Source organism: Rhinoraja longicauda, chromosome 20 (assembly GCF_053455715.1).
Source record: "Rhinoraja longicauda isolate Sanriku21f chromosome 20, sRhiLon1.1, whole genome shotgun sequence".
Lineage (NCBI taxonomy): Eukaryota > Metazoa > Chordata > Chondrichthyes > Rajiformes > Arhynchobatidae > Rhinoraja > Rhinoraja longicauda.
In genome coordinates, this window is record NC_135972.1 from 20,237,793 (window position 1) to 20,526,150 (window position 288,358).

At 45.6% G+C, this 288,358-nt stretch overlaps 10 protein-coding genes and 1 pseudogene across 13 annotated transcripts; 4 read left to right on the forward strand and 7 right to left on the reverse strand.

The window, feature by feature from the left end:
- Positions 1 to 407: 407 nt before the first annotated feature.
- On the forward strand, positions 408 to 30,628 carry chpt1 (choline phosphotransferase 1). The gene is made up of 8 exons (XM_078417117.1): positions 408 to 706; positions 15,665 to 15,812; positions 17,954 to 18,095; positions 20,146 to 20,230; positions 21,904 to 22,035; positions 22,130 to 22,288; positions 25,339 to 25,464; positions 26,572 to 30,628. The coding sequence occupies exons 1-8, from the start codon at positions 470 to 472 to the stop codon at positions 26,698 to 26,700; spliced, it is 1,158 nt and encodes a 385-aa protein (XP_078273243.1). The 5' UTR covers positions 408 to 469; the 3' UTR covers positions 26,701 to 30,628.
- Positions 30,629 to 35,540: 4,912 nt separating this feature from the next.
- Positions 35,541 to 81,130, reverse strand: gnptab (N-acetylglucosamine-1-phosphate transferase subunits alpha and beta). The gene is made up of 22 exons (XM_078417118.1): positions 81,063 to 81,130; positions 79,321 to 79,527; positions 78,220 to 78,305; positions 68,326 to 68,445; positions 68,102 to 68,140; positions 66,054 to 66,259; positions 64,643 to 64,707; positions 62,618 to 62,752; positions 57,463 to 57,624; positions 56,308 to 56,487; positions 54,798 to 54,968; positions 54,409 to 54,532; positions 53,399 to 53,590; positions 51,679 to 52,817; positions 48,750 to 48,949; positions 47,730 to 47,949; positions 45,332 to 45,445; positions 44,566 to 44,651; positions 43,305 to 43,403; positions 41,240 to 41,407; positions 38,702 to 38,792; positions 35,541 to 37,112 (listed from the first exon to the last, which is right to left on the reverse strand). The coding sequence occupies exons 2-22, from the start codon at positions 79,447 to 79,449 to the stop codon at positions 37,035 to 37,037; spliced, it is 3,804 nt and encodes a 1,267-aa protein (XP_078273244.1). The 5' UTR covers positions 79,450 to 79,527; positions 81,063 to 81,130; the 3' UTR covers positions 35,541 to 37,034.
- Positions 81,131 to 93,582: 12,452 nt separating this feature from the next.
- On the forward strand, positions 93,583 to 109,327 carry dram1 (DNA-damage regulated autophagy modulator 1). Its single transcript, XM_078416574.1, has 7 exons — positions 93,583 to 93,927; positions 98,281 to 98,348; positions 100,223 to 100,365; positions 104,027 to 104,204; positions 105,405 to 105,463; positions 105,892 to 105,984; positions 108,255 to 109,327. The coding sequence occupies exons 1-7, from the start codon at positions 93,755 to 93,757 to the stop codon at positions 108,327 to 108,329; spliced, it is 789 nt and encodes a 262-aa protein (XP_078272700.1). The 5' UTR covers positions 93,583 to 93,754; the 3' UTR covers positions 108,330 to 109,327.
- A 5,259-nt stretch (positions 109,328 to 114,586) lies between these two features.
- On the reverse strand, positions 114,587 to 128,613 carry washc3 (WASH complex subunit 3). Its single transcript, XM_078417120.1, has 7 exons — positions 128,546 to 128,613; positions 127,618 to 127,716; positions 125,831 to 125,896; positions 123,531 to 123,638; positions 121,761 to 121,874; positions 121,385 to 121,449; positions 114,587 to 117,920 (listed from the first exon to the last, which is right to left on the reverse strand). Exons 1-7 carry the CDS (start codon positions 128,594 to 128,596, stop codon positions 117,839 to 117,841), a joined length of 585 nt encoding a protein of 194 aa, XP_078273246.1. The 5' UTR covers positions 128,597 to 128,613; the 3' UTR covers positions 114,587 to 117,838.
- A 57-nt stretch (positions 128,614 to 128,670) lies between these two features.
- On the forward strand, positions 128,671 to 178,618 carry parpbp (PARP1 binding protein). 4 transcript variants are annotated; one of them, XM_078417121.1, is made up of 11 exons: positions 128,671 to 128,789; positions 162,459 to 162,612; positions 165,289 to 165,522; positions 166,266 to 166,364; positions 167,166 to 167,336; positions 168,953 to 169,107; positions 172,273 to 172,456; positions 174,827 to 175,008; positions 175,145 to 175,229; positions 176,822 to 176,978; positions 177,879 to 178,618. In XM_078417121.1, the coding sequence occupies exons 2-11, from the start codon at positions 162,463 to 162,465 to the stop codon at positions 178,139 to 178,141; spliced, it is 1,680 nt and encodes a 559-aa protein (XP_078273247.1). In that variant the 5' UTR covers positions 128,671 to 128,789; positions 162,459 to 162,462; the 3' UTR covers positions 178,142 to 178,618. The 4 variants fall into 4 exon arrangements, with proteins under 4 accessions (XP_078273247.1, XP_078273249.1, XP_078273248.1 ...); XM_078417123.1 differs by lacking the exon at positions 128,671 to 128,789 and adding an exon at positions 159,541 to 159,686; XM_078417122.1 differs by lacking the exon at positions 128,671 to 128,789 and adding an exon at positions 160,020 to 160,449.
- Positions 137,619 to 160,297, reverse strand: nup37 (nucleoporin 37). The gene is made up of 9 exons (XM_078417126.1): positions 159,496 to 160,297; positions 158,598 to 158,722; positions 151,863 to 151,935; positions 151,220 to 151,314; positions 143,742 to 143,832; positions 143,008 to 143,189; positions 141,540 to 141,590; positions 138,886 to 138,979; positions 137,619 to 138,235 (listed from the first exon to the last, which is right to left on the reverse strand). The coding sequence occupies exons 1-9, from the start codon at positions 159,661 to 159,663 to the stop codon at positions 138,122 to 138,124; spliced, it is 993 nt and encodes a 330-aa protein (XP_078273252.1). The 5' UTR covers positions 159,664 to 160,297; the 3' UTR covers positions 137,619 to 138,121.
- A 10,118-nt stretch (positions 178,619 to 188,736) lies between the features above and the next one.
- igf1 (insulin-like growth factor 1) lies at positions 188,737 to 201,117 on the reverse strand. The gene is made up of 4 exons (XM_078416575.1): positions 200,881 to 201,117; positions 197,734 to 197,890; positions 190,440 to 190,606; positions 188,737 to 189,956 (listed from the first exon to the last, which is right to left on the reverse strand). Exons 1-4 carry the CDS (start codon positions 200,917 to 200,919, stop codon positions 189,891 to 189,893), a joined length of 429 nt encoding a protein of 142 aa, XP_078272701.1. The 5' UTR covers positions 200,920 to 201,117; the 3' UTR covers positions 188,737 to 189,890.
- A 3,588-nt stretch (positions 201,118 to 204,705) lies between these two features.
- th2 (tyrosine hydroxylase 2) lies at positions 204,706 to 214,594 on the reverse strand. The gene is made up of 13 exons (XM_078417470.1): positions 214,385 to 214,594; positions 213,183 to 213,302; positions 212,885 to 213,059; positions 212,190 to 212,278; positions 212,015 to 212,082; positions 211,204 to 211,254; positions 209,636 to 209,785; positions 209,392 to 209,523; positions 208,731 to 208,800; positions 207,659 to 207,715; positions 206,878 to 206,973; positions 206,186 to 206,319; positions 204,706 to 204,865 (listed from the first exon to the last, which is right to left on the reverse strand). Exons 1-13 carry the CDS (start codon positions 214,592 to 214,594, stop codon positions 204,706 to 204,708), a joined length of 1,512 nt encoding a protein of 503 aa, XP_078273596.1.
- Positions 214,595 to 221,261: 6,667 nt separating this feature from the next.
- Positions 221,262 to 265,232, reverse strand: pah (phenylalanine hydroxylase). The gene is made up of 13 exons (XM_078417127.1): positions 265,098 to 265,232; positions 263,011 to 263,118; positions 247,969 to 248,152; positions 244,834 to 244,922; positions 243,286 to 243,353; positions 240,850 to 241,046; positions 240,077 to 240,212; positions 237,178 to 237,247; positions 236,241 to 236,297; positions 227,562 to 227,657; positions 227,342 to 227,475; positions 225,551 to 225,666; positions 221,262 to 223,717 (listed from the first exon to the last, which is right to left on the reverse strand). The coding sequence occupies exons 1-13, from the start codon at positions 265,137 to 265,139 to the stop codon at positions 223,674 to 223,676; spliced, it is 1,341 nt and encodes a 446-aa protein (XP_078273253.1). The 5' UTR covers positions 265,140 to 265,232; the 3' UTR covers positions 221,262 to 223,673.
- Positions 262,825 to 262,962, reverse strand: LOC144603770 (U6atac minor spliceosomal RNA; annotated as a pseudogene).
- Positions 265,233 to 276,117: 10,885 nt separating the features above from the next.
- On the forward strand, positions 276,118 to 279,272 carry ascl1a (achaete-scute family bHLH transcription factor 1a). Its single transcript, XM_078416576.1, has 2 exons — positions 276,118 to 276,865; positions 278,398 to 279,272. The coding sequence occupies exon 1, from the start codon at positions 276,224 to 276,226 to the stop codon at positions 276,827 to 276,829; it is 606 nt and encodes a 201-aa protein (XP_078272702.1). The 5' UTR covers positions 276,118 to 276,223; the 3' UTR covers positions 276,830 to 276,865; positions 278,398 to 279,272.
- Positions 279,273 to 288,358: the final 9,086 nt, after the last annotated feature.

The following is a 288,358-nucleotide window of genomic DNA, read 5'->3' on the forward strand; positions in this document are numbered from 1 at the left end:
CTCCCTCCCCCACCCCTTTCTCCCCCTCCCACCCCTTGCCTCCCCATCCCTCCTCCCTTCCTCCTCCCCTCCTCCTCCTCCTCCTCCTCTCCTCCTCCTCTCCCGGAATCAGATCCCGCCCGCCCCCACGAAAAGGCCCCGCCCCCGCCAATGGCCCCGCCCCTCCACAGACCACGCCCAGGTGGTCCCGCCCCGGCCAATGGCCCCGCCCCGCCCCCATTAATGGCCCCGCCCGCCACGAATGGCCCGCCCCGCCCCCGCTAATGGCCCCGCCCCCGCTGATAGCCCCGCCCCCGCTGATGGCCCCGCCCCCGCTAATGCCCCCGCCCCCGCTAATGCCCCCGCCCCCGCTAATGGCCCCGCCCCTCCTCAGACCACGCCCCCATTGCTCCGCTCCGTGGCCCCGCCCCCCGTGGGCCTGCCGGTGGGCCGGGCCTTCGCTGGCTGTGAGACGAGACGAGGCGCGGCGATGGGAGCGCGTTTGCTGCGGCCGCTGAGCGAGGCGCAGCTGAAGCGGCTGGAGGAGCACCGGTACAGCGCGGCCGGCTGCTCGCTGCTCGAGCAGCCGCTGCAACTCTACTGGTGCTGGCTGCTGGGCCTGGTGCCCGCCTGGCTGGCGCCCAACGCCATCACCCTGCTCGGCCTCGCCACCAACCTGCTTAGCACCCTGCTGCTCGTCTACCACTGCCCTGGCGGCACCGAGCAGGTAGGCCCGGCCCGTGGGGCTATGATGAGGATGCTCGGGTGATAGGGCCCTGGGCGAGGTGACTGGACCGGGGGGTACTGGGGAGGAGGTGAGTGGGTCCCTGGATTTTAGAGGGGGTTGACTAGGTCCCAGGGGTGTTGGCTGGAAGCAGGAGTGCTGGGGGGTGGAGTGAATGGGTCATAGGGGTGTTGGGGTGACAGGAAAATTGGGGTGCTGGGGGATGGGTTACAGTGATCCAAGGGTGTTGGGTGGGGTAGCTGGGTTGCAGGGGTTCTGAGGACAGGGTGACTGGGCCCCCTGGGTGCTGGGTGGGATGGGAGCTGAATGGATCCCAGGGGTGATGGGGTGTTCGGATCCCAGAAGAGCATGTGTGACAGTATGTTTGGGTTGTCCAGGGTTCCCCCTGGGGTGGGAGGATGGGTGTGACTGGGTTGAGGGAGCAGTCAGGTCCTGGGGATGTGTGGGATTATAGGGCTGGTGGGTCAGTTTAGGGTTTTGATGTGGAGGGTGGATGTGTATGTAAATGTGGAACCAAGCCTGTGACGGAGGGGTATGGGGGGGGTGTGTTTATGTATGGGAAACCAAGTGGAATAAGGTCATGGGGTGAAAGGAGTTGATGGTGGATGTTGGGTGCTGGGATGAGATGGAGGGAACTGCAGGCAGTGAGGTGTTTAGAGTCCTACACCTGCGACTACCTTCTGAACTCCCCCAGCCCAGCAGGACTTGCCGTATTGTAGTAGGTCTATGCTAGGCTGCAGGCTGGCAGATGCCTAACCTGAACCCCTCTATCAGTCAATAGTGATTTAGTTCAGTAGTACTTACACAGAAACATAGAAAATAGGTGCAGGAGTGGGCCATTTGGCCTTTTGAGCCAGCACTGCCATTCAATATGATCATGGCTGATCATCTGAAATCAGTTCTGGCTTTTTCCCCATTTCCTTTAGCCTAAGAGCTAAATCTAACTCCCTCTTAAACACCCAGTGAATTGGCCTCCACTGCCTTCTGTGGCAGAAAATCCCACAGATTCACAACTCTCTGGGTGAAAAGGTTTTTCCTCATCTCAGTCCTAAATGGCTTACCCCATATTTTTAAACTGTGACCCCTGTTTTTTGTCTTCCCCCAACATTGGAAACATTTTTCCTGCATCTACCCTGTCCAATACTAAGAATGTTATATGTTTTTGTAAGATCCCCTCTCATCCTTCTAAATTCCAGCGATCACAAGCCCAGTCGACTCATTCTTTCATCATATGTCAGTCCCGCCATCCCAGGAATTAACCTGATGAACCTACGCTGCACTCCCTCAATAGCAATAATGTCCTTCCTCAAATTAGGAGACCGAAATTGCACACAATACTCCAGGTGTGGTCTCACCAGGGCCCTGCACAACTGCAGTAGGACCTCCTTGCTCCTAAACTCAAATCTTCTCACAATGAAGGCCAACATGCCATTAGCTTTCTTCACTACCTGCTATACCTGCATGCTTACTCTCAGTGACTGATGTACAAGCATACCCAGGTCTTGTTGCACCTCCTCTTCTCCTAAACTCACCATTCAGATAATAATCTGCCTTCTTGTTCTTGCCATTTTAGTGGATAATCTCACATTTATCACATTATACTGCATCTGCTATGCTTCTGCTCACTCACCCAAACTATCCAAGTCACCCTGCAGCCTCATAGCATCCTCCTCGCAGCTCACACTGCCACCCAGCTTTGTGTCATCTGCAAACGTAGAGATGTTACATTTAATTCCCTCGTCTAAATCGTTAATATATATTGTAAACAACTGGGGGCCCAGCACCGAGCCTTGCGGCACCCCACTAGTCATTGCCTGCCATTCTGAAAAGGTCTTGTTACACCGCATCCACTGGCTCTCCCTTATCCATTCTACTGGTTGCATCCTCAAAAAATTCCAAAAGATTAGTCAGGCATGATTTCCCCTTCATAAACCCATGCTGACTTTGACCGATCCCGTCACTGCTTTATTTGTCACATGGCCAACCGCATGGTGATATACTTTTTGCATATATTACACATGCAGGCACTGCCATGTTAGGCGCCATAATTTAAAGTCCAAAGTCCTGTCGGCTTGTCTGGCCACCTTTGTGTTCCAGGCCGCCTCCTGCAGCCGACCTTGAACACGCTGGAGGAATTACCCCTGTTCACCCTCCTACAGGCCCACGCTCCTCACATCCAACGTCTCCAGCTCCCTCCCGAGTCAGCTCTCAACTCACTTTGTTGCCTCCTACCTGGAGACTGACACAGCCAGGTCCATCACGGGTACTGACCTTCCCACCACCGAAGGGATGTATAGGATGTGCTGCCCCAAAAAGGCAGCCTGTATCATCACCCACACTACCCTGGCTACGTTCTCATCTCGATGCTACCACATGGAAGAAGGTACAGGAGCCTGAGAACCATGACCTCCGGATTCAGGAACAGCTTCTTCCCATCGACCATCAGGCTCTTGCAACACACTACACACAACACACTTCATAACACTGACCACAATCCAACCTCAGCAGTGAACTCAGCAGTAGACTTTGTATAGGTTGCATTACATACTTTGGTTAGCATTATTATGTTCCTAGTATTGCTAATAAGTTATTATATTAATTATTGTGTCTATATATATAATATATGTAATATATATATATAATGCATGTTTGTATGTATGTGTGTACGTATGTATATATGAATGTCATTGTTCTGTTCCTGGTCCATATAACAATTAAACACTCCTGGCTCTCCCCAACACCACTCCGCCCGAGGCTGCAGCTTTTGCCTGACATCTAATCCTAGATGAGCAATTGTTTCTTCCAAGCAAATGCTGAGCAGACTAAAACTATTGTTTTTGCTCCCTGTCATTATCTGAAGTCTCCCTAATCATTAACCTTATCCCTCTCCGTGGCAATTAGACTATTCATAATCTCAGTATCACGAGATGAGTTTCAGTCTTCATGTCCACATCTATATACTAAAACTCTCGTTTTGTTATCTTGTTTGTGACTGAACTTCAGCCAAAACGGTACACGATAGCGTGACAATTTTAGGCCCACCTTACTCACCATTGTCACTTTAGTGATAATGCAAGTAGTTTTATTGAAATCGGCGTTATATTTTTAAAGTTATTCACGTTTTTAAGTTTAAAAGGAGGGGGGTTGAGGGGATGGGGGAGGATGCTAATGGAAGAAGTTTCATTGAAATTGGTATTATATTTTTAGTTATTCACATTTTAAATCTATCTCCTAGGGAGGGAGGGGATGGAGGGAGGGGGGAGGGAGGAGGTGGTGGAGGGAGGGAAGGAGGGGTTGCAGGGAGGGAAGGAGGGGTTGCAGGGGTGGAGGGAGGGAGGGGGACGAGGGAGGATAAGGGGGGTGGAGGGGGATGGAGTGGGGGGAGGGTGGAGGGGGAGGAGGGGACAAGAGGACGAAGAATGAGGGGGAATGGGGGGAAGGAGAAGGTGCTGCACCAATGCAGGAGAGGTTTGGGCCCAACGGGTCCACTTGCTCTAGTACTCAATAAATCTGCCTTTTTCCAACCCTGTCACATCACCTGCCTCTGACTCTGCCTCTTTACTGAGACCTTTGTGCCTTTCCTGCGCCTAGACCCAGTTGTTCTGCTGATCTACACTCCTTATCTGGTCATCTGCATTGTCTATGTTCTAATTGACTCCAAATTCCTTTCATCCATTTCTCTAGCTAACCCGGGTTATGGTTAAATGTTGTACAGGGCTGGAGAAGATGGTTGATGGAAGGCAGCTATTTGTTACCTCCAGATTCTCGGGCTCCTGCACCTTCCCTATGGTAGCAGTGAGTGAAAGTGTGGTCAGGTTGGTGTGGGTTTTTGATGATATTGGCTGCCTTCTTGAGGCAGCGCCTCCTATAAATCCCTTCGATCTTGTAGTACCTCTGGACTGGGCAGTGTTCACCACTTTCTGCAGCCTCCTCCTTTCCTTGATATTTGAGTTACCGAACCAGACCGCGATGTAACCAGTCAGTACACTCTTTACCATGCACCTGTAGAAGTTTGATAGAGAATTTGGAATAACTGCACTTCTCTTCCAGATAATGCTTCACTATTTTTTGCATCCACCAGCAAGACTTTATTCTGTTCCGATGGTGCTGTGTGTGTGTAGTTCTGTGCTGGAGAGCAAGTGTGGATTGTGTCGCCAAGGGTGAATGGTGGGAGCTGGACCCTGATTTAGAAACGAGAGTACCACCAACGATCAGACCTAACCTTAGATAATTACTTGTTTTAGGGTGCAACTTAATTTCAAGTTGTTAGCCTTCATTATGATTAGTTCAGTAATAGTTAGCCTAGTTACACTAAAATAGTCTTTCGGTGTCATAACTAGGGTAATAGCTAGGAGCAATGGTATCCCTTTTTCAGAAATTCAACAACCTCACTCACTGATAGGAAGTTTCACCTGAAGCTCAATACACACAAAAGCCAAGTCAGAAGCCAGGCAGATTTAAGTAGTATGCACTAATGAAGCCAGTTAAGACTGACTTTCTTGTCTATAGCATGCCAGCTAGCCATCATAATCTGGTTCACCTAATCGTGTTCTCCAGAGATGCTATGTGACTCGCTAAGTTACTTTGGGAATTTGTGTCTTTGCTTGTAAACCTGCATCTGCAGTTCCTTGCGCAGGAAAGAACTGCAAATGCTGGTTTAAACCAAAGATACACACAAAAGGCTGGAGTAACTCAGCGGGACAGGCAGCATCTCTGGAGAGAAGGAATGGGTGACGTTTTGGTCTGAAGAAGGGTCTCGACCTGAAATGTCACCCATTCCTTCCCTCCAGAGATGCTGCCTGACCCCCCTGAGTTACTCCAGCTTTTTGGGTCTATCTGCAGGTCCTTGCTTTTACAGTCTGGTTTCATCACAGTCTGGTTTCAAACACATTCAAAGGGTGACTGATAAGACAGGTTATCTCCTGCCAGAAACAAACTCAAAGGTGCTCTTTCAGCTTTAGTCTGTTTCAGGTCAATGATTACCACAGAGCACACAAAGGTGGCTGACTGATTTGTGAAAGACAATTCCTGCCTGGGACTTAAGTGGTTGCAGGATACAGAGAGAGAGAGAGAGAGAGAGAGAGAGAGAACAATTCCTGCAACTGTTGTGTACACTAGTGGAAAAAAGCTTAAACCTGCCATTAATATGCACTGTCCAGATACACGTACATGGGTTTGTATGCAAAGCCCAGTGCTGGAGGAACTCAGTAGGTCAGGCAGCATCTGTGGAGGGAATGGACACATGACGTTTCGGGATATGGACGTCGTCTATCCATTCCTGCCACAGATGTTGTCTGATCTGCTGAGTTCCTCCAGCACTTTGTGTTTTACTCACAATTCCATCATCTGCAGTTTCTTGTGTCTCCGCTTTGCATTCAAAACCTGCTTGGACACAAAAGGAGACGCAAAGTGCTGAGTAGGCGTCCCAACCCGAAATGTCACCCATCCACGTTCTCCAGAGATGCTGCCTGACCCGCTGAGTTACTCCAGCATTTTGTGCCTTGTCTTCTCTGCTGCCTGACCCGCTGAGTTACTCCAGCACCCTGTGAAACATCACCCATCCATGTTCATCAGAGACGTTATCTGACCCACTCCAGCACTTTGTCTCTTTTTGTAAACTAGCATATGCAGTTCCTTGTGTCTACATAAGAACAAAAAGAGTTTTTTTTAAAAATCAATTAACTTCTCAGCTGGCCCATTCATTTCTGGGGCAAATTGCTGTCTTCCTCCTCTAACCAGTACTCTCGTCCTGTTTTCACCCACAGGATCAACCCCTCCCCATGGCTCTCTGAGAGCTTCCCCTTCGATGCTTGATTTTGCCATCCAAGTTCCCTGAGTCAGCATTCCTCACAAAGTGGTTCACACTGTAATCGCCACATCTCTTCAATGATTGTGAGCAGAACTTTGGGGAATTTTTGCTCACTTCTTGTTTCTGGTAGTCTGGGAGAATTTTCAGTACACTCCATACTTCAATGCAGCAAATTCTCCAAGGGACCAACTGGTGCTGCTTTTAGATTTTTGTCAACTATCAGTAGAATTTGACAAATAGGTACTGTTCATCCCAAATGTAAAAGCACCATCAATCATGTATTAGGGATAAGGTGTGTGTTAAGTTCACAGTTCAGCCATGATACAGAGAGCAGAACAGGTTTAATGGGCCGAATAATATCATCCAGTTCCCCCAAAGAACATAAGCTGGGGGTCGGCACATAAGCTGGGGTACTGTAATTCACCTCTACCTCATTGAGGACATTGGACTTTATCTCTGAAACCGTTGCGCTACAATGCTGAGAACTATATACTGCACTCTGTATCTGTTCTATTTGTTGTAGTTAAGTCTGGCATGATTGTATTTATGTACAATATATCTGATCTGATTGGATAGCATGCGAAACAAGCTTTTCACAGTACCATGATACACGTGGCAGTAGGAGCTTCAATAACCTTTGAATAATAAACCTGAACCTATATTTTATCCCCATGGTCACTCTAGTTTTACACTATCAGGGACATGTCCCTCCCTGCAGCTTAATGGGCTGCTTGTGTCATCTTCCCGCTTCTGACAGAAGGCTTCAAACTGAAACATTACCTCTGTTTGTCTTTCCACTGATGCTGCCAGACCTGCTGAGTATTTCCAGCATTTTCTGATCTTTATTTTAGATTTCCAGCATCCACATTTTTTATTTTTCATTCTCACTGTTTATCCTGGAACTAACTTCTCAAAAATACTATTTCGTCGTTAGCTCTTTGCTGTTTCAGGAACTTATTGTGTAAGAATAAGTTGTCACAGTTCCTGTGTTATAGTGCAGATTATACTTAAGTATTTCCTGTTACTATTGAGCTTTATAAATCGGTCATTTATGATTTATTACTATTGTCTCATGTACCTAGATACAGTGGAAACACTTGGTTTTGTGTGCCATCCATTCATATACTGTACATGAATACATCAGGAAGTGCAAAAGAGAGGAAACAAAGTGCAGAATACCGTGTTACAGCTACAGAGAAAGTGCAGATTAAAAAATAGTGCACGGACTACAACAAGGTAGATTGATGGATCGGGAGTACATCATTAGTTTATTAGTCTGATAACAGCGGGGAAGAATCATTCTTGAATTGGTTGTAGCGTGCTTTCAAGCTCTTGTATCTTCTTCCTGATGGAAGAGGAAAGAAGGGGGGATGGCTGAGGTGTGAGTGGTCCTTGATTATGTTGGCTGCTTCCCAAGACAGCATGAAGTGAAGATGGAGTCAGTGGTGAGGAGGCTGGTCTGTGTTACATCCACAACTCTGCAATTTGTTGCAGTCTTGGGCAGAGCTATTGCCACACCAAGCTATGATGCATCTCAATAGGATGCTTACACAATGTCCTGTCATGCATTTATTGTGAATTGGTGAAGGTTTAATTGTCATGTTGAAACCTAGGTAAAAGCAAAGTTTTTAAAAATACGACAATGAACCAAGAACCAGATCTTCAGCTAAGGTGCGCAGATGTTTAATATCTGAAAAATACAGAAAATGCTGTAGCAACTCATTGGGTCAAGCAGCATCTCTAGAGACAATGGATAGGTCACATTTTACGTTGGGGCCCTTCCTCAGTCTCAATAATTACTTGATAATTTTTAGTTTAGTTTATTATTGTCACATGTACCAATTGTTGCATGTTATCCAGTCAGCAAAATGACTTGCATGATTACAGTCAAGCTGTCCACAGTGTACTGATACAGGATAAAGGATATAATATGTAGTGCAAGATACAGTCCAGTAAAGTCCAATTAAAGATAGTCCGTGGGTCTCCAATGAGGAAGATGGAAGATCAGGACCGTTGTCTAGCCGGTGAGAAGATGGTTCAGTTGCCTGTTAACAGCTGGGAAGATACTGGCTCTGAATCTGGAGGTGTGCGTTTTCACACCTCTGCACCTCTTGCCTGATGGGAGAGGGGAGAAGAGGGAGTGTCCAGGGTGAGACTGGCCTGATTATGCTGGTGGCCTTATTCCAGAACATAATTTGCTGCTTGAGAAAATGTTTCCTTGTGAACCTTGTTCATTGGGTTCTGCCTGTTTGTTGCTGTAAAAACAGTGAGTCATTCAGCTCCGTATACAAGTCCTTTATTAGCAGAACACGTCGAGTAAAAGCACTTAGCTGCTATAAGTGCAAGCTCCCATTCGAATCTCAAGAATAGCTTGAACCGCCCACTAGATACGGACGGGTGAACAACAGTAAAACCAGACATGGATCTACATCCTCCTTCTTAAAGCATAAACCCACAAACTAGATTAAAAAATATATATATAGCTAAAACTACCGGCATCACAATATAAGGATGTAAACCTCAACTAAAACAAGTGCTAAGCAATGGAGGATACAAAATAGGTAAGATGAATAGAAGGAAACGAAGAGGACCTTAATCAATCAGAGTCTGTGATAAATGTCTAACCACAGACTTTGTACTTGGGATTGGGCTTACAAACCAGTCCTGCACTTGTACGGTACGGGCCCTCTACTGTGCTCGTTGCCGGTGACAGCACCGCAGGTCGTGGTTCGATCAGCACTGGCCTCACAAAAGTCTATCGCACCGGGGACTAAAAAGGTGACGTCACGGGTGACTTTTTAGGTGACTTCTCCACCAGTCCATAACATGCCACCTGGGGCCTCCGTGTAGCCATACGAGCACTGCTGAGATGGCACCGGCTCGTTCACTGGTAGAATGTTTTTTTCTGTTCTGCCTATAGATTCCTCTTTCCGATTGGACTAAGTAGGACTGTGGCTCCTGGCAGGTTCCTCTTACTAAGCCCAAACGATCATATCCCTTTTGGGTCTGCAGGTCCTAAGGAGGTCCAGAAATACATCAGTCCCAGCTCTTTTGGACCTCTCCATGGCCTGCTTGGCACTATGAACAGCCGTCTCGGCCAACCCGTTCGACTGCGGATACTCCGGGCTGCTGGTTATGTGTTTAAAATCCCAGCGCTTAGCAAAGTCTTTAAAACATTGACTGGCAAATTGTCCAGCATTATCCGACATGAGGATGAGAGGAGCCCCATGGACCGAGAAATGTCTCGCAAGCTTTTGAATGATTGCCACCGACAAAGTTGTGCGGAGCAAATTGATTTTGAACCATCCAGAATAGGAATCTACCAGGACTAGATATTGATTACCGTGCCAATTGAAAATGTCAGTAGCCACAGTGGACCACGGTAAATCAGGAACCGGGTGTAGCAAAAGCAGTTCCTTTAGCTGATGCGGCCTTAAGCTGTTGCGTACTGCGCACGTTTGCGTCCTCTGGCGTACGTAGTCTGACATAGCAGGCCAGAGAAACATACCTTTCGCTCGCTGAACGGTTGCCTCCGCGCCGGGGTGTCCTCTGTGTACAGCGTCGACGTACTCCTGCTGCAGCGAAGCCGGGATCACCACTTTGTGGCCTTTCATAATGGCCTCGTTGTCGATTACCAGTTCATCTCTGACGGGAAAATATGGCTGCACAGACAGCGGTAGCATATGCTGCTTGTCCGGCCACCCGTGTTGAATGTTGTAGGCAAGTGTCTGTAAGGGGTCGTCCTCAGCCGTGCGTGACACTAACATGTCCAAACAAGATGAATGTAGATGGTCGACCATCATCACATCAAAAGTATCCTTCTCGGCTGTATGCCCGTCATAGGTATTCCTGGGCACACGGGACAGGGTGTCAGCCAGGTTGCCATGTTTATAAATCAGTGTAATGTCGTATCTTTGGAGCCGCAGCATCATTCTTTACAGCCTCGCAGGGGCGGCATGTATCGGCTTGTTCAAAATAGTAATCAGTGGCTGGTGATCGGTCTCAACGGTGACAGCCTTGTCCAAAATATAGTCATTGAATTTTTCGCCTGTGAAGACTACTGCTAACAACTCCTTCTCGGTTTGTGCGTACAACTACCAACAATTGTGGCATTGGAAGGCCATCAAGACCCTTCAAAGGTTTTGAACAGTTCCATTAAGCCTCTTCAGTCTGCTCAAAGCAAACAATGTCAGGTTCCCCCTCCCCCGTCAACCTACCTAAAATAACACCTGCAGATCTGACCTATAAATGTCAACTTATCGTCTGTGCATGTGCTGACAAGAATAAACTAAACTAAAAATGATGAAGTCATTATTGAGACTGAGGAAGGGCCCTGACGTAAAACATGACCTATCCATTGTCTCTAGAGATGCTGCTTCACCCAATTTATTAGGTTCTAGAGCTGTAAACTCAGAAAAGTGAAAACCATCGAAGGATCTACAATGCCCTCCACAATGTTTGGGACAAAGACCCATCATTTATTTACTTGCCTCTGTAGTCCACAATTTGAGATTTGTAATAGAAAAAATCACGTGTGGTTAAAGTGCCCATTGTCAGATTTTAATAAAGGCCATTTTTATACATTTTTGTGTCACCGTAGAATTATGTTTATACCATTTAGCAGTGTTTATACATGTCCCCCCATTTCAGGGCACCATAATGTTTGGGACACAGCAATGTCATGGAAATGAAAGTAGTCATGTTTGGAGGAAGACGAGGTGCTGAGAGCTCTCTTCTACCTGCATTGAGGAGGCAATTAAACACACCTGAGCAATTACATCCGCTGTGAAGCCATGTGTCCCAAACATTATGGTGCCCTGAAATGAGGGGACTATGTCATTTCTACATGGTGAAACCAAAATGTATAAAAATGACCTTTAAACAAAATCAGACAATGTGCACTTTAGCTACGTGTAATTTTTTCTATTACAAATCTCAAATTGTGGAGTACAGAGGCAAATAAATAAACGATGGGTCTTTGTCCCAAACATTATGGAAGGCACTGTATTACCCCCAGCAGTTACTCTCTGCACATTAATCATTCCTTCCCCATGGTTACTAGAATCTTATTTTCATATTATGAGTGTATAGGATAAAGTATCTATCTTGAATTACTTGGAGGTGCCTGCCACAGCAGCAATGGAAATAGCAAATGGTTGTACTCAGATTATAATCAGGTTAGGAATGCACAGTGTTACTGAAATACGATGCAACAAATAAAATGTGAGAAGGCTGATGCGTATGGCAATCGATGTTTATCATGTAAAGATGTATTAGAACAGGAGTAGATCAACTGGCCCTATGGGCTTGCTCTTGCATTTCTATCTGATTGGCAACCTTGATGCCATTTGCAGCTCTATCACCAAATTCCTTTAATGTCCAGGAACCGATTGGGTGAATGCACAGAGTCTTTTTCCCAGCTTAGCAGAATCAAGAACCAGAGGACATGGGTTTAAGGTGAAAGAGTTAATAGGAACCTGAGGGACAACCTTTTCACCCAGTGGATGGTGCGTATATGGATAATCTGCCAGAGAAAGTATTTGAGGCAGGTATTGGACACCCGGACAGGTATATGGATAGGAAAGGTTTAGAGGGATATGAGCCAAACGTGGACAGGTGAGACAAACTTAGATGGGGCATCGTGGTCGGCATTAACAAGTTGGGCCGAATGGCCGGTATCTATGAAAAGAGACAAAATGCTGGAGTAACTCAGTGGATCAGACAGCATCCCTGGAGAACATGAATAGGGGTCAGAACCCTTCTTCAAACTGGGACTGTTTTCATGCTGTTTGACTTGATAACTGATTGACTCTAATTCTGTCAATCTGCCTTTGGAATGACTGAACCTCCATAACCATAAGCGGGGAAGTCGTCAGTGGACATACCAGCCGTCTCACTTTTTATTTGGTTTGCATCAAATTTCAGTAACCACTGTGCATTCCTACTGGATAATAATCTGAATGCAGCCGTTTGCTATTTACAGTGCTTTGCAAGTAATTCCAAATGGATTATCTTATCTTCATACGCAATATGAAGATAGGATTCCAGTGAAGATGGAAAGGGAATGATAGACGTGCAAAGAGGAATGTCAATGGTCAGTATTCCTTACGTACAGTGCACAGAACAGAATACAGTTCTTCCAAACATTACACCAACTTGCAAAACTTTTAGGTGTAGAAACAAGGAACTGCAGATGCAGGTAGAAACAGGGAACTGCAGATGCAGGCTTACCAAGGAAAGACAAAGTGCTGGAGTAACAGTGGATCAGGCAGCATCTCTGGGGGACGTGGATAGGTGATGATTCGACTCGGAACCCATCTTCAGACTGATTGCAGTGCGAGAGAAAGCTGGAAAAGAGGTGGGGCAGGACAAAGTCTGGCAAGTGGTAGTTGCATGCAGGTGAGGCGATGGAATCAATTATTCTACCAACCTGTACATCTTTGGAATCTGTGGATCATCGGAAATATCTGTGACAGGGTGAGTTTAGATGACCTGAGGTGGCACTAAAATCAGTTTATGCTTTTTTGCCAAACTGTATAACAAAAGATCTAAAATGTTTATCAGCAGAAATGCCCTATCTAATACATAAAGAGATAATTATCTGAAATTGGGGGGTTCAATATGGAGTCCTAGAGGCTGAAAGATGCTCAGACAGAAGGTAAGATGTTGTTTCCCAAGCTGGATGGCGCAGTGGGTAGCGTCGCTGTCTCACATCACCAGAGACCCAGGTTCAATCCTGACCTCGGACGCTGTCTATGTGGTTTGCCTGTTCTCCCTGTGGCCGCATGGGTTTCCGTGCTCCACGGGTTTGCTCCGGTTTTCTCCCACATCCCAAATACGTGCTGGTTTGTAGGTTAATTGTCCTCTGTAAATTGCCCCTAGTGTGTAGGGAGTGGATGAGAAAGTAGGATAACATAGAACTAGTGTGAACGGGTGATGGATGGTTGGTGTGGATTCGAAGGGCCTGTTTCCATGCTGCATCACTACATTAACATTTTTCCAGACCGAGTTTCTATGATAGAAGATTCCAAGTTCTGTCCAAAAGTTGTATCTGCACTGGAAAGATAGGAGCCATAAATATCACCAGTGACCCTTCCAAAGAGAGCATTGGTTCTTATCTAAGTCGGTTTAACTTGTTTCTGCAGCCATCCACCTCCCAAAAGATGACGTGTTATTCCTCAAACTTTCACTGAATTTAAAGGACGATGGCTTCTGAGAAATACAAATCAATTTGGGCATGGATATAAGCCAGTTTGTGTTGTATATAAACAGCAGAATGCTGATTATCTCAATCGGGAACCACAACCGAGATAGGGCAGTGCAGGGTGATTAAACATTGGTTTAGGCTGTGGTGTCGAGATTAGGGAATTTAAATGAATTGTTTCCTTTTACATTGGAAGTATGTCACGTATGATGATTTAGCAAACTGTGTAAGTCTGTCCCTGTGCAGATTTTTTTTAGCTGTAGTTTATAGGTTAATTTATCAGGTTTTTCAGATTTTGTGCCTTTTTTATACCCTGGGCCTTAATGAGTCCAGTGCTCTGCTCATTGGCTTCCATCCTCTTTGTGAGCCAGAACTCATCCATAAATGCTGCTTTGTAACTGAGCTTGCACCAAAATCTGTTCACCGGCCTTCACCAGCTTCTAATCTGCCTCAAAAAACAAAGTACTGTAGGAACTCAGCGGGTTTGAAGTGTCCCAACCTGAAACGTCGCCTATCCATTTCCCTCCACAGATGATGTCTGACCCATTGAGTTACTCCAGCGCTTTGATTATTTCTCAAGAATCCAGCATCTACAGTCTCTCGTGTCTCGCTTCTTTAGACTTTGGAGAAATAAGCGGGAACAGGCCCTTCGGCCCACCGAGTCCGCGCCGACAAGCGATCAACCCGTACCCTGGCATTATCCTACACACTAGGGACAATTTTTACAACTTACCGAAGTCAATTAAGTTGCAAACCTGTACGTCTTTGGAGTGATGGAGGAAACCGGAGCTCCTGGAGAATCCCCACATGGTCACAAGGAGAACGTACAAACTCCGTACAGACAGCACCAATAGTCAGGGTCGAACCTGGGTGCCTGGTGCTGTAAAGCTACAACTCTACCGTTGTGCCACTTCTATTCTCCCTCTTCTCATATCCCTCTGTCACCTTGTCCCTCTCCTGGTGTTACAATCTCCTCCAACCCTTCAGCGGTTCCAGATCTGTTTTCTTACAATTTCTGCACTTTGCGTAAACCGATGGGATTTCTGTCTATTCCTCATCTCTGGAATTTACTCCCTGAATCTCCTGGTCTTCCTGCAAGTGATGCTGTATGGTAGCTAATGAGTTCTCATGGAAAAGATGGTGAAAAACAGCTTGTACAATCTTGCCTATTTTCCTTTACAGGGACTGTGTGACAGGAGTTCTCTGCATTTGCAAACTGATATCTGGTTTTTAGAGCTCCTTTTTTAGGATAAGGGGAACAAAGTTCATATTCCAAGCTCTTCAGAGTCTTATCAAAGAGGACACGGATGTTGAATAAATATATTACACATGTAAGAATATTAATTGAAGATGGAGTTGGCTGTACTGGGCTGGAATCTGTTAGAACCACTGACCCATGGTCAACTGATTACTTGGCACCCTTCTCCACTTTTCCCTCAGTTCTCGTTCGAACTGGGAAGGTTCTGACAAGGCATCTTTGAGCTGAAACATTATTTGTTTCCCTCACCACAGATGCTATCTGACCTGTGGAGAGGATGTTTCCACTTATGGGAGAGTCCAGGACCTGAGGGCACAGCCTCAGAATAAAAGGACGTACCATTAGAAAGGAGACGAGGAAGAATTTCTTTAGTCAGAGGGTGGTGAATCGGGAATTCCAAGTTATATCAGATCCATCTTCAGCCCTGTTTAGCAGGTCATGGCTCAGACTAAACATAGTACTAAGTAGTCTCTTGCATTAATAGCTTCATAAATCACAGGAGCAGAATTGGGCCATTCGTCTCATTAAGTTTGCTCTTCCACTCAATCATGGCTGATCTATCATTCTGTCACAACCCCATTCTCCTGCCTTCTCCCCAGTTAGATTTATGGGAATTTAAGTTAATGCTGACCACTCAGTCTATGATCTGTTATTTTCCCTCCTCTGCAGGCACCGGCGTATGTGTATGTGCTGTGCGGTCTGGGATTATTTATTTACCAGTCGTTGGATGCCATTGATGGGAAGCAGGCTCGAAGGACCAACACTAGCTCTCCACTTGGGGAACTGTTTGACCATGGTTGTGATTCCTTTTCGACAGGTATGTGGACTGAAGGAACATGTTCTGTTTGGTGGACAATGACTACCAGCAATATTGGTATTTGTTTATTATTGTCTCGTGTACTGAGATTAAATGAAAAATATTGCCTGCTATACAGTCAAATCATACTGTACATGAGCACCATCAAGCCATACACCAGTGCAGCGTGTAGAATATACTGACACAAGTTACAAAGAATGCAAACGATGAACTGAATTGTTTCTAAATCGATCCAATTAAAAGGCAGAGTAGTTTATGGTAAACATATTTGAACACCTCATTATAAGATGAATGCACAGTCTTTTACCCAGGATAGGGGAATCAAGAACTAGACGATATAGGTTTAATGGTGAGAGGGGAAAGATTTAATAGCATGAGGGGGCAACATTTTCACACAGAGGGTGGTGGGTGTATGGAATGAGCTGCTAGAGGAAGTTTGAGGCAGCTACTATATCAGAGGACATGGATAGGAAAGTGTTAGATTTATATGGTCCAAAAGCACATAAATGGGACTAGCTTAGTTGGGCCTCTTGGTGGACATGGAGAGCCAGTTTCCGTGCTGTATGTCTCTGTATTATCTTCAACTCAAGCAAGTCCTCGGATTGGAGGTGACTTGAGTGCCCCTCTGGTTCAGGTTCGGAGCTAGGTGATGGGACCACTGTGTGATCTGCAACTTCTGCCACAGGTGGGATGATGGGATGGGCTATGGGTCGATGGGGAGGTGGTGCATTCCTCCTGTTATATACACCAGGCTACCAGCGAATCTATTTGAGATTCCAACTGCTCCACGGAGGGAAAGTGCTGGAGACCTTCAAACACATTGAGGTAGATAACTCCCTGGGACCCAATCACGGTAGCGCAGCGGTAGAGTTGCTGCTTTACAGCGAATGCAGCGCCGGAGACTCAGGTTCAATCCTGACTACGGGTGCTGCACTGTAAGGAGTTTGTACGTTCTCCCCGTGACCTGCGTGGGTTTTCTCCGAGATCTTCGGTTTCCTCCCACACTCCAAAAACGTACAGGTATGTAGGTTAATTGGCTGGGTAAAAATGTAAAAATTGTCCCTAGTGGGTGTAGGATAGTGTTAATGTACGGGGATCGCTGGGCGGCACGGACAGATGGGTTGAAAAGCCAAGCACAGATTAGGATAGTCAACATGGTTTTGAGCATGGGAAATAGTGTCTCATAAATTTGATTACATCTTTTTAAAGAGGTGATCAAGAAGATTGATGATGGTCGTGCAGTAGACATTGTCTAGATTGACTTGAGCAAGACCTTTCACAAGCTTGGGCTGCACAGCGGTGCAGTGATCGAATTGCTGCCTTATTGCGCCAAAGACTAGGGTTTGATCCTGACTGCAGGTGCTGTCTGTATGGAGTTTGTACATTCTCCCTGTGACTGTGTGGGTTTTCTCCGATGCCCCGGTTTACTCCCACACACCAAGACCTACATGGTCTTGCTGGAGTAACTCAGCAGGTCAGGCAGCATCTCTGGAGAGAAGAAAAGGACCTACAGGTTGGTAGGTTAATTGGCTTTGGTAATTTGGTAATCATAAAATTATCCCTAGTGTGTAGGATAGTGCTGGTGTACGGGGTGGTCGCTGGTCGGCGCAGACTCGATGGGCCAAAAGGCCTAATTCCATGCTGTATCTCTAAAGTTCTGCGTGGTACGCTAGTCTAAAAGGATAGATTACATGGGATCCAGATCAGTGGCCCGTTGGATACAGAATTGTAGGAGACAGAGTTGTGGTGTTAGAGGGTTGTTGTATTCAGACTGAAGGGCTGCAACAAGTGGTGTCTCACAGGGATCAGTACTGGGTTCACCTTTGTACATTACTTATATTAATGGTTTGATGTGAATGTAGTTAATAGGTTCGTTGATGACACTAAAATTGGTGGTATATCTACAATTACAGCGTGATCTAGATGCACTGGCCCAATGGGGCAGATGGGGTGTAATTCAGATCTATGCGAGGCTGAAGTGTTGACAAGTGTGTCCTAGTGCTGACTGTTGGATCAGAACTGGGGCAGCGTTTGTTTCTGATCACCCTAAAGATGGCGTTCCCTGCAAACGTTAACCTTTCCGAATGCTGCCGCTTCACGTGCTTTATAACTCTCCTCCCGCCCTTGTTTTTCCTCCCTAGTTGTGGTCGGTTTGGGCGCTTGCCTGGCCACTCGCTTGGGAACCGATTGTGACCTGATGTTCTTCTCCTGCTTTATCGGGCTGTTCCTCTTCTACTGCGCCCACTGGCAAACATACGTCTCGGGCTCCCTGCGGTTTGGAAAGTAAGTTTGCTTGTTTCATTCAACCCAAATCTCAAAATAGAACCTACCTAGGAAAATTCTTCTCTCGTGTGGGAGATGAATGGAGGGTGGTGTGGAGACCAAGAATGTAAACCACTAACATACTAATATCTGATCCAAGTTCAGAGCTTGGCTTTGAATTGATCTTGAGCGTAGTGGTGCCGTGTGGGAGATTTGAACTTATACCTCTCATCAGTTGCCCAGCGGTTGGCATATGATCAGTAGGCTCCTTAGATAGGAGTAGAATTAGGCCCATGGAGTCTGCTCTGCCATTTGATAACGGTTGATTTATTTTCTCCTCCCAGCCCCATTCTCCTGCTTCTCCCTGTAACCTTTGACACCCTTTCTAATCAAGAATGTCAATCTCTGCTCTAAAAATACCCAATGACTTCGCCTCCACAGCCGTGTATGGCAATGAATTCCAAAGATTCACCATCCTCTGTCTAAATAAATTCCCCCTCATCTCCATTCTAAGGGTATGCTCTTTTATTCTGAGGCTGTGTCCTCTGGTCCTAGACTCTCCCACTACAGGTGGTAGAATAATGATGTGTTAGGTTGCCACCATAAAACCCGAGCAGTAATAATGCAGGGAAGGGCAAGAGTCAAGAGTGTTTAATTGTCAGATGCACCAGAACAATGAAATAAATACGCAATAAGCAATAAGACAAGAAATTATAAGTTATAACAGGTGACTATTTCTTCATAGTGCAACTTAGTACAGCCTGTTTCAGTTCCGAGATAAGGTTGAGGTTTGTGTTATACAGGGTGGTTCAAGAACCTAATGGTTATTGGGGAAGAAGCTACTGTTGAACCTGGTGGTCAGGGTTTTCAGGCTCCTGTACCACCTTCGAGATGGTAGCAGCAAGATGAGAGTGTGGCCAGGGTGGTGTGGGTCTTTGATATTAGCTGCCTTTCTGTGTCTGAGCGACCATAACTGAGCACAGTACTCCATGTGTGGTCTCACCAACAACTTGTGCAATTGCATCACGACTCTTACACTGCCCTGACCGATGAAGGCAAGCATGCCAAACACAGTCCTTATTGCCCTTTCTACCTGTGTGGACACTTTCAGAGAATCATGTACCTGCACACCCAGGTCTCGTGGGATGATACAGAGGTGCAGCAGTAGAGTTGCTGCTTTACAGCGCCAGAGACCCGGGTTCAAACCTGATCTCGGGTGCTGTCTGTGCGGAGTTTGTACGTTCTCCCTGTGTCCACGTGGGTTTTCTCCGCATGCTCCAGTTTCCTCCCAAACTCCAAAAGACTTGCGGGTTTGTAGGTTAATTGGCTTATGTAAATGATCCCATGGATGTCGGATAGAACAAGTGTATATGCGATTGTTGGTCAGCGTGGACACGGTGGGCTCAAGGGCCTGTTTCCATGCTGCATCTCTCTAAACTAAACTGAGCCCAGTACCCTCCAAGTATGGTCTCATCAATGACTTGTACAATTGCATCATGGCTCTTATACTCACTCCGCTGACTGATAAAGGCAAACAGGCCAAACAGTATAATAGAGTGATACAGTGTGGAAACAGGCCTTTCGCCCAACTTGCCCACACCAGCCAACGTGTCCCAGCTACACTAGTCCCACCTGCCCGACTTTGGTCCATTTCCATCAAAACCTGTCCTATCCATGTACCTGTTTAACTCTTTCTTAAATGTTGGAATAGTCCCTTCTTCAACTACCTCCTCTGGCAGTTTGTTCCATACACCCACCACCCTTTGTGTGAAAACCTTACCCCTCAGATTCCTATTAAGTATTTTCCCCTTCACCTTAAACCTATCTCGTCTGTCCTTGATTCATTCACTCTGGGCAAGAGACTGTGTATCTACCCGATCTATTCCTCTCATGATTGTATACACATGTTCTGTCTGCCTACGTTGCTACTTTTAGGGAACCATGTACCTGCAGCCCCGGTCTCTCTGTTCTACAGCACTCCCCAGGGCCCCGCCATTTACCGTGTAAGTCTCGTACTGCGCTTTATTCGAGTTAATTCTTGATTAACCAACTGGTCTCTCTGTCCGATTAGAGTTGATGTAACTGAAGTTCAAATCTGCATAATGCTCATCTTTTTCTTGTCTGCCATTGGAGGAGCAACACTGTGGGACAATGTGGTGAGTTATTCGATAAAGTAACGCTGACAGTCTGATTTAATGACGCGGGTACAGTGTGAAACAAAAGTGGAGAGAAAAGCACTTGTATTTTCTCTCAGGCCTGGGCCAAATCAGTTATGTAGAGGTGTAGCACACCAGTTCCAGAGACAAAGTCCATTGTCCACAATGGGGTAGAGGTGAATCGGAAAGTACCCTAGCTTATGGAAGGACCATTCAGTAGTTCAATGGTACTATATTTTCACATGCACCTAGGCAAGTGAAATTCCTTTTTTGCATGCAGTTCAGTAAAAATCTTACTTTACATAGGCACAATCATGCTAAAGCACAAGAGTATAGGTATAGTAGATTACACTGGGGCAATACACAAACGTTTCAGTAACCTGATAATGCAGGACTACAATGCTGAGAACTATATTCTCTACTCTGTATCTACCTCTTTGTTCTATTACTTGAGTTTGACTTGATTGTATGTATATATAGTATTATTTGATTGGACAGCATGCAAAGTTTTTCACTGTACCTCGGTACACTTGATAATAATAAACCTAAACATTCCTTTATAAAACTTAACAGCTTTGAGCTTTGCCATTCCACCCAAAAGACCTCCACTTGATGCATATGAACCTTCTCCTTATCATCCAACCTCATCGTACAACCATTCCAGAGACTCAGTAAACTCACTCTTCCTGGGTAGTTATTCCAGTCTTGAGTGTAATTTACTTTACCTCTGTCTTCGCTCCACCACAGTTTGGGTGTTACTTTTATTTGTGAAGTTCTTTACCAAGGCAGGTCCTTAACTGAAGGAGTTTTCCCAGTGTTGGGGAATTGAGAACGAGAGGACATAGGTTTATGGTGAGAGGAGAAAGATTTAATAGGAACCCGAGCGGCAACGTTTTCACACAAAAGGTGGTGGGTCTCTGGAAGAAGCTGCCAAAGGAAGTTTGAGGCAGGTACAATAATGAGGTATATGGATGGGGAAGGTATATGAATAGGAAAGGTTTAGAGGGATATGAGCACATGCAGACAAATGGGACTAGCATAGATGGGGTATCTGGGTTGGCATGGATGAGTTGTGCCGAAGAGCCCATTTCCCTGCTGAATCTCTCTGTCTGTGATTATTGTGTTTAGGAACACAAATGAGTTTTGTTACAATTCTTCAGCCTAGGGCAGAGATTTCTCAGTGCTATTTTACAAGTACTGGGTTGCGCGCTTTGAGATAGTGCCCTTGCTTAGAAAGTGCTCCATTTCCATGTACATTCCAATGTGGTGTTGACACAAAGTTTGTGTTGCTTTTTGTTATGTTACATTCTGCTGCATGTGGACATCCCCCATAAAACGTTACGCGGGATGGCTAGAGAAAGGTAATACACACTTTCTGAATGTGTTCTGATCATACCGAGTGAGTACTGTTCAGAGTGAAAAGTGAGATGGTAGAGACTGACATTCACAGATTCTTTTTGCTGAAAAGAAGTGCTGATGTTTTATAATAAAAATAAACTGCTGGTGTATACCAAAGATACATACAAAGTTGCTGGAGTAACTCAGCGGAGTAGGCAACATCTCTGGAGAACATGATTAGGTGGCGTTTTGGATCGGGAGCCTTCTTCAAACTGATGTTTTGATGTTCATGCTGCTGTTACGCATGGTTACAGCTCTTATTTCTTCCCACAAAGATTCCAGTATTAGGAATACGGATGAAAATACTTCCAGTGTTTGGGATAATCAGTGGAGCGATCTATTCCTGTACCAATTACTTCCAAGTCATCTTTACTGGAGGCATGGGCAAAAATGGCTCCACAATAGCGGTAGGCAAATAGCAGATTATGGCAGATCTTCATGTTGGTGCCAGTCTCCGGCTCCTGATGTTTATTGTCACGTTTCCTTCTTTCCTTTTCCCAGGGAACCAGCGTTCTCTCGCCAGCCTTGCACATCGGGCTTGTTTTAGCAATGGCCACAATGATCTACAAGAAATCCACTACACATTTGTTTGAGGAACACCCTTGTCTCTATGTCCTGGCATTCGGATGCGTGGCTTCAAAAGTCACCAACAAATTGGTGGTACGTTCATCTTAAACCCATCTCAATGACAGCAGTTCACCTGTTACTTTAATCAAGTCTCATCATTTGGCATTGTCGCAGAGTCATACCGCACTCCACTTAACTCAACCATGCCGGCCAACAGATCCCAGTTTCCTACATTTGGCCCATACCACTCTGAACCTATCCTGTCCATGTACCCATCCAAATGGTTTTACAATACCTTCCTCTACCTCTTCTTCTGGCAGCTTGTTCCATATACTCACCACCCTCTGTGTGGAAAACGTTGCCACTCAGGTCCCTAGTAAATCTTTGCCCCCTCACCTTAAATCTATGTTTTCTGGCACCTGATTCCCCTACCCTAGAAAAAAAACTCCGTGTATTCAACCTATTTCTCTCATGATTGTATGAGAGAAATGAGATTGTATCCCTCATCCTCCTGCGCTCCAAGGAATAGTGTCCTAGCCTGCCCAACCTCTCCCTATAGCTCAGGCACTCGAGCCCTGGCAACGTTCTCGTAAATCTTCTCTTCAGCCTTTCCAATAACAAGGTGACCAAAACTGAAAACAATACTACAAGTGTGACCTCTCCAGCATCTTGTACAACAGTAAGGTAACAGATGTCATCTATTGCATCTGCTCCTCCAGATGTCATCTATTGCATCCGCTGCTCCAGATGTCAACTTATTTACATCGGCGAAACCAAACGCAGGCTCGGCAATCGCTTCGCTCAACACCTGCGCTCGGTCCGCGTTAACCAATCTGATATCCCGGTGGCCGAGCACTTTAACTCTCCCTCCCATTCCCAGTCTGACCTTTCTGCCATGGGCCTCCTCCAGTGCCATAGTGAGGCCCACCGGAAATTGGAGGAACAGCACCTCATATTTCACCTGGGCAGCTTGCAGCCCAGTGGTATGAACATCGACTTTACCAACTTTAGATAGTTCCTCTGTCCCTCTCTTCCCTTCCCAGATCTCCCTCTATCTTCCTGTCTCTACCTATATCCTTCCTTTGTCCCGCCCCCCCTGACATCCATCTGAAGAAGGGTCTCGACCGAAACGTCGCCCATTCCTTCTCTCCCGAGATGCTGCCTGACCTGCTGAGTTACTCCAGCATTTTGTGAATAAATCCCAACTTCTATACTCAACTCCTTGTCTGATGAAGGCCAGTGTGCTAAAGACCTCCTTCACCACCCTGTCTAACTGCGACGCCAATCTCTGAGTACAATGTACTTGAGGGTTTATCGAAGATTCACTCCTTTGTAGAAGATCATGGTGTCCTAACCTTCAATCCCAGGCACTGGCATGGCCAGCTCTGCATACCTGAACCAGCTCCATTTGATGGTGCTTTCCACATAACTGTGGGATGTTTGGTCTGGTTTAATACTGTTATATAAACTGAGATACAGTTAAGAAAAATGTGTTTTGTGTTCTATAAATGCAAATCTAGCATACATGTGTACAACAGGTTGTGCAAAACAGAAAATAAGCTGTATGCATAATAGAGAGAAACAGCTACAGAGGAAGTGCAGATTAAAATAAAAAGTACAAGGTGTAGGTTGGAAGATATGGAAATTCATTCTTGGCTTATGAGAGATCCGTTCAATAGTCTGAATACAGCAGGGAAGAAGCTATACATGCATTCAGGCTTTTGTATCTTCTACCTGCCGGGAGTGGGAAGACGAGGGAGTGACCTGGGTGTGAGTGGCCCTTGGTTATATTGGCTGCCTTTCAAAGGCAGCGTGAAGTGTACAGGGGGTCGATGGTGGAGAATCTGCTCTGTGTGATGGACTGGCTACAACTGCAATTGCTTGTGGTTGTGGGCAGGGCATTTGTCATACAAAATAGCAATGTGTTCACTGACAATTTTGTTTTAACAATAGTCAATAGTCGTTTATTTGTCACATACACATAAATGTGTAGTGAAATGAAACATTACCCGCAGTTCAACAATAAGACCAATAAGAATAATCAATAAAAATGCAATAACACATACAATCATAAACTAACACCAAACAAAAGAAACATCCATCACAGTGAGTCTCCTCCAGTCCCTCCTCACTGTGATGGAAGGCCACAATGTATTTTCTCTTCCCCTGCCGTCTTCTCCCGCGGTCAGGCTGTTGGAGTTGCCACGTCGGGGCGGTCGTCCGCAGTAATAATCTGAAATGCATCTGAAAGTTGCACCTCAGGCTCCTATTAAATATTTTCCCCTCTGGCTCATGGCCTGGGGAAAAGGCTCTGTGCATTCATGCTATCTGTTCCCCTCCTCATGTTATAAACCTCTATAAGATCACCCCTCAGCCTCCTGTGCTGTAGAGCCGTGGGTAAAGGGGAGATGGGGCAGTGCTATGTGGCTAGGAATGCGTCTTTCAGTTTACTTGTATGGACCCTGATTAGGGCTGGTGCTCCCTCTGAAGACCTTGGACCAGACACCAATCAATGTTTAGCTCCATGTGTGAGTCTACGGAAGAGCATCAGGTTTGTTTTGTGTGTGTGGCTTGTTTGTGTTCATTCACACCTGTCGCATTCAGAGGTTGGTGACATCTGTCACTTTCTGTTTAGTTAACAAATAATTAAAAATATCATGGTGCAGGCTCCCATCAGAGAAAAAAACGCAAAGTGCGAGTCAGGCAGCATCTGTAGAGGGAATGGACAGGCAGCGTTTCATGTCAGGAACCTTCACTTCAGACTTAAAATGTCGCCTGTCCATTCCCTCCACAAGTGCTGCATGACCCGCTGAGTTCCTCCAGTATTTTATTTTACTGAAGACTCTTAACATTTAGTTTGGTCCATTGTTGTGACGTGTACCAAGGTACAGTGACAAGCTTTTATGTTGCCTGCTATCCAGTCAGCAAAGAAAAACTATACATGACCCGAAACGTCACCCATTCCTTCTCTCCTGAGATGCTGCCTAACCTGCTGGGTTACTCCAGCATTTTGTGAAATAAATACCGTCGATTTGTACCAGCATCTGCAGTTATTTTCTTACTTCACTGTCTGAGGTGGGTGTAAACTGTGCACTAGCATTTCAGATTACTTTATAACGACACACTTCCCTGTAATTTTGTAGGTGGCACACATAACAAGAAGCAAGATGAAGCTACAAGACACAGCATTCATCGGACCCGCACTGCTCTTCTTCAATCAGTACTTCAATAGCTTTGTTAATGAGTATTATGTACTGTGGGCAGCTATGGTGAGTACCTCACCTTCACCTAGCTTGGCTAGCATTTCAGCAGAGATTACACAGGGGCATGGATAAAGCGAACGCTCAGTCTTTTTCCTTGGGTAGAGGATTCTAAAACTAGAGGGCAGTCAAGCCATACACAGGTAGTGCCGAATGAAAAAAAAACAGAGTGTAGAATATAGCGTCACAGTTACAGAGAAAGTGCAGATAGAAAAAAGCGCAAGGGCTGCACTGAGGTGGGTTGCACAATCTGGACTACACCCTACCTAATGGGAGGACTGTTAAGTAGTATGATAGCAGCACGGTGGCACAGCACTGGAGTTGCTGCCTTACAACACCAGAGACCCAGGTTCGATCCTAACTACGGGCGCTGTCTGCACGGAGATTGTGCGTTCTCCCTGCGAAAAACGTGGGTTTTTTTCAGTTGCTCCGGTTTCCTCCCACACTCCAAAGACATACAGGTTTGTAGGTTAATTTACTGTTGTAAATTGCAAACTGTCCCTAGTGTGTAGGATCGTGCTAGTGTATGGGGTGATCACTGGTTGGCACGGACTCAGTGGACCAAAGGGCTTGTTTCCAAGCTGTATCTCTGAACTAAAACTAAACAGAGGAGAAGAAGCTATTCCTGAATCTTTAGACTTTAGAGATACAGTGAGGAAACAGGCCCTTCAGCCCACCGAGTCCGCGCCTATCAGTGATCGCCCCTATCAGTGATCGCCCCTTACACTAGCACTATCCTATGCACTAGGGAGAATTTACAGAAACCAATTATCTTACAAAACTGTGCATCTTTGGAGTGTGGATGGGCGGAGCATCTGTAGAAAACCCACGTGGTCACAGGGAGAACTTTCAAACTCCGTACAAGCAGCACCCGTCGACAGGAGCAAACCTGGGTCTGTGGCGCTGTGAGGCAGCAGCTCTACCGTTGCCCCTCCCTGCCGCCCGTGGTGTTACATGCTTTCAAGCTTTCGTATCTTTCGCCTGACGGGAGAGAGGGAAAAGAGGGGATGACCGGGGTGTGAATGGTCCTTGATAATGTTGGTTACTCTGCTGAGGTGGTGGGGGGAGGCTGGATTGTGTGATGAACCTTGTGAGCCCTGTTCCGGTACCTTTCAGATCCTGTCCCTGTGCGACCTGCTGCTTTACTGCACGACTGTCTGCATTCAGATTGCGTCACACCTACACATCGAGGTCTTCCGCATCCCGCTACGAGCAGCAGAGCAGAACCAGAGCCACCTCGAGTGACAACTTGCCCAGCAGGAGGTGGGAGGAGCGGCACGGGACCAGCAGAACATTGCCACCATGATCAACCACGAACCCCACCCCTCCACGTTACTCATGTGTAATTACAATTTAAATGATCTCAATGTTTTGATAATGAATGGGAAGGAACCACCTCATCTCCTTGCCCATACCTCGGTGCCAAAAGAGTGTGTAAATACATTTGCCCCTGTAACAGCAACTCCACCATGAATGCACTCTAACCACTCGTGTTGGTACTCCTGCTTGCCACCCCGGTAACCTCAGCACAACATAGAACAGGCCGTCTGAAGAAGGGTTCCGACCTAAAAACACGAGTCTGAAGAAGGGTCCTGACCCAAACGTCACCCATACTTTTTCTCTCTCTCTCCAGAGATGCTGCCTACCTGAGTTACTCCAGCACCGTGTTTATCCTTGGTGTAAACCTGCAGTTCCTTCCTACACATAGAGCAGGCCCTTCGGCCCGCAGTGTCCGCACCGTACATGGTGCTTTATTGACCATGGGAAGAAATTAGCAATTGCATTTCCTAAAATCTGAAGGCAAATTGAATCTAATGAAAGCTAACTGGAGGGCACATTCCATCCCCTGCAAATGCCGTACATCCTCAGTGTTTGGAGTTGCATGATGCAGAGGCACAGGATATTTGGAGGGAGAAGCTCGGTGTTAGCGGTGAGCTGGGCTGAGGTATAACTCGAGGTCGAGTGAACCTCTCGTGGGGAGGAGAGGGGATTAATCGAATCTGACTTTCGCCCAGGCAGTTCTCTGGCTATTCCCCGTAGAGGGCAAGTAACCAGTTGATCCACCAATAACGTGCAGTCAAACAGGTCTGCTGCCTTGTGCAGGACGGCAGAAACCCAGTGATCAGAGCCGCCCTGTGACTCACAGAAACGATTGTGTTTGCACACACAACCAACCGAAGTCTAACATTGCATTGAGAACGGGAAATCTCCTCCTCCTGTTGGGCGAATGTCTTTGTCTGAAACACTAGAACACTACTGGGTGCCCTCGCTCCCCATTTTATTTTTGTTCTGCAAAACCGCTTAAAAAAATCTGTCTCAAGGGGGGTAGACCCACTGCGGGTTGGTTCTGACTATACCAATGGTTTACGAGTTCTTTAGTTCTGAGATGCAGCACGGAATCAGGCCCTTCAGCCCACTGTTTCATGAATTAAGAAATTCACTTTCATAAATTAGGAAATTAACGCATGTTGAAAATTAAGCATTATTAAAATAATCTACACTAAAATAATGGTGGCACAGTAGTGCACTGGTAGAACTGCTGCCTCACAGCACCAGACTCCTGGTTCAGTCCTGACCTTGGGTGCTCTCTGAGTGGAGTTTGCATGTTCTCCGTGCGATTGTTGGGGGTTTCCTCCGGGTGCTCAGATTTCCCCCCCACATCCCAAAGACGTACGGGTTTGTAGGTTAATTAGCTATCTGTAAATTGCACCCAGTGTGTAGAACTAGTGAAATGGTCAGTGTGGATTCAAGGGCCCTGTTACCATGTTACATCACTAAACTAAAACTTTTTCATACTGAGTTTCTATGACAGAAGATTCCAAAGTTTATCGAAGTTATTGTCGAAAGTAATTTTCTGACTTTGATCTTTGCTGTTGGTGTCTGAGGGGAAATAATGATGTTGATACTCATAGCCTTCGATACCACAGTCCACGGGATTGTCGGTTTCTGTACATCCAGTAACTAAGTCTCTGCTGCTGTTGTGTCTGTCTCCATGCTGCTTCTGTTCTCTAAGGGCCTGGTTGCCTAACTTAATTAATAACAATTTTTTTTTAACTTACATTTTTTTGGTAATCAATGATTGAATTACAAATTAATTGAAGAGCATAAAATTCAATATTCCAAAAATTTGGAAATGTGTTTTTAACTTTTGAAAGTCATACCGTCACATGCAAAACTCTGCCGTTAAATATGGGAGCGTGCGGGAACCGGGGAGCTGCCAGTTGTATTCTGATCCATGGGGACAGCTGGAGTTGGGCAGATGCAGGCTTCAGAGTCTGAGGCGTGCATGGTGGATCCATGTGTGGGCCGGTGGTGTAAACAAACCATTCATCATGATGAATTTCCAAAGTTTGACCGTTCTGTAATCACCGCCACCGCCCAGACCACAGTCATCACCAGCACCTTGTCAAGGGACGGGCAGCATCAGTGGAGGGAGTGGATGGACCTGATCTGGCACTCTTTTTTCCTCCTTTTCACCTCCAACCTTTCTCACTTACTGCCAATCCCCCCTCACCTGTATCCACCTGTTACTTGCCAGTCTTTGTCCACCTCCACCTCATTGGGTTGACTGTAATCATGTATAGTCTTTCCGCTGACTGATTAGCATGCAACAAAAGCTTTTCACTGTACCTCGGTGCACGTGACAAACTAAACACAAACTTTTTCAGTCCCATCCCTCCACAGATACTGATTAACCTGCAGAGTTCCTCCAGCACTTTGTGTTTTGCTCAAGGCTCCAGCATCTGCAGTTCCTTGTGTCTCAACCTCTTGTCAAGGGAATTAGGGATTAAATAATGACAAGTGTGAATTTTACTCTAAACTACCGAAAACAACCAAGTGAATTATGTGTTATCTGGGATGAAGATGCAGTTTCTAAAGATTAGCTAAGATAGCTTTGGTTCATGGTGTATACTGTTGTTTAGTGTAGGTTACATAGAGGAATTATGGGTTTGCAGTCCAGTAAATGTTGCTCTTCATGTATAACTGAATTATAAACTGAATTATAAAACGTGCAGTTTCTCAGGTTGTGATATTTATAAAGTGGCTGAGAGAAATGATTTAGTTCAACAGTCACCAAATCTTGCATTTTCTTTGTACCTTTCCAATTAAACTAAAAATCAAACTTGCCTAAGTATCATTAACTTTCTTGTGCTGAGCAGAATGACAATGTGACATCTTCTCAATCGGTATTTTGGAGCATGGAGAATGTCTCAATTAATCAAAAGCAAAAGAGGCTATTCGGTCCTTTGGGTATGTTCTGCCTTATTCCATTCATCTGACCCATCGTAATAATCCTTACTCCACAAACATTGAAGAATGAGGGAGGCCCAGTGGCACAGAGGATAGAGCTGCTGTCTCACGGTGCCACAGACCTGGGTTTGATCCTGTGCTGTCTGAGTGGAGTCTGCACATTCTTCCTATGACCACGTGGGGTTTCTCCAGGAGCTCCGGTTTCCTCCCACATCCCAAAGATGTGTGGGTTTGTGCCACTGAGTGCACTGCCATCCTTGAAAGCTGATTAATTATTTCTTCAGGTTACCTGTAGAATACACCACTGATCCTTGCATTTGGCTCTTGGCCCAAACCACCAAGAGCCCGACCCATAGGTCATTCAGCCCATTGAGTCTGCTCTGCCATTCAATCATGGCTGATCTATCTATCCCTCTTCTCCCTGTAACCCTTGATGTCCTTACTATTCAAGAATCATGGAAAGTTTTCAAAGGATGGTAGAAAGTTAACGAAGTAGAATAATTTTCTTGCTCTTGTCGCTGTGCTGTACCTGGATAGTACAATAATCAGCAGGCACAATCAGATGGTACAATAACTGTATGTAACGAATGGTTCCTCTTTCACAAACATCCTTTAAGTTAATTTTGTTGAAAAATAGATACATTACAGGATTATGCAACTGTACCTTCACAGTATTGCAATGGTGGCATCAAAACCATGGAAAACAAAAAAAGAAAAACAATGAATTGAAACAGGGAGAGAGGAAACTAGTTCTTAGTTTCTCAGAAGGAACTCACATCAAACTTTTGAAGTTAATGATATTGTAGGAGCTCTATTGTATGAAACCGTGTCCGTAAGTCAGGTTGAAATGTTCTTCAGTCTGAAGAAGGGTCTCGACCCGAAACGTCACCCATTCCTTCTCTCCCGAGATGCTGCCTGACCTGCTGATTTACTCCAGCATTTTGTGAATAAATCGATTTGTACCAGCATCTGCAGTTATTTTCTTATATGAAATGTTCTGAAGATGTGTACAGACCTGAAACGTCACCTATCCATGTTCTCCGGAGATGATGCCTGGCCCACTGAGTTTACTCTAACATTATTTGTCTATCTTTGGTATAAACCAATATCTGCAGTTTCTCTAAACTAAACTAAACTGCTCCGCCAATGCTGAGCTGGATGTGAATCCCATGTCAAGGTTTGCTGCCACAAACGTACCCGACACACCCAGCTGTGCATTGTCCCAGCTCCACACTCATCCCCTCTCACTGCACCTCACCACTCGTCATCCAACCATCTCCTCTGCTCGGCCCTCGGGCCACATTGGGTGTGTGGGTGGCTCCGTGATGTGCAAGTTGCTGCTAGAAACCTCTGGCGAAAGTGAATGCTGAGAGCTTGCAGTGTGCACAGGAGCTGTTTTATTACATCGATCCTGACCTTTGATTTTCATGAAAAATCACTCGCTGAATCCCTTCAGCAGGCAGAGGAAATAGTTCATTTAGTTTTAGATTTTTAGTTTATTTAGATCTAGTTTTTTTGTTTAGTTTAGTAACTTTTTCACACAAAGGGTGGTGGGTGTATGGAATGAGCTGCCAGAGCCAGGTACATGGATAGGATAGGTCTAAAGGGATATGGGCCAAACGCATGCAGGTGGGACTAATGTAGATGAGACAGGTTCTGGGCGTGGGCAAGTTGGGCCGATGGGGATGATTCCACGCTGTATGACTGATTCTAGCTTGAGTTTAAGTATTAATTCAGTTACGTCACGTGTACCAAGGTAAAATGAAAAACTTTATTGTTGCGTGCTATCCAGTCAGTGAAAAGACTACACATGATTACAATCAAGCCATCCACAGTGTACAGATACAGGATTAAGGGAACAACATTTATTGCAAGATAAAGTAAATAAAGATTTATAAGAGTGGGGCAATTGTAATGAATGAGAGCAGATCCACTTCTGGGACCGGCACACAGTGTCGCCTGGCTTGGGTTCCATCTTGGCATGCTGATCGCTGCACTTCTATATTCCTCTCTCTGAATTACTACTTTCATTCATCTCACTTTACCTACAATAGGCTCTCTGTGTGAGTCTGAATGCAGCCAGTCAGAACAACTAGCGTTTATTGTTTTGCAATTTCAACCTTCCCTCCCATACTTTTATTCCCCTGCCTCTTCCCTCCACCCCATATGTACACACATTTCTCCCACTATCTCCCATCTCCCAAGTCACCTCTACCCCATTGCGAACATTGGACTTTGGCTCGTGAACTGATGAACGACAATGCTGAGAATTATATTCTGCACTCTGTATCTTCCCCTTTGCTCCTGATATGAACTGATTGTAAATATTTATGGTATATCTGATCTTTTTGGTTAAGCTTTAACGAAGCTTTTCACTGTACCTCGTACGTGACAATAATAAACCTAAACCCTGCTCCTTCTCCATACTCTCATCTCCCATCCCCGAGTTGTACACTGTTGAGCGCAGAGTGACGTCTGTCAACACTTCAAACATGAAGTGCAGTCAGTTAATCCCATCACGGTATCTCTGATCTTTATAATCTTTACCAAGTACCCTGTTGAAGGCACCACTTGAATCTTGCTTTTCCCTGTCGTTCTCATTAGCTTTTATTCCATCAGAAGTAAAATAAATTTAAACATGGGTTCATTAAATAGTTTGTTGCTCTAAAACCTTCGTTTTTCCAGTCATTAGAAAATGCTAATTATATCTTTTCCTTCGGCAGGATTCCCTATTTAGCTAAAATATAGATATTAGTATTGTACAGCTCTAATTATGAACTCTGCTACCACTGCTAATCTTACATCTGATCCCTTTCAATTATTGACTCTCCAGATTAGCCCCCTCAACGTGTCCATGAATCTCTTCAATGAAGGACCCCTCTGAAGCTCTGCACCATAACTCCTTTGGTTCTGCAGGCTTCCAAAAACTATGCAAATACTATCAATAGGAAAGTTTGTTTCTCTCCAAGTTTACTGTGGCAGGAAGTACAGAAGCCAGAAATCACATTAATTGTCCTCTGGGGACAATCCTGATTTCAGCACGTCGACATCCTAACTGTAACCATATGCTTTCTCCCTGGCTGCTCTGGTCTTCTCACATTATCCCAGAAACTGACATTGATTGGTATGGGTTCATTATTGTTCATTATTGTCACGTGTCACAGTGAAAACCTTTGTGCTATTCATGTAAATCATAACACATTAATCATTTAATTGGCCACTGTAAATTACCATTAATGCATGGATAAGTGGCCAAAAAAAGGAATCAATTAACATGAGATTAGGAGAATGAGGGGGCGACCTTATTGAGGTGTACAAGATCATGAGGGGCATGGATAAAGTGAACAACGCTCACAGCCTTTTCCCAGGGTACAGGATTCTAAAATTAGAGGGCACAGACTTAAAAGTGAGAGGAGATAGATCTCAGGGGAAACTTTTTCACTCAAAGGATAGTCTGTACCTGGAACGAGCTTCCAGAGGAAGCTGTAGATGCAGATACAATTATGATTTCTAAAGGACATTTGGACAGAAATATGGATAGGAAGGGTTTAGGAGGAATTTGGGCCAATTGAAGGCAAATGGGACAAGTCCAGACTGCCAACTTGGTCAGCATGGGCAAGGTGGGCCGAAGGGCCAGTTTCCATTCTGTATGGTTCTCTGACTGTGAAAGCGGGCAAGTTACAGGACTGGAGGAATCAGGCATCGAGGTTGGCCACACGCTCAAACAGCCCAGCAACAAGCCTCGTCCCAATAGGTTTGCTAGGATGTTTTGAAAACATGTCATATAGAGCAGTACAGCACAGGAATAGGCCTTTCAGCTGGCAATGTTTGTGCCAAACATGATGCCAAGACCAACCCTGCACATCAGGTCAAGTCAAGTTTATTTGTCACATACACATACAAGATGTGCAGTGAAATGAAAGGTCACCCACAGTCCAGCAATAGAGCAATAAAAATAAACAATTTCACACACAATCACAACCAACACAAAACACACAAAAAAAGAAACATCCATCACAGTGAGTCTCCTCCAGTCACCTCCTCACTGTGATGGAAGGCCAGAATGTCTTTTCTCTTCCTCTGCCGTCTTCTCCCGCGGTCAGGCTGTTGAAGTTGCCACGTTCCAGGCTGCGCCGGACGGTGAAAGGTCCGCAGCAGGCCGACCCAAGCCCCGCGATCCGGGGCGGGCGAAGATGCTGCCGCTGCACGTCGGGGCTCCCGACATTGAAGCCCCCGCCGGGCGGAGAAAAAAACCCGCGGCCTATTTCAGGCTGCGCCGGACGGTGAAAGGTCCGCGGCAGGCCGACCCAAGCCCCGCGATTTGGGGTGGGCGAACACGCTGCCGCTGCCGGAGCTCCCGATGTTGGCCCCCACCCAGGGGCCTGCGAGCTTCCGACATCCATATCCCTCCGTATTCATTGATAGTTGTTCATTGTCATGTGTACCAAGGTACAATGAAAACTAGTGAAAAACGTTTTTGTTGCATGCTATCCATGTGCCTATCTAGAAGTCTTTTAAATACCACTATCGTATTAGTCTCCACCACCACCCCTGGCAGGGCATGTTATATGAATCTGTCTTCATGAAGTGAAAAAAAATCATTGGATTCATGACAATGATTCAATGGTGCTTTATTTGTCACATGTGCAACTGCAGTGAAATTATTTTTGCACATTCACACATGCATGCGTCGCCATGTCTTGGCACTATTTCCAAAGTCCAGTCCGCCCACACGGATAATATAGAACATCGAACAGTACAGCGCAGGAACAGGCCCTTAGGCCCACAATGCCCGTGCCGAACATGCCAAGTTAAACTAATTTTCGCTGCCTACACGTGATCCATATCCATCATGAACTTCATCGTGCACTGAACGGTATTACGTTCCCACACGGTGGATGGCTCGATTGTAATCATGTAGTCTTTCCGCTGACTGGTTAGCACGCAACAAAACCTTTTCACTGTACCTCAGTACACGTGATAATAAACTCAACTCCACTCCCTGCATATTCATGTGCAGATCTAAATGTCTCTTACATGTCATGTCACTGACTTGTGGGATTACAGCTCAGGACCTATGAGAATGGAGCAGTGGCTGGGAAAGCATCAAGAAGCTCAGGTCTTCAGAGCAGGAGCAGAAACAGGGGAGGTACACAACCCCCAACTTGCAAACACCAGCTGCCCCTCATCCCCAGAGGCTGCTTATGACAACACAATTGGTGTTGTCATAAGTGGTGGGTGTATGGAACAAGCTGCCAGAGGATGTAGTTGAGGCAGGTACTATAACAACATTTAAAAGACATTTGGACAGGTACATGGATTGGAAAGGTTTAGAGGGATATGCGCCAAACGCTATCAGATGGGACTAGTGTAGATGGGGCATCTTGGTCAGCATGGGGCAGGTTGGGCTGAAGGGCCTGTTTCTGTGTCGTATGATTCTATAATGTGAAGGGCAACTGTTTCCCTCAGAGGGTGGTGCTAAATAATAAACTAAATAATAAACTAATAAACATTTGGACAGGTACATGGATAGGATGCGTTTAGAGTGTTATGGGCCAAACGTGGGCAAATGGGATGTGACAATGAAGTGTAGATGGGGCATCTTAGTGATCATGGTCAAGTTGGGCTGAAGAGCCTGCTTCCATGCTGTATCACTGTGACTGACTGCCACGCTGGCCTGTGTGATTACAGACAGAATTAATTTGATCAGGTAATCACGGCTCAATGTGATGGAACTGATTCAAAGGATATCAGATGAAAGAATCAAAGTGAAGAACACCAACAACTGTCAAATGTTTCCACAATTTCATTACGAGTCCATGAAAATACATCATTGCTAAAAATAAACCCATGACTGCTGTATGACAGCATGCAGAGCTGCCTTGGGATCTTTTACTGCTATTAAATGGCTACATGTTTGATGTGAGCCTGCTTCAAGTACTCACTAAAATGAACAATGGCAATATTCCAAGATTTAATTCAAGACAAGGGAAGCAGTTTCTGATAGATGAGTGCGCTGACACAGTGGTGAAAGAAGGGTATTTGTATTTGAAATCTGAACATTAGTCACCATCTTGCTGCCAACATTTTATTTTGAATTCAATGACCAGAAAAAGTGAACAATCGTACATGTATTCACACTGCACAGAGATATAACACCAATTGCTGTGAAAAGTATAAAAATGGCTCTCCAGTAAAAACAGATCACCTCAAACATCCAAGAAACACAATAAAATTTGGCTTTAACCTACTCAAACTACAAAATAAATAAAGATCTAACGCTGGCCACTGTAACCTGCACCAACCACAACAGGTACTTGGGTACAGAGCCGTGTGGAAGGCTAGTGACTGGAGTGAAAGATGAGGTTAGATTTAAACATTCAAACTTTTTATAGGACGTTAAAATAAATCATCTAATGTATTTCACATTAAAATAGAAGTACAGGCACCTCGAGTTTTAGGTCTGTTTGATTTATGTGTTTTTGAAGTAACGCACTTGTTCATTTATTACCAAAGCCTGATTTACGCGCTCATAATTATGGAGTAACACACTCAAATGTACAGCCTGGCAGTGTAGTCATGTATCTGTTTAACTTGAATTATGCGCTGCTTTTCAATAACAAAACCCCGGCGTAATACGCAAGATGCCTGCACCACCATGTAGCCACTTTGTAGATCAACTGCAATGTACCCATAGTTACAGCATTACATTAGATGTACTGTAACCAAGTCTGATGCACAGATCCACACCCCGTACGGGACCTGGCACTAGAATCAACAATGCAGGTTCTTTGCAGACCTCAAAGCAACACTACAACCACCTTATTTTACAATATATTGCAGGGAGAAAAGAGATCCATTTAAAAAATATATATAGTGCAGTCATTTAACGTTTCAGTCTGAAACAGTTCAACACCTTTTCTGCAGAGTAGGATGGTGCATCTTACACGGAGTGGTACATCAATGAGTCGTGTGGAGATGGCTCCAACAATTTCCTTTGTGATATCGATTTGTCATCCTTGTTCTGGGATTCTTGCGATTTATTTTCATGCTTTCAATAACTTTTGAGAGAATCCCCAAGGGGCAACAACCAAACACGATCCCATCTCTGGCATTCAGCGAGAATGCTCACGTTCTGGAGTCAAGCGTTCCAGACCCCTGGTCTGCTAGTTTCCTGGGTAATTAATTACCCACGTCCGTCCCTTTGAGTCAGTCAGAGACTTGTTTGCTTCCGTCAGTTATTTAACTCATCCTGCCAAATATTTTCTTGTTCTTGCAGGACAAATGTCTGAATAGTGCATTAACAATGTCGAAGCATCGTTCTGTCCCTACACGCTGCTTCGGTCAAGAGCGACATTCATGTGTACTCGCCTTCTTGGGAAAACTTTGCGTTTTAGTGCAATTAACTGAAATAAAAACAGTAAGCAATCTTAGTTTAGTTTAGAGCTACAGCGTAGAAACAGGCCCTTTGGCCCACCGAGTCTGCGCAGACCAATGATTGCCCATGCACTAGTTCTATCCTACACACGGGACAATTTACAGAAGCCAATTAACCTACAAACATGCTCCTCTGAGGTGTGGGAGGAATAGATAGCACCTGTAGTCAGGATCGATCCCGGGTCTCTGACGCTATGAGGCAGCAACTCTACCGCTGCACCACTGTGCCGCTCCAAATCTTACAAAATCTTTTTTAGAGCTAAACCACAATATAATTGCCTGCACTTAGATAACTGCAGGGAGCAATAGATCACGCAAAACTACATTAAGGCAGGCACTGAGTTTATCCACAATATGGTAGGTCATTATTAATTTTGTGTGAAATGTTTAATTGTGCAGCTTTTTATTTCTGCACTGAACAAAATGATGTATTAGTCAGTGACTAATCAGAGGGAGATTAAGAACTGCAGGTACTATTGAAATGTTTAAGAAACATTTAGACGAATACATACTTAGGAAAGGCTTGGAGGGATATGGGCCAAACACAGGCAGGTGGATATAGTGTAGATGGGGGATGTTGGTCAGCATGGGCAGGTTGGGCTGAAGGGCCTGTTTACATGAAGGCATGACACTAACTACATAGTTTCTTACAATTTGCCAACCACAGCACCATAGATACATAAAAAATAGGTGCAGGAGTAGGCCATTTGGCCCTTCGAGCCAGCACTGCCATTCAATGTGATCAAGGCTGATCTTCCACAATCAGTACCCCATTCCTCCTGCCTTCTTCCCATATCCCTTGATTCCACTTGCCCCAAGAGCTCCATCTAACTCTCTTTTGAATGCATCTAGTGAGTCGGCCTCCACTGCCTTCTGAGGCAGAGAATTCCACAAATTCACAAGTCTCTGGGTGAAAACGTTTTTCCTCATCTCAGTTCTCAATGGCCTACCCCTTAATTCTTAAACTGCGGCCCCTGGTTCTGGACTCCAACATCGGGAACATGTTTCCTGCATCTAGCGTGTCGAATCCCTTAATAATTTTACGTGTCTCTATAAGATCCTCTCTCATCCTTCTAAATTCCAGCCCATACAAGCCGAGTCGTTCCATTCTTTCATCATATGACAGTCCCGCCATCCCGGGAATTAACCTCGTGAACCTACGCTGTAGTCCCTCAATAGCAGCTGTAGAACACAAAGTGCTACAGTAATTCAGCGGGTCAGGCAGCATCTGTGAAGAACATGGATATGGGACATTTCGGGTCAGGACCCTTCCTGGTGTAATGGGAATTACAGACATCATTATGTTGGGTTGGATTTCAGCAGCTCCTGCACGGATTGACAGACTCTGAGCGCAGTGCTGAGGCCCAGCCTTGCTCAGATTCCCCTCAGATCTGACACCAGATGTGAGTTGCATCATATCAACGGGGAGGCAAAGGTGGCATTCTTTGGTCTCATTTAATGTGGTTCAGTTTAATGTCGCTAATTTTAAGGCAACTATCACATTAGAGCAGATCTACCTGTACTTGAGCGTATCTATGAACATTTAAGGTTTACCCACCTGTTCAGCAAAGAAGGAAGAAATTGTGAAAACAATTAGAGTCACGAGCACACAATGTGTCCAGAACTTCAACTTGTCTCTGTATGCTCTCCTGCAGGGAAACATTCAGAATCATTATAGTTAATTACTTTAACTACAAACAGTAGGCCTTACAACTAATTGACTCTTGAAACTTTGCATCACTGCAGCCGCGAAACATCAGCTTTTAACTTTGTGTCTACTTCAAGCCAAATCCAGGTCTGTTCACATGGGCTATTTGGCCCAGCATCTACATTTTTAATGCTCTTTTATTTTTGTTCATTCTTTCATTCATCACAATGTTTTTTGTTTAATTTAGTTTGGAGATACAGCATGGAAACAAGCCCTTCGGCCCACCGTGTCCAGGCTGACCAGTGAACATTAAGTGTCACTAACACTATCCTAGGGACACTTTACAATTTTACCAAGCCAGTTAACCTTACAAACCTGTACGTCTTTGGGATGTGGGAAGAAACTGGAAAAAAAACCCATGCAGCTCATAGGGAGAACGTACAAACTCCATATAAACACCCGTAGTCAGGATCGAACCCCGGGTCTCTGGCCCTGTAAGGGAGCAACTCTATCGCTGCACCACCGTGCCACCCCGACTAAGACTGAAAAGAACTCTAATGATCAAAATTACTACACTGATTTTTTAGGAAAAGACAACATCTTTAATATTTTAACTGTCATATTGTCCAATTCACCTCTACCCCATTACGGACATCGGACTTTGTCAATGGAACTGATGCAGTACCGTGCCGACAACTATATTCTGCACTCTGTATCTTCCCCGTTACTTTTTGCAGATGTTTGGTGTGTATGTGGTTGTGTGTGGTGGTGTGCGTGTGTGCATATCAGCATGTAAAACAGAAAAAGACAACATGTCTTAAAACATGTAAAACAAAACCTTCCACTGTGAATTCAGGCTTTTACCCAGAGGAGGGGAATCCAGAATCTGAGGACATAGGCTCAAGGTCAGGGGAGAAAGATCTAATAGGAACCTGAAGAGTATTTTTTTTCCTGAATAGGAAAGGTTTAGAGGGATATGGGCCAAACACAGGCAAGTGGGACTATCGTAGATGGAACACTTTGAACAGCATGGGCAAGTTGGGCTGAAGGGCCTGTTTCCATCTTTTATGAATCTATGACTAATCATAGAGACCTAACAAACTTCCATCTATTTTGTAGTGTTGACAATTGGAATTATAAACTTCCTAGCAAATTAAACGGTTGGAATGGTTTGGCTCCGATAAATCACTGCCCTTTGTATATTAATAAAACACAATGTATTTTAGAATCAAAATTACCATAACATTACCCTGGTGTTTATAAATAGTTGTGTAATAGTCTGTAATCAAACTTATTAACAGTGAGTGTAAATAGGCCAAAGATGGCTCATTCCCCTCCGAGATAAACTGATTACCACTGGTCAAGTGAGCTTTGACATGGTTTTATTTTGTATAAGCGGAAATAAAGGGAAAAGTTGAAACGCTGCCTAACCCGCTGAGTTACTCCAGCATTTTGCCTCTTTTTTTGTAAACCAGCATCTGCAGTTCCTTGTGTCCACATATTAGACTCTTGCCTGCAATTACCAGGCATTTCCCTGCCCTTCTTAAAGTGAGGAATGACATTTGCCATCCTCCAATCATATGCTACATAATGTCTGACCAGTGAGGGTCTAAAAATCTCACCCAGACCCCCAGCAAGACCGCACTCCAAGTCTCCGGGGGACTTGCTGGTGAGGTGTAGTCTACTGCCATATTTTAGTTTTAGTTTTAGAGATGCAGCATGGACCATCATGCACATGCAAGGGAGCCACTCTGCCGCTGCACCACCGTGCCGTCCTGCCCTGTGATTGAAACCAAATTATAATGTTTTTTAAAAGCCCATCAAGGCATGGTTCCCTGGGATTACAAAACCCAGGCAAGTTCTTAGGCTGGCGTAAAGTTGCAGTCTACATATCTTCCTACGAAGCTGCTCCCCGATGATGTCAGGATTAGCGAGTTGAGAGATACACCCAAACCAGCAGGTTCAATGAGAGAAATAAAATTGAAGTACGAAGCATGAAATGAGAATTCTGAACAATAAACATTTGTCATAGGCCCTTCGGTCCAACTTGCCCAAGCCGACCAACATACCCCATTTACACTAGTCCCATCTGCGTGAGTTTGGCCCATATCCCTCTAAACCTTTCTTATCCATGTACCTGTCCAGAATATCTCTTAAACATTATGATAGTACCTGCCTTAACTATCTCCTCCGGCAGCTAGTCCATACATCTACCACCCTTGGTGTTTCCAATTAAAATGGGTAGGTACCCCAAACAAAAAGAAAACACTTTATAAACCTATTATGTAGGAAGGAACTACAGATGTGTAGGAAAGAACTGCAGATGCTGGTTTAAATCAACGATAGACACAAAATGCTGGAGCAACTCAATGGGACAGGCAACATCTCAGGAGAAAAGGAATAGACACTACGTTCTTGTAAACATATTACTCTCTTTGCTTCACTCACCATTCCCGAAGCTCATGCATATGGAGAAACCGGTTGCGGTACTCCCTTGACAGCTCAAACTGGGATGCCACGGGGAACAGTGACTCGTAGAAATCTCGAAGCACTGCCTTCACTGTGGCTCCATCCTTTTGATTGTGATCAATGTTGTCATTTAAACAAATAAATTTCCTGTTGGAACACAAAGAAGCACAATTAAAACGAGGGCTAAATGATCGTTCATTATATATTTGAACAGCACATTGAATATTCTTCAAGGGTCATTATTTGCAGCATATTTAAGAGAGAGATTCAATATATTTTAAGGTATGCCACTGCCACAAACCAATCATCGACTCGAATGCACATTCTTGATATGGATCTCATTTAGTCTAGATGCTTCCTCTGTGAGATTTCCCCCACGCCCTCACACACCTAGATCATTTATGCTGCATAACAATTTTCTACACTATGTTTAAGGTTATTAAGTTCCCAATATAGGTCTTGCTGAATGTTGGATGTGCATGTTAAGGTAAAAATCACACGCAATATGCTTGGTTTTCATTATCTCTGTAGAAAAGTCTATCATTGCAAGTCCTTACTCCACAACCGTTACACATTTTTATGCATTTATCTGTTTTAAAGATTATTATGGATTCTGTTTTTTCATCTGTTTCTGGTGCAAACAAGTTATTTATATGTTTCCTCCCACACTCCAAAGACGTACAGGTATGTAGGTTAATTGGCTGGGTAAATGTAAAAATTGTCCCTAGTGGGTGTAGGATAGTGTTAATGTACGGGGATCGCTGGGCGGCACGGACTTGGTGGGCCGAAAAGGCCTGTTTCCGGCTGTATATATATGATATGATATGATATGAGCAATCAATTTTTGTCATCAATTTCTTACCTTTTGGTCCTTGCTACTCACTAATCTTTTGACAATTTTCCCCAGATGATATTATGTTTACACACTTTTTAACACCAATCTCAGCTTTATCAAGCATCTTCCTTTTAAGCGGCTTACCAAATATCCTTTGAATATCCATAAAATTTTCCCAACATTTTTTCAATATGTATTATTTGCCCGATTTCACTGCACACCAACTACTGAGTTGTCATACAACTTTCTTAGTTCTATTTCATGAATCTGACATTGCATAACTTCAGTGCAATCTTGTTAGTGATCACAGTCAACTTTGATGCAAAAACCTTTTTACACATCTGCAAGAATCAATTTGGAGCTTCTCCTCTCCATCTATTCAAACATACGCTAAGTTTACAAAGTTGACAAACTGTCACATGAAAAATAAAGCACATTTCCCTTACTTTTTTTAAGTAATTCACATCTTATTCACATATAACGTTGCAGCAAATGAGGTGTGTCAAGATTAGGATAGGTTTTCTCCTGGATCCCCCTCATGTACCATTTGCCTTTCGCTATTGTCACAGAACCTGGCACACATATCGAGGCCATACAATGTATTCTTAGTGGTTACACAATTCAAAATAATGTATTTAAATATTGTACAGCATTTCAAACAATGTAAAGAAAGTATTGATAGTTTAGTTTATTATCATGTGTACCAAGGTAGTGAAAAAACTTTTTTGTTGCATGCTATCTAGTGGAAAGACTATACATGATTACAATCGAGCCGTCCATGTGTACAGAAACAGGATAACGGGAATATCATTTAGTGCAAGATAGAGTCCAGTACAGTCTGAGTGGCTCCAATGAGGTAGATGGTCGGTCAGGACCTCTCTCTAGTTGGTGATAGGATGGTTCAGTTGCCTGATAATAGCTGGGAAGAAATTGTCCCTGAATCTGGAGGTGTGCATTTTCACATTTCTGTACCTCTTGCCTGATGGAGAGGGGAGAAGAGGGAGCGACCGGGGTGAGACTGGTCCTTGATTATGTTGGTGGCCTTGCCGAGGCAGTGAATGGTACAGAAGGAGTCAACGGAAGAAAGTTTGGTTTGTGATGATCTGGGCTACGATCACAACTCTCTGTAATTTCTTGCGGTCCCAAACAGCTGGGAAGAAACTGTCCCTGAATCAGGAGGGATTGCCATGGTTATTCTTGCAAATATACCTGGGATTTCTTCGGATGTCATCCAATTGTCCAACCACATGAGAAACATTTGTGCGAATCATTTTAAAAGCTATCTCTTCTTCTCCCATGATTTCAAACCTGTGCATATAAAAAGAGGAAATTAATTTGGAAACTCTTCCTCAAAATGCTTAATGTTACTCCTTACCTATTCAAATTCTGAGTGGAGAACAATAGGTGCCGAACAAGCATGGCACAGGCTATTAAAACACACAAATGTAAAACTATATGAAAAACCTCTGCACATATATCTCTTTCAAAGTTCTCACATGACGTTTCCCAGCAGGCAGGAATATTAAACTGCAAACAAGTAAATCGCCACTAAAGGACGAACAAGAGTCACTGCATGAAGAATGCTTATGTTTGATTCTAATCTACTCCAGTGGGATAAAATCCCATCTGAGCTAATGATAATAATCCAACGTGAAAATTAATATTGCTATCATTGATCTTGCTTAAAAGCATAAATTGGGCATTTCAGCCAAAATTGAGAAACTTGTATTCATTCATGCTTCCTATTACAATTGGCGATTAAGCAACTTTAGTTTATTGAAGATTGGAGCATTTCTTGGGCAAAGAAGCTTTCACACTAAATAGTGTTCACTTTCTCTAATCCTGGGGTGCCTGATGTTGACACATCGCTCAAAATGAAAACATATATTTTAAATTCCTTTTAGAAACATCATCCAAGTCATAACATAAAAATAAAATAATTTTTGTTACGAGTCTGCAAATACTTTTTGTTACAAATCAGTATAATTGAAAAATACACAATTTGAAAAGACACAAAGTACTGGAGTAACTCAGCGGGTCAGGCAGCATCACTGGAAAATATGTCTAGGTGATGTTTTGGGTCAGGATCCTTCTTCAGACTGATTGCTGGGGTGGGAGAAAGAAAGTTACAAGAGTGGAGGGACAGAACAAAGACTGGGAGGTCATGGCAGAATGGGAGTTATGTGGGACCCTCTCTCACTGCTCTCCCTCTATGATAATGTCACTCCAGCATTTTGTGTCCTTCCTTGGTAAACCAGCATCTGCAGTTTCTTGTTGAAGACGTTTTTGGAGCCGCGGTCCTGTGAAGAAGGGTCTCGACCCGAAACGCCACCCATTCCTTCTCTCCAGAGATGCTGCTCCAACTTTGTGTCTATTTGCAGTTCCTTATTCCTCCAATACATAATTTGGGTTTTATCATCTAAAAATACCACTTCGAAGAGGAAAACCAGATGGAAAGCTCTGTAAATACTTGTATTTATTTTTGTCCTTGTAAGCCTTACGGATCCGATCAGTGATTGGTTTGCAGTTGATCACAAGTCCTTTAGTTACTGCAGGCTGCAGAAAGCAAGATATGTAAAGACATTCAAATGTTACTGAAAGGAAAGAAGAATGTTTGCCACATTGATGTCACAGTATGCTAAGTAAACATGAAAGTAATTCTATCCAGTGACTACATTAAATGTAAATGTTCTGGAATTCTTTCCCCAAGGTTCTCGTCACCAATTTAAGGGCCTTCCTGAAATTCATCTATCATGCCAAGATTTGGGCGAATATTTTCACTTTGTCCATTTTCCACCCTCATTTCACAGAGGGACCGTGTTCAATAAAGTACACGTGAACCATTGAATGCAATCTCTGTGAAATGGAGGTGTACTTCGAAAATGAACAAAGTGAAACTAAGTGAGAAAGACACAAAATACTGGAGTAATTCGGGTCGGGCCAAGATAGACACAATTTGAGTTACATCAGCATTTTGTATCTATCTTTAGTGCAAACCAGTATCCAGTTCAATTTTATTACAAAGTGAAAATATAACTCAATTTCCCTGGATCATGCTGGTGTGGCTCATTAGCACATTAGCAATAGAACTGATGAAATAACTATTCAGCCCATTGCTTTGGTTGGGTGAACACCAAAAAACAATTTCATCAACAGAAGTATTTAATTTTAGAAGCACAAAGTTGATCATATTAGATCAATCAAGGTGTGTGGATTAGTATTCTTGCAGTTCTTACCAAGTTCGGGTCATAATAAGCCTCCTGGGTGGAAGAATCTCTGTCGATATGAGTTTCATTTGCAGGAAGTATTTTTGAGCAATTGATAAGCATTTGTTCCAAACTGGTTAAATCCTGAATATTAATAAAAAATAGCAATTAATAGACAAGAAATGCTGACTGTTCACAAGAAACATATACCCTCAATCCTGTTTCAGTAAAACAATCAACTAAATATGGTCAGCAAGCTTTTTTGGGTGCAAAAAAAGAGGGAGAGAATAGTCGGTGTCTGCAACATATATGGCCTGGGAAAGTGGTGGAAGAAGATACGATAGAAATGTTTAAGAAGCATTTAGACCGACCGGCATGTTAACAGATAGGGAAAGGAGGGATGTGCAGGCAGATGTGCAGTTAAATTGGCAACATGCTTGGAAGCAGACCAAAGGGCCTGTTCCTGTGCTGTACTGTTCTATGCTCCATACAGAACTGCAAAAACAAAAGACACAAAGTGGTGGAGTAACTCAGCAGGTCAGTCAGCATATCAGGAGAACATGGATAGGTGACGCTTCGGGACCGGGAAATAAAATTAATAAAAACGAAATGTTCTTATTAATGCAATGCCCTATACCTTTCATTTAAAAGCCAGCAGATTCACTCATATCTGCCAGGTTTCAAACACTTAACTGAGCAGATGTTTAGCATTCTCAATGTTGGTTAAAGTGCAACCTTCCACCACAATAAAGTAACATGCCAGTGGAAGTCAAATGGTGCATCAGAGACTCCTGCAGGCCAGGAAATGTTTCCATTGGGCACACACAAGGATAGTGGGAAAGATTGGCTTGCCCAAAAAAGGAAAGCAGACGTTTTAGTTTTAGAGATACGGCAGGGAAACTGACCATTCAATAGACAATAGACAATAGGTGCAGGAGTAGGCCATTCAGCCCTTCGAGCCAGCACCGCCATTCAATGCGATCATGGCTGATCACTCTCAATCAGTACCCCATTCCTGCCTTCTCCCCATACCCCCTCACTCCGCTATCCTTAAGAGCTCTATCCATCTCTCTCTTGAAAGCATCCAACGAACTGGCCTCCACTGCCTTCTGAGGCAGAGAATTCCACACCTTCACCACTCTCTGACTGAAAAAGTTCTTCCTCATCTCCGTTCTAAATGGCCTACCCCTTATTCTTAAACTGTGGCCCCTTGTTCTGGACTCCCCCAACATTGGGAACATGTTTCCTGCCTCTAATGTGTCCAATCCCCTAATTATCTTATATGTTTCAATAAGATCCCCCCTCATCCTTCTAAATTCCAGTGTATACAAGCCCAATCGCTCCAGCCTTTCAACATACGACAGTCCCGCCATTCCGGGAATTAACCTAGTGAACCGACGCTGCACGCCCTCCATAGCAAGAATATCCTTCCTCAAATTTGGAGACCAAAACTGCACACAGTACTCCAGGTGCGGTCTCACCAGGGCCCGGTACAACTGTAGAAGGACCTCTTTGCTCCTATACTCAACTCCTCTTGTTATGAAGGCCAACATTCCATTGGCTTTCTTCACTGCCTGCTGTACCTGCATGCTTCCTTTCATTGACTGATGCACTAGGACACCCAGATCTCGTTGAACTCCCCCTCCTCCTAACTTGACACCATTCAGATAATAATCTGCCTTTCTATTCTTACTTCCAAAGTGAATAACCTCACACTTATCTACATTAAACTGCATCTGCCATGTGTCCGCCCATTCACACAACCTGTCCAAGTCACCCTGCAGCCTTATTGCATCTTCCTCACAATTCACACTACCCCCCAGCTTAGTATTCAGCTCACGTTGACCATCGATCTCCTGTTCACACTATTCTATGTTATCCCACTTTCGTATCCACTCCCTACACACTCGGGGTAATTTACAGAGGCCAATTAACCTACAAACACCCCCACATCCTGAGGATGTGGGCGAAAACCGGAGCACCCAGAGAAAACCCAGGCAGTCACAGGGAGAATGTGCAAATTCTACACAGGCAGGATTGAACCCAGGTCGCTGGCGACGTGAGGCAGCAACTAACCAACTGGGCCTTCAGCATTACTAAAGTAGATTATCATGGGTGTTACCTCAGTGTTTGTTTGTGAATGAAATATATTCATTTTAAATGTTGATTTTTTCTCTCATTTTCATGCTGATTGCAGATTTTTGAAAAAGAAAAATCATTGGTGTTTTGAACAATGCATTAGCAAGCCAAATGTGATCACAGAGCCCCATCATCTGATCAACTGAAAGTCTCACTGCTAGAAACAGTGCAGTAGGCCCAAGCATCGATAATCTTGTTGTCAACAAAAAATCTGCACCAACACACACTGAATTTGCTCGCCACTTAAATCACACAAAACAGCAACCTGAATAGAATATAGAGGTTTTACCTGCAAGCTCAGGGGAAGTTCATGAATCCTGGTTGCCAACGTCCTGATTTCCCGATCAGAGAGGATTCCTGATCGATCGGTGTCAATCTCATCAAAAACATCGGATAGGTTTAATGGCTGTAGTGCACTCATTACGTAGTAAAAATAGGAAAATGCAAACTGCATGTCCTCAGAATGACGAACCTTATGGTCAGAAGACTTGTCAAAGGCCTCTGGAAAACTATCAGAAAAATAAATAAATTCTGTAAGTGAACAAAATGATGCTGGTTCCAAGCGAATCAAAACATTACATCATTAGAAAAATGACCAAATCATCCATCCATATATGTTTTTCCAGTTTTCCCACATCTCCTCTCTGAAGAGTCCTGAAATGTCACCTATCAATGCTCTGCAGAGATGCTGCCTGACCCGCCAAGATACTCCAGCATTGTGTGTCTTATTTTGTAAAGTAATTCCTTGTGTCTGCTCTCTCAAATTACTGGTGCCGGATGCCTTAAGATTCCTGTACAATTTGTTGCCATAAAACTTCACTCAAAATAATCTCATATGCAAGGATTTTCGACTATGCTGAGAACAAAAAAGATCATGAAGGCAAGTCCAATTCTACCCTTCACTGTAATCCTAGAGGTTTCTTGCATTATTTCATGCCAGGTTTTAAGTATGGCTATAGCCACAAACAAGCTGATTTACGAAAAAAAAACCCTCACATGCAAGCTGACGATACAACATGCGCACAGAAAAATGATGTGCAAACATTTAATACTTATTTTTAATCAAGATTTTAGACTGGTACATTAGATGGTATATTAATACCATAACTTTTCCCAGCAAGACGATCTTGCGAATTCAAAGTACTATAAGGCTAACAAAAAGGGAATATTACAACCATGCAATTAAAAAAAATTATGCTCCTGTACAAATTAGTATTAGAATACATTACAGCAAAAAAATGGAATCACAAAATAGTGAATTTATTTTAAAAAATGAAAGCTTGAAGAAACAAAATTGACAATATCTCACAGATCTTGAAGATCACTCATGATAACACGATCAATCATGTGAGGCATGTGAGCAGGAACCTTACGAGAAGCAAATCCAAATTTGGTATTGAGAAGTTTATTCACATAGCGCAGTGAGTCTGCAAACGTGTCCTGGAGTTTTCTTCCCATTTGTTTACTGTCAGTGTAATATGCATACGCCTTCTCCAGCTTTGCCTTCTCCTAAAATAAGATGTTAGAGCTCATGAGATTTTAATTTTAAAACTTGTATGCTTAGGTATCTTCAGATGTGAACTAATATATTTTTAACAGAGAATTATAAACACATTACTAAGGGTTAGTCTTCAATTCAACATGGACAGGATCAAAACACATTCCAGATTTGCAATTAAGTTGTTCTTATGTCCTCAGATGGAATTATATATCCCTCATTTTATAGAACCAATCAAGGGTATAGTTAGGAAGAGTAAGACAAACTCAAACAAAAAATGACACAAAGTGCTTGAGCAACTCAGCGGGTCAGGCAGCCACTGGGAAACATGGATAGGTTTTGTTTTGGGTCAAGACGCTTCTTCAGTGTCAATGTTCCCGACCTATCCATGTTCTCCAGAAATGCTGTGGGCCTGCTGAGTTACTCCAGCACTTTGCGGCATCTCAGAAGAACACGGATGGACGACATTTAGGACCCGTCTTCAGAATGAAACGTTGCCTATCCAGTTCTCCAGAGATGCTGCCTGACTCGCTGAGTTTTTTTGTAAACCAGCAGTTCTTTGTGTCAACAAATGCAGCCACCTTTGTGTTAAAGCACAATTTGCCCGAGGTCATTTTTAAACTTACTACCAGACGCCAAGACCATTTGGCTCATGGTGCCTGTGCTGGTCCACAGTTCTGCTGGTCAGGACTCAAGTACACAAAGAGTTTCCATTTCAATGTGATGAGTTACTGAGGTCTAACAGACTCCTACTGGGGGGGGGGGGGAAACTTCTTTAAATCATGTTCCAATTATTTTAAATCTATGCGCTAATTTTTTGATCCCTTTTAAGGGAACAGGTTAGATTTCTCTCTTTCCCAGTTCTGTTACTCTTTCCACAGATAGTGCCTATCTACTGTGCGTTGAGAATTTCCTGTTTTTATTTCTGATTTCCAGCATTTGAATTGTTTTTAATTTTTATTTATGTCCTTCCTCGGGTAGTCAGAACAGAACTGCATGCAATCTACAGATATGGCTTTGGCAAGACATATAATTTCAGTAAGCAGCTTTTTACTTTTGTATTTAATCCTTTTACAATAAAGACCAACCTTTCTAATTGCATACCATGTATGCATGCTAACTTTCCACACTAGGACCTTTTGAACATCAAAGTCTTTACTTTTACATTCAATCCTTTTATAATCACGACCAACATATTACCCTTCTAATTGCATACCATATATGCATGCTAACTTTCCACACCCAGGGCCCTTTGAACATCGATATCTTTAAATCACTCACTATGAAAAAAATAATGTACTTTGCTACTTTTGATGGAACTACATGACCTACATTTTCTTCGTCGCTTCATTTAACCTACTTTCCCTTGCTCTTTCTCTGTAAGCTTCTAAGATGACTTGCTACCACTCAGCATCATTTGAAATCATAATTATGCTTAATTCCCTGTAGCACCTGTCACAGTAGAAAATGACCACTTTATTCCAATACCCTGCTTTTTTTGCCACTTTTGTCAATTCTCAGTTAATATCGGCATATAAAGTGCATTTCATTTTAATAATCTCTGATGTGAGTTTATCAAAAGTCTCCTATGAGTGCATTCACATCGCATCAGTTTAGTTCTCCATTACCTACTTTTTGCTTGGTATAATTCATAAATATTTTTGACAAATTTGTGAAACAATATCCTTTTATACAGCCTTGTTAACTTTGATTAATCCAATCATTTTCTAAATAGAGTCAGAGTCATACAGCACGGAAACAGGCCCCTTGACCTAACCAGGCCAACCAAGATGTCCCACCTAAGCTAGTCTCATTTGTCTGTGTTTAACCCACACCCCACTAAACCTTTCCTATTCATGCACCTGCTGTACAGTTTCTTTAGGAAAAGACTATAGCATTTACACTGCTGCTGATATCATGCTAACTGGTCTATCGTTCCCAGTTTTCTGTTTCCCTCCTTTCCTAAATATCTGTCCCAACCATTCTAGATTTGATGGAATTGTAAAGATGAGTGAATCTCTTATCTCTTTTGTCATCTCCTTCAAAGCCGTGGAACGCTAGTAAATCCTAGGGATTTAACGCCTTTGAAACCTGTTAATTTCTCCAACACTGTCACAGTTAGGGCGGCACGGTGGCAAAGCGGTAGAGTTGCTGCCTTATAGCGCTTGCAGCACCAGAGACCCGGGTTCGATCCTGACTACGGTTGCTGTCTATATAGAGTTTGTACGTTCTCCCCGTGACCGCATAGATTTTCTCCGAGATCTTCGGTTTCCTCCCACACTCCAAAGACGTACAGGTTTGCAGGTCGATTGGCTTGGTATAAATGTAAATTGTCCCTAATGTATGTAGGGTAGTGTTAATGTGTAGTGATCGTTCGTCAGTGCGGACTCAATGGGCCGAAGGGCTTGTTTCCGCGCTGTATCTCTAAACTCTCGAGGCAATTTCTTCAAACTCCTAATCACCTGATTTGTAACACTTCTATTTCCTTCCTAAAAATAGATGCAAAATATTAAAATCTCTGCTGTTTCTTTATTGTCCAGTATAATTTATCCTGAATCGATTCGAAGGCACCCACAATAAACTTTAGCTAATCTTTTCCACTATACACATTTATAAAAGCTCTTATCATCTACAACACAGAATAACTGGAAACAATTTAGTGATTTTGTCGGAATTCATTTGTGATAGTTTTCTGTTACACAGGCAGCTGAGTGAATCGTGCATTTTATAAATCACTTACTTCCAACAGATCTTGAAAATACCCTTGTTTTTCCCACGGCAGAAAGCCAGCATAATTTTCAACGTAATAATGCAGTTTTCTGTTGGAATGTCCGATACTGATGTTTTTACCCTTTGCTTCAACCCTTTGCTCTTGAGCCTTGAACTTTGTTTCAATTTCGTTGGCACTCTGATCCTGTTTTAATTTGCTGCTGTCATTTGGAATAAGAATATTAAGAATTCTCTGTGAAGTGATGGGTTTGACATCTGATTTTTGTAACACTGAGATGTCCTTGGGTGGATCTTTTAACATGGCACTCATTTTCATTGTAAAGGAAGAATTCAGAGTTACTAGATTGTCAGCTTGTTCATTTCTTCCTGCTTGGCCATTCTCAACACGTTCTTTTGTCAAATGGTTCTTAGCGTTTTCATCCTCACCCATATACTCTGCATTAGTAAATCCCTTTTCCGAGAAGTCCAGATCCTTGAACAAAATATTTCCTGTGCGCTGATTCCCGCCTTCATTTTCATTCTTTTTTGAAGAATGGATAAGATTTCTAAAAAGTTTCAAAATAAGTAACTTTGTATGATTGTACCCTTTAAGTGTAATATCACCTTCTTTCAATTTTGAATCCAATTCTTTCAATTGATTTTGTGCAGTAATGGGCAGAAGTGATACATTAACAGACTGGAATTGGAGCAGAAGGCTGATGTTCAAGTCATCCAAAGTCCTTTCCTCAATTTTAGGGTATAGCAGTTCTTTAGGAATGTCTTTAAATGACACTTCTATTTCCAGTGGGGCTGCAGTGACATTTAATGCTTTTCTTTCCTTCAAACTGGAAGTTTGGTTTGTTTTCAGACTTTCTCTGGTGTCAGCTTCCACAGAAAGGTACATTTTAAATTCCTTATCATTTTTGTCCAGGCAAGTTAAATTAAAATAGACAGTGGTTGTATTAATTCCTCTGTGCATGATCAAGTGAATTGTCTTCCATTTGTTAGCCACGGAGGCATGCCAAATAATTGCATTATCTACAAATGATGCCTCTGTGATCTTGTTAGCAAACCCCTCAAAACTGAAGTAAGTCAACGCCTCACCTTTCGGAAGCACATAATGGGTCTGGTTGTGAAAAAGAATCACACCATACATCTGATCAAAGTGGTCTGTAAAGATAGTTGAAAAAACAAAGTCAATATAAAATGCCTTTAAGCAGCATAGTTTTCTATCAAATTTCTGTCCCAATTTCAGCATAACTGAAATCAATTGAGTGCAAAAAACAGAGTCAAAAACATTTTTGTAAAATATTGGAAATAATCTGGAGATAGCTAATATAAAAACTGTGCATTTTTTTAGATAAAGTGCACAAAGAAATTGAATGGATACATTATTCAAGAGAAAGGAAGTTAAGAAGTGAATCTAAATGGATCAGATAAAGTCCATCCAAGGTTGCTTTACTCTGATCATTGGAACCTGAATCACAACCCGCATTTGAAGTGTTTAAGTTCAAAACTAGCTTGCAAAATATTATTATGGTGGAGAGATGTAAATTTATGGAGCAGACATCAATGGGATGTTGAAATTAATTCTTCAGAGATCTTGTTTGGAAGACTTATTTTCCTTTGAAATGATGCAGACATTGCTGGCATTACTAACATTGTTTGTACAACTCCAGAGGGTTTGCTGATGCTATTTAAAATTAATCTAGTCCAGCTTTCCAAGATATAGAGGTCATAGTTTAACTTACCTTGTCCACAATCACCAGCGTCGAATCCACATGATAAGACGTTACAAGCTTGATCACAAAATTTATCAGCCAGCCAAGAGTTGGCGCAACCTTGGTTGCAATATGTTAGTCCTGGAAGACCACCAGCAAACTGCCAGGCCTGTGCATTCACCACTCCTGCAGCACCACCGCCACGACTACTTGCAGTGTTTCCTGTAATCAGAACACACCGTGTAACCTGTTCAACAGTACAACACAAAGTGCTAGAGTAACTCAGCAGGTCAGGCAGCACTTGCGGAAGGAATGGACAGGCAACATTTCAGGTTGGTACACTTCATTCATTGTGTCTTTAACATTGTTAAAATGTCCCGAAGGAATTCAACAAAATTCAGAATAGGGTAAATACAGAGTTTTTTAACCCAGAGTAGGGGAATCAAGAAGCGGGGAACATAGGTTTAAGGTGAGAGGGGGAAGATTTAATAGGAACACGAGGGGTAATTATTTGTGGTAATCGACCTTCCATCAGGTACATGAATAGGAAAGGTTTAGGATATGGGCCAGTTTCCATGCTGTATGACTTTTAAAATTTGATACCAAGCCTTGCAGTTTCACTGGAACAGATGATCTAACGCTTGATCAAAGACCAAAAGGGAGATTGAATTGAAGTGCATCAAATTATCTGTGGCGTAGAGAAGATAGGAAGGACCCAAAGGTGAGAGGGAATGAGGGAGAGAGGTGAGAGAAAACATTAACTAAATGAGGCACAAGATGAAAGATTAGTTTCTGCCCTCACCAACCAGAATACGAGGATGTCGATCATCCTCTAAAAGAGTGTTGGAGGCAGAAACCTCTATCACATTGAAGAATTAACCTGAAATCTGCATGAAACAATGTGGTCTACCATGCTAGAGGAGGAGTTGGGAAATGGGATCTGCCTGCACATTATACATCTGAACGGGGGTTGAATCTGCCCACGTATAACATTACTTTTATGATTCTTAAAGAGAATGAAACCAAGTGGTTTAACCTACCAAGACAATCGCCTCCATCCCAATCACAAGCTGAATTATTGCAAGCCTTGTCACAGTAGCCATCTTTAATCCAAGAGCCAGGACATCCATCGGCACAATTTGGAACTGGCCAGGTGAGGTAAACCTAACAAAAAAGTTTGGTAGGTTTCTTAACATTAACCAGCAACATGAACCCCCTGCAAATTTTAATTTGATTTAATATATTGGTATAAATAGACAAATTTGTTGCCAAGGAAATTTCTTTAGCGCCTTTCAAAAGTGTATGATTTTGCAATGTTACCAGAATTTATCAGAGAGAGAACACAATTACACTGCATAGTCAAATAAAAATGCAAGGTTCATATAATGTTGTTTAAATAGTACATGTGGTAATTAAAAGTACTGCTTACCTTTTGTCCATTCGAATGAGAGTAAAAGTCATCAGGCCATACTTCCTCTCCAAACATGACATCATCATTTAAATAGATGAATTTCTGAGAAAGGCCGGGAATGCGATGGAGATGCGTTTCAATGGCTGGCGAGCTAAAGGTTGGCAAATGGCTGAGATTCCTGAAGATCTCCTAAGGGAGGAAGGTCAAACATGAAAGTCAATCTTGTGTAAACAAAATTTATTACTGTTCCACGTTCAATTCCTGGAAAACAATTTCACAGCAAACCAACACTGAATGCCAGTTTAACGATCTGAACAAATACAAAATGACCTGGAAAGGTTGGTGTCATGATGATAAATGCAGAGCAGAGATTGGAAAAGTATAATGAACAGGTACAATACAACTTAAACAGCATTATTCTGCAAGGGATGGAACAGCACAGGACAGTATATGGTAGCAGGTACAAAAATGAGTCAAAGAGACAGCAGGGAAACAGGCTCTTCAGTCCAACTCATCCATGCTGGCCAACATGCCCCATCTAAGCTAGTTCCATTTACCCGCGTTTGGCCCATATCTCTCCGAATCTTTCCTGTCCACGTACCCGTCCCAGTGATTTTTAAATCCTGCCTGAACTATGTCCTCTGGTAGCTCATTCCATATACTCACCACCCTGTGTGGGGAAAAAGTTGACCCTCTGGTTCCTTTGAAATCTTTCCCCGTCTCACCTTAAACCTATACCCTCTAGCTCTTGATTCCTCTACCCTGGGTAAAAGACTGTGCATCCACTCCATCTGTTCTCGTCATGATTTTGTACACCTCTATAAGATCGCCCCTCAGCCTCATGCGCTCCAAGCAATAAAGTCCTAGCTTCCCCAACCTCTCCCTGTAGCTCAGTCCCTCAAGTCCTGACAACATCCTTATAAATCCTGATTTAACTATTTTGTGGCATAGTGGTAGAGTCGCTGCCTTACAATGCCAAAGACCCAGGTTCAATCCTGACTAGAGTGCTGTCTATACTGAGCTTGTATGTTCTCCCTGTGATCGCATGGTTTTTTTTCCGGGTGCTCTGGTTTCCGTCCATACTCCAAAGATGTACAAGTTTGTACGTTATTTGGCTTCTGTAAAATTATCGTTAGTGAGTAGGAAAGAACTGGGTCACGGGTGATTGTACGCCAGTGTGGACTTGGTGGGCTTCCACGCTGCATCTCTAAAAAATGAAAAAACTTAAATTAAAATACCACATAAATAAACAGAAAAAGTGAATGGAACCAAAGTCAAGTAAAACAAATGGTATCAAACTTGATTCAGTGGTAATATTAAATACTTTGGCCAATACTGAAGTGCTGATCATCATTTTTCAAGCCTTTATATTCATGCAGATAAGCAGAACTGCAGTAATTTTTGTTATTGATTTTGAGGCATTTCTTTTACGTCTCTCTTTGCTACTTATCTTTACCCACAGAATCACAGCTCTAATTTGGAGCTGTTACACCTACCACCTCTATCAACGATAAGAGAAGGAACTTGCCTGATGCGTTACGATTGTTACACGAAGATTGTCCAAGTTCAACCAAGAAGGAATTTGGCCATTGGTTACGATAAAGACATGGCGTATCCAAGGTGCATATCTCTCCACAGACCGCAAAGAGTAGCGCAATTCCTCATTGTCCTCAAACCGACTGGCTGAAATATCATCATCCTGCTTGGACTTGTGGAGAAGAGTGAAGCTGGTAATGAATGGACTGTCTGTGTTATAGTTATCAACTGCTTGTAAAAGAATCAGTGCAGTAAAAAAACATAAATGATCCCCACATTTAATCCAACTGCACTATAATCTAAGCACACGCAATGCTGTTAGAAAACTATTAACTTTTATTTGTATAATGTAATGTATTTACACTTTATCCCAATTTCTCTTTCCACAGCTGCGGTCTGACTTGCTGAATGCTTCCACCACTTTGTTCAGATTTCCACACGCATAAATTATTAAACAGTCACAAACATTTCAATTATTCTTTTATACAAAGATTCACAGGCTTGCAATAATGAACAGCCAAGTTAAAAATTCCAGAGCATGCCCCAAAATGCATTGGCTCATTGGTGAAGACCAATGAACAACCATCCATGGATGAATTGCTAGAACCATTTATTTGCTGGATGGTCCAAGACAATGGGACAATTTTAGCTGATCCATTTGCCTGTAATTAGGCCCAAATCCCTCTAAACCTTTTCTATCCATTTATCTGTCCTTCATTTTTAAATGTTGTTATTGTACCTGCCTCAACCACCTTCTTTGGCAGCTCATTCCATATACCCACCACCCTTTGTGTGAAAAAGTTGTCCCTCGGGTGCCTGTTAAATCCTTTGCTTTCTCACTTTAATCCTAAGTCCTTTAGTTCTTGAAATTCCGTGAAATTTTCTTTTGTTTTCGATTTCCAGGATCTGTAGCATTTTACTTTAAGTTTGGTTCCCCACTTTATTATGGTGCTTACAGGAAGCAATCCCTTACCTGAAATACACAGCATGGAACTTTTGCCGTTTCAGAAAATCAAACTGGAGATATTTGCAAAGACTGTTAACCTGTTATATTAGATAATTTGCTGTATAAAAGCACTTAAAATCTTAACACACAGTACAATTCAAAAGTCCACATACATATTTGCTTACTTTGTGGATCACCTACCTGGCTGATGGTACTGAGGTCCCACAATAAATAGACCGGGTTGACTGATATCTCTTTCCCCTCTATAGTCATGTTATGCTTGGGATGCTTGGTTAGTTCCACAAAATCTCTTGGATCTTTGAGTAATAATAGCACCACACCAGCTTCAGAATATAACTGCAGCTAGAGGAAGAGAATCAAATTGGGAATTTGTCACTTTAAAATGCCTACCAAGGTAACATTGATCATAAGTCAGCAGCTTGTAAAAGCAGTTTGTAAAAGCAGCTTGCAAAAACGGTACACGTGACAATAAACTAAACAGGCAATAACAAATTGTTATGAAAAGTGCACAATTGTAATCAAATCATATCATAATAATGGCATTGGAGGTAACTATTGAACCAAGTACACACAATGTAATGCAGGTCCCCATATTACGTTGAAGATATGAAATGTTTCTTCCAATTACTGCTTTATTTCAATGGTACTTTATTGTCACACGTAGTGAATTATTTTTGCATACTTAACTGAGATCATCGATCGAATGCAGTAATCAGACAATCCTGTATCATTAGAAATGTGCTTTACAATTGCACCTTTCCTCATTCTATTATAAAAGTCTGAAGTACTTAATTGCTGGATAGTCGGTCCTTCAGTCCAAGGCAATTGGTTTTATCTTACAGTATTGGTACAAAGGTCATTTACAAATCTTTAAACACCTGAGGTGCAGAGCCATTTAGAGTTTTGAGTAGGGTATTTTCGGAGAAGAAATTCTTATGGATTAGCCAGTAGTAACATCATAAGATGTTTATGTCTTCATCTGTTTTAAGTTGTCATCTCACCACAATGTTTGGTTTTAGGTATTTACCACTATTATAATAGAATTGGCTTATATTCAAGATCAGTGCTCGGGAATAGGAGAAAAGAATATTTCTACAAATTTGACAGACCAATCTACCAAAGAAGGTTGGAGTCAAAGAACAGTGCTTTTCCCAAAAGGGGAAGGTTAGGAGTAAGTATGACTAAATGAAGGTCAACAACCGTATCCGTGCTGCTTATAACAGGGGTCATTGAACAAGTTAGCTTCATAGCTAGTTTGAGTTCTGTCTACCGAACAGCAGTGACTTTTTTTTTTAATAGGATAATTAATCTCTCTGGATTAGAGCGTTTATATGCTTCCAATCTCATAGTTTACAATCCATGCAGTTAGTGCAGATGACACATCACTAAAGGAAAACTTGCATTACACATGGAAAAATGGCATAAAGGAAGAAAAAAAAATCAGCAATTAAAATTGAACACATTAAATAAGGAACCGCTTAAGTTTGAAAAGATTCACTGCATCAAACTCAAATTCATTGGTAAACTACAAACAGAATAATTTATTGCCATGCTACTTTCAGTATGACTTTTACACGACAGTCTAAAAATATTCCTTTAGCTAAGGCGTAAAGATTTACTATGTTTGTTGAGGCTTTTCAAGGAAAGAGGTCAAGGATAGCCAGGACAATTGAAAGATGACCCTGAGCAGTAGCTGACTGATACTCTGCCAAGCTCGATTTGAATTTCCAAGCTGTCATTCAACTATGTTGTTGAAATGCAGAGAACCATTTAGGAGAATACATAGATCCCGTGTCTAATTTCCAAAATCCTGAGTGGTGATCAAACAATTTCCAATTACCCTGCGACAATCTTTACATTAGAAATTAATTTAAATAACTGCTGCAGTGTCAAACAAGTTCCTGATCTTTGAAACTAGTTGTAGTTTAAATGGAGATGCTGCAGAATATTGTACTGCTGTGCTTGCCTTACATGGTGTAGTTCAATGGAAAACTCAAACTGTAGTCTCGTTATATTTTTCTGAAGGGAACTGGAAAACTGTGCAGAAAACTTGCACTTTATCCCAAGGAAGTGGAAGATGCTGATAAAGCAAATCAACCATCTGATACCTACAAAATACCAGTGGGCAAAAATAGCATGCATCTTTATTGACGTTATCTTTCTTTAATTCTGACAATTGCCAAGCTAATTTAGTAACCAAATTAATTTAAAGTCAGATTTTAATCCAGGATCTATTCCACTTATGTTTAGTCAGGTAGAAGGACATTGAAAAAAGCTTCACTGATCCCAATTAAGAGACAATTGGGACAATTGGCTAGCTTTAGTGTGAATCTCAAATCCAGAAATAGGAAAATTGGCCCAGTGTTATACTAGTGAGCCACTGCCTCTTTGCTTGTTCCTCAAAACACCTGTCACTATACCTCCTCCCTCGACTCTGTTGAGGGACCATGACAATCCTTTCAGGTTAGGCAGAGGTTCGCTTGCACCTCCTCCAACCTCATCTACTGTAGTTCAAGATGTGGACTCTTATACATCGGCTAATCCAAACGCAGACTGGGCGATCGTTTCGCAGAACACCTTCGCTCAGCCCACCTGAACCAACCTGATCTCCCGGTTGCTGGACACTTTAATTCTCCTTCCCATTCCTACACAGACCTTTCTGTCCTATGTCTCCTCCATTGTCAGAGTAAGGCTAAACACAAATTGGAGGAACATCATCTCATATTGGGCAGCTTGCAGCCCAGTGGCATGAATATTGATTTATCCCATGGTGGTGGCCCCAGCATTCCCTCTCTCTCCCCCACCCAAGTCGCACTAGTTTCGTATTGTCACCGTACAAATAGCTTACAAATGTCTGTTTCCTTTATCATCGTTCCTTTTTTGTATATCTTTCATTCATTGTTCTTTATCTTTCCACTTCACCGTCTATCTTTCATTTCCCTTATCCCTAACCAGTTTGAGGAAGGGTCTCGACCCGAAACGCCACCCATTCCTTCTCTTCAGAGATGCTGCCTGTCCCGCTGAATTACTCCAGCTTTTTGTGTCTATCTTAGGTTTCAAAGTGTTCTGATTCTATTTATATGGTCTATTCTAACTTTTTCCTATCTCATGGGGATCAGAGTGCATTCGACAACACTAAGAAACCAGCAAACCTTGATTGTATTTTGCTGGCTTTATCTTGCACTATATGTTATTCCCTATCATGTATCTATCTATACACTATAAATGGCTTGATTGTAATCATGTATTGTCTTTCTGCTGACTGGATAGCAGCAACAAAAGCTTTTCATTGCACGTTGGTACACGTGACAATGAACTAAATTAACTAACTAACACGAATGGCCATCCAGTCCACACTCATGAGGAGGCCGAAGTGTGGAATCGCACTCAAGAATGCAGCTGTGATTAGTGCAGATGGCTAACGCGACGCAGCCTAATTTCACTAGTTGGCATGGAAATGGTGGAGATAGTTGTGGATGATGATTAAATAAAAGGAGTAACATCCCATTTACTTCTGCGCCTGAAGGAAAGAAAGCCTCATCCAGATTTCAAAAGTTGAAAAGATAATTATTTTGTACAAAACTAAAGGGGGAAAAAATCCAACACAGCAAGGAGGCCTGGAGAAGGGTTCCAACCTGCAACAATACATATCCAAGTTCTTACTGACCCACTGAGTTACTCCAGCATTTTGTGTCTAACAAGGAGGACATCTCTGCTCAAGATGATCAGTAAGGTGCTTGCCAAAGTGTAGCTGAAGACACCATTCTGCTGCCACTCTTACTAAATAATTCCTCCAAAATTAACTTGCGATTAATGTTAACATTCTGGCACCCATGATAAATTCCACAACACGAAATCCCACAAAATACCTAAAGATTAAACTAATCTACTATTCCTATACTTCTTGTACTTGAATATGATTGTGCCTATATACATAGTAAAATTTTTACTGAACTGTATGCAAAAGGAATTTCACTGTACCTCGGTCAATAAACAAGGAACTGATTTACACCTAAGATAGACACAAAGTGCTGGAGTAACTCAGTGGGCCAGGCAGCATCTCTGGAGAAAAAGTCTGAACAGGGGGTCATGATCTGAAAGGTCATCCATTCTATTTCCCCAGAGATGCTGCCTGACCTGCTGAGTTACTCGAGCACTCTGTGTCTATCTTTGACAATAAAGTACCATTGAACCGAAGGACAACTACTAACTAGATTCATTTGAAATGCAAGTAGCACCATCTGGTGGCTGAAATTAATTAGTCGTCTCCAAAACAAGGAGTGTTGATGCAGTACTGTGGAGACCAGAGATTCAACTGGGAGGTTGGGCCAGTTGCTGTCAGCATTCATGTGGGAATAAGAGTGCGTCTGCCAATGATGTCCCCAGAAGGTATCAGGCAGTTGAGATGTAGGAGGAGGCCACAGGTTGTCCTTGGGGGACAAAGGTGTAGAAGAGAAGCAAGTGCAGGTGACATCCTAGCTAAGTGGTCTAGTTCCATCCAAGCAATGGAGCCAAGAGGTCAAGAGGGCGATGTCAAATGCTGCAGGAAGCTCCAGAGCGATGGGGGGGGGGGGGGGGAGAGAGATATGGGCCAAACGTGGACAAATGGGACTATCTTGGTCAGATTTGGCCAAAAAACCTGTTTCCGTACTTTATGATTATGATAGGCTAACTCTGATACAATATTACGTCATTTTATACTGTGGCACCTAAAACACAATTGAAGGGAATCAGCAAGGAATTAATGGAAAGAGCACAAAGCTGGAAGACTACAAGGATTAAAATGGTGCAAAGTTAGGATTGGTGTGAGCAAACATTAAAATGGTTAGCCTTGATCATTGCCAATGAGGAAACAAAACAAAGTGTAATCATTTAAATAGGTTTAATTATTTGAACACGTAAAAATTTGCATTAGTATTCAATAGAATCTTAAAATACAAACTCATAGCCCCATTTCTAGCTACTTATAGCTGCAGATACGATAAACTTCACCCACATTCTGGGACTGATTTCCAAGAGACAAATTTTCCTTGAGTGAGCATTAAACTAGACAGCAATTTCGTCCATTTGCAGAAGTCCATCGTTTTCTTAAGGGTATCGAGCATTCTGAGAAACATGCAGCAGAATACAGCTGTGGCCAAAACCATATCAGTCATAAACTTACTGCATGACTTGAGGCCCTAAATGACCTACTCCTCCTTCTACGTCTTATGTTCTCATGGAATACTGAGCTTCCAACAGCTTAAATTCTGATTGTAATCAATGAAATAACATACATCACATTTGCATACATTTCCCATAAATTCCCAAAGCAGTTATAAAGACAAGATCTTACTTGTTTCATCTTGCCAGTAATAACTGGCGGTAGTTTGGCTCGGATATGTTCCTCCTCTTTGCAGGATGCTGGAAAACCACTCAGGAAAGCAAGATTCGGCATTAGGACCGATCCAGGAGTTTCTTTGTCTGTGGTCTAGCAAATAGTTTACAACCATTACTTTTGCATAGTTTCAGTCAACTCATTTGTCTGGTGTTTATGCATCTAGGCTTCTCATGCTACTGGCAAAAACGTTTAATAAAAAATAAAGCTGAAACTGATTTTTTTTCACGTGTTATGCAAAATAAGTCAGTCATAGTCTTACAGCCTGGAAATAGGCCCTTCGGCCCAACTTGGTCATGCCTACCAACATGCCCCATCTGCACTAGTCTCACCTGCCTGCACTTGGCCCATAACCCTCTATACCGGTCCAATCCATGTACCTGTCCAATTGTCATTCAAATGTTATGATAATACCCGCCTCAGCTATCTCCTCCGGCAGCTCATTCCATACACCCACCACCCTTTGTGTAAAAATGTTACCACTCACGTTCCTTTTAAATCTTTTCCCCTCACCTTAAGTGTAAAAAGCTTTTTTCAAGCTTTCCTCTCTAAAATAGCTGCAAGTAGAGTGAAATTGATGTTCTAAGTTCAGCATTAATAAACCTAAATACCTTATTCGAAGCATTACTTCAACATTTTTAGCTTGTTTATCTTTATGCATAAGGGCAGCACAGTTAGCAGCTGCATCCTCTTTGAAGATGTAACACTTCCTGTGATAGCGAATACATAGAACATAGAACTGTACAGCACAGGTAAACCCAAGTAACTGCAGATGCTGGTTTACCAAAAAGGCAAAGTGCTCCTGGAACTCTGCAGTACATGGATAGCTTCCAGATGCTGGTTTAGAAAACAATTACACAAAGTGTTGGAGTAATGCAGTGAGTCAGGCAGCATCTCTGAAGAACATGGATAGGTGACATTTTGTTCCTCAGTTTCTTGTTCTATCACGAGGTGTTACGATTATTAATTTATATGCTAGTAAAACAAACCTTACAGCAGATATTAACCTCAATCCTGAAATTACTTCTGTACTGTTTTCCCATAGAGCGTGGTGGGTATTTGGAGGTAGTTGAGGCAGGTACTGAACATTTAAAAAGACTTTTGAACAACTACATGGATAGGAAGTGTTTAGAAGGATATGGGCCAAATACAGGCAGATGGGACTTGTGTAGATGGGGCATCTTGGTCAGCATGGGCAAGTTGGGCCAAACGGCTGGGTTCCATACTCTACAAACTTTATTAAGTAGCACAAATTTGCCAAAGGGTAAAGACACTAAACCAAGACAATGAATGCAAATGGTGTTGATGTATTACGGAGGCTAATGATGCATAATTTTATACACAAATTTTTCCAGGATTTCAAAGGCAGATGTACACTTAAATAAAAATATCCAAAATTAGCCAACGTTGTTTGTTTTGCAAAAAAGGCATCTCACAGGCTACCGTCTTTTTATGTATCTTCCTAACTTGACTAGGTTTTTTGAGGAGATGATTATGGTTGGAGGGGAGGGTGGTGGATGTCTGCATGGATTTCATGGATTTTAGTAAGGCATTTGATAAACTAATTTTGCGGGTAGAGTTAAAATTTAATCATTGTGAGCATTTCATATTTTCATTTTTGTTTTATTTGCTCACATCGTTGCAATGTTGATATTACCTGTACTTTTTAACTTTCTTGATTTTGCAATAGATTGTTAGATTTAAGCTGACTAAGATCGTGAACATATAACATCAACACTGCAAAGATTACACCTGCAACAAAAGTATAGTGTGGCAAGGATAAAATATTACTCTTCAAATACCAAATTTGCTTGAATAATGTTACAATTTATGACTAAATTAGAAAAGTGGCTTAACATTTATCAGTACAGACAGGCACTGAGTGCAGCTAAATCTCCAGTAGTGTTTTAGAATTGATTCATTCCATATATTTAACCATGTGAATGTTTGCTACAAGTACAACATAGGAAAATAAACACATACCAGATATCCTCTCCATGCCAATCGTTTATCATTTTGGCTTTGTTTTGTTGAAAGTGCATCATCCACTAAAAGAAGAAGTTTAAATATTATATTCCTGCAGATTTACAATAATACTTTTTGATTGCATGAAGCTTTATTCAATTCAGGATAATGTCAGCATTCCATTCTGAATATGGATAAAACATTATGAATTATAGCTGGTAATAACAACTAACTGCATATGCTTGTTTAACCAAAGAAAGACACAGAGTGCTGCAGTAACTCAGCAAATCAGGCAGCATCTCTGGAGAAGATGGATAGGTGACGTTTTACGTCGGGACCCTTCCTCAGTCTGAAGATGGTACCCGACCCAAAATGTCATCCATCCATGTCTTGCAGAGATGCTGCCTGCCGTGTTACCCCAGCACTTTGTGTCCTTTGTTAACTTGCTTTAGTACGTCCTAAATATGGAGTTTCATTGCTGACAGGAGACACAAAAGACTGCAGATGCTGCAGTCTAGAGCAAAAACACAAACTTCTGGAGGAACTCGGTGGGTCAGGCAGCATCCGTGAAGGCAAAGAGATGGTTGGCATTTTGGGTCAAGACCCTGTAGCAGGAGCCAGTAGGGCTACCCCTACCCCTTTGCCTCCACATATGCTGCCTGACTCACTGAGGTCTTCAGCAGTTTATAACTTTACTACCTAACCTAAGTTTCACAGATATGACGTTAAATACTGTGTCAAACTAAATACTGTATAAACTAAAAACATTTTTTTACATAGATTGGTACAGAAATGTAGTCACTGCAATAATTTAAAGCAAGATACCACAAAAGCAATAAATGATCAATCTCCAGCAGAACGTGTATTTGAACGAGAAGTGCAGTGGGTAGAGCTGCTGCCTGACAGTGTTAGAGACCCAGGCACTGTCTGGGTGGAGCTTGCACATTCTCCCTATGACCACGCGGATTTCCCCCAAGTGTCCAGTTTCCTCTCACATCCCAAGGGCATGTGGGTTTGTTGGTTAATTGGTCTCTGTAAATTGCCCATAGCGTGCAGGGAGTGAATATGAAAATGGTATAACGTTGAACTAATGTGAAGAGGTGATCAATGGTCGGCATGGACTCGGTGCGCAGAAGGGCCTGCATCCAGGCTGTATTTTTCAATCAACCGTGAAATCTTACGAAGAGACAACAAATGCCAGTTTACCTTTTCATATAAATTTTCACTGCTTCAACCACAATTAATTCTACAGAACGCTGAAAAAAGAAAGTTTCTCCCCATACTATCCGATACCTAACATTTAACATTACACTAATTTTATCTCTGATTTAGTTTACTTTACAAAGGAACATTTTATCAATTTTTAAACAATATTAACCAAAAGTTGCTATTTTAGCAAAAATACAGTTTCAAGGCTCTTTATATTTACCTTCTTTTTGATTATCAAACATAAGTACAGTAATATTGGACGATGGGGTTTTTATCTTTGGTATCTGATAGAGATGTTTTACAGCACGGAAGAGAGGGAAGAGAGAAGGCAGTTCTTTGACAGTAACGTTTGCTGGTAAACTCGGATCCAAAACAATCATGGGACCCTTTACACACTGCGATAACAAGCATTCTGGTTGCTTCTCACTGTAATAAATAAATCTACATTTATTACAAATATAAACATGAAACGCACTCCAGGCAGTAACAAAAACATTTACTACACTCACTGCTTTACTTTCTTCAGTCATGATACTCGATGTTTGTGGCTATGATTAGTTTTGGAGCAAGTGACCGCCATTCAACCCTTTTCCCAGACTTGTATTGCTTTCCTCTCAAAAGGACCTGGATAACCACAGTCCTCCAAGTCGGGGACACAAGAAACTGCAGTTGCTGGTGAAAAAAAACCCACAAAAAAGTCCTGCAATAACTCAGCGGGTCAGGCAGCATCTCTGGAGAACATGAAGCAGTGATGTTTCAGGTTGGACCCTTCCTCAGATTGTTTGTGGGGGAGGGGGCAGGGAGGGAAGAAAGCCAAGAGAGGGGACACAGTCAGTCTAAACAAGGGTCCTGACCCTAGACATCATCAATCCATGTTCTTCACAGATGTTACTTCTTTATTAAACTGCAGCATTCTCCACTCCAAGAGAAGAATTCTCACTTCAAATCCCAGGTTCACTAATTTATACAAAGTGCACTCAAGATGTCCAGTTTAAAGTTTTCATCCTAACCAGAAAATCCACGTTCTTTTAGCTTTTACTAAACCAGCAATAAAACTTGATTGTCTGAAACCAATTGTCTTTGGCCATGGTTATGCCATTTGGAAAGTTGAAAACAACTCATCGCATAACTCTTTTCTTGACTGTTATCTGCTGAATCACATACAGGCACCTCACATTTAATGCGTTTTTGAAATAATACGCTCATTAACAGCTAAGATTTAAATGCGGTGAGGTGCCAGAAGACTGGAGGGTGGCAAATGGTGTGCCTCTATTCAAAAAGGTCTGCAGGAGGAAGCGTGGGAACTATTCCTTGGAGTGCAGGAGGATGACAGGTGATCTTATTGAGGTGTACAAAATCATAATAGATCAGACAAATGCAGTCTGTTGCCCAGAGTAGAGGAATCGAGGACCAGAGGATATAAGTTTAAGGTGAGAGGGGAAAGGTTTAATAGGAACCTGAGGGGTGGCTTTTTTTTTAATACACAAATGGGGGTGGGTGTATGGAATGAGCTGCCGGAAGAGTTCGTTGAAGCAGGTTCTATTGCAAAGTTTAGACTCATTTAGACAGGTACATGGATAAGGTAGTTTTGGAGGAATATGGACCAAATGCAGGCAGGTTGGATTACCATAGATGGGGCATGTTGGTTGGTGCAGGCAAGTTGGATCGAAGGGTCTGTTTCTACGCTGTATGATTCTACGACTCTAACACTGGTATTTTTTTTAAATAACGCACTCAAATTTACGCTTGTTTAAACTTATACGTTTAATTTATGCATTTTTGAATTACGTGAACACAACCCCTGCGTAAAATACGAAGTGCCTGTATTTATAAAACACACAGAATATGGTAAGATTAAAAAGAACAAAAGTAAATCAATTCATATCATTCTGCCATTTGAAAATAAGGAATACATTCTTTAAAAATGTAACAAATTTTCAAATGATTTTACTTCTACCACTACAGTGAAAAAGACATTCACAGTAACAAGTTATAAAAACTGCCTCCGGGAAATTTAGTGGCTTATCAGAAAATGTCTGGACATTTATAGATCACTGTATTCCGAACAGATACCATTATGGTGCCCGGCTCCAACACTGTCAATCTCTTTGGCCACACATCAAGACTTGTCAAAACTAGAAAGGGCAATTGTCAATAAAGTCTGCCCTCTCCAGAGTTTTGTTTAATCTAAAACAATTCATGAACTGGAATATTAATAAGACTCAACTCTTTACAACTGATTTGTAAATCAGTTTCACACACGTTTACCTTTTCTTTGTGGCCTCTGTGGCATTTCCAAGGCTTTCTCTAAAAGACAAAAAATCGCATTAATGGAATAAAACAAAATGAGGAACTATTAAATTTAAATCATCGCTGAAATACCATGCAATCCCAGATCTGAGCAAAAATATTGATAATGACAAAAAAACGAGAAATGAAAATTGCAAGTTAATGCCTAAAGAAATTATCAAAAGGTTGAAGGAAAAATATACCTCAGTTTATTCTGGTCGTTCTTCATCTGTTCCCTTAATTCTTGTAGCTCCTTTAGTAAACCAGGATCTGTACCATTCACCCACGTATATACCACATCAATTGGCATTGGCAAACATAACCTAATTATATAAAAAGTGGTGCAAAATAATAAATAGTTCATTTCTATTCCAGTTTACAGGTGTGTAAATTTATATACACAGAACAATTATTTAAATTAACCACAACGTAAAGGAATAACAAGTTTGACAAGTACTTTAATATCAAACAAATCATTCCTTAACGTACAGTGAACAAAAAACAAAGTGCTGGAGAAACTCAGCAAGCTAAGTGTGGCCTTGAAAAGGGGTAGGATAGAGGTTTCAGCTCAGGACCCACCTGCAGACTGACGGTGCCCGTCACGGTTCACTCCACGGATGCTGTCTGACTTGATGAGATCTCGCAGCACTGTTTTATGCTCAAGATTCCAGCATCTGCAGTTTCTTGCATCTCCATTTAATGTATAGCAGACACAAACACGTACACGTGAAGGTTCAAGATCGGCTGCGAGAGTGGGGCATGGAGGCTGAACGGTAACCATGCGAGGTGGGGGACTGCACCTTCACATGTGAGGCGGGGGATCTGGCATGGCTCCATAAGACCCAGCGCACTGACCGGACTTTGGAAATGCCGCCAAATCTGGCGACTCAAAAATGACTTTCACTGTGTTATGCATGTGACAATAAAACACCATTGAACCATTAAAGCCACTACAGAGCAAAACTGACTTGCTAATTTCAGCATTAATAACTCCCAAATACCTTATTTGAAACACAATTTCAACAATTCGAATTTAATATCTATTCCTTACTATACCAGATATTACATACCAAACGTTGAGCAAGGCTCTTTGTTCTCTTTCTTTCACATTTCTTACCACACCCTCAAGGATACCATATGCACCAATGTGAAATACATTTATAGTTCCGCCACCCTTGTGATCACCAAGCCTACCACATTATACTTTGCATACATCAAAACAAAGTTAAAGGTACCATGAATTGAAATGGGTGCTGAGTTGTAGAAAAACTACCCTACGTCAAAAGCTGAAAGGTCAAATCTGACTCAAAGGCAAAGCAAAAAAAACTTCAGACTAGCACTCGGGAACTTTTCCACCATTTAAAATGCTGTCCTTCAAAGTACTGACGCCCTGCTTTCCTTCTGCATTGAAAGCAAAAGAACCACTGCAACATTTGTGAAGAATAAGGGAGACCACCAGATATCCTGGCCAATATTTCTCTTTCAAATGACTACAATCTATTAGTGATTATCACCACATTTTTTTCATAGTGATTTCTTCATGCTGTGGTTTTTTAGAGTGCTGACTGCACTTCTTGTGGCTGTATACAGTGTTAAGTCCATGACTGATAAGGGTACAGACTTCCCTCAGATAACAGAACAAAAAATACTATACCACAAGGCGTTCTCCTTTGTACCCAACCCAAATATATCCTACATTTTTCTAATAGCATCAATATACCTTATAGAGAACATAAAACATACAGCACAGGAACAGGCCCTTCGGCCCACAATATCTGTGCCAAACATAATGCTTATCTGCCTGCACATGATCCATATCCTTCCATTCCCTGCATATACAAATACCCATCCAAAAGCCTCTTAAACGCCACTATCATATCTGCCTCCACCACCAAATGTTCCAGGCACCCACCACTCTGCAAAAATAAACTTGCCCCTCACATTTTCTTGAAACTTTGCCCCTCTCACCTTACAGCTCTAGGCCCTCTAGTGCATGATATATCAATCATGGGAAAAAGGATCTGACTGTCTACCCTATCTATGCCTCTCATAATTTTATATACTTCTGTCCTGCAACCTCCGGTGCTCCAGAGGAAACAATCAAAGTCTGTCCAACCTCTCCCTGTAGCTAATACCCACCAATCTAAGCATAATTCTGGAAGACCTCCTCTGCATCCTTTCCAAAGCCTCCATAACCTTCCTGTAATGGGGCGACCCCAACTGCACGCAATACTCCAAATACAGCCTCGAGCAAGTATACTTAAAAGAAAATGATGCTAAGTAATAAAATTACTCACATAAAATTTACACAGTAGTGATTGGAGAGAAGACATTCTCTATTAGATCATAAGATCATAAGTGATAGGAGTAGAATTAGGCCATTTGGCCATCAAGTCTACTCCACCAATCAATCATGGCTGATCTATCTCTCCCTCCTAACCCCATTCTCCTGCCTCCTCACCATCAACCCTGCACACAGCAGGGAGCCACCATACAAGTGATCGACAAACAAAGCACTATATTTATACAGACACCAATTGGCTTATTTAATGTAAATACATCTATATGCCAAAGGGGACGTGAAGCTGACTTTACAATATGCTAAAAGGACAAAGTGCTGGAATAATTCAGCAGGTAAGGCAGCAGGTAAAAAGAGCGCCAAAAGGAAGCTAGTAGTCAATTTCAAAAGTCCGGGAGCAGAGCAAGGACGCCCGTTGGCTGAGCACTAAAGTAAGTGCCAATCACAGTTGAGCAGGCAGTTTAAAAAGAGCGCCAAAAGGAAGCTAGTAGTCAATTTCAAAAGTCCGGGAGCAGAGCAAGGACGCCCGTTGGCTGAGCACTAAAGTAAGTGCCAATCACAGTTGAGCAGGCAGTTTAAAAAGAGCGCCAAAAGGAAGCTAGTAGTCAATTTCAAAAGTCCGGGAGCAGAGCAAGGACGCCCGTTGGCTGAGCACTAAAGTAAGTGCCAATCACAGTTGAGCAGGCAGTTTAAAAAGAGCGCCAAAAGGAAGCTAGTAGTCAATTTCAAAAGTCCGGGAGCAGAGCAAGGACGCCCGTTGGCTGAGCACTAAAGTAAGTGCCAATCACAGTTGAGCAGGCAGTTTAAAAAGAGCGCCAAAAGGAAGCTAGTAGTCAATTTCAAAAGTCCGGGAGCAGAGCAAGGACGCCCGTTGGCTGAGCACTAAAGTAAGTGCCAATCACAGTTGAGCAGGCAGTTTAAAAAGAGCGCCAAAAGGAAGCTAGTAGTCAATTTCAAAAGTCCGGGAGCAGAGCAAGGACGCCCGTTGGCTGAGCACTAAAGTAAGTGCTAGTTTAAGTGAGAAGTCAGGTAAATTGGACAATCAGGCAATTTAATTGGTAATATAAGCAATACTTGCAAAAGGGTGCAGCCCTGTTCAGGTGCAGCCCAGTGAGAAAAGTGCGAGTCTTTGGCTGCGAGTCTTCGGCGAGGAGGCTGAGGTGAGGAGGATACGATTGTTTTAAGCCAGAGCTGGTTATAGGCACAAGGTGATGGCGGAAAAGTTGGTGCGGTGTGTTTCCTGCAGGATGTGGGAAGACAGGGACGTCGCTGGAGCTTCTGGGAGCTACACCTGCAAGAACTGTGTCCAGGTGCAGCTCCTGAAGGGACGTGTGGTGGAGTTGCAGAGGCAGTTGGATGACCTCAGGGCCATCCGAGAATGCGAGAGTTTCCTCGACAGGACCTATTGTGAGGCTGTCACGCCAAGGGTCCAGGTCGAGCGAAGGTGGGAGACTGTTTCAGGGGGGAGTGGACGTGGACTACAGGAGACCCCAGTGGCTGTGCCTATTGCAAATAGGTATACCCTCTTGGGAACTGTCGGGGCAGAAGACGTTTCCAGTCCGAGTGGCGGACCTGTTGGCAAGGATACTCGACAGGGGAGACCGAAGTCTGGAAGAGCCGTAGTGGTCGGTGACTCCATAGTCCGAGGGACGGACAGAAGATTCTGTGGCAGCAGGAGGGACTTGAGGATGGTCTGTTGCCTCCCTCGTGCCAGGGTTCAACACATCACAGACCGGCTTCAGAAAATCCTAGTGAGGGAAGGCGATCAACCTGAAGTCGTTGTGCACGTGGGCACGAATGACGTCGGGCGGAAGAGGAAGGAGGTGCTACAGCGGGAGTTTAGAGAGTTGGGAAAAGCACTGAGAAGTAGGACGTCGAAGGTGGTTATCTCTGGACTGCTACCGGTACCTCGTGCTGGTGAGGCCAGGAACAGAGAGATAGAGGGTATGAATTTATGGCTGAGGGGCTGGTGCAGAGAGCAGGGATTTCGATTTCTGGACCACTGGGATCTCTTCTGGGCTAGGGGTGACTTGTACAAAAGGGACGGGTTGCATCTTAACAGCAGGGGGACAAACATTCTGGCAGGCAGGTTTGCTAGTGTGACACCTGTGGCTTTAAACTAAGTAGTGGGGGGGAGGGGTTAACAAATTGTGAATATGAAGATGAGGTAAAAGGGAATACAGGAGATATTGCAAAAGACTCTCGGAAGAATGGGAACAGAAGTTCTAGAGCGGAAAAGAAATTAAGGGCAGGGCCAATTGTGAACGATGTGAGAGAGGAGGTAAATACAGAAGTTAAAGTGTTGTACTTAAATGCGCGTAGTATAAAAAATAAAGTGGATGAGCTTGAGGCTCAGTTAGTCATGGGCAAGTATGATGTTGTAGGGATCACTGAGACATGGTTACAAGAGGACCAGGGCTGGGAACTGAATATCCAGGGGTACACAACGTATAGAAAAGACAGACAGGTGGGCAGAGGGGGTGGGGTTGCTCTGATGGTAAGGAATGATATTCATTCCCTTGCAAGGGGTGACATAGAATCAGGAGATGTTGAATCAGTATGGATAGAAATGAGAAATTGTAAGGGTAAAAAGACCCTAATGGGAGTTATCTATAGGCCCCCAAACAGTAGCCTCGACATAGGGTGCAAGTTGAATCAGGAGATAAAATTGGCGTGTCAAAAATGTAATGCTACTGTGGTTATGGGAGATTTCAACATGCAGGTAGACTGGGAAAATCAGGTTGGAAATGGACCCCAGGAAAGAGAGTTTGTAGAGTGCCTTCGAGATGGATTCTTAGAACAGCTTGTACTGGAGCCTACCAGGGAGAAGGCAATTCTGGATTTAGTGTTGTGTAATGATCCTGATCTGATAAGGGGACTAGAGGTAAAAGAGCCATTAGGAGGCAGTGATCACAACATGATAAGTTTTACTCTGCAAATGGAAAGGCAGAAGGGAAAATCGGAAGTGTCGGTATTACAGTATAGCAAAGGGGATTACAGAGGCATGAGGCGGGAGCTGGCCAAAATTGATTGGAAGGAGGCCCTAGCAGGGAAGACGGTAGAACAGCAATGGCAGGTATTCCTGGGAATAATGCAGAGGTTGCAGGATCAATTTATTCCAAAGAGGTGGAAAGACTCTAAGGGGAGTAAGAGACACCTGTGGCTGACGAGGGAAGTCAGGGACAGCATAAAAATTAAGGAGAGGAAGTATAACATAGCAAAGAAGAGTGGGAAGACAGAGGATTGGGACTCTTTTAAAGAGCAACAAAAGTTAACTAAAAAGGCAATACGGGGAGAAAAGATGAGGTACGAGGGTAAACTAGCCAATAATATAAAGGAGGATAGCAAAAGTTTTTTTAGGTACGTGAAGAGGAAAAAAATAGTCACGGCAAATGTGGGTCCCTTGAAGACAGAAGCAGGGGAATTTATTATGGGGAACAAAGAAATGGCAGACGAGTTAAACCGTTACTTTGGATCTGTCTTCACTGAGGAAGATACACACAATCTCCCAAATGTTCTAGGGGCCGGAGAACCTAGGGTGATGGAGGAACTGAAGGAAATCCACATTAGGCAGGAAATGGTTTTGGGTAGACTGATGGGACTGAAGGCTGATAAATCCCCAGGGCCTGATGGTCTGCATCCCAGAGTACTTAAGGAGGTGGCTCTAGAAATAGTGGAAGCATTGGAGATCATTTTTCAATGTTCTATAGATTCAGGATCAGTTCCTGTGGATTGGAGGATAGCAAATGTTATCCCACTTTTTAAGAAAGGAGGGAGAGAGAAAACAGGGAATTATAGACCAGTTAGTCTGACATCAGTGGTGGGGAAGATGCTGGAGTCAATTATAAAAGACGAAATTGCTGAGCATTTGGATAGCAGTAACGGGATCATTCCGAGTCAGCATGGATTTACGAAGGGGAAATCATGCTTGACAAATCTACTGGACTTTTTTGAGGATGTAACTAGGAAAATTGACAAGGGAGAGTCAGTGGATGTGGTGTACCTCGACTTTCAGAAAGCCTTCGACAAGGTCCCACATAGGAGATTAGTGGGCAAAATTAGGGCACATGGTATTGGGGGTAGGGTACTGACATGGATAGAAAATTGGTTGACAGACAGAAAGCAAAGAGTGGGGATAAATGGGTCCCTTTCGGAATGGCAGGCAGTGACCAGTGGGGTACCGCAAGGTTCGGTGCTGGGACCCCAGCTATTTACGATATACATTAATGACTTAGACGAAGGGATTAAAAGTACCATTAGCAAATTTGCAGATGATACTAAGTTGGGGGGTAGTGTGAATTGCGAGGAAGATGCAATAAGGCTGCAGGGTGACTTGGACAGGTTGTGTGAGTGGGCGGATACATGGCAGATGCAGTTTAATGTAGATAAGTGTGAGGTTATTCACTTTGGAAGTAAGAATAGAAAGGCAGATTATTATCTGAATGGTGTCAAGTTAGGAGGAGGGGGAGTTCAACGAGATCTGGGTGTCCTAGTGCATCAGTCAATGAAAGGAAGCATGCAGGTACAGCAGGCAGTGAAGAAAGCCAATGGAATGTTGGCCTTCGTAACAAGAGGAGTTGAGTATAGGAGCAAAGAGGTCCTTCTACAGTTGTACCGGGCCCTGGTGAGACCGCACCTGGAGTACTGTGTGCAGTTTTGGTCTCCAAATTTGAGGAAGGATATTCTTGCTATGGAGGGCGTGCAGCGTAGGTTCACTAGGTTAATTCCCGGAATGGCGGGACTGTCGTATGTTGAAAGGCTGGAGCGATTGGGCTTGTATACACTGGAATTTAGAAGGATGAGGGGGGATCTTATTGAAACATATAAGATAATTAGGGGATTGGACACATTAGAGGCAGATAACATGTTCCCAATGTTAGGGGAGTCCAGAACAAGGGGCCACAGTTTGAGAATAAGGGGTAGGCCATTTAGAACGGAGATGAGGAAGAACTTTTTCAGTCAGAGGGTGGTGAAGGTGTGGAATTCTCTGCCTCAGAAGGCAGTGGAGGCCAGTTCGTTGGATGCTTTCAAGAGAGAGCTGGATAGAGCTCTTGAGGGTAGCGGAGTGAGGGGGTATGGGGAGAAGGCAGGAACGGGGTACTGATTGAGTGATCAGCCATGATCGCATTGAATGGCGGTGCTGGCTCGAAGGGCTGAATGGCCTACTCCTGCACCTATTGTCTATTGTCTATCTCTGGAGAACATGGACAGGTGGGCGTTTTGGGTTGGGACCCTTTGTCACATTCTCCAGAGATCCTGCCAATAATATAAAGGAGGATAGCAAAAGTTTTTTTAGGTACGTGAAGAGGAAAAAAATAGTCAAGGCAAATGTGGGTCCCTTGAAGACAGAAGCAGGGGAATTTATTATGGGGAACAAAGAAATGGCAGACGAGTTAAACCGTTACTTTGGATCTGTCTTCACTGAGGAAGATATACACAATCTCCCAAATGTTCTAGGGGCTGGAGAACCTAGGGTGATGGAGGAACTGAAGGAAATCCACATTAGGCAGGAAATGGTTTTGGGTAGACTGATGGGACTGAAGGCTGATAAATCCCCAGGGCCTGATGGTCTGCATCCCAGAGTACTTAAGGAGGTGGCTCTAGAAATAGTGGAAGCATTGGAGATCATTTTTCAATGTTCTATAGATTCAGGATCAGTTCCTGTGGATTGGAGAATAGCAAATGTTATCCCACTTTTTAAGAAAGGAGGGAGAGAGAAAACGGGTAATTATAGACCAGTTAGTCTGACATCAGTGGTGGGGAAAATGCTGGAGTCAATTATAAAAGACGAAATTGCTGAGCATTTGGATAGCAGTAACGGGATCGTTCCGAGTCAGCATGGATTTACGAAGGGGAAATCATGCTTGACAAATCTACTGGAATTTTTTGAGGATGTAACTAGGAAAATTGACAAGGGAGAGTCAGTGGATGTGGTGTACCTCGACTTTCAGAAAGCCTTCGACAAGGTCCCACATAGGAGATTAGTGGGCAAAATTAGGGCACATGGTATTGGGGGTAGGGTACTGACATGGATAGAAAATTGGTTAACAGACAGAAAGCAAAGAGTGGGGATAAATGGGTCCCTTTCGGAATGGCAGGCAGTGACCAGTGGGGTACCGCAAGGTTCGGTGCTGGGACCCCAGCTATTTACGATATACATTAATGACTTAGACGAAGGGATTAAAAGTACCATTAGCAAATTTGCAGATGATACTAAGTTGGGGGGTAGTGTGAATTGTGAGGAAGATGCAATAAGGCTGCAGGGTGACCTGGACAGGTTGTGTGAGTGGGCGGATACATGGCAGATGCAGTTTAATGTAGATAAGTGTGAGGTTATTCACTTTGGAAGTAAGAATAGAAAGGCAGATTATTATCTGAATGGTGTCAAGTTAGGAGGAGGGGGAGTTCAAAGAGATCTGGGTGTCCTAGTGCATCAGTCAATGAAAGGAAGCATGCAGGTTCAGCAGGCAGTGAAGAAAGCCAATGGAATGTTGGCCTTCGTAACAAGAGGAGTTGAGTATAGGAGCAAAGAGGTCCTTCTACAGTTGTACCGGGCCCTGGTGAGACCGCACCTGGAGTACTGTGTGCAGTTTTGGTCTCCAAATATGAGGAAGGATATTCTTGCTATGGAGGGCGTGCAGCGTAGGTTCACTAGATTAATTCCCGGAATGGCGGGACTGTCGTATGTTGAAAGGCTGGAGCGATTGGGCTTGTATACACTGGAATTTAGAAGGATGAGGGGGGATCTTATTGAAACATACAAGATAATTAGGGGATTGGACACATTAGAGGCAGATAACATGTTCCCAATGTTGGGGGAGTCCAGAACAAGGGGCCACAGTTTGAGAATAAGGGGTAGGCCATTTAGAATGGAGATGAGGAAGAACTTTTTCAGTCAGAGGGTGGTGAAGGTGTGGAATTCTCTGCCTCAGAAGGCAGTGGAGGCCAGTTCGTTGGATGCTTTCAAGAGAGAGCTGGATAGAGCTCTTAAGGATAGCGGAGTGAGGGGGTATGGGGAGAAGGCAGGAACGGGGTACTGATTGATAGTGATCAGCCATGATCGCATTGAATGGCGGTGCTGGCTCGAAGGGCTGAATGGCCTACTCCTGCACCTATTGTCTATTGTCTATTGTCTATTGCCTGACCCGCTGAGTTACTCCAGCACTGTGACCTTTTGTGCAAGCCAGCATCTGCAGTTCCTTGCTTCTACATTTGTACAAGTATGCCAACCAGTGGATAGCAAATCAGTGAGTAACAAGGACCAAGTGCAAACTAATTTGGGAGGTTCAATGGGACATTAATGTCACATGTGCCCAGGTGCAGTGAAATTCGCTTTTTGCATATATTCCAGTAAAAATCTTATTATACATCAGCACAACCATACTTAATTACAGGAGTGAAGGAATAGTACATTACACCGAGACAGTACACAAGGTTTGGATGTAATGTATCAGACTACATAAGTGCAAATATTTACTTTGAGGGCTCAATTCGTATTCCATTAACGCTATGGTAACATTCGCTCGTCTGACTGCGCCATTCAACATGCCGAACTATTACCATTTCCTATGGTCCTTTTAAATTCACTGGGTTCACTATTAGGTTTATTATACCACTCTGTAATATTTGATCAACAGCGAATATGAATATTATGCACTGCACCATAAAATGTCCCAGTTCAGAAGTCAAGGGTGTTGGGTTAACAGAGTTTTGCTACATTAGGTTCCACACTACATGAGCCTTCTGCAATGTTCTAAATCAGTAATCAAGGAGAGTCTGTAAATAGTGTTTTTTTTACCTATTTTGAAACGATTTTCCAGCTACATTGTCACGATATGAATCAAACATGACATGATATTGATCCCGACTCCATTCCAAGACAACCTAGAAAATAATCAAATTGAATACTACATTTTTTGTTTGCTCGTAAACACACACATCTCATGCAATTCATCATCTGACTGAGAGAATAATCTTACAGTATCAAAATGTCAGCTTACTAGGTGCATTTCCTGACTTGGTTAAATTGGTTATCAGGGTACATGGGGCACAAAGGAACCATTTGTGAAGTAGTTCGGTGCAATAGCCATTGAGGTGGTATAAACCCAGCAGTGGTAAATGATGCCCTGGATTTTGCTGTAATAATAAAAATATCATTATACTGTGAATAATAAACCTAAACCTGAAGTAGAAGTTTTACATTCCTGTTTATCATAGTTCAGTGTGATTTGTCTCTCGGCCCATCCGATGACAGAATTGTTTCTGAAGGTCAGGGACAGCTTTTAGCCTGTATATGACTGTAATGGACTGTGAAAGTTAAAATCTGTACCATAGAGATCACTAGTGCCGTTTACTCACTTTGTGCTTGGTGTTGAATGTTGACCCAAGGCTACTTCAACTTTATTTATGACTATAAGATTAATCTATTATTCAGGTACAAATCTCGCAATAGAATAGTACTTTTTTATTCATTGAATGTCTTATTTTGTTTATTTATTATGTTATCTATTGAGTACTGTGTTTACAGACCTGTTGTGCTACTGCAAGCAAGAATTTCATTGTTCTGTTTAGGTACATATGACAATTAAACACACTTGACTCTTACTCAAAACAGTCAAGTTGATAATTTTCAACTGTTACAAACATATAACTCATGTTTTTCACTGAAGATGGACCCAAAATGCTGGAGTAACTCAGCGGGTCAAGCAGCATCTCTGGAGAAAGGTTAGAGCTGACGTTTGGGGTCGAGACCTGTTTTTATCATTAATATTTATTTCTATTTATTGTAATATGATAAACAATGATGGGGTTGAGTGCACGATCTGATTGATGCCACATGAATTACCTCACAAAGTTCTCATTTAGCAGATTAAGTTTATTATTTTAATGAGTCACTCACCTCTCCAAACTGAAAGGCAGACACAATCATGAGCACTAATCCTCCAAAGCAAAGGTATAAGCCATATCGGTGCGACAGGCAGGTGTACGTCTGCCTCTGTACCAGCTTCAGCATTGAATTGAGGACCATGACCAATCCAGCATAGTCCTTATCACAAACAACTAAAAGTCCAACAGTTGGAAATGCAAGGACAGCAGAGGCCACCTACTGCAGACAGAAAACAAAGTTTCATGATGCTATCCACACCAAAAGATTTTTTATAGTTAAAACACATTGAAGATGCACCTTACACAATGTAAAATATCTACGTGTGTTTTCACTTCAGCTGCAGAAATGGGCAGAGGAATGGCAGATGAGAATTTAACCCAGGTGTGAGTTTAGAGGGAGAATGTACAAACTCCAGACAGACAGCACCCGTAGTCAGGATCAAAACACGAGTCTCTGGCACTGTAAGACAGCAACTTTTACCACTTAGCCACCTTGTGAGGTGTTGCAGTTTGGGAGGTCAAATGCAAAGGGAAATATACAATTAATGGCATGACCCTGAACAGCATTGATGTACAGAGGAATCTTGTGGGCCAAGCCCATAACTCCCTAGAGAAGATAGAATGATAAAGGCAGCAAATGAAATGCTTGGTATCATGGGTCAGGGCATTGAGTACAAGAGTCAGAAAGTCATGTTGCAGATTTATAGGACTTTGGTTAGGCTGCATTTGGACTATTGCACGCCCTTCTGGTCACCCTTTGCAGGAAGATGTTGAGGCTTTGGAAAGGGTGCAGAGGAGATTTATCAGAATGACCCCTGGATTAGGGGGTGTTAGCTACCAGGAGAAGTTGGACAAACTTGGATTGGGTTTTTTCGGGAACGCCAGAGGTTGTAGGGAAACCCCTCCCATTCTCTCCCACCAGACCCGTGGTCCCTCACCCTCACCCCCCCAACCCCATCCGCATTCTCTCTCTCTCCCCGTCCCCAAACCCCCTTCTTGAAATTCATCCCCCTCACCCCCATCCCCTCCCCCAACCTCCTTCCTTCTCCTCTCCCAGATGCCTCCCCCTCAATCCCCCCTCAGATCCCCTCGCAGTCACCACCATACCCTCCCCTACAGCCTCCCTCAGACCCACCCCCCCCGCACTCTCCTTCACACCACTCCCCCTCTCTCCTTACCCCCTCTCTCCACACCTCCTTCTGACCCCCCCCTTACCCCCATCCCCTCCTCCAACCTCCTCCCCCTCCTCTCCCAGATGCCTCCCCCTCAAATCCCCGTCACCATCCTACCCTCCCCTCGAGTCTCCCTCCCCCACTCTCCATCCTACCACTCCACCTCTCTCCACACCCCCTCCTTCTGACATTCCCTCACCACCATCCTCTCCCCAACCCCCCTCCCCCTCAATCCCCTCCCTCCGTCCCCATCCTACCCTACCCTACCCTACCCTCCCTCTCCAGCCTCCCTCAGTCCCTCTCCTCTCCCTCCTTCTCCAGCCTCTCAGTCCCCATCCTGCCATCCCCACCCCTCCCTCAGTCCCCTCTCCCTCCTTCTCCAGCCTCCCTCAGTCCCTCTCCTACCCTCCCCTCCCTCTACTCCTCCGCTCCCTCAGTCCCTCTCCTATCCTCCCCTCAGTCCCCTCTCCCTCCAGCCTCCCTCCCTCTGTCAGTCTGCCTCGGCTCCCTCTTTCCCTTTCTCCTCTTCCCCTCTGTCACCTCCCCCCGCCGCCCCCTCACGCCGCGGCCCCGGAGCCCACACCTGTCCGTGTCCGTATCCCGGCCGCGGCTCCGCTCCGCCCCGGCCACACCACGTGACCCGCCCCGCCGCCGACGACAACAACAACGCCAGCGGCGCCCACGTCACAGGCACGTCCGTCCGAACGTGCGTACGCTGTTTAACCCCTGGCGTGGGGGCCTTGCGGCCGCCATCTTGAGTGCGGCGTCCAGGGCGGGGGACAGATGGGCGGGGCCTGTGGGGCAAGTTGCCTGTTAAGTTGGACTCAAGTTTGCTTAACTCCTTCCAAAGTTGTTCAATTAGCCAGAGGTTCCGTGAATGATGCCAGCTCATAACGCCAAACCCCAGAAAACTTGTTTTGCACTTAGTTAAATTAAATGCAGGCAAATTAAAACTCATTGGATTGTGGAGGGATCTAAAGCATTATGAGGGGATGCAGAAAAGATTTTCACAAAAGATTTCAGCCACAAGGTTAGACTAGAGTAACTTGCATTATACAAAGTGCTGGAGATACTCAGTGGGTCAGGCAGCATCTGTGGAGGGAATGGGCAGGTGATGTTTTGAGTCAGGATCCTTGTCATCTAGGGATAGGATTTCATCTATCCGATCCCTGCACAGATGTTGCTTGTCCCATTGAGTTTCTCCAGCATTTTGTGTTTTTCTCAATGTTTCACCATCTGCAGATTTAGCTTAGTTTAGAGATACAGCATGGTCACACTGAATGTATGCCGACCATCAATCATCCATTCACACCAGTTCAATGTTAACCCCCTAAAATCTCCCCCCCCCCCACAATCAGTCTGAGGAAGGGTCACAACTCAAGACGTCACGTATCCATGTTCCCCACAGATACTGCTTGACCCGCTGAGTTACTAGAGCATTTTGTGTCTTTTATTTTGTAAACCACCATTTGCATTTCCTTGTTTTTAGAGCTTAAACTAGCACAAGTGTGCCCGTTGGGCCCGTCCTCGTAGGGTTTCCATTGTAACCGGGAGGGGAGTGGGGGGTAGGGAAGGGGGAGGGAGGGAGGAGGGGAGGGGAGGGATGGGGGGGAGGGAAGAGGGGAGGGGGGAGGGAGAGGGGAGGGAGGGGGGTAGGAGGGAGGGGGGTAGGGGGGAGGGGGAGGGAGGGGTAGGGGAGGGAGAGGGGAGGGGGGGAGGGGGGAGGGAGGGGGACCTCCCCTTTTCCCAGTACCCCTCTTTCCCCGTTGGGCCCGTCCTCGTAGGGTTTCCATTGTAACCGGGAGGGGAGTGGGGAGTAGGGAAGGGGGAAGGAGGGAGGAGGGGAGGGGGAGGGATGGGGGGGAGGGGAGGGGGGAAGGGGGGGAGGGAGGGGGGTAGGGGGGAGGTGGAGGGAGGGGTAGGGGAGGGGGGAGGGTAGGGGAGGGGGGAGGGAGGGGGGGAGGGGGGGAGGGGGGGAGGGGGGAAGGGAGGGGGACCTCCCCTTTTCCCAGTACCCCTCTTTCCCCATTGGGCCCGTCCTCGTAGGGTTTCCATTGTAACCGGGAGGAGGGGAGGTAGGGAAGGGGGAGGGAGGAGGGAGGTGTGGAGGGAGGAGGGGAGGGGGAGGGAGGAGGGGAGGGGGAGGGAGGGGGAAGGGGGGGAGGGAGGGGGGTAGGGGGGAGGGAGAGGGGAGGGGGGAAGGGTGAGGGAGGGGGACCTCCCCTTTTCCCAGTACCCCTCTTTCCCCGTTGGGCCCGTCCTCGTAGGGTTTCCATTTTAACCGGGAGGAAGGGAGGGAGGGAAGGGGGAGGGAGGGAGGAGGGAGGTGTGGAGGGAGGAGGGGAGGGAGGGGGGGAGGGGAGGGGGGGAGGGAGAGGGGAGGGAGGGTGGGAGGGGGAGGGAGGGAGGGTGGAAGGGGGAGGGAGGGTGGAAGGGGGAGGGAGGGGGACCTCCCCTTTTCCCAGTACCCCTCTTTCCCCGTTGGGCCAGTCCTCGTAGGGTTTCCATTGTAACCGGGAGGAGGGGAGGGAGGGAAGGGGGAGGGAGGGAGGAGGGAGGTGTGGAGGGAGGAGGGGAGGGAGGGGGGTAGGGGGGAGAGGGAGGGAGGGGGAGGGAGGGGGGAGGGGAGGGAGGGGGACCTCCCCTTTTCCCAGTACCCCTCTTTCCCCGTTGGGCCCGTCCTCGTAGGGTTTCAATTGTAACCGGGAGGGGAGGAGGGAGGGTGGAAGGAGGGGGGAGAGGGATGGAAGGGTGGAGGGAGGGGGGAGGGATTGGGGAGGGAAGGAGGGAGGGGGGAGTTAGGGGGGAGGGGGGAGGGAGTTGGGGAGGGAGGGGGAGGAGGGGGGAGGGAGTGGGGATGGAGGTGGGAAGGAGGGGGGATGAAGGGGTTGAGGGGGGAAGGGGGACCTCCCCTTTTCCCAGTACCCCTCTTTCCCCGTTGGGCCCGTCCTCGTAGGGTTTCCATTGTAACCGGGAGGGGGGGAGGGAGGGAGGAGGGAGGTGTGGAGGGAGGTGTGGAGGGAGGAGGGGAGGGGGAGGGAGGGGGGGAGGGGAGGGGGAAGGGGAGGGGGAAGGGAAGGGGGGAGGGAAGGGGGAGGGGTAGGGGGGAGGGGAGGGAGGGGGATCTCCCCTTTTTCCAGTACCCCTCTTTCCCCATTGGGCCCGTCCCCGTAGGGTTTCCATTGTAACCGGGAGGGGGGGAGGGAGGGTGGAAGGAGGGGGGAGGGGGAGAGGGATGGAAGGGTGGAGGGAGGGGGGAGGGAGTGGGGGAGGGTGGGATGGAGGGAAGGAGGGAGGGGGGGAGTTAGGGGCTGAGTGGTGATGGAGGTTGGGATTGAGGGGGGAGGGAGGGGGGGGAGGGAGTGGGGATGGAGGTGGGAAGGAGGGGGGAGGAAGGGGTTGAGGGGGGAAGTGGGACCTCCCCTTTTCCCAGTACCCCTCTTTCCCCCACCACCAAGCCCCCTCCGCAACGACCCCTGTTGTCCCCCTCCCCAGTCCCCATTCTCAGACCCCCCCCCCCCCATTCTCTCTCTCCCCAGACACACTCTCAGTGCTTTTTTCGAAACACTTGCCCCGGTGGCCCACGAGCATAGGGGCCCAATGCTGATCTGTGTATGTTAAGTGACTTGCACAACTTTAAAAAACTGGCAGTTGCTTTTCGCAACAATGTTGCAACCATCTCACACAAGCATTGTGACGTCACAAGCTGAAGACCTTGAAAAAAAAGGTCAGAAAAAAAATTATGTAAATTTAAAACCTCTGTAAAGAGTAAACACCCAATAGCAGCTGCTTGTCCATCGCGAGCTGATCTCTCATTGGTGCACGGGTGCCATTGTGACATCACGCGCTGAAGCCCCTTCAAGAAAAGGGTTAGAAATGAAAAATTTAAACTTTAATATCTCTCTAGCTTTAAAAAGATAGCTTCAATTTGAATGAAAGTACTTACAATAGTTGCCCATGTTAATGGTGAATATGGTGGTACAAAAATCGTAGCGCTTTGGTGTACCGTCTTGGAGGAGTAGGGTTTGTAAGTTAAGCGTCAAGCAAAGACACTTCGGAATCTTCCGTACATACACACGGAATGTTTGCGTACATACACACGAACGTCAGAGTTTTAGTAGTATAAAGATAGATAGATAGATGGGGGGGCATCTTGGTCACCATGGACAGGTTGGGCTGAAGGGCCTGATTCCGTGCTGTATGACTTTATGATTCTATCTCAACCATATTGTACCCCTATTCTCTTTTGATTTTTTTATTTTACGGAAAATCTAGTCTGTGATGTGATGGCATGTTTGATTCTGTTAAACAATGACAATTTATTTCATATGTTTGAGAAATGTAATGAGATCTGTGACCTCGCTAAGTAAATACAGTCGCTGCAGGCAGAGGTCACATGAGTCATTCATTTAATTCTCCCAGAGAGTTTTTGGGTGTGTCGCTTAGGCAGCAAACAAAGCAGACGAAAATATGAGTCTCATGAGTATTATGTGGCCAGTTTACTTTACTTAAATTTAGTCACTTTCTCTTTGTTACAAATCTCATTATTAAGAAGACATTGAAACAAATCAAACTTACCAGTATATAATATATATACATATATATATATATACATATATGTTATATATTATATATAACACATATATATATAATATGTTACCAATCTTATTGGTAACATATAAGACCAATGTTACATCATTGTTTTTCACCAGAATTTGACCTCTATGTTCCTAAAATCAATGGTGGATATATGAAACAATATATGAGGATATATATGAGGAAGGTATAATGAGGACAATTAAAACTAGCTCTATGTTATCCCAACGATAGAGACAATATAATCTCACCTCCAGAGGTTCTCTGGAGATGCTGCCTGACTTGCTGAATTACTCCAGTATTTTGTGTCTATCTTTGATATAAACCAGCATCTGCAGTTCATTATAAAACTAAACTATATTACCGAACTAAATTGGCAATTTATTAACCTTGAACTGCAATATCACCACAGAATATGGAATTATATTTGTTATATATAATTCCATATTCTGTGGCAATATTACTGTTCAAGGTTAATAAATTCCCAGTTTAATTGTTGCTATGACAATTTGGAATGTACCTTGTTAACAGCTGTGTTTATTCATAACTTGGGCAGGTTAATCACTATCCTGGCCTGCTTGACACAAGGATTCTCCTCAACCTAACATGTAAATCATTATGTGAACGAATGTTATAAGAGCAGCTTTCAAACAAGCCTCTCTCAGGAGAAAAGCACAAAGTGCTGGAGGAACTCAGCGAGTCAGGCAGCATCTGTGGAGGGAATGGACAGACGATGTTTCAGGTCGGGACCCTTCTGCAGACTGATGGAGTAGTGGGAGGAAAGCTGGCAGAATAGATAGCTGGTATCTCCTCTCTACTCCATCAGTCTGAAGAAGGGTCCCAACCTGAAACATTGTCTGTCCATTCCCTCCACAGATGCTGCCTGTCCTGCTGAGTATCATCAGCACTTTGTGGTTTACTCTAGCAATAATATTTTCTCTGAGCAGGTAGACAAATTGGAGATCATGTGAAAAAACTATGTCAAGGAATTATCCGTCCATTTAAAATACGTTATAAAGTGCTGGAGTAACTCAGCAGCACAGTGGCGCAAACTGTCCATTCCCTCCACTGTTGTCACCTCACACCGCCAGAGACCCGGGTTCAATCCTGACAATGGGCGTTGTCTGTCCGGATTTTTGTAACCACGTGGGTTTTCTCCGGGTGCTCCGGATTCCTCCCACATTCCAAAGACGTGCAGGTTTTTTTTTTGTTAATTTTGTTTGGAAAGTTGTAAAATTGTCCCTTGTGCGTATATCCTAATTATTATGAGGATATTTTACTTCAGAGCCACTTTCCTGCACTAAGCCCCTTAATATCTTAACTACACAGTTTAAAGGCCTGAATGCCTAATTTAATTAATGCATTTTCTTTTTTAAACTTTTGGCATTATTAAATATTTGGAAATCTTAACCTTTTAGAGGTGCTGGTACACCATACTGGCACACAGTGTCACGATACAAGCACTGGGAGCCAGTCAAGTATTTGTAAGTTGAGATATTAGAGGGGAACCTGTAGGCAGTGGTTGAGATCACAGACTTCAATTTAGACCTTACAGATACAGTGCGGCAATTGGCCCTTCGGCCCACCAAGTCCACGCTGAACATCGATCACCTTAGAGATACAACGTAGAAACAGGCTCTTTGGCCCACCAACACCTTGCTAACCCCTTACGTTAGCACTGTACTACACACTAGTACAGGGAGTAAACCGGAACACCTGGAGAAAACACACGCTGTCACTGGGAGAACGTACAAACTCTACATAGACAGTAACCGTAGTTAGGATCGAACCCGGGTCTCTGGCGTAGTGAGCCAGCAGCTTTACCACTGCCCCAGCAAGCCGGCATACAGGTTTGGGAGATGTTGTCTAAGTTGCCTCGAAAAGTAACTGCAATGCATTTTGTCAGTGGAACGCAGTCATAATCAAATCAAATGACATGCCAAGAGTATTGTGGTTTAGTTTAGTTTAGTTTAGAGATACAACATGGAAACAGGCCCTTTGGCCCAACTCAGTCCTTGAAGCCAATTAACCTACAAACCTGCACTTCTTTGGGATGTGGGAGAAAACCAGAGCACCTGGAGAAAACACATTCAATCACAGGGAGAACGTGCAAACTCCATACAAACAGCACTTGTAGTCAGGATCAAACCCGAGCCTCTGGCGCTCTAAGGCTGCAACCCTACTGCTGCACCACTGTGCCGCCCTTAGTTTTGTTAAGACAAACCTAAGATTTCAAAGTTCCTTTAAGTTCATAGCTAAATTATCGCTGTATCAGGGGTCTAAACCATCCGAACATTCCGGCAATTACTGAGACATGTGAACGATTTAAAATCTGATGTTTGATATTAACTTGAGGTTGGTTTACTTCCTTTCAAGAAATGAATTGCGAGTTTCAGATTGTATCATTTAATTGTTGTGAAACATAGTGTGATTTCCCGTGCTTGAAACCCAGATTATAATTCAAGGTTCACCAGTGATCGGCCTGTAGCAAGCACGCAATAAATATGTAACTTTATAGAACTTCTATACACTAAAACTCTTGTTTGTTTGTTTGTTTGTTGCTGAACTACAGCCAAAACGGTACACGATAGCCCAACAATTTTCCACCCACCTTACTCATCGTCGTCCCTTTGGTACTAATGGAAGATGTTTCATTGAAGTCGGCATTATATTATTAAAGTTATTCACATTTTAAAGTTTAAATCTATCACCTAGGGAAGGAGGGGGGGGGAGCGAGGGAGGGGGGAGGGTGGAGGATAAGGGGGGTTGATGGGGATAGAGGGGAGGGGAAGGGGGGAGGAGGGGGGAGTGGGAAGTGGGAGAGGAGAGGGTGCTGCACCAATGCAGGTATGGGCCCAACGGGTCCACTTGGTCTAGTAGAAAATAGAACTATACAGCACAAAAACAGGCCCTTCGGCCCACAATGTCTGTGCCAGACATGATGCCAATACCGATTGTTATCTACCTACACTTGATCCACATCTCTCCATTCCCTGCATTTCCATGTGCACTTCCAAAAACCTCTTAAACATCACTGTTGGATATGCCTCCACCATCATCCTTGGCAACACGTTAAAGGCACCCACACCATCCTCTGTGTAAAAGGTGTGCCCTGCACATCTCCTTTAAACTTTGCTTCTCTCACCTTAAATTATTAGATATTTCCATCGTGGGGAACAGGTTCTGCATAAGATGCGCCGTAGAATGCATTTTATCGTGATGCATCACACCATGGTTTGAGAACAGCTCCATCAAAGACTACAAGAAATTACAGAGAGCTGTGGACGCAGCCCAGATCATAACACAAACTAACCTCCCTTCCATTGACTTCATCTACTCTTTACACTGCCTCCGCAAAGCCAGCAGCATAATCAAGGATGAGTCTCACCCTGGTCACACCCTCTTCTCTCCTCTCCTATCAGGCAAGAGGTACAGGAATGTGAAAACGCACACCTCCAGATTCAGGGATAGTTTCTTCCTAGCTGTTATCAGGCAACTGAACCATCTTACCAATAAATTAGAGAGCGGTACTGAGCTACTATCCACCTCTTTGGAGACCCTCGGACTATCTTTAATCAGACTTTACAGGACATTATCTTACACTAAACATTATTCCCTTTATCATGTATCTGTACACTGGACAATAAACGAAACTAAATAAACTAAACAAAAAAGACTGGGCACAGATTGATCCATCCCATTTCCTTTCTAGTCTTTCTCTATCCATACTGATTCATTTGGTTGTTGTTTTTGCTTGTATCTGTTTCCCACAATGTTAGTCTGTTCCTCTGTGGCAACATGACTTTACGCAAAAGTTACACCAGTTTGAACCTTGGAGATCAAACACAACATGTTGGAGTAACTCAGTGGGTCCAGAAGTATCTCTGGAGAACATGGATAGGTGACATTTCAGGTCGAGACCCTTCTTCAGACAGATTGTGGGTGGAGTGGAGAGAAACCTGGAAGAGAGGTGGTGCAGGACAGAGCCTGGTAGGTAATAGGTGGATACAGGTGAGGATTTGTTTTTGATACGCAGGTGGTTAAACAAAGGCTCGAGATAAAGAGTATCCCAACCAGAAACGTCACCTATCCATCTTCTCCAATTATGGTGCCTGACCTGCCGAGTTACTCCAGCACTTTGTGTCTTTTTAATGAAAAGACAAAAGATGTGGGATAAGGATAGAAAAAGTGGGAATTGTTAAGCCAGAGGAAGGAATGTACACCTCTCAGTTTAATCTGCTGCCGCTCCTCAACAGCTGACATTGGGAAACATTCAAAAGACAATCGTTTTCCTGTGGTGTTTTGAAATAAAATGAACAATTTTGTTTTCTTTTAATTATTTTTGAATCAAGATATAGCTAGGATGAGTTTGGAGAAAATTAGAGATCTAGAATTTTATCTGTCCCTACTGTTGGCCATGACATTTGTTCAATGTCCTGTCAACCATCTTATAAACACAAGACTGACTTGTTCATATAAACTTCCGTAAACTGAGAGATAGTACACTGTTTAATCTAGACAGATTACTAGCTGGAATAAGATATCGTGACAAGGAACGGAGAACACTTTCCTTGAATGTGGCATCACAAGTAGATAGGGTGGTCAAGAAGGCTTTCGGCACATTGCCATTCATCAGTCAGAAGATCGACGAGAGAAATTGGGACGTCATGTTACAGTTGTACAAAACATTGGTGGGGCCACATTTAGAGTATTGTGTTCAATTTTGGTTACCCTGTTATAGGAAGGATGCTGTTAAGCTGGAAAGGGTGCAGAGAAGATTTACAAAGGATGTTGTCAGGACTCGAGGGCCTGAGCTATAGGGCGAGGCTGATCAGGCTAGGAGCGCAAGAGGATGAAGGGTTAGCTTATAGAGGTGTAAAGATCATGAGAGGAATAGATAGGGTAAGTGCACAGTCTTTTGCCCAGAAAAGAGAACTAGAAAACATATAGGTTTAAGGTGAGGGGGGAAATATTTAATGGGAACCTGTGGGGCAACTTTTTTACACAAAGGGTGGTGGGTGTACGAAATGAGCTGCTGGAGGAGATAGTTGAGGCAGGTACTATCACAATGTTTAAGAAACGTTTAGACAGGTACATGGATAGGAAAGGTTTACAGGGATATGGACCAAATGTAGGCAGGTGAGATTAGTGTAGATTGGACATGTTGGTCGGCATGGGCAAGTTGAGCCAAAAGGCCTGTTTCCACGCTGTATGACTCTATGGCTGAACTGTGTAACAGTTTGCAGACTCGATGGGGCAAATGGCCTAATTCCGCTCCTATGTCATGGTCTTAGGAACGTCAGAAGACGCTCGTGTGCGCCCCAGCTAGCCCAGACTCCTCCACAGAACCACCAGCACGCTGGCCTGGCGACGCCATTCCTCTCCACAAATGCTGCTGGACCTGCCTGGCATTCGCAGTGTTTTCTGCGTTGGATCCGATTTTCATTGGCCAGATTATTTTCCTTTGTAGCAGGGGGAGCAGGACAAGGGGATGGCACAGTGGTGCAGCGGTAGAGTTGCTGCCTTACAGCGCCAGGGTCCAGGCCTCTCTTTATAACGCAAACGTCCAATCCAGTAACATCTTCAAGAATATATTTCTGCATGCTTTCAAGCTTAATGACATCCTTCCTGTAGCTGGGTGACCAGAACCGCCCAGGGTGCTCCAAATGTGGCCTCTCCAATGAAGTGTACAGAATGCCCCAACTCCTGTACTCAGTACCCGACTGATGAAGGCAAATGTGCCAAATGCCAGTGCATCTGTGTCGCCTCCTTTAGGGAACAGATCTCTCTGTTCTACTGCACTGTCCAGGACCTAACAGTTATTGTGTAAGCATTCCCACATCTTCTACTCTGAACTTCTGCAAATCACGGGTTGAAAAGTTCCTCACCAATCTTCTCCCACAGCCCTTTCAGATCACATGAAGTCCTCCTGATGTATAAAACTTTGGTCAGACCACATTTGGAGTACTGCATACAGTTCTAGTCACCTCACCCATTACAGGAAGGATGTGGAGGCTTTCAAGATGGTCCAGAAGAGGTTTATGAGAATGATACCTGGATTAGAGGACCTTAGCTACATGGAGAGGTTGGGCAAGCTTGGATTATTTTATGTAAGCATCAGAAGCTGAGAAGCGATCTGATAGATGTTTATAAAACCCTGAGAGGCATAGATAGGGTCGATTACAGTAACTTTTTTTCCAAGGTGGAAATGTCAAATATTAGAAGGCATGTGAGGGTAAATTCAAAGGAGATTTCTGAGGCAAGTTTTTTTTTTGCACAGAGAGTGGTAGATGCTGGAGGCTGGACAAACTGGGATTGTTTTCTCGAAAGCATCAGGGGCTGAGAGGAGACTTTGAGTCAGAGAGTCATAGAGTCATATAGCGTGGAAATAGGCCCTACTGTCCAACTTGCCTGCATGGGCCAATGTGTCCCATCTACACCAGTCCCTCTACTCCCCTCCTTACCTCAGGAACTGTCTGTGTGGAGTTTTCACATTCTTCCTGACTGCATTGGTTTCCTCTGGGAGCTCCAGTTTCCACTCACATTCCAAAGACGTGCGGGTTTGTAGGTTAATTGGTCCTCTGTAAACTGCCCCGAGTGTGTAGGGTGTGGAAGTGGAATAATATAGAACTCGTGTGAATGGGTGATCGATGGCCGGGTGGACTCGGTGGGTCAAAAAGTCTGTTTCTACATCGTATCGCTAAACGAAATTAAACATGCTGGTGTAGGGAGTAATTGCAGATGCAGGTGTACACCAAAGATAGAGCCAAGATGCTGGAGTAACTCAGCAGGTCAGGCAGCAACTCTGGAGAAAAAGAATAGGTGGAGACCCTTCTTCAGACTGGTGAAACATCCCAGTGAATCTCTTCTGCATCCTTTCAGCTCAATGAGGAGTATGTTGTAACATCTAACCTTGTGTAAACTCTCCAGTCAGTCCCATTTCCTGCCAGATTGCGACTGATGCTTATTCCTTTCAAATTCCCCTTTCCAAGTTTCCATATGACTCAGACTGTGACTCATCGGGACACAAAACAGATTGTGTTGCAAGAGACTGTGGATGCTTGGATCTGGAGCCATGCTATAAGTGCTGGAGGAACCCAGTGTGTCAGGCAGCATCTGTGGAGCAAAGTGAAGGTACAGAGTAGGGGGGTTGGTCCTGTTTGTTTTTTGCCCTGATTGATCCTGGTCTTTTCTTGCTCTTTACCCCTCCCCCTCCACACACCCCACAATCAAACAGAAAAAGGGTCTGGACCCGAAAGAGGGGGGATGAAGGAGGAAATGGGGGACTCGGGTCTGGGAGACGAGCATAGGTAGGAGGAGAAAGGAGCATGGTGACTGTGTAGGGAGGTAGGTAAGATGCAGGGGAAAGTGAGGGTGGGTCATTCCTCCAGCCCTTTCGTTTAGTTTAGTTTATTATTGTCTCGTGTACCAAGGTTCAGTGAAAAACTGTTTTTATTCGATGCTATCCAATCAGCGAAAAGACTATATATGATTACAATCAAGCCATCCACAGTATACAGAGTCTGAACAAGGGTCCCAACCCGAAGCATCACCTATTCCTTTTCTCTGGAGATGCTGCCTGACCCATTGAGTTACCCGTTGAGTGGAATTCTCTGCCTCAGAGGGCAGTGGAGGCCAATTCTCTGAATACATTCAAGAGAGAGCTAGGTAGAGCTCTTAAGGATAGCGGACTCAGGGGGTATGGGGAGAAAGCAAAAACGGGGTACTGATTGAGAATGATCAGCCATGATCACATTGAATGGCGGTGCTGGCTCGAAGGGCCGAATGGCCTACTCCTGCACCTATTGTCTATTGTCTATTGTCCAGCATTTTGTGTCTATCTTCAGTATAAACCAGCATCTGCAGTTCCTTCCTACACGGTGTACAGGTACAGGATAAAGGGAATAACATTTCGTGCAAGATAAAGTCCAGTAAAGTCCGATTAAAGATAGTTCAAGGGTGTGCAATGAGATGGTTGGTAGGTCAGCACCACTCTCTAGTTGATGGTAGGATGGTTCAGTTGCCTGATAACAGCCCTGCTCAAGATCCCAAACTCTTGAATCTCTCATAATTCATAGATATGTGGAGGGGGAGGGTTTAGAGGGATGTGGACTAAACGCAGGCAAATGGGACTATTGCAGTCCAGTGGGAAAACGTGGTACAGCACAAAGAACTGCAGATGCAGGTTTATACCAAAATTAGACACAAAGTGTTGGACACAAACAAAGTCTTCAGAAAGGTCCCAACCCGAAAAGTCACCCATCCTTTTTCATCAGAGATGCTGCCTGATCCGCTGAGTTACTCCAGCACTCTGAGTCTATCCACACAGCACGGACAAGTTGGGCCGAAGGGTCTGTAACCCGTGCTGTCCAGCTGAGAGCGTGATGACATTTCTCGCCCTCGCCGGGCGCTCGCTCGTTCCCAACACTGAACGACTCTTGAGCAATGCCTTTTTGCCTCAGTCAGGAGACCAAGGGAAGTTGCCAAACTTCCCAACATTAGGGTGTTTTTTTTAAACTCCTGGAAGTTGTTTAAACTCGAGTCTTGTGGTTCGCAGCGGGTCGGGGAATGGGGAGGAGGCGCCTCGCTTAAATCCCACTCCCCTCCTTTTAAATCTTCCGAGACTCGCGAATCATTGCTGCACATTTGAGCTGTGACTGGACCCGGAAGCAGAGAGTGATGCGGCCCCAGCGCTCGGGGGCAGAGGCAGGATTTGCAGCGATGCGTTGCCTGAAGCCTGTTCTTCATGTCCTGCCAATCTTCCTGGTTATCTGGTCCTGTGCCGGCTTCATTATAACCTTCATCATCGCCGTGGAGCGTAAGGACGTCGTCCCATTCATCCCCTTTATCAGGTGAGTTGCCTTCAAACTTATCCGCTTCGCCCTGGAAGCGAACCCCTGCCACCTCCCGCAGCGCGGACAGGTGCCCATTGTAGAGATAGCGCTGGCTTTAACTCTTTGTGTGCCGCCGTAAGGAACCTGTGCGCTGCTTGTCGGCATTGCACAGACACCAGAGGCTGCAGATGCTGGAATCTGAAGCAAAAAGTTGCTGGGGGAACTCAGCAGGTCAGACAGCATCTGTACAGGGGAATCGGAGATCCTCGGACTATCTTTAATCGGACTTTACTGGACCTTATCTTGCACTAAACGTCATTCCCTTCATCCTGTTTCTGTACACTGTGGACGGCTTGATTGTGATCGTGAAGAAACAAAAGAACTGCGGATGCTGGTTTATACCAAAGATAGACACAAGTTGCTGGAGTAACTCAGCGGATCAGGCAGCATCTTTGGGCTTTAGACTTTAGATTGCAGAGATACAACGCGGTAACAGGCCCTTTGGCCCACTGAGTCAGCGCCGACCAGCGATCACCCCTTACACTAGCACTATACTACACAGGGACAATTTAAAATTGTGCAAAAGCCAAATAACCTACAGCCCTGTACATCTTTGGAGTGTGGGAGGAACACGGAGTACACGGAGAAACCCCACGTGGTTACAGGGAGAACCTATCTGAAGAAGGGTCCTGACCCGAAATATCATCCACCCTTTTTCTCCAGAGTGGCTGCCTCCACTGAGTTATTCCAGCATCTTGTGTCAATCGCTTGATTGTAATCACGTAGTCTTTTGGTGACTGGCTTCCACGCAACAAAAAGGCTTTTCACAAGAAACGAAATTAAACTAAATCTATTGAATAGTAGGCATCTTCTTTCTATAACATAATTGTATTCTCTCTAGTTGGGTCTGTTGATGTTCTTTCACTTTCCATTCCTCTGCTGGTCCAGCTGCAGAATCTGCAAGGGGAACTGAAATAAGACCATGTCTGCAGTTTCTCTCCTTAGTGACTTTGGCCCAGCTAGCCCGCACCGACCAACATGCCCCTTCTGCACAGGTCCCACCTGCCTGCGTTTGTCCCATCTCCCTCTAAACCTTTCCTATCCATGTAGCTGTCCAAATGTCTTTTAAATGTTGTGCGAGTACCTGCTACAACTACTCCTCTGACAGCTCGTTCAATGCACCCACCATCCTCTGTGTGAAAAAGTTTCCCCTCAGGTTCCCATTAAAATTTTCCCGTCACATTAAATTGATGCCCTCTAATTCCTGATTCCCCTACCCTGGGGAAAATATTCTGCATTCACCCTGTCTATTCATTTCATAGTTTTATATACTTGTAGAAAATCAATCTGTGTATTGGAGTCAAGTTGACCTTGAACAAAGTTATAAGCACTTGGGCTTGGATTCAACCAGACCAAGTTAACTCTGTAAATTCCCATTAAATCTTTCTCCTTTCAAATTACACCTATTGTCCTCTGGTTTTTGATTCCCCTATCCTGGGTAAACGATTCTGTGCATTCACCCTATCTATTCCCCTCATGATCTTATACACCTCTATAAGATCACCCCTCAGCCTCCTACAATGTGGAGCTAAGGATAAAGGGGTGGTGGATTATTCTCCCACCCTGGGTAGGAGACACTGTCCAATCAATGGGAAGCATTGGGACAGCACAGTCAAAGAGCTGGAACAGACACAGTGGGAAGAGTGGCCTCATGTGAGGGTCATGGTACTATGGAAATCAGTTAGGAGCAGATGGTGACCATCTGGACTCTCAGGCTTGCCCAGTTATTTATGATGATCATGGCTGATGTATTGGAGGGTGGCACAGAGGGTAGAGCTGCTGCCCCACAGCGCGAGAGTCCTGGGTTTGATCCTGACCTCGGGTGTTGTCGGTGTGGAGTTTGCACGTTCTCCCTGCGACTGCATGGCTTTTCTCCAGGTGCTCCGGTTTCCTTCCACATTCCAAAGACGTGCGGTTTCGTCGGTTAATTAGCGTCTGTAAATTACCCCCAGCGAGTAGGGAGGGGGATGAGTAAGTGAGATAACATAGACAGATACAAAGTGCTGAGCAACTCAGTGAGTCAGGTAGCATCCCTGGAGAAAATGGATAGGTGACGTTTTAGATCAGGACCCTTCCATCTTTGGTATAAACCAGCATCTTTATTACATTAGGATCACATAGAACTAGTGTGAACACGTGTTCGCTGTTTGGCACGGTCTCGGTGGGCCGACGGGCCTGTTTCCACACTATATCTCTAAACTAAACTAAACTAAAATCTCCTCTTGGCCTAGTTCCCGTCATTTTACCCTCTTTTGTTCTCTCGCCCCATATCCCTGAGTCTCTTAACATGTAGAAATCTTTCTTGCCTAAACATTGACTCAGCCCGACAACTCTCTTGGATAGGTAGACACAAAATGCTGGAGTAACTCATCGGGTAACTCACCTTCGATATAAACCAGCATCTGCAGTTTTCTTTCCTACTAACTCTCTTGGATAATCGATTCCAAAGATTCTTTAGTTTATTTTAGTTTAGTTTATTATCAATTCATGTCCAGCAAATAACAAACATTGTAAATAAAAATGGAATGTACTGCAGATACTCTGCAGGTCAGGCAGAGTTAACTTCCTTGAAGCCATAAACTGGTATGCAGTTCTTCTTCCAACAGATGCTATCGGACCTGCTAAGGACTTTTAGAAGTTTCTATCTATATTTCAGGTTTTCATCATCGGTAGTTTATTTTTTGCTTTGGAAATAGTACGTGAGATTATTTGTGCAGAGAAGATTCAGCCTGACTAAGCTTTTATTGTCAGGAAGTTTAAACAAGAGGTTTAAAGTCTGAAGGAGGGTGCCGACCTGAAACATCACCTATCCTTGTTCTCCAGAGATGCTGCCTGACCCGCTGAGTTACTCCAGCACTCTGTGTCCTTTTGAGTTTAAACATTGGAATGTGAGCGTTGTGCTGTATTTCATTTCTACAGTTCATTAGACGTTGGAAACAAAACCAACACATTATCAGAGCCTGATTTGCATGGGGCGACACACTGGTGCAGCAGGTAGTGCCACTGTCTCACAGTGCTAGAGACCCGGGTACGATCGCGACCTTGGATATTGTCTGTGTGGAGTTTGCATGTTATCCCGATGACTGCGTGGGTTTCCTCTGGGTGCTCTGGTTTCTTCCTACTTCTAAAAAAGACATAAAGATTTGGAAGTTAATAGGCCTCTGTACATTTCCCCCTAGATGAGCATCTTAGGGCAACTTATGGACAAGTTAGGCCGAAGGACCCATTTTCGTGCTGTATGATTCTATGACTGTGCCAGAATCACAATTAGGACTGACATACTGTATGACTGCGCAAGGAACTGCTGCTGCTGCAATCTTCAGCAAGTGTTGGAGTAATAAAGAGGAACTGCAGATGCTGGTTTATACCAAAAATAGACACAAAATGCAGAAGTAACTCAGCGGGTCAGACAGCATCTATGGAAGGAATGGACAGATGACATTTCAGGTCGGGACCCTTCAGGCTGAAACAGGTGGCTAGGCAGGAACAGATGAGGAAGTGAGAGCTTAGGAAAAGCAATGAATGATAGGATATGGCATTTAGTCGGGATGAGTGCAAACTTAGGAACTTGGTGAAGAGAAAAATTGGTGTCTTGCTAAGTTGCAGAGGTTTTTTGGCAAAAGTAACCAGGGGCCTTGGTCAGATCGAAAGAGAATCAAAAGTGTTTAATTGTCATATATATCAGCAACAGAACAATCTTAGTTGCTACAACTTAAGAGGCCCATTAATGAAATAACACACAGTAAATGTACAATAATCAATATTACAACAAATTAATGATTGTAATACTAGATAACCATAACAGTATGAGCAAAGACACAGCTCACCATGATTTATAGTTGTATTGGTTCATATTAATCAGCATTTGCGTGCGGCACGGTGGCGCAGCGTCAGAGCTGCTACCTCACAGCGCCGGAGACCCGGGTTTGATCCTGACTATGGGTGCTGTCTGCAGGGAGTTTGTACATTCTCCCTGTGACCACGTGGGTTTCCCCGGGTGCTGGATCAAACCTGGGTCACTGGCGCTATGGGGCAGCAACTCTACCGCTGCGCCACTGTGCCGCACTGTTCTACAGAGATGCTGCCTGACCCGTTGACTTATTCCAACACTTCGTGTTGTTTTTATTATTGTTGTCTTCCCATGGCTTGGGTGCTGCTTTAATGTTGGTTTAATAAATGTCTGTGTTTCGAATTTACCATTGTCTGAGTGTTTTCTTCCAGCATTGATCTGAATCCTCGAAATCTGTTGGTGTTCCGTTTACACTCTTTCTAAAATATGTTTTCTTTTTTCTCTACTATGTTTCTTTGCAGCGACACTGGGACAACGCCTCCAGAGAGTTGTGTTTTTGGATTAATGATCAATATCTCATCTTTTCTGGGTAAGCACAGAAATCTCTTCTATTTTTGACAGTAGATGTTGAATGATGGAGTCTTTAGACTTTAGAGATACAGGGCAGAAACATGCCCTCCCGCCCCGAGTCCGTGCCGACCAGCGATCACCCCATACACAAACACTATCCTACACACTAGGGACAATTTATAATTTACTGAAGCCAATTAACCTACAAACCCGCACGTCTTTGGAGTGTGGGAGGAAACCGGAGCACCTGGAAAAAAAACCCACGCAGTCACAGAGGGAACGTACAAACTTCGTACAGACAGCACCTGTACTCAGGATCGACCCTGGTTCTCTGCCTTACAAATCTACTGCTTTGCCACTCTGCCGCCCAGTCATATAACTGTACTACACGGAAACAGGCCCTTGAGCCAACCTTGAGCATGCCGACTACGTTGGCATGGTGGGCTTGTCTCATTTGCCTGCATTTGGCCCATTACTTCTAAACTCTTCCTATCCATATATCTGTCCAAATGTCTTTTAACAGTATCCACTTCTACAGCTTCCTCTGACAGCTCATTCCAGGTACACACTACACTGAAAAAGGTGCCCCCAAGGTCCCTCTTAAATCTTTCCCCTCTCACTTTAAACCTGCGCCCTCTTGTTTTAGAATCCTCTACTCTGGGGAAAAAGACTGTGAGCATTCACTTTATCCATGCCCCTCATGAACTTGTACATCGCAATAAGGTCACCCCCTCAGCCTCCTACGCTCTAAAGAAAATAGTCCCAGCTTATCCAGCCTCTCCCTATAACTCAAGATCGCATGTCCAGTTAACATCCTGGTGAATCTCTTCTGCATCCTTTACAACTTAATGACATCCTTCCAGTAGCTGGGCGACCAGAACTGCAAATAGTGCTCCAATTATGGTCTCACCAATTGTGGTTGGTTGGATTTATATTTTTTTGAAGCTTCGATTTGATCTTGGCATTTCACATCCTAGCCTTTGCCTGGTTTCTACCTGTCCACATAAGACTGCAATGTGAGAACTGCTGAGACATTAAACCAGAGGTCCTCAGTGTTTATAATTACAGCATGGAAACAGGTCCTTCAGCTCACCATGTCCACACCAACCATTGATTGCCTATTCTCACTGTTCATACGTCTTTGGAGCAGAATTAGGTCGTTTGGCCCATTGAGTCTACTCCACCATTCAGTCGTTGCTGGTCTACCTTTTCCACTCAACCCCATTCTCCTGCCTTCTCCCTGTAAATCTTTGACGGCCTTACAAATCAGGAATCTGTCAATCTCCGCCTTAGAAAATACCCAGTGACTTGGCCCCTATGGCATCTACTCTCTGTTATCCCACTTTCTCATCCACTCCCTACACACTTCGGACAACTAACATAGGCCAATAAACCTACAAACCCACACGTCATTGGGGTGTTGGGGGAAACTGGAGCACCTGCAGGAAACACACCTGGTCACAGGGAGAACGTGCAAACTCCACACAGACCACATCCAAGGTCAGGATTGAACCAGAGTCTCTGGTTCTCTGTGTGTGTGTGTCTCTCTCTCTCTGTTTCTCCCTGCCTTTCTCTCTCTGTCTGCCGGTCTCTCTCTCTGTCTCTCTCTCTCTCCGTCTCGCTCTTTCTCTGTCTCATTCACTCACAACCTCATCACCATCTCTGCGTGGATTTTATTGCTCCCTGTCCCACCATTTGTCATGGTCTCAGTTTCCCAGGTGTGCAACACAAGAGTTCCAGTGTTATATTAAACCGTCCTCACCATCCAGGATTGAGACCATGAAATGAAGTGGCTGTAGTTGTTAATGAAAGAGCTCTTGAAAGCTGATTCGTGGAAGATCTATTGACTCCTCACCCATGCCACAGTTTGACTGCTCTTGTGCTCTTTTCTAGGTGCGTTCACCATCTACATTCGATACAAGATACTGGAAACCCTGAACAAGGCAAACCCCTTTGTGAAGTCCAATGTAAACTGTGGTGCGCTTCTGTGCGGTTTACTGGCCTGCCTCGGGATGTGTATTGTGGCCAACTTCCAGGTAGGTCTAGTCTAGTCTTGCAGAATCCTGCACAGCATAGAAATGGGCTCTTCAGCTCACCTTGACCATGCCAACCAGGTTGGCATTCTGGGCTTGTTTGCTTGTTTGCCCATTTGCTTCCATTTGGCCCCTATCCTTGCAAACCCTAGATAGACACAAAATGCCGGAGGAACTCTACGGATCAGGCAGCATCTTTGCAGAAAAGGATAGGTGACGTTTTGGGTTTGAACCCTTCTTCAGACTGAAGAAGGGTCTCGACCCGAAATGTCACTTATTTCTTGTGCCTCTCTTCAGTATAAACTAGCACCTGCAGTTCATACCTGCTCCTTCTAAACCCTTCCTGCCCAAATATCTGTCCAAATATCTTTTAAAAATCGCAATTGTACCCGCTTCTATAGCTTCCTCTGGCAGCTCGTTCCAGATATGGACCACCCTCTGAATGAAAAAGGTGCCCCTGAGGTCCCTCTTAAATCTCTCCCCTCTCAACTTAAGCCTATTCCCTCTAGTTTTTGAATCCTCTACTCTGGCAAAAAGACTGTAAATGCTCACTTTATCCATGCCCTTCATGATACACTCCAAATAAAAGAGTCCAAGTCTATCCAACCTTTCCCTATAACTCAAGCCAACCAGTCCAGGTAACAAAATTTTTCTTCAGAGTCTGAAGAGATATCCCAGGGGTATTAGAGGAGGCAGATACAATAGTGGTGTTTTAGAGGCTTTTGGATAGACACATGGATACGCAGGGAATGGATCAAATGCAGGCAGACAAGAGTCAGTCTTGTCATCAGGCTTGACCAAAAGATATTGTGGGCCGAAGGACCTGTTTCTGTTCTGTAATGTTCTATGTTCTATGACATTATGGGCAGAAGGGCCTGTTCATGTGCTGTATTATTTTATGTTCTATTTTCTATGACATTGTGGGCCATAGAGCCTGTTGCTGTGATGTACTGTTCTTTCTTCTATGCCATTGTGGGCCACAGAGCCTGTTTCTGTGCTGTACTGTATTATCTACTATGACATTGTGGGCTGACGGTCCGTTTCTGTGCTGTACTGTACTATCTCCTATAACATTGTGGGCTGAAGGGCATGTTCCTGTACTGTACTGATCTATCTTCTCTGACATTATGGGCTGATCCTGACCTTGGGTGCTCTCTGTGTGTGGAGTTTGTACGTTCTTTTTGTGACTGTGTAGGTTTCCTCCGGGTGCTCCGGTTTCCTCCCACATCACAAAGGCATGTGGGTTTGTAGGTTAATTGGCCCTCTGTAAATTGGCCCTGGTATGTGGCTGAGAAAGTGGGCTAACATAGAACTAGTGTGAACGGGTGGATCTGTGGTCGGCATGGACTCAATAGACAATAGACAATAGGTGCAGGAGTAGGCCATTCGGCCCTTCGAGGCAACAATGTGATCATGGCTGATCATTCCCGATCAGTACCCCGTTCCTGCCTTCTCCCCATACCCCCTGACTCCGCTTTCCTTAAGAGCTCTATCTAGCTCTCTCTTGAATGCATTCAGAGAATTGGCCTCCACTGCCTTCTGAGGCAGAGAATTCCACAGATTTACAACTCTCTGACTGAAAAAGTTTTTCCTCATCTCTGTTCTAAATGGCCTACGCCTTATTCTTAAACTGTGGCCCCTGGTTCTGGACTCCCCCAACATTGGGAACATGTTTCCTGCCTCTAACGTGTCCAACCCCTTAATAATCTTGAGGATCGGTGGGCTAAAGGACTTGTTTCCATGCCGTATCTCTAAAACTTTCTCTGGAGCTCCCTAAATTATTTTCCCTCAAGTGCCTCTCCAATTGTTTTCTGAAAGCTACCATTGTCTCTGCCCGCTTCACAGTGAACAGCAAGTTCTGGATCACTGCCACTCTCTGCATAAAGATGTGTGGGTTTAGGTTTATTATTGTCATGTGTACCGAGGTACAGTGAAAAGTTAGTTTTGCATGCTATCGAGCAGATCAAATATCAGATCAGAAAGCAAAGGGGAAGATACAGAGTGCAGAATGTAGTTCTCAACATTGTGGCATGTCAGTTCCATAGACAAAGTCCAATGTGCGCAATCGGTAGACGTGAATCGGACAGTCCCCCAGCTTATGGAAGGACCATTTAGAAGTCTGTTTACAGATGGGAAGAACCCGTTTCTGAGTCTGGTGGTGCGCGCTTTCAAGCTTCTGTATCTTCTGCTGGATAGGAGCAGGGAGAAGAACGAATGAACGGGGTTGGACAAGTCTTTGATTATGTTGGTTGCTTTTCCGAAGCAGCATGAAGTGTAGATGGAGTCAGTGGTTGGGAGTCTGGTCTGTGTGATAGACCAGGCCACATCTACAACTCACTGCACAGTCTTGGGAAGAGCTATTCCCAAACCAAGCTGCGATTAGTGCGTCCATGTGTTTATATCCTTTTGTCTGTGAATAACCCCTCTTGTATATGTGACTTAGAATTGTGCAGCACAGAAACAGACCCTTCAGCCCAACTCTTCTATGCCCACAATAATATCTATCTTCGCTAATCCCATTTGCCTGCATAAGATCTGGATCTCTATATTGCCTTCTTGTGTTTGGCACACATCCTTCTACCCTCCTCCTATTTATGTACCCATGCACTTGCTTTTTCAACATTGTAACTGTACCTGCCGCTACCACCTCGCCTGGCAGCTCACTCCATATAACCACCACCCTCTGTGTGAGGCAAGATGTATGGAAGTGTACCTCCGTACCTCCAGATTCAGGGACAGTTTCTTCCCAGCTGTTATCAGGCAATTGAACCATCCTATCAACTACCAGAGAGCAGTCCTGACCTTCCATCTACCTCATTGGAGACCCTCGGGCTATCTCTAATTGGACTTTACTGGACTTTATCTTGCACTAAACGTTATTCCCTTTAAACTGTATCCATACACTGCGGATGGCTTGATTGTAATCATGTATAGTCTTTCCACTGACTGGATAGCAAGCAACAAAAAAGCTTTTCACTGTACCTCGCTCGGTACATGTGATAATAAACTGAACAAAAATATGTTTTTTTAAAAGTTGCCCCTTAGATCTCCTTTAAATTTCTTCCCATGCACCCTAAGCCTGTGCGCTCCAGTTATAGACTTGTCAACCCACAGAAAATAATCTATCTACCCTAGCTAGGCACGTCATAATTTTTAAACCACTGTAAGGTCTCCCCTCAGCCTCTTACCTTCCAGTAACTATAAACCCATCCTATATAGTCTTTCCTTATATTGCATAAAAATTGGTACGTTGGTTGAATTATTTTATTTTTATTGACACTGGAACTTCCAATAATGGTGTTTCCACTAGTGAGAGAGTCTAGGACCAGAGGCAACAGCCTCAAAATAAAGTGACTTACCTTTAGAAAGGAGATGAGGAGGAATTTCTTTATCCAGATGGTGGTGAATCTGTGGAATTCATTGCCACAGATGGCTGTGGAGGCCAAGTCATTGGGTATTTTTAAAATGGAGACTGACAGGTTCTTGATTAGCAAGGGCATCAAAGGTTATGGGGAGAAGGCAGAAGAATGGGGTTGAGAGGAAAAGATAGATCAGCCTTGATTGAATGGTGGAGTAGACTCGATGGGCTGAATGGCTTAATTCTGCTCCAATGACTTCTGAACATGACTAATCTTACATTTTCTATTCCCTATCTTGTGTCCAGGAAACCGCCGTAAGGGTAGTCCATGATCTCGGGGCATTGCTGGCTTTTGGCATGGGAACCATATACCTTGTCTTTCAGACTGTGATTTCCTTCAAGATGTTGCCATTGTGTAACGATCGCTGTGCGTTTGGCTTCAGGGCATTCATTGCAGGATTGTCTGTTGCAGTCTTCTTCCCCAGTATCCTTTTTGTTGAAGAGTTTCGGGAACACACTACACCAATCTCTAGTATGGGGTCGACAGTCATGGAGAGCAGCAAAGCTACACGTTCAGGGACTGTTTCTTCCCAATCTGTCATCAGGCAACTGAACCAACCTTTCAGCAATTAGAGAGCTGTCCTCAGCAACCATCTACCTCATTGGAACTCTTCGGCCTATCTTTAATTAGATTTTATCTTGCAATAAACGCTATTCCCTTTAGCCTGTTTCTATACACTGTGGATGGCTTGATTGTAATCATGTATAGTCTTTCAGCTGATTGGTTAGAGATAAAGAGAGAGATAAAGAGAGAGAGAGAGATAAAGAGAGATAGAGAGAGAGAGATAAAGAGAGATAAAGAGAGATAAAGAGAGAGAGAGAAAAAACAAAAAAAAACAGGCCCTTCAGCCCATCAAGTCCATGCTGACCATCACCCAAACATTTACACCAATCCCAGTTCCCTCTCAATCGCACCATATTCCACCCCTCACCTTCACTTGGGGTTATTAACCTACCGACCCACACATCCTCGGGATGTGATGGGGCGGGGGGGGAAGATTTAATAGGAACCTGAGGGGCAATTATTTTCACACAGAGGGTGGTAAGTATATGGAACGAACTTCCAGAGGAGGTAGTTGAGGCAGGTGCTATTTCACCATTTAGCATACTGGGCTAATCCCATTGTTGGCATACTGGGCTAATCCCATTTGCCTAAATTTGGCCCACAACCCCACAGGGGCTAGAGCAATATTCCCCACAGGGGCTATAGCAATAGGGTGTAGGGGCTGAAGGGGGTTACAGAGACAGGTATGGGTGTAATGGCTGAAGGGGGTTACAGAGACAGGGAAGGGAGGATGGGGTAGAGAGATGGGGAGTGGTGAAGAGGCTGGAGGATATTACAGAGATGGAGTGGCATGTAGGGGCCGGAGGGGTGACAGAGATGGGATGCTAGGACCTACGGGGGTACAGTAGAAATTCCTTTTGGGAATCAGCCAATCCTCCGAGGTCCGTCAGTGTCCTTAGACATGGAGTGTGTTTGGGTCCCTGCGAGCACTGTCACCGTTAATGGTGACATTTTACTGACCTTCCTGTGGCAGCCACAGGTCCTGTCCTCAGCTCAATGAAATCACTTTAATATCTAACAGAAATATTGTTCACCTTCCTTGACCTTTGCCTACTCCAGTGATCGCCTGCTATTTTGTAAGCGGGGAATCAAAATTAACATGGGATCCAATGGAAAGGGTAAGGATGTGTCATATGAGGGTGAGGGGGGGGGAGGGGGGATGGGGAAGGGGAGATGGGGCAAGAGGCAGGGGAGAGGGAGGTGGGGGGAGGGAGGTGGGAGAATGAGGGAAGAAGGGGGGAAGAGGGAGGGGTAAGGGGGAGGAGGGGGAAGGGGAAGAAGGTGGGGAAGGGAAAGATGGAGAAGGGAATGGAGGAAGGGGAAGAGGGGGAAGAGGGAGGAGGGAGGGGATGGGGGGAAAGAGAGAGGGGGAAGAGAGGGGAAGAGAGGGGAGAAAGAGGGAGAACGTGCAAACTCCGTTTAGACAGCACCTGAGGTCAGGATTGAACCCGGCTCTGACGCTGTGAGGCAGCAGCTCTACTGCTGCGCCACCGCGTCGCTCCTAAATGACTATTTAAGTCTTGCTTTCTCCTTTCGTTTTCACCAGGGGTATGGCAGTCACGTGACCAGTGCCCTTTGCGAGTGGATTGTTGCATTCTGCTTTAACTTCTTCTTCCTGACTTATATCAAAGACTTTCAGGTATGAATTGTTCTGAATTACTCCAAATTTCAGTAACTTCATAGAGTCATACAGCGTGGAAACAGGCCCTTTGGCCCAACTTGCCCTCACCGACCAACATCCCCATCTACACTAGTCCCACCTGCCTACGTTTGGCCCATAGCCCTCTAAACTTGTCCTGTCCATGTACCTGTCCAAATGTCTCTTAAATGTTGCGATCGTAACTGCCTCAACTATCTTCCCTGACATCTCGTTCCATATACCCACCACCATTTGTGTTCAAAAGTTACCCCTCTGGTTCCTATTAAATCGTACTCCCTTTACTTTAAACCTATGTCTTCTGGTTCTCGATTCCCCTACTCTGGGCAAAAGTCGCCATTTCAGTTTCCACTCATAGTGGATTCAAGCCCCACATCGGTAATTACAGCTCTTTTACTACAAGAGTGACTTGGGTATTGGCAATGGTTTATTATTGTCCCGAATACCGAGATACAGCGAAAAATTTTGTTTGCATGCTATCCAGTCAAATTATGCTGAACGTAAGTATAATCAAGCTTTACACAAGTACAATTGTAGTGCAAAGAGAAAAATACCAGAGTGCATAATATAGTGTTACAGAGAAAGTGCAGATAAGAAAAGTGGCAGGTCCACACTGAGATAGGTTGGAAGATCGGGACTACACCCTAACTTATGGGACTTCTGTCATAATCCCATAATCTGCAAATTTGCAGATGATACAAAGCTGGGTGGTAGTGTGAGCTGTGAGGAAGATACTATGAGGATGCATGGCAGATGCAGTTTAATGTGGATAAGTGTGAGGTTATCCACTTTGGTGGTAAGAATAAGAAGGCAGATTATTATCTGAATGGTGTCAAGTTAGGAAAAGGGGACGTACAACGCGATCTGGGTGTCCTAGTGCATCAGTCACTGAAAGGAAGCATGCAGGTACAGCAGGCAGTGAAGAAAGCCAATGGAATGTTGGCCTTCATAACAAGAGGAGTTGAGTATAGGAGCAAAGAGGTCCTTCTGCAGTTGTACAGGGCCCTAGTGAGACCGCCCCTGGAGTACTGTGTGCAGTTTTGGTCTCCAAATTTGAGGCAGGATATTCTTGCTATTGAGGGCGTGCAGTGTAGGTTTACTAGCTTAATTCCCGGAATGGCGGGACTGTCATATGTTGAAAGACTGGAGCGGCTAGGCTTGTATACACTGGAATTTAGAAGGATGAGAGGGGATCTTATCGAAACATATATGATTATTAAGGGGTTGGACACGTTAGAGGCAGGAAACATGTTCCCAATGTTGGGGGAGTCCAGAACAAGGGGCCACAGGGGTAGGCCATTTAGAACGGAGATGAGGAAAAACTTTTTCAGTCAGAGAGTTGTAAATCTGTGGAATTCACTGCCTCAGAAGGCAGTGGAGGCCAATTCTCTGAATGCATTCAAGAGAGAGCTAGATAGAGATCTTAAGGATAGCTGAGTCAGGGGGTATGGGGAGAAGGCAGGAACAGGGTACTGATTGAGAATGATCAGCCATGATCACATTGAATGGTGGTGCTGGCTCGAAGGGCCGAATGGCCTACTCCTGCACCTATTGTCTATTGTCTGATAACAGTGGGTGAATGGTGGTGCTGGCTCGAAGGGCCGAATGGCCTACTCCCGCACCTATTGTCTATTGTCTGATAACAGTGGGGAAGAAGCTGTCCCTGAATTTGGTGGTATGTGCTTTCAACTTTTTGTGTCTTTTGCCCGACGGGAGAAGAGGGAATGACTGTGGTGTGAGTGGTCCTTGATTATGTTGGCTGCTTTCCCAAGGCAGAGTAAAGTGTAGATGGTGTTGATGGTGGGGAAGCTGGTTTGTTTGATGGACTGGGCTACGTCCACAACTCCCCGCAGTTCTTTGCACTGCCCTTATAGAGACATATAGTGCAGAAACAGCCCCCTTGGCCCAATATGCCCACACCAACCACACATGTCCCATCTACATTTGCCCACCCTGGTCCCATCTACACTAGTCCCACCTGCCCGCGTTTGGCCCATTTCCCTCTAAACCTGTCCCATCCGTGTACCTGCCTAAACCATTCTTAATCCGTACCTTCATCAAAACACAAAGTACTGGAGTAACTCAGTGGTTCAGGCAGCATCTCTGCAGGGAATGCCCAGGCTATGTTTCAGGTTAGGACTTCCTTCAGACCTTTATTTTGAATACACCATGGCCTGGGGCCCTAGTGGAAACTCTGCATTAATTAAGGCTAAAAATGTATTTGTAAATTCATGTTCCTTTCTATCCAACAGAAATTTAGTCTAAGAATTAAAACAGAGGTACATCCAGACTTCCAGGGCGACGATTTCACCCCTATTCTCTCCTGACAAGTGAATCTGTGACCTCTCTCGGGAAACGACACGTATACCATCAGAATCCTTGCCCGTGTTTTAAGACGGTTTACTCTTTCAACGCAATGTGATTCCTGCTCGATATTTGACTTCTGAAAAAGCACACTACTATGAGCAAGGACGACACGCCATTTTCAGGAGGGTGCAGGATATAATCTGAGGATGTCCTGTAAACATAATTGGAAAGAAAGAGTGTAACATCCTCGCCAGCCTGTGGGAGTTGAGACCATGACCACAGAAAGGACTGTTGAACCAAACGGGAAGGGTGAGGACCTCGATATTCGTCAACAGAAGCATGAGGAAACCAAGTTCAAGACAAAGGAACCTACAAAGTACTCACACAGCTGTCCTACCGATTCCCATCTCGTTTAGTTTTAGTTTAGAGATACAGTTTTTTAAAAACTTTAATACAAATTTATTTAACCAAACCAAAATTCTCCAAAATGCTGTGCGGTTTTTAACTCTTGTCTGTGTCTAGTGGCACCAAAGAAACCAGTTTACAGTAAAGGAGACCAAATATAGCAGTCTGGGCTTGGATTGTTAAATTAAGTTGCTTCTTCCAATCTGTTCGTGTTTTCTTGTCCTGTCTCGTAACACTGCCTACAGAAATGGTTCACAGGTTCAGAACCGGTTGCAAAAGCCACCAGATAAGAGACACGCCAGTCATCTCTCTGTGGTAGGAAAGAACTGCAGATGCTAGTTTACACCGAAGATAGACACAAAATGCTGAAGTAACTCAGCGGAACGGGCAACACATCTGGAGAGAAGCAATAGGTGATGTTTCGGGTCGAGACCCTTTTTCCGACCTGAACCGATTCCTTCTATCCATAGATGCTGCCTGTCCCGCTGAGTTACTCCAGCATTTCATGTCTATTTCTCTATGGTTGCAACTAATGCTCATTTTGTGACGATGTGAACTAGATTCAAATGTTTAGATTTTTTCATAATTGTGCAGTATTTTTATGTTTCACTTTTTTAAACATGGAGTTCATGTTTCCTCGTATGTTGCAAAACATACTTGGGTATTAAAGTATGATTATGATACCTTTATCTAGGGGTATATTAATAGAAAAATATTGTAGATAATAATTCATATGCGTACCAGCTCTTTTTTGTCTACGGAAACAAAAACATTTGCAGCAAAGCAGCATATAATGAAAACACAAGGTTTACCAAAAAAATGCACTGGAAGAACTCAGCGGGTCAGGCAGCATCCCAAAGCAACTAATTTATTTAATCAGGCCATTGGTGATTAATTGATAGAACTTAATTTCAAATGGTTAAACAAACTTACACATATGTCTATTTTGATATATTAACATTTCATTACTATTTGATACAGATTATTTTATTAATAAAAGTATACTTCAGGCTGAGTGGACAAAGAGTTTTCACTCTTCCTGACGCTAATGCAGTGGGTAGCGACAGACTCTTGAGGTGCATCAGACAATCAGAATAATATAGGTTTACAATGGAGGCCATTTGGCCCATCAAACCAATGCCTAACCACAACAAAACTGCCAGGTCTAGTCTCCCTTCTGCAGTCTTCGTGCACAAGCTTGAGTCTTCATTGTTTCTCCCAATGCTTTCCCAAATGTGCAGAGAGCAGATGCTATCCAGGCAGAGATTGAGGTACCTTTATCATCATATCATATCATATATATACAGCCGGAAACAGGCCTTTTCGGCCCACCAAGTCCGTGCCGCCCCAGTGATCCCCGTACATTAACACTATCCTACACCCACTAGGGACAATTTTTTTAATTTATTTTTACATTTACCCAGCCAATTAACCTACATACCTGTACGTCTTTGGAGTGTGGGGGGGGAAACCGAAGATCTCGGAGAAAACCCACGCAGGTCACGGGGAGAACGTATAACTCCTTACAGTTATTTAACTTCAAATCTAGTTTAATGACCATCGAGGAATCAATGCTACAGGCAAAGCCGCAGTTCCTGAACAAAGAGACACCCATTGGAACCTCCCCCGGGTAACATGCATCGCCAGACAACTTCCTCCAGGAACGGCGTCTGCAAACACCCGACATAGATTGTGAATACAGTGACTGATCTACAGTACCAACCAGTCATTTAAACTTCTTTCCTTCTATCTAATCCGTCTGATAAATCTTTACCCCTTAGTGACTGGCCTCTCAGTACGCAGTTCGGGTCATGCAGCTCTAAAATGAATGTCACTAAGTTGGAAAGGATGCAGAAGAGATTTCCCGGCGTGTGAGCTCGAGTTATAGGGAGAGGTTGGATAGGTTGTGAATTTTTCTCTTTGGAGCTGAGATGACCTTTTGAAGTGTACAAGATCAGGAGGGGCATGGATAAAGTGAATGCTCACAGTCTTTTTCCCAGGGGAGAGCATTCTATAATGAAAGGGCACAGGCATAAGGAGAGGGGGGAGGGATTTAAGAGGATCTTGAGGGCAACTTCTTCCACTCAGAGGGTAGTCCGTATCTGAAACAAGTTGCCAGGGCAAGCTACAGAAGCGGATACAATTACACCTTGTAAGAGACGTTTGGGGGGATATGGATAGGGAGTTAGAGGTGCCCCCTCACGTTCCTGAGCGGGTTGGTCATTTATCTCAAAAGGGAGAAAGTTATAGATTTAAATTCCTAATTGGCCAGAGTGAGGTCACATGCAAACTGGATGAACAGCACCTCATATTCCGCTTTGAGAGCTTACAATCCAACAGCAGGAACATTAAATTCTCCAATTTAGGTAACACGTCTCTTTTTTTCCACCTCCTCTTTTTTCTTGTGGCCCGCCCACCCTAGTGTGCACCCATTTCTCCCACTATCCTGCCCCCCCCCCATTCTCTTCTAGCTATTCCCCTCTCTCTGGCTTTACATTTCACTCCTGTTCTCTACTTATCTGACACCCCTTTGTCTCCCCTTTGGAAGATGATTGAATGACGGAATAGCCTTGATGGACTGAATGGCCTAATTCTGCTGCTATGACTTATGAACATGTACTCTGGCCTTTGTCCACCCATCGTTCAATCACCCCTCCCCCTATTCTGAATCTACCTATCACTTGTCTTTGTCCCCACCCCTCTTTTCCAACTTTCTCCCCTGATCTCCGTCATTTAGAAGATAGGGTTCCGGCCCAAAACGTCACCTGTCCATGTTCTCCACAGATGCTGTCTGACATGCTTAGTTACCCTGCACTTTGGGTTTTACTCAAGATTCCGGCATCTGCAGTTCCTTGTGTCTACATACTGTAAGCTCTCACTTTAACACAGGGCTGGGCAATTTGCCCTTTAAATGTTGTCTGTTCCCAATGGACAAGACTGCCCTCAGGTGGTTCATAGTGGAAGAGCGGAACTAGGCTCCTGGAGAGGTTTAAAAGCCCCACATGTCAAGAGCGAAGAGTGTTTTATTGTCCTTTGGTTTAGTTTAGTTGAGAAATATAGTTTGGGAACAGGCCCTTCGACCAACTGAGTCCGCGCCAGACCAGCGATCACCCATTCACACTAGTTCTGTCCTAGGGACAATTTACACAAGCCAATTAACTCATAAACCTGTATGTCTTTGGAGTGTGGGAGAAAACTGGAGCCCCCGGAGAGAACCCAATCAGTCACAGGGTGAATGCGCAAACTCTTTACAGACAGCACATGTAGTGAGGAGGGGACCCGGGTCTCTGGCGCCGTAAGGCAGCAACTCTGCCACTGCACCAAGGCAATTTGTAGTTTAGTTGGAGTTCATTGTGTTCAATAGCCTGATGGTTGCTGGGAGGAAGCTGTTCCTGAATCGAGTGATCACGGTTTTCTGGCTTCTGTACATTCTTCCCGATGGCAGGAGTGAAATGAGAGCATGGCTAGGGGGATGTGGGTTCCTGATGATGCTGGCTGCCTTTTCGAAGCAGCACCTCCTACAGACCCCTTCAATGGTGGGGAGGTCAGTAACCCTGATGGACCGGGCAGTGTCCAGTACTTTTGTAATCTCCTTTGTTCCTGGGCATTCAATTTTCCAAACCAGGCCGTGGATGATGAATGATTAACACGTGTTACACACACAGCATCTCTCATTTACATTGCACCATATAAGAAAATATCCTCCCTTCATGGGAAAACACAGTGGCAGTGGGCAGCACAGTGGTTACACGGCCTCACAGAGTTAAATCCTGACTTTGTGTTCTGCCTGTGACTATGTGGGTTTTCTATTTATTCCGTTTATTCTCACACTTCAAAGACATCAAGGGTGCCAAGGGTTATTGGAAGGCAGAAGAATGGGGTTGAGGTGGAAAGATAGATCAACCATGATTGAATGGTGTCGAATTGATGGGTTGAATTGCCTAATTCTGCTCCTATCACATATGAACATGGAGGTTTGTAAGTTAAATGGCTTCTGTAAATTGTCCCTAGTGTGTAGAATATAAGTAGTGTACAGGTGATTGCTGATTGGCGTGGACTCAGTGGGCCGAAGGTCCCGTTTTCACATTGTATCTCTAAACTGATCTAAGTTAGGAGGAGGGGGAGTTCAACGAGATCTGGGTGTCCTAGTGCATCAGTCAATGAAAGGAAGCATGCAGGTTCAGCAGGCAGTGAAGAAAGCCAATGGAATGTTGGCCTTCGTAACAAGAGGAGTTGAGTATAGGAGCAAAGAGGTCCTTCTACAGTTGTACCGGGCCCTGGTGAGACCGCACCTGGAGTACTGTGTGCAGTTTTGGTCTCCAAATTTGAGGAAGGATATTCTTGCTATGGAGGGCGTGCAGCGTAGGTTCACTAGGTTAATTCCCGGAATGGCGGGACTGTCGTATGTTGAAAGGCTGGAGCGATTGGGCTTGTATACACTGGAATTTAGAAGGATGAGGGGGGATCTTATTGAAACATATAAGATAATTAGGGGATTGGACACATTAGAGGCAGATAACATGTTCCCAATGTTGGGGGAGTCCAGAACAAGGGGCCACAGTTTGAGAATAAGGGGTAGGCCATTTAGAACGGAGATGAGGAAGAACTTTTTCAGTCAGAGGGTGGTGAAGGTGTGGAATTCTCTGCCTCAGAAGGCAGTGGAGGCCAGTTCGTTGGATGCTTTCAAGAGAGAGCTGGATAGAGCTCTTAAGGATAGCGGAGTGAGGGGGTATGGGGAGAAGGCAGGAACGGGGTACTGATTGAGAGTGATCAGCCATGATCGCATTGAATGGCGGTGCTGGCTCGAAGGGCTGAATGGCCTACTCCTGCACCTATTGTCTATTGTCTATTGTCTATAAGTCAACTGCACTCCACTCCTCCTGGCCCAGCTCTTGCCCTTCATGTGGTTCACACAGAGAAGTTGGCGTGCATTGGAATGTACAAATATTTGATCGGTCGACCCACAGATAAATTTTCCTGCTCATGTTCCTTTTGCACAATCTTTGAAAAGATATGGGAAACCTTTTAAAAATCTCAGCCAAAAATATATTCTGACATAAAAGATTTAAGACAGTTTTTAAGCAAAATGTCTTTATCACACAATTATGAGCATAGATAGTGTAGACAGTCGGAACTTTTTTCTCCGGGTGGAAATGCCCAACACTAGAGGGCATTTAGGTAAAAGGGGAAACATTTAATGGGGCAAGATGAAGATAGGGAGAGTTGTGGAGGCAGATACGATAGTGGCATTTAAGAGGCTTTTGGAAAGGCAGAGAATGGAGGGATATGGATGATGTACAGGCAGATGAGATCAGTTTAACTTGGCATCCTGTTTGGCTCAAACATCGTTCCCGTGCTGTACTGTTCTAAATTCTATCAGCTTTCTAAATGTTCCTCAACAGTTCTTTCACTATACTCTCTCTAAGTCCCAAGTGTGGCCCCACACTGCATTGAACACCCACCTTGTGTTCTCTTCTATAAATCAGTAACATTGATCAAAGATGAGAAGAGCAACTTTTTCAAGAAATCTCTCATCGCAATGATGCAGCAATGCCCAGGAGGTGCTGAAGGCTGGTGGAGTGGGTGGGTACGCGAATGCCTTGTGTTCCACTTTTCTTCCTTTACGATGGGCTTCCATTTGTTTACCGTTCCTTTGGCTGCCGCTCCCTCGTTACAATGATACAGCAATCCTCAGGAGCTACAAGGTTGGTGGAGTGGGTGGGTATGAGCATCTTGGCATTGTCAGACCACCACTAGCTGCTGGCATTTAACCATATCTGGGAACCTTGTGTTCCTCGTAAAATGAGACACAGAACACGCCAACACTTTATTTTCAGTAAAACGCAAAAAACAAAAAAAAGAATTACTGAGAGCCGGTGGTTATAGCCCCATGAAGTAAAAAGAGTTTAAAGGTTTATTAATTGAATCATATAAAATAAGGCAGTTCGCAAAAGAAAGGAATGCAGTTTACCCACAGGGTCATTCAAATTGAGTTGCCCGTGTAATATTAAAGGAAGGGTTGAGGGATATCTTCCTCAAAGGCAGAGATGGACCCCTTGTCGGTGTATACATACACACAGTAAACAATATAATAAACGAGAAAAAAATGTTTATAATGTTCAATGTTTACATATTCCGTTGTATCGCTGCAAGTCAGAATTTCATTGTTCTAACTGGGACATATGATAATAAAACACACTTGACTTTGATCAACACTGGGAAACTGCTTGCTATATCATCACAAGAAGTCTTCAAATCACGTGAAACTGGGTAGTTCTGAGTCAATTAACTGAATCCTGAATCAAGAATGTACATATAAAAACAATGCAGGGAAGAGAGATGAGACCAGACTAGCAAAGATCAGCAGCCTGCTAGTAACAGACCAAATTGTTAAATAAACAGGAAGGATATAATGCAATTTATCTAGTAGTGGAAACAAGGAAATGCAGATGCCAGTTTTTCACACAAGGACATAAAGTGCAGGAGTAACCCGGTGGGTTACACAGCATCTCTGGAGAACATGGATAGGTGACATTTCGGGTCAAAGAAGGGTCCCGATCTGAAACGTCACCCATTCATGTTCTCCACAGATGCTGCCTGACCCAATTCCAGCATTCGGTGTCCTTTTTTTACATTTATCTAGTGGATTTTAGAACCCCTGGACAAATTACAATACCTTGCCCTCAACACACTCTTTGAAATGATGCAAGATCAAATGGAAGATATAACATGGAAACAGGCCCTTCACCCACTGAGCGTGCCAACCATCAATCACCCGTTCACACTAGTTCAATGTTACCTGCACATCTTTGGGATTTGGGAGGAAACCAAAGCGCCTGAAGAAAACCCACAGGGACACAGGGAGAACATACAAACTCCATAGACAGCACCCAAAATCAGGATTGATCCCGGGTCTCTGGTGCATTGAGGCAGCAGCACTACCAGCAGGACCACTGTGACACCCAAACCACGAGACGCAGATGAACGGTGAATTTTAAGTTGGAAGAACTGCTCCTTTCGAAACAGCTGGCTGCTGTTCGAAGTACTGGTGGGTTTTCCTCGTTAAATATACAGCTGGAGTTTTTAATAATTGCGGCATTTAGATAAGGGATTTCTATCAGTGTTAAACCCAGAGGCATCAGATGAAGTCTGGCTCAAACCCCAGCCTCTTAACATAAAGATAAATTTGGACTTGATTTCAAACCCACTTGTCATTTTCATAGTTCCATGGAACAAAACATCTAGAGTGTTTGATAGTGGGTGGTAAATGCTGATGGCAGACACATCAATCTAATCAAAGACTTTAAACTGCAATATTAAAGATTCAAGTGTACCTCTTTTTAAAGCAAAGGATTCATTTTCAAGCAGTATTGAGTTACAGCTTTATGTTAAAAATTGCTTGATTTTGGTCGGCATCCCAATGTAGAATTTCCTCCCATCATAAACGTTAACGAGACTACATTCAGAATCGCGTCAGTTTTGAGGAATGGCATTAACCTCAGACTTGGCAATGTTACTTTGAAAACACGGGATGGTGCAGAAACAAAACCATGCGTGGAAAGACACAAAGTGCTGGAGTAACTCAACAGGTCAGGCAGCATCTCTGGAGAGCATGGATAGGTGGGTGCTGTTTCGGGTTGGGACCCTTCCTCAGACTGAAAACCTGTGTGGCCTTGGGAGCATCACTGAACGCTGAGCATCCGATTCGTCCTGTTCAATCTGCACCCACTGTTTATATGGAACCTGAGAATGGGGCCACCAGGTTCCAGAACTGCTTCTTCCCAGCAACTATAAAGCTCTTGAACACTGCACAACACTAACCTCAGCAACTATGATTTTCTATGGACTGCATGTTTGGTTGCACTACAGACTTCAGTTATTGTTGTTATTATTGTTCACTATTATTGTTATTAAATTATTTAGTTTAGTATAGAGAGACAGCATGGAAATATGCCCAATGAGTCCACGCCGACCATCAATCACCCGTTCACACTGGTTCTATGATATCCAGCTTTCTCATCCACTCCCTACAAACTAGGGGTAATTTACAGAGGCCAATTAACCTACAAACCCACACGTCTGTGGGGTGTGGGAAGAAAACAGAGCACCTGGAGGAAACAGAGTACATGCAAACTCCACACAAATAGCACCCAAGGTCAGGATCGAATCCAGCTCTCTGGCGCTACGAGGCAGCAGCTCTACCAGCTGCCCATATTGTATTTTTGACAATTATGTATTATATGTGTGTTGGTGTGTTTATGGGCCTGTTAAGCTGCTGTGTGTGAATTGCATTGTTCTACCGTCGGTATATATGACAATTAAATGTTCTTGACGCACAAGAAACCAGTTCTTTTCCAGCATTCGTTATGGAGCAGTCTGGAGACTAGGTGCACACTCGGCTGTGCACCTGTCCTGAGATAACTTGGGTCAAGGAAAGGTATTCTTCAACAGGCACTTGAGCTGCTGTAGGATACATAGACCAGGACAGTGCAACACAGGAACAGGCCCTTTGGCCAACAATGTTCCTGGCATACATGATGCCATGATAAACTAATCTCCTTTGCCTGCATGTGAACCATATCCCTCCATTCCCTGCATATCCATACGCCTGTTCAAAAGCCCCTTCCTTAAATGCCAAGAATGTGAGATTTGATCAAAAGACGAGCAATGTCTTCACATTTACCCACTTTGGTGCTCAAAAATATTGAACAAAGGATTGTATTTATCTGGCAGGAAGTGTTTATTTATTCCCCCAAGATAAATGTGCACATTACCCATGAACTAATATAATGTCAGGGAGAATAGAAATAACTTTCCCCTGAGCTCTGAACTGTGAAGATGCGCAGTCGAAAAGAACACTAGAATTACAGTAGAATTATAAGTTCATACATAAATCAAAGTGGAACACACCAAGACTTGATTTACGCTGGCCATGGGTTTCTTCAGCTTTAAAATCTATTTGCACCAGTGACATAGTTGTAACCAAACATAAAGCTGCTTTCAAACAAGCAATGGAAGTGGCACATATAATCCAAGCTCAATCCTTCTCCATTAAATAAATAACCTGCAAAACTCAGCTCTCCACGTGTTCCAGTTTCAGAACTAAAATTTCTCAAGTCGGCTTTCAGTCACTGAATGATGATTCACTGCCAGAACTGTCCCCATCATCCTCCTTAACCCCGTCTGGGACCAGGGCATTTGGGGTCCTGTAGAGAGAGGCAAGAAGTGCATAGAATCAGACTGCTCAAACCTCATCAGATTTTGAAGGATTGTGCATTTCAACTTGAAACTTGGCATCCAGCAATTTAACACTTTAATATTCCAGCTCAACAATGCCAAGGCCATAAGACATAGGAAAATAATTAAGTCATTCAGTCCACCGAGTCTACTTCGCCATTCTATCATGGCTGATCTATTTTCCCCCTCTCAATCCCATTCGTCTGCCTTCTCCACATAAGCTTTGATGCCCTTAAAGTAAATATTGGTTCCCTCAAGTAAATATTGGTTATTGTAATTATGAACTATAGTTTGATGGCATAGCATACAGACTAATTTTAGGAGTTAATGACTTTATTCCCAAATCTGCAGGCATACCAAGTGCCAGGAGGACAAATTTGGGAATAAAATTAAACTGAAAGTACCAATTACTAAATACTTCAGTTAAGCAACAAAAACAAAAGATCGAGACACAAAAGGCTGCAGATGCTGCAAAACTCAAGTTTAGGTTTTGGTTTATTATTGTCACATGTAAAGGTACAGTGAAAGGTTTTTTTGCATACTATCCAATCTGAGAGAATCTGCCTGTGTATTCTTGGCAGACTTAAAATACTTTACCAGAGTCTTACATCCATCATTAGTTGATAGTGAACCATTACAGCCCAATTAATGCTCTGTTCAGGTGCCATGTGGAAAATTACCCATTTTCCCCTCTTATTTTCTGTAGATTAATATAAACATGGCACAAAAAGTAAGGAAATTTGTGTTTGGTAGATTATTTCTTTGTTGTAACAATGCTTCTTGGCAATAAATCTTATACTGTTGGAAAGCCTGTTTATTTCCCTTTTAAATGGTGCCACATTTGTAAGGAACATGCATTTGTGGGATGAGCAGCAGAGCTGAGTATATGGGTTGCGCCCATGAAAAATTTGCCAAATCTTCTCTGCCAATGCCAAACAGCTTATTCTGCTGATGCTATTGACTCTTGTTTTGAGCTTCTGGTACCCCCAGGTGCTGACAATCAGGTGCCTGATTGGCAGCCTGACGGTGAAGGGCAGTCACCGTGAGCATGGGCCCTGCTACAGTGGTCAGTAGTTGTCTGCTCCAAGAATCGGCATGCCACGTTTGACTGATCTGGATAGGGCCCGTGCGATAGGGCAACTTCAAGCTGGTGTTCCGCAAAACCAAGTTGCGGCATTATTTGGAGTGAGCCCTACTACCATCTCCAAAGTGAAGGCCAAGTTCCATATAACGGGGGATGTCAGAGACAGGCCGCGAAGTGGGCGTCCCAAGAAGACGACACCCGAAGAAGACCGTTTCCTCACCCTGTCAGCACTTAGGAACCGTAGGCTGTCTTCTACAGATTTGCAGTCAAGGTTTGCAGGACGATATGGCCGACGGCTCTCTGCCCAGCCAATTCGGAACAGACTGCACGCAGCCGATCTCCGGTCTCATAGGGCTGCCAGGAGGCCTGCCATGACTGCTCTTCACCGTCAGGCCCGTTTGCGCTGGTGTCGGCAACACGTGCACTGGAACCTGAACATGTGGAGGAACGTTATGTTCAGCGATGAGTCCAGATTCTGCCTACGGCAGTTGGATCATAGGGTCAAAGTGTGGAGAAGACGCGGAGAACGCTATGCTGATTGCTGCACCGATAGAGTAACATCTTTTGGTGGAGGCAGTGTGATGGTGTGGGGCGGCATCTCCCTCACTGGAAAAACGAGGCTTGTCATCATTGGAGGCAATCTCAATGCAGAGAGATATCGAGATGAGATTCTGCAACCAGTGGCAATCCCATATCTCCACAGTCTGGAACCGAACTCTATCCTCCAAGATGACAATGCTCGCCCCCACAGAGCAGGGTTTCTCAGAGACCACCTCCAGAATTTGGGAGTGGAGAGGATGGAATGGCCTGCCAGCAGTCCTGACCTCAACCCCATTGGACACTTGTGGGATCAGCTTGGGCGTGCTGTTCGTGCCAGAGTGACCAACACAACCACGTTGGCTGACTGGCGACAAATGCTGGTTGAAGAATGGGATGCCATCCCACAACAGTGTGTGACCAGGCTGGTGACCAGCATGAGGAGGAGGTGCCAGGCTGTTGTGGCTGTGTATGGTTCTTCCACACGCTACTGAGTCTCCTGTTTATTAAATGAATAAATTGTTAAATTGCCAATATGTCTTGTTTCTTCAGACTTCAATCATCCAATCCACCAAACAACACCGAACAAGAGTCAATGGCAGAATAAGCTGTTTGGCATTGGCAGAGAAGATTTGGCAGATTTTTCATGGGCGCAACCCACATACTCAGCTCTGCTGCTCATCCCACAAATGCATGTTCCTTACAAATGTGGCACCATTTAAAAGGGAAATAAACAGGCTTTCCAACGGTATAAGATTTATTGCCAAGAAGCATTGTTACAACAAAGAAATAATCTACCAAACACAAATTTCCTTACTTTGTGTGCTATGTTTACAACCTTTAAGATATATTAGCCCTATCCCTTTGTCACTGGAGGCAATTTCTCCTGCTTTTTCACCAATTTTCCCCATTTCTATTTCAGTTATTTCCCTCAAATGTCAATCCTAAAGTCTAATTATTCAATTGTTGTTCATTTCTTGGGTAGAGAATTCTAGGTTTTGTCCCCTTTTCTACCCGGATTTCTTGATCTACATCAGTTTCTACTTACTGCCACTTGGGCGTGGAACATCGGCAACACTTCATTCCATCATGGAGACTCATGGAACTGGGAATAAGGAACACCTCCAGATTCAAGGACAGTTTCTTCCCAGCTGTTATCAGGTGACTGAAACATCCTACCGACAACTAGAGAGCAGTCCTGAACTACTATCTACCTCATTGGAGACCCTTGGACTATCTTTTATCGGACATTGCGGGCTTTATTTTGCACTAAACGCAATTCACATTATTCCCTTTATCGTGTATCTGTACACTTTGGGTGAGGTGGCTAGATTATAATCTTGCATTGTCTTTCCGCAGACTGGTTAGTGCGCAATAAAAGCTTTTCACTGTACCTCGGTACGCTTGACAATAAACTAAACTCAAAATGCAAATACTGGTTTACAAAAAAAAAGACACAAAGTGCTGGAGTACTCTGCGGGTCAGGCAGCAACTCTGGAGAATATGGAAAGCTTACAGTTTTCTTCCTCCCCCCATTCACAATCGGTCTGAAGGAGGGTCCTGACCCGAAATATCAACTATTCATGTTCTCCAGAGATGCTGACTGACCCGCTGAACTACTCCAACATTTGTGTCTTTTTTTAAATGCAATCATTCCCTGATCAGAGATAGACCATCTGAGCACCAAAGCTAATAGGCTCTCTAATTTAAATGAAACTTGCATCCCTCTATACGGATGAGACAGATGAAACAATAAAAGCATATGAAAATCTTTTAGGAAAAAGCATATAGCTCTGGTTAGAAGAAACTCACTCCAGTAGATCAGGGCTGAGTCCTTCAGAAATCATCTTGTTCCTAATTGCCATTACAGGAACCCCCTGAAATAGAGAATAAATGAAGCATTCCGTTAGTATTGAATTGCTGAGAGGCTGAAGACTAATATCACCAGAATACAACTTTATATACTTCTATCGGGGAGACCTGATAGAATGTATAAGATTTATGAGAATCAGAGGGTGGACAGTCAGAACAATTTACCAGGGTGTCAATGACAAAGACTGGAGAGCGTAGCTTTAAGATGAGAGGGGAAATGTTTAAAGGAGATATGCGGGGCAAGTTTCTTTTCTCACAGTGTGGTAGTGGGTGGCTGGAACTGCCAGTGGGGAAGGCAGATCGATAGTTAACTCACCACTTGCACCATCTTCAGGTATCTTGCATACCGAGGGTCTTTGGCTACAGTAATAGCATTTTCTGTTGGTGAATCTGCTTTGATTTGAACTGAAGATTCAACATTTTGTTGGTCCTGAAAAATAAAGATGCAATTATAGATTTATCATCTTAAAGATTAGATGCTCAGGACGAAATATATTATGATCTCAATGCACAACAGGCAATAATAACTCAAAATACCACTATGTGCAGCTCGCATCTAAAAGAGGATTGTGTCAGGGCATAGAGCAATTTTGTACCAAGGATGCCTTAGGATATCTCACACCAGCCTTTAGTTGACAATTGCCTGAATCCACAGTACAAAGAGGAATTATGAAAGGCTGATGATCTTTACAATCTTAGAGACAGAAAGCCAGAACCCTGCACTACTTTACTCAATACAAGATCATACAGGAAGGTCCTTCAACCCAACTTGTCCATGCTGATCAAGACCAGCCATCTAAGCTAGTCCAATTTGCTCACACTTGGCCCATATCCCTCCAAACCTTTCCTATCTATATACCTGTCCAAACCTCCCTTCCATTGACTCCATCTACACCTCATGCTGCCTCGGCAAGGCAAGGCCACCAGCATAATCAAAGACCAGTCTCACCCTGAACACTTTTATCCCCATTCCCATCAGGCAAGAGATACAGAAGCTTGAAAACGCATATCTCCAGATTCAGGGACAGTTTCTTCCCAGCTGTTCTCACTGAAACATCCTATCACCAACTAGAGAGTGATGCTGAGCTACCATCTACCTCATTGGTGACCCTCGGACTGTCATTTATTGAACTTTATCGGACTTCATCTTCCTTTTATCCTGTATTGTACATTGCGAATGCGTTGATTATAATCATGTATAGTCTTACCGCTGCCTAGATAGCATGCAACAAAAGCTTTTCACTGAATCTCAGTACACGTGACAATAAACTAAACTAACCAAATATTGTTGTTGCACTGGTGATCATAACAGAAGTAATATTTATGGGCTTAACAGAATTGTCATCTGCATTTTACATGGGTCCAAAATTTAGGTTATAATGCCAGTCTACATTGATGTAGAAAATGGTATACAACAACTTTTTCTTTTACAGTGTCTTTAAGGTGCTAAAATATTCAGGATTCTGCACAATCTGTACATCTAAATGATCCGATCTGACAAAGTTTGAGACAAGCCACATGGAAAGGAGGACTCAAGGTTAATGGCAGTGCACATTTGAGGAGCATATTAAAGGAGATGAAGGGTTTAAGGACGTACAAGTCCACCACCGATTTTCCAGCAACTGATAGGCAGGCACCTCCTTCAATCCAGACAAAATTACGAGAGTGCACTTGAAATCCACCCCGGAAGTCCCCCCCAAAATGTGGCGCCTCGGCCTGGTGCGGTGGCCAATCGAGGCCTCATCGGTACCGCCACGGTCGGACTTCCGATTTGAGAGTCAAATGAGCCCTGTGCAGCCGGGTCTCTGGAACACTGGCCCGGCCAGAGCTGACGGATCTGTTGTGGGCAAGTATCTCGCCCTCCCCATACGGCATACGTAGACCATTCGATTCCTCTCGGAGAGAGAGGCAAAAGAAGTTGGAGGAATTTGAATAGATTGATGAAACATTGCCAAATCCAGAAGTCAATGAACAGAGAGCATCATTCTATCCCTTCACAAATAAAATCCAGAGATAACGACAGATGAAGAAAGGGAGACGGGGACAGGCGGTGCTTTCCTCAAGTGCTGGAGAGCCCATCACTTACCTGCGTTGGGGACGGATGGTTCTGGTTGGAATTTGGGCCATTTGAAACATTCTGACTCTGGATTGTTGGCTCTAGTGTAACATCTTCCAGGCCAGGTATTGATGAAAGCTGAGGTGTACAAACACAAAAGTTAGAGCTAAACTGCTCATGAGAAGTAGCCCTGTGCAATAAAGCTGCACATCATCATTTGTACCCATGCAAGAGGAATGCATTAAGGTCTCATCCGAATGAACACAGCACTTGTTTAAAAGTTTTAGACCACTATTGCAATTTCTCCTCTCTTCAGTCAGGCAAGAGGTACCGGTATGAAAATGCATACCTTCAGATTCAGGGACAGTTTCTTTCTGGCTGTTATCAGGCAAATGAGCTATCTTATAACCAACTAGAGAGTGGTCCTGACCTACCATCTACCTCATTGAGGACCCTCGGACTATCTTTAATCGGACTTTACTGGACATTATCTTGCACTAAAAGTTATTCCCTTTACCCAAATGTATTTGTATACATTGTATATGCAAGCAAAGAATTTCACTGTGCTTGGTCACATGTGACAATAAAGTGTCCCTATTCCTATTATCCTGTATCTGTACCCTGTGGACAGTTTGATTGTAATCATGGATAGTCTTTTCGCTGACTGGATAGCACACAATAAAAAGCTTTTCACTACCTCAGTACACGTGACAATAATAAACTGAACTAATGTTTTTCATAATTCTGACTGGCTGTATTTTTTTAATGAGCAATGATTTTCCCTTGAAAGATGGTAACAGTGGTAGTACCTACAGGTCTCTTGAAGGCCCGAGGACACAGAGGACAGAAATAAGGGCTCTGTCTCACTGAGTCTGCATCCATTTCATCACCAACCCACTCCAGATTCTACCACTCAGCTATGCATAAAGATTTCCAAAATGTCAACCATGCTTCAAAATATGTTATAGCCAACTTAACATTTTAAAATGTTATAACCTACACCAAACTCTTCTTGGCTTTGTAGAAACAATAAATTTCAGATGCTGGCTTACAAAGAAAAACATAAAATGCTGGAGTAACTCAGATCAGGTACCTTCTCTGGAGAACATGAAGGGTCCCAACACAAAATATGACCTATCCATGTTCTCCATGGATGCTGCCTAACCTGCTGAGTTATCCAGCACTGTGTGGCTTTTTTACGTCTTTGCTATGTTCTCTTGTAATTCAAAAAAAAGTTTCCATTTGCTTTTCTTAAAAAAAACATCAACCATTCTTGAAAACCCTTCTATTTCCTCCAGCGTGCACTCTAACAAATACGAGGAGCTCTTGGATTTCCTGGAGTCCACTGATATAGGCACCTCCAATGCAACCTCCTACCCACTAACGCACACTCTATGTGGCCAAAGTCCAACTTGTCCTAGCATTAAGCATGCTTTTTCTCTCATGTATCTCCCTTGTGTCGGTGTAACTTAGCAAGTGAGGCAGCATCTCTGGAAAACATGGAGGGGTGAAGTTTTGGGCTGGGACTCTTCTCCAGCACTTTGTTTTTTTTTGTAAAGCAGCACCTGCAGTTTCCTGATTCGCCCTTGTGTTGGTGTTCTCTTTTAACCATTGACTGAATAAAACACTAAATGCTGTTTGTTCTCTGGAGAGTCCACAACCAAGAATAATAGTTGGAATAAATGGTCAGCCATTTACATTGAGATGAGAAACTTCTATGTTGGGAGGTTGTCCATCTTTGAAATGCTAGACTAATCAGGATTATGAACGCTCAGACTTCTGTTGATAAGACATTGGAGCAGAATTAGGCCATTCTGCTCCGCCATTCAATCATGGTTGATCTATCTTTTCCTCTCAACCCCATTCTTCTGCCTTCTCCCTGTAACCTTTGACACCATCAATCAAGGACCTGTCAATCTCCATTTTAAAAATACCCAAATGACTTGGCCTCCACAGCAGTCTGTGGCAAAGAATTCCAGATTCACCACCCTCTAACTAAAGAAATTCCTCATCTCATTTCTAAAGGTACGTCCCTTTATTTAGAGGCTGTGCCCTCTGGTCCTAGACTCTCCCACTAATGCAAGCATCCTCTCCACATCCACTCTACCCAGGCCTTTCACTATTCAGTAAGTTTCAATGAGGTCCCCCTCATCCTAAAGCAGTACTGGATGTTTTTGAGTGAAAGAGATAGAAACAATCCGAGGTGAGGAGCAAGTCAGGCACGATGTTGGTAAATAACAGAGCATGTGCAGAGGTTAACTTGGCTCCTCTGCTTCTATTCCTGTTCTTGAAATTCGAGACCCATCCGCCTTGAGTCCGTTTCAACTCACCTTTGCCTCCAAAATATTCAGCGTTGTTTCAATCTGCTGTATCCGAAGGGAAAGTGTTGCCAGTTTCTGGAGGAAAGAAATCTTTGAATAAGGAAACTTTCACAGGATATAGTGCGTTTGTTTAACATGCTGAAATACATTTATTAACATCTAATCAGATGTTATTATCAATGATCTGCTCTTGAAATGAGAGGGCTGATGAACTGTTTTATATTGAAGAAAGGAATGGGCAGATGATTGGAGTAAATGCTAGAGTAACTCAGCAGGTCAGGCAATATCTGTGGAAGGAATGAGTGACTTAGTACTATATTTACATATCTGTTGTGCTGCTGCAAGGAAGAATTTCATTGTTCCGTTTCAGGACATACGACAATAAACACTCTTGACATTGAATGAATTTGAAGAAAGCTCCCGTCCAAAATGTTGTTTGTCCATTCCCTCCACAGAGATCCTCTAACAGTTTGTTTTTTTGCTCAGGATTTCAACATCTTCAGTCTCTTGTGTGTCTGTCCAGATGATTTATTTAGTCTCATACGGAGACATGTAACACAGAAATGGGCCTTTCAGCACACTAAACTGGTAATATTATCCACATTAATAGTAAATTAATCCCATTTTTATTTATTCTTACCTCAATCTCAATCTCAAGAGAGGGTTAAATTTAGCTCGTAGGGCTTTAGGAATCAAGGGATATGGGGAAAAAGCAGGAACGGGGTACTGATTATAGATGATCAGCCATGATCATATTGAATGGCGGTGCTGGCTCAAAGGGCCGAATGGCCTACTCCTGCACCTATTTTTATAAATCTCATCAGCTCGGAGGACCCGGCGACCGCGGCCTGGAAAGGAGGAGTCCATCGAGCCTCCGCTGCTCATCCCCCTAAGACCAGGTATCGGGAGCGACAACAGACACGACGGGAGAGGAGAGAGTCCAGGAGGAGGAACCAGGGTCTTGCCTACTGCGCCCTTGAGGTCGGCTGCTGGAGGCATCCCCAGGGAACATAGGTGGATGGCTGAGGAGAGGAGGTCAGTGCTGGACGTCCAAGGGAAGGCGAGGGCTGGAGACCCCGCAGCAGCCTGGGGTTTGCCTGAATTGGGCACTGCCTCAACAGCTGGAGCGTGGACTGGACTTTGAAAATGGCATCAAACATGGTGCCTCTTGTATGCGAGCGCAGTAGACTATTTCTGTACAACTACTGATCGGGGGTGGTATAGAGATCCTCTACTGGACTGTTTGTTTAGAAAATAATTTCACTGTGCGTTTGTGATAACGAAACACCATTGAACTCCCAAGATACTACCACACAACAGAAATTTACAGTCGCCAATCAAGCTACAATCATATGGAAAATGCACAACTCCACACAGACTGCACCAGAGATCAGGATTGAACCTGGATTACTGGAGCTGAGGCAGTGTCTCACCACTTACTGTTTGGGGAAATAATGTTTAAGCTTAAACTTGCAGCTTAAACTCACTATTTACCACATCAAATTAGGCACTTTAAAAAACATAAGAGAGAATATCACATCAATAATTATACACAACAGAATATGCAACTGAAAAATAAGGTCACACAAGGGGAGAAACACAAAATGCTGGAGTAACAGTGGGTCAAGCAGCAGAGTCCGAAGGGTCCCAACCAGAAACGGCACCTATCCATGTTCTCCAAGGATGCAGCCTGACCCGCTGTTACTCTAGAGCTTAGTGCTTTTCTTTTTTTGTACACCAACGTCAGCTCAAGGGGAAATCCCTCGGAATGAAAATAAGATGAAATTGTTAAGTACCTCTTCGCACACTGTTGAAAAACGATTCAAAAACTGAACAGTGTGTACAATAAATTGATTAAGGAACGCTACTGTCCTCTTCTGCTGAATGCCTGGGACCTGCAGTGAAGAATATATTGATTAATTACATGTAATAAGAAAAAACCCAAATCTTGCATTTATTTTAAATGGAACATATATGTCAGTGAGGGATGAGTGGGGAAAGGGCCTGAGGAATGAAATGGGAGAGGAAGTTGTTGAAGGGCAGCCAACTGATGGGGAAGAAGCAAGAGGCAGGGAGGGAGGGTGGTGGGGTGGGGGACAACCCGAGGGAAGGAGGGGAGCCCGAGGGAGGGGGTGGTCAGCTCGGGGAAGGAACATGGCCTAGGAGGGAGGGACAGCCCGAGGGAAGAGGTCAGCCTGAGGGAAGCCAGGGAAATAAAAGGGGCGGGCAGCTGGTGGTAGGGTGAGGAGGCGAAGGGGGATGTGTGAGGGAGGAGAGAGAGCAGCCCCAGGGAGGGAGAGAAGAGATGGGGTTGATACCCTCTTCCCTCCTCCCTTTTCCCTCTTCCCTCCTCCCTCTTCCCTCTTCCCTCCTCCCTCTTCCCTCCTCCCTCTTCCCTCCTCCCTCCTCCCTCTTCCCTCCTCCCTCCTCCCTCCTCCCTCCTCCCTCTTCCCTCCTCCCTCTTCCCTCCTCCCTCCTCCCTCTTCCCTCTTCCCTCTTCCCTCCTCCCTCTTCCCTCCTCCCTCTTCCCTCCTTCCCTCCTCCCCTCCTTTCCTTCCTTCCTCCCTCCCTCCCTCCCTCCCTCCCTCCCCTCCCTCCCTCCCTCCCTCCCCTCCCTCCCTCCCTCCCTCCCTCCCTCCCTCCCTCCCTCCCTCCCTCCCTCCCTCCTTCCCTCCTTCCTTCCTTCCTTCCCTCCTCCCTTCCTTCCTTCCTTCCTTCCCTCACCCGCGTCAGGTCGATGCCGGAGCCGACCAGCGGCAGCCCGTCCGCGTCCATCCTCCTCCCGCCGGAAGCCGCACGGCGCGTGATGGCAACGGCCGCCCTCCGACCCGGAAGGGACCGTGGCCCGGTACCATGGCAACGGGCGGCCTCTCGTCCCTCCGTCGGCGCTGCCCGACCCGACTCGCCGCGTTCTCCCATCCCCGGGGCTGCCAACGCGCTGGTCCACAGACAGACAGCCTGCCTGGTGGTAGGTCATATTGTGACATTATCCAACCCCTTGGATGAAAATAAAGCGGTGCTGATTAATAAATCTAGAGATGGCACAAACACTTACGGTTGTGATTGTGAGGATGGTTGCAAAATGATATAGCACGATATGGATCAGTTGGAGATTGCAAGCAGTTGGGTATAGAAATGGCACATGCTGTTTAAACTTGGCGAAGCAATGGGACTAAGACCTAAGACCTGGTGCAAATGGCCAGCATTAGATTACATAAATCTCAGAGTGGTAAATATAAGACAATCACCAACTATCCCAACATTTAAGAAACAGTTAGACAGGTACATGGATAGGACAGATTTGGAGGGATATAGATCAACCACGGGCAGGTGGGACTAGTGTAGTTGGGACATGTTGGCCGGTGTGGGCAAGTTGGGCCGAAGGGCCTGTTTCACTCTATGACTCCAATGAACAATAAATAACCAATACTGTATCACTCTATGACTCTAATGACCAATAAATCCAACAAGGAATATAGATATTTTGAGGTCTCTGCAGAGAATGTTGGACAGCAGTGGTCCTATCTTTCTGATGACATTTGACTCAATTATTCTCACTTGGTGGTACTAGGTTTAGTTTTATTATTGTTACATTTATTGGGTACAGTGAAAAGGTTTGTTGTGCATGCTATCCAAACAGATCAGATATACTAAACATAAACAATCAAGTCAAACTCAAGTACAATAAGTATAGCAAAGAGGTTGATACAGAGTGCAGAATATAGATCTTTACATTGTAGGGCATCAGTTGCATAGACAAAGTCCAAAGTCCACAATGAGGTAGAGGTGAATTGGACAGTACCTTAGCTTATGGAGAACAGTTCAGAAGCCTGATAACAAAAGGGACGAAGCTGTTCCTGAGTCTGGTGGTGTGTGCTTTCAAGCTTCTGTACCTCTGCCCGACAGCAGCAGGAATAACCAGGGTAGGACAAGTCTTTAATTATGTTCTCAGCTTTTCCAAAGTGGTGTGAAGTGTAGATGAGTTTATAGGAGTTTAGCATGCACATTGGTTGTGGTGTTTCCTACAATGGTGACTGGACTTCAGAGATAATCTCTTGAGTATTCTTGAATATTCTGGAACATCCTGAGGTCAAAGGGTGCTCTCGAAATAAATACCGTACTTTTTCTTTATCTCCACCAATGAGAAAGGAATAATTTCCAGAATAAATGAATTATTGATTTTCAAAATGGTCACGTCATTGATTTTTAAAGATATTGTATTTAATAGCCAAATCTCCTACACATTTCTGTGAATTTGCTTGTGTTTATTTGGGCCATTTCTCAAAGCAAAGGGATCAACACATGACCTTTGGCAAAGTAAACAGTTAAGGATGCATTCTTGCTGGACAGAAATCTTTCCTTTTTAAACCAAAGGAATATGTTTACCAAAGGTAAATAACTGAAAAAACTAAAGAGTAAACTTTCACCTTCATCAGCTGTGGAGTTGGATGGAAGCGGATATTCTTGTCAGAGTTGAAGAGCACAGAATGTGCCCTTCAGCGCACCATATCTATACTAATCTTACTTGTCTGTATTAATTTTAAATATATTTGGTGGTGCCACAGTGGCGCGACGGTAGAATTGCTGACATACAGTGCCAGAGATCCAGGTTTGATCCTAGCCATGGGTGCTTGGCTGTACAGAGTTTGTACATTCTCCCCGTGACAGCAAGTTTGTAGGTTAGTTTTCTTCTGTAAATTGTCCCTAGGATAGAACTAGTGTACGGGGATCGCTGGTTGGTGTGGACTCAGTGGGCTGACGGGCCTGCTTCCACGCTGTATCTCGAAACTACATTCCGTGTCATAGAAACATAGAAAATAGGTGCAGGAGGAGGCCTTTCGGCCCTTCGAGCCAGCATCGCCATTCATGGCTGATCGTCCCCAATCAATAACCCGTGCCTGCCTTCTCCCCATATCCCTTGATTCCACTCGCCCCTCAAACTCTCTCTTAAATCCATCCAGTGATTTGACTTCCACTGCCCTCTGTGGCAGAGAATTCCACAAATTCACAACTCTCTGGATGAAAAAGTTTTTTCTCACCTCAGTTTTAAACCCAATATAATTTAATGTAGACAAAAAATGCTGGAGTAACTCAGCGGGTCAGGCAGCATCTCAGGAGAGAAGGAATGGGTGACGTTTCGGGACGAGACCCTTCTTCAGACTGATGTCAGGGGAGGGGGTGGGACAAAGATAGGATGTACAGAGACAGGAAGACTAGTAGGAGAACTGGGAAGGGGGAGGGGATAGAGAGGGGAAGCAGGGACTATCTGAAGTGGGAGAAGTCAATGCTCAAACTGCTGGGGTGTAAACTGCCCAAGTGAAATATGAGGTACTGTTCCTCCAATTTGCGCTGGGTCTCACTCTGAAAATGGAGGAGGTCCAGGACAGAAAGGTCAGATTGGGAATGGGAGGGGGAGTTGAAGTGCCGAGCCACCGGGAGATCAGGTTGGTTGAGACGGACTAAGCGGAGGCGTTCAGCAAAACGATCGCCGAGCCTGCGCTTGGTCTCGCTGATGTGGAGAAGTTGACATCTGGAACAGCGGATACAATAGATGAGGTTGGAGGACATGCAGGTGACCCTCTGCCTCACCTGGAAAGACTGTTTAGGTCCTTGGATGGAGTCGAGGGGGGAGGTAAAGGGACAGGTGTTGCATCTCCTGCGGTTGCAGGGAAAAGTACTTGGAGAGGGGGCGTTTTGGGTGGGAAGGGACGAGTGGACCAGGGAGTTCATCAATTACTTCATAAATTTCACCACTAATTTCCATCCTGCTCTTAAATATACTTGGACCATCTCCGACATTTCCCTACCGTTTCTGGATCTCACCATCTCCATCACAGGAGACAGACTAGTGACTAACATCTACTACAAACCCACTGACTCCCATAGCTATCTTGACTACACTTCTTCCCACCCTGTTTCCTGCCAAAACTCTATCCCTTACTCCCAATTCCGCGGTCTACGCCGCATCTACAGCCAGGATGAGGTGTTCCATACTAGGGCATCGGAGATGTCCTCATTCTTTAGGAAACGGGGATTCCCCTCTTCCATTTTAGCATGTCACTCCATGCTCTTTCTAGTGCCTGTCAAGATAGCTCCTGAAGCAGCTTATTCCAGATACCAACACATCTTAATCCTAAACCCTTTAGTTTCAGATACATCTCCCATGGGAAACAGATACTGGCCATTTACCCTATCAATGCCTCTGATAATTTTATATACCTCTATCATACCATCTCTCAGCCTTATTCGCTCCAAGGAAAACAGATATAGCTTATCCAATCTCTCTATAAAGGAAGGGGCCAAGAGTGATTACAGAGATAACTGCACACACTCAATTTCAGCCTCGCATTGTTTTAACTGCTCAAACATCAGTGGTTGTGTCTTAAACAACCTAGAACTTAAATTCCCTCTATAAACTCTTCAACCTCCTTTAAGATTTTGCTTAAAACCTACTTGATTGTCAGAGGTGAACACAGAGGAACAGCCTGGAAGAAGCATCATACTGTAGAGGGAGCAGAAGCACATAGCTGGAGAGGTTAAACTGACAGCTACCGGTGGAGGGGTAGGACAAGAGAGTGTACACTTAGAGAGTGTAGAGAGACTTTCACAGAGTGTGCCACACTGGTAGAGTGTCTGGGCTGAGGGAGTGCTATACTGTCGAGAAGAAGGACTGAGGGAGTGTCACAGTGTCAGAGGAAAAAGACTGAGGGAGTACCACAACCTCTGAGGGGAATGACTGAAGGAGTATCGGGGGGGTAGGAGCATATGAACCTTATCCCAGCGCTTCCATACTCGCTGATCATCACAGGATGCAAGGATGATCCTTGATGTGTTCAATTGGAAACTCTCTCCCCCCAGACAACTCCCCCACCCAACCAGTGTAAAAAGCTCACAGAAATCAGAAGGGTCCCGACCAGAATCTTCTGTGCATTTCTTCCACAGATGCTGCCTAGCCCATTGCGTTCCTCCAGCGCATTGTGTTTTGCTCAAGATTCCAGCATCTGCAGTTCCTTGTCTCAGAGGTCTTTGTCACTGAAGCTCAGATCATTGGATCAGCTGACTGCCTTTTCACTTCCTTTCCTACTTCCCCAACCAGGCCTCAGTCTCCTACTTCTCTCCAGATTCCCCTCTCTGAAATCATCTCCCCCATGAGATCCATCTCCACTTCTCTCATTCCTATTCTTTCAGTGCCAGAAATTCCTCAGGAATCTATTTGGGTGAGGATCAGTGGAAATTACATTTGGTCATCCATCTGGAATTATCCCCACTCCGCCCCCACCAATTTTCTGTCCAGCTGATCGGGAACCAGGGACAGAAATTCCCACAATATCTTTCCAATTCAACATGTCAAATAAAGGAAAACATTGACACCAAGTAACATTTAATATGCACTCAGCTTAATTGCAACCTGACAATGGTAATGGAAATTTATTAATCCCTTGATTTTAGCCAAGCTGTAATTTGTATACAGAACTTTATTATTGGTGACTGTTTAATAGTTTAAAATGAATGGAAAAGTACAATGAGTGCTACATTCTGCACGGATAATCACACCGTTTTGGCTGACAGATGTTGTGGTTGGATCACATCAAATTGCATATGGAAAAATGAACAATCTGACCTCAATATACTTAACTATCGTCCCACTTAATCTAAGAGCTCTCCAGGACTTTGCTAATCTAATTGGACCCCAGTGTCCTAAAGAACAGAGAAGCTAATGGTTCTTGTAGGGATGCAGTAAATTCCTTCACCAGGTTTAGTACCAGAACAGATTGTGCTTTGTGGGAGGTTTCATGTTCTCGTCTCATTTGTTCCAATTTTTGCTTGGATTTATTTGTGTAACAGAAATAAAGTTATAATCACAGTTAACAATTATCAGAGATACTTATCTGGAAATTCCAGGCACCCCACATTTTACGCCAGGTTTATGTACTTGCAAAACCACGCATAATTCAAAAACATGTAAATTAAACATATACGTGACCAGGCGGTCAGCAGTAAATCTGAGCATGTTATTCAGAAAATACCAGCGTGTAAATCAAGCTTTGGTATTAAAGGAACTAGCGTGTTATTTTAAAAATACGTAAATCAAACGTTTAAAATGGAAGGTGCCTAGACTTGCATAAATATTTTGCAATTCACTATACCACGTTTCCAATCTGTTCATAATTGTATTAAACATATCCAGCAGAAATGGTAGGGGTGAGTACAATTGCAACATTTAAAAGACATTTGTTCAGATGCATGGAGAGGAATAGTTTAGATGGATATGGGCCAAATGCAATCAAGTGGAACCTGTTCAGGTAGACAATTTGGTCAGCATGGAGGAGTTGGGCCAAAGGACCTGTTTCTGTACTGTATTAATCTCGGACTTCACCCATTTGAAGATTTGAACATACCCCAAACATATTTGAAACTTATTTCACTTTCCAAAATGTAAAATCAATCCCATAAATGGATAAATTCCCTCAGCTACTCATTTCCATTGCAGACTTGATTGGACAACACACCACACAGCATGTGACAAATTCACAATGGTTCAATGGTGCTTTATTGTCACGTGTGCACTTCACGGTGAAATTCTTTTTGCTTAGATACACAAGTCGCCATATTCTGGCGCATTTACAAAAACTCCACCATCTGGTTCACATGCTCGATGTACTGGAGTGGCTCACAATCCAGGTGAGCTCCAGGCTGCTGCAGGGCCACACCGACCGGCTCGGCGCGTGAACCAACATTCCTCTCCTCACCCGACCACCTCTGTGTCCCGGGGGTGCCTCCTGCGGCTGGCCTTGAAGGCGCTGGAGGCAATACCTCTCGGTCCCCTTGCTCCCAACTCTCATCTCGTTTCTGTCATCACCCGTGGCTCCTTCCACCTCGTCTCTCTGGTCTTCGGGGTGAAGCACCAAGTGCCGTGGGTGGACCAGCACCCAGTTGCACGGGAACACATCGCAATTAGTGTAGGAAGGAACTGCAGATGCTGGTTTAAACCATAGACACAAAAAACTGGAGTAACTCAGTGGGCCGGGCAGCATCTCTGGAGAGAAGGATGTTCCTTCTTTTTGCATAGATACACGAGTCGCCATATTTTGGTGCGTTTACAAAAAGTCCACCATCTGGTTCACATGCTCGATGTACTGGAGTGGCTCATGATTCAGGTGAGCTCCAGGCTGTACTCTAGCTTTTTGTGTCTAACCTCAAGTAATAATGTTCACAAATGCCATCAGCTGGGAAAGCTCAGCCTGTTGGTCTGAAGTTTCATGGGCAGCATTCCTTGCTCAGTGTCAAAGCTGTGGGTACAAATCCCAGATATTTAAAAAATCCAAGCCGAGGTCTCCAGTGCTCCTCTCATTTAGACAATCTTTTCTCTCGGATATCAAAGAACCCATACTGGTTTGTTAAAGAACAAGTGTCTTTAAAAATATTTACTGCTCACTGAGGGTCACTAAAATAGATTCTCTGGCTCTCTGTCATAGCTGTGTGGGTGCTTGCTATATGTGCATTAGCCTTTGTTTTTCTTACATCTGTAATTGCACTGCAAAACTTTCCTTTTTCTAATGCACCAAGAATCTTCAAGGTTTTGAAGGAGGCATTGCTAGTATCTCACATGAGGCTCTCAACTCTCAATCCTGGATTCACTAATAATTTTTATAAATGTAAATACTGCCTGATTCCAATATGTAATTTAATGTAGACACAAAATGCTGGAATAACTCAGCGGGTCAGGCAGCATCTCAGGAGAGAAGGAATGGGTGACGTTTCAGGAAGAGACCCTTCTTCAGACTAATGTCAGGGGAGGGGGTGGGACAAAAATAGGATGTAGACGGAGACAGGAAGATTAGTAGGAGAACTGGGAAGGGGAGGGGATAGAGAGGGGAAGCAGGACTACCTGAAGTGGGAGAAGTCAATGTTCAAAACGCTGGGGTGTAAACTGCCCAAGCAAAATATGAGGTACTGTTCCTCCAATTTGCGCTGGGCCTCACTCTGACAATGGAGGTGGTCCAGGACAGAAAGGTCAGATTGGGGATGGGGGGGGGAGTTGAAGTGCTGAGCCACCAGGAGATCAGGTTGGTTGAGACGGACTGAGCGGAGGCGTTCAGCGAAACGATCGCCGAGCCTGCGCTTGGTCTCGCTGATGTGGAGAAGTTGACATCTGAAACAGCGGATACAATAGATGAGGTTGGAGGACATGTAGGTGAACCTCTGCCTCACCGGGAAAGACTGTTTAGGTCCTTGGATGGAGTTGAGGTGGGAGGTAAAGGGACTGGTGTTGCATCACCTGCAGTTGCAGGGGAAAGTACTTGGGGAGGGGGCGGTTTGGGTGGGAAGGGACAAGTGGACCAGGGAGTTCATCAATTACTTCATCAATTTCACCACTAATTTCCATCCTGCTCTTAAATATACGGACCATCTCCAACATCTCCCTACCGCTTCTGGATCTCACCATCTCCATCTACTACAAACCCACTGACTCCCATAGCTATCTTGACTACACTTCTTCCCACCCCGTTTCCTGCAATAACTCTATCCCCTACTCCCAATTCCTCCGTCTACGCTGCATCTGTGCCCAGGATGAGGTGTTCCATACTAGGGCATCAGAGATGTCCTCATTCTTTAGGAAACGGGGGTTCCCCCTCTTCCATTATAGTTAAGGCTCTTACTAGGATCTCCTCAATATCCCACAGCTCCGCTCTTGCTCCCCCTACTCGTAACAAGGATAGAGTCCCCCTTGTCCTCACCTTCCACCCCATCAGCCATCGCATACAACAAATTATCCTCCAAACATTTCGGACAACTCCAACGGGATCCCACCACTGGCCACATCTTCCCATCTCCACCCCTTTCTGCTTTCCGCAGAGATCGTTCCCTCCAAAACTCCCTGGTCCACTCGTCCCTTCCCACACAAACCGCCCCCTCCCCAGGTACTTTCCCCTGCAACTGCAGGAGATGCAACACCTGTCCCTTTACCTCCCCCCTCGACTCCATCCAAGGACCTAAACAGTCTTTCCGGGTGAGGCAGAGGTTCACCTGCACCTCCTCCAACCTCATTTATTGTATCCGCTGTTCCAGATGTCAACTTCTCTACATCGGCGAGACCAAGCACAGGCTCGGCGATCGTTTCGCTGAACACCTCCGCTCAGTCCGTCTCAACCAACCTGATCTCCCGGTGGCTCAGCACAACTTCTGCTCCCATTCCCAATCTGACCTTCCCTGTCCTGGGCCTCCTCCATTGTCAGAGTGAGGCCCAGCGCAAATTGGAGGAACAGCACCTCATATTTCACTTGAGCAGTTTACACCCCAGCGGTTTGAACATTGACTTCTCCCACTTCAGGCAGTAGTATCCAGTGCCCTGCTTCCCCTCTCTATCCCCTCCCCCTTCCCAGTTCTCCTACTAGTCTTCCTGTCTCCATCTACATCCTATCTTTGTCCCGCCCCCTCCCCAGACATGTGATCTGATGAGAGCTCAGTGAAGTTACAATAGAGGGGGATGTTGAGATAGCTAGCACATCAATTCTGCGCTTCTTCACCTAGTTTCCTTGAGAGGGTGCTAATGGGAACTTAAGATACACACTAAAAGCTGGGTCAGGCAGCTTTACTGGAGAAAAGGAATAGGTGATGTTTCAGGTCAAGACCCTTCTTCAGACTGAGTCAGGGGAAAGGGCAACAAGGTAGATGGTGATATAGAGAAACATAGAACAAATTAAAGAAAAATATGCACAAAAAGTAACAATGATCAAGGAAATGGTCCATTGTTGGCTGTGGGCTAGGTGATAATGAGTTAGTCATCGAATCATTGAGCACAGAAACAGGTCGTTCAACCCAACTTGCACATGTCGACCAAGATGCCCCATCAACACTAGTCCCACCTGCCCGAGAGTTTGGCTCATATCCCTCTCGATCTTTCCTATCCATGATCGATCCAAATGTCTTTTGGTCAAATGTCCAAAGGTCTAACTTAGATTGGGCATCTTGGTTGAGTTGCGCTGCAGAAACGGTTTCCATGCTGTATGACCCTGAATCAGGTCTTATCAGGTTTGGGTTGAGGACCCAGACTGTGTCCCTGCCTGACAATGTTTCTGGGCTCCCGTGAACACCCTGGGATGTGTCACTACATTATAGTTGCGATACAGATACAAGTTATACACATGAGAATCAAAATGAACAAATCTTTAATGTTCAGCTCGAAGCCCTCTCAGATGAAGTGATCTTGGTGCTTTGGTCCAGAAACCACGGGTAAAGTAGTGAAGCCAACATTTAAGATGTTCGATAGTGCGACCAAGGGGTTAAGGGGGATCTTCTCTACATTTCCGTCATCCAAAATAAAACCTTGCGATCTCCGCCAACGGCACATAACGGGAGTGTCCGGTGCCAGCTCAAGCCCGAGGCCACGGGAGCAGAGCCGACCATGAAAGGCTGTCAAGGGAAGAGAGGTTTGTTAACCGGGTCACTACACCCAACTGACCACAACTCACACAGTAGTATAAGAAAACAACTGCAGATGCCTCCTCCAGTGCCATAGTGAGGCCCACCGGAAATTGGAGGAACAGCACCTCATATTTCGCCTGGGCAGCTTGCAGCCCAGTGGTATGAACATTGACTTCTCCAACTTTAGATAGTTCCTCTGTCTCTCTCTTTCCCTCCCCCTTCCCAGATCTCCCCCTATCTTCCTGTCTCCACCTATATCCTTCCTTTGTCCCGCCCCCCTGACATCAGTCTGAAGAAGGGTCTCGACCCGAATCGTCGCCCATTCCTTCTCTCCTGAGATGCTGAGTTACTCCAGCATTTTGTGAATAAACAACTCACACAGTAGATGAGGTACTCACCCGGTGCCCAGGCCAATGCTCAACTGATAGTTTAGTTTATTGTCTAATCTACAACATTTTGTGAAATCAAATAAGATAGGTGAAATAAGGACTTGCAGGGCAAGATCGAATGGGTATTGTACACTTGCAACATGTCAATATGACCTATTTGTTGAATGCTTCAGTGATATCCCAATTCTACTTTCTCCTGCCTTTGCCCCGGGGGCGCATATTAGTTTTGTTTTCTGAATCCAAGCTTACCTGGGGATGACCCAAGTGGTGTACAAGTAGTTGACTGTTCATCTTGCCCGGGTAGCCAGTTGTTGCAAAAAGATTTTCATTAGCTTTTGACCATCTGGAAAACCAAAGAGGAAGATTTGCAATTATATGAAAAAACGTTGGCAAATCTAGCTTTTAATTTCCATTGCAATGAATGGGCAATACAAAATTACACCAATCAAATAGAAACTTTCAACATCAACTGTTTGGAGGAAGGAGGATTAAAATCCAGGTAATTGGAGTTATGAGGCAGCTGCACTACCTGCAGTCACACCCTGAACAAGGAAAGATCCTCAGGTGGCACAGTGGCACAACTGGCAGAGCTGTTGCCACACAGCGCCAGAGACCCAGGTTTGATCCTGACCTTGGGTACTGTTTGTGTGGAATTTGCACAGTGATGTGGGAGCTCATCCAATAAGGCACAGATTTCCTCCCACATCCCAAAGACGTGCGGGCTTGTCGGTTAATTGGCCTCTGAATTGTCCCTAGTGTGTGATGGAGTGGATGTGAATGTGGGATAACATAGCACTAATATGAACATGTGATCGATGGTCGGTGTGGACACGGAGGGACGAAGGGCCAGTTTCCATGCTGTATCTAAAAAACTAATTCTGAAAAAACCCTCATGGGGCCCATTTTCATTGTTAACGGGGAGAATGAAGGAAGATTTAACTGAGGTGTCTAAAGTTATAAGAACCCCATGTTCCAATGAGAATAAACCCAATCTCCAAACAACTACAGGCCTCCATTCCAGGGCAACATCCTGGTGAATCATGTCTACTCTCTCTATTGCTACAATTCCATCCCCATAGTGAGGCGTGCAGAACAGAATACAATACTCCAAAAGTAGCTTGACCAATGTTTTGTACAACTGCAACATGTGTGGGATAACAAGGGTGAATGTGACCATTTTAAAAGGGCATCTTGGTCGGGATAGATAAGTTGGGCTTGTTTCAGTGCTGTATGACTCTAAGTTTAGTAAGGATAAAACGAATGGGAGTATTTCTCAGAGCAGAGGCCAGTAACTAGGGGGCACAGAATGAAGTTATTGAAGAATGTGAGAGGGGCCAAGGAAAAACATTTTTATCCAGACAATACCGAGGATCTGGAATTCTCTGGCAGAAACCCCTAACACATGGAAAAGGTACACAAATGTCGATCAAGATTATAGACCAAGGTCAGGGAAGGGGCATTAATGTGGAAAATAGCCTAGCCCATCGCAGAAACTAGATTCCCCCCCCCATCGACTCCATTCACGCTTGGGAAAGCAGCCAATATAATTACGGACCATTTACCTCTCCTGTCAGGATAAAGATTCAAAAGCCTAAAAGCACTTGGCACCAGATTCAAGAACAGCTTCTTCCCCACTGTTGTCAGACTACTGAATGGTCCTCCCAATTATTGGATGCAGTCCCTGATCTCCCAACCAACCTCATTGCGGACCATGAACATTTTCTCTATAAATGTAATGCTATGGCGAACGTTATATTCTCCATCCTGATAAATGTGTCATTGCACTACCTGTTGTACATGTGTATGGCTTGGTTTGATTTGATTGCATAGCATGCAAAGAAAAGCTTTGCACTCTATCTCGACACAAGTGACCATAATAAAGCCAAGCCAACATCAATACTACTTAGGCTGGCACAGATCCAAGAGGCTGAAAGGCCTCACATTTCCAGAACTCCCATTAGAATCCTTTAGATTAATGGTGATGTTCGTCCATCTAATCAGTTCCATGACCAGCTTCCACAAACTGGAATTTAAACTACAACAAATTGCGAAACTGAAGTACATTTGATAGTCCAGAGACTACAAGGACAGCCTACTCCCTTCCCCAGCGGCATTAGGGAACCAGCTGGGCTTCAGTGCTTTTAGGATACCGATATTTAATACTAATATCAGCAGCCCTAGCCCTATGTCCCACCCTTGTGCCATTTCACGGGGACCTTCCCAACAACTAAAAGGTTCTTGAACATTGCACAACACCAACCTCAGCAAAGGGCGGCATGGTGGCACAGCGATAGGGTTGCTGCCAAACAGCACCAGAGACCAGTGTTCGATCCTGACTACTGTCTGATGCTGTCGGTACGGAGTTTGTACATTCTCCCCATCTAGATTTTCACCAGGTGCTCCGGTTTCCTCCCATACTCCAAAAATGTTTAGGTTGGAAGGTTTATTGGCTTTGGTAAGTTGCAAAAATGCCCTTAGTGTATAGGATAACTATAGTGCATGGGGAGATTGTTGGTCAGCAAAGACTCGTGGGTCAAAGGGCCTGTTTCCGTGCTGTATCTACAAATTCTAAAACAATGTTCTTCTATGGACTGTGTCTTTGGTTTTCGTACTATTATGGGTTACCTTGTATTATGGTTTCTAATTTGTTGTATTATTGATACTTATTGATTAGTACGGGTGTCAGGGGTTATGGCACAAAGGCAGGAGATGGGGTTGAGAGGGAAAGATAGATCAACCATGATTGCATGGTGGAGTAGACTTGATGGGCCGAATGCTCCTATATCGTGAACATATATTTATTTGCGAGTTATTGCATTATTGGTCTGTGAAATCTCACATATAGGAATTTCATTGTTCCATTAAATACTGTTGACTATATCAGTAAATAAATTCCATCTTACCGAAATCTCTGGGCTCCATCCAAATGGGATGGTCTCTTCTCCTGGGGATAACTGTTGGTGAGAGACAGAAAAAACACAACTACTAAAATTCAGTTTTCACACGCAGGTCTTGATATTTATTCAGATCTAATGAAGAGAACACAGATTAGATTTTCTGGATGGGAAGCTTGGAAGCCATAGATTTTTAGGAATTAGCACATCCCAGTAATCAGACTGTTCACCTGACCATCACATTACCAGCAAGCGAGTAATTTGTTGCTGCACATGTCAGCATCTGTATTTTCTTATGCTAGAACCCCTTTATGTTTTCAATTACTATTCAGCCTTCACTACTAAAACTACTTTTATCTTTCCCGATAGATGAGAACTCAGTATTTTGCATCTTCTCCATATCCCCAATATAATGTGGGGGGCAAAAGCAGACAGGAAATTCTCCAGATGCAAGGAACTGCAGATGCTGGTTTACAACAACAAAAAAGACACAACGTGCTGGAGTAACTCAGCAGGTCAGGCAACATCGCTGGAAAACGTGGATTGGTGACATTGCGGGTCGAGGCCCTTCAGATTGATCCAAATGTGATCTAAGCAAGGTCACAGATGGGATCCAGTTAGAACCCTTTTAGTAGGATGGAAATGTCAAAGACTACAGGGCAGAGCGTCAAGGTGAGAGGGGCAAAGTTTAAAGGCAATGTGCGGGGCACGTTATTGGCACAGAGAATGGTGGGTGCCTGGAACGAACTGCCAGGGGTGGTGTTGGAGGCAGATACAAATGTGGCGTTTAAGAGGCTTTTAGATAGTTCTGTTCTGTTTTAGACTGTTCTCCACCCCCCTCCCCTAACCTTGGAATTGATAAGGTAAAACACAGATTATTTTACCTGAGTAGGGGAATCAAGAACCAGAGGACATAGGTTTAAGGTGAGGGGGAGAGATTTAATAGGAACGTGAGGGGCAATTTTTTTCCCCACAAAGAGTGATAGGTATTTGGGGTGAACTGCTGAAGGAGGTAGTTGAGGCAGGTACTATCCCAACGTTTAAGAAACATTTGGACAAGTACATGGATAGGATAGGTACTTGTCTGGATAGGTTTAGAGGGATACGGGCCAAACACAGGCAGGTAGGACTAGTGTAGCGGGGGAATGTTGGTTGCAGGGCCTGTTTCCACGCTGTACATCTCTATGACTCTAACCTCGATGAAAGCTAATGGCTGTGCACGCCAACTGCCAAAGGAGATGAGGAGGAATTTATTTAGCCAGAGAGTGGTAAAACTGTGGAATTCAAGGCTGTGGAGACGGTCAATGGATATTTTTACAGCAGAGATTGATAGATTCTTGATTAGTACGGATGTCAGGGGTTGTGGGGAGGAGGCAGGAGAATGGGGTCGAGATGGACAGATAGATCAGCCATGATTGAATGGCAGAGTAGACTTGATTGGCCAAATGGCTTAATTCTGCTCCGATAACTTATGTACCTGGAGCGAGTGATGTCCCAGATCAGCCAGTCATTGCCTGCCACCGCACCAACTTTGATGGTGTTGCCCAGGCACCAGTCGGCGGACATCAGCGGCATCTGGCCACAGTCCACGGACAGGATAGCCTGTAAAGTAACCAGGTCATAAAAGCGGATGATCCCATTCTTCTCCGCCACCATCAGCTGCAAGAAACGAGAGAAGAGTCAGTATCCCAAACTGCAATGGGCTGAAGGGCCTCCTCCTGTCCCTTTTAGTGAGGAAAAGGTGCTCAAATCAATTCTATGAACATCAGTGGAGGGAATGGACAGATGACGTTTCAGGTCGGATCCCTTCAGACCAGAACTGACCTGTTCCTTACCTTCCCTCCACAGATGCAGCCTGACCCGCTGAGTTCCTCTAGTAATTTATGTTTTGCTGAATATTCCAGCAGTCCTTGCACATGACAAACCAAAAGCAATTTGTTCGTAGTCCTTGTTCAACATCCATTAAAGACATTGCAGGGTTTAGATGACAAAAACTGGTCCCAATTCAGGGCCTTCACTGGTGCAAAAGAGAAGAAAATAACTTCTTTAAATCGGCCACCAAGTCTGTTTTCTTTCCCCAGTTATTATTGGCAGTAAATTTAAAAATTCCAGCCCTAGATCTGCCCTGCTGCTCCAGTGCTCCCAGCTTGTGGTTCAAGTCTCCCACAGACACAAACAACATAAGGCTTAGAAAAAAAATTACAAGTGAACCTTGAACACGTCCTCAGGATGCCAACACAAGCTCATTCCCGGAGAGTGAAGCAGAAACGAAGTCTTTTGATTCCCATCGAGGTCCCAGATACTGAAACACATTTAATCACATTGCATTCATTTATGAACAATAGCTACACAGCTTAGGTTATAGACGTGCTTCACGAATACTCAAAGATACGTAATTGAGTCATGCAGTCCCGAAACAAGCCCTTCTACCCATAGTGTCCGCATCAACCACCAAGCACCCGTTTACACATTCTTTGCTCTCCAAGTTTCTCAAATCCTCCACCGATTTGACAGTTCACTCAGGGTAAGTTACCGCGGCCAATCATCCCACCGACCCGCATGTCTTTGAGATGTGGAAGGAAACTGGAGCACCTAGAAACCTAAGCGATCACAGGGAGGCTGTGTCATGTGCATGAGTACAGCGAGGTACAGGAACAATTACAATTTTGTTTAGTTTAGATACAGTACAGTACAGTACAGGCCCACCGAGTCCACGCCGACCATCCATCCATACCAACTCGTTCCATGTCATCCCACTTCCTGATTCCTCAAAAGATACATCCTTTCACTCTGACGCTGCCCCCTTTGGTCCTGGACACTCCCACTACTGAAAACATCCTCTCCACATTCACTCTATCTAGGCCTTTCATATCTGGTAGGTTTCAATGAGATTCCTCTCCTCATCCTCTAAACTCCAGTGAGTACTGGTCCAGAGCCATGAAAATCTCCTCATACATTAATCCAATCATTCCCAGGATCATTCTCATAAACCTCTGGGCCCTCTCCAAAACCAGCACATCCTTCCTCAGATATGTAGCCCAAAACTGCTCACAATATTCCAAATGTGACCTCACCAGCATCCTATAAAGCCTCAGCATTACATCCTTGCTTATGTTTTTTGTAAAAAGGGTCTTAGTTTATTGTAGGTAACAGAACGTTACAATTCAGCTCTATGGGATTTTGGTTAGGCTACATTTGGAGTATTGTGTGGAGTTCTGGTTGCTCCATTACAGGAAAGTTGTGGAGGCTTTGGAGAGGGTGCAGAGGAGGTTTATCAGAATGTTGCCTGGATTACAGGGTTCTAGCTATAGGGAGAGGTTGGATAGACTTGGACTGGAACGGAAAAGATTGAGGGGAGACGATAGAAGTGTATGAACTTATGAGAGGCATAGATAGGGCAGAACCTTTCTCCCCCAGGGTGGAAATGTGCAATACTAGAGGGCATAGCTATAATAATAATAATAATAATATTCATTTATTGTCATTGCAACGAGTACAACGAAATTAAAAAATAGCCAATCCTGACGGTGCGTAAAAACATATATGCAATAAATGCAAAAACAAATAAATACAATTATATTAAGTACAAAAGATTTTTTAACAGTGTTGCCTAGTGCAGAAGGTAGTGTTCAGTTCTCGTATGGCCCTGGGGTAAAAACTGTTCTTAAGTCTGTTTGTTCGGGATTTGATCGACCTGAAACGTCGACCAGAGGGCAGATGAAGAAACAGATGGTGGCCGGGGTGGGATGGATCTTTTATTATTTTGCCTGCTCTACTGAGGCAGCGTAGGCTGAACAGGTGCTCCAGGGAGGGCAGTGAGCAGCCGATGATCTTCTGGGCCGTTGTGATGACCCTCTGAAGGGCCTTCCTGTCCTTTTCTGAGCAGCTGGCATACCATGTGGTTATACAGTATGCCAGCACACTCTCGATGGAGCAGCGATAGAAGGACATCATGAGCTTCTCCTGCAGGTTGGTTTTCCTGAGGATCCTCAGGAAGTGGAGTCTCTGCTGTGCCTTCTTCACTGTGGTGATGGTGTTGGTAGACCAGGTAAGATCCTCTGCGATGTGCGTACCCAGGAACCTGAAAGCGGGTACCCTTTCCACACAGACCCCATTGATGTAGAGTGGGTCGTATTCTACACTGGTTTTCCTAAAGTCAATTATAAGTTCCTTTGTTTTGGAGGAGTTCAGGACAAGATTGTTCACTGAACACCATGCTGCCAGCCTTTGGATTTCATCCCTGTAGGCTGTCTCATCTCCTCCTGAGATGAGTCCAACCACAGTCGTGTCATCCGCGAACTTGATGATGGTGTTGGTGGGATGGGTGGGGGCGCAGTCGTGAGTGTAGAGGGAGTAAAGCCCTGTGGTGAGCCGGTGCTCAGTGTAATGGTGGAGGAGAGGTGAGGGCCTATTTTGACGGTCTGGGGGCGGTTGGTCAGGAAGTCCTTGATCCATTGGCAGATGGTTTGGGAAAATCCAAGGTCAGAAAGTTTGGTGACCAGTCTGCTCGGGATGACCGTGTTAAAGGCAGAGCTGAAGTCGAGGAAGAGCATCCTCACATAGCTCCCCTGGTGTTCAAGGTGGGTCAGTGCAGTGTGAAGAGCAGTGTCAATGGCATCCCCTGTAGACCTATTTGCTCTGTAGGCAAACTGGTATGGGTCGAAGGTGGGTGGGAGGCTGGCTTTGATGTGCTGCAGGACCAGTCTCTCGAAGCACTTTGTGATGACCGGTGTGAGTGGTGAAGATGAAAGGGGTAAAGATAATGGAGTGTGCGGGACAAGTATGTATTAAAGAAACACAGAGAATGGTAGGTGCTTGGAACGCGCTGCCAGGGGTGGTGGTTGAGGCAGATACAATGGTGGTGATTAAGAGATTTCTGGATCGGCAAACGGATATGCATGGAATGGATCATGTGCAGGCAGATAAGAGTTGGTCTTGTATCATGTTTGCACAAACATTGTAGGCCGAAGGGCCACTTCCTGTGCTGTACTGTCTATATCATATGTTCTAGTTTACTGTCTCATCCTGAAGACGATACCTCTTCAGGTACCCCGAGTCCCTCATACCCTGATATACCATAGTCCCGATACCCTGCACTACATTGGGCAGAACAGTGGAGCAGCAGTAGAGTTGCTGCCTCACAGGGCCAGAGACGCGGATTTGATCCTGACTACGGGTGATGTCTGTGCAGAGTTTGCACCTTCTCCCTGTGACTGCACGCGTTTTTTCCGGGTGCTCCAGTTTCCTTCCACATTCGCAAATATGTGCAGGTTTGTAGGTTAATTGGCTTCTATAAATTGCCCCTACTGCGTAGGATAGGACAAGTGTACGGGTGACCGAAGGGCCCGTTTCCACACTGTATCTCTAAACAGAACTGGACAGGTCCAATCGCAGGTCCAATGCTCCCAGCTCTGAAACGGGACCCGAGCCCATGACCTCCTGACCCAGACGTGAGAAGGCTTCCCACTGGGCCGTCGCTGTGTGGCTGACAAGCCCCAGGTAGATGAAAGCAAGTTCGTACAGCGGGATTCATGGAGGCACAGCTGCACACAGCTGGGAGAGTGGAAACAAACTTCTCCTCCCCACTCCCCATGCAGATGTGTTTCATTAAACTTTCTCCAATGTTACGTGGTCAACCAAGGTCAATCAGAGCAGAATTCTATACCACAAACCCAAAGGACTCGTTTTCGTTTTGGAAGATTTCACAGATGCAAAAGGATCATATTAAAAGGTTGGGGTGGGGAAGCCAGGGAGGGGGACGGAGCAATCCATACCCTTCTTGGAACTGAGAGGGAGGAAGGAAGGAAATGTAATTTATATATATTTTTTTTTAAATCGGCTTCAGCTGTTGGCAAATGAAGAAAGAGACAAGGAGGTACTAGAATCACTCCATCCATCTGCAGCTATCTTTCAGCAGCTAAAATGTTGAAACTGCAGATGCTGGTTAATACACAAAAGGACACAAAGTGCTGGAGTAAATCAGCAGACAGGCAGCATAGCTTTTCATTGCACCTTGGTACAGGTGACAATAAAAAAACTACGGCAAAATGAAAATTTGTCTGATAGAGGCTCTTTGCCTGCAACATTAACTCAGTTTCTCTCTCCAATGATGCTGCCTGACCTGCAGGGTATTTCCAGCACTGGCTATCTTATTTCAGGGTTTTAGCATCTGCAGTGTTCTGCATTCGTAACGGAATTTCCGGATCATTCACGGATGTTCCATTGTTCAATATAAACGTTAGATCTTTCACCTCAATGCCACTTTCTGCACTAATCCTATATAATGCTTCCCTTAACATCCAAAATATCAGTCACTATCTTGAATACATTCAGTGCTTGCAGTTTTCCCGGAGACTTCACTGGTCGAGATCCTTCTGCAGATTGCTGCCACCTTCTGCAGCTGCAGTCCTTCGGCAAGAACCCACCCTGAACACAGTGGCACATCACGGAGCCCAGGGGTTTCCCCACCACCAGATATTCGCCAGTGGCCACCCGCCTCCTTCGAGCAGCAATGCGACGGCCGTTTACCCGGGAAAGTGAAAGCATCATCTTGCTAGCTAACAGTACATTGGAAAGAAAGTCCGTGTGAACCGCCGCCAAAATTAGCTGGCTTCAGAGCAAGAACAACAGGTCAGGAAAAGGCTGAGCGTACTCGAGGCAGCTACAGCCACCAGGAGGAAGCATGCTGTTGGATCTATACGCCTCCTTGGGGCGGGAATTCCCAGGTTGCTGCACACCCAGAGAACAGTTCGTTGGAAGATGAAGCCGCCAATTATTCGCAGAACGAGATCACAGAGTGATTTGGCCAAGGCTGCAGGGAGGGTGTTCCATCAGGAGATCTCTCTACTCTTCCACACTGTCCGGGGTTCATTTACACCAACCCAAACAGATGGTTCCATGATTTGTTTTTATATTTGTTTTAAAAAAAAAACAGTTTTGACTGTTTGACAATACAAAACAGAGGGCAGTGGAGGCCAATTATCTGAATACATTCAAGAGAGAGCTAGATAGAGCTCTTAAGGATAGCGGAGTCAGGGGATATGGGGAGAAAGCAGGAACGGGGTACTGATTGAGAATGATCAGCCATGATCACATTGAATGGCGGTGCTGGCTCGAAGGGCCGAATGGCCTACTCCTGCACCTATTGTCTATTGACAACACTGACATTATTGGATTTCTGTTCAATTTATTGTTGTTACTCTTCCAGGAGTTTTCATTTGTTCTGATACAGGTTCTTCGCTTGAAATATTAACTCAGTTTCTCCCTGCCTGAGCGCCAGAGGCCCCAGTTCAATCCTGACCTCAGGTGCTGTCAGGTGTGGGTTTCCTCCGGGTGCTCTGGTTTCCTCCCACATCCCAAAGATGTGCAGGTTTGTAGGTTAATTGGCCTCTGTAAAATTGCCCCTAGTGTGTAGGATGAGAAAGTTTGAGATCGTAGAACAAGCATGAATGGGTGATCGATGGTCGGCATGGACTTCGTGGGCCAAAGGGTCTGTTACCATGCTGTATGTATCTCTAATCATGGATGAACTCAAATAATTCCATCCACCCCCCAAATCCACCCACAACCTACACTGCTACCCAGCCCAATATCATCTGCAAACCTGGATGAAGTAGGAGATTTTACTCATGGATTGATACACCAAGGAACAAGCCCTGCGACCTGCTGAATCCATGCCGACCTTCAACCACCCATTTATGCTGATTTTTCTCTGGTGCTATTTTATTTAATTTAGGTTAGAGATAGAGCACACAAACTGGCCTTTCGGCCCACCGAGTCCAGGCCGATCAGCGATCTCTGTCCCTCAGAGGGACAATTTTACCGAAGCCAATTAACCTACAAACCTGTACGTCTTTGGAATGTGGAAGGACACTGGAGCACTCGAAGAAAGCCCACACAGTCACAGGGTGGATGTGTAAACTCCGAACAGACAGCACCTGCGTTCAGGATCGTAACCAGATCTCTGGCGATGTAAGGCAGCAACTCTACCGCTGTGCCACCAGTGCCGCCGTAAATTCACCATTAACTAATTTCAAATTCTCTCATTCTCCTACACAGCGGCCAATTAGCCCACCAACCCAAAAGACATAGGAGCAGAATTAGGCCATTTGGCCCATCAAGGCTCCACCATTCAATCATGGCTGATTTATTTTTCCTCTCTCAATCTCATTCTCCTACCCTGTAACCTTTGACGCTCTTACTAGTGAAGAACCTATCAAAATCTTTGCTGTAAAAATACTCAATGATGGCCATCTGTGGGAATGAATTCCACAGATTCAACACCTTCTGGCTAAAGAAATTCTTCCTGATCTCCATTCTAAAGGTGCCCTTTTATTCCGAGGCTGCGCCCTCTGGTCCTAAACTCTCCCACTACGAGAAACATCCTCTCCAATCCACTCCATCCAGACCTTTCACGCATTCCGCATCTGTACGCATTTGGTAAAGAGGATACCACCATGGTCCTGGGAAGAACATGCAAACTCCACAATGACAGCGCTAAAGGTCACTAGAGCTGTGAGGCAGCTGCTCTATTAGCTTTGCCACCAAGCGATAAGGGAGATGCGGTTTTAGTTTATCCTTCATTCCCTCAATGAACAGCAAGCACGGTTTGCCGTGAAACCAGGAAAACAGAGAGAGTGCTGGTGCAGGAAGCAGCTGATTATTTTCACTCTCTGCCTGATACAGGCAACTACCCGTGTCGAGTCTGGGTCTTGCCTCCAGCACCCTAGGCTTCCTGGCCAGCTCTTAACTTGCCGAGGCAGCAACCTAATCAAGTTTAACTTGGCAGCAGTTTATTTAAACTGGCAAGAGGAGGCAGAGAGGAAGAAAAATAAACGGTCAAGAGCAGAGTTTTCTCCTCTTGTATTTAACTGCAGCAAATAAAAAAGCAATACTTTACCCCAAGATTTTGTCTAGATCCCTTGTTAAGACTTAACAGAGAACAGTACAGCACAGGAACAGGCCCTTCGGCCCACAATGCCAAGTTGCACTAATCTAATCTGTCTGCACGTGGTCCATATCGCCATCTGAAAGCCTCTTAAACGCTACTATCGTATTTGCCTGCACCACTACCCCTGACAACACGTTCCAAACCCCACCAATCTGTTTAAAAACTTGCCCCACACATCTCCTTTAAACTTTACCTCTCTTGACTTAAAGGTATGCCCTCTACTCTTTGATACTTCTACCCTGCAAATAGGGTTCTGACTGTGTACCCTATCCATGCCTCTCAGAATTTTATATACTTGTAATTTTCTTTTTAGTAATCATCTGGTGTCAATTTTATAATTTCTTCTTCATTACTTAATTAAAGCTCCTCAATATTATAAGTTCTATCAAGTCTCCCTTCAACCTCTGACGTGCAAGACAAAACAATCCAATTTTGCCCAACCTCCCCTTATAGCTAATACTCTCTAGCCCAGGCAGCATTCTAGTAAAACGCTTTCAATTCCAGGATAGAAAAACATTAAATACTTCAGGGCATAGCCTTAAGGTGAGAGGGGCAAAGTTTGAAGGAGATGTGCAGGAGAAGTTTTGTTTTACACGCAGCGGGTGGTGGATGCCTGGAACATGCTGCCCAGGGGTGATGCTGAACGCAGATTGTTGGCGTTTAAGAGGCTTCAGGATAGGCATATGGAAGGGTCTCGACCCGAAACCTAAAGCACGCTGCGATCCCAAGGTCGACCTACCGACACGTGTGATCATCGCTCACCGACGCAATCTGTTTCCCGTTGATGGGATCGAATACCAGATCGTTAATGTAGTCCGTGTGGCCCTCAATCACCTGCAGGGAATCATAAGCCAGGAAGCTTCAGTTCAAACAACTGCCTTTTTTCCAACTCAGCTGCTTCATATCATGTTTCATTGACATTTTTGCGCTTGGAAATGACTGACAAAGAAAGTTCATCTCAGTCCATGAGTTGAGTGGAGGGGAGATTGCAAAATGACCTCCGCCATGTATTCTAGGGCAATAAACAAAACATATTTAATCAATGCTGTCAATTTAGCAGCAGATCGTAATGAGTGACATTGAAAAAAGAAATACATACACCAAACTAAGATTCTTGAGGAAGGAATTGCAGACTCCAAGAACGCTTCAGGAAATTTGTTGGAATAACACCCGGGAGGATTTCAGCCACACAGAGCCAAAAATGGTGTTGTAGTGGAGTTTAAATGGAGAGCTTCGAACATGAAGGGCCATGATAAAGCATTTCATGAGGAGAGATTGGACAGGATGGGTTTGTTTTCCATGCAGAAGACCATTAAATAGCCTTTAACGTGTAATCACAGTAAGGATACAGGTAATAAAATGTAGAACAATGGGTAACCTACCTGCCACGTGGTATTGTCTTTGAGATCAGATGTTAACAATCGCAACTTCCTGTCTGCATCTGCCGTGCATAGCCTGTGAGGATTGAAGAAAATCCTGTTAAACATCGAAGAAGCACTCAAATCACTGGTCTAATGGCTTTTGACTATCACTCTCATTGTATTTCACGGAGAGATACAGCACGGAAACAGGCTCTTCAGCCCACCCACGCCAACCATCGACCACCCATTTACATTGATTCCGTTTATCAGAGACAAAGATGTGCAGCACAGAAACTGGTCCCTTGGCAAACACCAACCAAGTTGACATATTGGCTAATCCTATTTGCTTGCATTTGGCCTATGTCCTTCTAAACCCATTCTATCCATAGACCTGTCCAAATGTCTCTTAAAAATCATAATTGTATTAGCTTCTACAGCTTCCTCTGGCAGCTCATTCTAGATATGGGCTACCCTCCGAGTGCAAACGTTGCCCCGAGGTCCCTCTTTAATTCTAGCTGGAATATAGCATAGCAAAGTGTGGAGTCATGCATTTTTGTAGTCAGAATAAAGGTGTAGATTATTTTCTAAATGGGGAGAGAATCCAGAAATCGGAGGTGCAAAGGGACTTGGGAGTGCTGGTGCAGGATTTCCAAAATGTTAATCTGCAAGTCGAATCGGTAGTAAAGAAAGCAAACACAATACTAGCATTTATTTCGAAAGAGGGATGTAAAGCTGAGGCTCTAAAAGGCTCTGGTCAGACCACATTTGGAATATTGTGAGCAATTTTGGGCACCATATCTGAGGAAGGATATGCTGGCTCTGGAGAGGGTCTAGAGGAGATTTAAAAGAATGATCTCAGGAATGAGTAGGTTAATATATGATGAGCTTTTGACAGCACTGGCCTGTATTCGCTGGAGTTTAGGACCTCATTGAAACGTACAGAGTAATAAAAAGCTTAGAGAGAGTGGATGTGGAGAGGATGTTTCCACTAGTGGGAGAGTCTAGGACTAGAGCTCATAGCCTCAGAATTAAAGAACGTTCTTTTAAGAAGGAGATGAGGAATTTCTTTAGTCAGAGGGTGACGAATCTGTGGAATTCTTTGCCGAGATAGATAGATTCTTGATTAGTACGGGTGTCAAAGATTATGATGGGGAGAAGGCAGGAGAAAGGAGTTAGGGGGGAGAGATAGATCAGCCATGATTGAATGGCGGAGTAGACTTGATGGGCCGAATGGCCTAATTCTGCTCCTATCACTTATGGTCTTATGATTATGATCTCTCCCCTCTCACTTTAAGCCTGCGCCCTCTAGTTTTAGAATCTTCCATCCTGGGAAAAAGACCCTTAAGAGACCCTTCCCGATAAAAGCGCAAGTGCCAAAGGACATCTTCACCACTCTGACCACCTGAGTTGCCCAAACAAATAAAAAGCAACAATTTGCTGAGACTTCATGAGCAAACGGTAAACCCTCACCACCATCTTCTTGACTTATAACTGCAGCTGGGAAACAGCAACATCTGCAATGTAGGAGGTGAGATGCCAATGGGTGCATGCATGGCCAATGGCACAAACTGGACTGTGACAGTGACCAAGCCATCTGCTTTGATGATATTAGTCATAATCATACAACATGGAAGCTGGCCCAATTTGCTCCTGTCAACTAAGACATCCCATCTACACTAGTCCCATGTTTGGCCCTTGTCCCTCTAAACCTTCCCTATCCATGTACTTGCCCAAATGTCTTTTAAATGTTGTTTTAGTACCTGCCTCAAGAACCTCCTCTGGCAGCACATTCCATATATCTACTGCCCAACGTGGAAAAGATGCCCCTCAGCTTTAAATCTTTCAATCAAATCTACGAATCTATTAAATCTGTCCCTTCACGTCTTAAACCAGTGACTTCTGGTTCTTGATTCCCCTACCATGGCTAAATCTGGTACTCTGGGATTAGATGATAAAGTGGCTCAGCAGTAGAGTCGCTGCCTCCAGTGCCAGAGAAAGGGTTCAATCCTGACCTCGAGTGCTGTCTGTGGAGTTTGCACATTCCCATGGGTTTCCTCCGAATGCTCCGGTTTCCTCCCACATCTCAAAGATGTTTGTGCTAGTCGGTTGATTGACCTCTATAAATTGTTCTCAGGGTGTAGGTGCCTGGGACTCATAATCAGGGTGTAGTTGATGAAAATGCGTGCAGAAGTGAAACCAAAAATGCTATTAATGGAGGATTAGTGCAAACGGATGCTTAATTGTTGGCACGGACTCGGTGGGGCATCTTTATGATGGCACAATAGCGCAGCAGGTTGTGCCGCTGCCTCACAGCACCAGACACTTGGGTTTGAATCTGACCATGGGCTGTCTATATGGAGTTTGCACATTCACCCTGTGTGGGTGGTCCAGTTTTCCCCCACAACCCAAAGTTAATTGTCCTCTGTAAATTCCCCCAACAGTGTAGGGAGCGGATGGGAAAGTGGTATAACATAGAACTAATACGAGCGTGTGATCAATGGGCACCATGCACTCGATGGCTGAAGGGCCTGTTTCCATGCTGTACCTCTCAACTGGACTTTACCATACAAACTGAAGCCTTGCGATGGGTCACGATAACTTTCAAAGTCAAATTACTCTGACTGACCTCAGCTTGGATTTATTTCAAAACAATTAAACAAATGTCAAATAAAAATATTTTTTTTAACCAAAGGGACTTATGTACATTTTGCAATAAATGCAGAAATCCTCCGAGGAAAAAAACTCAATTGATTTATCATTTCCAGTATAACTTGTTAAGCTGAACTGAAAACTTAAATGGAAACAGGTCTCTGCTCTATTAATCCAAAATTCTGGGCAGAAACTCCAAAAACAAGAGTTGGAATTCCAGTGTAGATTTCAATCCACTTTACGTAAGCTACAATACAAACATCTATGTAGCACACCCCCATTGCAGAGAGTTGTAGGCGTAGCCCAGACCATAACACAAACCAACCTCCCTTTCATTGACTCCATCTACACTTCATGCTGCCTTGGCAAGGCCACCAGCATAATCAAGGACCAGTCTCATCCGGGACACTCCCTCTTCTCCTCTCTCCCATCAGGCAAGAGGTGAAATGCATGCCTCCAGATTCAGGGACAGTCCCTTCCCATCTGTTATTAGGCAACTGAACCATCCCATCACCAGCTAGAGAGTGGCCCTGACTTACCATCTACCTCATTGGAAACCCTGAGACTATCTGAAGTGCTTTGAGAAGCTGGTCCAGCAGCACATCAAAGCCAGCTTCTCAGCCTCTATCGACCCACACCAATTCGCTTACAGATCAAACAGGTCTACAGAGGACGCCATTACTACTGCCCTACACACCGCACTGACCCATCTTGAGCGGCAGGGCAGTTACGTGAGGATGCTCTTCATAGATTATAGTTCAGCATTTAACACGGTCATCACGGACAGACTGGTTTCTAAACTAACTGATTTAGGACTCTCCCAATCTATCTGTAACTGGATTAAGGACTTCCTGACCAATCGGCCCCAGATGGTCAGATTAGGCCCTCACACATCCTCCACTCTCACAATCAGCACCGGCTGCCCACAAGGATGCGTGTTGAGCCCTCTTCTCTACGCCCTTTACACCCATGACTGCACCCCCACTCATCCTACCAACACCATCATCAAGTTTGCGGATGACACGACTGTGGTTGGACTCGTCTCAGGAGATGACGAGACAGCCTACAGAGATGAAGTCTGGTGTGCGGAAAACAATCTGGCTCTGAATCCTTCCAAGACAAAAGAACTCATAATAGACTTCCGAAGACACAATACGGGCTACACACCACTGCATATCAGCGGGGTTTGTGTGGAAAGGATCCCTGCCTTCAAGTTCCTGGGCACGCATATTGCTGAGGATGTCTCCTGGACCACAAACACCATAGCGGCAGTCAAAAAGGCACAGCAGCGGCTCTACTTTCTGAGGATCCTCAGGAAGAACAACCTGCAAGAGCAGCTGCTAGTGACTTTCTACCGTTGCACCATCGAGAGTGTGCTGACGTACTGTATTTCTATGTGGTACACCAGCAGCTCAGAGGCAGACAAGAAAGCCCTTCAGAGGGTCATCAACTCTGCAAAAAAAATCATTGGTTGCCCACTGCCCTCTCTAGAGGAACTTTACTCCCTCCGCTGCTTCAGCAGAGCAGCCAACATCCTGAGGGATCCTTCCCACCCTGGTCATCAGCTGCTCCAACTGCTGCCCTCTGGTAGACGGTTCAGGTCCATTACATCACGGACTAATAGACTCAAGAACAGTTTCTACCCCAGTGTCATACGTGAGCTGAACACTGCCAGACACTCACATAAAACTGAATGGAAGGAACGGAACTGATCGGAACACTGTCAGTTACTTGTCAGAAAACATAAGCCTCAATTTAATACAAATTTACATTCTACTGCACTTATATTGCTTAACATTTGCTAAACTTATTACATGTTACAACCGACCGCACCTTATATTTAATTACATTATTTTATTTTTAATTTTTTTAAACGGCACTTGCAATATGTTAGCTCTCATTGCTGTGCAATAACTTGCTGTCTTGATTGCACTGTACACTGCCTCGACCGTATTGTAATTGTTTTGTCTATATTGTATTAGAGGTCAGTTTGTTTAATTCAGTAGATTAGGTTTAGCTTGTAATGGATAAAGGTTTATCCTTTGTACTGTGTGCTGTGTGTGATTGCATCATCTGGACTGCTTTAATTTCGCTGCACTGTGTGTGGTGACAATAAAGGTTTTTACAATTTACAATTTACAATTTAAATCTTCAATTGGACTTTGGTCAGCATGGACAAGTTGGGCAGAAAGGCCTGTTTGTGTGCTGTATGATGCTGACTATGATTATTCATTAATCCATTGTGCAGACTTTTTAAAAATGTCTAAAATATAGATCCTTGAAGAGCATATAGAACATAGAATGGATAGATTTATTCACAAAATGCTGGAGTAACTCAGCAGGTCAGGCAGCATCTCGGGAGAGAAGGAATGGGTGACGTTTCGGGTCGAGACCCTTCTTCAGACTGATGTCGGGGGTGGGACAAAGGAAGGATATAGGTGGAGACAGGAAGATAGAGGGAGATCTGGGAAGGAGGAGGGGAAGGGAGGGACAGAGGAGCTATCTGAAGTTGGAGAAGTCGACGTTCATACCACCGGGCTGCAAACTGCCCAGGCGAAATATGAGGTGCTGCTCCTCCAATTTCCGGCGGGCCTCACTATGGCACTGGAGGAGGCCCATGACAGAGAGGTCAGACTGGGAATGGGAGGGGGAGTTAAAGTGCTGGGCCACCGGGAGATCAGTTGCGTTAATGCGGACCGAGCGCAGGTGTTCAGCGAAGCGATCGCCGAGCCTGCGCTTGGTTTCGCCGATATAAATAAGTTGACATCTAGAGCAGCGGATGCAATAGATGAGGTTGGAGGAGGTGCAGGTGAACCTCTGTCTCACCTGGATAGAATTTAGGACTTTGTGGCACTAAATGTTATTCCCTTTATCCAATATCTGTACACTGGACGGCTTGATTGTAATCATGTATAGTCTTTCTGCTGAATGGATAACTAACTAAACTAACTAATGTGTAGGAAAGAACTGCAGATGCTGGTTTAAATCAAAGACACAAAATGCTGGAGTAACTCAGCGGGACAAGCAGCACCTCTGGAAAGAAGGAATGGGTGACGTTTCAGGTCGAGACCCTCCTTCAGCTGAAGAATAGACAATAGACAATAGGTGCAGGAGTAGGCCATTCGGCCCTTCGAGCCAGCACCGCCATTCAATGTGATCATGGCTGATCATTCTCAATCAGTACCCCGTTCCTGCTTCCTCCCCATACCCCCAAGAAGGGTCTCGACCCAAAATGTCACCCATTCCTTCCCTCCAGATAAACTAACTAATGTTCAGGATGGGTTGTGTTTCTAGTAAGCCCTCCATATTTTCTGTGACACAAACAGTTTCACCCCAATAAATCCAATTGTATAAGTGGCAATGCATTCCCATAGGAAGCTTTTCCATCTAATACTCCTATTGGTGTGCAGTCAAGAGGCAAGGGAATTCTGACTATTGTATGTAGAAGAGAGGATTGTTGTTTTAATTAACTAGAAACGGATGTTATATTGTTGATAAATCTTCGCTTTCGAAGTATCAATAGAAGAGAATACCATGTCAATTTCCAAAGCAAATCTCTTAAGTGGCTTCCCACGAAGAACCAGCAGCCCACGACCATTGCCCTTAGTAAACTAGTTCAGTTGTCGCATACCATACAACAGTACAGCACATGAACAGACCATTCGACCTACAATGTCCATGCCAAGTTAAACACATCCCATTTGCCTGCAAGTGATCAATATCCCTCCATTCCCTGCATATCCATGTGTCTATCTAAAAGTCTCATATGCCACTAAACCTTTCCAAAACATGTTCCTGTGCACGATTAGTTTAACTTCTTTGGCACAGACAATGTGGATTTGTTCCTGTGCTACACTAGAACATTGAATAATACACCACAGGAACAGTCCCTTCAATCCACAAAGTTCTAAATTCTATCCATATGCTGTTCAAGAATCTATATTTTAGACATTTTTAAAAAGTCTGCACAATGGATTAATGAATAATCATAGTCGGAGTCATACAGCACGTAAACAGGCCCTTCTGCCCAACTTGCCCATGCTGACCAAAATGTCCAACTAAGCTGGTCCCAATTGCCAACACTCATAATCAATGATCCTTTCTTACTTTACCAGGTGTGTCACTGTGTCAACTGTAGTCTCTGGGCTCCAGGCAATAGCACATACGCGCACTCCTCGGTGAAAGGTCTGCAGGGTCTTGTATTCCATGCCTTTGGTGTCAATATCTTCTTCCTAAAAGATCATGGTGAAGAGATTGTCATTTTGATGAACCCCTCGTGTGTTGGACAGACAGAAGTTTGGTCTGTCAGTGATCAAAGAGCATGGGGTCGAGGCGGGGAAACCAGGCTGAATCCACGCACAGATCAGCCTCGACCCTACTGAGAGGCTGAGCCACCCAATGATCCCTGTGACTGAGACCGATGAAATGGGACTAGCGTTGAAGGGCGTCTTGGTCAGCAGATGAGTTGGTCTGAAGGGTCTATTCCTCCCCCCCCCCCCCCATAACTCAGTGGGTCTGACAGCATCTCTGGAGAACATGGAGAGGTGACATTTTGTGTCAGCACCCTTCTTCAGACTTTATATATAGATATCAACAACCAAAGGTTGTATCGATAGGACGAATCACTGCCCAAAGGAGAACATTAAGGATCTGAATAAAGCAACAGGCAATTATTTTGTCCTGACCCCAACCTACAAGGCCACTAAGCCCTGAAATTGTCAAGTACCAAAGGGCATAGGTTAAAGGTATATGATGCTACCAGGGGAAGTTGTGGAAGCAAATAAGAGAGCCACCTTTAAGTGAAACATGAACAGGGAATGAATGGACCATGTGCAGTTTAAAGTGGCATCATGGTCAGCACAGTGCTAGTGGATTGAACGGCCTTGTGCTGTACTGTTTTATAGTCGAAACGTTGGAGATAGGGTTCGCCTATGCAATTCTTGGGGCTAGTACGGACATTAAGAGTGGAGTGGCCGACAAACAACACCCACCACTACCGGCTCACCTGGAAACGGCAGCTGCCCACCACCACATAGTTGTCGCCCCCGTAGGCGATCAGGCTGCCGGCGCCGCAGCTCTCGAACGGGCTGAACTCCACGGCGATCACCATCTCCTCGCTTGGCACCGAGTGTGTGGCGCTGCGGGCCACCGCATCCTTCTTCATCATCAGCATGGCCGGAGCTCCGGGGGCCCGAGGTCTGGGATTGGACTCGGGGAGTAGTCAGGGTCCGGCCCAGCGCTAGGCTGGGGGACGGGGCTGGAGTTGGGAGGCCCGGCGCTGGCTTGAGTATGGGGCTGGTGGTCGGCGACCCGCCGCTGGGTCCTGGGACTGGGGTCCGGACGTTCGGTGGCTGGGTACGGCGCTGGCGCCTGGGATGCGGGGACTGGGTCCGGGATTAGGCGCCCGGTGGTTGTGTGTTGGGTCGGGGGGAACAGGGGCTGGGGTCGGAGGCCCGGCGCTGGTGTTGGTTCTGTTAGTCGGGGCTGCGTCCGGGGGGGGGGGGGGGGGGGGGAGGAGGTCGGTGTCAGGCGGCGTTGCCTGGGGTCCCGGGGGGGTCGGTGCCGGGCAGCGCTGACTATGGTCCCAGGGGGTCGGTGCCGGGCGGCGCGGTCTGACTGGGGTCCCGGGGGGTCGGTGCAGGGCGGCGCGGTCTGACTGGGGTCCCGGGGGGTCGGTGCCGGGCGGCGCTGTCTGGGGTTCCGGGGGGTCGGTGCCGGTCGGCGCTGTCTGGGGTCCCGGGGGGTCGGTGCCGGGCAGCGCTGTCTGGGGTCCCGGGACTCCGGAAGTTTCCCGCTTAGAACGTTGAGACACGCTCCCGCTCGCCGCTCATTGGCTGAGGCCGCTTGGCTTCCGGGTGGAAAGTGCAACATTGCGGTGTCGCGGTTCCCATTGGCTGCTGCAACAGTGGCCGGGACTTTTAAACAAGCCGGGAGTCGCGGATCGAGAACGGCTGGGAAGGTATGTGTCTGTTGTAAGCAAACGGGGAAGCAAACGGGGAAGCAAACGGGGAGGCAAACGGGGAGAGAAAGGAGTAAGGGCTGAGGGAAAATAGAGGCTGTATGGTCTCTAAGACAGACCCTCCATCAAGTAGAGAGCTTGCACTGGGCTCCGGATAGTACTTCCATCGAATGAAGGAGGCTGCTCTTTGAAGAAGATCATCTAATCTTTCATTCAAAGGAGCGGACCCAAACTTCTCCCAGATAACGGGCAACTGGGGGGCGAGGACTGGCCTGGGGCAACCCTGGTGTGAAGTTTAGTGTAATGTTTAGGGAGCAGAGTGGGAGGGGCCTGTCGTCACTGACGGTTGCTCTGTTTGAACTGCCCAGCTGCCGGGTGATTGGATCTCAAGTGCAAAGCTCGCATTTGGACAGCGCTCGAAAGAGGTTTGGCTCGGAGGCATTTTGTCAGATGACAAATATATCCTATAATAATATATCGTACAACTAGCATTTCAGAATGCCGGTTTCGGTGATTTTTAAGCTGCTGCGGTTTGAGTTCTCGCTTACACTGATCTGAGGTTAGTTTCTGTGATGGGGAGGAGAGTAGGCTATTGTTGATGTCACTGGGTGTGTGATGAATACTTGTTGTTCATCTGTTCGAGAAAGACGTAAATGGGCGATATGCAGCACAGCCACAGGCCCTTCAGCCCAATTAGTTGATGAAGGGTGAGCAAGTTGCCTATATCTATTAATTCACAAAATACTGGAGTAACTCAGCAGGTCGGGCAGCATCTCGGGAGAGAAGAAATGAGTGACGTTTCGGGTCGAGACCCTTCTTCAGACTGATTGATACTTTGTTATCACATGTTGTCACAGTGCAATTCTTTGTTTTGCATACCATACACAAAGTATGTAAAGAGTTGCCACATTTAGGGCACTGACAAAGTTACAAAGTGTTCAATGTTAGTCCCATTTGCCCACATTTGGCCCATATCCCTCTGAACCTTTCCTATGTTTATATGCTGTAGTTGTGTAAGAAGGAACTCTAGATGCTGGCTCACCCCAAAGATGGGCACAAAATACTGAAGTAACTTTCTGAGTTACTTCAACATTTTGATTCTATCTTAGATGTTGTAGTTGTCTGACCAATTGATCCATATATCCACCAACTTCAGTGTGGGAAACTTGCCCCTTAAATCCCCTTTAAATGTTACATTTCTCACTTTAAGTCTATGCTCTCTTATTTTGGACTCCTCCTAGGGGAAAAGGACTGCCTGTTCACCTTATCTATGTCGTCAGGATTTTTTTTATACCTCTGTAAGTTCACCCCTCAACCTCCTGTGTTCCAGGGGAAAGTCCCAACCTCTCCTTACAAATCCAAGCCTTCTGGTCAAATAACATCCTTGTGAATTGTTTCTGCATCCGTTCCAGCTTAATGGCATCTTTCCTATAACTAGGCAAACAAGACTGCACACACAATACCCCAGGTGTGGTCTCGCCAACATCTTGTACAGCTGCAATATGGCAACCTAACTCTTGTACTCAGTGCTCAGACCAATGAAGGCAAATATATTAAATACTTTGTAACTCTTGAATCCTTCTTGTCTCGCTCCTTGTTTAATCTCTGGCCTTTATCAAAGCATTTGCCTATCAAAACACCCTTGACTGTATTGACCTGGCGCGTCTTGTCCCACCCGTCCTCTCTACACACACACACGCACGCGCACACACACACCCCTACAACATCTTATCTAACTGGGATGTCACGTCAGCGAACTATGTACCTGTACCCTTGGGCCTCTCTGTCCCACTGTCCAGGGCCCTGCCATTTATTGTGCATATCCTGCCCTAGTTTAAGCCTCCAAAAGGCAGCACCTTGCACTCGTTTGGAGTTAAGAATCATACTGCATTTTGGTGAATCTCCTCTGCAACTTGACTGCAGTGATGATTAACATGTTCTGCACTCTCTCCTCTGAAGTTTCTAAATGTTTACATGATTTATTGTGGTGTTTTTGTGTCCTCGCTTAGGGTCATGGATTGTCTTCAGCAGAGAGTGTTACAGCTGTTAAGGAGATTTCGGAGGGAATGGTGCCATTTACCGGAGCGAGAGAGGACAACAGTCTGTGGTGCCGACAACATGATCTTGGTTTTGCAGCTTGCCATGGCTGAGGTGAACAAAGAAGTAAGTTGTGTTTCTCAACGGGATGGACGATGATCTCAGCCCCCCTGCTTTGGGTTTTAAATCTTTGATTAGTGCTAACCAACAAGAGAAGATTCCAAAGATAGACACAAAGTGCTGGAGTAACTCAGCCGGCCAGGCTCTGGAGAACATGAATAGGCGACGTTTCGGGTCAGGACCCTTCATCAAACTTTCCAATTTTTTTTTTTTTTCCATTTTGTATCTATTGTCTTTTCTTTTAGTTTAGAGATACAGCATTGAAACAGGCCCCTTTGGCCCTCTAAGTCCACACCGACCATCAATCACCCATTTGCAGTAATTCTGTCATCCCACTTTCTCGTCCATAACCTACAAACGAGGGGCATTTTTACAGAGGCTAATTAATCTACAAAATCCGCACGTCTTTAGGATGTGGGAGGATAACGGAGCACTTGAACGAAACCCACGTGATCAAGGGGAGAACATGCAGACTCCACACAGACATCACCCGAGGTCAGGATCGAACCAGAGCCTCTGGCGCCATGAGGCATGAAATCTACTGCTGTGCTGCCCTGTGGGAGAATTGAACACTTCTATCACCCTTGACATTTACGAGATCTTCCTAACCAAACCCCTCAGTAGTTTGACCCTGATTGAACATGCCTGGGAGTGCACACGACTGTGATAGCAGGCAGTTAAGTTAATGATCTAGGAGCTAAAGGGTCAGGACATTGATCCAGGGAATGAATTCAAACCCTACCACAATGGCTGAGGAATGTAACCACAACCCTACCTCGGTATGGATCTACCATGGGTTTGTTTAGTTTCGTTTGGAGATAGAATGGAAACGGACCTTTCAGCCCACTGAGTCCTTGCCGAACAGAGATACAAGCACACTGAACTACCCTACATATATACATACACATACACACACACATGGCAGTTTACTATTATACCAAGTCAATTAGCAAACAAACCTGTATCTTTGGAGTGTGGGAGGAAACCGGAGCACCTGGAGAAAACCCATGCGGTCACGAGGAGAATGTACAAATTCTGTACAGACAGCACCCGTAGTCAGGATCGAACCCGGATCTCTGAAGCTGTGAGGCAGCAACTCTACCTCTGTGCCACCGTGCTGCCCACCAATTTGGATTGCTCTACGTAATTTGGATTGCACTATTATGATCTGATTACCTTGTATTACTGATAATTTATTTGCTTCAAAATGATCCAATTGCTGTAAAAACTGATGGTTCATTAATTTGCCATCCTTGCTCTGATCTGACGAATTTAGTTTAGAGATACAAAGCAGAAACAGGCCCTTCGGCCCACTGTACTGATGCACCACCATGTCGTTGTCATGGACTATAAATACCCATCTAGTCCTTGAGTCAGGAAAGAATTGTGTTTGGTTATTGGGTTCTGGCCTTGTCAATGAACTATCTAAAAAAAAAAACCTGCCAGTCTAAAATTCTGAAGTTATCAATCAAACTACCTACAGCTCCAGTATATTGATAACAAAAGGAACTGCAGAAGTTGCTTTATAAAAAAAATGACACAAATTGCTGGAGTAACTCAGTGAGTCAGGCAGTATCTCTGGATAACTTGGGTGATTATTTGGGTTGGGACACTTCTTCTGACTGAAACGTCATCTACCCACGTTCTCCTGGGATGCTGCCTGACCCGCTGAGTTACTCCAGCACTTTTAGATTTTAGATTTTTTAGATTTAGAGATACAGCGCGGCAACAGGCCCTTCGGCCCACCGGGTCCGCCCCGCCCAGCGATCCCCGCACATTAACACTATCCTACACACACTAGGGACAATTTTTACATTTGCCCAGCCAATTAACCTACGTACCTGTACGTCTTTGGAGTGTGGGAGGAAACCGAAGATCTCGGAGAAAACCCACGCAGGTCATGAGGAGAACGTACAAACTCCGTACAGACGGCGCCCGTAGTCAGGATTGAACCTGAGTCTCCGGCGCTGCATTCGCTGTAAGGCAGTAACTCTACCGTTGCGCCACCGTGCCGCCATAACTGTACTTTGTAAGCCAGCACCTGCAGTTCCTTGCATCTACCATGGACTTTGTATAGGTTACTCTATGTACTTGGACGGTATCGGGCGGCACGGCGGCGCAGCGGTAGAGTTGCTGCCTTACGGCGAATGCAGTGCCGGGGACCCGGGTTTGATCCCGACTACGGGTGCTGTCTGTACGGAGTTTGTACGTTTATACTGTTGTGATCTGCGTGGGTTTCCTCCGAGATCTTCGGTTTCCTCACACACTCCAAAGACGTACAGGTATGTAGGTTAATTGGCTTGGTAAGTGTAAAAATTGTCCCTAGTGGGTATAGGATAGTGTTAATGTGCAGGGATCGCTGGTCGGTGCGGACCCGGTGGGCCGAAAGGGCCTGTTTCCGCGTTGTATCACTAAACTAAACTAATTGGATTACACTAATAATCTGGTTATTTACTTTTGGGATAATTTTGTATTATTGATTATTGTATGTTTATTTGTCGTGTTAGTGCATTTAATGTCCCTGCAAAGTTGCAGCAAGGAAGAACTGTTCCGTTCCTGCTGCATGTGACAATGAAACACTCTTGATACAATCTGTGGCTTCATTTGAATCATTTTCTATTCTATTCTATATTCTATGTAGAGCGTGGGTTTTCTGATTTGAATCTTGCTTATTCCTTTTAGGCTTGTGGAGAATTTGCCATAGACTTGAGCGATCTGCTCCTGATGTGGAACTATTTACTTCGGGAGAAACTGGGGTTACTGCATGAATCCAAAGAGGTGCCTGAAGGATACACCAGAGTCCGAGAAACATACCAGTCCTTTCTGATGAGAAGTAATTTGGTGGATCTGATCGATGTGTACAAGATTTGTGCTGATCTCCGTACTGAAGCTGATCTTGGGGAGATGATGACCGTGGTAAGGAGAAGTTAGAAAGTTACATTGGGAAATGAGACATCTAATGACGGAGTTCAAATACAATTTCACTGGGCAGAAAATGGAACTTGTTAATTCACTAAATTCCTAGTTTTGGGGGAAAAGTCATAACAAAACTACCCGAACCAGTGCAGGTCTGGACACAACAGCTTTTAATTGTGTTAGATTTTATTTGACTGGGTGGCACGGTGGCGCAGCGGTAGAGTTGCTGCCTCACAACACCAATGACCCGGGATCCATCCTGACTACGGGTGCTGTCTGTACGGAGTTAGTACGTTCTCCCTGTGACTGCGTGGGTTTTCTCCGGGTCCTCTGGTTTCCTCCCACATTCTAAAGACCTACCTGGTTTGTAGGTTAATTGACTTTGGTAAGAATTGTTAATTGTCCCTCGTGAGTAGGATAATGCTGGTGTACAGGGATCACTGGTCAGCGCGGACTCGGTGGGTCGAAGGGCCTGTTTCCGCGCTGTATCTCTAAACTAAACTGCCTTCAACCACTGAAGATCACCTCACCTTCTGTCTCCTTTCTCTGTTCGTTTACTTATTTACTTATTTATATATTTATTCATTTCCCTATGTTCTCTAAATCTCTGTAAAGCGTCTTTGAGTATATGAAAAGCGCTATATAAATAAAATGCATTATTATTATTATTATTATTAAACTAAATATATTTTGAAGTGCTGCCGATTCGAGTGATCAGTGTTGCTAAATGTGGAATCCTTCAGGTTGAATTGTTGGACTTCCTAAGTGGCTCATCATTGGAGAACATCACTCCCTCAGCGCCCTCTTCTTCAGCCAATGAACAACACCGGTCCACTTCCAAGGTGAGGTGATCAACTTTGAGTTAAATGGTGACATTTTTTTAATTTTGTGTCTGGTTGTGCCTTGGAATGAAAAGAACATGGAACTTAGAAAAGGACAGCACGTGAACAGACCCTTCAGCCCATAATGCCTGTGCTGAACATGAAGCCAAAATAAACCAATCTCTGTGATCCATATCCCTCCATTCCCAGTATACCCATGTGCCTAACTAAAAGTGTAAGAAAGAACTGCAGGTGCTGGTTTAAACCAAAGATAGACACAAAAAGCTGGAGTAACTCAGCGGGACAAGCAGCATCTCTGGAGAGACAGAATTGGTGATGTTTCGGGTCGAGACCCTTCTTCAGACTATTTTTAAAAAGCCTATCTAAAAACCTCTTAAAAGTCTCTATTGCATCTGCTTCCACTAGTCCTGGCAGTGCATTCCAAGATCCAACCACTCTTTCTTTTTTAAAAACTTGCTCTGCACATCTCCTTTAAACTTTGCCTCTCTCACCTAAAGCTGTGCCCTGTATCTTTGATATTTCCACCTGTGCGGGGGGGGGGGGGGTGGAAATGTTCTGACTGTCTACCCTATCTGTGCCTATCATAATGCTGTATAACCCAAACATTCACAGGGAGCACCTCCAAACTCCGTATAGACTGCACCCGTAGTCAGGATCGAACCTGGGTCTCTGGTGCTGCGAGGCAGCAACTCTGCTACTCCACCACCGTGCTGCCCCATATCCTGTATCAGGATGAAATGTACAAAGTTTTGTGTGGGTGCTTTGCCCACTTTAACACTGCTCTGTAATGCTCTGTTGCAGATGGTAGCACGTTGGAGGAAGATCCTTTGTGATTACTTGACCTTGATGGTAAACGCGAAGAGTGACCTGGCAATGGCGTGTGTGTTCAACCTTCCCGAGCGGGGACTAGGGAGGGATGCTTTCACCCACCTCCGGCACACAGCGCGCAGCAAGCAGATGTCGTTGTACCTGGTGAGCCTGGAGTCTGAGTCACTGGGCCAGTACTTGGTGGAGTTTAGATGGATGAGGGGGTATCTCATTGAAACCACCAAAATAATGAAAGGCCTGGATAGAGTGGATGTGGAGAGGATGTTTCCACTACTGGGAGAGTCTAGGACCAGAGGGCACAGCCTCAGAATTAAAAAAGGACGTACCTTTTAGAAAGGAGATGAAGAGGAATTTCTTTAGCCAGAAGGTCGACCTGGGAATCTAAAGGTCATAGACGGCGGTGGGCATTTTTAAAGTGGAGATTGACATGTTCCTGATTAGTAAGGGTGTCAAATGTTATGGGGAGAAGACAGGAGAATGGGGTTGATAGGGAAAGATAGATCAGCCATGGTGGAATGGCGAAGTAGACTCAATGGGCCGAATGACCTACATCTGCTCCTATGACTGATGAATTTTAGTTTTAGTTTACAAAAGAACACAAAGTGCTGGACTAACTCAGCAGATCAGGCTGCATCTCTGGAGAGTTTAGTTTATTATTATTGTCACTTGTGCCGTTAATAAAGTGAAAAACCTTTTTGTTGCACGCTACCCAGTCAACAAAAAGACTATACATGATCACAATCAAACCGTCCACTGTGTACAGATACAAGATAAAGTATATATCATTTAGTACAAGTTTAAATCCAATTAAAGATAGTTCAAAGGCCTCCAATGAGATAGATCAGAGGTCAGGACTACACTCTAGCTGATGAAAGGATGGTTCAGTTGCACATGGAGAGGAGACATTTTGGGTCAAAACTCTTCTTCAGTTTAGTTTAGTGATACAGCAGGGAAACACGACCTTCAACCTACCAAGTCCATGCTGACCATCGATCACCTACCTGTTCGCACTAGTTCTATGTCATCCTGCTTTCTCATCTATTCCCTACACATTAGGGGCAATTTGCAGAGGCCAATTAACCTACAAATCTGCACATCTTTGGGATGTGGGAGGAAACCGGAGCACTTGGAGGAAACCCACGTAGCCACCGGGAGAACGTGCAAACTCTGTACAGATAGCATGCGCGGTCAGGATTAAACCTGGGTCTCTGGTGCTGCGAGGCAGGAACTCCACAGCTGTGCCACTGTATGGCCCTTTGGGACCATTTGCATGGATCCTGCCTGTGGTTCGAAGGTTTAGTTTGTTTAGTTTATTGTTACGTGTGCTGAGGTACAGAGAAAAGGTTTTGTTGCATGCTAACCAGTCTGGAAATATAATACCTGATTCCAATTGAGGCGTCCACAGTGTACAGATTCAGGATGAAGGGAATAACACATAGTGCAGGTAAAGTTTGATTATAGATGGTCTGAGGATCTCCAATGACATGGATAGTAGCTCAGGACTGCTCTCTAGTTGGTGATAGGGTGTTTCAGTTGCCTGATAACAACTGGAAAGAAACTGTCCTTGAATCTGGACGTGTGTGGTTTCATACTGCTGTACCACTTGCCTGAGAGGAGAAGAGGGAGTGATTAGGGTGATGCTGGTCCTTGATTATACTGGTGGCCTTGCAGAGGTAGTGTGAAGTGTAGGTGGGCCGGGGGGGGGGGGGTGTGGGGGTCTCCATTACATAAGCTAACATTTAGCATTTCTCCCATTGAAGGCCGCAACGTCCTTCGTTAGATGCTTGGAGCTCGGCAGTAAAAGCTGTGCCCCTTCGATTGAAGATCCGTTGATGCAGTGTGCCAAAGGGCTGGTGGATCTGGTGCACTTTGTGGACAAGTTGCAAGAAATAGTGGGAGAGACCTCCGACCCCAGGTACTGGCGCTGGCTTGAGCTCCTGAATAAAATCAGGCGGTCTGCATTTTTGCAATAAAGAACCTAGCAAGATCGCTGAACTTGTGTTCAAAATAAAGCTACAGGGAATCTAAGATGGTGTCGAACCCAGGCGACTCTTCGTGTGTTGGTCACAGAAGTGGATCTACAATCGCTCCACTCTTTTTAAAATCTCTAATCTGTAAACTGTGATTGGCTCGATTGTAATCGTGCATTGTCTTTTCGCTGACTGGATAGCACGTAACAAAAGCTTTTCACTGTACCTAGGTACATGTGACAATAAAGTCACACATAAGAACAGAAAATGGTGGCTATACTCAACTGGTCAGGTGTCATCTGCGGAAAGAGCAACGGTTAATGTTTCGGAATGAAGAACTGGGGAAGGAGTCTAGTTCATTAAGCTAGGGTGGCACGGTGGCGTAGCGGTAGCATTGCTGCCTTACAATGCCAGAGACCTGGGTTCGATCCTGACTATGAGTGCTGTCTGCATCGAGTCTGTACATTCCCCCAGTGATCATGTGGGTTTTCTCCGGGTGCTCCGGTTTCCTCCCACACTCCAAAGACATGCGGGTTTGTAGGTTAACTGGCTTTGGTAGAATTATAAATTGTGCCTAGTGTGTATGATAGTGCTAGTGTACGGGCATTAGGCACACGGTGCCTAGTGTGTATGACCGTGCTAGTGCACAGGGTTGTGTCTGGTGTGTATGATAGTGCTAGTGTACGGGGTTGTGCCTAGTGTGTATGACCGTGCTAGTGTACATGATAGTGCTCGTGTACGGGGTTGTGCCGAGTGTGTGTGATAGTGCTAGTGTACAGGCATTAGGCACACGGTGCCTAGTGTGTATGACCGTGCTAGTGCACAGGGTTGTGTCTGGTGTGTATGATAGTGCTAGTGTACATAATAGTGCTCGTGTACGGGGTTGTGCCGAGTGTGTGTGATAGTGCTAGTGTACGGGGTTGTGTCTGGTGTGTATGATAGTGCTAGTGTACGGGGTTGTACCTAGTGTGTATGATAGTGCTAGTGCACAGGGTTGTGTCTGGTGTGTATGACCGTGCTAGTGCACAGGGTTGTGTCTGGTGTGTATGATAGTGCTAGTGTACGGGGTTGTGCCTAGTGTGTATGATAGTGCTAGTGTACATGATAGTGCTCGTGTACGGGGTTGTGCCGAGTGTGTGTGATAGTGCAAGTGTACAGGGTTGTGTCTGGTGTGTATGACCGTGCTAGTGCACGGGGTGATTTCTGCTCGGTATGGACACAATGGAGTGAAGGGCTTGATTCTGCATCGTATCTCAAAATTCTAAAGCCCCAGAAGGAGTGGGGGCTTCCTCAGTCTGGTTAAAACCCAGTGACCCAGGGATAAACGGTAAACAAGGTTTACAGGCAGTGCGGGCCGAAGGGCCTGTTCTTGTGCTGTACTGTTCCATGTAACAAACAGTGCTATTTAATTGACACTGCAAAAGGGGTCGCATGTGCTGGAGGGCTGAATTCAATTCTTCTGCACCTCATGACTCCAACACATGATACCAACACATGTACTGCTCATGTGTTGCTCCACATGTGACTCCATCACATGATTCCAACAGGTGGTGGCGCGCTGCATTCCCTCCTTTTACACTGCATGATTCCAGCATAGTTTGACGCCCCATTTCTCCACCAGAAGGTGGGTGCTTTTCATTCCTGAGGCTGGGTAGTCTGGAAAGCAATCGTGAACTGTGTCTGCGCAGAGTGTGATGGGGCCGTGGGGGGGGGGGACGGACGGGGACGACGACAGTGGACCTGGTTGGGTTTTATCGTGTTTACGGCCAAGGTGAGAAGTGCTGAGCTTGCATTGACCCTTGTTCTTGGAGTGAGGATCGAACAGCTGCATGTTTAACTCTGACCCCTTCCACATACTGGCATATCTCCAGGTGTTTAATCAATCAGCTACTCCACGAAAAGCAGGCAGCCAAGTAATTGTAACTAATTAACTTGCGGCTAGTGCTGTGTGTGAACTGACCACAACTGGTAATGCCTTTGTCATCTCCTTTGTAATACAGACTTGCCTGTACATCTGAGCCAGTCCAAGAGGGCCAGTTCTCTCCAGCTATTGCAGAACACAACATCTGTATAAGGGGTTACACTGTGAGCTGAACTTGGCCAGCTGTTGTGAGCACACCCTGGGCCTCAACTTTTCCAGTGAGCCAGTGTCTGAGGTTGGGATGAATAAATTTAAAAGGCTAGTGCTGTTGTGATCTGAAAACGCAATTTGAGTTCAAATCAAGGGTGTTTAATTGTCAATCGGAGTAATGTCATCAGGTCAGGTCACCCCAATGCAGGAAGGATGTGGAGGCTTTGGAGAGGGTGCAGTGTGATTTAGCAGAATGCTGCCTGGATTAGAGGGCAGTGGCTAGAAGGAAAAATGCAACAAATGTGGATTGTTTTCTCTGGAGCATGAGACTGATAGAAGCAGATAAAATTATGAGAGGAAATGATAGAGTAGGCAGTTAGAACCTTTTTCTGTTCCCCAGGGTGTTAATATCAAATAATAGTGGGCACAACTCCAAGGTCAGATGGGCAATGTATTTTTTATATACGAGGGTGGTGGGTGCCCAGGATGCCCTACCAGGGGTGGTGGTGGAAGCAGATAGATTAGTGGCATTTAAGTGGCTTTCAGATAGGCACATGGATCATGTGCAGGCAGAGGGGGTTAGTTTAACTTGGCAGCATGGACAGCACAGACAGTGTGGGCTGAAGGGCCTGTTTCTGTACTGTTCTATATTCTACAACATCCTGGCCTGCTTAGCACCATCGACATCTCATGAAAAGGGTAGATAGAAAGAATCGAAGAGGCTGATTTAAAAAAAAAAGACACGAAGTGCTAGAGTAATTCAGCAGGTCAAGCAGCATCTCTGAAGAACATGGATAGGTAACGTTTCGGGTCGTGACACTTCTTCACTTTGCAGAAGGATCAGCTTCGACTTTCTGCAATCTGAAGAAGGGTCCTGACCCGACACTCCAGAAATGCTGCCTGACCCGCTGAGTTACTCCAACACTTTGTGTCTTTTTATTTACCCTCCCCCTCTCTCTCTCTCTCCCCCCCCCCCCCCCCCCCCCCCATGAAAAGAGGATTGAAGATTCAATGCTGAGGGTGTAACTTGTGTTTTCAGCGCTGCGGGGAGTCAGATTCTGACTGCCATCTGGAGACGGCTGATGAAAGGACACTGCAGTGAGAGCCCGTTGTGTCGTGCTGGTGGGGAGGTCCAACAGGAACTAACGACCAGGATTGCCAACGCGGCCAATGCCCCGGCCAACGCCGCTGGGGCAAGTGCGGCCAACAGCAGCCCTGCACAGGTGAATCTCCTTCAGCTTTAATCCCTCTCGTCCGTCGTGATGCTACGTGTCACTGTGCACCCTCTTCACACGCTCCGGAAACTATATAATCCACAGATTACACCAAAGTATCTGACTGTGCCCGTGATGACTTTTCTTAATCTTAATGAATAATCCAGTACTCATCGCAGCTCTGCACGAGACTGCATGAAATTGCAGAGTGTTGTGGACATAGCCCAGTCCATCACACAAAACCAGACTCCCCACCATCAGCTACATGTACACTTCACGCTGCCTCCGGAAAGCAGCCGACATTAAATCAAGGACCACTCACACCCCGGTCATTCCACTTTCTCTCTTCTCCCATCGGGCAACAGATCCAAAAGCTTGAAAGCACAGATTCAGGAACAGCTTCTTCCCCCTCTGTTATCAGACTCCTGAACGGTTCTCTCATAGGCTAAGGTTGTTCTTCCCAATCTTCCTCAGTCTACCTCATTGTGGCCCCTGCACTTTTTTTACCTGCACTTTCTCTGTAGATGTGACACTATAATTGTGCACTCAGTTTTATTTTCTCATTTGCACTACCTGTTGTACTTGTGTATGGTTTGATTGTAATCGTCTATCGGTTGACTTGCCTGAATGACACTCGGAACAAAGCTTGTCACCATACCTCCGCACACTGTGACAATAATAAACCAATACCACTAATAATACAAACTAGTTAGTGAAGCGTTGCAGAGCTGTGGGGAGATTACTTTAACTTGGCATTGCGTCTGGCACAGGCATTGTGTGCTGAACGGCCTACTCCTAGACAATAGGTGCAGGAGGAGGCCATTCGGCCCTTCGAGCCAGCACCGCCATTCAATGTGATCATGGCTGATCATTCTCAATCAGTACCCCTTTCCTGCCTTCTCCCCATACCCCCTGACTCCACTATCCTTAAGAGCTCTATCCAGCTCTCTCTTGAATGCATTCAGAGAATTGGCCTCCACTGTCTTCTGAGGCAGAGAATTCCACAGATTCACAACTCTCTGACTGAAAAAGTTTTTCCTCATCTCAGTTCTAAATGGCCTACCCCTTATTCTTAAACTGTGGCCCCTTGTTCTGGACTCCCCCAACATTGGGAACATGTTTCCTGCCTCTAACGTGTCCAATCCCTTAATAATCTTATACGTTTCGATAAGATCTCCTCTCATCCTTCTAAATTCCAGTGTATACAAGCCTAGTCGCTCCAGTCTTTCAACATATGATAGTCCCGCCATTCCGGGAATTAACCTAGTAAACCTACGCTGCACGCCCTCAATAGCAAGAATAGCAAGAATAGCACGGCCTCAATAGCATGTGCTGTACTGTGCTACGTTCTTCAACACGGTCTTGCTCATCCTCAAAGGATAGAGTCTATAGGAAAGTTCTTTCAAAAACCCAGCACAGACACAATGGACTGAACAGCCTCCTCCTGTACTATATCATTGTATCGCGGTTCAGTAGATTTCCTCCTTGTGAAAGACAAAGTGCTGGTGTAACTCAACGGGCCAGGCAGCATCCATGGAGAACATGGACAGGTGTTGCTTTGGGTTGGGTCCCTTCTTCAGACTGACTAAAGGGGTGGGGGAAACGACAGTGAGAAGGGTGGAGGGGCAGGACAAGGAATGGCAGGTCATGGGTGCAGAGGCAAGCGCTTTTTTTGACAGGCAGATGGTTGGACGAAGGCCAGAGATGTCTGGAGTGGTCCAGCGGTAGAGTCACTGCCTCACAGTGCCTGAAACTAGTTTGATTCTGACGATGGGTGCTGTCTGTATGGAGTTTGTGCCTTCTCCTTGTGATTGCATGGGATTTCTCCGGGTGCTCCGGTTTCCTCCCACGCTCCAAAGACGTGCAGGTTTGTTGGTTAATTGGCCTCTGTAAATAGTGCCCAGTGTGTGGGATAGAAGTAGTGTATGGGGATTGCTGGTCGGCGCGGACTCGGTCGGCCGACGGGCCCGTGTCCAGAAACTGGGCTACTTCTTTGCTGCTTCGTCTTCCTTATAGGTGCAAGCAAACTGTGACCTGATCACAATGGGCTTCAGCTAGACACACTGGGAAAGGAACCAACCGTGACCTTAACAGAAACAAACAGGGCTGGCCTGTGCATTGTGTAGGAAGGAATGGCAGATGCTGGTTTATACCAAATATTTTGACACAAAATGCTGGAGTAACTCAGCGGGACAGGTAGCAGCTCTGGATAGAAGGAATGGGTGACATTTTGGGTCTGAAGAGTCTTGCCCCGAAACGTTACCCATTCCTTCTCTCTAGAGATGATGCCTGTCCCGCTGAGTTACTCCAGCATTTTGTGTCTGTCTTCTGGCCTTTACATTCCTCCCTGTAACGGGCACTTTTTGTTTTCATTGTTAGCCCAAAGCTTACGCCATCAACCGTGCCACAGCCTATGGAGGGAGACAGACAGTCAAGGCCTTCCTCGCCATTCTGGATGAAGAGGCGGCCAAACATCCGAGCCGAGGCAAGGCGGAGCTGCTGGATGGACCGGCGGAGCAGGCTGGACCGCTCGGACTACCGTGCATGCTGACCTTGTTCAGGTAGGGTGTGGGACACCACAGCTGGGGCGCACGTGCCCTTTGTGACTTTGGAAACCCAAGGAAATGCAGACATTGGTTTACAAAGAAATACAAAGTTTCATTAATCCCATTTTATTCTCCTGCACTTTAATTCTAGATCCCCAAAGCAATCGAGTGGCTCCTCTCCAAAGGCCTTGCGCCATCGCATTCAGAGACGGCTCCAGCAAGGAAAACCCACTCAGGTAATCCTTGACAATTCACAGGAATATTAGCATTCTGTTACAGCGGCTGATTCAGTCTGGTCAGAGGATGTTCAGTTCTGCACTCCATGGCTGCCGATTCATCTTTTCCAGCTTGCTTTTGTTTGCAATCAAGCATAGAGGCATATAACATGGAAATATGCCCTTCGGTCTAATATGTCCATGCTCCCCATGTTGCCAATCTGAGCTAGTCCCATTTGTCTGAGTTTAGTCAATATCCCTCTGAACTTTTCCTATCAGTACCAGTCTAAATGTTGTTGTAGTACCTGCCTCAACGACCTCCTCTGGCAGCTCGTTCCATACACCCACCACATTCAGTGTGGGAAAACGTTACTGCTTGGGTCCCTTTTAAATGTGGGAACCGTTTCAATAGTTTTTCGAGGTTTTGTTTGATCAGATATTTGTCCTGCTTTACAGGTATTTAGAGATATAGCACAGAAATAGGCATTTCAGCCCACCTGGTCCGTGCCGACCAGCGATAACCCCATACACTACTTTTATCCTGCACACTAGGGACCATTTGCAATTTTACAGAAGGCAATTAACTGGCAAGCCTGTATGTCTTTGGAGTGTTGGAGGAAACCGGAGCACCCAGAGAAAACCCACGCAGTCACAGGGAGAACGTACAAATTCCACACAGACAGCACCTGTAGTCAGGATTGAATTTGGGCCTGTGGTGCTGTAAGGCAGCAAGTCTAACGCTGCACCACGATGCTGACCCAAGTTTGCTCTACGGCCTCAAGTGATCCCACCCAGGACTGCAACTCCAGACCTTCCCTGTCACTCACTGATCATGATAAGCATGGATAAAGTGCGGAAACAAGAATCTCCAGATGCTTGCTTACCAAGGAAAGACACAAAATGCTGGAGTAACTCAGTGGGTCAGTCAACAACCTTGGAGAACATGGATAGATGATGCTTCAGGTTGGGACCCTTCGTCAAACTGAATAAGACTGGATAACGTGAACGCACACAGCTTTTCCCAGGGTAGAGGATTCCAAAACTAGAGAACATAGGCTTAAGGTAAGAGGGGAGAAATTTAAGGACCTCGGGGGCAGCTTTTTCATGCAGGATATATGGAACGAGCTGATACTATAACAACATTTTGATCATTTAAACATCGGAGTGGCACAGCGGTAGAATTGCTGCCTTGCAGCGGCAGAGACCCGGGTTCAACCCTAACTATGGGTGCTGCCTGTACGGAGTTTGTGCGTACTCCTCATGACTGCGTGGGTTTTCCCCTGAAGCTCCAGTTTCCTCCCACTTTCCAAAGACTTAGAGGTTTGTTGGTTAATTGGCCTCTGTAAATTGTCTCTAGTGTGTAGGATCGAACTAGTGTAGGGGTGATCCTTGGTTGCCGCGGATGCAGTGGGCCGAATGGCCTGTTTCTGCATCTTATCTCTAAACTAAACTAAAGTACATGGATAGGAAAGATTTGGATGGATACCGGCCAGGCGCCATAAAATGGGACTAACAGATGGGGCAGGGCCTGTTTCTCTGCTGTATGACTCTATGACTATATGTATCCGTTAAGTGTAAATGGTCATTGATGGTTCCTTTCCCTGTGTGTCCAGCTGGGGTCCATTGCGATCAGGTCACAGTTTGCCGGCACCTATAATGAAGAGGATGCAACAAAGAAACCGCCCAGTCTATGCCAGATCCCAGTCCGTGAGCATCTCGGACCAAAGCTCACCCCAAACATCTCGTGTGGCAGCAATTCATCAACAGATGGTAAGCAAATGTGCTATCTGCACGGCTCTTATTCACTCTTTGGGCAGCACAGTGGCACAGCTGGTAGAGCTGCTGCCTCACGGCGCCAGAGACCCCTGTGCAATCCAGACCTCAGGTGCTGTCTGTGCGGAGTTTGTACATTCTCCCTGTGACCACGTGTGTTTCCTCCGGGTGCTGTGTTTCTTTCCACATCCAAAAGACATGCAGGTTTGTAGGTTCATTGACCTCTGCAAATTGTCCCTAGTGTGCGTGATGGAACTAGTGCATGGGTGATTTCTAGACGGTGTGGATTCAGTGGGCTGAAGGGCCTGTTTCCAAGCTGTATCTCTAAACTACAAACTCAAAAACGTCTCCAGAGATGTTGCCTGACCTGCTGAGCTACTCCAGCACTTTGCGTCGTCAGTGAGTTGTTCCTGGAGTATTGACAACAGATTTAACCTTAAATAAAACAAAATGATGTACTGGCTAGAGATTGCACTAAAGATTCACCAAGGTGGTCTCTGGGATGCTGGGCTTTTTGAATAAGGAGATGTGGATGGTTCTATTCTTCAGAGTTTAGAAGAATCAAATGTGACCTTGTGTTGAATGTACAAAAGTCATGAAGAATTTGACCAAATAGATGGAGCCAGGATTATCTCCCCTGGCTGAGATGTCAAAGTCTCAGCATAAGGGAGTAGGCATCTCAGGACAGAGATGAGAAGTTTCTTTACACTGAGGGCGGTGAATCTTGGAAAGTTTCTGCCCCGGAATGCGTGGAGATTCCTGCACGGAAGACTGCGAGCGCTAGATTTCCGATTACAGGAGAGTTGGGGGATGGTGCTGAGGATGTAAATGGATGAACATCAGTATGGATGACAAATGCTGACTCCTGTTCCCGTTTCTTGTCTTCTTTGATCACAGGGAAGGCAGAATCCATGCCAAAAAAGCGGGCACACGGACCGAGCCTTGGGAACGTTGTGGGAACTGGGAAAGGCAACGGGGTGGAAGGGAAACGGAGACGGTTGGAGGCGGATTGTGGGGGTGAGAATCGGGAACCAGATGATGCCAACGAGAGGCAGGGCACCCTGGGGGGACAACCCTGCAAGAAGAAAGCACCCAGACGCGTCAACACCAAGAAGTTAATCCCCGGACAATTAAAACTGACAAGCTTCTTCAGAGTTTAAAAGGTTTTTCTTGTTTTAATAGCTTTTAAATGTTAAATCTACGCATTCCACACAATCAGTTTGTTTGAATCTATTTTTAAGGTATAATAATCTTACAATTATGGGTGCAGAATATTCAATCTTAGTTATTATAAGTACAGTCGTTGTCACAAGTTCAATAACACACAAAATCACATTAAAGCTTTCACCATTTGGACTGTGGAGGACAGACTAGAGTAATAATTGTGATCGCATTAAATGCAGGAACCATGTAGATGTACTGAACTTTCTGGACTGCGTGGCTTGAAGCAGTCATCAATTTTGCCAGCAGGGTCTGTACACTCGTCCTAACATGCAGCGGAGAACTGCAAGACAAGAAAAACATACATTGTTATTGAGGCTTTGCAGATCTTGATCTAATGTAGGTTTGGAGTATTAGAAGGGTTGGTGGTTCTCACTGACTCTGTGAATGTATCTCTCTATGATTTCTAAGATTAAAGCCGGCTTTTGATTCAATAATGTCCCAACCAATTCTTTCCTGCAACTCAATGTTCCTACCTGATTATGTTTTTATTTTTTTTAGAGTTACAGCATAGAAATAGGCCCTCCAGTTGACCAACTCCACCCTGACCAACATTCACCCCAAACACTAGGAACAATTTACAGTAGGCAATTAGCCTAATATCCTGAAGATAGACACAAAATGCTGGAGTAACTCAGCGGGACAGGCAGCATCTCTGGAGAGAAGGAATGGGTGACGTTTTGGGTCGACACCCTTCAGTCTGAAGAAACATCACATATTCCTCTCCAGAAATGCTGCCTGTCCGCTGAGTTACTCCAGCATTTTGTGTCTATCTTTGGCTTAAACCAGCATCTGCAGTTCCTTCCTACACATTTAGTATACTATCCTGTAAGTTTTCAGAGTGTGGAGAAAATGATGGGTGATGCTTTGAGTCAGGACCCTTCTTGAGACTGCATTGAGTCGAATGTCACCCATCCTTTTTCTCCAGAGATGTTGCCTGGCCCGTTGAATTACTCCAAGACTTTGTAGCCTCTCTCAACCTTCAAACCTGTATGTCTTTGGAGTGTGGGAGGAAAGCGGAGCATCCGGAGAAATCTCACGGATTACATACAACCTCCACACAGACAGCACCCATAGTCAGGATCGAACTTGGGTCTCTGGTGCTGTAAGGCAGCAGCTCTACTGCTTAACCATCTCCATATCTCCTAATTTGCCTCGGCCATCAATGCAAACTCAGCCAAGGAGTGTAGTTTAGGCTGAGAGTATTCTGAGTCTTGAATAAACTTAAAGATGAACATAGTACAGCACAGAAACTGAGCCATTTCTGAACATGATGCCTGGATAAACTAATCTCCTCTGTATGTGACCCATATCTATATGCTGTATGTGATGCCTATCAAAAATGCCCTTCTAGCTTGGTCATGTCAGATCTGATTTCAACTTCAACTCCGCATTCCTGTTCACCCACAATAAACTAGTGTGTACAATAGTTTAGTGCACGGGGTGATCTCGGGTTGGTGTGCAATCAGTGGGCTGGAGGGCCTGTGTTTGCGCTGTATCTCTAAAGTCTCAGGTTGTAGCCCAGCTTCATTGTTTTGGGCACATGGAAGTTGCCTTGGGTGGCGGTTTGAGTCGGACCCAACTCACCCCCTGAACCCACGGGTAAAATATCACCACCGAAACGCCCCCACTGACCCCTGTCTACCTTTGATATCAAGTTCAATCTACATCTTTTGTTGTACAATGGGGAAAGAGTGGGAGAACTGGACTCAGACTATTGCATGGAGGGCCAGCATAGCACAAAAGGCTGAATAGCTAGCTGCCTGTTGTGCTGCAGGGATTTTCTGTGAGAGATGGTTTAGTTGAAAATTCTTGGACTAAAAAATGTTTCACTCAGTTTAGATCTACGATTCAACGATCTTCCTCTGCTATGTAGTAACAAGGAATTACAGATGCTGGTTTATACCAGAGACACAAATTGTTGGAGTAACTTAGCAGGAAAGGCACAATCTCTGAATCTGAGTCGAAGAGGGGACCTGAGCCGAAAAGTCGCCTATCCTTGTACTCCAGAGATGGTGCCTGACCCGCTGAGTTACTCCAGCACTTTGCATCTATCTTTGTGAATCTTCTTCTGCTCCTCTCCAGGATTGCAAATCCCCACTCAACGGTCACGTCTCGACAATGACTTACCGGCAAAAGTTCTCCTGTCCATGTGAAACGTTGCCCCACTTTCTTCATTGTCGGGTTCTCTCTGCATCTCCGGCAACTCAAACTCGTTCCCTTGGTCATACGCCTGGGGGGTTTCAGTACTCTTGGCGAAGATGCCAAGTGGTCCTTTCACTGATCTGAAGCCTGGAGGGGGTTTGGAGAACCTCTGGATTTTAAAAGGTTGTAGAACAGTTTTGGGGTCTGTCTTGAAACCCAAATCCTAAATGGAAAACAAGATTAGATTTCAATGACATTCTGCATTAATGCATTACTGTAAAACATCTCAAAGCTGCTTCATAGTTGCATGATCGGACAAAGATTAAAAGAAGGACCAATGCTCGGTTAAAGAGGTTGGTATGAATGAAGCTAAATTGGAAAGAAGAGAGTGGTGAAGAGTTTAAGAAAGGGGATTGAATGACCCCAGCTACATAGATGAGGGAAGTTGGGATTGTTCGAGCCCTACAACATGGAAAAGACCCTTCAGCCCATTGAGTCCGTGCCAACCATCAACTGCCCTTGACAACCATTTATTCCTTCCACATTCCCATCAACTCCCCCTACTGAGACACTATCGCTCGACTTACATTGGCCAATGATCCCACCTGTTTTCAAGAGAAGAGATTACAATTACAAGAGAGAATTTAAGAGGATAGCTCAAAGTTCTGAAGGGTTGGTTAGGGTAAGGATGGATGAGACATTGTTTTCAATGCTGGTTGAACAGTAATCAGAGAGAGAGACCCAAAGAGTTGAGCAAATGAAACGGAGGTAAAGTGAACAAATTTATTTTCCATACTGTACGTAGTTATTATGAAATGAATAAAAACAACAAAACAGTATTTAATGAAGGATAAACCCATCTTACGAACACCCAACTTATGGACATTCATACATAAGGCCTCACACAATATTATTCAACTCAAAAGTTTAACATGTTATACATACATTCTACCCGACTGATGACAGAATTCATTTATTCTTCACTATTAGTAATTCTTCTGATTCTTATGTCCTTTCGATGTTGTTATAACAGTCTGGAGATTATCGTATTGCTCACCGTGGGTACTTACCGTATTGAACGATTTTCCAAGTTATGGACTAAATCAACTTAAGGGCGTTTGTAAAAGTAGAACTCTGTCATTTTCCATGTCATTTGTAGTGACTTCCAAAAAGAAAAAGAAATTGGATAAATACTTGAACTGCAAACAATTTGTCTGGGTGTGGGAACATTGAAGGGAACAAAGGCTAAGATGATGCTTTGACAAAGTGCCAACAAATGAGGACTAGTTTCTATTGAAAATTCCCAGTGACAAGATTGTAAAAATAGGGAAGTGATTTTTACACCAACTCCCAGGAGATGGGAGGTCTGGAGAAACGCCAGCTACTGACAATATCCATTAAGTTTATCCATCTGTATTAACTATCTTCAAATGGAGAGAGCAGACAGATTTGCTGAGGATTAAAACAATGAGTTACACACATGGAGTTAACTTACTGGAAAGAGGAAGACTTTGGGGTCTACTTGGCCTGTCTGAAGAAGCTGGTTGGTCCTGTATGATCCTGGGGACCTTCTGCTCTCTGGGTGTTTCCCAACAGCCATCATCATCTCCTGGCTATAGTCGTTTGGGGGCACATTGACTTCTTCCAATTGCCCAAGAGCTCTGATGGAGGAAGAGGAACAGTCTCGGTAGAAGAGGACAGAGATGATGAGAGCACCGTAGACAGAGGAAAGCATTCTAGCACCAGTTGCAGGTTGCTTCAAGAGACGGAGAAGGTTTGCAGTGAAACCTGAAGCGATTAAGAAAGTAGCTGGCCCGTTACTGCTGGGAAACTCTCGCACCTATCTTTATATCCTTGAAGATCACGAACAGACTTCCTGCCAAATCCATCTGACAGATTAGAGATGCCATTTACTGAAAGTAATATCTCTGATTCATCACTACAGGAGCTGACTTGGTCGTTTTCTTTAATGCAGACCCGCTAATGTCAAAAACAGTGGCGGTCTTAATGAATTCTTTGAAGAGAAGAGGTGTCCTAAGGTGCAAGATAGGATGAGATGTTTTCCGGAGAACAGCAGTCTAATTTAAGATGCCAAGCTTTAAACAATTCTTGAAGAGATTAGTCTTCCTCCCTTAATCTTCACTCCTTCCAAGTTAATGTTCTCATACAAAATCCCAGCCCAGCAAATTAAATTTCTTAATTAAATATTTCTAATCCCCGACAGATGATTTTTGAGTGGAGAAGCTTTTTGTTGGAGAACAAATTCCCAGCTGCGACGAATCTAATTTAAAACACAAGAGTTTAGCAATTCCTCAGGAGTCTCAACCCTTAATTAAAAACCATTAGGGCTTTTATTTGCATCGCGTTATTCAAACATCAGAACTGTTCACAAATAACAATGACGATTTATGTTAATAAAGTGCTCTAATATCAGAAAGATTAGGAACTGTGCAATGTATTATCTTCCTCTTTTAAAAGTAATTATTTCAGAGTGTTCTAGTTAATCTCCGGTCTATTTATTCACATAATATTTATTGAATATGATATTTGACCAGTAAAGAATTAAGATGGCAGCAAATTCTGATTTGTTACTCTACAGTTGGAGAAAGTAGCGTTTGGGAAACAAGAAATATTTAAGCAAAAGAAAATATACAAAGTGCAACCGATTTATGAATTAGAATTGGAACTTTGTACACTGTTGGCAAGTCAATTGTTTTTACAGAAGGATTTGCTAAAATATCTGGAGACACAAGGAACTGCAGATGCTGGTTTACAAAGCATGGAGTAACTCAGTGGGTCAGGCAGTATCTCTGGAGAACATAGAGAAGCGATGTTTCGGGTCAGGATAATTTCTTCGGACCCTTTTTAGACTAACTTCCCAGTCTGAAGAAGGGTCCCGATCAAAAACGTTACCTGTCCATGTTCTCCAGAGATTCTGCTTGACCCACTGAGTTACTCCAGCACTTTGTGCCTTTTTTTGTAAACCAGCATCAGCGCTTCCTTGTGTCTGAAATATTTAACAAATCTTTCTGTGGAACTATTGACTTGCCGATAGTGCACAAATAGACAATAGGTGCAGGAGTAGGCCATTCGGCCCTTCGAGCCAGCACCACCATTCAATGTGATCATGGCTGATCATTCTCAATCAGTACCCCGTTCCTGCTTTCTCCCCATACCCCCTGACTTCGCTATCCTTAAGAGCTCTATCTAGCTCTCTCTTGAATGTATTCAGAGAATTGGCCTCCACTGCCCTCTGAGGCAGAGAATTCCACAGATTCACAACTCTCTGTCTAAAAAAGTTTTTCCTCATCTCTGTTCTAAATGGCCTACCCCTTATTCTTAAACTGTGGCCCCTGGTTCTGGACTCCCCCAACATTGGGAACATGTTTCCTGCCTCTAACATGTCCAACCCCTTAATAATCTTATACGTTTCGATAAAATCCCCTCTCATCCTTCTAAATTCCAGTGTATACAAACCTAGTCGTTCCAGTCTTTCAACATATGACAGTCCCGCCATTCCGGGAATTAACCTAGTAAACCTACGCTGCACGCCCTCAATAGCAAGAATATCCTTCCTCAAATTTAGAGACCAAAACTGCACACAGTACTCCAGGTGCGGTCTCACTAGGGCCCTGTACAACTGCAGAAGGACCTCTTTGCTCCTATACTCAACTCCTCTTGTTATGAATGCCAACATTCCATTGGCTTTCTTCACTGCCTGCTGTACCTGCATGCTTCCTTTCAGTGACTGATGCACTAAGACACCCAGATCACGTTGTACGTCCCCTTTTCCTAACTTGACACCATTCAAATAATAATCTGCCTTCCTATTCTTACCACCAAAGTGGATAACCTCACACTTATCCACATTAAACTGCATCTGCCATGCATCCGCCCACTCACACAACCTGTCCAAGTCACCCTGCAACCTCATAGCACCTTCCTCACAGTTCACACTGCCACCTAGCTTTGTATCATCGGCAAATTTGCTAATGGTACTTTTAATCCCTTCATCCAAAGTTGCAATTCAAATTGATAAATCAGTTGAGAAAGCAGCGGCACAGAGTTGCATTGTCCAAGCAACATTCCAGAGCATGCATCTCGATATACACCACAATACAACCTGCTAATCGCACCTCACCAGCCCGATACTTCCAGCCTTCCTGATACAACGCACCGTGAAGGTGGACTGAATGGGAGGAATGGACTCACCGAGCCTGCGATGGACTGGGCTGTGTTCAACACTCTCTGCTGGTTCAGGCGGTGAAGAGCAGAGCAATTGCCACACCAGGCTGAGATGCATTCCCGTCAGAATACTTTATGTAGTGTGTCTGTAGAGGTTTGAGGAGATCCTTGTGTACATGCTGAATCTTAGTTTCTTGGTTAGTTTCTTTAGTTTATTGTCACATGTACCGAGGTACAGTGAAAAGCTTTTGTTGCCTGTCAACCAGTCAGTGGAAAGACTATACATGATTACAATCGAGCCATCCACAGTGTACACATACAGAATAAAGGGAATAACGTTTAGTGCAAGGTAAAGTCCGATTAAAGATAGTCTGAGGGTCTCCAGTGAGGTAGATGGAAGTTCAGGACTGCTCTCTAGATGTTGATAGAATTGTTGATACAGAGTTGCCTGATAACTCTGTATCTTCTCCGATATGCCAAAAAGTAAATAGACTGATGCACTTTCTTCATCACCGCATCAGTGTGCCCAGGCTAGGTTGCTGGTGATATGGATGACTTGGAATGTGAAGCTATAGACCACCTCTACAGCAGCAGTGTTGATGGGAACAGGATTGTGTTTGCCCTTCTCCCTTCCTTAGGTCAACAACCCAAGGGAAGAACAACCTTCCTTAGCCAGAGGGTGGTGAATCTGTGGAACTCATTGCCACAGACAGCAGCGGAGGCCAAGTCATAGGGTATTTTTAAAGCGGAGATTGACAGATTCTTAATTAGTAAGGGTGTCAAAGGTGACAGAGAGAAGGCAGGAGAATGGGGTTTAGAGGGAAAAATAGATCAGCCATGATTGAATTGCATGGGCTGAATGGTCTAATTCTGCTCCTATTACATGAACCTAAGAACCAACTCTTTTGTCTTGCTGATATTAAGGATGAGGCTGTTGTCCTTATACCATAAAACTAGGTTCTTGATGTCTTTGCCTGTACATCACCATACAGTTGTAGATCCAGCCGACAGCAGTGGTATCATTAGTGAGCTTAAAGTTGCCATTGTACTTGGCCACAGAGTCATGGGTGTACAGGGAGTAGAGCAGGGGACTGAGCACACAACCCTGAGGGGCAATGGTGACGAGGGTCAGGGAATGTTGTGACCAGTTCTCCCCGACTGAGATCTCCTGGTCAGGAAGTCCCCAAGCCAGTTGAAGATGTTGATCATTAGCTCCTTGGGATTTTATCACTTTTCAACCTCACAATTTTTGATAATTTAAATGTTGGTAGATTTTGGGAGGCACAGCTGAGCTGCGGCCTCTCAGCACCAGAGACCTGTGTTCAATCCTGACCTCGAGTGCAGGCTGTGTGGAGTTTCTATGTTCTCCCTGTGACCGGGTGGGTTTTCTCCGAGTGCTCCGGTTTCCTCCCACATCCCAAAGACGTGCAGGTTTGTAGGACACATGGCTTCTGCAAGTTACCGCCTAGAGTGTGGATGAGTGGGAGAATCTGGGCGATTGCTGGTTGGCACGGAATCGATGGGCAGAAGGGCCTGTTTTTGCACTGTAACTCTAAGACGCTGCAGGTTCCCTTACTTATCGAGCCACTGGGATCGAGTTGGGTCTTGAAGACACCACAGCCCCACACAGCCACCACACACACACTGCCCCACACACACACACATACTGCCCCATACACGCACACACTGCCCCATACACGCACACACACTGCCCCCACACACACGCTGCCCCACACACACACTGCCCCATACACACACTGCCCCATACACACACTGCCCCATACACACACACACTGCCCCACACACACACTGCCCCATACACACACACTGCCCCATACACACAAACACTGCCCCATACACACACACACTGCCCCATACACACACTCGTACACACACACACACTGCCCCATACACACACACACATTGCCCCATACACACATACCCACACATTCAAACCCACACATGCAAACCTACGCACACTCACACACACACACCATACCCACCAACACACACACACCGACACATGCATATCCACACACTGCCCCACCCACATAAGTCCACACCTTTTAACCCCATTTGTTTCAGTTGGATCTATGGCTGTGAATCCAAAACTTCATTTCCCTCTTTGCTTTCGAACTCTAAGGGATTAATCAAGTGCTGTCAAGTGCAGGTTGCAACAAACCAGTCAAGTGCAGGTTGCAACAAACAGGCCATTTGGCCCAACAGGCTCGCTCCAACCCAGCTTTCTCCAATTTCAAGTAACTAATCAAATACCTCCCCCCCACCCTCACCTCTGGCCCCACCTGGATTTGCATTAATTTCTTCCCTTCCCCTTCCACCTATATTCCTTCCTCTGGCTCACAATTCGAACCTCATCTATCCTAATCTCAGATATTGTCACTTCATCTCTGGCCTGTGTCCAACCATCAGCCGATCAAAAGTCACCCTCACCTGTATCCACCTATTACTCGCCAGGCTGTATCCTGCCCCCAACTGCCCCCAGAATCAGTCTGAAGATGGGTCCCGATCCAAAATGTCACCTATCCATGTTCTGCAGACGCTGCTTGACACGCTGAGTCACTCCAGCACTCTGTTTCTTTTTTTGTAAACCAGCGTCTGCAGTTCCTCATGGCCAAACAAGACAAGCTTAGATGGGGCATAGTAGTTGGCACAGATGCGGCAGGCCAAAGGGTCTATTTCTGTGCTGTAGACTCTATGACTTGCAGACTGACTAAGACTTATTGGGAAGTCCACCACACACACTGTTCCCCCTCCTCTGGAGCGGCAGAGGTGCAGTGGCAGAGTTGCTGCCTTACAGCGTGGGAAATCTGGGTTCAATCCTGACCACAGGTGCTGTCTGTAGGGAGTTTGTACGTTCTCCCCGTGACTGCGTGATAGTTCACCCAAAGACGTACAGGTTTGTAGGTTAATTTGCTTCTGCAAATTGTAATTTGTCCCTCGTATGTAGTGTAATACTAGTGTATGGGGTAATCACTGCCTGTTGCAATGCTGTATCTCTAAAGTGTAAAGTCGTCTCTTTTTCGTGGACCTTCTCAACAAGAGGACTGAAACATTTTCATGGGTAGATTCTCCCAGGGGCCAACGACAACATGGCAGGTTAAGCCCATATCCCAGGAATGACCTGACAAAGTAATTGAAATTAGTTCATTCCTCAGCGGTGGGCAACATTGAGGAAAGTAATTCACATCCCGGGCCCCTGCTGTGAAAGTGAACAGTTATACGGCAGTGTGGGAGCTGATGTGTGCCACGATACAGGACAAGAACGAGGCATCGCTGGCCAAAGCTAGCAAGTCTTCACCAACATTGGTGCGGCAAGGTGGCGCAGCGGTACAGCTGCTGCCTTCACGCGACAGAGACCCGGGTTCAATCCCGACTACGGGTGCTGTCGGCATGGAGTTTGTACGTTCTCCCCGTGACAGCGTGGGTTTTCCCTGGGTGTTTCCCCTCACACTCCAAAGACGTGCAGGTTTTTTGGTTAGTTGGCTTCGGTAATTGTAAACATTGCCTCTAGTGTGTAGGATAGTGCTAGTGTACGGGGTGATCGCTGGTCGGCGCGGACTCGTTGGGCCAATGGGATTGTTTCCGCGCTGTATCTCTAAAATCTAAAGACTAAAGATCTCAAAAGAAGTTTCAGCATTTTGTTACATAAAACGTATTACTCTTGCATTCAAGTCAAGTACATTCTCAATCAAACAGCACAATAATAGCACCTTTGCACTGAACAAGTCAAAAATCCCACTACAAATAAAATATGGCCCCTCTTTACATAAAATGTAGATATTTAAAACAAGCAGACTCTTATATCAGCCCCGTCTATGAATTGTTTATGTTTAGGTTAATGGCTATACAAACTCCACCCCGTTTATCCTGTGCCAGGCCATCAGATTTGACCTCTTGTGCACTCTTGAAGGTTGCTACAATAATGTGGAGAACATGTATTCACAAAAGGTCTCAGGCACTGCAAAATAGAGACATGGAACAGTGCAAATGCATTCTCTGGTAGACTGCCAAAGTTGTACCCCTTATTGCAACCACCTCAGGTATAAAGGTGACATCTGTTAGAGTTGTGTGTCAGTTCTAACCCACAGGGGGATAGAGACTGGAGCCGAAGAAGATGCACCAGCCATCTTCTGCCAGTTCAATTTCACCGACACCCCACAACCCCCCCTCCCCCTCGTCCTCAACCTACACTCTTTCCAAATCTATGCCCCAAATTGGATTCAAACAGAGTGGACAAAAATCCAACATGTCTCAAAATGCTGATGGCCGAATTGTGTTGGAAGGACATAATGGAAAGGTTTGTGACAAAAAAAAAGTTAGATTAATTTAAGTTGCTGCCTATATATTCTCTGAGCAAGGGTATGAGGGCCCAGAATCACACCAGACTGAAGGTCAGAGTCTCTGGCAGCAGAATTGAGTTAGAAACTTATCCTTTGGATACAAACTTCAAGTTCAGGGAAATACAGCTTCTTAACAACGATTCAGATTAAAGGTCAACAGTTCACTTTTTTGGCAGGGAATTGGGTTATCAGCAGAATTATATCAGATTGTGCCCTGTTGCATAACAATATTTGCTGTTGCCAAAATCAACAGTCCAACTTAAACTGCAAATATTTCGAAAATACCTGGAGCCAGGCCTCCATTTTATTTTTTGGTGATAGCACATTGGCATGGGTATGTGTCACCTGGATAGATCGGCAGCACCCCAAACTTGATCCTCAAGCTTCTACCCCCAGTCAATTACGCCTTATCCCATTCTATCACCTCCCCCATGTAAAGAAGAGATTAAAAGTAATCATTTATTTATCAACAGTACTCCTAACAGGAAATGAATGCTTTTCAAAATCGCAGCTTACAAAAAAATCGTTTTGCAGTGCCAAGTGTCCTGCATGACTCAAGTCCAATCCATAGATAATGTTAAAACGAAAAGCTGTTACAATAAAAGGACACGGGTTAAAATTAAGTCCACATCGTGACCACCTTGTGCAAGGCAGGGACGGTAACTGTCCGGGCACCGACCATGAAGGAGAAACTGCTGGGAACACTTTTAGGAACACAAAGGCATTGCTTGTCCAGTCCTGCACTTTGCCCCATGAAGCAGTTGTCCAGGAACAGGGATTACTTGGGAGAACTTGCACGCTCCACTGAGAGAGTTTGGGTGTCGATCAGTAACCTTTCATAACTTGTAACCCGACGGCGACTCCGGTTATTGGCGACATTTACACCGAGCCCACTGAACCGATCCACCAGCAGCGACCCCGGGCAAGTGGATCCACCAGCAGCGGCCCCGGGCACATGGGTCCACCAGCAGCAGCCCCGGGCACGTGCCCTCCCAGCTCAGATTCGATAATTCCTATTGACGGCACTGGCATTCGCTCGGCTGGGGTTTCTCCAAATGTTCTCCTGTAACACCAGAGAAATGAGAATGATTTTAGCTTCATGAACAAGTGCTGGCTGTCTCAAGACACTTGCAGCTTCCCTGTTGCACCAGACCCTTGAATCAACCTCTCATAAGCCAAGGATGAATTCCTGAACTCAATCTTCCAATCTACCACATTGCAACCCTTACAATTTTTTTTACGATCTGCACTTTCTCTGCAGCTGAAACACTATATTTGAACCCGTCTAACAGTGAGTGATAGTGGATCAGATTTAGGTTATGTCTTGGCAATAGATATCCTGAGACCTTAGAGGGCAGCACAGTAGCGCGGCGGTAGAGTTGCTGCTTTCTAGCACCCGAGAAACCCTGGTTCGATCCTGACCACGGGTGCTGTCTGTGTGTGTGTGGAGTTTGCATGTTCTCCCTGTGACCACATGGGTTTTCTCCGGGTGCTTCGGTTTCCTCCCACATCTCAAAGACATGCAGATTGTAGGACTGGCTCTTACCCTCTGTCCTTTCTCTGTGTGCCTCTGGATGCGGAGGGAACTGTCTGATCGTTGGGGCTTTGCACAGTACATCTCCAGCAGCTTGAGGTCACAGCTCTGGAAGCAGCACTCGTCCACGATCCCTCGGTGCGGCCTCCGCACACTCGACCTGTAGCCCGTGGGTTTGTCTGCAGGGGGAGGATGGGGCAGGGTGAAAGGACACGCCTTACATTCCGGTCTCCAGGGTGAGGGATAAAGGTTTACCATCATGAGCGGAGATACGAGAGATACAGGCCTAACAGGAGGTGCTGAACAAGCTGTAGTTCGGTACTCTAGAAAAGTGGCAGGGAGGAGCGGGTTAGGTTAGTGTTAGTATTACAGCGCGGAAACTGACCCTTCGGCCCACTGAGTCCGCACCGACCTATGATCACCTGCACACTAGTTCTATCTCACTCACTAGAGATAATTCAAAGAGGCCAATTAACCTGCAAACCTGTACGTCTTTGAATGTGGGAGGAAATCGGAGCAGCCGGAGAAACCCCATGCGGTCACAGGGAGAATGTACAAACTCTGTACAGACAGCATCCGTCATCAAGATCAAACCTGGGTCTCTGGCGCTGTGAGGCAGCAACTCTACTGCTGCGCCACTGTGCCGCCTCTTATAGATTTGTGCAACACGGAAATCTGTCCAGGCCAACCAACATGTTCCATCTACACTAGTCCCACCTGCCCGCGTTTGGGAATGGACAGACGAAGTTCGGATCAGGACCTTTCTTTGGGTTTGAAGAAAGGTCCCAAACGTCATCTATCCATTCAGTCTAATGCAGGGTCAAGACTTGAAATCTGTCAATTTAGTTTGAAGAAAGGTCCTGACCTAAAATGTCACCTGTCCATTCAGTCTGAAGAAGGGTCCCGACCCAAAATATCATCTGCCCCTTCCCTTCACGGATGCTGCCTGACCCGCTGAGTTCCTCCAGCACTTTGTGCTTTGCTCAAGATTCTAGCGTTTGCAGTTCCTTGTGCCTCCATGTAAATATTATTAGAAGCAGTGAAGGAGGCAGCAAATTCAGACAAAACCTCTTTACCAGAGAAGCAAGGAGAATGTGGAACTGGGTCCCTGGAGAGTGTTTGCGGGGAACAGTGTAGATCTATTGACTACTAAGGGAAGAAAGGAAGAGAAGCTGTTGGAGGGTGGGAGATAACGCAGCGCAGAGAGAAAAAAAAAGAGTCCCAACCCAAGACGTCACCTATCCATGTTTCCAGATATGCTGACTGGCCTGCTGAGTTAGTTTAGTTTAGAGATGTAGCGTTAAAACAGGCCCTTTGGCCCACCAAGTCCACGCCGACCAGCGATCCCCGTACGGTAACATTATCCTGCACACTGGGGACAATTTACAATTTTTATCAAAACCAATTAACCTACAAACCTGTATGCAGAAAACCCACGCGATCACGGGGAGAATGTACAAACTCCGTACAGACAGCACCCGTAGTCAGGTACTCCATCACTTTCTGTCTATTCTACAGTATGAAATGTTTGGGCTGAATGGCCAGTTTTTCCCACTGTTTTCCCACTCAACACATTGTTTTATATCTCAGGCCACAAGTTCCTTCGACTGTTAGAAGGCCAAAGGCACTGATGATTTGATGCATCATCTGAGAGTCTGGCAGTGCATCTGAGACACAGGTCCCTGCCAGAATCTCCAGCCTTGATTCAGGGTTGGAGCCCCAGCCTGAGGCTCGTGCCAAAAAAATAATTACTTGGAAGAAGAATCGCTGTGTTGTACAAAACCTATTTCTGGACAGGAAGCGTATGTTTTTGTCAAACTTTTGGCTTAAATTGCCCGTCCAATGTTAGAAGGTGGATGTTCACGAGATCATTTACTACTCAGAATCGACAGGGCTGGCAAATTTATTAATCGCCAGATGTGACAGATTTATTCGGTGTAGAAGTCTGGAGATTCAGTGTAGAAGCAGGAGATTTTAATCAGGGTCTTAAACTTATTATATTTATCAGTGCTAACTATCTGTGACCATTATCCTTTATCTGTGCACTGTGGACGGCTTGAGTGTACAGTCTTTTCTTTAGAAACAAATAACAATCGATGCTGGTTTATAGCAAAGATAGACACAAAGTGCTGGAGTATCTCAGCGGGTCAGGCAGCATCTCTGGAGAAAAAGGATGGGTGACTACTTTGCTTTGACTGGATAGCACACAAAAAAAAAGATTTTCACTGTACCTCACCACACGCGACAATAATAAACTAACCTAAACATATCACTTTTCAACTTTTTTTATTCAAACCATCAGAGTGTAAAGTTATGAGGTTCTGTAATAAATACTTTTATAAGATTAATTCACAGGATGTGGCCGTTACTGTCAAGGTCCTACTTTGTTTGAAAGATACACAATGGAAACAGGCCCTTCGGCCCACTGAGCCCATGCTGACCATCGATCACTCGTTCACACTAGTTCCATGTTATCCCACTTCCACATCCACTCCCTGCACACTAGGGGCAATTTACAGAGATAAATGCACCTACAAACCCGCACGTCTTTGGGATGTGAGAGGAAACTGGAGCATCTGGAGGAAACCCACACTGTCACAGGGAGTTATGTTAGTTTAGTTTATTGTCACGTGTACTGAGGTACAGCGAAAAGCTTTTTGTTCCATACTATCCAGTCAGCAGAAAGACTATACCTTATAATCAAGCCACCCACAGTGCACAGATACAGAATAAAAGGAATAACGTTTAGTGCAAGATAAAGTCCAGTAAAGTCCGATTAAAGATAGTCTGAGTGTTTCCAATGCAGTAGATGGGAGGTGAGGATTGCTCTCTAGGGAGAACGTGCAAACTCCGCACAGACAGCACCTGAGTTCAGGATCAAATCCAGGTCTCTGACACTGTGGGGAGCGTTCTACCAGCTGCACCATTGTGCTTTACGGTGGCAAATCAATCACTTGCTGAGTTGCTTCCACGAGTGGTTGAGATAAGGGAAAGGCAACGTCTTCAGAAGAGGCAAGTTCCCATGTGCCTTCTTGGTGGTAAAGGCCACAGGTGTGGCAGGCTCTGACCAAGAATCTGAGTTCCATTGCGCAGTGCATCTCTATCAGGTGGATTTTAGACCATTTGTTCCCTTAGAAACAGGCCAATATTCTCACGGGTCTACACAGATCAACAATAAATAATTAGTAGGAAATTCATTGTGTAGGAAGGAACTGCAGATGCTGGTTTTCACTATCTGCTGGATTAAATCTGCGGGACAGGCAGCATCTCTGGAGAAAATGAATGGGTGACGTTTCAGGTCGAGATCCTTCTTCAGACTTTCAGAAATTCACTGTGATTGCTGAAGAGTTGTTTCATAAAACATAGAACATGACAGCACAAGAACAGACCCTTCGGTCCACAACATCTGTGCTGAATGTGATGCCAAGATAACCTCCTATCTTCCTGCACATAATCCATACCTCTCCATTCCCTACATATTCACATGCCTATCCAAACGTCTCTTAAATGCCACTATCATACCTTCCTCCATTATTGCCCTTGGCAGCACGCTTTAGGCACTCACTACTTTTTCCCTACTAAAAAAATTGGCCCTCACCTCCCCTTTAAACTTTGCTCCTCTCACCCTTAAGCTATGCATCTGGTATTTGAGTTTTCCATCTATGCCTCCCAATTTTATATACTTCTATCAGGTCTCCCCGCAAAATCCAGCGTTCCAGATAAAACAATCCAAGTCTGTCCAATCTCTCCCTGTGGCTAATGACTAACCCGGGCATCATTCGGGTAAACCTTCTCAGCACCCTTTCCAAAGTTTCGTCAGCCTAGATCCAGGTAGCAGAGTGTCAGGATGAGACATCAATGAAGAGATGGCATAGCTTTGGAATTTTCTAGATAGACTCATCTCCTCCTCTCTACAATGAGAAGAATTGTCTCCACCTGAAATGTCGCCCATTCCTTCTGTTCAGAGACGCTGCCTGTCCCGCTGAGTTACTCCAGCATTTTGTGTCTCTCTTTGGAATTTTCTACGCTGGAGGCTGTGGATACTAACAAGATGTTGAGGCTTTGCAGAGGGTGCAGAAGTGGTTTACCAGAATGATGTCTAAATTAGAGGGATTTTGGATTGTTTTGTCTGGAAGATCAGAGGTTAAAGGAGATTTGATCGAAGCATATAAAATTATGATGGACACAAAGGGTAGACAGAATCTTTTTCCCCAGGTTGAAAATGTTAAAGACCAGAGGACATAGGTTTAGTAGGATATGGGCCAAACAAAGGCAAGTGGGACTAGTATAAATGGTTCACCTTGGGCGGCATGGGCAAGTGGGCCAACGGGCCTGTTTCCATGATGTATGACTCTGTGACTTTATGAGATAGCTTTAAGGCGAGGGGACAAAGTTTAAAGGCGATGTTTGGGACGTGGTAAGTGGTTCACGCTGCCGGGGTTGTGGTGGAGGCAGATACAATAATGACATTTAAGTCTCATGGGATTAGAGGGATATGAATCGTGTGCAGGCAGAGGAGACTAGTTTAACTCTGCATCATGGTCGGCTTGGACATTGTGGGCCAAAGGGTAGGTTCCTGTGCTGTACTCTGTTCTATGTTCACCACTGAGTTTATTCAAGACTGGGAATACTAATCTCAGCCTAAAATAGACTGAATGGCTGACCTTCCATCGATGTTTACTGTGGCAAATCAGGAGATATAGAGATCAGGTAGAAATGTTGTTTTGCAGGAAATGATAAGTCAGAACTTTGTTGAACCACAAGCCAGGTTTGATCATAAAAATCATACAGAGATACATTCACCGAGTCTGTACTGACCACCAACCCTGCGCTTACACCAACATTGCAGTAATTCCACTTTTTATTTTCCTCACATTCTAATCAACTTTCCAAGATTCTGAAAAGAAGACACAATACATCAGTGGGACAGGCAGCTGGAGAACTCGGATAGGTGAGTGCTTTGGGTCGTGACCCTTCTTCAGAAGATATCTTCTCAGTTTGTACGTTCTCCCCGTGACCTGCGTGGATTTTCTCTGAGATCGTCGGTTTCCTCCCACACTCCAAAGACGTACAGGTTTGTATGTTAATTAGCTTGCGGTGTTAATGTGTGGGATCGCTGGTCGGTGCAGAATCGGCGAGCTGAAAGGCCTGTTCTCTAAACTCTGTATCTCTGAACTAAACTAAAGGGCCTGTCCCACTTAGGCGATTTTAAGGCGACTGCCGGCAACTAGGATGTCGCCGATAGTTCGCCGGGGTGTTGCGGGCATGATCATGAGGAGTCTTCAAAGAATCGCAGTGGATCTCGGCGCGTCACTGAAAAATTAACCGGATTTAAATTTCTCGGCGACAGCTGGCTTGTCGCCAGGTATCATTGCTTATTGCGGGCGCTGTCGCATGCTGTCCCCAGGTTTGCTAGGTTGTCACAGATGCATTTAGAAGCACGTAATATTAAATTAGTTAAAGTCATTTGAAGATACCATAAAATATTTGTGTTTAATCAATTTATTTACCGTCAGGACATTTGACAGGTAGATTGGAGGCGACAGTTTGACGGTCAGGTAAGCTTGGGAATTTTGCGATGTTTATGGCCATCAGCGATTACTTTTAAAGTAGGCTCCCAACCCAGATATGCAACCCAGAAACCAGATATGCATCTCCCGTACATTTTCATGGAATGCCCACACTCGCACAAAAATCCATTTAACCACGTTTTAAAATTAAATTTCTTAATACTGCTATTAGTAAACTGGAAGTCAATCCAGTTTATGCCTTGTTACAGTGAAGCTTGGTTTTCAAGTAACCCGGGCAAGATGTTATATTTCAAAACTCTCAAGTAATTACAGACTTGTCAGTGATTTCAGCGAAAATTAGGACGTCGGAGAAGCATTGATGTTTCCGAAGACGGTGTAATCTCTTAGCCAGGTGCTAGTTTCACAAAAAAAGTCACTTGTATCGACCTGACTCGGCATTGTCGTGGTCATTGTCGTAGGGTAAGACAATTTTGGCGATCTGCTATGACTATGGCAGTCGCCGGCAGTTGCCTAAGAGGGAAAGGCCCTTAAGCTAGCACAAAACCAACACACAAAACTGATGCAAGCTTAAATGCCACGAAAAGAACTTAATGATAGGACAATCATACATCAGGCTCTCTATGGACATTACTTTAACCTACAAGAGAAGACACCATTGAACATAGGGAAACAGTAATTGTAGAACATAGAACATCAGTGAGAACATCAGGAACAGGCCCTTCGGTCCACAATGTCAACGCTGAACATGATGCCAAGATAAAACCAATCTCCTGTACCTGAACGCGATCCATATCCCTCCATTCCCTGCATATCCACGTGCCAATCTAAAAGCCTCTTAAATCCCACTATCGTATCTACCCCCACCACCACCCCTGGCAGCACATTCTAGGCACCCCCCAAAAAAAACTTGCCCCACACATCTCTTTCAAACATCTCAAAGCTCAAAAAGACATAACATGCTGAAATAACACAATGGGTCAGGCAGCATCTCTGGAGAATATGGATAAGTGAGGTTTTGAGTAAAAACATTTCTTCAGCCCCAAAACGTCACCTTTCCATGTTCTCCAGAAATGCTGCCTGACCAACTGAACTACTCTAGCAATTTGAGCCTTTTTAAAATTTAAACCCGCATCTGTAGTTCCTTGTATCTCATCTTAAAGTTATGCCCTCTAGTCTTTGACATTTCCACCCTGGTAATAAAGTCTAGGAATTGATGCAGATAGATCTAGCTGACAAATTGTCAATGCAGTTGAATAATGCAGTGAACAGCCGACTTCTCAACCAAACCCCAGGGGTGGAACAGTCAAAGACGAGAGGGCATAGCTTTAAGTTGACTGGCCACTCTATCTTTGCTAAATACTCAAATGACAATGTAACCCTTTGAATATCTCTGTGTCATATTGCACGGAAGCATGCCCTTCAGTCCAACTTGCCCATGCCACCAAGATGCCCCATCTACAGTAATCCCACCTGCCCGTATTTGGCCCACATCCCTATCACCTTTCCTATCCATGTACCTGTCCAAGTATCCTTTAAATGCTGTTATAGTACAGCCTCAACTACTTCCTCTGGCAGGTCATTCCACATACCCAGCACCCACTGTGTGAAAAAGTTGTCCTACTAAAAATGTTCCTACTAAATCTTGAATCTGGAGGTAAGAAGAGAGAAAGAGAGAGAGAGAGAGAGAAAGAGAGAGAGAGAGAGAAAGAGAAAGAGAGAGAGAGAGAGAGGGATTCTCAAGCACGGCAGCCGAGGTGGGAAGGAGTTGAACTTACTGAAGTAGAATCCTCGTTCGCCACAGACGAACTGTAGAGCATCCACGAGCTCGGCCCCGCACAGGGTCTCTGGGCTGGGTCTCGTCCCGTTCACGGCCAGTGCACACAGCATCAGGTAGAGCACAGAGGGGCAGGAGAGCAGCTCCATCCTAGCGGCCTGTGGAGATAAGAGACAACAGTCACCGCACCACTGTGGCACCCAGCAGACAATGTTTGGTTAGCGCGGACTACCGTCAGAGCATTTCAGCCGAAACCTTGAGCTCATCCAAAATACAGGCAGTGTCCTAACATGCACTCGGTCCCATTCGCCTTTCACCCCAGCCTGTGCTGTCTGCTGGTTACGCAATACCTCTGATTTTTAAAACCTACATTCTTGTTTTCTAGTTAAAAATAATCTCTCCACTATCTCCTCCCCATTGCCTAACCATTTCATCCCCCAACCCTGGAGTCCTCCAAGATCTCCAATTCCACTCCAATAATCACTACCAAACCTAATCACTCAATTGTGGGCAGTTTTGTGCCCCATATCTGAGGAAGGATGCGCTGGTGTTGGAGAGGAGGTTTACGAGATTGATCCTAGGGATGTTTGGGTTAACATATGATGAGCGTTGGACCGCACTGGACCTCTTACTCGCTGGAGGTTAGAAGAATGAGGGGGGACCTCATTGAAACTTACTGAATAGTGAAAGGCCTGGGTAGAGTGGATGTGGAGAAGATGTTTCCACTACATACATAGATAAATACGTAATTATAAGGTTCTAGGTTCTATATTTGAATGACGGAACTCTCTCAATACGAGCATACACTTGGCTGACATCAAGGGCTCATCTACTCTCCGTGTACAAGTCACACCCGGTGGTGTCCCATTCACCAACCTCCTGTCCTTACACACCAACAAGCTGCCAGCACTCAGAGTCATGGAGTGTGGAAACAGGCCCTTCAGCCCAACTTGCCCATGCCAATCAACATTCCCCAACTACTAGTCCCACCTGCTTGCGTTTGGCCCATATCTGTCTTTTGGTTTTGGTTTTAGAGACACAGCATGGAAGCAGGCCCTTCAGCCCACTGAGTCCACGCAGACCAGTGATCACCCATATGCTAGTCCTATCCCACACACTCGGGACAATTTACCGACACCAGTTAACCTGCAAACCTGCACATCTTTAAAATGTGGGAGAACATGCAAATTCCATAGACAGCGTCCGAGGTCAGGAACGAACCCAGGTCTCTGGCACTGTAAGGCAGCAACTCTACTGTTGCACAGCTACTCCTAAACCTATCCTATCCATGCACCTGTCCAAATGTTATTTATAGTACCTGCCTCAACTACCTCCTCTGGCAGCTCGTTCCATACACCCACCACCTTCAGTGTAAATAGGTTGCCTCTCTAGTAGCCATTGATTCTCAGTGTGTCCCACATACCTCAGGTTCTCTTGGTTCACACAGACTCTGCTCCCACAGGTAACTATCTAACAGGCAGGTGCATCTTGGTCTAACTATTTCTTGACCCGGCAAGTTGCTGGTGGGAAAGGCGCCCATTCCCAGAGGGAATCAGGCTTTGGGTCATGGAAAGGGAAGATCATTGGGTACCTCCCCAAGGAAGCAGATTGTGAATTAACATCTAAAGGACCAGGGAATTAATGTCAAGGAAGGAACCGCAGATAGACACAAAAAGCTGGAGTAACTCAGCAGGCCAGGCAGCATCTCTGGAGAAAAGGAATAGGTGACCTTTCGGGTGTCAAGGGTTATGGAGAGAAGGCAGGAAAATGGGATTAGGAGGCAGAGATCAGCCATGATTGAATGGCAGAGTAGACTCGATGGGCCAAATGGCTTAATTCTACTCCTATAACGTGTGTGTCTGTCTGTGTGTGTGTGTGTGTGTCTGTGTGTCTGTCTGTGTGTCTGCCTGTGTGTGTGTGTCTGTCTGTGTGCGTGTGTGTCTGCCTGTGTATGCAGGGCCGTCTTAACGCATGGGCCTGATAGGCACTTGCCCGGGGGCCCATGCTGATCTGTGTATGTTAAGTGACTTGCAATAAATAAATACTACTTTAAAAATGTAGGTTCAATAAGTGCTTTTTTCGCAACATTTTCGGTCCCTAAGTGCTTCTCACAGCGATCTGTAAGTGCTTTTCGCAACAATGTAGCACCCTAAGTCCATCGCTAAGTGCTTTTCGGTAAGTGCTTTTCGCCGGCACGACAGGGGGGGGGGGGGGGCTGGTAGGGAAAGGGGGGTGGGGGAGAGTAACGGTAGGGGCCCCAGTACACTGCTTTGCCCGGGGGCCCATAATGCTGTAAAAACGACCCTGTGTGTATGTGACACTTCTTCAGATTTCTGAGGAAGAGTCTCGACCCGAAACGCCCAACTCTTCCTTCTCTCCAGAGATGCTGCCTGACCCGCTGAGTTACTCCAGCTTTTTGCGTCTATCTTGCGTTCAATGTCAAATCAGGTTAAGGGGGGGGGGGGGGGGGGGGGGGGGGACTTGGCTTGGTGGCCAGGAAATTGGAATTGCTTCTTTTTTTTTAACCTCCAAACAATTAAAGTCCGAGCCCGGAGTTAATTTCGTTAGCCGGAGGGGTTGATAGACAGTGATAAAGAATTGTCATTTTGCTAAAAGCGAATGAGGAATTAATCTAACGCCCTATTACCGCCCAGCCCGTTCCTCCCGCGGAGTTTCGGTCGCATCAAGGCTGGACAAGTGAATTGAAATTACAGACAAAACGTCGTAAACCCAGCGCGTCGCAGAGTGCTGGAGAAACTCAGCGGGCCGGGCAGCATCTATGTAGGCAAATAGACAGGGTCCCGACCTGAAACGTCGCCTGCCCATTACTGACCCACTGAGTTCCTCCAGTGCTTTGTGTTTTGCTCCAGCTTCAAACACCTGCAGTTCCTCTGTCTCTATCCCAGCTCTCTGTAATCCCTTAAACACTTAGCGCCCACGAATCACCCCGATTTCAAACGTTAAAAGAAAAAAACCCGTCCCAATTGATACGATTAAGCGATTCTTTCCTCCAGTATAACTTTCACCCAAAGAGTCGTGCCTGGATTAATCTCCACAGTATAAACTACAGTGCAGTATTCATTGTTAAATTGTTGCCAATAACTCTAAACTAAGCTAAGGATCCAAGGCAATAAATTAACGGCTATACCTTTGCTCCAGCGTCTCCCTGTAGTCGCCTCCTGCTCATTGACGTTGCCACGGGCTGGATGTCAGCCGCGTTGTTGGCGGTACACTGCCGGGGTGAGGAGGTGCCGGCACCGACGCGCTGTATCGTGGAGTAACTCAGCCGGATATTCCTTCACCCCCGGCCCCGCCTGAGCGCAGCGGAGCCCCCAGCCGGAGACGCGCGGCCCCAATATGCTCCGGCCGCCGGGGGAGGGGGCGACTCGTCCCACGCGTGTCTAGGCTTGATTCAAGGGCAGCTGGCGAGCTGACCTCCCCACCCCTCAGACCTCCTCCCTCCTCCAACCCTCTCCCTATCACACCCCTCTTCCTGCCCCAGCCGCTCATCCTTCCTCATCTCCTCCCCTCTCTCAACCCTTCCCCTCCTGGTCCATCTGCCCATCTCCTCTCTCCATCCTCCCCCTCCCTTCTCTCATCTCCCTCTCTTCCTCCCTACCTACCTCACCTCTTCCTCTCCCCTCCCCTGTACTCCATCCCCCTCTCCCTCCCTACCGCCACATGCTTATCTCCTCTCCCCTCCCCTCCACTCCCTTCTCCCTCCCTACCTCATCTGCCCATCTGCTTCCTCCTCTCCTGTTCCCTCGTCCTTCCGCGTCCCTTCTTCCCCACCCATCCACCACCCCTTCACTTCTCTCTCCCATTCTCTTCCCTCTCTCCTTCTCCCCTTCTCCCTCTTCCTTCTTTCTCCCTCTTCCTCTTCCTCCTTCCTCCTCCAGACGTGTCTCAACTTGAAACATTGTATGTCCATTTCCTCCAAATCTGATGCCTGGGTGCTGAGTTGCCATACCTCGCTTTAGTTTAGCTTAGAGGTACATGGAAATGCATGGGAACATGCCCTCCAAATCCACACTGACCATGGAGCACCCACCCGTTCACACTAGTACGATACTAGTTTCGCATCCACACCCCACGCACTGGTGGCAATTTTAAAGATGGCCCTATCTGCACGTACTCTGGGATTTGGGGGAAATCCGGAGCATCCGGGGGAAACCCACGCCATCACAGGGAGAACATATAAACTCTACACAGACAGCACCCGAGGTCAGGATTGAACCGGGTCTCTGTCGCTGTGAGGGAGCAGCTCTAGCAGCTGTGTCACTCTTGTGTGTATGGTAATAGACTTGAACTTCAACATAAGCTGCCTGACCTGCTGAGTTCCTCCGTCACTTTGTGTTTTACTCAAGGCTTTCATTGTAATCTGTACCTCACTATGCCACGGTTGTGCAGTGGTAGGGTTTCTACCTCAGCGCCAGAGACCCAAGTTCGATCCTGACTACGGGTGCTGCCTGTATGCCCTAGGGCAGTGTAGGGAGTTTGTACGTTCTCTCTGTGACCGCGTGGGTTTTCTCCGGGTGCTCCAGTGTTCTCTCATACTCCAAATATATATAGATTTGTAGGTTACATAGCTTTGGTTGAATTGTAATTTCCCCAGTGTGCAGGATAGTGGCAGTGAACGAGGTGATCGCTGGTCTGTGCGGGCTCGGTGGACCGAAGGGCCTGTTTCTGCTCTGTATCTCTGGTCAAAAGTCCAAAGATGCCAATAAACTGGCTTGACTTGCCAGTCAGAACCAGGAACATGTTTAAGCAATGCCTGCCACCCTGTGGTAAAAGTGGGGATAACAAGACATCGCTCCAACCAACAGCAGAACAAGGTGCTGTTGAAATCGGAGATTGATGAGGGTAGGGAGGGTGAATATTGTCTACATGGATTTAAGTTAGGCATTTGAAGAAGTTCCCAACGACAGGCTGATCCAGAAGATTAAGATGTACGGGTTTGACAGTGACTTTCCCTTAGACTTTAGAATTTACTTTAGACTTTAGAGATTCAACACTGAAACAGGCAGCAACTCTACTGGGTCTCTGGCGCTGTAAGGCAGCAACTCTACCGCTGCACCACAGTGCCGCCCAATGCCACTTGGTTGTATGCATTCATAACTGGCTCACTGATAGAAGGTGTATGACAAAGTGTGAGAATCCTCTACCTGGAAGAATCCTCTACCTGGAAGAATGCAAGCAGTGCAGTGGGGAAACCTTCACCCAATCTCCAACAGGATGAAAGGTCCTCCCCACCTTCTCCAGGTGGCCCAGTCAGAGCACTGATGACTATGGGCCAGGAATAAACACAACGCACACATTATTATTCCACATTAACATTTATTGTAACTATTATATCCAACAAAGAACTTTTAACAGTAGGCCAAGAACTTTCCATTTCCAGCTCCTGCAGTATTTTGATTTTCCAAAAAATCGAAATAAAATGGCTGCTCAATTGACTGCTGCCTATATCAACGAGCTTCCTAATTATCACAGATAATCATGACAAATTAATATTTACATTCATGAACACACATGTGTATAGACACGAACAAGGATGTTGACACACAGGCTTACATTCATGTGCACACACATGCATCTCCACACACATGCACACAAATAGACAAGCACATGTGTACACTCACACTCAGACACACGCTGACGCACGTTCAAACATACACAGACACGCACAAATACCTAGATACACACACAGAAACGCACACATGTACAAACATATGCACACACAAACATGCCCACGCATAAACATATGTGCACACACATACACACAAGCATGCACATACATATGCACAAAAATGCACACACACAAACATGCATGCACACGCACACACACACACACACACACACACACACACACACACGCACACCCACACCCACACCCACATACAAGTGTGCACGTACACACAAGTGTGCCTTGAGGCTACAGCGTGTGCCATCTACAATCTATATATTGTCAGCTCCAGTGTTCCTTCACAAGACCTCCGAGTCACGGACCTCTGGTCTGGCCTGGAATACGTGGTCTGGAAACTAGAGGAAGCAGTTCGAATTATGAGGCAGGATATAAGTATCTGAGGGAGAAACGTTTGCAGGTCTGAGAGAAGAGTGAGACCAGCTAATGGACTCAATGCTATTCCAGACTCAATGGGCCCAATGGGCCAAATCCAGACCCAATGAGCCTTCACTATTCTAATCATTCTGTGAGCCTCTGCCAAGGGCAGCAATCTCAGGTAAACTCCCGGCTGGGATGTACAACACAGGTCTTTTATCATCACTGGGCCTTAGCCTGGGAATCTCCCTCCCCATCACCTCAATGGGGGCACCTTCACCAGGGCTAACTGCAGCACTTCAGGTGGGGTTTCTTTACCATCTGTAGATGGGGCAATTAGGGAAGGGGAATAAATATCTCTCCTTGCTCTCTTTCCCTCGAGAACCAAAGGACATAGGTTTAAGATGAATGGGGAATGATTTAATAGGAAACTGAAGGGTAACTTTTTTTACACTTAGGTTGGTGGGTGTATAGAATGAGCTGCCGGAGGAGGTAGTTGAGGCAGGGACTATCATAACATTTAAGAAACATTTAGACAAGTACATGGTTAGAACAGGTTTAGAGGTATATAGGTCAAACACCAGGTGGGACTAGTGTAGATGGCACATGTTGGCTGGTAAATTGGTCTAAAGGGCCTGTTTCCACGCGGTAAGACTCTATGACTCCAACTACATAGACATACACATAACCATACACATTTTAGACCCAGTCACAGTTACTCAGATATAATCTCAGCAGCTTAAACTCTACATTCGGGAACACATTCATGATATCATAAAGAATCTGGACTATCCATTATATCTCTGGGGGCTTCGATAAGAGCATGGCTAAGTTCCCAGTAAAAAGTAGGGAGACCAGGAGCGAAGTCCAACAAATGGCGACCTTCCCATTGCCGCTGTGGGAACAACTTGTTTAAGAAGGTTTATCATGAGCGCAGTAGAGTTGGTTGAGGTCCTCCCTGCCACGGGTCGGTGCATCCTTGCCCATGTCTGGCCCGTCGGGTATCTCCACAGTACAGGTTAGTGGACGATAGCGCAGTGAGAAAGGCTTCCTGATATTGGAGGCATAGGCCCTGCTCAAAAAACACAATGCAAGGTCAACGTAAGAATGAAATGTAGTATTGGTTTTGGTTTATTATTATCACGTTTAGGTGGTGCATCGGTAGAGTTGCTGCCTCACAGTGTCAGAGATCCGGGTTCAATCCTGACAATGGGTGCTGTCTATGCGGAGTTTGTACGTTCTCCGTGTGACCGCGTGGGGTTTCTCCGGGTGCTTCGGTTTCCTCCAGCATCCCAAAATGTACACGTGTGTAAGTTAACTGGTTTCGGTAAAATTGGAAATTGTCCCTAGTGTGTTGGATAGTGTTAGTGTACAAGGTGACCACTGGTCGGCGTGGACTTGGTGGGCCGAAAGGTCTTGGAGAAAAGTGTTCTCCAAAAATCTGTATGACCACAAGGGGGAAGCAACTTGGTATTGGTTTATTATTGTCCTGTGTATGGAGATAGTGTGGAAAGCTTCGTTTGCAAGCTATCCAGTCAGATCACACTGTACCTGTGCACAATCAATCTACACACAAGTACACCAGGTAGTGCAAATAGAAAAATACAAGAGTGCAGAATATAGCGTTAGAGCGTTATACTATTATAGATACAGAGAAAGTGCAGAGTTTTTAAAAAGTGCAAGGTCCGCAATGAAGTAGGGTGGGAGATGTGGGCCACAGTCTACCTTATGAGAGGACCGTTCAGTAGTCTGGTCTCGGAGGAGACAATGTTCCTAAATCTGGTGGTACGTACTTTCAAGCTTTAGTATCTTCTGCTTGATGAGAGGGAAGAGGGAATGAGCGGAGTGTGAGTCACATTTGGCCATATCCCACTAAACCCTTCCTGTTTAGATATCATTGACACATAGGAGATCCTAAGGGGATGTATCCAGCATTGGGAGAGATTCAAACAAGGACACATAGTTAGAATATAAAGTTGGTAAGACAAAGTATTGTATTATTTTGGTCACCTTGTTATAAGAAAGATGGTATTAATGTGGAAAGGGTGCAGAGAAGAGAAGATATACGAGGATGTTGCCAGGAATCAAGGGCCTGCACTATCGGGAAAGGTTGGGCAGGCTAAGACTTTATTTCTTGGAGTGCAGGAGGCTGATGGGTGATCTTACAGAGGTGTATAAAATCACGAGGGGAATAGACAGGGTGATTGCAGAGTGTTTTAGCCAGGTTAGGCTGGATTCTGATTGGCTGGATCCAACTGTGACTCCACCATCTAATTGGCTGTAAAGCAGCATGTGGTATCCTGGAATGTGACAGGCGCTACAGCAATGCACGCCACCTCGTGTTCTACCGCCAGGGGTTGGTAAGCGAGCCGGGGTTTTGTTGGGGTCTTACCAGAGTTTGGATTTTGCATCTTCGAAACTCTCTGCCACAAAGTAGGCCGGTTGGTAGGTCTGGTCTTGGTAGTTCAGGAGGGCGGTGAGCTGGGGGTCAAAGTCTTTGTATTGGGGTTGCCCCGAGAGTGCGAACTGTACACAGAGAAACGGTGTGAGACCCGGTGGCTGGGCAGTACTGAGGGAGCGCCGTACTGTGGGAGGAGTGGTACTGAGGGAGCGCCGCACTGTGGGAGGGGCAGTACTGAGGGAGCGCCGCACTGTGGGAGGGGCGGGGGTGAGGGAGCACCGAACTGTGGGAGGGGCAGTACCGAGGGAGTGCCGCACTGTGGGAGGGGCAGTACTGAGGGAGCACCGAACTGTGGGAGGGGCAGTACTGAGGGAGCACCGAACTGTGGGAGGGGCAGTACCGAGGGAGTGCCGCACTGTGGGAGGGGCAGTACCGAGGGAGTGCCGCACTGTGGGAGGGGCAGTACTGAGGGAGCGCCGCACTGTGGGAGGGGCAGTACTGAGGGAGCGCCGCACTGTGGGAGGGGCAGTACTGAGGGAGCGCCGCACTGTGGGAGGGGCAGTACTGAGGGAGCGCCGCACTGTGGGAGGGGCAGTACTGAGGGAGCGCCGCACTGTGGGAGGGGCGCTACTGAGGGAGCGCCGCACTGTCGGACACTTCTCTCGGTGCAGCCGTTTTCTCACCATTAGCTCCCCATATGAAGAGAGCAGACCAGCTCCGTAGGCCTTCAGATCTCCATTCTGTTTACAGAGACCAAACTCTATTGTAAACCAGTAAAGCTGCAGAAACAAACACATTGAGGAGATTTGATGTGTTGCAAATCTTCTACAGATGGAGAGAGCATCCTGACTGCCTCACCACCTGGTTTGGCAACTCCAACGCCCATCTGAAATCATTCCCCTCTCACATTAAACTCATGCTCTCTAGTTCTTGATACCCCAACCCTGGTGAAATATGTACCTATCTACATGTTAATTTAAAAGACATTTGGACAGGTAGATAGATAGGAAAGGTTTAGAGGGATATGGGCCAAACGTGGGCAAGTGGGACTAGTGTAGATGGTGCATCTGGGTTTGGCATGAGCAAGTTGGGCTGAAGGGCCTGTTTCCATGCTGTATGACTCTCTGATTCTAAATGTTATTATTGTACTTGCCATAATTACCTTCTCTGTTGGAAGAAGGTTCCCCACCCAATTCATCAGCTAATATTTGTTCTCCAGAGATGCTGAGTTGTTCCAACACTTTGTGTCGATCTTTGGTATAATCCAACATTTGCAGTTTCTTGTTTCTGCCTACTCCGGCAGCTCGTTCCATATACCCACCACCCTCTGTGAGAAAAAGTTGCCCCTTAGGTTCCTATTAAATCTTGTCCCACTTACCCAAAACCTATGCCCTCTGGTTCTTGCTACCCCTACTCTGGGTAAAAGCCTTTGCATTCACATTAATGAATGTCTTAATTACTCACTGTGGACAGTTTCTCGATATCTTCATCTGCTGCTCCAAGTGATGCAAGACCAAGTTCCTAAAAGTTGTGGAAAAAGGAATAACATTACATTAAATGTCCAGGAGCTTGTGTGACTGGAGCGAGTCAGTGGAATGGGGGAGTCGCCGATAATTGATAGGAAGGCTGATTTGCTTCGCGAGAAGTGAGACTACTTGTGTTGATTTAAAAAAAAACAGCATGACACTTGCACAGTGGCGCAGCGGGTAGTGCTGCTGCCTCACAGCGCCAGATACCCGGCTTTGATCCTGATCTCGGGTGCTGTCTGTGTGTGGGGTCTGTACGTTCTCCCTGTGACCGCGTGGGTTTCCTCCGGGTGCTCCGGTTTCATCCCACTTCCAAAATTGGGATTGGCTTCAGTAAATTGTCCCTAGTGTAAGGAGTGGATGAGAAAGCGAGATAACATGGAATGAGTGTGAATGGGTGATCAACGGTCAGCGTGTACTCGGAGGGCCGTAGGGCTTGTTTTACATGCTGTATCTCTAAACAGTAGATGCTGCAATAAGGAACAAGACAAATAGGAAGGAATTGTAAAGGAGATCTGAGGGATAGGTTCATGACAGAGAGTGTCAGTGACATCTGAAACACCTGACATCTATTTGGGGCGGCACGGTGGTGCAACGGTAGAGTTGCTGCCTCACAGCGCCAGAGACGCGGGTTGGAACATGACTACCAGTACTGACTGTACGGAGTTTGCACGTTCTTCCCGTGACCTGCGCGGGTTTCCTCGGGGATGTCCCGGTTTCCTCCCGTGCTCCTAGTACGTACAGGTTTGTAAGCTAATTTGCTTTGGTATAATTGTAAACTGTCCCAAGTGTGTGTAGGATAGTGGCAGTGTGCGGGGATTGTTCGTCTGTGCGGACTCGGTGGGCCAAAAGGCCTGTTTCCACGCTGTATCTCGAAACTAAACTAAACTAATCTGGAACTCACTGCCAGCGGAGTTGGGATGAGAGATGAAATCGCCCTGTTCAAGAGGAATTTAGACATACACTTAAGTGAGCAGAGGAAGGAGCAGTGGTATGGCTGCAAGTTTTACCTGGGAGAACTGGGCAAATTCTGCATCTGCCAACATGGGGACATGGCCCAGCAACTCATGGCAACAGTCCCTTGAAAGAAGGAAAGCACAGTGTCAGCTTCATTATAAATATCATTTTGTGTCCACACTGTCCATTTTATTAAGGCTTGTCAGAACCTCCTGACTGTCCATTCCCTTCTGAAGGGTGACAAATGCCCCAAACCTGATTAATATGAACATAAGCAGGCCCTTGGGCCCACAATGTCTGAGCTCAACATGATACCAAGACCAACTCTTATCTGCCTGCACATATTCAACATCGACCCATTGCCTTCCGATCCCTGTGCCTATCTAAAGAAACCCGTAAAATCATTATCTTGTCTGCCTCCACCACCACACCTGGCAGTGCGTTCCATGCACTCCCCACCCACTGCGTAAAAAGACTTGTACCGCACGTATCCTTTAAACTTTGCCCCTCTCACCTTAAAGCTGGTGCTTTAACGCCGCACACTCACTGTCGCACTCACTCACACATTCATTCTCACACACACACCCTCACACACCCACACTCACACACACACACACACACACACACACACACACACACACACACTCACTCACACACACACACACACACACACACACACACACACATTCCCAACACATATACAAAAATGCTTACGGTTCAGGGGAGTGCATTGGGGATGAAGGGTGGCGGATGTATTGTGTGCACTGAAAGACTCTGAACGCCAGGCTGGCCAGGAAATCTCGAGCGGTGAGGAGTCCGGCCACAGGTCGCAGCTGAAAGCCTGTCCTGTCTAGGAAAGGAAGGAACACCGTCACGGTGGGTCTCGGTGTTGTTGGGTGAACCTGCTCGATTCCCAGCAACAGGCCCCATGGTTCTGAACCGCCCATCCACGCAATACCTGCCTTGCAAGAACGCGGAGACGTCCTGGAGCTGTGGGATGTTGTCCGCTCGGTACCCGCACTGCTCCTCCAGCAACCGGAAGGATTCCAAAAACTGTGTGCAGGCATGACTTGGGTACAAAGTGGTCAACTTCGAGTAGACCACCTTCCTAGAATAGTCAACACACATAATGGCAGAAACAAGGAACTGCAGATGCAAGTTTATATAAAGAACACTATGTGCTGGAGCACGGTGGCGCAGCGGTAGAGTTGCTGCCTTACAGCGAATGCAGCGCCGGAGACTCAGGTTCGATCCTGACTACGGGCGCCGTCTGTACGGAGTTTGTACGTTCTCCCCGTGACCTGCGTGGGTTTTCTCCGAGGTCTTCGGTTTCCTCCCACACTCCAAAGGCGTACAGGTATGTAGGTTAATTGACTGGGTAAATGTAAAAATTGACCCTAGTGTGTGTAGGATAGTGTTAATGTGCGGGGATCGCTGGGCGACGCGGACTCGGTGGGCCGAAGGGCCTATATCCGCGCTGTGTCTCTAAAAAAAACTCAGTGAGTCAGGCAGCATCTCTGGAGAACATGGATTGGTGATGTTTTGGGTTGGAACCCTTTCATTTAGAGATACAGTGTTGACACAGGCCCTTCAGCCCACAGGGTCCACGCCGACCATTGATCACCCTTACACTTACATCCAACACACCATGAACAATTTACAGAAGCTAATTAACCTACAAACCTGCACGTCTTCGGAATGTGGCAGGAAACCGGAGCACCCGGAGAAAACCCTTCCAGTCACAGGGAGAACATACAAACTCTGTGCAGACAGCATCCGTAGTCAGGATCGAACCCGGGTCTCTGGCGCTGTAAGGCAGCAACTCTACAGCTGAGCCACTCTGCTGTTATGTGTAAAGCAACTTACGCTGGGGCAGCGTACAACATTGTGTTATCCAACTATAGGTAACCTCTCATGATCACAAGGATATTAAGGCCAAAATAAGATTGCAGTGGAGATTAGTTTAACTTGGCACCGACGTCTTCCCTCAACCTCCAACAATGCAAGTTTATCCCATCTTTCCTCATAGCTAACCCAGACAGCATTCTGGTAAACCTCCAGCACCCCCTCCAAAGCCACCACGTTCTTTCTGTAATGGAATGATAAGAACTATACGTAATACCCCAAATGCAGTCTAACCAAAGACTTATAGAGCTGCATCGTGATTTTGCATTAAAAAAACTCATTTGTCTTGCGGCATTATAACAGGCCTTTTGGCCCACTTGCCCTTGTCGACCAATATGCCCCATCTATAGTCCCACCTTTTGGCCTATATCCTTCTAAACGTTCCTCTCCATGTACTTGTTTAAATATCTTTTAAATGTTGTTATTGTATCTGCCTCAACCTCCTCTGGCAGCTCATTCCATATACCCACCTTCTGAGTGAAAAAAGATGCCCCTCAGGTTCTTATTAAATCTTTCCCCTCTCATCTTAAACATATGTACTCTGGTTTTTGATTCCTCTACCCTGGGTAAATGACTGTGTATTCATACAATCTTTCCCAAAGATTCATTCGAGATCCTCACCAGATCGCTATCTCCTTTGCTGTGTATTCCACCCTTGGGATTGGTTCTCCTCTGTTGGAACAAATGCATCAAATATCATCTCTCAATTCTTATTTGTTCGCTATTAATTTTCACAAAGACATTCTAATGCATTGATAACAAAGTTTCAAACACAGCCCAGTGTTTGTATCCCAGTGCTATTCTAAATTCAACGCGTCGTGCAATGGCAATAACAAAACGGCATTGATCAAGATCATTCGTTACAGTCGCACCACTCTTCTAAATCATTATTTCAACAGCAGTATTTCTCACACTAACAATGCTCTTCTTAATCTCCTCTCAGATCCTTTGCACTAACTGTTATTCCATTTATCCTGTATCTGTACACCGTGGACAGCTTGATTGTAATCATTTTCTGGATAGCATGCAAACAAAAAGCTTTTCACTGTACCTTAGTAGATGTAACCATAATAAACTAAACTAAACCAAACTAAACTAAACTAAACTAAACTAAACTAAACTAAACTAATTTGTATGAAGGCAATGCAGATGCTAGTTTATACCAAAGATGCTGGAGTAATCCAGCGGGTCAGACGGCATCTGTGGAGATAAGGAATAGGTGACGTTTCGGGTCGGAATCCTTCAGACTTTATACCCTTCAGAATCTGACGAAGGGTTCTGACCTGAAAGGGCACCTATTCCTTTTCTCCATAGAGAATTACTCCAGCATTTCGTGTCTAAACTATGCTAACAACATTATAAGGGCTATGATTATTTTATTCTGTGAACCATTTAAAAAGATGAATAATGGGGCAAGGTACAGTAAGCTCACTGTTTGTATCCCAGTGCGAGACTTGCGATCTGCAATCTGCGTTCCCTGTACTCCGGATCATTGTGTCCCTTGAAAGGAAAAAGAATCCTTAATTACCCACTGGTTTGAACTTGTTGTGATCTGATGCTACTTTTCCAAAAATATGCAGGAATTCAATGTAGGTATTCAAACTCACTGGGTGGTCCTGATCGAAGTTGGGTTCGAACTTGGTCATCAGCTGTTGACACAGGTCAAGATCTCGTCTGCTTCTTGGAAACCAGGGGACTGGAAGTAAATGGAGTGGTGTTTAACAAGCTGAACACGTCTTTTATGAAAAGATAGACACAAAATGCTGGACTAACTCAGCGGGACAGGCAGCATCTCTGGAGAGAAGGAATGGGTGACGTTTCGGGTCGAAAGCCTTCTTCAGACAGTGCCTGAGGAAACGAGACGAGATATGGAGGGGTAAAGTATGAAAACGACAGGTCAAAGCAGACGATGCTCAAGGAGATGTAGAATGGTTCATTGTTACTGTAGCTGAGGGGGAGGCGACAAAGAGACATACAATCAGTAACATTAATTAGGACAGTGAAACTAGTCGGAAAACTAGGGTGGGGGGAGGACAGAGAGAGAGGAAAAGCAAGGGTTACCAGAAGTTAGAGAAATCAATATGCATATCACTGGGTTTACATCTTATATAAATGTGTTAACATCCCCATGTCAAGCAAACAGGCTAGATTTGGAAAGGTATTAGGTGTTTAGAAAAATCATTTTTGCCTCAGATCATACAAGGACATGGTCATTCACTGTGCCTTCTTACACCATCATGGATCTGAATCATTGAGACCTGTTACACCCCCTCAAACAAAAGTCTGCGATAGAGATCCTCACCTTCCTCCTCTCGGACAGTGCTGACATTTTTGGCCACTCTTTTCAGTGAGTTGAGCAGAAGGCTGACTACGGCACTGGGCAGCTCACATCTGATGAAGATGTCCAGATCTTCAGAGCTGGTCCTGCTCTTACTCGCTGCTCTGCTCTCCAGGTGGGAGGCCCGAGCTCCAACCCCCTGCAAAACAAACCAGGGGTCTGTCAGTTCTTCTGCCCAACCTGAATTGAAGGTCATCGAGTCATACAGCATGGAAACAAACACTTCTTGCCCAACTTGCCCATGCAGATCAAGATGCCCCACCTGCCTGTGTTTGGCCCATATCCCTTTAACCATTGTGTGCAGGAAAGAACTGCAGATGCTGGTTGAAATCGAAGATAGACACAAAATGCTGGAGTAACTCAGCGGGACAGGCAACATCTCAGGAGAGAAGGAATGGGTCATGTTTCGGGTCGAGACCCATCTTCAGACTGATTCACTGGGGGGGGGGGGGGGGGGTTGGCAACAGTAAGTGGGGAACTGGGAGAGTTTCTGAATCCCCTACCCTGTGATATAGATTGCCCACGATCCATGTCTCTCATGGTTTTGTATACTTCACAAACGTCACTTCTCAGCTTCCTATGGGTTGGACCCGATTTTTCTCTTCAGCTTTCTGAGCGCCAATCCCGTCTCCTACAGATCTGTTGGCTTCATGTGTAAACCACAAAACTCCCAGCCCCCTGGAAGCTTACTCACGAGGGTGTGACTCCCTTCTCTAACTCCCTTCTCTAACCCCCTTCTCTAACTCAGGCCAGCTTAGGGGCTCAGTCATACAGCGTCAGAAATAGTCCCTTCGGCCCAACTCATCCATGCTGACCAAGCTAATCCCATGTGCCCTGCCTTCGACCCATAACCTTCTAAACCTTTACTACCTGACCCACGGAGGTCCCTCAGCACTTTGTGTTTTGCTTCAGATTCCAGGGTCCGCAGTTTCTCGTGTCTCTTTATATTAGCTTTGGAAGTTGCTGCAATAAATCTTCCTTTCAAAGATAATCGAATTCTTCACCTCGAGACGGACACAAAGGGCTGGAGTAACAGCGGGTCAAGCGGCACCTCTGGAGAACGTGGACAGGTGACTTTTCGGGTCGGAAACGTCGACTATCCTTTTTCTCCAGAGATGCTGTCTGACCCGCTGAATTACTCCAGCACTTTGTACCGGTCCAAGTGCTTTTTAAATGCTGTAATCTTACCTGCCCGCAACTACCTCCTGTGGCTGCTCGTTCCATATACCCACCACCCTCTGTTGTCCCCTCGGGTTCCTACTTAATCGTTTCCCTCTTACTTTAAACCTATGCCCTCTAGTTCTTGATTCCCCTCCCCCCACTCTGTGCATTCACTCGATCTATTCCCTTCATGGTTCTCGAGAGGAGAACCACGTTCTCCAGAGGTGTCTATTGTTTAGAAATAAACAGACGCATTCTCCATGAAAAGAAAACCACTTGAAGCCGCCACGGATGGCTTCTCACCTCGAACAGTTTGAGGGCGAGGGAGAGTCCAGCGTTCCTGGCGTTCGGAAGCGTAAAAATGAAAGTCGCAAGAACCTTGGGCGGTTCCTCGTGGATCGGCGGGTCGGGCCGGTCTGCGGGCGAGGTGGCGGGGTTTTTGCTGCTGCTGTTGCCTACACCATCATCGGCCAGACTGTCCGGGGGACTCCGGGAGCCAACCTCGGTCTTCATTGAGATGATGTGAAGAGCTTCGCGGCAGGGTTGGAGCAGTGCACACAGGGGATCTCAGGAGACCCCTGATCAATCTGCGCTTGGGTGCAAAGGGTCGCCTCTATTTATTGGGACAGGGGCGAGTTATTCATAGCAATCCATTCTTCTTAGCTAAATGCGTGGGCAGATTCAAATGCCCGTCCGAATTGCGTCATTGTGAATAATGAGATGATGTTTAGATTGGAAGGTGTGTGTGTGTGGTGTGTGTGTGTGGTGAGTGTGTGTGGTGAGTGTGTGTGGTGAGTGTGTGTGGGGAGTGTGTGTGGTGAGTGTGTGTGGTGTGTGTGTGGTGAGTGTGTGTGGTGAGTGTGTGTGGTGAGTGTGTGTGGTGAGTGTGTGTGTATGTGTGTGTGTGTGGTGAGTGTGTGCGTGGTGTGTGTGTGTGTGTGGTGAGTGTGCGCGTAGTGTGTATGCGTGGTGTGTGTGTGTGTGTGTGGTGTGTATGTGTGGTGTGTGTGTGCGCGTGTGTGTGGCGAGTGTGTATGTGTGGCGAGTGTGTGTGTATGTGTATGTGTGTGTGTATGTGTGGTGAGTGTGTGCGTGTGTGGTGTGTCTGTGCGAGTGTGTCTGTGTGTGTGGGTGTGTCTGTGTGATGTGTATATGCGTGTGAAGGGGTGTCTATTGGGGGGAAGGGGGGTAAAGGTAAGGCATCAGATGAAAATACCCGAATCAACGAGGGGGTTAACAGACCCAAACCTGGAACTCCTCAAGTCCCGCATCTCCCCCGCGGGCCGTGATACCAAGACCCATCTCACCCTCCAAAGTAGACCTGCGCCGATAAGTCCACAAATGCACTGATGTCTTGATGAACGAATGCTTCTTTGTATTAAGTCTGAAGAGGTGGCCCGATCCCAAACATCGCCTGTCCATTCCCCCCACAGATGCGACCTGACCCGATGTCCCTCCAATACTTTGTGTTCAGCTCAAGCTTCCAGCGTCTATCGTTCCTTGTGTCTCCTTTACATTAGGGTTAGATGTTGCGAAAATAAATCTTCCTTTAAAAAATAATCGGATTCTGCATCTTAAGGCAGACACAAGAGCGCTGGAGTAACTCAGCGGGTCTGGCAGCATCTGTGGAGAACACGAATTTGTGACTTTTCGGGTCGGGATCTTCTTCAGACGGATGGAGATGTAGAAAGATCGAACGTCCGTGGTAAGTTTGAAGAAGGATTCCGAACCGAAACGTCGCTGATCTTTTCTCTCCAGAGATACTGCCTGACCCGCTGAGTTACTCCAGTACTTTGTGTCTTCCTTTGGCATAAACCAGCAGTTCCAATTCTTTGTCTCTGCATCTGAATGCGTTTGTTTTCGTTTGTATTTAGAATTATGAAGAGAGATTTTGAAATTCGTAACAGATCGGGTTTTTCTTTTTTTTTGTGTGGTTCGCCATTCTCTTTTATTTCATCCGCAGAATGGCTGGGGGAAATTTGGTGTCTTTCGCCAATACATTTACCCTCTCTCACCGTCAGTATTCCCCGGTGCGTTCCCCTGGTGCTTCGTGACGCTAAATTAGCGCGCTGACCACGGTTCTGAAACACAGCTCTCCATCAAACGAATGCACACGAAAAACGACCAGAATTTACGTCTCGAAGGTATTTATTTCACAAAATGCTGGAGTAACTCAGCAGGTCAGGCAGCATCTCGGGAGAGAAGGAATGGGTGACGTTTCGGGTCAATCAGGATACACCCCAGCAAACTAGAACTCAAGTACAGTAGGCGCTCGAGGCCGAAAGATCTTTAAAGTCATAGAGTCGTACAGCACGGAAACTGGCCCTTCGGTCCAACTTGCCCATGCCGACAAATATATGCCCTATCTACACTAGTCCCACCTGCCCGCGTTTGGCCCGATTCTCTCTAAACGTTTCCCATCCATGTACCTGTCCAAATGTCTTAAATGTTGTTATCTGACATCGCCAAAGACCCGGGCTCGATCCTGACGACGGATGCTGTCTGTACGGAGTTGGTTCATTCCCCTGTGACATGTGGGTGCTCCGATTTCCACCCACATTCCAAAGTCGTACAGGTTTGTAGGACAATTGGCTTTGTAAAATTGTTAAAATTGTTCCTGGTGTGCAGAACATGTGTTAGTGTGCGGGGATCGCAGGGCCTGTTTCCGTGCGGTGCCTCTAAACTAATCTAAAAACGATGCGCTGGTCGAGAGTTATAACCAACCAACAAATGAAACCAGATGGCAGATCGCGGTGTGACGCGCCGGCATCGATTCTCCCAAATGATCCTCGGATTCAGAATTCTGACTAATAAAGCACCGAATGGCCGGGGAAATTTTAAGTTAGATATCAGATTCGATATTGCATGCATGTCAAATTATAACGCATGGAGCGATTGGTCGCCCTCTCTAAATCTTAGTTCAACGAGTGACCAACCGCACATAAATTCCTGTTACTTCTACATGCACGGCTCCATTCGCGATTTAATGTGTTTCCCCCCCAAAAAGTGTGCAAGTGTTTGGACATATATGCAGGCATAAAACTGAACAGGTCGAATCATTTGAAAACCACGTTACCCTCTTGTAGTTCATTACGACGAATCTCCGGCGTTTTTTTATGGATAAAAAGGTGCCGGCACGTATCTCCTTCCTTGCAATTACTGTCTATAGATTCCTGTACAATGATTGAGCCGTTCAAGGATTGCCTGACCGCTTCATTTATTTAATACATTTTTATTTTTAAACTTTAGAAATCGTTTTGTAATATTATTTTTAATGATTTTATTTACCTTTTAGAGGTACCGTCACAAAACACGTCTCAGTTTAAAATAACAACAATAATAATAATAATAATAATAATAATAATAATAATAATAATAATAATAATAATAATAATAATAATAATAATAATAATAATAATAATAATAATAATAATGTTGTTGTTGTTGTTGTTGTTGTTGTTGCTGTTGTTGTTGGCCTGCGAGGTTTGGCAAGAGAGAAGTGGGAGGGGGAATGAATTTAACTCAGTATTTAACTCACTCGAGTACAATATAATTATTTTCTTGTTTCGGTTTTTTGTACTGAGAGATTTTTCAATGCGCGTAACCGAAGTTCAAGCGATCGCAGGTAGAAAGGTGAAACAAGAAAAAAAAATTTCATCTGAACATATCCCATTCCACAAACAGTTTGAACAGTTAAATCTCTGTAAATCGGTGTGGGAGTGCCTTGTATCTGGGTCCTTGATCCTTCGTTACTCTAACAAGCTATTTCCAACTGCGAAATCAAGCGGGCGCGGACATGGGGAATGTGGAGTGAGCTGTTATTATTCTGGCTTAAACCGAAGATATCATCCTTACTTGTTTGCATATCTTTCGTTCATTCTTCTGTATCTCTCTACATCATCGTCAATATCTCTCGTTTTCCTTCCCCCTGACTAGTTTGAAGAAGGGTCTCGATTCGAAACGTCACCCATTCCTTCTCTCCAGAGATGCTGCCTGTCCCACTGAGTTACTCCAGCTTTTTAAAATCTATCTTAAGTCGGTGGCGTTAGTTCCGAGTCGGCTGGTCATTGCAGTGCGCGTGGTATTCAGTAAGTCACACAAGGAAAGCAGAGAACGTCAGACCGAGGTGGATATTACATTTTTTAGAAATTTGGCATTGCATTGAATATTATGTACTGAGACACAGTGAAAAGCTTTCTTTAGAGTCATACAGCGTGGAACCGTGCCCTTCGACCCAACTTGCCCACGTTGACCAAGATGCCCCATCTACACTCGTTCCACTTGCCCGCGCTTGCCCATATTCCTCTAAACCTGTGCTATCCACGTACCTGTCTAAATGCCTCCTAAATGTCATGATCGTACCTGCCTTTGATAAGGTCCCGCACGGGAGATTGGTGATTAAAATTAGAGCACATGGTATTGGGGGTAGGGTGTTGACATGGATAGAAAATTGGTTGGCAGACAGGAAGCAAGGAGTAAACGGGTCCTTTTCAGAACGGCAGGCAGTGGCGAGTGGAGTGCCGCAAGGCTCGGTGTTGGGGCCGCATATATTAATGATTTGGAAGAGGGAATTAGAAGCAACACTAGCAAGTTTGCGGATGACACAAAGCTGGGTGGCAGTGTGAACTGTGAAGAGGATGTTAGGAGGTCGCAGGCTGACCTGGACAGGTTGAGTGAGTGGGCAGATGCGTGGCAGATGCAGTATAATATAGATAAATGTGAGGTTATCCACTTTGGCGGCAAAAACAAGGAGGCAGATTATTATCTCAATGGAATTAGGTTAGGTAAGGGGTAAGTGCAGCGAGACCTGGGTGTCCTTGTACACCAGTCACTGAAAGTTGGCGTGCAGGTACAGCAGGCAGTGAAGAAAGCTAATGGAATGTTGGCCTTCATAACAAGAGGATTTTAGTATAGGAATAAAGAGGTTCTTCTGCAGTTGTATAGGGCCCTGTTAAGACCTCTTCTGGAGTATTGTGTACAGTTTTGGTCTCCTGATTTGAGGAAGGACATCCTTGTAATTGAGGCAGTGCAGCGTAGGTTCACGAGGATGGCGGGACTGACATATGAGGAAAGATTGAAAAGACTGGGCCTGTATTCACTGGCGTTTAGAAGGATGAGAGGGGATGTTATAGAAACATATAAAATTATAAAAGAACTGGACAAGCTCGATGCAGGAAAAATGTTCCCAATGTTGGGCGAGTCCAGAACCAGGGGCCACAGTCTTAGAATAAAGGGGAGGCCATTTAAAACTGAGGTGAGAAAACACTTTTTCACCCAGAGAGTTGTGAATTTGTGGAATTCTCTGCCACAGAGGGCAGTGGAGGCCAAATCACTGGATGGATTTAAGAGAGAGTTAGATAAAGCTCCAGGGGCTAGTGGAATCAAGGGATATGGGGAGAAAGCAGGCACGGGTTATTGATTGGGGACGATCAGCCATGATCACAATGAATGGCGGTGCTGGCTCGAAGGGCCGAATGGCCTCCTCCTGCACCTATTTTCTATGTTTCTGCCTCAAATACCACCTCCGCCAACTGGTTCCATACACCCACCACCCTCTGTGTAAAAAAGTTACCCCCCCGGTTCCTATTAAATCTTTTTTCCCTCACCTTAAACCTATGTCCTTTGGCTCTCGAATCCAATTAAATCCGATCACACTACACATGAATGCAATCAAGCCTTGCGCACGAACAACAGAAAAAAAGACACAAAGTGCTGGAATAACTCAGCGGGTCAGGCAGCATCTCTGGAGAACGTGTTCATATATGGGCTGCATTTTCCCCCTATCCATGTTCTCCAGAGATGCTGTCTGATCCGCTGAGTTACCCCAGCACTTTGTATCTTTTTCTGTCATAGAAAGGATTTCAGTTCCATTTTCGCTCTCCGTTTTACAAACAGGAAGTATTTTCGCGTATCCATTTCTGATTTCCTTCGGGTTTGACGCGTTCCCGGGTTCATTAGGACTGATAATTATCTTCAGGGATCAGCTTTCAACGAAGTTTGGTCTTGGATTGAAATTAAAACTTCCCCATAAACGGCGAACGAATTCAGTCAAACGAATGCCCGTTGTGGGATTACTGCGCCGAGATAATTTACTGTGCAGAAAAAAACTCTCAGAATCACTTTCAGTAAAACATATCATACCTTCGGCTTGGGTGGATATCTGGGTTAAATGGCAAATTAAAAAGAAAAACGCAACAGTCGCTGAAAACCTAAAATACAACGGCAAAGATAGATAGACACGGGTCCCGATACAAAAAGTCATCCATCTCCAGAGATGCTGCCTGACCCGCTGTTACTCCAGCACTTTGTGTCTATCTTTGGTGTAAACCAGTTCTTTGTTTCTTTATACGAATCGAACCTGGGTCTCTGGGCTGTAAGGCAGCAACTCTACCGATCTAATGTACCATATTCTCAACATAATTTCTCTACTCTGAAGAGGAGATGATCACTACAGACTTGTGTTATGCTGTTCTATGTTCTATGATAGAAACATTTTCATGTTGCGTTTGACTGACTTCATGAAACGTCTCCTTGACCTTCCTTGTTCCAATCTCAACCCCTGGTATGAACGTTTCTCTATAACTATTTTGGCACAATCCATTTGTGCAATGATCTGGTTTTGTTTGGTAACTTTAGGATTAGGTTTAAATTAATTATTGTCGTGTGTAACAAGGTACATTGAAAAACATTGTTTTGCAAGCCATCCAATCCGATCAGATAATACTGTACACACATACAATTAAGTCAAACTCAAGTACAATAGGCAGAGTGATGGGGAAGGTACAGAGAACATAGTTCTCAGCACCATAGTGCATCAGTCCCAGAGAGAAAGTCTAATGTCCGTAATGGGGTAGAGGTGAATCGGACAGTACCCTAGCTTGTGGAAGGACCATTCAGAAGCCTAACAACAGAGGGGAAGAAGCTGTTTCTGAGTGTGGTTTCAAGCTACTGGACCAACTGCAGACGGGACCAGGAGAAGAAGGCATATCAAATATTTGATTATGTTGCCGGATTTTCTGATGGTAGGGATTCTGTTCCATATGACTTTCCCCTAAGACTGAAGTACAGGAATGTACAACGAAGTGAATGCCAAAATTTAAGTTTTTGTAATATCCAAGAGAATGAAATTGCTGACATAAACTGTGTTGGGAAATAAAAACAACAAAGATGTGCAAACATAACTTCTTACACTATTTTATTAGATACAATAGTACATTTATAATACGACAGGCATAACATGCACTTCTTTTTTTACACTACAAATTATTGGTCCATTTATCATGAGCAGATCCTATATATGTTTGTAGTGAGCTGAAATTACTTTAGCTTGAAACAATAGAACATGAAATATTAAGGATTACGTCTTCAATTTTTTAATATAATACTGGGAAGGATCTGTGAAGATAGCCACCACAGTGGCGAAAAGTTACTAATTCAGCAAGTGAAGTTAAGCAAACAAGAATTTCCCTTTCGTCCCCCACTCTTTCCCCTCCCCCCTATCCACTTCCACCCATAGCTGATAGAGCTGCTGCCTTACAGAAACACAGGTTCGAGCCTGACTATGAGTGCTGTCTGTAATGCGGTTGTACATTCTCCCTGTGACTGTGTGAGCCTTCTCTGGGTGCTCAGATTTCCTCCCACATTCCAAAGACATACAGGTTTTGTAGGTTAATTGGCTTCTGACAATTGTCGATAGTTTAGGATAATTAGTTAATTGGCTTTGATAAAATTGTAAATCATTCCAAGTGTGAACGATAGTGCTAGTGTATGCGATGATCGCCGGTTGGCGTGGACTCGGTGGGCCAAAGGGCCTGTTTCCACGCTGTATCTGTGTATCTCTAAACTCATCCAAAAATATTTGTAGATAAACTCCGCAGTAAAACACTTGCCCCGCACATTTCTTTTATGCTTTGCCCCTCTCACCTTAAAGCTATGCTTGCTGGTATTTGAATTTTCCATCCTGGAAAAAAATATTTTGACTGTTTACCAGATCAATGCTTCTGATAATTTTATATACTTCTATCAGGTCATTTTGAAGTAAACTCAAATTGCAGCAAGCTTGGATCTTTTTATTCAAAAAGCTTGATCAGAGATATTCAAGGTTCGGGGGATGGAAAAACAAGTTTTAAAATGGAGCCACTTTACGTAAATATGCCTTTACTCAATAGGATGCTCAGGTGTGTTGGGTTCAGATGAGAGACATTACTCTCTTGTGTTGTTGTAGCAGCTGAGACGAGCTGCTTCACTGGACAGACAGTCTAAAGGGCTACTGAGTATCACGCTCACAGTTGTCTTAACATGAAAAAAAATTACCCTTGCAAAACCCAAATATTCAGCTTACATTCCAAAACCATCTCCCGTTATAGAGTGAATTTGGAACAAATATAAAAAACAGCAGAGGGAAAAGATGCAACGACTAATAGATTCAGTTATATATTTCCGTCAGAATGGTATTTGCATAAAGAATCTTTTCTCTTTCACAAGGCATCTGGTATAACCGTAGAATGATAAACACAATTTTACAGATTTTTTTTTACTCTGTTACAATTTTTTAGATATTAACCAGTCAATTGCATCTCCGTTTTCAAGGTTTATTGATGCTGAAAAAACATTCTTTCTTATATGGAAATAATATAGAACACATAGTGATGGGGGAACTCAGCGAGTCGGGCAGCATCCGTGGAGGGAACGAACAACAACTTTTTCATGTCAGGATCCTTCTTCAGACTGATGGAGTAGGGAGAAGACAGCTGAGGAAGAGAGGTGGGGGTGGGATAAAGCCTGGCAAGTGATGGGTGGAAACAAAGAACTGGAAATGCTGACTTATACAAAAGATAGACACAAAGTGGTGGAGTTGCTCAGTGGGTCAAGCAGCATCTCCGGAGAAACAGCATCATTGACCTTTTTAGGAGTTTCAGTCTGAAGAAGGGTTTCAACCTGAAACGGCACCTATCCTTTACTTCTGGAGATGCTGCCTGACCCGCTGAGTTATTCCAGCATTTCGTCTATCAGGTGAATACAGACTGTGGGAAGGGGGGTTTGATTGGGGATGGAGTAATTGACAAAGGCTAGAAGTGAAATGGAGACAAAAAGGGGTTTGATAAGGGAGGGGAGGACCTGACCCCTACCTCTCTTTTCCAGCTTTCTTTCCCTCTACCCCAGCAGCCTGAAGAAGAGTCTACACTTGAATTGTCATCTACCCATTTCCCTCCACAGATGCTGCCTGACCCGCTGAGATCCTCCAGCACTTAGTGTTTTGAATTGTGATTGGTCAGATAGGTCTTTGAAAGGGCATAACATAGGTAGCATGGAGATGTCTTGTGACCCAACAAGACGAAGTCCAACAGCTTCTGCTGAAGATACAACTTTTCAATAAACTTCAGCTTTGTAGGTTTTGGTCAGGGAGTGGTAACCTCCCCCAACAAGTTGTCAGGAGAGGAGGACAAATTGTACAATGAGGAGGGGGAAGGAGAGTGTGTGGCTTAGATCAGGATGGGCTGAATGAACCTATCCCAGTCCATACAATGTAGAATATTCCTGAACCGTTCGTTATATCTTGCCTTTCACGGGATGCCTTTGGTCATGGTGAACTTCATTCAAACTTCTTCAGAGCATGGGTGAGAATCCCCATTTCACCTGGAAATTTTAAATAACAATGGTTAGGTTTGCATTTGAAGTTTAGAAAGTTTATGTTCATAAGACATAAAGGGCAACAAAAAAAAACACTCAACGTATTAGTGTTTGGTTATCAACATGCAACATCTACCATTACCCATGGCTGCATCTCTCCCTTCCTGTACTGGCTTTTAATCCCTGTAACCTTCCCGAGACCCCAACCTTTCCTACTGCCATCACCACATTGTTGGCTGCTGAGCCCCTGCCTGCCTGTTTGTTCTTTCCTAACAGGAAGAACCTCTCAGTTTTGCTGTAATCCAAAACCCCTCCAGCAGTTAACGGTAAACCTCTACCCTTTGTACCTTGTTCAATAAGTTCATAAGTTATAGGAGCAGAATTAGGTCATACAGCCCACCAAATCTACTCCGTCATTCAATCATGACTGATCTATCTTTCCCTCTCAACCTCACGCTCCTGCCTCCTCCCCATAACCCCTGACACCCTTACTAATCAAGGATCTGTCAATCCCCACCTTAAAAATACCTAATGACTTGGCCTCCATAGCCATCTGTGGCAATGAATTCCACAGATTCACCATGCTCTGGCTTAAGAAATTGCTCCACATCTCCTTTTTAAAGGTACGTCCTTTTATTCTGAGGCTGTAGGCTCTCCCACTAGTGGAAACAACCTCTCCACATCCACTTTATTCGGCCTTTCACTATTTGGTAAGTTTCAATGAGGTTCCCCCCTCATCCTTCTAAATCATGAGGTTCACAACACATTACATCATATTGGAAACCAACCTGGTTGTGATAATGCACAATATCCTTTTCTATTACATTTCTTGTCATTGAAATTCCATTTGACTATTTGTTTTATTCATTATTTCCTCATGCTGTCTTTTGTGAATGGTATCCATTATTCCATGTTATTTTTCCTTTTGTGCTTTTTCTCTCTTCTCCCATTTTCAGAATTTATCATTTCAGTTTTTTTCTACATTGGACTGCATCTGCCACTTGTCTGCCCACCCTAGTTTGCCATATTTCACCTCATATTAATAACATCACAGATTAATTCCCTTGGTTCTATTGCCATCATGCTTCTCATAAAAATGTTCCACCAGTACTCAGCTTTGATGCTGAAAAAACTTTATTTCTAGTTGTCCTCTACACCACTTCTTCCTATTTGATCTGACCATATTTACTCATTATCATATATAAATCACTGGCATTTATTCACAAAATGCTGGAGTAACTCAGCAGGTCAGGCAGCATCTCAGGAGAGAAGGAATGGGTGACGTTTCGGGTCGAGACCCTTCTTCAGACTGATGTCAGGGACGACGACAAAGGAAGGATATAGGTGGAGACAGGAAGATAGAGGGAGATCTGGGAAGGAGGAGGGGAAGAGAGGGACAGAAGAACTATCTAAAGTTGGAGAAAGTGGTAAAGTTCATACCACTGGGCTGCAAGCTGCCTAGGCGAAATATGATGTGCTGTTCCTCCAACTTTAGATAGTCTGAAGAAGGGTCTCGACCCGAAAGGTCACCCATTCCTTCTCTCCTGAGATGCTGCCTGACCTGTTGAGTTACTCCAGCATTTTGTGAATAAATACCTTCGATTTGTACCAGCATCTGCAGTTATTTTCTTATATATAAATCACTGGTCCATTACAGGTACTGACCTCTCCACCATCGAAGGGATCTACAGGAGCTGCTGCCTCAAGAAGGCAGCCGGCATCACCAAAGTCCCACACCACCCTGGCCACGCTCTCATCTCACTAGGACCATCAGGAAGAAGGTACGGGAGCCTGAAAACCATAACCTCCGGGGTCAAGGACAGCTTCTTCCCAACTTACCGCTGATGTTGTCAACTAGATCCTTTAACTGTTTGACGCTGTCCAGAACCTCAATACTTTGTGTGTAAGCGTTGTAACGGAGAGAGAAGGGGCGAGGAATACTCGCTGCGTATTTCCTGTGTTGGAAAATAAGGCAAATGTTAGCTGGATTCACCGAGTTCCCACATAACGTGATGAGGCAGAACTTGTTTCTGGGATGCTGACAGGGAGTAGTTCACAGGGAATATTTCATGCTGGGGTTTAGTTTTATTTAGTTTCGAGAAGCAGTGCGGAAACAGGCCCTTCAGTCCACCATCCACATCGACCAGCCCCGCACATTAACACTATCCTACGGACAGTAGGAACAATTTACAATTTTAACAAAGCCAATTAACTACAAACCTGCATGTCTTTGGAATGTGGGCGGAAACCGGAGTACTTGGAAAAAACCCAGGCAGGTCACGGGGAGAACGTACAAACTCCATGCAGACAAGCACCCATAGTCCGGATCAAACTCGGGACTCTGGCGCTGTAAGCAGCAACTCTACCGATGTGCCTCCGTGAAGTCCAGCCGGGAAGGCTATCTAATGGACTTGGACAATAAAAGCTATTTGGTATTGCAATTCTTAATGACAGACTGTTGAAAGGTCTGCATTTGTGTTTGCTATGGAAGGATTCAAGACAAAGTTTCATATCATTCCAAATACTGTAAGTGTGTGGGTGCAATGTTGGGGGATGTGATGTTATTCATCCTTACAGCTCCAGCTACAGCCCCGATGTCCTGTATCTGTACGCTGAGGACAGCTTGATTGTAATCATGTATAGTCTTACCACTGACTGGATAGCACGCAACAAAAGCTTTTCACTGTACCTCGGTATACGTAACAATAAACTAAACTCATACTCAAACTCAGCTGCATAGAGTGATACAGTGTGGAAACAGGCCCTTCAGCCCAATTTGCCCACACTAGCCAACAATGTCCCAGCTACACTGGTCCCACTTGCCTGCGCTTGGTCCATATCCCTCCAAACCTGTCTAACTGTTTCTTAAATGATGGGATAGTCCCAGCCTCAACTACCTCCTCTGGCAGCGTGTTCCATGCACCCACCACCCTTTATGTGAAAAAGTTACCCCTCAGATTCCTATTAAAATTTTGTTGCATGTTACCCAGTAAGCAGAAAGACTATACATGATTACAATCAAGCTGTCCACAGTGGACAGGTACAGGATAAAGGGAATAATGTTTAGTGATAAAGGGAATAATGTTTAGTGACTTGATTGTATTTATGTATAGTATATCTGATCCATTTGGATAGCATGCAAAACAATGCTTTCCACTGTACTTCAGTAGTGCTTGATGGTCAGCATGAACTCAATGGGCCGAAAGGCCTGTTTCAATGATAACTGATGTTGCGAAGTTTGGGCGCGTCCATCAATTAGAATCAGCTAACATAGCCATAGCTTTCATCAGGTAGACTTTGGACATTAGAGATACAGCATGGAAACAGACCCTTCAGCCCACTGAGTCTATGCCAACCATCAATCACTAACACACTAACACTATCACGCATCACGCATACACTAGGGACAATTTACAAATTACAGAAGCCAATTAACCTGCAAACCTGCATGTCTTTGGAGTGTGGGAGGAAACCGGAGCACCCAGAGGAAAACCGTTTGGTCACAGGGAGACTGTGCAAACTCCACACAGCAGCACCCGAGGTCAGGATCGAAGACGTGCCTCTGGCGTGGTGAGGCAGCGGTTCTATCTCCGTGCTGCCTCAGTTGCTGACATTTTTAGTGCAGGTTACCTGACTTTATCCTTTGCATCTTCGAATGACTCGGCAACAAAGTAGACCGGTTGGAAGCTGGTGATGGGGTACTTCTGATTCGCTGTAGTTTCAGGATTGAACGGTCGTAGGTCTGGTTTATCCGTCAAGCAGTACTGCAAAGTAAAAGCCAATTTGTAACGGTGAACGTGAACGTAGAAGGGTAAATGTCAAGATGTGCAACGAGCAGAGGCGGGCAGACCTGAAGCTCGCCGAAGGAGGAGAGGAGCCCGGCACCAAAGGCCCTTATGTCGTTGTTTTGCTTACAGAGTCCAAACTCCACCGTGAACCAATAGACCTGGGAACAAGAGCAGGGCAAGGAGTTAGGCGGCACAACCTGCTCGAGCAAGTCTACACATAGTCCACTAAAAGCTTATTGCTGTACCTTGGTGCACCTTACAATAACCAAATTAAACTACTGTCTACACTACCCCCTCTATGGGCACATGGAAACACAGAGAATAACCATAATGTTACACGCACGTATCATCAAACACACATACTAATATCATGCACACATATCATAATGTTATACACATATATGTAATGTCATTCACACATACACTGATCAGCCAAAACATTATGGCCTCATGAGTCAAAACATTATGACTGCCTGCCTAAAATGCTGTTGGTCCTCCGTGTGGAATCAGTGTTATTCACTTTGCCTGTCAGTGGTCATAATGTTTTGGCTGATCAGTGTATACATAATGTCATTCATACATATACATAATGTCACACACGCACACAAAATGTCACGCACGCATACATAATGTCACATACACATACATGTCACACACACATACATATCACACACACACACATACATGTCACGCACACATACATGCCCCAAACATATATAATATCACACACACACAATGTTACACACATGTACATAATGTTACACACGCATACATAATGTCACACACACATACATCATGTCATACACACACACATGCATGAGGTTATGCACTTTGGGAGGTCAAATGCTAGTAAGACATAAAGTAAATGGTAGGGTCTTTAGGAGTGTTGATGTACAGAGAAACCTTGTGGTGTGAGTCCATTGTTCCCTGAAAATTGTGACAAAGGTGGATAAGGTGGTGAGAAAAGCATTAGGATAATTGCCTTCATAGGCCGAGGCATTGAGTATAAGCCTAGGTACTTTATGTTACGATTGTAGCGACCATAGAGATGGGTCCTGGGAGTCGAACCCTCAGATTGGCCAGCAAGGTCACGTGTGGGTGCGACCGTAGGGATTGGTTCACAGAGTGAGACCGCTGATTGGACAGCGCCGTCACATGTGGTTTTGGCGCCCAAAACCAGTAGTTGGGAGACTTCTTCGAAGTGAACAGTTAGAATTAATGGTTGTCTGTAATCTCATTCGTTAAACTTTGTGATCGAATATTGCTGTCGCAATAAACTTCTTCAACAAAGAACGAGCCTCCAGACTTGCCATATTGGTGACCCCGACGTGATCCAGCCGATCATCTATCATGAGTGAACAAGACGCCTCGCCTTTGGCTCCTAAGCCCGGCACACCGGAGTTAAGCGCGGTCAGCGTTCACCTTCCGTCGTTTTGGGCCCATCAACCACAATCTTGGTTTGTCCATGCCGAAGCCCAGTTTCACTTAAGAAACATCTTAACGGACGCGACAAAGTACTACTACCTCGTCAGCGCTCTACCGTCGGAGATGACCGCGCGGGTGATGCGGTTCATCATCAACCCTCCCGCAGAAGACAAGTACGAGGCACTGAAGGTACTCTTGTTACGAACCTTCGGATTCAGTAGGCATGACCGAGCTAAGAGGCTTATGCACCTACCAGATCTCGGAGATCGGCTGCCGTCCGTTCTCATGGCTGAAATGTTAGCGCTAGCAGGTGAACACACGGAGTGCCTCATGTTCGAGCAGGCATTCCGAGAGAAGCTTCCCGAAGATGTCAAAATCATGCTCACGGATTGTTCTTTTAAGGACCCCGTGGCATATGCAGAAAAAGCTGACGCGCTCATGGCGTCCAAATTAAAAAGAAGCAGCTCGATCAACAAGGTCTCGGCATCAGCCGGCGAGCCACAGCGGCAGCAAAATGGCGGCGTGTTTCCCGCCATTTCTCCAAAAGCCCGCCAAAAGGATCCGCACAAGCGCGGCTGGTGTTATTACCATCTACGATGGGGTGGAGAATCACGCAACTGCCGCTCACCTTGCACCTCGGGAAATGCCTCGGCCGATCGTACATAGAGGCGGTAGCGATTGGCCAGAACCGACGCCTCTACGTCCGAGACCGATTCACAGACACAGAATTTTTGGTTGACACGGGAGCCATAGTCAGTATCGTGCCGCCGACCGACCTCGAGACCAGATCGGGTAAGACAGGTCCTACCCTCATCGCGGTTAACGGCAGCCCCATCCGCACGTATGGTACGCGGACAATGTCCCTGGCTTTCGGCATCCGCACGTACGAATGGCCATTCATTATCATATCATATCATATATATACAGCCGGAAACAGGCCTTTTCGGCCCACCAAGTCCGTGCCGCCCAGTGATCCCCGTACATTAACACTATCCTACACCCACTAGGGACAATTTTTACATTTACCCAGCCAATTAACCTACATACCTGTACGTCTTTGGAGTGTGGGAGGAAACCGAAGATCTCGGAGAAAACCCACGCAGGTCACGGGGAGAACGTACAAACTCCTTACAGTGCAGCACCCGTAGTCAGGATCGAACCTGAGTCTCCGGCGCTGCATTCGCTGTAAAGCAGCAACTCTACCGCTGCGCTACCGTGCCAGCTACCGCGGATGTCAGCCAGGCGATCCTAGGCGCAGATTTCCTCTGGGCCTTTTCACTAGTCCCCGATGTCCGCGGTAACGACCTTCGACCCTCCGCCAGCAGCGGTGAGCCCGCCGCTCCGCCGGCCGCCACCCCGCCCCCGACCTGTATGCTGAGGTACTGGCGGAGTTCCCGGAGCTGCTCGTCCAACGGTTCGACGCTCCTTCTGCCCGGCACAGCGTGGTCCACCACATCCGCACCGAAGGGCCCCCCGTTTTCGCTCGGGCCAGGAGGTTACCGCCCGACAAGCTGGTGGTGGCGCGGGCAGAATTCAGGAAGATGGAAGAAATGGGCATTGTCCGTCAGTCCGACAGCCCGTGGGCCTCGCCGTTGCATATGGTCTCCAAAGCATCTGGGGGGTGGAGACCATGCGGCGATTACCGGCGCCTCAATGCCGTCACCACGGCCGACCGCTACCCCATACCGCACCTCCAGGACTTCTCGTCTGGACTGGAAGGTGCCGTGGTGTTCTCCAAGATCGATTTGGTGCGGGGCTACCGCCAGATCCCTGTGCGTCCGGAGGACATACCAAAGACTGCCACGATCACTCCGTTCGGGTTGTTCGAATGGTTGCGTATGCCTTTCGACTCATGGACCGTGTTGGTCGAGATTTGCCTTTTGTGTTCATTTATTTAGATGATATCCTGGTCGCCAGCCCCTCGGAGCAGGAACACCTGGTCCACTTGCGGACTGTATTCCAGCGGCTCCAAGACCACGGGCTCATCATCCAACCCTCCGTGTCAATTTGGCCTCCATTCTCTTGATTTCTTAGGGCACCGAATCACCCCTGCCGGCGCCACCCCTTTGCCCGAGAAGGTGGAGGCTATCCGTGCATTCCCGCAGCCCACCACAGTGAAGGGTCTGCAAGAGTTCGTGGGCATGGTGAACGTCTACCATAGGTTTGTTCCGGCAGCAGCACGGGTCATGCGCCCGCTCTTCCAGTGCCTCGCGGGCAAACCTGTAGAGTTAGTATGGTCCTCGGCCGCTGAGTCGGCCATTGCAGCAGCTAAGGCGGCTTTGGCAGACGCCACCATGCTGGTCCACCCGAGCGCCTCCGCCCCCACGGCCCTGACGGTCGATGCGTCAGACGTGGCGGTGGGAGGGGTTTTGGAACAGCAGGTAGGTGGCCTTTGGCAGCCCTTGGCGTTTTTCAGCCGGCAACTGAGTTCGGCTGAGCTGAAATATTGCGCCTTCTCTACTTAGCTGTCCGTCACTTTAGGTATTTCCTAGAAGGCCGCCCGTTTGTGGCCTTTACGGACCATAAACCCTTGACTTTTGCTTTTTCCAAATTGTCCGACCCATGGTCGGCCCGCCAGCAGCGGCACCTGACTGCCATCTCTGAGTTTACCACCGATGTCCGTCATGTCGCGGGTAAGCTTAATGCCATTGCTGACGCTCTGTCTCGGCCTGCTTTTTCCCCCATTTCAGCGGTAGACTGCGAGGTGGATCCCCAAGAGCTTGCGGAGGCACAGCTCCTGGCGGACACCGCCTCGTCATACCAGTCCGCCACTTCGGGGTTGAAGTTGGCTCAGGTGGCCTGCGGGCCGGCGGACACAAAAGTCTGGTGTGATGTTTCCCTTCCCCGTCCCAGGCCGGTGGTGCCGGCCTCCCTCCAGCGCCGGGTGTTTGATACCATTCACGGGCTGGCGCACCCGTCCATCCGCTCCACCTCTGCCTTAGTGGCCGCTCGGTTTATGTGGCATGGCCTGCGAAAGCAGGTAGCCGCTTGGGCCCGTTCCTGCGTTCCCTGCCAGACCGCTAAAGTTCAACGTGATGTCCAGACCCCGGAACAAGTGTTTGCGGTTCCAGCGGTCCGTTTTTTCCATATTCATGTGGATTTAGTTGGACCTTTACCTTTCTCCCGGGGCTACACCCATCTGCTCACGGTGGTGGATCGGTTCACCCGGTGGCCGGAGGCTTTCCCATTGTCCGATACCTCCGCTGCCTCTTGTGCCAGGACCTGGCCCTCCATTGGGTGGCCCGTTTCGGTGTTCCGTCCGTTATTATCACTGACAGGGGGCCACAGTTAACCTCTACCCTCTGGGCCACACTGGCAGAGCTGTACGGCTCCCGGTTGCAACACACCACGGCGTACCACCCACAGGCTAATGGGCTCGTGGAGAGGTTCCACAGGCAACTTAAGGCGGCCCTCAGTGCAAGGCTGGAAGGCCCGGACTGGGTAGACCAACTTCCCTGGGTCCTTTTGGGCATCCGGACTGCTCCTAAGCAGGACCTCGGTGCTTCGTCTGCGGAACTAGTATATGGCTCGAGTGCCTGGTGATTTGCTGCCGGAGTCCTCTGGTCAGCTGCCTTCAGTTCCATCGGTGTTAGCATCACTCTGGGCACGCGTGGGTTCCCTGGCTCCGGTTCCTACTTCGCGTCATGGGTGTTTCATGGTGCATGAACCGCCTGCCTTGAAGGACTGTGAGTTTGTGTTTCTGCGTCGGGATGCCCATCGTTCCCCGTTGCAGAGGGTCTATGAAGGGCCGTTCCGAGTTTCGCGTAAAGGGACAGTCACCTTCACCTTGGACGTGGGCAGCAGGAGTGAGCTCATCTCGGTGTCCAGGCTTAAACCTGCGCACTTGGATCCGGACAGCCCTGTCCTGGTCGGCCAACCGCCTCGGCGGGGCCGTCCTCCTGCGGTTACACCCGGTCCAGGACCCCCCGCTCCTGTGGTTCCGGCTGCCCCTCTCCTTATTCATTCTGGTCGCGAAATCCGGCTCCCTGCTAGTTTCCGTACCTCGGGTTCTGGGGGGGGGTCATGTAGCGACCATAGAGATGGGTCCTGGGAGTCAAACCCTCAGATTGGCCAGCAAGGTCACGTGTGGGTGCGACCGTAGGGATTGGTTCACAGAGTGAGACCGCTGATTGGACAGCGTCGTCACGTGTGGTTTTGGCGCCCAAAACCAGTAATTGGGAGACATCTTCGAAGTGAACAGTTAGAATTAATGGTTGTCTGTAATCTCATTCGTTAAACTTTGTGATCGAATATTGCTGTCGCAATAAACTTCTTCAACAAAGAACGAGCCTCCAGACTCGCCATACGATTGTACAAAGCATTGGTTAGACTGCACTTAGAGTACTGTCTACAGTTCTGGTCGCCACACTACAGGAAGGGATTGGCAGCAGAAGAGAGAGTACAGAAGATATTCGCTGTGCTCGCTGTGCTGGGATCTGCCACTCGTCAACTATTTTAACTCGCCGCGCAGATTGACAAGGATTTAAACTAAGGGAGTCGAGTGCTATGGACAGACTGGGAAGGTGTGCTGTGACCAAGATTAGATCAGCCATGATCTTATTGAAGAGTTCAACTGGTTTAAGGGATTACCTGGACTACCCTGAACCTATTTCTTGTGCAATAAGACCAAAAGACATAGGAGCAGAATTAGACCATTAAGCCCATCATCTACTCTGCCATTTGACCATGACTGATCTATTTTTTCTTCTCAACTACATGTTATGTTCTTCTTTATCATGAATCACTAAAGTGTAGATGCCTTGATTCTAATAGCACGCAACAAAAACGATTATCGGTACACGTGACAATAAACTTTTTGCGGTTGCAGCTCCTAGACTGTGGAACAGCATTCCTCTCCCCATCAGAACTGCCCCCTCCATCGACTCCTTTAAGTCCAGGCTCAAAACCTATTTCTACTCCCTAGCGTGTGAGGCCCTCTGAGGGGGCGCTGTGAACTGTTTATGTATGTGCTGTTATGTTTGTGTGCCATTGTATGTCCGTTCTTCTTAGTACCTGAACTGATGTGCAGCACTTTGGTCAACGTGGGTTGTTTTTAAATGTGGTATACAAATAAAATTGACTTGACTTGACTTGACATGATGCAAGACTGCCAACCTGTAACTTTCCTTCTTATTATTAGGTTTAGGTTCATTATTGTCACATGCATCAAGTTACAGTGAAAGAATGTTTTGAATGCTAGCCAATCAAACCATATAATACTATGCATAATGAATACATAAAAGTCAAATTCAAGTACCATAGGTAAAGCAAAGGGGAAAATACAGAGTGCAGAATATAATTCTCAGCATCGTAGTGCAACAGTCCAATGCCCTCAAAAGGGTAGAGGTAAATTGGACTGCACCCTCGCTTATGGAAGGACTGTGTCCTCAGACGCTGCCTGACTGCTGAGCATTTCCAGCCTTTCTCTGATTTTTGTTCTGACATCCACCATCTGTGGTACCTAGCTCCGGATGTAAGTTCAGAGCACCCTGCCAACGGCCACAGGTGTACCATCAGTTGAAAGCAACGGATAATTTTGTTCCTCACTGTCTAAGAATGGGAGTTGTTATTGGCAGAGAGGTTTTTTCTTCATTTTCTAATTGTTGCCTCTGTGCCTGCCTCCTGTGCTGAGCTGAACAGCGTGGAATAATGAGAGGTAATTACCATCCTTGTCAGCTTCTGTGTCTCAGCTCCTCCTGGGACAAATGCTTCTGCCTCACTTGACAGGAACATCAAAGGATTTCCTACAGCCTTGTTCATTTACTTCATGTTCTACTGCCATTTTATAACATTACATCTAATCCTACCAATTAATCATAACTTGCAGACTTAATTGAAATATATCCTCAACTATACTTCTATTTTTTCATACTTTGAATTTTAAATGAATATTGATCAGCATACCACTTTCTTTGCCGTGTTTTTAAAGGTGTTATAAAGTAAAATGGTTACTCCATCATTAGGCAGCTAAATTACTATCTTTCGAAACAAAAGGAAGATAAATTAGTTTCTTTTGGGGCTTTTTTTTGCGCATATCATTTCACCTCTCACTCATTCACAGTTAGTTCCAAGTTCCTTTAATGTTTATTTTCAACCTCCTCCCAGTATTCTTTCAGGCAACTCATTCACACACCAAGATACCTAGGTATGGATGAAACTTAGTCATAGAAGCACAGAGTCATACAGCACCAAAACACACCCTTCAGTTCAAAATGTTCATTCCGACCAAGATGCCGCATCTAAGATAGTTCTACCTGTCCGCGTTTGGCCCATATCCCTCTAAATCTTTCCTGTCCATGTACCTGTCCAAGTGTCTTTTAAATGTTGTTAAAGTAACTGCCTCAACTACCTCCTCTGACAGCTCGTTCCATCCTCTGAGTGAAAATGTTGCCTCTCAGGTTCCTATTAACTCTTTCCCCTCTCACCTTAAATCTACGCCCTCCAGTTCTTGATTCCACAACCCCAGGATAAAGACTACGCATTCTTCCTATCTATTCATCTCATGATTCTAGACACCTCTATAAGATTATCCCTTAGCCTCCTGAGCTCCAAGTAATAGGGTCCCAGCTTTACCAACCTCTCCCTATCGCTCAGTCCTGGCTTGTTTTCTCTTGCTCTTATGCTAAAATCATGAGGGGCATGTAGGTTAATTGGCTTTTGTAAATTGTCCCCAGTGTGTAGGGAGTGGATGTGAAAGTGGGATAACATAGAACTAAGATACATAGGACTGAAACACACACACACAGGAAGACACACACACACACACACACACACACACACACACACGCTCAAACAAACACAAACACACACACACACACACACACACACACACACACACACACACAGGAAGACACACACACACACACGCTCAAACAAACACACGCACACACACACACACACACACACACACACAGGAAGACACACACACACACACGCTCAAACAAACACAAACACACACACACGCGCTCAAACAAACACAAACACACACACACACCTACACACACACAAACACCCACACACACACAGACACACAAGCACACACAAGCATACACACACATGCACACACACACACATACACACACACACACACACACACACGCACACACACACACACACACACACACACACACACACACACACACACACACACACACACACACACACACACTTCTCTCAGTCCCTGCCACTGCTTAAGGTCAACACCAGTTAGTTTTCATCTCGCCCTATCTCACACTTCTCCACCATCATGAGTTTTTTGAGGCTCCATTAGCACAGCCAAAGGACAGCCAGGAAAAGCACAAAGGTTCCCTACTCACAGTTGCAAGCTTCTCGATGAACTCGTCCGGAGCTCCCAGAGATGCCAGCCCTATCTCCTGCAGGAAACGGGGCGGAATGGAGTTACATAGTGACACTGGATCAGAACCACAAATTAAAATAAATCTTCCAATCATAAGAAGCTTTAGGAAGCCAATTTTACTCAAGTTTTGTACTATTATTAATAAATCGGATATGGGAACCAGCATTACGGTCAACATTTATTGCCCACACAGTGGATGGCTTGATTGTAATCATGAAGAGCCTTTCCGCTGACTGGATGGGACACAACAAATGGCTTTTCACTGTTCCTCAGCACATGTGACGATAATAAACTAAACGAAACTAAAGATAGACACAAAGTGCTGGAGTAACTCAGCGAATCAAGAGAAAAAGGATGGATGATATTTCAGGTTGGGACCAATCTTCCCACACAGTACTTCCCTCCACAGTACCTCACCCAAGCCTCCTTCCACTCCCCCCCCCCCCCCCGTCACCCCCCCCCCCCCCCCCCCCCCGACCTCTGTCGTGTTTTCACCATCCCTCCTGATCTCTCTCTTTCCAATTCAGAATGTTCTGTCTTTAACAGAGGCCTTAAGTATTTAAAATAACCTAGGAAGAATGGTCGTCCCGATCAGGAACATCACCCATCTTTTCTCTCCAGAGATGCTGCCTGACCCACTGAATTACTCCAGCACTTTGTATCTCTCTTTGATAGTCATAGTCATAGAGTCCTACAGCACAGAAAGAGGCCCTTCGGCCCATCGTGTCCGCGCCGCCCGTTACCAAACACAGTCTAATTTTAATCCCAAAACAGTTCTTTGCTTCTAAACTAAACCGAACTTTACACCTCCGATTTCTGAACCGAGATATCAGCTTGGCCCAGTTGTCCCTTTAGCACTGGCATCCTGAGAGGGTGTTGATCAAAACTGCCCTTACCTGTGAAAACTGGGCAAAGCTTGGGTTGGCGAAGAGTGGCACATGTCCCAGCAGTTCATGACACACGTCCCTGTGGATGGGTCACAACACGTTTACATGAGCACAGAAGTCAGAGCAGGAGTCAGCCATACAAGCTGACAGCCCCACAGCCATACGACACTCAGTAAGATCTGTACTGATGTACATAGAGCATACAATGCTGGGATGGCATCACTGGCCATTTGATTAGTATGGGTGTCAGGGGTTACGGGGGACGGCTGTTTGAGAGGGAAAGGTAGGTCAGCCATGATTGAATGGCAGAGCTGACAATGGGACGGATGGCCTAATTCTGCTCCTATATCCTATGAACTTATGAACCATCACGAAATGGCAATAGGTAAGTTTGCTGACAACACCAAAATTGGAGGAGTTCCCGACATTGAGGAAGGCTGCCAGAAGATACAGCGGGATATAGATTGGCTACAGAACTAGGCGGAGAAATGGCAGATGGAGTTTAACCCTTGCAAGTGTGAGGCATTGCGCTTTGGGAGGTTGAATGTAAGGGTTAATGGCAAGTATACAGTTAATGGCAAGACTCTTCACAGCATTGATGTGCAGAGGGATCTTGGAGTTCAAGTTCATAGCTCACTGAAGGTGGCAGCACAAGTAGATAGGGTGGTAAAGAAGTGAGAGTGAGACTAAACTCAAATTGGAGGAACAGCATCTCATATTCCGCTTGGGCAGCTGACAGCCCAGTGGTATGTATATTGATTTCTCTCACTTCAGGTAGCCCCGGCATTCCCTCTCTCTCGATCCCTCCCCCACCCAAGTCACACTAGCTTCTCATTTTCACCCTATAAACAGCTGACAATGGTCTGTTTCCTTTATCATCGTTACTTTTTTGCATATTTTTAATTCATTGTTCTTTATCTCTCCACATCACCGACTATATCTTTCCTTTCCCTTATCCCTAACCAGTCTGGGGAAGGGTCTCGACCCAAAACATCACCCATTCCTTCTCTCCAGAGATGCTACCTGTCCCACTGAGTTACTCCAGCCTTTTGTGTCTATCTTCGTGGGAAAGAAGGCATATGGTATGATTCTCTTCATTGCTAGGGGCATTGAATATAAGAGGCAAGAAGTCATGTCGCAACTCTATAGGACTTTGGTTAGGCTGCATTTGGATTATTTCGTACAGTTCTGATTGCCCTCATTAAAGGAAAGATGTGGAGGTTTAGAGAGGGTGCAGAGGAGGTTTATCAAGGGCTACCTGGATTAGAGGATATTACAGACAGGGAGAGGTTGGACAGACTTGGATTGTTTTCTGTGGAACGTCGGAGGTTGAGGGGAGACCAGATAGAAGTGTACAATATTATGAGAAGCATAGATAGGGTAGACCATAGATAGGGTAGACAGGCAGTACCTTTTCCCAGTGGAAATATCTAACACTAGAGGACTTAGCTATACGATTAGAGGAGCAAAATTGAATGGACATGTGTCGGGCAAGTTTTTTACACAGAGGAGTGGGGGCCTGGAACGCACTGCCGGGAATGGTTGTAGAGACAGATACGACAGTGGCATTTAAGTGGCTTTTAGATAGGTACATGGATATGGATGGATGTGGCTCACATGCAGGCAGGGGAGATTAGTTTAACTTGACATCATGTTATGCACAAACATTGTGCTGTACTGTTCTAGGTTCTAAGTCTCCAAGAAGTGATTTGGGGAGGAACCGAGAGGAGGTGATACCTATCATTCTTCAGCCACCTTGGGGGCAGAGGTAGCAAGATCCTAACCTCCTGGTCCCAGACTTAATGACTTTCTCTTTGTCTCTTAATATTGAATTGTCATCTCTTGAATTTCTAAATTCCAGTGAATGTGATGTGAGTTTCCCTTGACCTTCCCTTGTGACTTAGCCCTCAGAGTACAGCAGCATTCAGGTGAATCTGTGCCGATCTTTCCGTGAGGCCATTCTCTCCTTCCTGAAGTGTCGTACCAAGACCAGTTAACAAGACAGAGACACAAAGAACTGCAGATGCTGGTTTATCAAAAAAAGACACAAAGTACTGGAGTGACTTTGCCAGGCACCAGGCACCAGGCACCATCTCTGAAGAAGGGTCCTAAGCCAAACGACACCTATCCATGTTTTCCAGAGATGCTGCCTGATCTACCGGCACGGTGGCGCTGTCTTACAGCGCCAAGGACCTGGGTTCAATCCTGACTACAGGTGCTGTCTGTAATGAGTTTGTACATTTTCCCTGTGTTTCTCCGGGTGCCCTGGTTTCCTCCCACACTCTAAAGGTTTGTAGGTTAATTTGGCTTTAGTAAAAATTTTCAATTACTTCTAGTGTGTAGGATAGTGTTCGTCTATGGGGTGATCGCTGGTTGGCATGGAATCGGTGGGCTGAAGGGCCTGTTTCTGCACTGTATCTCTAAAGTACACAAAACCTGAGCATTACTTCTACTTTTCACCCATCCTCTTCTCTCCTCATCTGACACTTTTTTTTGTCCTGTTCATCTCTAGCCCATCTGCCAAATAAAATACCTCTCACCTCTATCCACTTATCACTTGCCAGGCTTTGTCTCGCCTCCCACATCTCTTTCTCCCCCCTACTCCATGTCTGAGGAAGGGTTCCGACCTGAAACCTTGTCTGTCCGTTCCCTCCACAGATGCTGCCTGACCCATTGAGTTCCTCCAGCACTTTGTGTTTTGCTCAAGAGATCCAGCACCTGCAGTTCCTTGTGTCATCACTTCTACCCAGCCATCCCTTGACAGGAAGGCCGACATGTCACGAGCTTTCTTGACTATTTTCCGGGCCTGTTTGTGACATTTTAGTGGTCCATCAATTTCAGACAGTGGGCTATTACAATGCCCCCAGCTTCTGTTAGCTCCACCCCCTCCATTAAGAGTAACACTCACGGTTCAGGCGTGTACATGGGTCGAGATCCGTGTCGGATGTACTGGGTGGAATGGAAGACACGGAATGCAAGGCCCGCCAGGAAATCCCGGGAGGAAAGAAGTCCGGCCACTGGACGTAAACGGAAGCCGGTGCAAGCTGTCGAGGTGAGATACAAGGCGGGTCAGTGTCCGTGTCGAAGCTTGTCTCACCCACCCGTCGTGCCAAAGCATAAGGGAACGTATCTGATCATCCAGACCCTGAACGTGAGAGGAATCAGACTGGGGATAGCTTGAAGATGGGCACAAAATGGTGGAGTAACTCAGTGGGTCAGGCAGCATCTCGGGAGAGAAGGAATAAGTGTGTGACTGTGCTGTGCTTTGTGTTTAGAGGGATCTGATTGAGATATACAAAATCACAAGGGGGTCATAGATAGAAACTGTTCCCCTCAGCTGAAGGATCTACAGTATGAGGGAAGATGTTTAAGTTAAGGGGTTGGAGGTTTAGAGGAGAATTTAAGAAATAATAATTTTTATCTGGCAGATAGTTAAAACATGTGGTGGTTATTCAGGGATGGAGGGGTATATATCATGTGCAGGCAGAGGAGATTTAACTTGGCATCACATTCGGCAAGGAGGGCCCGTTCCCATGCTGTACTGCTCTAAGTATCTCTTGTCCCAAAGGCTTCTGTGGCTCGGTGTCTATTCGTCTTGTGGCAAAGACCCTGTGAAAGATACAAGGAGTTATGGTTTCATTAAAGCATCATGCGAATGCAAGTTAACATCTCATCACTTACACTGCAGGAACTTGGAGACGTCCTGGAGCTGGGGAATGTTGTGCTTCTTATAGCCGCAGCACTCCTCCAGCAATGGGAAGACGCTGTTATGTTCATGGCAGGCGTGTGTCGGGTAGAGGGACTTCAGCTCCTGGAAGACAACACTCCAGGTGTTCTTTTCCTCCTCTGTGTATTCCACTTTGGGAATGTCATCACCACTGTGGCAGTGCAGAGAGGGAGAGAATTTATATACTGCTGTGGAGGTGAGAGCTGAGAATAGGTTGAGTTGAGTTGATTTTAGTGTAGTTTAGATTCATTTAGTTTTAGTTTAGTTTAGTTTAGTTTTGTTTGAGTTTGGTTTAGAGAAACAGGCCCTTCGGCCCATTGAGTCCGCGCCGGCCACCAATCGTACACTAGCACTATCCTACACACTAGGGACAATTTACAATTTTTACCGAAACCAATTAACCTACAAACCTGTACGTCTTTGGAGTGTGGGAGGAAACCGGAGCACCCAGAGAAAACCCACGCCATCCACAGTGTACAGATACATGATAAAGGGAATAGCGTTTAGTGTAAGATGGCGCCCAAGCCAGGCAACTATCTGCACGCCGGTCACAGGAGTAGATCTGTAATCGCCCATTACAATTGCTCCACTCCTTTAAACGCTTACGCCAACAGCAGCACTTCTTACACTCACTACGCTCTTCGTAATCTGCTCTCTTGTACAAAATGTTATTCCCATTCTGCTGTTTCTATTGTCGAATTGCTGGAGATGTGTGGGGCCAAGATGTTTTATACAAAGGGTGGTGAATGTTTGGAATTCGCTGCCAGGGTTGGTGGTGGAAACAGAGACAATAATGGCATTGATGAGGCCTCAGGATAGGCCCATGGACATGCAAGGAATGGAGGGATAGTGCAGGCAGAGGAGATTATTTTAACTTGACATCGTGTTTGGCACGGACACTGTGGGCTGAAGGGCCTGTTCCTGTGCTGTACTGTTCTATGTTTATGTTCTGTGGTCCATGAATGATGTACTTCCTGTAGTTAAACGCGCTATTTGGGGGAGATTACAAAATCGAATGGCTCACTGCAGCTGTGATAAAATTAAAATAGAATATTAACAGGTAAATTATATCAGCAGGGTAAATGACTCATCATTATAGTATTGTGTGCAATCTCCACTTAAATGTAAATTCTAACGGCTTCAGAGGACGTCATTCAGTAACCAAGGCCTTTGTAGTGGCCCTGATGAAGCACTCACACATAACAAAGCTAGCTTGCATAATAAACATATTTATACCTGATCTCCACTTGCTTTTGACAGCAAGAGGAAAGCAGAACGACAAACTATATTTAGGTCGTCTGCTATATTCTGACGTTCGAGTTGCTGAATCTTCCATCTTGGTGAAAATTTTCATCCATATCTGAATGGACTCCAAATCATCCCACTCGCTCGAGTTGATGGGATTCTTTCGTTAGACTTTGGACTTTAGACTTCTGAGATACAGCGCGGAAACAGGCCCTTCAGCCCACCTAGACCGCGTCGACCAGCGTACACTAACACTACACACTAGAGACAATATTACAATTTACAGAAGCCAATTAACCTTTGGAGTCTTTGCACGTCTTTGGAGTGTGGGAGGAAACTGGAGTACCTGGTTATTAATCTGATGTATTTAATGACTTGAATTTTAACTTCCCAGTTGTTATGGTGGGATTCAAAAACCTTTCTCCAGTCTTGCAATCTGTGGAAGAAAGTGCCCTTGTCCCTTTGGAGACACAAGAGACAGCAGATGCTGGAATCTGCGGAAGGAAATGGACAGGCGACATATGAATGAAGAAACAAGGAACTGCAGATGCTGGTTAACACACAAAAGGACACAAAGTGCTGAAGTAACTCAGCAGGTCAGGCAGCATCTCTAGAGAATATGGATAGGTGATGTTTTGGGACGAGACCCTTGTTTAGTTTGGTTTAGATCAGTTTAGTTTAGTTTTATTGGCACGTGTTCCGAGTTACAGTGAAATGTTTTTTATCTTCAGCCTGATTGTAGGGAAGGGGGAAGATGAAAGCTGGCAAAGGGGAGAGGCAGGACAAAGCGTGGCAGCTAATAGGTTCACACAGACGACGGGGATTGTGAAGAAGAGTTCCATCCCAAAACATTGTCTGTCTATTTCCCTCCACAGATGCTGCCTACCCCGCTGAGTTCCTCCAGCACTTTGTGTTTTGCTCAAGATTGCAGCATCTGCAGTTTCTCGTGTCTCCAAAGAGACATGGATGGGCTCTTGATATTGAGGGACTGTGGACGTTGAGTGATTGAGTCATTGAGTGAGATTTGGTCTCTTAAGTGCATCTGGAAAGAAGATAGGAGGGCACAGAACGCACACCAAGGGACCGCAGAGCAGGTTTGAGATGCTCTGTGTTCTGCTCTTTCCACTGGCTGTTCCTGTACTCACTGCCTGTAGTTGTACGCAATGTCAGCAAACTCCTTCCTGCGTGCTCGGTACGTGGGGTCCGTGAAGCCCTGGGAGCATGCAAAGAACAGCAAAAGCAGACGTTTGAGTCGAGAGACAACATAGAGAGTGGCTTTGATCAACACATTTCCACCAACCGGTCGGTCCAAGCGCACACTCAGAGAGACCGGCCGTGACTAATTTAGCAAATTATTTTGTTCTCATTCTGAAAAAGATATCCCTTTGTGAAACCTAATGAATTTTGGTTACGGCGAGTAATTAATCTTATTATGTTACCTCAATTACACTAATAACTGCAATTTTATAAAAGTCTACAATCTTACTGATGAAAAGCAACTGGCACCCATGCCACAGCTGTGTGTAATTTTCATTTGATTCCCGATTTGTGTCTGTGACTGTCCTTGAGGATGTTTGCAGTTATAGCTGTTTACATGTCTGTCTGCTCTGTTAGTAATTTGTAATATCTGTACCCGCGTGTACATTGTCTGTGCATAAAATATTATGAATGCATTTCTGTATGTACATTCTGCTTCAGTGTGCGCATGTATTTCTCACTGTGCTGTATGTGCAGGCGCCACTCTCATGTGAATACATCACCCGCAACAAAACATGCATTTTGTCTCCGGGCTCAGCTGAATCTGCTTATGTTTTGTATGTGCACATGTGTGGGTAGGTGTACATGCATGTGTCTGTGTGTGTATGTATGCGTGGGTAAGTGTACATGTGTCTATCTGTGTGTGCATGCATAAGTGGGCGTGCGTATATGTGTGTATCAGTGTGTGTATCCCTGTGTGTGTGTATCTGTGTGTGTGTGTGTGTGTGTGTGTGTGTGTGTGTGTGTGTGTGTGTGTGTGTGTGTGTGTGTGTGTGTGTGTGTGTGTGTGTGTGTGTGTGTGTGTGTGTGTGTGTGTGTTTGCATACCTGGATAAGTGTACGTGCATGTGTCTATGTTTGTATGTATGCATGGGTAAGTATGCATGCGTCTATCTGTGTGTGCATGGATAAGTGGACGTGCGTATATGCGTGTGTGCATCTGTCAATGTTTGTGTGTATCTGTGTGTGTGTGTGTGTGTGTGTGTGTGTGTGTGTGTGTGTGTGTGTGTGTGTGTGTGTGTGTGTTTGCATACCTGAGTAAGTGTACGTGCATGTGTGTGTTTGTATGTGCTTGTGCATATGTGGGTAAGTGTACGTGTGTGTGTCTGTGTATGATTTGTTCTATGTACATGAATATAGAAACATAGAAACAGAATATAGGTGTAGGAGTAGGCCATTCGACCCGTCGATGTTGAATATGTCTGTGCGCTTGTACGCGTGGGTGAGTTTACGTGCGTGTGTCTGTGTGCACGTGTCTCTGTGTTTGCGTATGTCTGTGTGTGTGAGTGTACATGCGTGGGTGAGTGTACATGCATGTGTCTGTACCAGCTGTGCCCTGGACCATGGGCATAACTCCAAGAGTGGGTCACCATGTCTCCAAGCAGGATGGGGAATGGTGGGCGGGGGGAGTAAATTTCCCAGACATTGGCTACTTACAGGATGGTCGGCATCAAGTTCTGACCCGTAGCTCAGGATCTGGTTTGCGAATCTGTCCAGGTCTTGTATTGTGCGAGGAAACCACGGAACTGGAGAAGGAAACATTAAAAAGGCCGGGAAATATGATATAAACGCAAGGGAAGGCCATTTGAAGATACAGGATAAAGGGAATAACATTTAGTGCAAGATAAAGTACATTAAAGTCTGATTAAAGATCGTTCGAAGTTCTCCAATGAGGTAGATGGGAGGTCAGGACCGCTCTCTAGATGGTGAGAGGATGGTTCAGTTGCCTGGTTGATTCAGTTGCCGAATAGTGAAAGGCCTGGATAGAGTGGATGTGGAGAAGATGTTTCCACTAGTGGGAGAGTCTACGACCAGAGTGCACAGCCACAAAATAAAAGGATGTACCTTTAATTTGGAGATGAGGAGGAATTTCTGTAGGGTGGTGATTCTGAGGGGGGTGAATTCATTGCCACAGACAGCAATGGAGGCTAAGTTAATAGATATTTTGAAGGTGGAGATGGATAGATACTTGATTACAATGGGTGTCAGGAGTTATGGGGAGGAGGCAGGTGAATGGGGCTGAGAGGGGAAAACAGAGAGGGGAGAGAGTGGTGAATCTGTGGAATTCTCTGCCAGAAGGTAGTTGAGGCCAGTTCATTGGCTGTATTTAAGAGGGAGTTAGATGTGGCCCTTGTGGCTAAAGGGATCAGGGGGTATGGAGAGAAGGCAGGTACGAGATACTGAGTTGGATGATCAGCCATGATCATATTGAATGGCGGTGCAGGCTCGAAGGGCCGAATGGCCTACTCCTGCACCTATTTTCTATGTTTCTATGCTTCTATATCAGTCATGATTGAGAGGCGGAGTAGACTTAATGGGCCGAATGGCCTAATTCTTTTCCTATGACTTATGAACTTACGAACCTCTGATTCTTTGCATCCAACCGCGAAGGAAGAGGGTGCCTGCTTTAGTGAGCAAGGCTTCACACGGACACCCACCATCAATGAGTGAACTCTCCCATCTCCCTGCCCTGTGTGACACTAGTGTGCTTTGTGACGTGGAAACAAAGTGCCCTGTGGTTCACTACCTTCTTCCCCAGCTGCCCGAATGAGATTAAATGCCTTCAAATAGAAAAATATCAGCCTAGCTTCATCAGTGACCGCAGAGCTGTGGCGAAGAAACAGAAGGCAAGGGTCCCAAGGTTCCCCTTTCAGAGTGAGTCCCATCAGTCCTTGTTACTGTCAAATGGGCAGCCATCAATCCAATTGCGATTTGAGAGAGTTACATTTAAAACTATTTTTATTAAAATGATTGTGGGTTTTTTTTTAAAGCAACGTACTCACACAATGCAGCCAGACAGGTGCCTGGAGGTCGCAGAATGGAGCTTTATACGTGCTGGAGATTTACTATTCTTTAGAGGTGAATAAAAGGGCAAGTTGTTGAGGGATGAGTTTTCTTTCCCAAGCTCACGGAGCCCTGAGGCAGCGTTGAGTTGTTAACTGTGTTTGGACAAGGGCTTAATGAGTGCAGCGGGTTCCCATAAATTTAACAAATCTCGGGACATCTAACCCCTATCGCAAGGTCCACATTGCCCCCTGCTTGGGGAAATGGGATTAAAAAAGCATCCTTTGATAAACGAACAGGCCAGGATAAATGTCAAATCTGAAGCCTGGCTAACTGCTCTGTTTTGTGGTCTACTCCTTGGCTGACCCGATCTTTAACTTTCCAATCATCAATGCTGCCACTATCGGTGAGGTCCCAGGCAAGGAATTAAGGTTATAAATGGCCAGGATCAATTAAATTAGTCGTCTAATTTTAATAGTTGTTGTTTGTCTCTGCCTTTGAATTTCCCATCCCTACCCCTTTCACGTTCCCTTATTAGAAGCCGTTTCCTGTCATTTTTGTTTGGTTTAATTAGAATTTATTCTTGGTCTTGTGTATCCCTTTGGTGCTCCTTCAGTGATGCTGGGGCAATGTCCCACCATTACTCGCCCATCTGCTCAGCAGTCGGATTTCCCACAAATAATCCAGAATAGTTTCATTAGATTTAGAGCGGGGCGCTGATTAAGGTTTTTATTTTGTTTAGTTTCCTTTACAGAGCAATCTTTGCAAAGACTAGCAGGTGGAGTGTGTTTGGGCTTGGATTGTCTGTGCTACTGTGAGTCTGTCTGATAAAGTGTCTGTCAGCCTGGGATGGATATCAGTATAAGGGTCTGTAAAGGTGTTTCTGGACGAGTTTGTGTATTAATATGTGTGTGTGTATTTGTGTAAGTGAGTCTGTGCATGTCTGTGCATTTATGCGTGTATTTGTGTGTACATTTATGCATGTGTTTGTGTGTGGCGAGTGTGCATTTGTGCATGTATTTGTTTGTGTGAGTTTGTGTGTGCATTTATACGTGTGCATTCGTGCATGTGTTTGTGTGTACATTTGTGCATGTGTACATGTGTGTGCATCTGTGTGTCTGTGCGTGTGTTGATGTGTGCGCATGTTGTGTGTGTGTGTGCATGTGTCTGTGTCTGTGTGTGTTTGTGTGCAGGTATTTATGTGTGTGCATTTGTGTGTGTGTGTATATTTGTGCACGTGCGAGTTTGTGTGCGTGTGTGTATTTGTGAGTGCGTGAGTTTGTGTGTTTGTGTGTGTGTGCGTTTGTGTGCGTGAGTGAGTTTGTGTGAGTGTATTTTGTGCGTGTTTGTGTTCGTGTTTGTGTGTATGGGTGTTTGTGTGCGTGTGCGTTTGTGTGTGTGAGTGAGTTTGTGTGAGTGTATTTTGTGCGTGTTTGTGTTCGCGTTTGTGTGTATGGGTGTTTGTGTGTGGGTGTGTGTGTGTGTGTGTGCGCGCATTTGTGTGAGTGTATTTTGTGCGTGTTTGTGTTTGTGTGTATGGGTGTTTGTGTGTGTGTGCGTTTGTTTGCGTGAGTGAGTTTGTGTGAGTGTATTTTGTGCGTGTTTGTGTTTGTGTTTGTGTGTTTGTGTTTGTGTGTGTGTGTGTGTGCACGCATTTGTGTGAGTGTATTTTGTGCGTGTTTGTGTGTTTGTGTGTGTGTGTGTGTGTGTGTGTGTGTGTGTGTGTGTGTGTGTGTGTGTGTGTGTGTGCGTGCATGGTTTAACGATTGTAAGGAGCAACGCTGGCACCTGTGTCCTTTATCTTGTCGCGGGAGAGTTCATGTACACCACCGCTGATCTCCTGCCGCAGACTGTGAAGGATCTCCTCCAGGCTGGAGATGCTCTTGCAGTCCAGGTCAATGAAGAACTCGTACTCTCCGTTCTTGAGGTGGGACGGGCGAGATTCGATGTGGGTGAGATTCACACCTTTCTCCTGCCAAACAAACACATTATACAGTATTGTTGTTTGTTTAAAAAGGAACTGCAGATGCTGGTTCATACCGAAGATAGACACAAAATGCTGGAGTAACTCAGCGGGTCAGGCACCATCTCTGGAGAAAAAGAATAGGTGATCTTTCGGGGCAGTCTGAAGAAGGGTTCTGACCTGGAACTTCACCTATTCTTTTACTCCAGAGATACTGCCTGACCCGCTGAGTTACTTCAACATTTTGTGACTTTTTTTCTATTTAAACAGACCCTACGGTCCAATGAGTCCGCCCCGACCAACTATCGCCCGTGCACTAGTTCTATTCCACACACTAGGGACAATTTACAGAAGCCAATTAGCAGACAAACCTGCATGTCTTTGGAATGTGGGAGGAAACCGGAGCACCCGGAGAAAACCCACGCGGTCACAGGGAGAACGTACAAACTCCGTACAGACAGCACCTGTAGTCAGGATCAAGTCCAGGTCTCTGGCGCTGTAAGATAGCAACTCTACTGCTGTGCCACAGTGCTGTCCTTAACTATCCAATGTCTTGTGAAATGTGGGCATTGATGGCAAGATTGATATCTATTGGCTGTTCCCGATTGAACTTGCTGGGGCGTTGGCCAAACTGATCTCCCGGTGGCCGAGCACTTCAACTCCCCCTCCCATTCCCAGTCTGACCTTTCTGTCATGGGCCTCCTCCAGTGCCATAGTGAGGCCCACCGGAAATTGGAGGAACAGCACCTCATATTTCGCCTGGGCAGCTTGCAGCCCAGTGGTATGAACATCGACTTCTCAAACTTTAGATAGTTCCTCTGTCCCTCTCTTCCCCTCCCCCTTCCCAGATCTCCCTCCATCTTCCTGTCTCCACCTATATCCTTCCTTTGTCCCGCCCCCCTGACATCAGTCTGAAGAAGGGTCTCGACCCGAAACGTTACCCATTCCTTCTCTCCTGAGATGCTGCCTGACCTGCTGAGTTACTCCAGCATTTTGTGAATAAATACCTTCGATTTGTACCAGTATCTGCAGTTATTTTCTTATAGGGGGTATTACAGAAGGTATGTAAAAGTCACCCACATTGGCAGCCCAGGCCAGACCAAGTAAGGACTGAGATTTCCTCACCTAACGAAGGAAAGATCCATTTCCTGGATTTGGCCATTATTTACCATCTGTTTGTACATCAGCGTATGTGAGAGAATGTATATTATAAGGGTGAAAAAGATGGCGATCAAGGCATGTCAAAAGATAAATAAATATTTCTCAACAAAACAAACTGAGACGATATTTTTGCATCAATAGTTGCGTCATAACTTTCCGATGTAACGCAGCCTGATGTGGGGCGTGGAGTAACTGGGGACTCTCATAGGCTGGTGCAAAGACCTCTTCCTCACCCAACTGACCCCCCAGCTGACACTTGGTAGAGAAATAACACTGCAATATTAGAGTCACATTTGTTCAGATGTTTCTAGAACTTTCAGTGCAATACATATTGTGTGCAAACAGTGCAAAGGTTGGGAGGATAGTGTTTGACCACATGTCACGCAGTTGGAATGACAAGAGCTCTTTCCTCTGGAACAGGGTGGGTGGGGGGGAGGGGGAGAGAACGCAAACTGCCTAAATATCTTCGATATATGCAGTCATAGAGTCCTACAAAACAGGGCAGCACAGTGGCGCAGCTGGTACTTACTAAACATAGCACAAAAAGTAAGGAAATTTGTGTTTGGTAGATTATTTTGTTGTAACAATGCTTCTTGGCAATAAATCTTATACCGTTGGAAAGCCTGTTTATTTCCCTTTTAAATGGTGCCACATTTGTAAGGAACATGCATTTGTGGGATGAGCAGCAGAGCTGAGTATGTGGGTTGCGCCCATGAAAAATCTGCCAAATCTTCTCTGCCAATGCCAAACAGCTTATTCTGCCATTGACTCTTGTTCGGTGTTATTTGGTGGATTGGATGATTGAAGTCTGAAGAAACAAGGCATATTGGCAATTTAACAATTTATTCATTTAATAAACAGGAGCCTCAGTAGCGTGTGGAAGAACCATACACAGCCACAACAGCCTGGCACCTCCTCCTCATGCTGGTCACCAGCCTGGTCACACACTGTTGTGGAATGGCATCCCATTCTTCAACCAGCATTTGTCGCAAGTCAACCAACGTGGTTGTGTTGGTCACTCTGGCATGAACAGCACGCCCAAGCTGATCCCACAAGTGTTCAATGGGGTTGAGGTCAGGACTGCTGGCAGGCCATTCCATCCTCTCCACTCCCAAATTCTGGAGATAGTCTCTGAGAAACCCTGCTCTGTGGGGGCGAGCATTGTCATCTTGGAGGATAGAGTTCGGTCCCAGGCTGTGGAGATATAGGATTGCCACTGGTTGCAGAATCTCATCTCGATATCTCTCTGCATTGAGATTGCCTCCAATGAGGACAAGCCTTGTTTTTCCAGTGAGGGAGATGCCGCCCCACACCATCACACTGCCTCCACCAAAAGATGTTACTCTATCGGTGCAGCAATCAGCATAGCGTTCTCCGCGTCTTCTCCACACTTTGACCCTATGATCCAACTGCCGTAGGCAGAATCTGGACTCATCGCTGAACATAACGTTCCTCCACATGTTCAGGTTCCAGTGCACGTGTTGCCGACACCAGCGCAAACGGGCCTGACGGTGAAGGGCAGTCATGGCAGGCCTCCTGGCAGCCCTATGAGACCGGAGATCGGCTGCGTGCAGTCTGTTCCAAATTGTCTGGGCAGAGAGCCGTCAGCCATATCGTCCTGCAAACCTTGACTGCAAATCTGTAGAAAACAGCCTATGGTTCCTAAGTGCTGACAGGGTGAGGAAACGGTCTTCTTCGGGTGTCGTCTTCTTGGGGCGCCCACTTCGCGGCCTGCCTCTGACATCCCCCGTTATATGGAACTTGGCCTTCACTTTGGAGATGGTACTAGGGCTCACTCCAAATAATGCCGCAACTTGGTTTTGCGGAACACCAGCTTGAAGTTGCCCTATCGCACGGGCCCTATCCAGATCAGTCAAACGTGGCATGCCGATTCTTGGAGCAGACACCTACTGACCACTGTAGCAGGGCCCATGCTCACAGATGCTGCCAAATAGGTGCCAATCAGGCACCTGATTGTCAGCACCTGGGGGTACCAGAAGCTCAAAACAAGAGTCAATAGCAACAGCAGAATAAGCTGTTTGGCATTGGCAGAGAAGATTTGGCAAATTTTTCATGGGCGCAACCCATATACTCAGCTCTGCTGCTCATCCCACAAATGCATGTTCCTTACAAATGTGACACCATTTAAAAGGGAAATAAACAGGCTTTCCAACGGTATAAGATTTATTGCCAAGAAGCATTGTTACGACAAAGAAATAATCTACCAAACACAAATTTCCTTACTTTTTGTGCTATGTTTTTATAAGTAAAATTAAGCCACACACAAGTACAACAGGTAGTGCAAAGAGAAAAATACCAGGGTGCAGAAAAATGTGCTACCGTGTTATAGTGTTGCAGTTCCACAGCACATAGAACTTAGAACATAGAACTTAGGGCGGCACAGTGGTGCAGCGCTAGAGACCCGCATTCGATCTTGACCTCGGGTGCTGTCTGTGTGGAGTTTGCACATTCTCCCTGTGACCCTGGGGGGTTTCCTCTGGGTGCTCCAGTTTCCTCACGACCCAAATATGTGCGGTTTTGTAGATTAATTGGCTCTCTGTAAATTGTCTCTCGTGTGTAGGGAGTGGATGTGAATGTGGGATAACATAGAACTAGTGTGAACAGGTGATTGATGGTCTATGTGGACTCGGTTGGGCTGAAGGGCCTGTTTCCCTGCTGTTTCTCTAAACTTTGGAAACTCTAAATTAAGGCACAGATCGGGCGCTTCGGCCCCTCATCCATGCTGACCAAGATTCCCCATATTTGCCCCATATCCCTCTAAACCTTTCCTATCCATGTACCTGTCCAAATGTCTTTTAAATGTTGTTATTGTACCTGCCTTAACTACTTCCTTTAGCAACTTGTTCCACGTACCCACCACCCTCTGTGTGAAAAAGTGGCCCTTCCATTTCCGACTAAATCTTTCCACTCTCACCTTAAACCTACACCCTCTGGTTTTTAATTTCCCTTCCCTCAGAAAAAAAAATCACCCCATCTGTTCCCCTCTTGTCGTGGAGGAGGTTTTGAACCAAATTTCAGAAGCAGAAAGAAACACATAGTCACAAATATATTCTCCCAGCTCCCCACTCACCCGGTCCATTTCCCTCCTCAGTACACTCATTCCCACGTTTCCTTCTTATCATATCATATCATATCATATATATACAGCCGGAAACAGGCCTTTTCGGCCCTCCAAGTCCGTGCCGCCCAGTGATCCCCGTACATTAACACTATCCTACACCCACTAGGGACAATTTTTACAATTTTTTTACATTTACCCAGCCAATTAACCTACATACCTGTACGTCTTTGGAGTGTGGGAGGAAACCGAAGATCTCGGAGAAAACCCACGCAGGTCACGGGGAGAACGTACAAACTCCTTACAGTGCAGCACCCGTAGTCAGGATCGAACCTGCGTCTCCGGCGCTGCATTCGCTGTAAAGCAGCAACTCTACTGCTGCGCTACCGTGCCGCCCTTATCCCTTCTCTTCTCCCTTCCCCCTCCTCCACTCATATCCCTCCCTCCAGCTTTACACTCCTCTCCTCTCCTCGCCTTTTCTGACACCCTTTTATCTTTTCTGTGTCAAGAAACCTTCATCATTCCAGTCCCTAAGAAAAAGAAAGTGACCTGTCTCAATGACGTGCCCAGTAGCTCCAATATCAACCATAATGAAGTGCTTTGAAAGATCAGTCATAGTCCGGGTTTAGGCCAGTCTGCCAGACAATCTAGACCCTTGCAATTTGCGCGCAGGAGAAACAGGTCCACAAAGCACACCCTGTCCCTTGAGTGAATGTGGAGAGGTTGTTTACAGTAGTGGGACAGTCTAGGACCAGAGGGCTCTCCCTTGCATGACTGGTAGCTCATTACAATAGACAATAGACAATAGGTGCAGGAGTAGGCCATTCAGCCCTTCGAGCCAGCACCGCCATTCAATGCGATCATGGCTGATCACTATCAATCAGTACCCCGTTCCTGCCTTCTCCCCATACCCCCTCACTCCGCTATCCTTAAGAGCTCTATCCAGCTCTCTCTTGAAAGCATTCAACGAACTGGCCTCCACTGCCTTCTGAGGCAGAGAATTCCACACCTTCACCACCCTCTGACTGAAAAAGTTCTTCCTCATCTCCGTTCTAAATGGCCTACCCCTTATTCTCAAACTGTGGCCCCTTGTTCTGGACTCCCCCAACATTGGGAACATGTTATCTGCCTCTAATGTGTCCAATCCCCTAATTATCTTATATGTTTCAATAAGATCCCCCCTCATCCTTCTAAATTCCAGTGTATACAAGCCCAATCGCTCCAGCCTTTCAACATACGACAGTCCCGCCATTCCGGGAATTAATCTAGTGAACCTACGCTGCACGCCCTCCATAGCAAGAATATCCTTCCTCAAATTTGGAGACCAAAACTGCACACAGTACTCCAGGTGCGGTCTCACCAGGGCCCGGTACAACTGTAGAAGGACCTCTTTGCTCCTATACTCAACTCCTCTTGTTACGAAGGCCAACATTCCATTGGCTTTCTTCACTGCCTGCTGAACCTGCATGCTTCCTTTCATTGACTGATGCACTAGGACACCCAGATCTCGTTGAACTCCCCCTCCTCCTAACTTGACACCATTCAGATAATAATCTGCCTTTCTATTCTTACTTCCAAAGTGAATAACCTCACACTTATCTACATTAAACTGCATCTGCCATGTATCCGCCCACTCACACAACCTGTCCAGGTCACCCTGCAGCCTTATTGCATCTTCCTCACAATTCACACTACCCCCCAACTTAGTATCATCTGCAAATTTGCTAATGGTACTTTTAATCCCTTCGTCTAAGTCATTAATGTATATCGTAAATAGCTGGGGTCCCAGCACCGAACCTTGCGGTACCCCACTGGTCACTGCCTGCCATTCCGAAAGGGACCCATTTATCCCCACTCTTTGCTTTCTGTCTGTTAACCAATTTTCTATCCATGTCAGTACCCTACCCCCAATACCATGTGCCCTAATTTTGCCCACTAATCTCCTATGTGGGACCTTGTCGAAGGCTTTCTGAAAGTCGAGGTACACCACATCCACTGACTCTCCCTTGTCAATTTTCCTAGTTACATCCTCAAAAAATTCCAGTAGATTTGTCAAGCATGATTTCCCCTTCGTAAATCCATGCTGACTCGGAACGATCCCGTTACTGCTATCCAAATGCTCAGCAATTTCGTCTTTTATAATTGACTCCAGCATTTTCCCCACCTTAACAATAAGAACACCAGGATGCTGTTCATTGACTACAGCTCAACACTACCGTACCGAAATAGGTTCAGTTCTAAACTTCTGGATTTTAGCCTTGCGGTCTCCATTTTCAACTGATCCATTTCTCCCATCTCATCCCCATTCTCCTGCCTTCTCCCCATAACCTTGACATCCTTACTAATCTGGAATCTGTCAATCTCAGCCTGAAAATATCCATTGACCTGCTCTCCATGGCCGTCTGTGACAATGAATTCCACCGATTCACCACCCTCCAACTAAAGAAATTCATGCTACTCTCCTTTCTAAAGGTGCGTTCTTTTATTCTGAGGCTGTGTCCTCTGGTCTTGGACTCTCCCACCACTGGAAACATCCTCTCCACATTCACTCTATCCAGGCCTTTCCTTATTCGATAAGTTTTACTGAGACCTCCCCTCATCCTTCTAAACTCCAGCGACTGTCCTCTGGTCCAAGATTCTCCACTCTTAACTCTACCTCATTGGTTACTCAATTATAGTACTTTAATAAATGTTTTGCACTATTTTGGATTGCACCTTACTGGACTTTATCTTGCACTAAACATTATTGAAGTTATTCCATTTACCCTGTATATGTACAATGTGGACGGCTCGATTGTAATCATGTATTGCCTTTCCTCTGACTGGTTAGCCAGAAAGCCAGTGCGGTTTCCATGCTGGACGTGGAACTGTCGACGTGATATTTGCTGCATGCCAACTCCAGGAAAAATGCTAAGAGCAGCACAGTGATCTGTTCGTGACCTTTGTCGATCTGACAAACGCTTTCGACTGTCAGCGGAGATGGCTTGTGGAAGATAATGCAGAAGTTTGGCTGTCCCAGCAGGTTCATCACGATTGTCCGGCAGTTCCATGACGGCATGATGGTGAAAGTTTCCTAGATGAAGGAGACGAGTCGGAAGCCTTTCCAGTGACAAACGGCGTGAAGCAAGGTTGTGTTCTTGCCCCTACACTCTTCAGCATGGTCTTCTCTGCCATGCTGACTGATGCCTACAGTGACTGCCAGGATGGAATACACATCAGGTACAGGACTGACAGCAGGCTGTTCAACCTCAGGTGCCTGCAAGCTGTTACAAAGGTGAAGGAGACCATCATCAGAGATTTCTTGTGTGCTGATGACTGCACCCTCAACGCCAGCACAGAGCAGAAGATGCAGCATGAAATGGACTGCTTCTCACAGGCCTGTGACAACTTTGGTCTCTCCATTAGCACCAAAAAGTCTGAAGTTATGTACCAGCCCGCGCCTGGAAAGCCCTACTAGGAACCACACATCACGGTGAAGGGGCAGAATCTACAGGCAGTCGACAGCTTTACCTATCTGGGTAGTACACTCTCGCGAGTGGTGAATATTGACGCTGAGGTCAACAACAGGATTGCCAAGGCCAGTGCTGCCTTTGGGTGACTCCGTGGGAATGTTTGGGAGCCGAGAGGACTCAGCCTTACCACCAAGCTGAAGGTCTACCATGCAGTGGTACTCGCCACTCTTCTCTATGCCAGTGAGACCTGGACTGTCGACAGCAGCGCAACCACTTTCACTTGAGCTGCCTACGCAGACTCCTTCACATCAGGTGGCAGGACAAAATTCCCGACACAGAGGTCTTGGAACGGGCCGGAATCCCCAGCGTCCACACCCTCCTGTGGAAAGCCCAGGCCAGATGGGCAGGCCATGTCGTCAGAATGCCCGAGAGTCGACTGCCAAAACAGCTTCTGTATGGAGAACTGTGTCAGGGCAAGCGCTGAGTAGGAGGACAGAAGAAACGGTTTAAGGACTGCCTCAAAGTGTCCCTCAAAGACTTGGACATCAACCTCAGCACTTGGGAGTCTCTTGCTCTGGACCGTCCAACCTGGCATAGCAAGCTCACCACAGGAGCCCGTGCAGCAGAGAACAGACGCACTGAAGAGGCCCAGAGGAAACGCACGGCGCACAAGGCCCGGGCTACCTCCACTTCCACTGCAGCAGCCATCCACTTGTGTCCTACGTGTAGGCGTGCCTTCCGGGCCCGGATTGGCCTCACCAGTCACTTCCTCCAACTGAAAGTGAAGTCATGGTCATCTTCGAACCCGAAGGACGAACAACGACAGCACAGAACAAAAACTTTTCTCTGTACTAAACTCAAACTCACTTAATTTTGCAACGTTTTGCTACTTTGCACCCATTCTATTTATTGTTGAATTCATCAATACAGTATGTATGTACTGTTTACACTGTGAGCTTCACGTGAACAAGGAATTTTGTTGCACTCTGGTGCATGTGATGATAAACAAACCTGAATCAGGGAGGCCATCATTTCTAAGGTTAGGTTCAATGTTCCGGGTCGATAAGCTTTCATCACAACTGTGGCAGATGACCGGCCTGAAACATTCTGTTCGCCTTGTCCCTGAAACTGCAGGACCATTTCTAGAAATTTCTCTTTTTAGGTCAGATACATTTCACATAGAGTCAAATAACACCGAAACGGAGTCATTCCTCCCAACCTGCTCACGCTGACCAACATGCCCCATCTACACTAGTCCCATTTCCCTCTAAACCTATCCTATCCATGTGCCTGTCTAAATGTTTCTTAGACGCCGTGACAGTACTTGCTTCAACTACCTCCACCAGCGGCTCGTTCCGTATACCGAACACCCTTTGAGTAAAGGAGTTGCCCTCAGGATCCTATTAAATCTTTTCCCTCCTCACCTTATACCTATGTCCTCTGTTTCTTGAGTCCCCGACTCTAGGTAACAGACTCTGTGCTTTCACCTTATCTATTCCCAGATATTTCTTCAACATTGCAATAGTACCTGCCTCAACTACCTGCTCCAGCAGCTCATTCCATACACCCACCACCCTTTGTGTTGCCCTCAGGTTCCTATTAAATCTCCCACCCCCCCCTCTTCACCTCAAACCCATGGTTGTTTGGTATTTGAAGGCAGCTGTTGACCACTGCCGGCATCTTTGGACACTGGCCCCGAGGGTTCGTTGGTCAATGGACCAATGTGGAAGTTGCACCCAGGGTCTATGTGGTGGGCTAACCGAAACTTTGTAGGGAGATGGATGACTTTGGCTAAAGTCCTGGGGTAGCACGATGGCGCAGAGGTAGAGTTGCTGCCTCACAGTGCCAGAGATCTGGGTTCAATCCTGACTACGGGTTCTAGCTGTATGGAGTTTGCACAATTCTCCCTGTGACCACGTGGGTTTTCTCCAGGTGCTCTGGTTTCCTGGTCTCAGACAGCAATTCTACCACTGCATCACCGTGCCACCCGATTAAATCTTTCCCCTCTCACCTTAAACATATGCCCTCTGGTTTTTGATTCCAATGGTTTTCGTTGAAACTCAGGTAAGTGTTGTGTAACCTGTGATCTAACTCTCCAGAGTCTGAATAAATTCCCAAAGCTTCTTGCAGATGTGCCCAGATGTGGCCTGAATCCCTTGGCCTAATCCTTGGCAATTTTGCTGTGATGACACTTGGATATAATCTGTGTTAGGAAATAACTGCAGATGCTGGTACAAATCGAAGGTATTCATTCACAAAATGCTGGAGTAACTCAGCAGGTCAGGCAGCATCTCAGGAGAGAAGGAATGGGCGATGTTTCGGGTCGTTTCGGGATATAATCTGATCACGAAAACACTGAGAATGACTTTAGATTCCATATAATTTCCATATCTTGCCGAAGGGGACCATTTGGCCCTTCAAATCTATACTAGCTCTCAGATTAATCCCAACATCCCATTCCCCCCACCTCCCTGCAGCCTATTCTCCCGCACATGCACATCCATTTCTTCCAGTCTCTTTCTCCTGCCACCATCTATACTGGGGACAAGTTACAGAGGCAAATTACCTGCACACCTTTGGGATGGAGACATGCAGTCATATAGCATGGAAACAGGCCCCTCGGCCCAACTCATCCATGCCAACAAGATGATCCATCTAAGATAGCCCCATCCATTTGCCCGCATTTGCCTTATATCCCTGTAAGCCTTTCCAATCCATATACCTGTCCAAGTATGTGTTAAATGTTGTTCTAGTACCTGTCTCAAGAACTTCCTTTGGCAGCTTGTTCCACATACCCACCCCTCTGTGCTAAAAGGTTGCCTCTTAGGGTCCTATTAAATCTTTCCCCTCTCAGCTTAAACCTATGTCCTCCAGTTCTTGACTCCCCTATCCTGGGAAAGAAACTCTGTGCATTTGGTGTATCTTATCCCTCATAATTTGTTCCACCTCTATAAGATCACCCCTCAGTCTCCTGCAAATAAATTCCTAGCATGGCCAACCTCTCCCTGTAGCTCAGGGCCTCGGGTGCTGACAACATCATTGCAAATCTTCTCTGCACTCTTTCCAACTAAATTACATTGTTCCTATAGCAGGGTGACCAAAACTGAACACAATACTCCAAATGCAGCCTCACCCTCATATTGTACATCTTCTATACTCAATATCCTGACTGATGAAGGCCAATGTGCCGAAAGCCTGTGGGAGGAAATTGGAGCTACCATGGAGAGGGCATGCAGACTCCACACAAACAGTACCCGAGGTCAGGATTGAACCTGGGTCACTAGAGCTGTGTGGCAGCAGCTCTATTATCTCAAGCTCTCTGCATAAATAAACATTAAAGGGTAGTTAATGTGTATACACATCAGCTGATCGCATAGAAGTTGACTGTACCCTTTGAAGAGTATTGACCTCCTTCGTAATGTCAACAACAATATCTGTTGCAAATGTAATGCATGGAACTTACCCTCTCATCTATCTACAAATTTGCACTAAGTGTGCAACACTGATGTGTCACTCCGACCCTGCCAATTATTTCTTCCAACCTGACGCAAGAAATGGGAAAGATAGACAAAAGGTGCTGGAGTAACTCAGTGGGTCAGGCAGCATCTCTGAAGAAAATAGATAGCTGAAGAAGGGTCCCAACCCAAAACATCAGCTGTCCATGTTCTCCAGAGATGCTGCCTGACCAGTTGAGTTACTCCAGCATTTTATGTCTATCTTTGGTATAAACCAGCATCTGCAGTTCATTTTTATTACAAGAAACAGCCAGTGTGAAGCACTTCAAAAAAGCAGCCAGCACCATCAAAGACCCACACCACCCTGGTGGTCACTCTCTCATTTTATTTTAGAGATGCAGTGTAGAAACAGGCCCCTCGGCCCACCGACTAACAACCACATGTACACGTTCTATCCTAAACACTAGGGGCAATTTACAGAAACCAATTAACCTACAAACACAAATTATGAGGGATAAGATACACCAACCTACAAACAATTATATCATATATCATATCATATATCATATATATACAGCGCGGAAACAGGCCTTTTCGGCCCACCAAGTCCGCGCCGCCCAGCGATCCCCGCACATTAACACTATCCTACACCCACTAGGGACAATTTTTTACATTTACCCAGTCAATTAGCCTACATACCTGTACGTCTTTGGAGTGTTAATTGTTTCTGTAAATTGCCCCTAGTGTTTAGGTTAGAACGTGTACATGTCTTTGGGATATATCTTTGGGATATATCTTTGGGATATGGGAGCACCAGGGGAAAACTCACATGGTCACAGGAAGAATGCACAAACTCTGATTACAGATAGCACCCGTAGTCAGGATCGAACTCGGGTCTCTTGTGCTGTGAGGCAGCAACTCTACTGCTGTGCCACCGTGCTACCCTCATCTTGCTGCTACCATCGAGAAGAAGGTACAGGACCCTGAGAACTGTGTCGGCCAGGTTCAAGAAAAGTTTCACCAGGTTGTCAAACAGTGTCAACACTAATTACAACTCTACCTCAGTGGCAAACCATGATGGACTTTGTGTAAGGTTGCATAAGGGAGACTCTTTGTATAAAACTCTTTGTATAAGAGATTCTCTCCCTTTCTGTCCCTCCCCCACTAGCATCATCCTGTTGGTTTCCCTGTTCATATCCCTTCATTATCACCTCTTCCACAGCCAACAATGGACCATTGTGGGCTCCACCTTTCATTGGTCATCGGTGCCAGCTCTGATTTGCTCTGTACCTTTTCATACCGCTAGTTTCCATTTCCCCTGACTCTCAGTCTGAACAAGGGTCTTGACTCGAAACGTCACCTGTTCCTTTTCTCCGGAGATGCTGCCTGACCCGCTGAGCTACTCCAGCACTTTGTGTCGATGCACAACATTATGGCCTGGTTTCCTCGTACACCCGTTAATTTATTGTATTATTCTTTATTGCATATCTATCTGTTGCATCTAGCATGCTTGCAAAGCTGCATCCAATACGATTTTAATTGTTGCTGTCCCTGTGCGTATGAAAATTAAACACTTTAACACCCCTGACACTCTTAATCCCAAAATTCAATCGAGCGAATCTTCTCTAAAGGGCCTCCAATCCAATGCAAATAAATGAAAAGAAATGCTCAAACAATGAAACTAAAACGGCAAACCGTATTTCAAATGCTTTCTGTCCATCTCCCTGCACAGTTGTGTCCATGTGGCAAAAGTTCCCTGGTCTTTTCAATGTCAATGGAGCAGAATTTTGGAGGGATTGTGTAAAGTGCCTCCATGTAGGGGGGACACAAAGTGTGCCAGCGGATCCTGCAGCATCCCTGGATAAGGTAGATCGGTGATGTTTCAGGTCGAGACACTTCTTCAGACTAGGTATTGCCCTTGTAGAAACAAGGAACTGCAGATGCCGGTTTATACCAAAGATAGACACAAAGTGCTGGAGTAACTCAGTCGGTCAGGCAGCGCCTCTGGAGAAAAAGGATGGGTGACAGGAAGATTGTTCCTGATGTTGGGGAAGTCCAGAACAAGGGGTCACTGTTTAAGGATAAGGGGGAAGTCTTTTAGGACCGAGATGAGAAAGTTTTTTTTCACACAGTGGTAAATCTGTGGAATTCTCTGCCACAGAAGGTAGTTGAGGCCAGTTCATTGGCTATATTTAAGAGGGAGTTAGATGTGGCCCTTGTGGCTAAAGGGATCAGGGGGTATGGAGAGAAGGCAGGTACGGGATACTGAGTTGGATGATCAGCCATGATCATATTGAATGGCAGTGCAGGCTTGAAGGGCCGAATGGCCTACTCCTGCACCTATTTTCTATGTTTCCATGTTTCTATGTGACATTTCGTGTCATGACCCTTCTTCAGACCTGTCCCAACTCGAAACATCACTCATCTGTTTTCTCCAGGGATGCTGCCTGACCCGTGGAGCTACACCAGCACCTTGTGTATATCTTGGGTATTGTCATTCTTCTTTTGTGTATTAACCGGCATCAGCAGTTCTTTGTGTCTCTAAAGAGGGGGTTTACCCCTTTTATTGAGGGGGTTTAGTACTAATCATCTTGTTTTGCCCCAGTAAATGTTACTGAGTGAAGAGAGGTAGGATTTACAAGACAGAAGAAAAATCAGTTTCCCCAAATAACATGGGCCGGAACAATCTTCAATGTTGATTTGTTATTATTTTATTTTTATTTTGAGAGACTGTGTTTCACCGTGTTGACCAGGCTGCGTTGCAACGTCTATTCACAGGCGCGATCCGAATACTGGTGGGCACGGGGGCTTTGACCCGCTCTGTTTCCGACCTGGGCCGATTCACCCCTCTTTACACAACCTGGTGATTCCGGATTCCTCCGGAGACACCATATCGATGCCCAGCTTAGTGAGGACACCAGATCGGCACAGCCCGCAGCACCCCAGAACTCCTGGCCTCAAGCAATCCTCGAGCCTCCGCCTCTGAGCAGCGCCACCGCGCCCGGCAATGTTGATTTTTAAGGACTACCAGCAATAGTTACCTGGGTTAGAAAGTATTAGCTACAAGGAGAGGTTGGACAAACTTGAGTTGTTTTCTCTGGAGTGCCAGAGGGTGGGTGAGACCTGATAGTAGTTTATAAAATTATGAGAGGCAGAGATAGGGTAGATAGTCAGATAGTGGGAATGGCAATGATTGGAGGACATGACATTTAAGGTGAGAGAAGTAAAGTTCACAGGCGATGTGCGGGGCACCTTGTTTACACAGAGGATGGTGGGCGCCTGGAACGTGCCGCCAGGGGTGCTGGTGCAGGCAGACACGATAGTGGCGTTGAAGAGGCTTTTAGATAGACATGTGGATATGCAGGGAATGGAGGGATATGGATCGGGTGCCGGCAGAGGAGATTAGTTTAACTTAACATCATGTTCGGCACAGACATTGCGGACTGAAGGACCTGTTCCTGTGTTGTACTGTTCGGTGTTATGGTTATAGGCTCAACTCAGAAATTACATAACGCAGGATTCAAATCAGCCACAGAAAATTAATACAAACTGTATATGAGACGAAGGGGATATCTAAGCAGGTGGGAATGTCTTAATGCCATTGTATGCTATTAGCGCCACTTCCATCCTTGGCAAGGAGTTGCTCCAGCCTTCTCTCCTTTCACACAAGGCGATATCACCCCCTCGTTCACCCTGGATCAGAAATTCAACAGGAATTACCTCAAAGAGACGCAAGGCTTTGGCCAAGGCTCCAATCCCTTCCTTCAAGGAGAAGATGACTGAGATGACATTGCCCTTTTTGGACTGCTCCTCGATGTACATTGATTTCTAGAATTGAGAAGATGAACAACATCATGGCAGATAACTTCACCCACGCCACAAGTTCAATTCTAGACTTCGCAAACATTTATGAAAACAAAACTACTGCAGAAGCTGCAAATTTGGAAGGAAGCAGATAGTGTTGGAATCAGCGTCTATGGAGAGAGAAACAGAGCTCATTTTTCAGGTCAAAGACAATCAGAGGTTTAGTTTAGTTTAGAGATACAGCATGGAAACAGGACCTTCAGCCACTGAGACCAAGCCGACCAACGATCACCCTGTACACCCTCTATCCTACAGACCAGGGACAATTTGCAGAAGCCAATTAACCTACAAACCTGCACGTCTTTGGAATGTGGGAGGTGACTGGAGCTCCTGGAGAAAACCCACGTGGTTACAGAAAGAACATGCAAACTCCACACAGACAGCACCTGAGGTCAGGATCAAACTGGGTGTCTGGTGCTGTGAGACAGCAACTTTACCACCGCGCCGCTGTGCTCCCCTATCTGTGTTTGACTTCCCGAGTGTAGAGGAGACATTCACTACTGCTAGCATAGGGGACTGAATCCAGAGCAGCAGAGTTACAGGGGAGCTCAGATGCTGCATCCTTGAGCACAGTGCTGGAGTAACTCAGCAGGTCTGGCAGCATCTCTGGAGAATGTGCATTGGTGACGTTTCAGGTTGCAACCCTTCTTCAGACTGATCGTAGGTGGGAGGGTGGTCTTACAACCCCCCCACCCCCCCCCCCACATTCAGTTTGAAGAAGGGTCCCGACCCGAAACATCTCATATCCATGTTCTCCAGAGATGCTGCCAGACCCACTAAGTTACTCCAGTACTTTGTGACTTTCTTTGGAGAACCAACATCTGCAGTTCCCTGTTACTACTACAGAAACACAGTTCGTTATTTCCCAACTTGGTCTTTAAACATCTTCACCGCTGAGAAAATGTCCTGAGGAGAAAATCTCAGACAGAAACAGGTCAATGAGCTGATGGACTTCCAAAAGACAAATCCCATCGGCTGATAAGCTTTCATTTATGTCATATCTCATTCACGCTCAATAACTGAAAGAACTAAGGATGTGCCCCTGATAACATGCATACATGTGTGCCAGTGTGTGTGTAAATATGCCTGTGTCAATGTATCAGTGTGCATGTGTGTGTCTGCACGTATGTATGCATGTTTGGCTGACTTAGTTATGTGAGTGTGCGTGTGTATTTCTCTGCCAGCAGTAGTGAATGTTTGTGTTTATATGCGTGCTTGCATCTGTGCCCATTCCATTTGTGAATGTGTGCGTGCACTTAGTGTGGATATGTCTGTGACTGTGTATATTGTCCTTGCATGCTAGATCATCATATGTGTGCATCCTGAAATGTCAGTCTGTCACTGTGCGTGCATATTTACATGTGTGTGAATGCATGATGTGCTGTGTTTCTTGGGTGTATGCCTGTGTGTATCTATGCAATTAAACTGCATTGGTGATGGTTGGCGTTACATGGATGTCTGAGTGTGTGTGTGCGCGCGCGTGCATGTGAGTGCACATGTGTGTGTGTATGTGTGTGAATATGTGAGTGTGTGTGAGTGCGCATGTGTGTGTGTTTGTGAGTGTGTGTGAGTGTGCATGTGTGTGTGAGAAAATGCGTGAGTGCGTGCGTGTGAGTGTGCATGTGTGTATGTGTGTGTGAGTGCACGTATGTGTATGTGTGTGTATGTATGTGTGTATGTGTGTGTGAGTGCACGTGTGTGTATGTGTGTGTGTGTGTGTGTGTATGTATGTGTGTGTGAGTGCACGTGTGTGAGTGCACGTGTGTGTATGTGTGTGTATGTGTGTCGATGTTTGCATGTTAACTGTATGTATTTTCCCGTCTCTACCTCAGAGTGTCCGTTAACTATGTTTGTGTAGAAACTAATAATGAAATAAAAGGTTGATGTGGGTAAGAGCATTAATTTCCTTCCTTTTTCTTGTTGTGTTACCACTGGATAATTACCTGGACATTCTCTCCAATCCTCTTGGTGACGGCCACATCCATTGCCTGGGTTTCTGCAGGACTGGCTGCCTCTGGCCCGGTGCTGGAGAGATAGGTGCAGACTTGGCCCCTCTCGCTGGTTTGCAGTGATCTCTCTTTCAGCCGGTAGTTCAGTGACGGATCTTTGGCCTTGCTCCTCATTGGGACCAGGGGGACACACCCATTATGTATGATTGACAGGCCTCCCACTCAATTCAAAGTTTTCCACTTGTATTTATGTTAGAGATACAGCATGGAAACAGGCCCTTCGGCCCATCGAGTCCATGCCAACCATTGTGCACACCGATGCTCAGTTAGCCCACTTCAACCAGCTTGATTTCACAGAGGACAACGAAAAGAAAGAAAGAGGACTCTGGGCAAATTATAAACTCATTTGATGCATATTGTTTTTTGGATTTCCAGCATGGAAACAGGCCGCTGGCCCACCGGGTCCACGCCGAACATTGATCACCCGTTCACACTAGTTCTATGTTATCCCACTTGCTCATCCACATCAGGAACAATTTCCTGAGGGCCAATTAATTAGCCTACAAACCCGCACGTCTTTGGGATGTGGGAAGAGATTGGAACACTTGTAGGAAACCCAAGCAGTTGCAGCGAGAACGTGCAACTCCACACAGTCAGCAGCCAAGGTCAGGATTGAACTCAGGTTTTTAGGTTTAGTCTTAGAGATACAGAGTGTAAACAGCCCTTCGGCCCACTGAGTCCACGCTGACCAGTGATTACCAATACACTAGTTCTATCCTATACGCTAGGGACAATTTACGGCAGCCTAGTAACCTACAAACCTGCATGTTTTTGGAGAGTGGGAGGAAACCAGAGCACCCTGAGAAAACCCACGCGCTCACAGGGAGAACATATTAACTCTGTACAGACAGCACCCGTAGTCAGGATTGAACCGGGGTCTCTGGCGCTGTGATGCAGCATTTCTACCGCTGCGCCACCATGCCACTCCTTTAGCATTAACCTTGGTTGTCTGTACCTCAGGGTCTGTTGGGGCAGACTTAGTGTGAACAGAGAAATTTGGGTGCCCTTGTATACATTTGCAGACTCATCCATCCATTCCAGGTGGAATGTCCACTATATTATCTTCTCAGAACTGATGCGCTACAATGCTGAGAACTATATTCAGCATCTGTATCACCCCCTTTGCTCTACCTATTGTACTTGTGTTTGACTTGATTGTGTTTATATTTTAGTTAGTTTGTTGTCATGTGTACCAAGGTGCAGTGAAAAGCTTTTGTGTTGCGTGCTATCCAGTCAACGGAAAGACTATACATGATTAGAATCAAGCGTCCAGAGTGTATAGATACAGGATAAAGGGAATAACGCTTAGTGCTAGGTAAAGTCCAGTAAAGTCAGATTAAAGATCATCCGAGGGTCTCCAATTAGTTAGATAGTAGCTCAGGACTGCTCTCTACTTGTTGGTAGGATAGAAACATAGAAACATAGAAAATAGGTGCAGGAATAGGCCATTCAGCTCTTCAAGCCAGCACCACCATTCAATATGATCATGGCTGATCATCCAAAATCAGTCTCCTGTTCCAGCTTTTCCCCCATATCCCTTGATGCCCTAAGCCCTAAGAGCTAAATCTAACTCTCTCTTGAAAACATCCAGGGAATTGGCCTCCACTGCCTTACGTGGCAGAGAATTCCACAGATTCACAACTCTTTGGTTGAAAAAGTTTTTCCTCATCTCAGTCTTTAATGGCATACCCCTTATTCTTAAACTGTGATCCTTGGCTCTGGACTCCCCCAACATCGGGAATATTTTTCCTGCATCTGGCCTGCCCAATCCTCTAAGAATTTTATATGTTTCTATGGTTTAGTTGCCTGATAACAAATGGGAAGAAACTGTCCCTGAATCTGGGGGTGTGAGTTTTCACACTTCTCTACCTCTTGCCTGACGGGAGAGGGGAGAAGAGGTGGTGACTGGGGTGACACTGGTCCTTGATTATATTGGTGGCCTTGCCAAGGCAGCGTGAAGTGTAGATGGAGTCAATGACCCCGCTGAGTTACTCCAACAGTTGTGTCCATTATTTTGTAAACTGGTGTCTTCAATTCCTCGTGTCTACAAAGCCATTGCCCGGACAGCTGCAGGTAGCCTGCAGTACCGGGTTACAGCAGCAGATGGCAGACATTTCACGTTAGATCCGCTGAGTTGCTGCCCTGAATGTTGACTTGCACTGTGAACTCTTGAACGATTTGCCTCAACGTTTATCAAATCTGGAAATGCAATAAATTAGTTCTCGGAGGCACAGTGTTTATCTTGCATCAGAAGACAGCGTGCACCTGTGTACCCACACCTGCCGCTCTTGTGAGCAGTGGTTTTCAAAAGACAGAGTCTAGCTCTGTAGCCCGTAGCAACGCGTTCAGTTGGTTTTATTACCTCTGCCAGGGCATAAATTTTAAGTTCCCCTCTTTCTTCGTCAAAGAACTCTCCCCGTCTCTCTCCATCTCCCTCCACACTGTACACAAGCGCAGTCAAACAAGCGCTCTGGGCAAACTGGGCGAACCGTTGCAGAGGTTAAATCTACATATTTATCGAGTGTTCGGGGGTAATACAGTCAGTCCCGCTCGACGGGCGTTTCAAATTTGCTCAGGCGGCTTTGCAAAGGACTTTAGAAAAACAGCTGGAAACTTTAAATACCAGGCTTGATGCCGTGTTAAAATAGGATCAATGGTTTGAAGTCATTCTCTGCGCTGCTCTGTTATAAACTGGGGAGAATGTGCGCCCTGTAAAAACAAAGAAAGTTTTTTGAAGAAAGGTCCCGACCCCAAACATCACCTATCGGTGTTCTCCAGACCCGCCTGCCTGACGCGCACAGTTAGTTACTACCGCGCTTTGTCTCCTAGAATGGGTACATTTCTGGGTAAACTAGGCTGAATACTTAAGCTCACATAAACTTACATTTACATACTTTAACTTACATAAACTTACATATTTTAACCCACATTACGATACAAACTTACATAAACTTTCATTTATACTTAAAATATAAAGGAGATGTTTGAAAAGCTGTGTATGGTGTGAGGTAGGAATATAACAAACTATCTTGCAATTTCAGAAGCCGTATCCGTTGGAATATGTAGCATTGATGTAATTAGTTGTGAAGGATTCGGGGCTCTCTTTATCCCTTGCATTTTAGTCCCATTGTTATCCGCTAAAGACTCAGCGCTGGGAGATGGGCCAAGCGGCAGGGTTGAGAGGGGGCTGAGATGGTGGGGTGTGGGGAGGGGGGGGGGAGTCGGGGGGGGGGGGGGGGGGTGGGGAGTCCTGGGCAGGGATACTGACTGCGAGGGTCCCGCCGCTGGTGGGAACGGCTCAGGCACCAGGGTGGAGCGGGCGTGGAGGGGAGAAGGCCGGGCTGGGACAACGAGGCACGTCTCAAACGCAGACAGACACTAACACTCACACTCGCACTAACACATACACACACACACACACATACACACAGATATACATACATACTCTCACACAGGCACACACACAAACACAGACACAGACATACACACATACACACACACACACACACACACACGCACACACACACAAGCACACGCAGGCATACACACACACACATACACGCACACACATAAACAGAAAGACACACAGAGACATGCAGATATACATACACAGGCACATATACACACAGACAGACAGTCACACACACGCACACACATAAACACACACACACACACACGAACACGCAGGCATACACACACACGCATACATACAGACAGCGACGCACACACATAAACACATACACACACAAGCACACGCAGGCACACATACACACACACAGGCATATACACACACGTACACACACACACACACACACGCAGGCATACACACACACGTACACACATACACACACACACACACACACAGGCATATACACACACGTACACACACACACACACACACACACACACACACACACGCAGGCATACACACACACGTACACACATACACATACACACACACACATACACACACACACGCAGCAAACGTGAGAAAGCCTTAACTGCGCTCACAGAAGATAAACGGCAACACATGCTGTTAGTCAATGGTCAGTACAATTTAAGTGTCCTAACCCGCAAACTACGCCTGTGGTTCCTATCCCCAGCCTCAGTAGCACCTTCAGCGCAGTTTACAATCCCCATACACAGCACTGATTCACAAACGTTACACAGTCATACAGCACGGAAACAGACCTTTCGACCCAACTTGCCCATGGCGACCAAAATGCCCCATCTACAGCCGTCCCACACCCACCTGCCGGTGTTTGGCCCATACCCCTCCCAACCTTTCTTATCCATGTACAAATGCCTTTTAAATGTTGTTATAGTACCCGCCTCAACTACCATTTTTGGCATCTCATTCCTTACACCCACCACCCTCTGTGAAAAAGTTGCCCCTCAGGTTCCTATTAAATATCCCCCCCCCCCTCACCTTAAACCTCTGTCCCCTGGTTCTTTATTCCCCAACTCTGGGTTAAAGACTTCGTGCATTCACCCTATCCATTCCCCTCATGATTTTATACAGCTCCATAAGATCAACCCTCAGCCTCCTGTGCTCTAAGGAATGTAGTCGTAGCCTCTCCCATAGTCAACCTCTCCATATAACAGTATAACAGTATAACAGTATAACAGTATAGCAGTATAACAGTATAACAAAACTTTATTGTCATTCGGTATAAATACCGAACGAAATTTCAGCAGTCACAAGACACAGCAAAAAAGAAAAGAACACAGGACACACGACCCCAACACAAACATCCATCACAGTGACTCCAAACACCCCCTCACTGTGATGGAGGCAACAAAACTTCCCCTCTCTTCCCCCCGCACCCACGGACAGGCAGCTCGACCTCTACCGAGGCAACCGACACGCACAGCCCCCGCAAGAGGATGGAAGGCCCCGCGGCCGAGCCGCCCCGGGCACCTCAAATCCTGGCAACATCCTCATGAATCTTCTCTGCACTCTTTCTAGCTTAACAACATCCTTCCAATGACAATTCACAAGCGGCCCAGTGTACATACGCTACAGCCTAAAACGGGCAGCGGTAGAGTTGCTTCTATACAGCACCAGAGACCCAGATTTGATCCTGACTACGGATGTTGTCTGTACAGAGTTATAAACATTTTCCCTGTGGCCATCGTGGGTTTTCTCCAGGTGTTCCGGTTTACTCCCACACTTCAAATGCACGCAAATGTGTAGGTAAGTTGGCTTTGGTAAACTGTCTCAAGTGTGGAGGATATTACCGGTGTACGGGTTGATCGCTGGTCTGCAGGCCCATTGGCAGAAACTGGAAGTGTCCTGAGCTAATTCTGCGACCACCACCATCTACTGTACAAGTGATGGCTCCCACTGATTGTCGCTGGAAGCTTGCGCACTTTCCAGGACGGACGAAGACAATGATGTAACATTTGAAACATAGATGATGGACACGAAAGAAGAAGTAGTTCGTCTGCACGGACTCAATGTGCCGAAGGGCCTGTTTCGACGCTGTATTTCTGAACTGAAACTAAACCTCTAAGCTCAATTCTTGAGCTTTATACAGAGTGCATGATCTGTGCACAATACTAGCCCCTCCGTTTCGTTCAGGTTATTATTGTCACGTGTACTCAGCTGCAGTGAAACACTTTGTGTCCTATCCGGTCAAATTATACTGTAAATGAGTCCAATCAAGCCATACACGTACAACAGGTAAAATATTAAGAGAAAAATACTAGAGTGCAGAATATAATGTTACAGCATTATAATGTTAAAGTTACAGAGAAAATGTGTGAGGTCTTTTAAATGTTGTTAATTTATCTGCCTCAATTATATCCTGTGGCATCATCTCTTTCCATAACCCACTACCCTGTGAAAAAAGCCACCCCTCAGGTTCCTATTAAATCTTTCCCCTCACAAACTCCAATTCTTTATTCCCCTACCCGTCATTCACCATATCTCTCCCCCTCATACAGCCCTTCAGCCTCCTGCACTCCAAGGATTAAAGTCCTAGCCTGCCCAACCTCTCCCTATAGTTCAGGCCTTCCAATCCTTGCAAAGATCCTTCTAAATCTCTGCGCTCGTTCCAGCTTAATGAAATCTTTTCAAGAACGGGGTGACCAAAATTGAACACGATATTCCAAGTGAGGCTTCGCCATTAAACATGGAAATCCAGAAGCTGTGGAAACAAGGACCTGCAGATGCTAGTTTACAACAAAAAAAGACAAAGAGCTGGAGTAACTCAGCGATCTCAGGAGAACATGGAAGTGTGATGTTTCGGGTTGACTCCCTTCTTCAGACTGGAAGCTGTTTAGTTTTAGTTTAGTTTAGAGATGTGGCGTGGAAACAGTTATTTTGGCCCACCGAGTCCGCGCTGATCATCGATCCCCCGCGCACTAGATCTATCCTACATGCCAGGGACAATTTACAGAAGCCTAATGCACCTATTTTGAATATGGGAGGAAACGAGGGCACCTGGAGGAAATAGGGGGAAACAAATGTACAAACTCCGAGGTCAGGATCATACCCAGCCAGGCCTATGGCGCTGTGAGGCAGCAGGTCTATCTGTGCCACTGTTCTTCAATCTGGAAGCTGTTTCATTTTCTCCAGCTTTCTCCACTGACATCCAAGGGGAAAGTAGACGGCTGTGAACAGTCCATGGACTCACCTGCCAGTCCCTCGGTACGTGCCCTCATATTCCGCGGTCGTCTTGGGAAGTGGGACACGGCGACCTCCGTGCACGGAAGCGGGGGGGCAGCTGCTGGAGGCGATGGACGGTGTGTTGGATGAGGCGGCCATGGGAGGCCATACGGCAGCCGGGCGAGCGAAAGAATCGACCGCACCTTGCGGGCAGCTTTAGACTTTTAGAGATACCGCATGGAAACAGACCCTTCGGCCCATCGTGTCCACGCCGGCCAGCGATCAACTCGTGCACCAGAACTATCCTGCACACTGGGGACAAGTCTTCCAACATACCAAAGCCAATTACCTACAAACTGGTACATCTTTGGAGTGTGGGATGAAACCGGAACACCCGGTGAAAACCCACGCGGTCACAAAGAAAATGTACAAACTCCGTACAGGCAGCACCCATTGTCAGGATGGAACCTGGGTCTCTGGCGCTGTAATGCAATAACTCCACCATTACGCCACTGTGCTACCCAACTGTTGAAGAAGACCCGTACGAATAGGTTTGACCAGTGATGCCTCGTTCTTGTCCTATATTGTGGTACACATCAGCTCCTACACTGTCGGATAACTCTTCACCTTCACAGCAGGGTCCTGGTTGTGAAACATTTCCTGAATGTTGCCCGCCGTTGCCCGCCCGCGGAATGAACTAACAAGGTGGATGGAGTTGACGGTTTCGCGCTGACCCATATCCCCATCAAGTCTCCCAAGATTCTACAACGTAAGGACAATTACACTGGCAAATTAATTTAACAAACCCACATTGCTTTGGGATGTTGGTGGAAACTGGACCACCCGGAGGAAACCCACGCCGTCACGAGGAAAACGCGCAAACTTCACAGCACCCAAGGTCAGGATTGAAACCGCGTCTCCGAAGCTGTCCAACTCTATCGCCACACAGAATCTCATCAACTAGTTAAACCATTCACTCAATACAATTTAGCTTCCAAATGTAGAAACAAGCAACCGAGTCCTTTTAAGCGGCGGCACCGAGGCCCAGAGCCTTTTCGCAGTGGATAATGAGCACAGGAATTAGTAGGTTAACCTATGATTAGCGTTTGTCGGCACTGGGTCTGTACTCGCTGGAGTTTAGAAGAATGAGTGGGGGTCCCATTGAAACATACAGAACAGTGAAAGGCTGGACAGAGTAGGACTAGACGTCACAGCCTCTGAATTAAAGGACGTTCTTTTATGAAGGAGTTGAGGAGGAATTTCTTTAGTCAGAGGGTGGATTTTTTTGCCATAGAAGGCTGTGGAGGCCTTAGTGGACATTTTTAAGGCAGAGATAGATAGATTCTTGATTAGTATATGTGTCAGAGGTTATGGGGAGAAGGCAGAAAAAATGGGTTAGGATGGAGAGATAGATCAGCCGTGATTGAATGGCGGAGTAGACTTGATGGGCCGAATTCTACTCCTATCACTTACGACCTTATGAGCTCCAGAGACTCGGGTCTGATCCGGACTACGGGTGCTGTCTGTACAGAATTTGTACATTCTCTCTGTGACCGCGTAGGTTTTCTCCGGGTGCTCCGGTTTCTTTTCACATTCCAAAGACATAGATGTATGGCTTTGGTAAAATCGTAAATTGTCCCTAATGTGTAGGATAGCGCTAATGCCCAGGTGGTCGCTTGTCAGTACGGCCGGGGCGGGCCGAAGGACCTGTTTCCGCGCTGTATCTATAAAGTCGCTGGTTTACACACAAAAAATACATAAAGTGCTGGAATAACTCAACGGGGCAGGCAGCATTTCCGGAGAACATGGATCGGCCACATTTTGGGTTCAGTGCAAGTATCACTACCAAAAAAAGCGCCTCGATACCTCTAAGATAAGCATCTCAGATACAGTATGGCAGCAGTACTCTGCGACCGTTTAACTTGGCATCGTGTTCGACACATCGTGGGCCAAAAAGGGTTCGTTCCTGTGCTGTACTGTGCTATTCTGTATGTTCTATGTTCTCCAGTGACGCTGCCTGGCCCTTTGGAATTACTCCGGCACTTTGTGCCTTTTTTCTTTTCCTAAACCAGCATCTGCAGTTCGTTGTGTCTGTCCGTTGCCAGATTAGAATTCTCCCACCTTACCCTTGCAAGCCCAGGGAAAAGAGAGACACATAACCAAGTTCCCTGGGCATGCTGCTGATTGAAAGTAAGATCGCCGATGATGATATTGCTATATGCACTGCTAACTCTAATGAATTAAATCTCCAGTGAATGAAACATCTCGCTTCAAACTTCGTCAGCTAATCTTCCAAGGCTTTTAATTTTAATAAAAAGCCTTAGTTATCACTAGCCTCTTTGTTCCCTGATCTATTTGATGGAAATGAAATTTATGTTGACAACTGAAGTGTGTGTGTGTAGCTCTCTAAACAAGTCTCGGCGTCCCATTGTCAGCTTAACTATTCGCCCGAGCTCAGACTTTTAATATTCCGTACCGTCTCTCGCACTTGGAAGAAACCTGCACAAAGCTCTAATTGGGAAACAGAAATGGTTTGACAAACCATGGAAGATTCGTTCCTTTAAATAAAAGCCCAACAATTGCGGGTCTTGAATAGAGCGCTTGCGTCTTTCACAAGCCTGTCGCCGGGTGAGACGCAGGCTGATCGGGGTGAAGCTACTAGAGACAACGGGGAGGGAGGCGGGGAGGGAGGGAGGGAGGGGGCTGGGGTGAATGTGTCGCTGTGTTTTATTTTACGCTGGTGCAGGGAGATCAGCTGGTTGTGGGGGGTTTTAAGCGTGAAAGAACTTTAATTCCCTTGCAAAGCGGTTACGCGTGTCTGATACCAGCCGGGTGCACACAGTTTCAATGGATTCACTGGCGATTCAGGCGAAGGTTTTCTGGAGCTGTTATTTAATCCTGACACGTTCTCTCTCTCCCTCCCCCTCTCTCTCTCTCTTTCTCCTACACCCCCCCCCCCCCCTCTCTCTCCCTCCCTCTTCCTCTCTCCCCTCCCTCCCCCCCCCCCCTCTCTCTCCCTCCCTCTCTCCAACACACACACATACAGACGAGTTTGCTGAACTTATTTTAAGCTTGTACATAGTACTCGCGTTACAGTTTTATTACAAAATAAGTGCATGTAACAAACTTTACTCAGGGATACGTCGATCCCACGTTATTCATTGGGGGCGATTTCATTCAACGCGAGTTGAACAGTAAATAGTGAGTTCGGTTCCCAGCCTGGCACTTGAAGATTTCACGAACTAAACTTCGTAGATCAGCAAGTGAAATCTAATATGTAGAAACAATGAACCGCAGATATTGGTTAATACAAAGTATTAACAAAATGCTGGAGTAACTCAGCGGGTCCGGCAGCATCTCGGGAGAGAAGGAATGGGTGACGTTTCGGGTCGAGACCCTTCAGACTGAAGAAGGGTCTCGACCCGAAACGTCACCCATTCCTTCTCTCCCGAGATGCTGCCGGACCCGCTGAGTTACTCCAGCATTTTGTTTCTACCTTCGATTTTAACCAGCAACTGCAGTTTTTTTCCTTACACAGAGGACACAAAGTGCTGGAGTAACTCGGCGGGTCAAGCAGCATCTGAGGGGACATGGATAAGTGATGTTCTTTAAAGCCTCTCGTCGCACGAAAGCTTTCCCCTAAAGGGGAGGCCATTTAAAACTGAGGTGAGAAGAAACTTTTTCACCCAGAGAGTTTGCGAATTTGTGGAATTCTCTGCCACAGAAGGCAGTGGAGGCAAATTCACTGGATGAATTTAAAAGAGAGTTAGATAGAGCTCTGGGGGCTAGTGGACTCAAGGGATATGGGGAGAAGGCAGGCACAGGTTACTGATTGTAGATGATCAGCCATGATCACAATGAATGGCAGTGCTGGCTCGAAGGGCCGAATGGCCTCCTCCTGCACCTATTTTCTATGTTTCTATGATTCTATGAATGAATGCTTGTTTTCTCTGGCGTTCGAGATCTAAAAGTCAGAAGGCTTGAAAATCATCCAGAAACATTGATCAGAAGTTAGAAGGAACGGACGGTTTGCTGGTGTGGCTGCTTATTGTGTGGGGGGTGGGGTGGGGAGGAAGGGGGTTGTTTATTCTGAGGGCACGCGTCGGGCGCACGACAGGGACACCGGAATTTAGAGGGAGGGTTTGGCGAAGGGGCGGAGTTGCGGCGTAAAGCTGCCGTTTGAAAAGGCAGCGGCTGGGAGCAGGCGGGCGCAGAGCTGGCGCCGAGCAAGAGGAAGCGTGCCCACAGAGAGGGGGAGGGAGGGAGGGCTCGCATTGGCAACAACAAAAACAACACCAAAAAAAACCCTCAATAAAATCTATAAAAGGCGGCTTGGGAGTGAAGTGCGGCACAGCACGCGAACGGCACGGGTCGGGCGCAACGCCGGCGGAGTTTGCGCCCTTCCCAAGTCTACAGAGCGGCGCGGAGTTGCTCCCTCCCCTCCCCGATGCCCACCATGTGCAGCACTGCCAGGAGCGTGGGATCGCAACAACAGCATGCGTGCCTGGAGTCCGCCTGCCTTTACGCCGCCGTTGCGCCTGGCGAGCGTGATGCCAGCCCGGGCTCCGGGCAGCCGCAGTCCTTGTCCTCCGCCAAGCACCGGCACCAGGTGAAGAGACAGCGCTCCTGTTCCCCGGAGCTGCTGAGGTGCAAGAGGCGTCTCAGCTTCAGCGGTTTCGGCTACACTTTACCACCGCAGCAACCGGCCGCCGTGGCCCGGCGCAACGAGCGGGAGAGGAACCGGGTGAAGCTGGTGAACATGGGCTTCGCCACCCTGCGGGAGCACGTCCCCAACGGCAGCGCCAACAAGAAGATGAGCAAGGTGGAGACTCTGCGCTCTGCCGTCGAGTACATCCGAGCGTTGCAACAACTGCTGGATGAACACGACGCGGTGAGCGCCGTCTTCCAGTCCGGACTGCTCTCGCCCGGACTCTCCGCTGAGATGAACTCCATGGCCGGCTCGCCCCTTTCCTCCTGCTCGTCCGACGACGCCTCCTGCGACCCGCTCAGCGCTGAGGAGCAGGAGCTGCTGGACTTTACCACCTGGTTCTAAGCGGCCACCTGCCTCTCCTCCCTCCCGGCGCAGCAGGTAAGCTGATCAGCGCCCACATTACACTTGGGCGAAAGCGCGGTAAAATACCTGACCTCCCATCATCCTTGGCCCAAGCTCCTGTAGATACAAGGAGGAACTCAAGATGTCGGTTAATATAAAAAAGGGCACAAAATGCTGGAGTAACTCAGTGGGTCAAGTAGCATCTCTGGAGAACATGGTTGGGCAATGTTTCTGTTTGGGACCCTTCATCAGTCGGAAACGTCATCTATGCATGTTCTCCGAAGATGCTGCCTGACCCGCTGAGTTACTCCAGCACTCTGTGTCCAATTTCCTGTAGAAACAATGAACTGAAGATTGCTGGTTAATACAAAATTGACACAAAATCCGCCGTAGCCCGACGGGTCAGGCAGCATCTCTGGGAAACATGAATTGGGACCCTTCAGATTGAAACATCAACTATGGCTCTCCCCTTTTCCAGCTTTCTCTCTCCCCCCACCCCCCACCCCCGGAATAATTTAAGAAGGGTCCCGACCTGAAACGTCACCTGTCCATGTTCTCCAGAGATGTAGCCTGACCCGCTGAGTTACTCCAGCACTTTGCGTCCAATTCCAGCTGTCCTTACGCGCACATCCAAAACTCAGACACGGCGCGACCAATTTCTTCAACTTGCCCCCTTCAGACCAATTTTACGCCTATCATTTGATTTTTAAACGCTGGGTGGGTTTGAGTTATTCAAGAGGGGGGGGGGGGGTGGTCAACCGTGGGTCTTCCCCCAGCGCCCCGGAAATATCAGAGAGTTGGGCGCACAAATCCCATCACCCAAGTCATGGATCAGTTTGAAGAAGGGCCCCGATCCGAATCAGTCCATTCCCATCACAGATACTGCCTGGCCCGCCGAGTTCCTACAGCACTTTGTGGGGGGGGTTTTTGTGCTCAAGATTCCTCCACCTACTGTCACCTCCTCTACCCGAGTTATCATCCAGTGCATCAGGAAGCTCATTTGACAACGGGGCCATTTAGACAAGTGACAGTATTGACGAAACAAAGAACTGCAGATGCCGATTTACACCAAAGATAGATAATAAAGTGCTGTAGCAACTCGGCGGGCCAGGGAGCATCACTGGAGGAAAAAAAAGATGGGTAACGTAAGTTTGAAGAAGGGTACCGACAGGAAACGTCACCCATCCTTTTTTCTCCAGAGGTGCTCTCTGACCCGCTGAGTTACTCCAGTACTTTGTGTCTATCTTTGACGGTGTTGCCGGCTGGTGAGGACTTTAAACAAAAAGGAAACAAAGTGCTGGAGGAACTCAAATGGCCAGGCAGCATCTGTGGAGGGAATGAAGAGGGGGGGGGGGGTCCCGAGATGTTCTCCAGAGATGCTGTTTGACCCGCCGAGTTTCTCCAGCACGTTGTATCTTCTTTCATCGTCTGACCATTTCTCACCATAGATGCTGCGTGACCCGATGAGCTTTTTTATCAGCACTTTGGGTTTTTTTCTCTTCATAATTGCGGTCTCTCGCGTCTCCACGAAGACTTTAACCAGTTTCTTCTTCCTTTGCATTGTCCAGGTCTGCGAGTGAAGTATCTGGAGACAGGAGATCAGGAGGCAAGAGGACAAGACACGCTGCTTGCCTTCACGACCCACTTCAGCCGACACCCTGAAACCCACCAGCCGTCCGTGAATGTAGTTCCACACAAAGGCAGACCACCAAGGCTGAGTCTCACTCCGGGACCCGCGGTTGCATTGGCCAACTCTACCGCAAACTGTTAGGCCACACACACTCGGAGGGCGAAGATGTCAAGAAATTATACTTGGGCACTACCGGCCAATTTGGACTATCACCATCTCTTGTTCAAAGTTTCTAAGCGAAGAGAACTTTGATAAGCCTTCTAACGTGACAAGAATACTATTTTGTTCGTTTCTCTAAACAAAACGCATTAGGCTTTATCCAAACAAAGAGCCGCGCGTGTGTGTTTTAATGAGACTATTTTTCGATATAGAATGCTTCCAGTCTCTGTCAGTTTTTGTTGTTTTTTTAAAGAAAAATCTATTTGTATCTATGCTAACAGTCCTGAAATATATTAAGCTATTTTTGTATATAAGAGAGATGGATTTATAGAGTTTTGTACATTTTTTAAAATGTGAATATGGCGATTTATAAAGGAACGTGTGATGTACGCGCCATGGCCTGTACACCCTTGCCTTTTAACTGCCTAGGTGTGATTTGAAAAGTCACTGATTCGGGTACCAGGCATACTGTAGAGCCAGTTAGTGTCTTATGATCGAATTTATCTACTGCTGTGGAACTTGGCAAATTCACTGCCCAACAAAGTTGACTTAGTTCCTAGTTGGTTTACAGCCATAGTTCTTGCTTCTTTTTATTCGTGACTTTTGTCTTATATTATATATATATATATACAATGGCCTTTTCTGAAAACTGACCTATGACCTTTTTTTCTACATACTAGTTTCATAATAAAACTTCTTGTGGAAATAAACTGCTGAAACTAATGTGCTTGATTGGATTTCTTTTCCTGATCATTTGAGGGTACACCAAATCATACTTGGATTTCTGAAAGATATAAAGCTTATAGCATGTTTCCAATGCTCCACAATGTACCTACCAGAATATGGAACTCTTATTTTGTAAGTGTTTGGCTCATGTGGTTCCCCAGGCCAGGGATTAAGGGACCAGGTTAAAGGGCTGCAGGAACTCAACCGGTCAGCCAGCATCTGTGGAGGGAATGGGCAGATGACATTTTGGGTCAGGAGCCTTCTTCAGATTGATTGGAGTAGGGAAAATGCCAGTGTGCCGAATATGCAGCATCCTTTATCTGTAATTGTAAAGTAACAGTTACAGGTAAAAAGTGCAAGATCCACAATGAGGTAGGTTGGAAGATCAGGTTTACACCCTAGCTTATGGAAGGACCATTCAGAAACTTGATGACAGCGGGGAAGAACTTTCAAGCTTCTGTATCTTCTGCCCGATGGGAGAGAGGAGGAGAGGGAATGATTGGGGTGTGAATGGCACTTGATTATGTTGGTTACTTTTCTGAGGCAGCGGAAAGTGTAGATGGTCGAGGGTGTTGAGCCTGGTCTGTGTGATGGACTTAGTGATTATTGACTTCATACAGGATTCGTGTCAAGATTGTTTGTGTATTTTATGTGTCTAGCTCATTGGACAGGCCAAATGAATACTTTCCAACAACTTCATCAGTGTCTTGCATTTATATAGTGTCTTTCGCCATCTCAGGACTGTCCCCCAGACCGTTAGAGCCGATGAAACCCTCTTGGAACCATTGGATGGGAAAGGTTTCAAGGGATGTGAGTCAAGCGTGGGGAAATGTGACCAGCTTGGACAAGGCATCTTGATCGGCATGGGCTAGTTCAGCCCTAGGGGCAATTCCATGCTGTATGACTCTATGACATTGAACAGGTTAGGTCGGGTCTTTGGAAAGGGAAACGTTCTTTCATGAGTAGCTGCCATGGACATACAGGGAATGGTGCTGATATTCTGCATCGCAAATCCCACAAACCACTGTAGGCCTTGGGTACGATGCCTGGTCTTCTTTCAGACAATGAGTGGGGACTATTAGTTCCTCCTGCTGAACCAGGCAGTCCTACATTGGACGATATCATCAGTGGGACAGTGCCTCTGACAGTGCAGCATGTCCCTGATCTTGCATCGAGGGTTTTGCAATGTAGTGTGGGGTGAACCTATTCTGCAATAAAGTCATAGATCTGTACAGAATGGGGCCCATCTCGCCCACCTTGACCATACCAACCAAGTTGGCACATTGGACTAGTCCCACTTGGCCTGCATTTGGCCCTTATCCCTCTAAACCATTCTCATCCATTTCTGTCCAAATTCCTTTTTAAAGCCGGAATAGTATCTGCTTCCTCTAGCTTCATCTGGCAGCTCATTCCAGATACAGACAGTCATTTGAGTTCAAAAGTAGTCCATGAGGTCCCTCTTAAATCTCTCTCCTCTCAGCTTAAGCCTGCGCCCCCCAGTTTCAGAATCCTCTACCCTGGGAAAAAGACCATGAGCGTTCACTTTATACATGTCCCTCATGATCTTGTACACCTCGATAAGGTCACCCTCAGCCCCCCAGGCTCTCAAGAAAGAAATGCCAGCCTAATCAACCTCTCCCTGTAACTCAATTCCGTAAACCCAGGTAACATTCCGGCGAATCTCAAAGTGCTGGAGTAACTCAGCGGGTCAGGCAGCATCTGTGGAGGAAATGCGACAGGTGACATTTTGTGCTGAGACCCTTCTTCAGTGATGGAATAAGGGGGGGGGGGGGAAGCTGGAAAAGAGCGGATTATTCTTCCCTGTCTTTCCCTTCCCCTTATCTCATTTCTCACTTACTCCACCCAAATGCCTCAGCTGTATCCACCTATCACTTGTAAGGCTTTGCCCCCCACCCACTCCATTCCCTCCACAGGTGCTACCTGCCGAGTTCCTCCAACACTTTTTTTTCTTTGTCTAAGCTATTCCCGTTTGGAGTATCGCGAGCAGTTCTTATTGCCTCCTTACAGGAAGGATGCGGTTGCTTTGGAGAGAGTGCAGAAGAGATTCACCAGAATGCTACCTGGATTCGAGGATATTAGTTATGAGGAGAGGTTGGACAGACTTGGATTGCTGTCTGGAGCTGAGGAGAAACCTTCCAGAAGTTTATAAAATTATGAGAGGCAGAGATAGTCAGAATCTTTTTCCAAGGGTGGATATGTCAAAGACAAGAGGGCATAGTTTTAAGATCCGAGGGGGGGAGTTTAAAGGAGATAATCCTGACCTGTTTTACACAGAGAGTGGTGGATGCCCGGAAAGCGTTTCCAGGGGTGTGGTGGGGCAGATACGATAGATAGTGGTGTTTGAGGCTTTTTGATAGGCACGAGGATTATGTAAGAAATGGAGGGATTTGGATCACAAGAAAGCAGAGGAAATTAGTTGAACTTGGCATATTTTTGACACCCACGTTGTGCGCCTACCACTCTGTGTATAAAAACTTGCCCCCACATCTCCTTTAAGCTTTGCCCCTCTAACCCTAAAACCAGCCATCCAGTCTCTGATATTAACGCTGAAATACTTTATTATACAGCGCTGTGAATTGCACCCACACCTTTTTAATATACAAGGGCCTCGACTCGAAACGTCACCCATTCTTTCTCTCCGGAGATGCTGCCTGTCCCGCTGAATTACTCCAGCTTTTTTGTGTCTATCTTCGATTTAAACCAACATCTGCAGTTCCTTCTTTTCCAACTATCCGATCGGTGCAAAGTACTTGATTAAGCTTGGTGCGATTATTCTTCGTCTCTAAGCTATGCCCTCTAAGTCTTTGATATTTACGTTAAAATATTTAATTATACAGCGCGGCGAGTTGCATCCACGCCGTGCAACGATGCAGCTAGCCGGCCCGTGCAGAGTGTTGCGCAAGCTGCAATAATTCAGCAGCGCACGGCCGGTGGATGCGGCAAGCTTGCTGGAAGGCGCTGGGGAGGAGGTCAGCTTTGAGTGGCGGCGCCGGCAGCGAGCATGGCGCTGCCATTGATGTGCAGCGGCGTGTGCCTGGGGTGGGGGAGGGGGGGGTTCCCCCGGGGCGCGCCCGCGCCTCCCATTGGAGGACGGCATGCGTCCCCTGTCAGCCCGGGACACTTGATTGACAGCTGGGCAGATCCCCGGGCCGGCGCGTGCCCGCGGCGGCTGCAAACAGCAGCGAGAAGAGAGAAAGGGGGGTCAGAGTTAGAAAGAGACGCCGACTGAAGACGGTAAATGGGAGAAGCTGGTAATCCCTCCGTCTGCAGCACCGCAGGACCGTGGCTTCCAACATGCAAAACCTTCCTGCACTCCCAAACCCAATTTTTTTCTGCAATAACAACGTTAAGTCATGATTTCGTTTAAAGAAACTAAAAATTATTTTTTTTGGCGATCAATAAATATGAATCAGAGAGTCTAAAGAAGGGTCCCGACCAGAAACGACACCTGTCCATGTTCCCCAGAGACGCTGCCTGATTCGCTGAGTTATTCCAGCACTTTGTGTCTCCATATTGATCAGAAATGGGTTGATTAATGCAGGTGTCAGATTTTGGGGAGAAGTTGGGCACAGGTTACTGATTGTGGATGATCAGCCATGATCACAATGAATGGCGGTGCTGGCTCGAAGGGCCGAATGGCATCCTCCTGCACCTATTTTCTATGTTTCTATGAATGGGGTTAGGAGGGAGAGATAGATCAGCCATGATTGAATGGCGCAGTAGACTTGATGGGCCGAATGACCTCATTCTACTCCTATCACATGATCTCATGAAACCGCCCCGGACGATGCACGGTTTTGCAGTTAATTCTTATCCCGATGTCGAATCATTTGCTCAAATGCCACACTTCAGAAACTCAACCGCAAAGTTTTAAAACTTCCCCCACGATCTCTTCCCCCACGGATTTGGTTTAAAACGTCAGCTCTTTTATTAAACGATGACCAGCTAAACCCCCACAACAAGGCTGTAGACGCAATCATCATGAACAATTACAAATGCCAATTGTTTAGCATATCTAGCGAGAAAAAAAAACCGAGTAGCTTTATTTAAATACTTTGCATGACCAGAACAGAACTAACGGACGAAGGACGCGGATAGAGCCGCGCTCTGTGGTGAATGGGTTGATTGTATAAAGCTTCGAAACTGCATTTTCGCTTTGGAAAGCGCAGCACGCCTTCTGATTAAATCCGAAGTTAAATTACACCCTCCCCTCCAGTCCCCGCCTCCCCCCCCCCCCCCCCTCTCTCTCTCTCTCTCTCTCTTTTTTTTTTCTCTCTCTCAAACCACCCTGAATAACACCGCTTGCTTCTCGATTGCACCGCCAGCGCCCGCTTTCAAATAAAGCAGCACTTTGTTCGACCAACGCTCGTGTGTTGCATCTCGCACGGAAGGAGGAGAGAAAGAAAGGAGCCAGTACAATTAAGGATTCGCCTGTCACCATCCATTATCGCCTTCCCTTGCCACCCTGTCAAACGTGATGAAAATGAAATAATGCCATATCTAATTACTGTTATTTAGGCAAACCGCTGGAAAGGAGAGGAAAGGGCAAAAAAACCGTGTCTGAGATGGAGGGCGAGATACACAGAGATGGAGAGTTTGTGTCAACACGCCTTCGTTAATCCCCCCCTTTGAATCCCTTGAGTCTGGTTGGCATCGGACGCTTCGGGATGGATGCAGTAATCACGATGGCAGATTTGTAAACCGGGCTGGACCAGGCTAGAGCGAGTGCAGGTGTGGCGTGTAGAAGCAGGAAAGTTCAGTTTACTTTGAAGATACAGCATGGAAACAGGCCCTTCGGCCTACTGAGCCCACGCTGACCAGCGATCACCCGTTCACACCAGTTCTGTGTTGAAACGAGGAACTGCAGATGCGGGTTTACAACAACAAAAAAGACACAGAGTTCTGGAGCAACTCAGTGGGACAGGCAGCATCTGTATAGGTCTGAAGAAGGGTCTCGACCCGAAACGTCAGCTATCCATCTTCTCCTGAGATGCTGCCTGCCCCGCTGAGTTGCTCAAGCATTTTTGTGTCTTTTTTCACACTCGTTCTACGTTATCCCACTTTCTCATCCACTCCCTACACACATGGGGCAATTTGCAAAGCCAATTAACCTACAAACCCGCATGTCTTTGAGATGATGGGGGGAAAGCCGGAGCACCCTGAGGAAACTAACGCGGTTACTAGGAGAATGTGCAAATTCCCCACAGAGCGCCCGAGGTCAGGATCGAACCCAGGTCTCTGGCGCTGTGAGGCAACGGCACTTCCCGCTGCACCTCTGTGCCGTCCAACTGCATTTGTGCAGCGCACTGCTAAGGCCTCACTTTTTTTTGAAAAGTAAGTTTATTACAAGTTCAAAGGACAATGAATACACTATTCTAACGAAACGGCAATCAAAAAAGAATATACTAACAAGTATCAAGTTATCATTCTTACGCACGGTGGCGCAGCTGGTAGAACTACTGCCTCACAGCGCCAGAGACCCGGGTTCGAATCTGACACGAGAGGCATAGATAGGGTAGACGGTCACAACCTTTTTTTTTACAGGATCAAAATGTCAAAGCTAGAGGGCATAGCTTTAAGGTGAGAGGGGCAAACTTTAAAGGGGATGTACGGGGCAAATATTTCTACACAGAGGGTGGTGGGCGCCTGGAACGCGTTGCCTGGGGTGGTAGTGGAGGCAGATACGATAGTGGGGTTTAAGAAGATTTTAGATAGACACGTGGACGTGCAGGGAATAGACGGATATGGATCATGTGCAGGCAGAGGAGATTAGTTTAACTTGCATCATGTTCGACACTGACATTGCGTGCGAGATCGTCTATTCCTGCGCTGCACTATTCTATCTTCTATAAAAAAGCGTTGCTTTACTTCTAGTTTGAAGCCTGTGCCTGCAATGGAGGTGAATATATTTGGGCCTCCAAGAGTGAATTGTGCATGCAGTGTGAGAGAGTGATTTATCGGACATAAAAGAGAGAACAAGAAATGAGTAGGATCCGTAGGAAGGAACTTCAGATGCTGGTATAGAGTGAAGACAAACACAAAGTGCTGGAGTAACAGCGTTTCAGGCAGCATCTATGGAGAAAGGGGATGGGTGACGTTTCGGGACGGGACCCTTCAGACTGCGCAAGGATTGAGCGAGAATGATTTATCGGGCATTAAGGAGTGAACAAGAAATGGGTCTGTTGTGATTGTCCACTGGATGCTGCAACAGACTCAATGGGCCGAATGGCCCTCCTCTCTGTGGTAACGATGAAATGTGTCTATGTGTTGCAGCGGGGTTTAAATGCAGACACGTTGGAAAGATGAATTGGCCCAACGCCAATTGGCGCAGCGGTAGAGTTGCCGCCTTTCAGCGCAAGGGACCCAGGTTTGACCCTGACCACGGGTGCTGTCTGTGTGGAGTTTGTACTTTCTGCCTGTGGCCTGCGTGGGGTTTCTCAGGGATTTCCGGTTTCCTCCCACACTCCAAAGAGACTGTAGGTTAATTGGCTTCGGTAAAGATTGTAATTTGCCCCTCGTGTGTAGGATAGTGTTCGTGAGCGGGGGGTCGCTGGTCGGCGTGGATTCGGTGGGACGAAGGCCCTGTATCTTTCCGCGCTCTAACTAACTAATAAACTCTTATAAACCGCGAGCCACCAAGAGTAATGTAAACACTGTTGCAGAGAACCATTGAACAAAAATAATGATTCCATCAATTAGCGAGGAAGACTGCTGGATTAAAGGCAATTTCCTCTCCTCCTTTCACGCCACATTTGCAGGCAGTGTGTGCGCGTTTAGCCCTGGTATTTTGATGCGACACATTCACATTTGGAAAATACGACACTTCTTTTCATAATCCAAATTTCCAATTCATCAGCGCAACTGACGTCAAAAGGACAGATCATCAATTTGCTCTCTGCTGAGCTCCGCGTCCTTCCTTGAAAATTGTTTAATGCACGAGGTTCCACTTCAGGGCCGAGTTACATTCATTAAAGTTACTGGCTGGGCGAGTACAGAACAGCGGACGCTGACCGGTTTCTCTCATACATATCTCTCTCCCCCTCTCTCTCACACCCACCTCTCTCTCCCCTCTATCTCACGTATCTCTCCCCCTCTCTCTCACACACACCTCTCTCCACTCTCTCTCTCTCTCTCTCTCCCCTCTCTCTCTCCCCCCCTCTCTCTCCCCCCCTCTCTCTCTCCCCCTCTCTCCCCCCCCCTCTCTCTCCCCCCCCTCTCTCTCCCCCCCTCTCTCTCCTCTCTCTCTCTCTCTCTCTTTCTCTCTCTCTCTCTCTCTCGACGTATAACTGATTACGGTAGAGTTTTATTTGAATTTCCACACTGACACACACACACGCATGGGGAGTCGTAGATTAGTCCCGGACTTCATCTTGTTAGTGTGAAATGCATTTTGGAATGAAAAAAAACGCTTGCTCCAGGATTAGACCGTGACAATGTAAATGAAAAATTGCCAAATGGCTGTTATACAATGTAAATCGACGATTAAAGTCCATGGGTGGACCAGAAAGGAGAGAAACCCAGATACAATTTGCAAATGGCCTCTGAAAAGGCTGATTAGTTGTGAGGCAACATTAAAACCTTAATTAGAAGCTCTTATTAAATTTAAATTTAACACGTTTTGCATTAGCCAAATTCGTCATTCACTGGCCCATCCGCTGATAGCTCCTCTCCGCATCGAGGTTTTAAAAAAAACCTTTAATATCCGGCTTACCGTTCTGCATGGCTCACCCTTTCTCAACCAAAAAACGCCAACAATAAAAGCAAACATTAAAGCTATCAACATCAAAATAAAACCTTGCATTTACACAATTGACCAATCAAACTCCAAAATCCCCAAACCAACATGTACACAAATTTCAAAATAAAACTCTTCATATATTCAATAAACCAATCACCATTTAAAATAAAATTAATCATATGCACAATAAACCAATCAAAATTCACAATAAAACTCATATACTCAATAATCCAATCAAAATTCACAATGCAATTCATTATATATGTGTTCAGAATTCACAATAAAACATCATATACAATAAAGCACTCAAATTTTATAATAAAACTTATCATATATACAAAAACCCAATCAATATTCACAATAAGATTCATCATATACACAATAACCTAATCAAGATAGACACAAAATGTTGGAGTAACTCAGCGGGACAGGCAACATCGCTGGATGGAAGGAATGGATGACGTTTCAGGTAGAGACCCTTCTTCAGACCGTCTCGACCCGAAACGTCACCCATTCCTTCTATCCACAGAAGCTGCCTGTCCCGCTGAGTTACTCCAGCATCTTGTGTCTATCTTCGGTGTAAACCAGCATCTGCAGTTCCTTCTGACACATAACATAATCAAGATCAGAATAATCCCCTTATAAGTCAATTAAAACCTGAATAAAGTATACACAATTAACTAATGAAAATAAATAACCCCTCATTTTTACATAAAAACAACAGAAATTTAGCAAAGTAAGAAAAACAAGGGAACAAAGTATTAATTGAAAACAAAAAAGCGCATCAAAACAGTGGAAAGGTCTCAGTCAAGGATAAAATCAAACTGGCAATGGAAAATATTTAACAGCAAAAATTGTAAAATCAAATTTTTTATAGTTTAATGAAATACTCATTTTGGATGTACATATGGCTTCTGTCAATTTGGGGTTTTTTGAAATTGTAAGAAAAGTTATTCTGGGGTATAGAAGCAATTGTTCACTTTTGTTGCACCATATCTTTTTAAGGCAACAGATCTGAAGGGGAAAAAAGGAACTGGTTCTCAACAAAACAAAATCCCACTGATTTAAAATGTAAAAGTGCAGTAAAGAGCACTTAAGGGAGGCAAATGGGGTGTGAAAGTATGGTAGCAGGTATTAGTCTGTCTAAATAAATGCCTTTCTCAGCAAAGCAACCATTGAGTTAATACTGGTAAAAGACTATTCAGAGTACTGAATGCAAATCAGTGATAAGGAGTCCTTTTTTAGCCTGAAAAGG

Coding starts and splice junctions, on each gene's coding strand:
- chpt1 (XM_078417117.1), top strand. CDS start 470: ATGGGAGCGCGTTTGCTGCGGCCGCTGAGCGAGGCGCAGCTGAAGCGG. Junction 20,231..21,903: donor CAACACTGTGGGACAATGTG/GTGAGTTATTCG, acceptor CTTCCCACAAAG/ATTCCAGTATTAGGAATACG. Junction 25,465..26,571: donor ATGTACTGTGGGCAGCTATG/GTGAGTACCTCA, acceptor GGTACCTTTCAG/ATCCTGTCCCTGTGCGACCT.
- gnptab (XM_078417118.1), bottom strand. CDS start 79,449: ATGGTCCTCAATTCAATGCTGAAGCTGGTACAGAGGCAGACGTACACC. Junction 68,141..68,325: donor AACGACCAGAATAAACTGAG/GTATATTTTTCC, acceptor TTTGTCTTTTAG/AGAAAGCCTTGGAAATGCCA. Junction 54,969..56,307: donor TAACAATCGTAACGCATCAG/GCAAGTTCCTTC, acceptor TTCCTCCCTTAG/GAGATCTTCAGGAATCTCAG.
- dram1 (XM_078416574.1), top strand. CDS start 93,755: ATGCGGCCCCAGCGCTCGGGGGCAGAGGCAGGATTTGCAGCGATGCGT. Junction 93,928..98,280: donor CCATTCATCCCCTTTATCAG/GTGAGTTGCCTT, acceptor GTTTCTTTGCAG/CGACACTGGGACAACGCCTC. Junction 100,366..104,026: donor GTATTGTGGCCAACTTCCAG/GTAGGTCTAGTC, acceptor TCTTGTGTCCAG/GAAACCGCCGTAAGGGTAGT.
- washc3 (XM_078417120.1), bottom strand. CDS start 128,596: ATGGACGCGGACGGGCTGCCGCTGGTCGGCTCCGGCATCGACCTGACG. Junction 123,639..125,830: donor TGAATATTTTGGAGGCAAAG/GTGAGTTGAAAC, acceptor TGTACACCTCAG/CTTTCATCAATACCTGGCCT. Junction 121,875..123,530: donor ACCATCCGTCCCCAACGCAG/GTAAGTGATGGG, acceptor TTTATTTTTCAG/GACCAACAAAATGTTGAATC.
- nup37 (XM_078417126.1), bottom strand. CDS start 159,663: ATGCTGATGATGAAGAAGGATGCGGTGGCCCGCAGCGCCACACACTCG. Junction 158,723..159,495: donor TGGGCAGCTGCCGTTTCCAG/GTGAGCCGGTAG, acceptor ATGATCTTTTAG/GAAGAAGATATTGACACCAA. Junction 143,833..151,219: donor AGCGATGATCACACGTGTCG/GTAGGTCGACCT, acceptor AATGTGTTTCAG/TATCTGGGACCTCGATGGGA.
- parpbp (XM_078417121.1), top strand. CDS start 162,463: ATGGATTGTCTTCAGCAGAGAGTGTTACAGCTGTTAAGGAGATTTCGG. Junction 169,108..172,272: donor GGAGAGACCTCCGACCCCAG/GTACTGGCGCTG, acceptor TTGTGTTTTCAG/CGCTGCGGGGAGTCAGATTC. Junction 172,457..174,826: donor CCAACAGCAGCCCTGCACAG/GTGAATCTCCTT, acceptor TTTCATTGTTAG/CCCAAAGCTTACGCCATCAA.
- igf1 (XM_078416575.1), bottom strand. CDS start 200,919: ATGAGCAGGAGGCGACTACAGGGAGACGCTGGAGCAAAG. Junction 197,891..200,880: donor AGGGAGACGCTGGAGCAAAG/GTATAGCCGTTA, acceptor TTATCTCCACAG/GCCGCTAGGATGGAGCTGCT. Junction 190,607..197,733: donor CGAACGAGGATTCTACTTCA/GTAAGTTCAACT, acceptor CTCCCCCTGCAG/ACAAACCCACGGGCTACAGG.
- th2 (XM_078417470.1), bottom strand. CDS start 214,594: ATGAAGACCGAGGTTGGCTCCCGGAGTCCCCCGGACAGTCTGGCCGAT. Junction 209,786..211,203: donor GCAAAGGAGATAGCGATCTG/GTGAGGATCTCG, acceptor TGACTATTCTAG/GAAGGTGGTCTACTCGAAGT. Junction 209,524..209,635: donor TCCGCGTTCTTGCAAGGCAG/GTATTGCGTGGA, acceptor TTTCCTAGACAG/GACAGGCTTTCAGCTGCGAC.
- pah (XM_078417127.1), bottom strand. CDS start 265,139: ATGGATGTGGCCGTCACCAAGAGGATTGGAGAGAATGTCCAG. Junction 236,298..237,177: donor GCTTTGCCCAGTTTTCACAG/GTAAGGGCAGTT, acceptor CGTTTCCTGCAG/GAGATAGGGCTGGCATCTCT. Junction 227,476..227,561: donor CCTCCTTCGGCGAGCTTCAG/GTCTGCCCGCCT, acceptor TTTACTTTGCAG/TACTGCTTGACGGATAAACC.
- ascl1a (XM_078416576.1), top strand. CDS start 276,224: ATGCCCACCATGTGCAGCACTGCCAGGAGCGTGGGATCGCAACAACAG.